Consider the following 288,358-nt stretch of genomic DNA (forward strand, 5'->3'; position numbering starts at 1 on the left):
TGGGCCAAATTTTGCCCCCGGTCCTGAGTTTGACATAAATGTGCTAAATGATAAAAGGTTGAATACTAACTCGGGAAAGGTGTCAATTCTGGTCTTGTTGGACCTCAGTGCGGTTTTTGATACGTTAGATCATAATATATTGCTGGACAGGTTGGAAACATGGGTAGGACTAAATGAAACTGTCCTTGTTCAGGTCCTACCTGAATAAAACGAGTTATTTTGTAACCATTGGAAGTGTTCAATCTCATCGAATGGTAATGACCTATGGGGTCCCTCAAGGGTCAGTTCTTGGACCCCTCCTGTTCAGCCTGTATATGCTACCCTTGGGTCAAATTCTTCAGAACTTTAATTTGACTATCATAGCTATGCAGATGACACACAGTTGTATCTAGCAGTGTCTCCAGATGACTACAGTTCAATTGAGGTGTTGTGTCACTGTCTAAAACTGATAAATAACTGGATGAGCCAAAATTTTCTTCAATTAAACCACAACACCAGCACGGTGGCCGACGGGTTAGCACATCTGTCTCACAGGACCTCGGAGTTTTCATGTTCTCTCCGTGCCTTCGTGGGTTTTCTCCGGGTACTCCGGTTTCCTCCCACATCCCAAAAACATGCATGGTAGGTTGATTGAAGAGTCTAAATTGCCCGTAGGTGTGAATGTGAATGCGAATGGTCGTTTGTCTGAATGTACCCCGCGATTGGTTGGCAACCAGTTCAGGGTGTACCCCACCTCTCGCCCGAAGATAGCTGGGATAGGCTCCAGCACGCCCGTGACCCGAGTGAGGATAAGCGGTACGGAACATAAATGAAGGAATAAACCACAACAAAACTGAGATAATTGTTTTTGGCACTAAAGAAAAGAGGATTGCTGTTAGTAAATGCCCAGAGTCACTTTCTTTAAAAACCAATGACCAAGTCCAAAACCTTGGTGTTCTAATAGATTCCGACCTGACTTTCAACAGTCATATCAAATCAATGACTAAAACTGCCTTCTACCATCTGCAGAACATATCCAGAGTGAAGGCTTGCATTTACAAAGCAGACCAGGAGAAGCTCATCCATGCTTTCATCTCAAGTAGACTTGACTATTGTAATTGTTTTCTGACGGGAGTCCCCAAAAAGAGCATTAAAAAGCTGCAGCTCATTCAGAATGCTGTAGCTTGGGTTCTGACCAGAACAAAGAGGTCAGAGCATATTCCTCCAATTCTAAAGTCTTTACACTGGCTCCCAGTCAGCTTTAGAATAGATTTCATAGTTCTGCTACTGTTCTATAAATCACTAAATGGTTTAGGTCCTGAATACATGAAAGAACTGCTAACGGAATCCAGTCCAAAGCAAACATGGTGAAGCAGCAATTAGCTATTATGCTGCACACAAATGGAATCAGTTGCCAACAGAAGTGACGTCAGCCCGAAGTGTACATGTTTTTAAGTCCAGGTTAAAAACATACTTTTTTCTCATGGTTTTTGGAGCATTTACACTTTTAAATTATATTTCTTGCACTGTATGCTGTTTTAATTGTGCTTTTATTGTGTTTTCCCCCCTTTGTTTTAAATGTTTATAAGCTGTTTTTTTTCTTTTTTTTTAATGCTTTTAATCATCTAATGCACATTATATAAATTTATTTATATAGCGCGTTTCATACACAAGGTAACTCAATGTGCATTAGATGATTAAAAGCATTAAAAAAAGAGAAAAAAACAGCTTATAAACATTTAAAACAAAGGGGGGAAAACACAATGAAAGTACAATTAAAACAGCATACAGTGCAAGAAATATAATTTAAAAGTGTAAATGCTCCAAAAACCATGAGAAAAAAGTATGTTTTTGCTTTGCTTTGCTTTATCTAAAGGCTAATAAAACATAGTGCACAATTCAAAAAGGAAGGGATGGATAGAAAATGATTACAGATGGCATTAAATCAACATGGAAAATGGAGGGACATATCACAGTTTAGTGGAATACCATACAACCAGTGATACTAAAAAAAACAGGTATCCGCTTTACTGCCAAAGTTGACTAACTGTTCACTTGATGCTGGCAATCTGAAACAAACCTAATGGGGTTTAATTACCTGCACGTATACTCATCACAACAAATCAATAGGGACTCTATAACAGTATATAGTAGTCTATACTACCACAAATTCTACTCTTCTGTTGCCTTTAATTTTTATGGATGTCTGTGTGCCCTGCGATTGGCTGGCGACCGGTTCAGGGTGTACCCCACCTACCGCCCGAAGATAGCTGGGATAGGCTCCAGCAGCCCGCGACCCCAGTGAGGAGAAGCGGCTCAGAAAATGGATGGATGGATGGATGTCTGTGTGTGAGTGGGGTGGGGTGATAAAGTAGGCACCATACTGTTTCTATGGCAACTGGGTTCTTTCAAGTTTTTCCCCTTTTTTTACAGCTGGATATAACAACCAGATCTGCGCTGTTCTCCCCCACATCCTTCTGCCTCTCTCGCTCCCTTTGCAACATCAAAATGTGCTCTTTGAAGACTTAAGCTGATTCCAAAGCAGACCCAAAGTTATTTCTGGCTCTATTCAGGACTGAGGTTGTGTGCAGTGCTGCATTTAGTCGTCTGTGTGCATGTATAAAAAAGACAAAAGTGAAATAAACGAGTCACTGGACTTTGTTGGGGAGATGCGGTGGAGAAACTGCATTTGCAGCATACACACACACACACACACACACACACACACACACACACACACACACACACACACACGTCAGACGTACAAGAAGCTATGTGACTGAAATGCTGCCCGCCGGTTGACAAGTATTGCTTTATGTGTTTGCATCCAAGTATAAGTGAGTGTGAGTATGAGAATGTGCTGTGAACCAGCATAGACACAGACCTTTAAACAAAAATCCTCAAAAGCAAAGTGGGAGAAGAGCAGAGGTAGATTGCAGAAGATGAAAGGACCAGCGGGGAGGAAGGAAAAAAGGAGCAGAGGAAAAGAAACGTTTCATGTTATGTTCTGTCATGTAGCACAGTATCAATACCATGTATCACGAGCATGAAATATTAAATAGAAGATCCAGAAATAGTAAATTTTTTAAAAGCCTCCAGAAGGTTCTAGGCTTCCAAAAGCACACACTTTTATTGGGTATCGGTTTGGCACATTTATTGCACAGAAGTATAAAATGTGGGAATATACAAATGTTTCTGCTAAATTATGATTTACCTTTGCTACAGCTTCTATAAAATATGTTGTTCTCCTACAATTTCTCGGTTCAAACCGATAAAGAGTTAAAGGGATGATTACCAATTGATGGGAGAGGTTGGAGATCCTATTTGCATGAATGGGCTTCATCTTGTCTGTAACCCTGAACAGGATAAACAGGGGCATATTAAGGAGAATAAAATTGATTGTGATTCTAAAGCTGTGTTGCAAAAAAGCCAAAGAAAAAGCAAAACAATACCACAAGGTTTGCTTGACGTTACGCATGATTACAGTTCTAACTTTGAACTGTAATCTTCATTTTAGGGTTGACTTTTACAACTTTAGGGGCATTCAAATTTGGAGGTGAGAATACAAAGGTGGAAGTGGAGCTCACTTGAGAGGCAGAGAAAATGATGATTTAATAATGCACAGGAGTATGGCTGCAATATCTCTAAAGGTTTAATCCATTCATGTCTTTATCACCGGGAAAAGGGCACATGCTGATTATCAACCATCTGATCTCACAGCGCACTTGAAAGGATTAATGAGCTATATGCACCGCAGTAAGCGCTACGTAAATCAAAATGTGTTATACAACCCCAATTCCAATGAAGTTGGGATGTTGTGTTAAACATAAATAAAAACAGAATACAATGATTTGCAAATCATGTTCAACCTACATTTAATTGAATCCACTACAAAGACAAGTTATTTAATGTTCAAACTGATAAACTTGATTGTTTTTAGCAAATAATCATTCACTTAGAATTTTATGACTGCAACACATTCCAAAAAAGCTGGGACACGTGGCAAAAAAGACTGAGAAAGTTGAAGAATGGTCAGCAAACACCTGTTTGGAACATCCCACAGCTGAACAGGCTAATTGGGAACAGGTGGGTGCCATGATTGGGTATAAAAGGAGCTTCCCTGAATTGCTCAGTCATTCGCAAGCAAACATGGGGCGAGGTTCACCTCTTTGTGAACAAGTGCGTGAGAAAATAGTCAAACAGTTTAAGGACAATGTTCCTCAACTTACAATTTCAACGAATTTAGGGATTTCATCATCTATGGTCCACAATATCATCAAAAGGTTCAGAGAATCTGGAGAAATAACTGCATGTAAGCGGCAAGGCCGAAAACCAACATTGAATGACCTTCGATCCCTCAGGCGACACTGCATCAAAAAACGACATCAATGTGTAAAGGATATCACCACATGGGCTCAGGAACACTTCAGAAAACCAATGTCAGTAAATAAGGTTTGGCGCTACATCCGTAAGTGCAACTTAAAACTCTACTATGCAAAGCAAAAGCCATTTCTCAACAACACCCTGAAACGCCGCCGGCTTCTCTGGGCCCGAGCTCATCTAAGATGGACTGATGCAAAGTGGAAAAGTGTTCTGTGGTCCGACGAGTCCACAATTCAAATTGTTTTGGGGCCAAAGAGGAAAAGAACCATCCGGACTGTTATGTACGCAAAGTTAAAAAAACAGCATCTGTGATGGTATGGGGCTGTGTTAGTGCCAATGGCATGGGTAACTTACACATCTGTGAAGGCACCATTATTGCTGAAAGGTACATACAGGTTTTGGAGAAACATATGCTGCCATCCAAGCAACGTCTTTTTCATGGACGCCCCTGCTTATTTCAGCAAGACAATGCCAAACCACATTCTGCAGGTGTTACAACAGCGTGGCTTCGTAGTAAAAGAGTGCGGGTACTAGACTGGCCTGCCTGCAGTCCAGACCTGTCTCCCATTGAAAATGTGTGGCGCATTATGCAGCGTAAAATGCGACAACGGAGACCTCGGACTGTTGAACAGCAGAAGCTGTACATCAAGCAAGAATGGGAAAGAATTCCACTGACAAAGTTTCAACAATTGGTGTCCTCAGTTCCCAAACGTTTATTGAATGTTGTTAAAAGAAAAGGTGATGTAGCACAGTGGTAAACATGACCCTCTCCAAGCTTTTTGGGAATGTGGTGCAGCCATAAAATTCTAAGTTAATGATTATTTGCTAAAAACAATAAAGTTTATCAGTTTGAACATTAAATATCTTGTCTTTGTAGTGTAGTGTATATTGGTTGTGTTGACACTGCAGAATTACAGTGGCTGTGGTGTAAGATGTAACATAAGCATTTCAGCAAACAAATAATCTCCCTAGAACTATTTTGCCCATAATTCAATCAAATAAATTCAAAAGCAGAAACCCAGTACTTGGCTCTTCCCCGCTACATTTGTCAGTGTTTCACACTGTTCTCATCATGTGCATCCAATCAGCTAGATTTTCTGGGTTTCAGTGGACTCTCTCTTTTTTTTGTAAGACCCCACCACAATAATACTGTAAAATATCCAGTTGCGCTATGGTTTCACTCTACAAAGTTAAAAACACAATAAGGAGGGGTACGCACACAAATTGTTTTGTGTGATTAGCTACATAAGTAACAACAGAGAAATGATGTTAAATGTTGCGCGCTGCAAATATTTTGCAAATGGGTACCAGCCCTTCTATTTTAACTGATGTAGTGGTTTACTTTGGTCATTGTTTTCATGACATTTGTTTTGTTTTGTTTATCTTTATTATAAAGGGCAATAATTTGACCTTGAACTGAGACCTTGAACTGGTTAAATGAGTGTGAAATAACCCTTCTTTGTGATAAAGGTAAGCTGGCGATTACACGGATCAAATTGATATCCTCTACACTTCCCTTTTAGCATTCATTGATAAGGAGTTTGGATGAACTGAATTGTCACGGAGCCTGTTCTTGCAAGAATTTGATAGGAATAGTAATGCATTGAATCTAATAGAGAACCGAGATCTTCAGTTACCTTCTACAAATAGTAAGTGTAAAATGCATCATTCCTTACCTGCTTTTGTAATGAGAGATGTGCCATGTTGCGCAGGTTTATGTGTGGATCCTCCATGTATGTGATTAATTAGCCTCTCCCCATCACATAGTGACCGGCCAGAATGTAGAGAGTGCTCACATCCAGGGGCCAGAACCACCCTCCTCAGACAGCCTCGGGCCACAAGGGGCCCCAGCACAGGGAGAGCTCTTCAAGGGCTGAGTGGAACCAGATTCTGGTCTTTTTGGGAAGAAGTTGAAGTGGAGAGGGGGCGTGAATAAAGAATGGCAAGCCTTACACTTGAAGCACCGCAACTGATTCACACAGATGGAAAGCATTAGACCTCCATTCCACTGCAAAGATGGATGGATTATTAGATGGAGAGGCTGATGCTGTGTGGAGTGAGGGCAGGGAAAGAAAGAAAGAAAGAAAGAAAGGGAAGAAAAGGGGAGATGGGGAGAGAGAAAAGGAGAGGGGCAAGGCGGGGAGTGGTAGGGGGTGGGGGTTCCATGTTTTAGGGCATACTCAAACCAGGTCATTCGAACTGTTCCAGACTTGGCCAAAATCCCACCTCAGTTTTGACTGACATTGTCAGAGAGGCGTGCATTTAACAAACTTTATGATTGTGGTTGTGGTTGTGCAGTGGCGTAGAAATGTACTGCATCATACTGAGAGTGATACTTGCCATGTATCAAACCAAGGCAAAATACAATTACATCGCTGCAAAGTACAGCCACAATAATTCAGCTATTTTTGATACAGCTCTTGTGTTGCAGGTGTCTACAATGTAAGTGTAATCAATTAATACATCCTCATTTGAATATTAAAATGAGTATGGGATTACTGACATTGAAAGTCCGTTATGTGTTCTTTAAAAAAAAATTAAACGGTGCTAAACTTACTTTAGAGCTGGAGGGGGCTAGTGGGTGGGGTGCTGAAAGGCACTTCGACAGTAGTAGTCAGAAAGCATACTAGCATCTCTCCAACAGCTAGTTGCCATTTACTTTTGAACCATAACCGTGATCCAAGAAACCTGGTAGATGCATTGGATTCCTAGTTATCCCTTCATCCACGTCTGTCACCGCACAGATTATTTGTGTACAGAACCAAGTTCAAAATGGCATTTGGATCAGTTGAAATTTTTTGTGGCCATACATTGTAGTCATCTACAACCCCCCCTGCCCCCCCACTATTTTGTTCAACATGATTGCAGAGGTTCATGAGTCTTGCAGATGACAGATTAGTAGTTTTTCCATTTCTTCAAGTCAAGCTGTGATTTTCCCAGTTGACCGGGAGGGATCATGTGATTTCAAACCTGTGAAGCATGAATAGAGAGGAGGAATGCGCATTCATCTTCCACTGCCATCTTTACTACAGTGGGATCTGTCAACAATGGTGAGGACAGGTTTTAAACATCTACTTTAATAACAATAATTTGATTCAATTGTGGAGGAAAATATGGCAGTTATGGAATTGTTAGTTACTTGTTTTGTTGGATTGCCCACAATTGGTTGACAATTATGGTTGCCAGAATTAGTTGTGCTGCATTTCAAATGTAATCTTAATGTTGTTGAGATTGAGTTTAAAAAAAGCACATTGGATTAGTGGTTGGCACACCTGCCTCGCAATCTTGAGCTCCTGGGTTCTCATGGAGGTTGCATGTTCTCTCCATGCATGCGTGGGTTTTCTCCATTCAACATTCCAAAACTATGTACGAGGTTTCCTCTCGTTTTACTTACTGCAATAGAAAGGCAATATACGCATAGAAATAAATCCCCAAAAGTGGAGATTCCGTCTGTACTTTTCAATACAATCTACCTTTTTCTCAACAGCGACTGTCCATCGATGATCAAGGGCATGTATGCCAGCCTCGTAAAATTCGGTAGGCTGCACTTCTAACCAGTTTATTAAAAAAAAAATATATATATATATTTTTTTTTAAACAGCTTGCTTAACTTGTTCATCATCCGAGAAGTGCTGACCCCTAACTCTTTTTCTTTAAAGGTCCAAAAAGGTGATAATCTGATGGTCCCGGATCGGGTGAGTATGGCGGCTGGGTTAAGGTTTTCCAGCCAAAGTGCTCCGTCATTGTCGTGGAGTTCACTCAAAGCAGGCTCTTGTTCTTCGCCTTTTGACTGCGCTGTGGCCTATTGCAGCTTCCCATACACATTTTGCAACCTTTTGAAAATGTTTATTGGTGGTTCCACTAATTAAGTTTTGACTGCCCCCTTGTATGTTAAGTTCTATTGAAGACTCTAACTCCAGCTACGCACGAGAAAATGAGGGCAACCAAATGAAAATGCAGGAATGATTATCGAAAGACAAACATCCACAAATCAGGTACTGATCAGTTAACAATTTAAAGCTATGAAAACAGGAGGATAATAGTCAGCATGGCCATGCACATTGCTTCAGAGCAAAAGAGAGTAGGCAGTGACAGATCACTTGACAGCATTCATTTCGCTTCCTGTCTCCAAGGTCAGGAGCAGCAGAGGTCAAGCACCTGTCAGCCCCTCAACAAAACACCTCTCAAGTTCCCCAACAACAATCGGGGATTTGTTGGAGGATTCCATCACTGCCAACACAGAGGGAGCGATGCTGAAACAAGATCTTCCACATGTCCTTCTCCACCATAAAAAGTCTGTTAGTTCCAGAATGAGCCAGCCCTCATCCCTTCCCACATACTGCTGGGCCAATGGCAAGTATGGATTTTATTACCATGATGACTAGAACGGAGCTAACGGTGGCAGTAATTCGGCGCTTGGACTGTTAGCCTAAACGAGCGACAACCAATTAGGAAGCACACTGTTAGCCTCTGCAAAACCGCATGGATTCTATTTTCCTTCGTAGAGGCAACACGAAGCTGCCAAATTACACTTTTCATTTACCGTGAGGACAAGTGTATGCGGCAGGGAAAATATTAACCGAATATGCGCCCACACCTAGGGCGTTTACCAAACAATAAAGGTAAGGGCTGCGAATCAAACACTCATGCTCTTAGCAAAAGCTAATCTGCCCATCCAGTGAAACCCAGTGCAGCTCTGCTTACTTTTTGGCTTTGCTGTAGTGCATCACTCCTCTGCACAATCATCAAAATGAGCCTCACTGTCGTGTAACAGTGCAGCTGAAATGCAGAACGACTCACTCGCAGACATATTTTCAGAAACAGACAGATAAAGGTTGTGTGGGGGGGAAAATTAAAAAAAAAAAAAACTTTTCCAGTACATGCCCCCTTTGATATTTTGCCTACTTTAATTAGCTACATGATTGATAGAATAAATACATTGCAAGCTTCTATCTTTATGACACCTGATAGTTGTAGACCTGTGCAAACTACAACCACAGGTTGTATATATTGTACATGTCTTACAGTATAACACGACGCATTATCACTCTGAAGACAAAGCTTGCAGTCGATCGCATTCAATTTAGCAAGTCTCATGTTGAGGTTGGTGCGTGCATTCTCATTACAAATAATCAAGTTAAAAAAATGAAGGAATAATAAAAATGTTTTTGATAAACGGCAAAATATAATTACAGACATAAATTTGATGTAGGCAGTGAATTGTAAAATAAATGTTTTCATTTTACAAACATTCCCTCAAATTGTTTTGTGAAATGAAAGAGAATAAACATGTGTTGAGGCTTCTCTTCTTTCCAAAGCAATCAACTGCATTATCTTCATCAATGTTGCATGAATTCACGAGATAAACATTCATTCCACGTTCTAGTTAACAATGGCTTCAATAATCACATCAAACCTCTGAACAGTTCCAGAGAATTCCCTCAACTCTCATTCTGATCATCCCAGTGGGTGAGGACGCGGCCTGATTCCAAAATGAACACTTCTTCGTCTCTGCATTGCACCATCTGCACTGCTCTTGTTTTCCGCTTCAAGATTTGATACCAAAGCATTAGCCGCCATTGATTCCTCCCACTTTAGAGCATCGTGCTTTGAAGTCACAATAATAGCTCTTGGCCATTTACTGCACTTTACCTCTGACTCTCCACTCCCTGCCATTATTCAGCCAGCAACTATCTTCTTATGTCTTCTTCTTTACTTTAATAAAAAAACAACAACAACAACAGCAAAAAAACATTCCAGCCACACAATCAAGAAGCTAAAGGGAGCTCCTGCGGCAGAACGTTGCACTGTCGGCTTGACTGTCATTGGTGGAACAAGGAGTGGTTGTCTTCAGTTACATACTCATGGTGCAGGAAGTTGCTCCCTTTGCTTAAAACAAGAGGTTGGGGGCATGGGGACATCTATCCCTCAGGAGGTCCTCAGTCTAAGCTGGAATTTGACAAAATCCAGACATTTTCTTAATGTTTGTAAGTAACAGGCACCAGGGTACATCTGGGTGGCAGAACACGAGTGACGACCGTTGACCTGAACTGAAAATGATAAGAAAAACTTTTGTTTGAGTTTGCACTGCCAGATATTAGTCAAACGATTTTTTTTTCTTGATTTCCTTTTTATAAATGAATCCATCTGAACCTGTGGATGAGGAGAATGAATTGAGTAGATGCCGTAAGTAGTTCCACAGAGAAAATCGCGAGACGGCAAATGAATCTCCATCACTGGGTTTGTGGAAGCCATTTTGTCACAGGCTTGGTTGAGAGTAATTCAGCAAAACCTAATTGCTATCCTACTCGCTATATCATGTCAGCTCTACGTGATCCATCTATTTTACTGTAAAAAAAAGAAAAGAAAAAATGTGACTGTGCCATTAATCCAAGAAACAGAAAAGTCAACAAAATCAGTCGCTCTATGATCATGTTAACAATTTCTGAATTTCCACCACGTCTCTTTTTGAATCAACTTACATGTTGACATGTAATTTACGACCATTGTTTCCTTCTCCCTTTGAAGTAATTTAGCTTGCATGACATCTTTTTTTTTCGACTGACGCAAAACACACTCATACTACAGCAGTCGAGATGAAGTCTAAAATCCTCATTCAAACCATTGACCCTGTTTTCTCAATTGCTCTGCCTTGGTCAAATTACACAGAAGTTTGTAGTGTTTCACCCCTCCATCTTTTGCCCTGTGTGACATCATTGTGAATTGTCAGGCCAGACAATATATCCTGTATAAAATAATCAAATGAAAAACAGTAAGTAAAGTGGTAACTAAGCATGCCTTCATGACTATATATTCTTATGCCTATTGCACACCGTTCATAATCTTTAAATGACGTATGTCGGTCGTACATTGTACATCGAGGACCCCCTGTATACTGGATTCCTTCAAAACTTTTCATGGCCAGAAGAGGCAATGTGTGCGAAGACGGTTGTTCTCAAAGTGTGGTATGAGTCCCACTAGTGGTAAGCAGGCTCCCTTTAGTGGTATGCAAAAAAACCCCAAAAACAAACAAACAAAAAATCACTGAATGAAATGTTCAAACAGTGTCTTAAACGTTATTATTTTTTTAATTGCAGTACAGTAAATTTGTTCTTGTACAGTTCGGTTGTATTTGACTTTTAAATACAATACTTTTGAATGTAATTTTTTACTTTTGTTGGTTTTCAAACATTACGGTAAAGTACAGCTTTTTCCTATATTCAAGCACAATGTTGATGTTTAAACTGTGCACAATGTTACAGTTTTTAAATCCAGTACAGTACATTTGTTAAAGTACACTTCAGTTGTATTTGACTTAAGTTCAACATATTTGCATACATTTTTTTTTAGACTGGTTTATTTTCACACCGTTATTTAGCTACAATTTTACACTTATTTGCAATACATTTCAATTGAATCACCGATTAAGTGCAGTTTTTTTTAAACTATTATTTTCCAACATTTAAGAGCAGTGTTAATATTTAAACTGCATGTTACAGTGGCTTCTAATACAATTAAATATACGTTTAAACCTAATTTTTGATTACCAATTGGGCCTAATAAGCTACTGCATTTTAATGTTGGTCATTATAGTGGAACTTGGAGAGCCAAATATTTTTTGAGGTGATAGTTGGTGTAAAAGGTTTGAGAACCACTCGGCTAAGAAATCTAAAAATATTGCTTTAAGAGCACTTCAAATATGCGGAAAGGTCATTGACATGAAGTTCATCTAAAGTGCACACAAGACTACGCACGCAAATAAAAACTATCCCAGAATCATGTTTCCTTCACAGGCCAAACAGACGTCGTCATGCAGTAATGTTATTACCAGCTGATCCTCACGACTCCCATATAGCTCAAGGGCACCACCTGCAGCCTAAAATTGGGACTGTTAATACGCCAGTTTTAAAAAAAGCGAAAGAAAAAAAACAAAAAATAATTAACGACCTTTGCTGTCGTCTAGTGACCAAAATGTTGCACATCGATAAACTGCACACGAAATATCCCTAAAAATGATTAATCACATTTAACTACTGCTTACACAAAGCATCATTTAATAAATGACTGCAATACAAAAAAAAAAAAAACCCAAAAAAAACACACACCTGTGCAAAAACATTCATACAAACAAGAGGCCTCTTGGTCTAATTGTACAAACAAAAACAATGTAAACTTCCTCAAACTGGCACCCAATGATTAATTAAAACTGACTTTTATGGTTTGTTCTTTAAAAAAAAAATAAAGACAAAGGAACAAAACAAGAATTTCATCAGATAAAAAGGACTGATTTGATTAAAATTCACAGTCTTCCGTACAAGTGGTATTTGCATTGCTACATTAGAAATAGGCTTAATCCTTTACATACAACCGAGCCAAACATAGCCTATAAAACGGTCAAATGATTTTGGACTGGATATGAGGACCGTAAAATAGTTGAACGTATACATTATTTTGTCAGACTTTCTATATTGGATTGTTCCATTACCAAACAAACAAACAAACAAACGACTTGAGTGATTTCAATTGGTTTCAATGTGTGCGGTGAGTCAAACAATGACAACACAAGGCAATGATTGTCTGCTTCACAGGTAGTCACTTTCGACAACACAAGCTCAGTAATAGTTTCGAATAAAGCTGCATCTGCTTCTGGAATTTATTTCCTCTTCTTAATTAGATGTGCTTCTAACTGACCATCATCGAATATTGGGAAGTACACTTGTGCTGTCTTTCTGTATTTGGGTCTCAGCACAAACATGAATCCTTTGGAAGGTCAAACATTGTTGTCTTCTGCAATCTAATTAATATAAAAACATTATTCCGCTTGAGGCCGTGATAATCCGTGCATATAACCAAACAAACATGCCATAATAAAAAGGTAGCACAACTCCCCACGTCTTTAATGTGGCAGTAAAAAAAAAAAAAAAAAACAAGGAAACTTTCCTTCAAAATTCAAATATACATATATTTATATAAAAAAACAGTAATAAAAATAATATTCAATCTATATTAAAATGCAATGTTTCTCTGTAAGATTGAGAGACTACTGATGGGAAAATAATAATAAAGGCTATGTAGGACAAATAATGCAAACTCAGACCAGTCTGCTTGCATGTATGATGTCATTTGCATATCCGTTTGGGAGCTTCCTTCGCAGATGACTTCATTCCATAGTTGTGGGGACTAAGGCACAAAGTGACAAAATATCAGAGGCAAATGTCTACTGTACCTACTGTTGACTTGTCATTGTGGAAACATTCAGATGTCATGCTGAAGGGATTTTATATAATGGAGCTAATAAATATGCTCTTAGCTGCCTGGTCAATAAAAACCATAAAGCAAAAGCATACAACCAAATGTTGAATTAAAGGTAATCTTTGAAAACCTTGAATTGCACCTGCAGCAAGTTTGAGCATGCAGGTGTCAGTGCACACTTCCAGTTATTGCTTCCTAGGAGAAGGCTTGGGAACACTGAATTTGTATTTTCAACCATACAACTGCAAGGAAGTCACACTGATGCGAAAAAGTCTCCTGAAAATGATAAAGACCTTCAACTGACACTGGCGCTATTTTAGACTGCAATAGCAACCACTTGGATGGACCTTCTTCTATTACACCACAATTAAAAGTTCTCTTAAAAATCTAACTTTCATTTCATTCACTCATTCAGTCAGGACTTACGTACTGTATTTACATGCAGACTAAAATAACGCAATATTGGAAACAACATGATATTAAGTATATTTGTTTACTTGTTTTGCGATTGGCTGGCGATCAGTCCAGGGTGTACCCCGCGTCTCACTCAAAGTCAGCTGGGATAGGCTCCAGCTGCCCTATGACCCTAAGGAGGACAAGCGGTATAGAAAATGGATGGACGGATGTTTACTCGTCTAGCTGTTGCAGTGTTTCTCACACCGTAGATCCAAATGTTGTCACAGGCCAGGCTTTGCACGGCCTCTGTTGAATTCTTTGCCCGGGTGCCTGGATGAGAGGCAATATTTCTGAAACTGGTCCCACATGGGACACAGTCAATATCCCTATTTTCATCTACAGGTCTGCAGTGATGACAGCGTCATTATAGATCAGCACGTTAGAGTCCGGCGCGAGCAGCACCGATGTTTGCGTGTGGTCCAGTTGTCCCACCGTCTTCTGAGATAGCTGCCCGTACACTTGTAAAGGGCCTCCGCCGTTCCCTGGCATGATGCAGTGCGACAGCAGCGGCGTGTTGGCGTCGTGGTTGGAGCCCGTGGTGGAGGGAACGCCGCTGACGTGACCTGTGCTGGTGGAGCCGCTGGCGCTGCTGGGCGAACGGCTTTTAGGGGGCGGCAGGTGATGCTGGATTACCCGAGTGGGTGGCGCCGGGGGAGGGAAATGAGCAGGAAAAGCCGCATATCCTGGTGGAATGGGGTAGCCATTGACGGGAATAAAGCGCGGGTGTGTTTGGGGCACCGCCATGGGTGCCCATGCTGGAATGGGAGCCATCTGTCCCGGTGAGGCTATAGCCTGGGCCGGGTAGAGATATCCTGCAGCGGTGGCGTAGCGAGGGTTGCTCAGGTTGCTGACGGGGCTTGCGCTCAACGAGGTGGTCTGGGTGGTGGCATTGCCTCCCCCGCCGGAGGGCGTGCTGGAGCTGGCGTGAGATGACGGCCCCTCCCAGGCTCGCAGGCGGCTGTGGATGTCCTTGAAGCGAGGTCTACGTGCTGGTCCCTCCTGCCAGCACTCGGTCATCAAACCGTAGAACCTGAGTGACGTCACATATTATTTATTTTAGCGCTTTATTATCACAGACTGCTCATTGACTTGATTCAGTTTTCATAGGTAACAGTTACAACGAAATGAACATACATTACAAATTACAATCCTCAGACATCGTAATAGATATAGTGAACCCCAGCATATTTGCGGTTTGGCTTTTGCAAATTCACCTTTTGGCAGATTTGATTTTGCTACTTATGCTCTGTTATTGTTAGAAATACCCGGCCATTCGCTGTTTTTTTGTGCTCAGCCCAAAACAATACAAGAATTACTTTGGCACCATTTTGTGGCATCTTGGTGACAAGGAACTATGTTGAAGTGAGTTGAGGAGTTTCATTTGGACAAAAACAGTGCTTTGCCCCTTTCTTCTAGCATTGATATACAGTATAATTATAAACCTTTCTACAGTGTGTGTGTCTGTGCACGTGCGTGTGTGTCAATGACTCGCAGATTTTGAGCTAGTTGTGGCAGGGCTTGGTCTCTTTCCCTTGTAAATAGCGGAGTTCCCTGTACACCTGAACAATTTAAAGAGATCCAATACAAGAGCTGCATGAAAATTCTTATTCCGAATATTATCCGTCTTTCTTTGTCATCGTCAGAGATGAATATTACAGCGGCTGAAATAAGTATTTAACACGTCACCATTTTTCTCACTCAATATATTTCCAAAGGTGCTATTGACATGAGAATTTCACCAGATGTTGGGGTACGGAAAATGGATGGATGGATGTTGGGAATAACCCAAGTAATCCATACATACAAAAAAAATAATAATAATGGAACAAATAAGCTAAAAAAAATAGTTGTGTGTAATAATGTGAAATGACACATTTTTGTCAAGAACGTCTCGGTACATTTGGCCATTCATCCTTCCTTCAATAATGTGAAGTTTACCAGTACCATTTGGTGTAAAGCAGCCCCACACCATCATGATCCCACCTCCGAACTTCACTGTTGGTATGGTGTTTTTAGGGTGATGTGCAGTGCCATTTCTGCTCCAAACGTGGTGTGCATTACGGCATCCAAACAGTTCAATGTTGCTCTCATCCGACCAGACTATATTCTCCCAGTATTTAACTGGCTTGTCCAAATGTTGTTCAGCAAACCTTAAACAATGTTTGAAGTGCTTTTTTTTCCATCAATGGGGTCTTGCATGGTGAGTATGCATACAGGCCATGCATACGGAGTGCATTTCTCACTGTTTTTAACAGAACCTGCTAATTCCCGGTCTTGAAATCTTGAAATCTTGCTCGGAGGACCTGATCGAGGCAAATTTGTGGTGGCATGATTGGCTTTCCACTTACGTATTATGGCCCCAACTGTGCTCACGGGAACATTCAGAAGCTTAGATATGCGCCTATAACTAATCCCCTCGTTATGTTTCGCAACAATTAGTTTGCGATGGTCTTGAGACAGCTCTCTGCTCTTACCCATCATGAGATATATCTTGACTCACACCTTGGCAATGAGACCTTTTTGTAGGCCATCAATTAGGACTGAGCCAGCTGATATTCATTTGCACTGACAAGGGGCTGGATTGCTGTTTGATAATTGATAGATTTTAGGTGTTGTCTTGGCTTTCTATGCATTTTTGCACCTCCTTTTCTTCATGTGTTCAATACTTTTTCCGTGTCATTTCACATTTTTCTACACAACTTAATTTTTAATCTTATTTGTTCTACTTTCTTTGTATGTATGGATTACTATGGTTGTTCCCAACATCTGGTGAAATCTTCAGGTCAATAGCACCTTTGGAAATATATTCAATGAGAAAAATGGTGATGTGTTAAATACTTATTTCAGCCGCTGTATGTTTGAATTTGCAATGCGGCTTTCATCATACTGAGAGATGCTTGATTTTCTTAATATCAAAATGACTTCAATTTTTATTATCAAGGGTCTTGTGACCATGTAAAAAAAGCTGTTATTATATTTTTCATTATCGCGACTTGATACCTGACAATCAATTAAGTATTCACCCTGTGTTATTTAATCAGACTATGTAAATCATATTAATAAGCATGAACTCTTTGTAAGGCTCTGAAGTACTTGCAGATGATTTTTTTTTATTATGAAATACATTTTCTAATTTTTCAAAATTGTTGTAGTTTGAATTACAGTTATAATACAAAGGCTATACTCGTATAACACACGTTTTTATATCTAATTACATAATTTTCATCATTATCATTAAATTTGACTTTCAACAGTTGGCGATTGACTGTTGTGGTTCTATTACTTTATCATGAGCCGAAAGGTGGCATCAATTTTTTTGTTAAATGACTAAATAGGTAATACATGATACACCTCTTACAATCACTGAGTATTAATATCTTTGTAAAGCTAAAGGTCTTGAATTGGCTTGTACTTAAGTTTGTACCTACTGAAGTGTTTCATGAATGTGTGTAGACGCGAACAAACCTTGGCGGACAGTCTTCAGGACAGGGCAGCAGCTGCCTTTTTCTAACCATCTCCATCACTTCCTGGTTGGAGAAGCCATAATAAGGCTGCAGACCGTAGCTGAAGACCTCCCACAGCACCACTCCAAACGACCAGATGTCCGAGTCTGTGGTGAACTTTCCGTAGGTAATGGCCTCAGGAGGCATCCAGCGGATAGGAAAAAGAGTTTTCGGTTGGATGCAGTAGTAGTCTGAAGAGTAGATCTCTCGGGACAGGCCCAGATCAGATATCTTCACATGGAGCTGCTCGCCAACTAGAATGTTCCGCGCTGCAAGGTCCTTATGAATGTAGAAGTGACTGGCCAAGTACTCCATTCCAGCAACAACCTGGGTTTATTAGTTTAGAAAAAAAAAAAAAAATCATTTCAGAATGTGTTTCTTCTTGGACTTCAGCACAATCTTCAAATAAAACAGTAACATGCAGCATCCAGAGGTCCATTTATATATATATATATATAATATAAAAGTAAAACACATAGCAGCCTTCAGAACAATGAAACAGTTTATGTTTCATAACCAAGGTTGCAAAGAAGCAGAACATTCCTGGTCATTTTTCTCTACATTTTTGGAAACAATATGGAATACATTTGGGGTATACAACACACCATATACAATATGAATTGAACACAAAAAAAATAGAAACTTAATGGAAGTTACAGTAATTGGAAATGTGTTGTAATTTGTGCACACGCTTAAGGAAGTGCAACTCTCCAGTCGTGATAAAAATACTGCAAAGGAAATGCGGAGGATTCAAGCTCCCTTCTTGCCTGGATGGCCATATGCAGGAAGTCGCCGTGATCCAGGCTGGATTTAACGGTTCCATCCTCGTCACTGCTGCAGCCCACATCAGAATGCGGCGAACGCATGATGAGGAACTCGTGAAGGTCGCCTTGAGGGAGAAACTCAAACAGCAAACAGACAGGCTGCTCCTGGGTCACCACACCCAGCAGGCACACCACGTTTGGGTGCTGCAGCTCTGTCAGCACGCCAGCCTCCTGTATCAGCAACCAAAATTATGGCAGTGAAATTAATGTGGGCGAAACATAATAGCACATAATAGTGTTCCTTCTTGATAGAATCATTTTGAGATTGAGGCAGACCAGATGGGAATGTTTAATTCTCACTTTACAGCTTGACGTTTCTGTAGACAGCCTGATAATAGTGAATTGTTGTTTATGGGTTAAAGTATTTTCAGCGACGGTCCTTAAACATAACTGCTGACGAACCCTTTTTCCAATATATACAGTCCGATGACTACCACATTTATTGCACATTGTGTGGAAATAAAACAGGACATGCTTCAGAGCTTGTGGGAAGACGGAGCTTTCCACTGGCAAAGCAGCAGCTAGTAGAAAAGCATGACTGCATGTTAATGCTACATTTCTTTTTAGAAGTGAAGACTGTCACAGTGTGTGGCTCTCAGGAAGCAAAGAAAGCAAACTGCGACTGCAACATAAACTGACCATATATCTCAGCTAGTTGATTGAGTAAAGATATTAAAAGTTAATTAAGGCGCTTCCTGGAATAAAGGAAAATCATTCCACACAATTTCCACAAATTCATCCTCACCAATGTCCAAGTTTGATCTGCAACTACAGGAAAAGTTTGGTTGAGGTTATTGCTGCCAAAGGAGCGTCAACTGTCATCGACTGCCCTGCAGTATTATTGTTGGAGCCTGGGTGGCGCGTTGCGCCCTCTCGCCCTCTCTCCATCTCTCCCCTCCCCTCTCTCTTTCCAGCACCTTCCTCAAGTCGCGCACCTTTCACCAATCAGCCCTCGTCACCACCTGCATATAAGCCTGCCTGATGCCGGAAATCCTCGCCAAAGTATTGCAGCTTTTCCAAGCGCTACCACGACCCACCTGCCTTACACGTTAGACACTCGATTCCTCGTCTCCTTTTATGACCACTGCGTCTCTCCTCATCCTCAGTGTTTCCCCTGTGCTCCCGGTCTACGTAATTCCTGCCATCCCGGCGCCTGTCCTCGCCACTGCCGGCCGCACGTCCCTTACTCCACTGCCCGCCAACGCACCTCAAGGACCACTTCCATTACCTTCTCTAAAAAACTGTTCATCATAACCTATCTGCCTCCGCCTGCTCTTGGGTCCAGCTCCTCTCCACTCGTGACAGACAACCAGTTATTAAATCCAAGGGTTCGCTTACTTTTGTCTCGCCGGCCTGTGAATGTTTACAGTAGATGTTATTTTCAATAGAAAATATGGAAACATATACTTGTGTGGTATTAGATTAAGCAGACTGTTTATTCTTGTGATTTATATGAAGATCAGACTACATTTGATGACCAATTTATGGGGAAATTTAAGAAATTCCAAAGGGTTCAAATACTTTCTAACTGGGATTTGGACCCTGTTCTAAACTTTGACCAAAAGAATGGACTCCGACAGTACTTGATTAGACAGTCTACCTGCTGAAAGTCACTCCACTGTTGGACACTCGAGACATCCTTCAAGGTCTTGATGGCAACCAGCTGTGCTTGGTCCATGCCCGGCAGGTACAGGTGCCCCTTGTATATTTTCCCCAGTGAGCACTCTCCAAGCTCTTCCATGAAACGCACCGCCGACAGGGGAAGCTCTTTGGCCTTACTCTGCAGAGGGAGAAGGTGTTAAGGGAAAAGAGTGAGGACGAGACAGACCAAGGAAGAAAAGCAATGAGATTCTGATTCTCCTGCCAGGCGTGTGCACTCATAATTGTCCCGTATGTGACAATTCTGGTGACACTGTTGCTTCTTATCCCATGCTGGGAAACTGCCTGGCATGTACAATTCCCAAAAATGTCACAATACATGAAAGAACTACACACACAGACTTCTTCCAAGATTGAAAGCGGGGGGGGAAAAGGGGTTCACCGTATTGTATGGTTGTGCAACAGTATTGTAGTGTGCAGCAGTTTGAGGAATCGCCTGTGTGCACTCTGACAAGATCAAAGAACCAGATGGCAATGCTTTATTGTGAAACTACACACAATAATAAAAGACAGAGATATATGTCCCGCCAACATTTAGAGAACTACGGGTACGACATAAAATATTGTAATTTAACAATACGTGAATATAACCAACAAGCCTCACTCTACAAAACAAACCACAAATATGTGGTGATTTCCCATGGACTACACTGGCAAAAAGAGAAAATCATTTCCTCCAATTCAAATCAATTCCAATTTCCTTATGGAATTTTTACAATTTTTAAAATATTTGTAATCTTTTTAATTGCTTGTGGACCAAGCGTTGGGTCTCTGGAGTGCCTGCCCACCCATTAAGTGTAACTGTTTTTATCTGCCATCTGTATTTCTGAAAATGTGTCTGTGAGGGAGCTGTTCCGCACTTTCGCCTCACTGTTGCGTAACAGTGTGACTAATTTACAGAACCACCCCTCCACTTGACCTCTCTCTGCCCATGACATGATGAGCTAGGCTGGGCAAAGATCCAGAGGTACTACACAAGACTTGCAGGCGAAATGCTGCCCGTTGTTTGCATACACTTTCCGGCGAGATGACGACAGGCAGCCGGGTGCAAAGCCTCTGTAGTCAATAAGTGCAGGGTCTGCTCCGGTCACCATGGTAACAAATGCCGTAAATGGGGCGTGATGAGGGCTGGCTCACTTACATGAGATAGGGCTGGATCCTAAATGCAGGCTGATTTCAGCAATACAAGAAATACAGTAGGATTCCCGTCCATTCACAAATCTACGCTCCCTACCCAACAAAATGGACAAGCTTCATCTTGTCACAAAGACCAGTAAAGACTTCGGACTTTCCGCCGCACTGTGCTTCACGAAGACATGGCTTTGTGAACGCATCCCTGATGGCGCCGGAATGCTTCCGGGCTTCCAACTACACCGGACAGACCTTGTCACGGAGTTATCGGGGAAAACAAAAGGTGGCGGGATATGCTTCTATAGCAACAAAAAATGGTGTACCGACGTCACGAAGCTCAATACATACTGCAGGCCGGACTTGGAATCTTTGTTTTTGAAGTGTAAGTCAGTCATTCTACTCGCCGTTCGCGTCATTCATACTCGCGGGTGTCTACATTCTTCCTCAATTGAAAACAAATGCTGCACTGCTAACGCTCACTGAACAAGTAAATGAACTTGGAAAAAAAATAAAAATCACCCAGATTCACCCCTCATTATTCTTGGGGACTTTAGCAAAGCTAAACTCAACCACGCAACCCCTAAATACAAGCAACACACTGACTGTATTATCAGGGAAAACAACATTCTCGACCACTGCTATATGACGCTAAATGACACATACTGTACCATGCTATCGCCCATGCTGCTCTGGGCTCGTCGGATCACTGTTTAATTCACTTAATACCAACATACAGAAAAACTTAAATGTATGAAGCCTGTGGTGAAAACAGTGAAGAAGTGGACCAATAAATCAAAGTTAGAACTTCAAGACTGTTTAGATGGCACAACTTGGAGTATCTTTGAAACTTCAACTGGCAGCCTAGATGAATATATGGACTGTGTCACATCCTATATCAGTTTCTGTGAAGATGTGTGTGTACCAACAAAGACATTTTGCACCTTCATTAACAACAAGCCGTGGTTCACTGCCAAATTTAAGCAACTTCGCCAGGCTATAGAGGACGCCAATCAAAGTGGGGATAGAGCCCTGTATAATTAGGCTACAAACCAGCTGACTAAAGAAATCAACATTGCAAAGAGAAATTATGCAGAAAAGCTGGCAAAACAGTTAATCGCTAACGATTCTAAGTCAGTCTGGTGTGAATTACAAGCGCTAACAAAATACAAGCGACCATCCCCCCAAGCAGAGAACCATAAAGGACTAGCTGACGACTTGAACACCATCTACTGCAGATTTGAAAAGAAGACTTTCACACCCCACAACTACCCACCCGTACCACCGACCACCATCACACCTCTGACTCCCCCTCCTGCGTTGATCATCCACAAACAGGATGTGAGACATATCTTCAAACAACAAAAGATCACCGAGACCTTGTGTCCCTATCCTCCCTCAAATTCTGCGCGGACCAGCTCGGTACAGTCTTCACACAGATCTTCAATAGATCTCTGGAACTGTGCGAGGTACCATCAGCAATCTCGGATCTGAATGACTACAGGCCTGTCACCCTGAAATCTGTGTCCTTTGAACACCTTGTGCTAGACCATCTCAAGAGCGTCACAGGTTCCCTGCTGGAACCCCTGGAGTTAGCCTACCAGGCAAACGGCTCTGTGGATGCCGCAGCCAAAATGAGACTGCACTAAATCCTAGAATACCTCAATGGCGAAGAGACCTACGCGAGGATCCTGTTCGTAGACTTCAGCTCTGCGTTCAACACCATAATCCCTGAACTCCTTTCCTCTAAACTTCTCCAACTCAGCGTCTCACCTGCCATCTGCCAGTGGATTTGCATCTTCCTGAGGGGCAGGACACAGCAGGTGAGGCTGGGGGACACTAACTCATCCACTTGCACCACCAGCACTGGGGCGCCCCAAGGATGTGTCCTTTCTCCGCTGCTCTTCTCTCTCTACACGAACAACTGCACCTCAACACACCCGGCTGTCAAACCCCTGAAGTTTGCAGACGACACCACAGCCCTCGGCCTCATCAAAGACGGTGACGAGTCTGCGTATCGACAGGAAGTGGAGCAGCTGGAGCTTTTGTGCGGCCGACACAACCTGGAGCTGAACACCCTCAAGACTGTAGAGATGATCGTGGACTTCAGAATGCATTCTTTGCCACAGGTGCCTCTCACGCTGTTCAACTGACATGTGTCAACCGTCGAGACCTTCAAGTTCCTGGGAATTAGTCTCTCAGGACCTGAAATGGGAGACCAACATCAACTCCATCTTCAAAAAGGCCCAGCAGAGGATGTACTTCCTGCGGCTTGTGAGGAAGCACGGCCTGCCACAGGAGCTGTTGAGGCAGTTCTACACAGCAGTCATCGAATCAGTCCTGTGTGCATCCATCACAGTCTGGTTTGGTGCTGCCACAAAAAAGGACAAACTCTGACTGCAACGGACAATCAAAACTGCTGAAAAAATTGTCGGTACCCCTCGACCCACCCTTGAGGACTTTCACGCCGTCAAAACTAAGACAAGAGCATGCAAAATCCTCTTGGACCCTCCACATCCCGATCACCACGTCTTCTGGCTCCTTCCCTCAGGTAGGCGCTACCGAACAATGCAAACTAAAACAAGCAGACATTCCAACAGCTTCTTCCCTCTTTCCATTAATTAGTTAACTTACAAACAAACAGTTAACTTACAATTCCATTGTAACATGCTGCCAATTTTGTGTTGAGATTGTTGTCACATCTCTGTCGGGCCAATTTTACATTATTCGTGAATTCACTGTAGGAGTCTCGCCACTCTGCACTATTTGCATATCTGTTATTGACCGATACTGGCCACTCATGTGCTTAAAGTATCTGCACCATTTGCACAATTGACACGGTTTAGATAAGACTACTAGTCACTTTAAACTGCTAAAAGTTCTTGCAGTCTCTGCACTATTGGCACAATGGTCACTGTACCAGATTATTGCTCTATTAGTCATTTCAAACTGCTCTAAATTGCTAGAGGACTGCATTATTTGCAGAATTGTCAATAAATAGATAAATAAATAATATTGGCATTACCACATTACCGGTAACCTTTCATTGCTCAGTGACTCTCCGTACTTTTTTTTCATGTTTTTATTTCTCAAAAGTATTTTCTGTCAGTTGGCTGTCTGTTGTTTTACTAGAGTGGCTCCAACTACCGCAGACAAATTCCTTGTGTGTTTTTGACATACTTGGCAAATAACAGTGATTCTGTTTCTGAAAATGTTCGAGAATTCTTCATCCTTGGGGTATTTCGACAAAAGCTAAATCACAACAGCTAAATCCAACAGGAAAACAAGCAGTTTATTTGAATGCAGTTAAAAGGATGATACTGTGAAGGCTTCAGTGGAAAACAATGAAAATCTTACATCTACTAAGTCCCCCTTCACAGCTTTCATTGTGTGTTTCTTTTTGCTTTTTCAGTGCCATGAGGCACATTAGACCGCAATTGCAGTTTCTGTAAGCCGTAGTTTTTACGGGAGCAGGTGATTGGCCTACCGCCCAACCCCTTTCATTGTGTTAATTGAAAGTATATGTATCAAAAGTACATGTGGTATTGGTACTTTGTATTATCGAGTACTCAACAATAAATACTCGTACTGGTATTGACTAAAAACAATTAATAATCATAATAATTGATAATATTGCTATTGAATAGCTTTAATCACAGTACAGAAAATATTGCCATAGTAGCTATTTTTATTTTTATAAAGATATTTTATGACCTTTTAAGATACTTTAAAGTAATCAAACACTAAATTATGCGTGTAACCACGAGAGACGTCCAGTGAAATTTTTGTGCAACTTTATTTGAAAGAACGTTGTCACACAATTTCAAATTGACTGACTGAAAGACTGAAGACGCTCTCCAGTTGTGTAATGACACCCCTGACCTCCCTGGACGAGCTGTGATGGAGGGCTGAGTGTGCGTGTGATGTGACACACGTTTTTTGTTAAAAGTTTGTTTCACCCCACCCAAAGCCTCAGATCCTCCTTACACCGTCACATTTTGTGTGTAAGTGTGTCTAAGTGGTTTGTCACAGGCATTGACCCCTGCATGATTCTGCACAGAAGCCAAGTCGTCCCAGGGAAGAAAGGGAGACAACATAGCATAATAGTATAATAGCATTATACTATGAGATGTTAACTTCTGTTTAATCATATATTTTAGTTTCAAGCATTGTAAATCATGAGTTAAAGTCAATTTTTACTTTTGTGAATAGGTATCTTTTAGCTGGAAACAGACAAAAGTAACAGCTGATTAGAATGCTGTATATTTTGCTAGAAGCAATCAGGATCCTTTAGTATTATGCAAAAGATTGCATTATTAAGAACATTAATCAATATAATTATTAATATATTTTTTTCATTAAGATCTCTAACACACTTTCCAACAAGAAGATACATATTTAACTAATAAAATTAGACTTTTAACCTTAGCATCTCCACCATTTGGGCCATAATGCTTACCTGTATATGTAAATAAGGTGACAATCATCTTGTTAAACTGTTACTGAAGATCAAGTTATGAGAATAAGATTGCAATATCAGAGAAAAAGTAATATCTTTTAATAGAGTAATGTTGTCATGGCGGCACGGTGGACGACTGGTTAGAGCGTCAGCCTCACATTTCTGAGGACCCGAGTTCAATCCCCGGCCCCGCCTGTGTGGAGTTTGCATGTTCTCCCCGTGCCTGCGTGGGTTTTCTCCGGGCACTCCGGTTTCCTCCCACATCCCAAAAAACATGCATTAATCGGAGACTCTAAATCGCCCGTAGGTGTGACTGTGAGTGCGAATGGTCGTTCGTTTGTATGTGCCCTGCGATTGGCTGGCAACCAGTTCAGGGTGTACCCCGCCTCCTGCCCGATGACAGCTGGGATAGGCTCCAGCACGCCCGCGACCCTAGTGAGGAGAAGCGGCTCAGAAAATGGATTGATGGATGTTGTCATTTTACAAGAACAAAGTCGGAATTATGAAAGTGACTAACAAAAGACTAACCAGTGGCTGCTTGTTTTTCCTCTAGAGACCTGTCATATGAGAATACTAGTGTCATATTAATTCAGCAAAAGAGGTGATTTCATATGCCTCAGGAAAAGTCCCATCTTTGAGATTTTCCTCTCTCAAAATGATGCCTTTATTTTCGTGATATTCTCGTACACAGAATAAACACAATTGCATGGAACTGCTAGACAAAAAATGTCATATGAGGTCAAGTCAAACATTTTATGTTGTTGTTTCTTTAGATTAGTTTGGAGAGAGTTAGGCCAAAACTAAGCGCTATATTCTCTCATTTGTGCATAAGTTGTTTTTTGGGCTTGCACACTTCCGTGCACATTCTCCCACCCAGACTTCTGACACACCCACCACGAGTAAACTGGGAAGCTGAGGCGGGCTTCAAACCATAGAAATGTGAATTTTTCCTGAGACTTGTGAATGTCATTTAAATCCGTGAAATTTGAAAATATCTGACAGCAGCAGATTTTCGTTGACCAGTTGTAATCTGCAGACCGCTCTGGCCACAATTAGCTAGACTTTGAAGGAGAGCATTTTTTTAATCTCTTTGAAATGAAGCCATTAAAAGTAATTCAATCAGAAGGCTGTGCTTAAGATTCACTGCATGTTTGGTGCTCCGTCAGGGTGTGCCTGCGACGGTGCTCTGGCTAGATCAGTGGTCCCCAACTCTTTTTGTGGCACAGTGTCACTTTAACATGGACATTTTGAGGGAGACAATAAAAAAGGTTCCCATTTTAGGGTTACTCCACTCAGAGAGCGTATCTGGCAAGCGTAAATGACAGACTGAAGTGGACGGGAGAATCATCACAGCCAGTAAAGCGCGTTGCGGCTTTTCTGACATGGGAGAGTATTTATTTTTTTTTGCTCTGTCATCTCTTTTCTCTTTGTTTTGTCTGACAGCATTTTCAATAAATATCCAGATTTATATGCAAAGAGAAATGGGGCAAAACTAAAAGAAATGGAAGTAGGATGAGTAAAGTACAAATATACTTTCATGTTAATTCAGGGCTCATGTCAATTTTAGGATGTGACTTACCTTTGGCTTGTATGTGGTTGTGATCATGGACATCTCAACGTTTTGCCCACGGACCGGTTTGGGCTGGCGAGGCACGGGTGGCCTGGCAGACTTCTGGTTGTTGCGGCACACACAAATGAAGAAAAAAAGCAGCGCAATGGCCAATGGGATGGCCACACTTGGAACCAGAATGTACAAGATCTCCATGTTGCCGCCACCAGACTTCTCCTTATAGTCTACCGGAAATGAGGGACAGAGCGAAATAAAATCATAAGCGTTGACTGTAATCAATATTTTGAGTAAGAATTTATGAAAAACATGGCCTCACCACAGATGGGTATGTCACAGAGCTCCATGCGCACCCCCTCGTCCAGTGTGAAGCACCAGGGAGCCTCGTGTTTGTTTCCTGGGTTGCGGCAGTACGAATGACCCCCGTTGAGTTCCAGGTAGCGGACAGCCAGAAAGTTGTGGCTGTGAGGATACTGGGAGTTCCACGGTTGACACTGACGGCCTGACCTGGTCATACTGATGGTGCCGCGGTATTCTGATCCGCTGCTGTTGTAACATTTGTGATCTGATGAAGAGCAAAGAAGAAGATATTACAATGGACTCAGTCTCCATGTTTAAGTTTACATTCATACTCCAAGTAAAACTGTTAGCAAGATATGTGGAGTTCTCCTTTAAGAGAGCTAAAAGCCAATTGAGATTAGTCATTTATTCATCCATCCCCTTTGGAAAGTGGATTGTCACTAAATTTGATATCCTTGGAAGAATACCTTTAAATAAAAATCAAACAAAACCAAATGAGTTGAGATTTGAAAAATTTGCATACAAACAAGAAGATTAAAAACAAGGAATAGACAAATGTACTGTATGCTGTTGACACAACCTCCCAATGGTCGATTCTGCGACAAATCGACGATTGATTTCTTCAGTTTGGTTTAGTAATGCAAGATCAATAAATGAAGGGACTGACATTCCCCTCTAAAATATTAGAGCCACCACTCAGTATGACGCAGTGCATTTTGACATCGCTGAAAACTACAACCACAACAATAAACACACTTTGACATTTACACATCTTTAGCAGTGCCTTATTACGTTGGGCTTTAGATTGTGCAGATGCACCTGTTGTTGCACTTTTAGGAATCAGAAGTGCCTTACTTTTGTTAATTGGCTCCGCCATGGGGATGCCGATCCTAAGACAATTGGCTGCCTCAAGACTGTCTGAGGCTGCCAGATCCTCACAGTTAGGCAACTTCAGTCTTTTCAGTATGATCGGGTTCGAGCGGGCGATGATGTACTCCGTCTTGCACAAGTCATTCTCCAGGATCTCACATTCATCCTTGCACAGGTCCCGGGGTTTGTCAGCACCTGAACTGCGGTCGCAGGTCGGGAAGGCGAAGTGGCAGAGGGATGGGATGGCAAACTGCGAGCAGCGATCGGAGAGATGGTTGGATGTGCCGATCATGGTGAAGGCCGCTGGGGACCAAAGTGGGCAAAGTCAGTAACATAGATACAAGTACATAGTCTCAGTGTCCCTCGCGCTCTCTTTCATTTTTATTTTTACAGTCAATAATTTATTCACAGACACACAGCATTTAGGAAAACACAAATACTCATACTGTTAACTGTGCACATGCCTGATGGATCAAAGTGATCGGCTGACAATAAAAACCTGCAGTTTTAAATGCGTGAGAGTATGATTCCTAGACTGCCGTTACTGCAAACACATGCTTCTTTGTGGTGGGGATTATCACAAAAGCAGCTCTTTGGGGGAGAGGACAAGCAATTAAAGGTGCATGCGGAAAATTGGCTATTTTCCAAACCACAGGATCTGCAAATAAGTGATTTCTTTGAAAATGACTCAAAACCACTTGAAATGTAAGGCTGCTAAGTGTTCTTGCCACCTTAAAAGCTAAATCCTACTTCACACCTCTCACAAATACGTGGCGTCGTAAATCTGCGCTGTCTGTGGTCCCCGCGTTCCACATAAGAGGGTGACATCATTAGTTGAATCAATAACATATGCATAACCTAACCCCGCAAAATGTCTGCATTTGAACCGGACAATAGTTGAGAGGGTTGAACACGCAGTTAAATTCTATTTAAGCCCATTGAAACACAATGTCTACAAGTAAAGAAACAACATTCTATAAAGATTCTCTATTAACTGGAAGTTGTGACAGACAAAGATTTTGCTTATAGGCCAACAATGACCTGTAGAGTGATGCAAGACGTTATGTGTGACATCAACAAGACATTATTGGAGCTACATACTGTAAGAAAATATACTTTATGTAAGAATTGAGATGTGCTAGAGGTGTCATGTGTATCTCACCTGTTATCTGGGTCTCGATCTCACCCTGCATCTGCAACGAGTCAACAAAGATGCTGCGGTTACCGATGAAGCGGGCACATGCAATGCCTCTGTACGGCTGGCAGAACCCCTCCTCGTCAAAATCCTCCCTGAAAAATACAAACAGACAAATTTAAGAACATCTCTGAAATTTATATTCAAAGATCCGTTTTGCAACAAGAACACTGTAACTGGGATCTTTGTACTACTGACAAAATAACACGAACTCTGCAGATGCATGTGCGCCACCATGTTACAATACAAGTTTAAGGCACTAGAGGTCCCCCTGTGAATGAAGAATAAAAGCAGCTATTGTATGCTCAGCCAAACGTTTGGTCTCCCTGCAGGTCTTAATCAAGTTCCATTCAAGTCAAAAGCCACAGCCCTAAAACACTCCAAGGTGTAAACTACATGAAGAATTCATGTTTGCGTGTTTGGATTGATTTCATTTCATGGCACTGAGATACCCTTATTGAGGCCTTATTTGGAACTTAGGTACCAAGGAGAGATGGGGGAAGGGAAGTAGTGATGATATTTTCATGACTAAATATATGCAACTTTAGCTGCATATTCACTTTTCTTTCAAACCCCTTCCCGCATTTTTTTGTTTTCATCCAAATGAGACCCAGAAAATCAACACTATGAAAATCGAAAATTGGTCCTCATAAATGGAACTGTGCAAGGACACGCCACACAAAAAGCCACATGCTGAATATTCCCTTGGTGTGAGATCACAGAGTCATGTGCTCTAAATCGTGCCATATGGGACCTTAAGACCAGGCAATATATGAGGATAGGGCGTGATGATGTTGTGTATGCCCCCCACCCCACACACACACACACACCACAGAAACATATTGTAGCTATTGGCTGACTGAAAAAAAAAAACCTCATGGACCCACACATATTTAAACCTATTTCTGTTCTACAGCTCTGCAATAAATCTCCCATCACAAAAATGAGTTCAGTTTTATTGGAGTTTCAAAAAAATTATCAGACTCCAGACTTACTGTACGATTATGAGTAAACCTCCTCTGAAACACAATCAACAAAAACGAACATAATTAATTGCAGGGCTCTTAAATTAAAGAAAGCAGTGCACTGTACACTTAATTTAAATTGCTACCTGCATTAATGCTTTTTGTTACCTGATGGTGTCTGCATCCATACTGGTGGGAGTTAGGGAAAGTTTGAAAGTTCTGTGCAAACTATACTAATTTCCCCACAAATGGCAAAGAAGGGCAATCTAATGTTTCAAGGATGCAAAATATACGCGCGCACACACACACACACAGCCACACTAAATTATGAGGGCATCATGGAGTGAGCATGGGGTCATGAGGTTCCCTCTCTCTGAGGAGTGTTAAGTGACTGAGGGGTCAAGGTCATCTCTCTCCATGTGTCCCCCACATCCAGACATATTTAAATGGACGTTTCAGACACATAGAACCAAAACACACTAAACTATGACCACAGCAACATAATAATATTACTTTTACACGTGGTTTAACGTGATTTCATCCCTATATAATTTCACTCTATTCAGAAAGCCGTGGTTGCCAATGGATGGATTAGCATTTTTTCATCAAGCTACATCTTCAGACCTTTTCCTTTAGAAACAAGTTTCATCTGTGTAGGTGTAAATCATCATTGGCAGGGTACAGTGTGACAAGGAATCATGCAGAAAAGTATTTTAGAATTTTGATTGGTTGGGCTGTTACTGTTGAAATGGACTTTGGCTAAAACATTGCTTTATTTATTCAGGCAGCCAGGAGGTCAGTTTTAGTGTGCGTCATTGAAGATAAAAGACATACGTCCGCTGCAACATTTTTGCCACAGACACGCAAATAATATGTTCAAGCATACCATTCACCACAGTGCAGCCTGAGTCCTACCAGGAAAATGTAACCGCAGCCAAGCCAAACAGCTTCAAACGAAACAGCCATGTCCAAAAGTTGACCCCTCTCCGGTTCCGCCAACGATCCATTTTCTATAGTGCCTGTCCTCATTAGGCTCGCGGGTGACCTGGAACCTACCCCAGCTGGTCTTGTGCGAGAGGCCAGGCAAATGCAGGACACATAGACAAACATCCATTCACACCTATGGACAAATTAGCGTCTACAATTAACCTTACACATGCAGTAGTTGAAACCAGAAGTTTAATTACACTATATCAAACTTTTCCCCCCCCTCACTGACTGACATGAAATCAGACGAAAGTTGTCCTGTTTTAGGTCAATTAGGATTGCCGAAATTCTTTGTATTTGCTAAATACTAGACTAATGAGAGGATTTATATATATAAAAAAAAAAAAAAAAAAACATTTTTGATGTCCTTCCACAAGCTTCCCACAATAGTTGGCAGGAATTTGGCCGTTTCCTCCTGACAGAACTGGTTTAACTGAGCCAAATTTGTAGGCCACCTTGCTTGCACATGCATTTTCAGGTCAGCCCATACATTTTCAAAATGATTGAGATCAGGGCTTTGGGATGGCAACTCCAGAACTTTGACTTTGTTAACCTTAAGTCACTTTGTAACCAGTTTGGCAGTATTCTTCGGGTCATTGTCCATTTTACGTGCAAACCATTTCGATGATCACGATACCCTTTCTGCTTCCTATTATATTTATTTTTCCAGCATTTCAATAAAAGCCTCGTCTTGCTAATGATCCTACCTTTATGGATTAGCTAAGCATGTTTTGAGGGTTCAATTTGTATACACCACAGGAGCTTAAAAGTTATAACAGTGAGGTGAGTCCTGGAGCAGATTCAATTCAAAAGTTCCTACTGCTACTTTAAAGAGTCCTGTCCACTGACGTTGGAAAGACAAAATGAAGACACAGCCATCTGAAAACCGTCTATGTGCATTAATCAAATTGTATGTGCACTGTATCCCAAGCAAGGCCCATCAAGTGTGGTTGGTATACGCTATTATACAGTATGTAGTTAGTAGCTATTCAAAGCCTTTTATTTCATACAGCAGTGCCAAGGACATGGGGGAAACATCATGCACGATCTATGATCCAGATCAATACTAAAAGAAAGACTAGACTCACCACATAACCCTAAATACAAATTTGAAGACACTGATTCATTGTTCAATAAAAAAAAATTCCAACCTCATTATTTATTGAGGGAAGCCCTCTGTTAGCGGCCGTGTTTTTCTTGCAGCACCGCTCTGACTCACGTCCATATGGACACCTGGGTGGCGCCGGTGAAAGTGCAGACACAATGCGTGATTTATGAAATACACCGAGCAGGTTGACGACACGTTTATTAGGCTTTCTAAAACTGCGATTAAAAAAAATTAAATAAAAAAAAAAAAAGAATGCAAGAAAACAAGTCATCAAAAAGTATAGGTCATTAGATATAAAACTACCTAGACTGATGAGATTTGAATGAACACAAATCCATCACAAATGCATATAAAGAAGAAATTAACAACTTAAAAAGTATCATAAAATAATGAAACAGCAATGCATGTGAACTTAAAATTTAAATATAGGGAGAAAACTGACGACTAAAAAGGTATGATCTGCAGCATACAAGAAAGCACCTATTCTACCTTGAGGCATCAATGTCAATCAATCAAATGTATAACCATACAACACAATGCCCTGTTCACTTTTTCATACATGTGGAGCATCATATTTAGGCTCAGATATGTGTTTCCCCCCCGCCCCCCTCAAATACAAACTATAGGTTATTTCAATCTACAGTTCAAAAATAAAAAAAATACAAAAGCAGTCAATTTCTAAGTAAGTTAGTAGTAGTTAAGTGTTCATTGTTTTTAGGTTGAAATGTTTTACAGATTTCCGCAGGTTTCTCTTCTTGTACTATCACACATCAAGTACAGGCAACTATGAGCAGTGAGGGTATAATATTTTGGAAAGAGACTTGGAGTGATTGGTTTGACTCCCGTTTTGTGGTTCAGGGGACATGAAACTCAACACTCTCTATTGGGGGTAGTGGTGGGATGATGGGGGATGGGGACGGGGTGACATAAAAAAAGGTGGGATGTGAGACGAAGGGGGGATCCCTGATGAACATTTATGATTTCAGGGTTGGTTTCCAGGAGCTGCGGTGGGTGCTGAGTGAAGAGAGATGAGCTGCCAACCAGCGTGAGGCCAAAGGTGTAACATGCTGATTTGGGGATGCGCCTCAGTGTGCTGCTTGTCTTCTTGAAAAGATTCACCTCTGAGATTTGCTTCAGATCCAGACGACACCATCGATCCAGACATTCTGTCACGGCGCCCTGTGGCTACTTAAAAGTTCATCTATGAAACATGCAGGTTGTGACTTTTTAAAGGATCCAACTTGTCTTCAATTGTTTGACTTGAAGTATGCTATATTCCTGCACAAAATGTTCACTGACATTTCATGGGCTAGACCCCTATTACCAACTGCGTAGATGGTGTAACTCCATTAGAAATGTAGAATACATACGTGATTGCAGCACGTAATGATCTCTCACTGACAGGCAGCTAAAATGGTCACGAGAGAGTGAGGCTGACTGAGGTCTGTGGCTGCCAATGACCCATGACCGCACTGGGAATGAACAGTGAGCGAGGCCAACTGAGGCACCCGTGTTAAACACAATAGAGAAAGAAAGGGTCCTCGTGTTACTACTGCTGACTGAATGCAATAAAAGAGGCTTCTGTCAGCGAAGAACCAAGAGATTTAGTGTCCACTGGCAGATGCAGGAAACAAGAGGCAACTGAAGTGAGGAGAGGAATGGCTAGTTCTTCAGCTATTTGGAGACTGACCAACAGGCTGTTTTGTCACTTGATATTAGAGGTCTGACTTGATCATGGCACTTGATGAATAGCTGCATTTCATGACAATCCATAAAATCTATCATTAGAATACTCAGTCTAAATGTTTCCACCAAGCAGTACAGCTCCATTCTGTTCCATTCACATTTCAGTTGTCAATTGCAAATGTCTGAACGTACTCGGGTTGAAGCAAGGGCATGCTCAAAGGCCAGACGTCCCGTACGTACTGTGCTTCAGTCCTGATTACCGCTCCCCACCCTTGCGACCCGCTTGCTCGCTGGAACACTAACACATTTACTTCTGCCATCACTTCAAAATACAACACTGCATTACTGCAACTCAAGTCATTCTGTTCATTTATAACGGATGGAGGGGAATGATCACAATGATTATAGAACATGTGCCCCCTTCGGACAATTAATTGCCCACCCCTGTGCTAGGAAAACTTTCGGGGCAGACAATCGTAAACGTTAAACTTGTTCAATATTTGAGTGCAACTGAGACAGCAGGCACGGAATGATAAGAATACAAAATGAGCCAAAACCACGTCTTGTTTAACGACATCAATGAGCAGCACTGTACCACATCTCAACAATATTGTATTCACTGACGGAAATTATGCCAAGCTATTTTAGTTGGTGAGGCAATTATAGTCATGTGGCTTACACATCCTACAGTGGAAAACCAACGTAGATCATCGTCACAAACTGTATGGTGGTAAAGCACAAACGAAACTGTACAGATGGGTGGAAAAGTGGTTTTAGTATCATGGTGGTACAGGAAGTTGAGGCAAGTCTCTGATGAAAGTTGCTGTCACAAAACTATGGCAGACATTCCAGTTCAGTTGTTGTAGTTGTGTGACACTGGCGCAGGAATCTGTCCTGGCCTCTCCCGATAGCTGTGGTATCTACTGTATGTCTGCCTCAGCAAAGTACAGTTTGCGTACACTTCCCGTAGACGATATGTTCCACACAATCCAAAGTTTGTTGTGCCCAAAAATGTAAAAGACATCAATCTCCCTCTGTATGAAGAATTTGGGGTAAAGGATGTAAGCACTAGTAGTTTGTGTGGCAGATTTACTCAGCCAGCTTGATCAAGTATGCGTTACTTTTTGGGGGGAATTTGTCCTCATAGGTTGGCAGACATCACTGTGGATCAAGACTTCCAACAACAACACAAACAAGGTGATCCAGCAGCATGTAGGGAAAGGCCTAACATCAGCGATATAATTTCTCCCAGAAGAACTGCATTTTATCAAAAGTTCCCAGTGGGGGAGGGAATGCGTCAATCAGCAACATGAGTGAGTGTTGGTGTTTACAATCAAAAGGAGCAACAGTGGGTGCTCTGTTTACGATGGTCCTGACCTACGATGTTTTGTAGATATTAACTTTTTGGTGCCCCTTCCAGTGTGCATGCCAAGCCTTGGTGTAAGGTAAGGATTTTTTCTCTCTTTTGTTGCTGTTTTTGATTTGATTATTTTATATTTTAGTCTTTATCCAAACATTTACCGTAACCATGACTGAATTACTGTGTAAGCATAGGTTAGAACGCACAAAATCGGGTTACATCTGTGTCACTGGAACTGATCTCTGGTGTGAACAGAGGACTCGCTGTACGTGTATATATGTCCATGTGATATTTGTAGGGTTGCGTAGCAATAAGCAACTATGGAAAAGAACGAGAAGGCATTTTCATGTGACACGGCTATAATAAAACTTCCAAAGTATCACGGGTATTGTGTATTGTAAACAGTGAAGTTGATTATTTATTGTACTTACAAATTTAAAACAGCATTGATCATTTCAAAAGATCAACCAATAAAAGTATCTGTTTATTGCTATGCAAGTAAACAGGCTTTCAATGGAAACTAAACCAGTAAAATATTTTGAATTTATCCCTGGAATGGTGTCAACTTTCCACTCTACCTCACTACTTGAAGTAAATCATACAGAAAGGTTTTTCTGCATGATTTATGACAGAATTATTACTCCCATCACACAGCTCAATCTGCATGTAAAAAAGCAGACACCGTGTACAAAGACGGGAGTACACATGTTTTGGCTGACTGGTAACTGACGGTGCTGAGAGAACAAGAACACACACGTCTGAACACCAGCAACCTGAAATATTTCTTGATGTCAGTGATTTACAGTTACTAAAACATTTAGGATGGCGAAGGGATTCGGCGTCATAATGTGGAGCCCATAAATAATATTTCCTAACACACTCTACTTTGAAGGCCTGCAGACAAAAAAATAAACAATTGATTAAAGGATAAATGGAGGGATACTTCAGCAAAGCTTTTGAATGTTTTTTTTTTTTTTTTAATTGACCAAAATTGTAGTCAGTATTGTACATCATGGTTTTCAGGTGAAAATTGTTACGTACTAGAACATGGCCTTCCAAATCAAACCCTTGGCCAGTGCTTGGGCACTGCTGTGTTGTCTGCATTATTTTATTACAGATTATTTTGGTCAAGGGACAGCACCTCATTAAAGTGGGTGAAATCATGGGGGGGAAAAAAAAAAGGCACACACAGATGCCTAAATCGTAAATCAACAGAAATGGACTGGTACAGTCTGGAGGTTTGAGGGTCCAAGAAAAAAAAATTGTGTGGTAAAACTGATAATCCATCCTTTATCTGCACTGGTTATCCTCACTTGAGTCGCGGGTGTGCTGGAGCCAATCCCAGCTGACTTCGGGGTACACCCTGGACTGGTTGCTAGCCAATCACAGGGCACATATATAGACAAGCAACCATTCACACTCACATTCACACCGAAGGACAATTTACAGTCTTGAATGAACCGAACATGCACATTTTTGGAATGGTGCAGGAAACTGGAATACCCGGAGAAAACCCACGCAACCATGGGGAGAACATGCAAACTCCACACAGGAAGGTCGGAGCTTTGATTAGAACCCACGACCTCTGAACTGTAGGGCGGATATGCGAACCAGTTGGGCCCTGAGACGCTTTAAAAGTAATCGGGCATAAAAATGTGCAAAAAGCTAAGTTATTGTTGTTTTATTAACAAGGATGCAATACAATAACAGTACTAGAAAACTACACGAGACATTTCCAGAGGTTTGTAGGAACATTGATTTGTTGCAATTTTCTGTTTTACTGATTTAAAGTGAACACCGAATGCAATGGCATGTTTGGTATATATGATCTCTTTCGACTTGAGTAACATAACAATATGATACAACTTTGGATAATCATGTCCAGATTTAAATATTTTTACAAATCGTAATTTCAAAATAGGTCGCCATTGTTTTTTCGTCGCAGTGCACTCCGGGTAGTGACGTCAAATGGGGATGTGCCTGACGCCCGGAGTTTTTAGCAGCCCCTGGCGGCGATGAACGCTGTTCAGCCATTTCAGTTCGAGCCAGAGTGTGATCAGGAAAATGAGGAGCGGGAGGGACAAACAAGAAATGAGGTGCAAGATGACGGGTGTGAAGAAACTCGAGTTGGTCATTTTCAGTGGTGTATTTGTAGCTACTGTTTGCCAGTGGCGACTGAGAAAGAGAATATCTGTTGTAAAGAGCTCCGTTTCATTTCTGCCGCTGCCCATGCTACTTGCTCGTTTTGCCCGATGTCATAAATGTATTGAGTGATAACTGAGAGTAAAGTTACATGCATACCAATTTTACTATTTTTCACTGCTAACTCGATGGCTTGTTTCCAACAGCTGCTGCTGCTAAAGTGAGCTGATCAAGGTAAGCGGCCAGCGTCTCCTGTCTTTCGCGTCTTTTTGCTCGGCTTTCACTTGCCACACGCGGCCGTTTAGGCTCCTTGTGAGGAAAGATAGTCGGCACTGCATTGGATTTAAGCCGTCGTTTATACCCAGACACACCGGTGAGCTCTCTCATGAGCTGGGGGCGAGCAAAGGCTTCGAACAACCGCGGATCTTTCGGCAGCTCAGCTCTTCCGACCGCATCCTCCCACCGTTTCCTCAACTTTCTCTCTTTGGGAAAGCTATGAATGCTTACCTCCTTTTTTGCATTCCGTCCTGATTGCAAATTGCATCCCAAAGTGGCGCAGTATGGCATTTTTACCTCTTTTCACTGAGGATAAAAGTTGTTCGCAAGTGGCTAGCTTAGCTCCGCAGAGAGCAGCAACATAACAATTTTACAACAGCCATTCCCAGAATTCTCTAAACATGGCGGCGTCAGTGTATCAAATTATGGTCTAAACAAAATCGTTTTTGTTAACTTATAGGAATAATCTATAACTATATAGCACTGTATTTTCAGTGGTAGAGGTCAGTAGTTGCAAAATTCAATTACTAACTGTCATTTCAGTGAGAGCTCACTTTAATGCATGCTCAAATTAGCATGCATTAAATCGTCCCATTGCTCAGGCACAACGGATGGTTAAACCATAGTACTAATTCGTAAGGAACAAATTGGACATTTTCCCTTACTTATCACAACCCATCATATTGTTTTATCATGTGCCTGCCATTTGAAAGATGCCAGTATAAGTAAATTCTAAGATGATAAAAGGGGATTCAAAAGGAGGGTTACTAAGCATTACATCAAGCTGCATTGATGAAGTTAAGCTCTACAAATGAATAAATATCCTCTGGCTCCGACTTGAGGGATCGGAGTTCTGCAAACAAAAGCCTCTATTTATACTTTGAAATGCTCAAGGTAGACTTTGTCGCCTGCCCTTATACACTCCACCAAGGGCAAAGAAAGAACACTTTCTGTGCATATATGTTTTTTTTCCAAGTGTGTGTGTGTTCAGGGGGCAGAGTTCAGGGGAAAACCGCATACCCCATTTCAAGCTTGTGACCCGTTGGGAGAAACCATGATTCAAACAAACCACACACACATACAGGAACACACTTTGTTGAAAGCACAGATTTTACCAGACGTGACCTTGAGCAGACCTGCCAACGGGATCGCCGTCAGACAGAAACCTGGAATTCTGGGAAACAGGAAACAGGAAGTGGGGCCTGTCAGAACTAAGAGCACAAGTCACCACACTGAGAGACATCTATTACCTAATGCCTGGTATGACGTCTGATTATGGTATAAGCAGGTACCACATCCATCAGGACCACATGCATGTGTTCATACAAACCAGCCTCTAAGCGTGTGATGCTTCAAGAAATAAAGTAGGAGGCATCCAGGCTTGTGGTAGGGGGAGTTCTGCTAGGATCTCTCGTTTCAAATAGTACTGGCGCCCAGGGACCAGACCATGTCAAAGGGCCTATCCCCTATGAGCCATATTAGGGCTCTGATCCCCAATCAATCAGCGCTGGGCTAAAAAGAATCCACAACAAGACGGCAATTAAGCCCCGTCGAGGGCTTAACCAAACATGTGCGAGAGATAGGGTTTGGAAGAGTAACTGTGTGCGCACTGATTTGACGGTGCTGCAAGTGTGTCAGACGTGTGTGCGTGTGTGTGTGCGCGTGGGTATGAGAGCCGATCTATGTGTTACAGAGAGAGCAGAGGTGTCAAAGACCCAACTGGTTGGCTGTACGTGTCAAGAACTACATCCACTCACATTTTATAATTTAAAGCAATCCAAACATAAACACAAAAGCACCCCCTTTCCTTAAACTATTACTTACATACACTGAATCAAAACAAATGTCCCCATAGGAAATAATCGAAAAACAACAACCTCATAACTTCCAGTCTATCAACTGCACAAGCAATTTTAAAGTAACATCGAAATATTCTTAATTGTCTTTAAAAAGAAGTTACCCGTTAATTGTAATACCTAAAATCTATAGAAGTCCATGTCTTAAAAACAAATGACAAGGATGTAATGCAAATGGGAATCATGTCCCATGCCAGTTTTTAAATAGTCACACAAGGATAAAAAGAAGTTGATATGAAGACATTAAAAAACAAACAAAACAAAAAAAAAACACCGTTTGAAAATGAAATCTACACGTACATAGATGTTTTAAAAAAAAACAAATTTCCCCCTGCTCTGGTGTTAAAAAAAAAGAAAAAGGAAAAAAAAAAATCTCCATCCACAATAGCAGCATTTAAAAAAAAACAGGCTGTAACACACACTCCAAAGTAAAGTAGTTGCTGAAGGTAGCAACGAAAGGAGATTCTTAAGTGTGGACTGCTACTGAAGCTGAATTACTTTTCATTTTTACTTAGGTTGTATTATTTATTTTTTTAAATGATATACAGTACTGAGTTGTTAAAACTGTCAGTGTTATGTTTGCCGGTCTTTCTATTGAATATGTGTCAAAAAAAAGCCTTGCTGCCATTTTGTTTGACTTTAGAAGTGTATTTTCATTTCATCAATTACATTACAATATTGCTTGCAATAGTAGGGATCCTGCAAACAAAACAATAGTAGTAGTAGTAGTAGAAGTAGTAGTAGTACAGTGGAAACCTGAATACTCGTGGTTCAGCACCCATGTTGTTTTTTTTTTCCAATTTCTGTACCTTTTTTCCAATTACTTTTTTTTAAAGAATTATTATTATTATTTTTTTTTCTTTTTTGGGGAGGGGAAATGAATCCAGAAAACGCTTATTGGCGGTTTATCCCCACTTATTCAAGATTTTAAAAAATCAATCAATCAATCAATGTAATTCTTATGGCCATCAATTATACACATAGCGGGGGTCCACTGTAGTACTCGTGGTAAGTAGGTCACAATCTCAGTGAGATCCAGAATGAGAGCCATACTTTTTAATAGGATTCCAGAGTGTATTAAAAGTAGCCGGCCCCCTGCATGAGTTTGATGTGGCATATTCAAGTGGATCAGCATGTGGCCAAGGAGCAATGCATCCCCCCAAAAGTGAGTGGGCCCGTCGACCTCCGAGTTTAAACGGCCGCAGCGCCTGTGCTGCGCAGCAGATCGTCATCAATCCTGGCCGGTATCTGAGAACCACAGCAGTGTTGACACTGGCACTGAGGTGAAGAGAAGTGAAAGCGAAATCCAGACTCTCTCAATTCAGCACACAGGCAAGTTCATACGCAAAGCTAAGAGTCTATTATGATCAACAGTAGAGGGCGGCTATGTGTGGGCCTTGCTTCAAACCTACATTTCCCTGTTCCTGTGTCCCGAACCCAAAAAAAACCCTCATTGCAACAACTTGGAAATTATATTTATCTGAATGGCATATCTTAACACAACATCTAATAGCCTGTCAGAAAATTGCAGCTCAAGACAATTTGCAGTTGGGCCTGTGTTCTCAGCAACCTTGAACATGCGGTTCACTGAGTAGTTAATGTACCAAGACAAGTGCATTGTTTTGACAATAAACAGCCTGGAGATGAAAATATTTTTGCCACCCATGTTTCAAGATCTGTAACTGGCAATGTCAGAGGCAGGAGTAATTCACATTTTGTCATTTGGAGAGTAAGGCTAAAAATACGTGAGGGAATATAGGTTCAATGAAAACACTTCAAATAATGATTATTATTATTTTTTCTTTACTCCACAGTTGCAAAGACTTATTTACTTTTAAGCCAATATGGTAAATGGGGAAAAGAAGCCTAGTGATTAATTCGTAAAAAAAAAAAAAAAAAAAAAATCCTAGAAATAAGTACAATTATTTACAGCACTTTCCACATTTCGTTGTTACAGACGTATTCCAAAATGTATTACATGTATTTTCCCCTCAAAATTATAGAAACAACACCCCATATTAGCAACAACAAACAAAAAACAACATATGAGTGTTTACAGCCTTTATCAAGGAGCTCATAATCGAGCTAATTTACTGACTGCGCTTTAGCTGTTTCTACATCTTAATGGGAGCCCACCTGTGGTAAATTCAGTTGACTGCATATGATTTGGAAAGGCACACACCTGTCTATATGAGGTCCCATAGGTGATAGGGCATGTCACAACAAAAACCAAACATGAAGTGAAAGGAACTGTTTGTAGACCAAGTCAGGATCGTCTCAAGGCATAGATCTGGGTTAGGGGCACAGACACATTTCTGCTGCTTGAAGTCCCAATGAGCACAGTGGCCTCCATCAGCTGTAAATGGAACACGTTTAGAGCCACCAGCACTCTTCCTACAACTAGCCTCCCATCTAAACTGAGCAATCGGGGGAGAAGGGCCTTAGTAAGGGAGGTGATCAAGAATGGTCACTGTCAGCTCTCCTGTGTTTCTCTTGGGAAAGAGGACAATCTTCCAGGAATAGAAACATCTCTCTTGCAAACCACCTATTAGGGCTGCATAGTAGCCCTTTGAATGTACCATGAACAATTGATTTTATTCATCTTCAGCAGGCACAATTATTACTTATTGTATATTGTTTTGTTTAGACAGGACAGGACTGCTGAGTCTGACAGATTAGATCAACATTTATTAATCCCTCAAATCTAAGAGCAGTGCTGCTCAGCTGTAAAGAAAGAAAAGCGTTTGAAGGCGTTATAGTTGTCTTATACCTGCGAGCAAGATTGTACTTCTCAGAAACGACTCCCTTAAACTCATTTGTCAATCATCTTGTGAACTGCTGTGGGTGAGACACATGCTCCAGTGGTGTCTATAGGAAGTCAAATTACCTGCGCTTTCATGCTTTAACTGTTTAATTGGTTTGCCAGTCTGCTGACGGTTGTATGGGCCTCACAGTTATTGTCACAAAAGAAAATAAATCTCTTTTCACTAGCTTTGATGGGTAGTTAATGACAGTCATTTAGTGTGCGTTGGTTGTGTTCTTAGTTTCCAAGTATGCAAATATATTGACAGTACAGAAAGCTCATGACATAGAGTATTTATTTAACCATGTACAAGGTACCCCATTAAAGTAATCATATAATTGATCAAAAACAAGATTGCAATTATAAAATGAAATATAAACCCACAATGTCCAAAGCTAAATGAATAGCTTTGATAAGGAATTTAAGGCATACAAGCAAAAATAGAATCGGATAAGGGCACAGGCGAAAAAAAAGCCCAATTTGAATCAGAACCAAACCACCTTAATAGGTACCCACTTAATGCACATGCCTAAATTCTGATAAAGTAGGCCTCAAAGGTTGAACGGCTCTGAGGAGCACGTACATTCAGGAATGATACGCTGCTAAAGTTGCTCAAAACTGTCATCATCTTATCATGAGGGAGATCTACGTACTTCACCAGACACCAGTAATGACAGGAAGGTTTAAAGGATTGCACAGTAAGAGAATGTGTTCTTTGTTAAAGGTGCCTGCTTTGTTTTCAGGTTCAAGCGAACACCAGAGAAAGCAGAGACGCAATGAAGGAAAAGAAAAGGAGAAAGTGTGCTGTTTTAGTATTTTTCTTTTTTTACACTCTGGAGAGAAAAAAAGAACGAGAACATTTAAAGCAATATAAACAGTGTCAGCAGCCAAGGTGTAGTGGTATTCATCTTTTCAAACAGGGAGAAAAGCTCATTGTAAACACAGACGGAGAATTCTGATCTGTGGCTACGTTTCAGAAAGTCGTTTTACTGCTGTTGTCAAATTAAAAGCCTTAATAGCTCATGATTGAAAACATAGATGCAGCAGGCATTTATAGTTTTAACAAATGGCAGAAATTGAATTGGGGTCCCAACTTTAATTTTACCGAAGACCATTACGTGGGATCCAACTTCAAATCTATTTTTCAAAAATAGCCTCGGGACTGAAGAATCAAGTATTACCATTCATCCATTTTTCTAAAGTGCTTGTCATTAGGGTCCTGGTTAAGCTGGTGCCTCTCCCAGCTGACTTTGGGAAAGAGACGGGGTACAGCCTGGACTGGTCGCCAGCCAATCACAGGGCAAATAATTAATAGACAAACAAATATTCACACTCACATTCACACCTATGAACAATTTTGAGCTTCCAATTAACCTATTATGCACAGTTTTGGCATGTGGGAGGAAGCCATAGTACCTGCACAAGCACGGGGATAACATGCAAACTCCAGAGCTGAGATTCCAATCCGTAACCTCAGAACTATGAGACACGTGTGATACCCTCTTGTCCAACAAGTCAAGTAATATCAAATATCATAATTGCACAAAAGAATGTTTAGACCTTTCGCTTATGTCTATTTATTCAAAGCACAAACCGAGAAGGAACACGACAGCCACATGTATAAAAATCTCTCAAATATCAATACACATGCAAAATAAAAGACACCGAGAAATTGTACATTTCACTTTGTCTTTGCATTGAGCACAAACTCTGCTTTTCTTAAATAAATCAATAAATAAATAAAACCACCGGGTCATAGTTGCACTTCGTCATCTTGCGTCTGGACAGCAGCGTACATTTGTAGTACACCATCGAACGCAGGTTCAATTGTACTTGCTGTCCGCAAACCCAACCAGAACAGATCTGTGACGCACCAGTTGAGAATCATTGGTGTCGATGAGATGTTGCAAGCAGAGTTCGCACAGTTTAAAACACAGGCCTGACTTATGAGCTGACTCTGATCCGAGTTTACAGCTAAACCTTCCTTCAGCTAAACACAAGTCATCACACCCGAGAATCAAAGAGCAACATGCAGCCTGAGTGTTAACGGTACCGTCGTCCTCCCACTCAGCTAACACTGTTTTTCTTTCACCCTCCCGACATTTCCATCACTGCTCTTTTTCCTCGCAAAAGAGGGAAGTGTGGCCGGGAATAGGGAGAGAGAGGAGAGGGGGGGCATGGAGGAGTGGTGTTCTTTCTTTGGCAGGCGAGACATTTTCCCCCTCACCCTGTATTTGTTCAGGCGCTATAAAAACATGACCAATGCAGAGAGAAGAGAGAGACGGACGATGAAGATGAAGGGAAGAGAACCGCGATGAAGGGTGTTGCGGAAATGCACTCATCTGTCTCTCGGTGGAAGATAACTGCTGACATATTCATGAACACTGGACTGGAAGACAACTGAAGTGGATTTGAACAAAAGCAATAAAAATGACGATGTGAGCCATGACTTCAAGGAATGGTTATGACTTCTTGGGAAATAAAAGTTCCTGGCTTCCCGAACAAGAGTTATACGAGAACATCATTACCATTCTTTGTGTCTTGGCTTTGGCCAATGCTTTCCTCAAGTCTTCTGGCCACTATTTACTAGCCAGTCAACTAGTGGAGACTCCAAGTCTTTGCTGGGCAGAGCCAAGAAATCAGCCACTACATCACTCCACAAACATCACTTTTTATACTTGTAGGTATGTATAAACAAATCCTAATGTGTTAATTTGTGATGTTTCAAGGTGGATAACACACTGTATACAGAGTATAAACTAATACCAAGTTACCAACACCAAATACCAGAAAACTTCACTAGAATAGCCTCAACTGCCATGATGTCCATATGCATGAATCTGAAACACGAAAATGAATGCTAAGTGTACACACAGTCATTACAAACATTACACCTCTTCTTCCCATGCAGAGAGAAAAAAAAGGCAGTTTTTGTTCCTGCTCCAGAAACCTGTAAAAGATCCATTTTTGGCCCAAGTTGACATCACTACATGTTCAATCTCTAGTACTGTTACCAACACTCAAATTTGAATGGAATCCAAATACAATTGTGACTCGTGCTACAGTATATGTTGTACGTCGGAAAATGACTATTTACTTCTACATTTCAATATTATTCTGAAATGAATTCGATCTTGTATTATACATTGCTGTCTGAAAGCCCAATTTCCACCAAGCTGAAGAAATGGTCTTATACCATATTGTTTCCACTTGTTAAACAGCACAATACTGTAGGCTCACCAGGCAGATTACAAAAACAGGAATGAGGGTGCAGTGGATATACAAAGTATACACACCCCTGCTCAAATGACAGGTTTTTGTGATGTAAAAGAATTTTGACCCAGGTAAATCATTTTAAAACTTCTTCCACCATTGATGTGACCTAGAATTTGTACAACTCAACTGATTTGTTTTTTGTATCTTTTTGAGAGAGTAGGTGAAAACAAACAACTGAAATAAACTTGAATGTGTTTGACTTGGACTTGACGTTTAACTTGCTGCCTTCTTGGCCAGGTCACCATTGAAAAAGAGATGTTCTGCTTTAACAGGTCTTTTACCTGGTTAAAATTTAAATGAAATAAAGAAAAATCATTCTGGTTGCACAAGGAGGCACTCCCTCTTATAACTGGCATGTGGCTGTATTCAGTAGTAACGTTCAAACTCATGTTCAATGTGAGACGACACACACCTGCCACCATTTCAATTTTGAAGTGAAAAAAACAACAATATACGCATAGGGCCTTACAGAAAAATTATTTGCTTTATCCAATAAATGACGAAATGAAGAAGCTGCTTGCTGATCAGACTTATTGAAAGTGTGTGTGTGTGTGTGTGTGTGAGAGAGAGAGAACAGAACTTACATCTGCAACTTATCGCAAGGTGTTTTCTCCAGTTAGAAGTGGGCTGAAATATCCAAGTTTGGGCAGTGACAAAACTACGCTGCGTGTTAAAGCTGTTGTTTTCAGTAGTCTGTAATGTAAACATGAGTCGCGTGCGGCTGTCACGACTCACTTTGATTGGACCGCGAAGCCCAATTACAAAATTTGTGTGCGGACATGTGACTTTTTTGTGTCGTTTGATTGGTGAACTTGAGTCAAACATCACGGTGGTAATCACGGTGGATTGAAGTAACAGCACCTGATGCAGAAGTAAAAAAAAAAAAAGTCAAAAAATAGATCACGCATGCAATTATTGATAAATTAAAGTAGCATGTAGAGTGTTGTAACGCAGTAAAAGTAGCATTTCTTCTTAACATAAATACTAAAAGTAAAAGTAAAACTCCACTAAAACTACTCTGACGGGTACAATTTATCCCAAATGTTACTTGTTACTTGGTAAATGTAATGGAGTCAATGTAGCACGTTCCTAGCCACCTTTGGTTGAAAACCACCCTTTCAAAAGCTTACCTTGTGTAACACTGCAACTGGGACCCAACAAAGATGTGCTAAGAAAGTAGCTGCTCTGTATTTATCTGCTCTTTAGCAAATAAATAAAGCACATCCCTAAACACATCTTTTTTCACCAGACAGGCTAAAAATGTGTTATAATAATAGCTTGAGTTAAACACATTTTAGAACTGTTTGAATTGAACTTTAGACTTCTGGCCTGTCAGTTTAACACCTGTGGCTAAACTCAAAAAACCTAACCATCAGACTCTACATTAACACACGCGCTCTTTTGCTTTCTCTCTCTCTGTCTCACTCTCTCACACACACATACACACACACACGCACACACATGTGCACATATACACACACTATTAAGCCTCCACACGCCACATGTGTACTCAAGGCCAACATGGGGTGGATGAAAATCACCGCACAAACCGAAGGAAAACCAACACATTTCTTTTAGATTCTTATATGTAGGGGCCAGGGGTAAGACATTTTTTCAAACATTTTGTTTTCAAGGAAGAAGTTGGGGAAAAATAGCTAACATAGCAGTGAACATGTTGCAGCGAACACAACAAGGTTGTGCACCAGATGTCTTTTCAGAAAAAAAAGTGCAAAATATGTGATGATTGAGCAACGGTGGATGTGGCATTGTGTGCCATCATAAGATGACCCTATCTTTTTGATGGCTGCTACCCAATTTTACAGCTCATAAATTGCCCATGACACTAATGATGAGCAGCAGTGAACCGAGCTGCCATCAAAGAAAGCCTTTGTCCCATTCAGTTAATTTGCTAATAACATTGGAACATTCATGCCATTTGACTAAAACATTACCTTTGAAGGGGGGAGGCTTCAAGACATCTTAATAGAATATAGTCAAGTTTGTCCAATGAAGGGTTATGGCAAACCAAATGTGCATCGAGTAGGTCAGTGGGCACATCCATTAGAATCTTACAACCTTTTAGTTTTTCTCATGCAATTCAAATGGAAACTAATAACAGTGAGACCCTTCGATCCTCCGCAGAGATGTACAAGAACCCAGTGGACATAATTCATAACTAACTGAAAACAATGGAAGATACAGACAGATACATGGAGATTCAGCGACTTACGTTGGCCGTCCTGGGAGAGGTGTAGGCAACGGATCTGGAAAAGAAGACAAGGGGATATTTGACCACAGGATAAATATTATTATAACCAGGTTTGTCTCTGTGCTAGCTGCCAGCTACAAGCAAGAATAGGTCGAGTGTTGCTAAGTGGAGACAGATCCCCCCCCCGCAGGAAAAGCGGCATCAGAAAAAAAGTTAAATCATACCAAGAGGGGAAAACGCTCATAAAAGGGTTTTCACTGTGATGTCAGAATGTCATTCACTTATTAAAAATGTGGCAGTCTCTTTTGGACGGCCCGGCTGCCAACTTCACAAGTTTTCTCAAGTAATAGGTTTTCTTACCGAATTTGACGAAGAGCACGCCCGTGGTAGACACTGTGCCCTGCGCATTGGTTGCTACACACTGGAAGTAGCCAGTGTCTGTGGTGTCCAGATTGCGGATACGAAGACGTGACCCATATGGTGTGGATCGGTACGAGACCCGCCGTGGCTCCTGTACCACAGGCGCATCGTTCTTTAGCCAGCGCACGGTCGGTGGCGGGTTGCCAGACACACGACAGAACAGCTCAGCTGTCTGTCCCAGAGACGTGGTGATGTTGTTCATAGCAGTCTCAAGACGGATAAAAAATGGCCCTGGAAGACAGGAATGCATAACGAAATAAGAGACTAGGTAGAAATCTGTAAATCAGCTGAATAAAACCTGAAAACGGTCCACCTAAGTTGTTAAGAGAGTGAGACGAATTATGGTTCTTTGTGTCAGGCTAGAATAGTGTGAAATTGCCCTGTTGACAAAGAATGTGATTGCACTTGTGGGTCAGTGTATCCCACTGAGATACATTTATGACTGACTTGGTGTGCAGAACATCTGGTGTAATCTGGTACATGTTGAACTACAGCACTGCTTGTTTGTAACAGTTTTATCATCAACAGTCATACTACTGTGTGTGTGTGTGTGTGTGTGTGTGCGTGCGATTCAAATAGTGATGGTGATTTAACAGTGCAGTAGTACAAAAGAAAGCAGGCTCATTAAGATTATCCTTTGTAATCTCGTTTTGTTAAACGCCATCTACAGTACCTCACCAAGTACACCCATCACATTTTTGATCTTTTCATGGGACAAGAATGAAGAAATGACACTTTGCTAGAATATATTCACTGTGCTTTTTGTATAACAGTTTAAATGATCTGCCCCCTCAAAAGAACTCAGTAATGTCTAAACCGCTGGCATCAAAAGTGAGTACACCCCCAAGTGAGATGAAATGGAGTGGAAGTGGATTCTTCCACCCCACCAATCCATGATGACATCACAGGGCTAATGGATGTGAGAGACCTTGTGCTCCTCCACCTCCCGTTTGAGGATGCACCACAAATGCCCAATAGGGTTTAAGTCTGGAGACATGCTTGGCCAGTCCATCACCTTTAACCTCATTTTTTAGTTTTTTTTTTAAATTATTTTTTTTTTTTTTATAGTAAGGCAGTGTTTGTTTTGGAAGTGTGTGCCCTGTGGCCCAGTTTCCGAAGGGATGGGATCATCATCTGCTTCAGTATGTCACAGTGCATTTTGGCTTTCATGGTTCCCTCAGTGAACTGTAGCTTCTCAGTGCCAACAACACTCGTGTAGCACTAGGGAGTCCCACCACCATGCATGGCTGGAGGCAACACACAATTGTCTTTGTACTCACCTGGTTACCGCTTGACACCTTCACCAAATACGTTTATCTTGGTCTCATCAGACCACAGGACATGGGTCCAGTAATTGAGGTCCTTAGTCTTTTGTCGACAGCAAACTGTTTGCAGACTTTCTTGTCTTTAGAAGACGCTTTCTTCTGGGACCACAGCCATGTAGACCAGTTTGATGCAGTGTACGGCTCATGGTCTGAGCAGTGAGCACCGACATGCTGAGGGGTACACTCACTTTTGTGAGATAGTATATGTATCAAATTGCATACATTACTGTCCCCACCACCCTTACTACAGATGATGAAATAAGCACAAGCACACATTCTTAATTCCTGAAACTTTTTCATTATTGCTGGGGCCAAAATGATTCATTAACATTTTGATGTGTTTGAGTTATTTTAAAAATACAAAATTAACTAATCATGGATCAATTTTTGTCATGTTCTTTGGTCAACGGGTGGCTGGCCAATAGGATAAATTCACTTGAAACATAACAGTTCATTTGGTTGTGGGTAGAAGCAAGCAACCTTGGCATGCCACAGAAAATGGTTATGCATTCCAATTCAACATTCCCTCAATTGTCTCATGAAATTTGAAGAAATTACAAACACTAACATCATGGTCAAAAGATTACAAACATGGAGCTCAGCAAGTTTTTAAATAGAGAGACGGAATAAATGAACTGTGGCTACAATTATAGGTTGCCTTGCCTTTGTAACCTCCTCTGTTGGGACCTGGATATCCATTATGTACAGTACAATCTGTTCCAAAACATATTACATTTTATCATCTCATTCTGCCTTGATTATCCGTTGAGAGGGCTTGTTAAATCAAAGAGAGGACTCTTGAGCCAGTGTCTGTGCTTTTGTCTAAGTACTGTGTGCGTGTGTGGCTACCCCATAAAAAGCGTGTCAAAGTGTCCTTGAGCAAGAAACTGAACCCCAAGTTACTCCTGATGATCTGATTGCGTGGCAGCGTTTGTGTGGGTGTGAGGTATTGGCAAGGCTGATACCAGATTATTTTTGGCAAAGCTTCTGAGAGAGAGCGCAGAACCTGTCAATTGCACGTGGTGTCCATATGAAAAGTGCAAAAGCTCATTTCTTTGGTCCAGCACTTGTTGAACTAACAATCTGGGCAAGAGAGGCTAGTGAAAAAAACAACACAAACAGTGACATCATCAGTCATTAGTGATGCATGCAAACGATGAATGCATAAACAGTGACCGAAAAGTGGGCCAATGAATCAGTGAAACTGTTAAGAGAAATGCAAGGTCATCGCCGGAGCTTTTTGTAGGTCCCAAAAAGTGGGCATATCCAAGGAAAAACAGTTTGGTTAATAAAATAATGTTGATTTCTTATAAACAAAGATGAAAAAAATAAATAAAGTAACTTGAACTCATCTCTGTCTTCCTGTGTATGTGCATGTCTGTCTCCATGAAGCGCAAATTCACTTTCCCGTTATTTTGTGACATAAATGTTAAGAGCCTGTGCACATCCTGTAGACTCTGGTCACTGGTATACTGTAACTTCGATATGTCCAATTTAACATTTCAGCATAGCAGGCAGTGGCATTGTTTTTATTAAGAAAAATAAAAAAAAAAATCTCAAAACACCAAACAAATTGTAAAGCTACACAGCCTACAAGGCAAAACTGGACTCCTCTCTCTTGCTTTATCCTTTTTTGTTCTCTCGCTTCTAGATGCCACAATGCTGATAAAATATCTCATATTATTGTTATTATTATTCCAAGAAATGCTGGAAAACAACATAAACGGAACCGCTGGTTCCGATTGGGGTACTGTCATCCTTGTCGTCACTGCAGTCAAGGGTGTATTAAACTGACCTAATCCCAGTCTCATAAATAGTCGCTTCAGTTTGAAAGTAACCACTCAGTTGTTGTCAGCAATTTCAACTCTTATGATTTCTTGCTGTCTCGCACAGAAGTTTTCATCTGCAACATCGCTCCATCCTCTGGGGAGGGAGATTCGTCTTTCTTACCTTAACGGTTACAGACACGAGGGTCCCACAAATGCAGTCATTTTATTATTATTATTCTCATCAGTAGAGTTGATGGAAAGGATAATATTCTTTGAAGCCACATACCTGCACACTTCATTACCTGACCTAACAACTGACAACGAAGCAGTGAGAAGCAGTAGGAAGGTTAAGTGCACCGAGAAGAAGACAAATGTCCTACCAGTGTCAATGTAACAAAGCCACTCTGTATGCAATTGTCTTGTGGTGAGTGTTGTGGTATTTGGCACCAGGGTCACTGTGAAATCCAAACCATTCTTGTACACTTTCCCTTTCATGTGGAGGCCGACTAATTGGTATCCTGTCATCAACCCGCATTTTCTCGCGGAGGATTTGTGCAATCAAACACTCTCATGCAGCAGCACATATGTAAACAAGCGCACACCCCCACGCCACCACAACGCACACAAGCTTTTCATATTCCAAACTAGATACACTGCATGACACATTTTTGTTTGACCAGAAACACTGCATTCTATATGTGAAGCATCACTGGCGGAGAGTGCTTTGCAGGCGCCCCTCAGCGAGGGGCCGACCCAGAAACCCGAGCGGCTGCACAGCTAACTAAACACACACCGAGGAGTCGGCTCTGTAGCGCTGCCAGCGATGGCGAAAGGTGAATTTCATTAAAGTTGGGTCGCTCTCCAACTGCGAGACGACAGGAAGGAATAAGTATATGAAAAAAAAGGAAAGGAAGCCTGAAAAAAAGAGAAACTATGTAAAATATCAACACCAGTAATTAGTTCCCAGTATTGCTGAGCCCAATAATGAGCCTCTTTCAGCATAACTTCCTGCTACTGATGCATACTGATAAAGTCACGCTACCTGAATGCTGTCTTCGTGGTCAATCTAAACCATTCCCCGCCTGAAGACAAAACAGGTGGCGCAATCACCATCCAGCCATCAGATAAGGAACAGATGTTGGTTACGGGGCTGGTCTCAAAATGACACACACAAATACACTAGTTTCACCATATTATAATTTGTGTTTAAGGCTTTTCATATTTCATGTTGCTAAAGGAACAAAAACTCATTCTCTCACCAATTCTCATCATTTCGGTCTGATGTTTCAGCTTCGTTACCTTGGCTTCTCAGCCCTGTGTTCAAACTACAACCTTGTGTCTTGCCTCTGTGTTGAGCAAAACGTTTTTGTTTTTTCCCTCCCCCCGTACGCAGCATCTGTTCTGAGACGGATGTTGTGGTTCAGTTGCCCCCCCGGCAAGAGATGAATTAAACAAACCAGACCAAATGAGAGAGCAAAATAAGGTCAAATTCAATAATGCTGACGGCCTTCCAGTTCTGGGTATCTCTGTGGGTGATGAGGCGGATGTCGGCTCTCTGAGTCCCCAAAGGACAACTCTGAGGAGAGATTTGCCTGATAACTCTGGGCAATGCTCTTGAGAAAATATCCCAAAACCTTTTGGAGCTTTTTTCCTGCAGTGCTGATAAAGGAACAACTTTAAATGACTCCTTAGTGCATTCAAAATATAAATAATAATAATAATCCTAAACCAGGGTGAATGTAAACATAACGTAAATATGTATCAACTGGTAAATATCATTACTGAATAAGCAAGTAAACTGTGCTTTGGCGTATGATCCAGGTGGAATGTAGCGAAGAGGGCAGGTGAAGTAGTTGGCCCACAGATCCAACTCCTACTACAGTGGGAAACAATTTCATTTTTCTTTTAAATTTATATTTTAGATTTAGTGCCGCTTTGTGATTCAATTGCAATATTAATGTGTATGCATAAACATCATAATCTTTCTCAAGTGTGTTCGGCTAACTGTATTCATCCCAGCTGTCCGCGTCCTTTTCTTACCATGGGGTGAATAGCACAGTGTTTGTTGTTGTTGTTTTTCTTCCTGCTGGACAACAAGTGGCTGTGCAAAGTGGTATGTGACCAAGAAAATGAGTAATTATGTTGAGTTACACTTTTGCGCCTGCTTGTGAGCTAAGATTTTAGTTCAGTTGTTGAGTTGTACAGCGTTATGAAAATGACTGCATCTCATTAGATTGTGCGTGTGGTCATAATGTTGTGGCCGAATTGCCTGACATATGACTTCCTTTATTTAATTCTTGTAGGATGGAAATGCCCAACTGGGTATGCAGTTCAAACCAAAAAGTCACCACATGAAACAGTACACCTAGAGTATACCTGAATATGTAACAAAGTGGATGATAATGTATAAATTTGAGGCTCCACTGGTAGCTTTTGTATAAGACAACAAGTAAAAGTGGGTCAGTGGAAATTAGGGAAATGCACCTGTGGCTATGGCCACATGTTGAGTAGATTAGTGTAAAATGTGTTCCCTCAGTTCTCCTCTTCAGTGGCTGGACTAGGACAGTGCATGTTGACTGAAGTGCTGTGGGTTTGGCAACACCTCATTGAAAGCAATTTCGGAAAACACACAGACCGCGTTTTAAATGCATCTGATGTCTGTAACAGCCAATGTATTGCATTTATGGAATAGTTCTAGCTCTAGATAAACACATCTAGAGTCGATGCTTATATGCAAAATGTATGTGCATGTTTGTTTACCATCACTAGAAGTGTTCCATGAAGGGGCTGCTACCACACTGGGGTCTTGGGCAAAGTCAGACCCTGTAAGCACAATTGGAGTTTCCCATTAGCATTTTGAAGTTATTATTTTTAAACTCAAAAATACATTCGCAAGATATGTAAAGGTATACAGTACATGTTGCTGTTAATATACATACTGTAGATCATAAATGTTTATAGATATTTCAAAAATGTAATTGACCTTTTTAAAAATTATTAACATTTTTAATGTACACTAATTATGTTGACTCAGCTGTAAATTTGTCTTAAATGAATTACTCTAACACAAACAAGTCCCACATACAAGCAAGGCCCCTGAGATAAATTTCCTAGCTATAATGTGATGGATTTTTTTCATGACTGTGGAAAAATCATGGTCAATGAAGCAGTTCAATTTTATACTTCATTAAAGTGTCTTGTAGCTATGATGAATGTTTTTCTGCTTCTTCCACAGCCTATGGCGACACATAATAATTTGATGTATGGACTTGCTGGCTAACTAGAAGCAGCACAGACTTTATAATCTTTGGGAGGTAGGAGATGCATTGTAAATAAAAGGAACAACTTAAAAAGATCACACAAAATGGAGAAAAGACAAGGTTTCTCAAATTCAACTTGGCGCCTCCACACCGATCCGACTGAACACTGAGAAAAAGTTCCAATATAGAAGAGATCCCATCAGTGAGCCATGTGAACCTAATGCTGTGTTATTACCATCCGATGACGGAGCCGCCCTCTGCTTTTCATTACAAATGAGGGGGACAGAAAATGGGCCACATAAGGGGATTCCTCCCAATTGGGAAGAAAAAAAAAATGCTCTGAAGGACCTTCAAGGAGAGCACATGAAAAAAAAAGGCACGATAAAAGCAGCTTAGGGATCAGTAGAAGCAGTCCATAAACACAACATATTCTATACAGGCTATATTCTGCTTGTTTAAATTTACGGGATAAATACAACCATGAGCCCTCAACAATACTGTAGATAAATGCATGAATAAATTAACTACATTCAATGACGAATACACTAACGTACTAAAACATGAGACTTCTTTTCTGGGAGCATCTACAGAGCGAGACGCTGGGATCAGAGTCAGACAGCAGCAGACCAGACGAGACATGCTAATTGAGTGATAATGTGTCGTTTCACATGTGCGGCATCAGGATGCTAAAGACTTTGGGTAGGTGCTTCTCAAATGAGCTGTGTTAATGACAAGCATTAAGGCCAACCAACGCCTTCACTTAGCAAAGATTGACAGCAAGCTCACGACACGCAACAAAATTACTTGCAGCTTTAGTACTTTCTACATTGTAAATCGTGAAGGCCTTAATTAAGGACTGGTTCTAATTTGTTGGAGTGACCCAAAACTCCTCATGCGAACACGAACTGCGCATTTTCTTGAAACCCAGTATGAGAGCTGAGTCTAATTATTTTGAATTATTCCTCTTTTTGGGGGTTGTTGCAGTCAGAGAGGTATTAATTTAACAACATGTTCATTATTATGGTTGTTGTTTGCATTGGTGTAGAACCGCGCTGCCTAATACAGCGTGTATAATACGGTTTCCCCTCTCATGTGGTTTAATAAGGTAACCAAAATATTAGAAACATCTCTCACTATGATAAAGTGCAGTTCTATATCATTGCAAACTACCACTACAATTATACAAACTGTTTAATCCACCCCGAACATTATAATCTTTGAAAAGTCAGAATTTTGGAGACTGCTCTTGTATTGGATCTTGTGACTTTGCGCGAGTGTACCGATGTACCGAATTTCATGGTTGGTCTCACTACACCAGGTTTATTAAAAAAGATGTGATCAATGTATTCAATTGTACATGAAATGTGTTACAGGAGAATTTGGAAGCATCTGATTGTGTTTCCACTTGTCCAGCTCCCAAATGCTAAAGGTGCATTCTGAAAGAACAGGACCGACTGTGTGAGTCAGCACATTGTTCTGATGTGGACAAATTACAATGACTTGTTTTCCAATGGAAGTCTTAACTACAGATGGCATTAAATATGAGTGTATGGGATATCATTCTGCATTGATTGATATGTAATATATGTTAATTATCGAAACCCAAATCTTCGAATGACATGTCATTCAATACATGAACTTTACTAGTAACAGAATGGTACTGTGTAGCAAATACTACTAACCTTAAAGCTTTTATTGTTGTCTTGGTGCTCTGCTGGCCCCACACACCAGTGTATTATAGTGACTCCGTTGCCCCAAGGTGGGTCTTAACTTTCCTTTTGTACTTAGGTTTGATAGGATTAAGGACCCCGAGGGCTGTGTGGTGGACAAAGAACAGAGGAGAGGCAACGTTGCAGTTGACTAACTTCACTAGCACAACTAGCTGAGCCTGGAAAGAGGTCAACGGGAAAATGGACCCGCAGATAAAAAAAGGCTGAGGTGAAAATGTGCTACGTGGTGTTTTCTCGGCAAATATTTGTCAAACGGATATCCAATAATTTCACCGTATAAAATATGTGACAATAACAATGACATTGCATATACAGTATATACCTGTATATTTCAAAAAAAGAGTTGACCAAAATATGTTTCTGCCACCCCACCCCACCCCAACCCCCCAACCCTTTACCACTTAATCTCCCCTCTATTTGGGTCACATCTGTTAGTTCTCTTTCAGAATGTCTGGGATGAATTGCAGAGTAATTTTAAGATTAGCTTTCTGACGTTACGTAGTAATGGAGGGAAGCAATTGTATTCATCCAATTTCTTAATGAAGGTCTTAAAAACAGAAACCTTCAATGGGCCTGTGTCAGTTTCGATCAGGTCAAATCTTGTATGGTTCTGCTCTTTAATTGAATCATGCACCTAGAATATGTTATGGTTAAACCAGAGGGACAAGATTAACTTTTGTCTCCATTTGGCTGTGTAAATGAGAACTACCGAACCAGGTTAAACGTGGTGTCTCAGGGAGAGACAGAATGCTAATTACAGGGGAAAGGACAAGAAATATCTGATTATGGTTCAAAGGAAGCTTAGACTCTTATCAATATCTTTATCACAGTGACAATAGTATGTTCTAATTAAGTAATTGTGTTATTCACTGATTATCTAGAATCATCAAAATGCTTAATTGAGGGTAAACTAAAGCTCAGAGAACCGAGATTGCAAGTCAACGACCACTGCATGACGACATCAGCTATCAAATAGAGCCACAAATCAGATTTCTTAAAAGGGTTTATACTCACTCTGATTTGATTTTACTCACTGGTTCCCTTCCCTTTAGATATTTTAGTATGTTTCTAATGTGAGAAGAATATGAGAAATTAGAATGGTGTACTGAAAGCCAGACAATATTAAAATGTGTGTGTGTGTGTGTGTGCGTGCAAGCTGGGTTCAGGGACTGGCTGTTCACCTGTGGACACGACAGACCAGAGCACACAGGGCCTAGCCAGCAGAGTGTTTCGTGTGTCACCTTGTAAGCGCACAGAAATGAATGAGAAAAAGAAGCAGAGGGGCTGAGAACAGAAGAAAATGGGATCAGGGCTGCATGACGAGCCCTCTTTGGAATCATAACAATGAAGAGCAAGAAAAAGTAATACTTCTTGTTGCACAACACATTTGCTCCAAAGATGACCATGTACATTTTGGTTTTCAAACAGAAGTACAACTCATTAATTGAACTTTTGAACACATAATTCCAACAAGGATACACCAGTTTATTTGGATCAATTTCTAAGCATAATCTTAATCTTCTTTGGAATGATCATGCTTTACTTATAATTTAGCAAGGGAGCCGTTTCTAGTGTTTGTTTTGTCAAAGCACATTGAACCCACTTGAAGTTGTTTCAGAGCATTTTAGTGCACCAAGAAAAATATAAAAGAGAAAGGCTGAGATGCTTTCTCTTCAGCAGGTTGCCAGTGTACTTACTAAAAATGATCTGACAGGCCAAAGTGGGTAGCGAATTTAGTTTATGATCTTCAAGACAAACTCAGAAAGGATAAATGATTGAATGAAATGATATGCCTTAGGAGTTGTACGATCGTTCCTTTAATTCTAGCAGAATAGAATAAGCTTACGTTCGTTTGGTGTTGATGGCTTGTCTCTGTTAAGTTTCCACTAAGTTAAGTTTGACACATTTTCACATTTAACCCATGTCCAAATATGCTATATTTGTATCCATTTCTATAATGGTTACATTGTCTCAGACCAGATATTTAGCATGCATTTGCATAGTTTCTCCAGGTACTCCAGATAACTCCCACATCCCAAAAACATGCATGCTAGGTTGATTGAAGATGCTAGATTGCCCGTAGGTGTGAATGTGAGTGCGAATGGTTGGTTGTTTATATATGTGCCCTGGGTTTGGCTGGCGACCAGCTGTACCCCGCCTCTCGCCCGAAGATAGCTGGGATAAGCTCCAGCACGTCTGTGATAAACGGTACGGAAAATGGATAGATGGATGGATATTGGCATATATCAATGAGCCTCTTCTAAGTGTTGTTTTCTCTTTTGTTATTTTCGTATTCAGCTGCAGCATACCAGAGCGACTCCATGCCACCTTGAGATCCCCTTCACGATTGATTCAGTGCCTTTCCTAGAAATGCCTTTCTTCAAGCTTCTGACTAAAATTGCATCATGATAGGGGGGTTTATAGCTCCACCTTCCGCTTTGGTGTGCCCCTGACACTGTCACTATGGTTTTTCAAAAACACAATTCATGGGAGCAGAACATTTGTTTAAATACTAAACTATACATATAGACAAAGGCTTCATTCACATCACGTGACCCGTTATAGAAACCTGGATGATCCTCAAGGACTACTGTAAAAGGCATGCTTGGGTGAGGCTCCCATTAGCTTCAGTTATGAGCGTTGCAAAAGCATGTCGGCCCTTACTGTACAAATAAATCTGTTTTCACCTAAAAGTCTTGAATCGAGCGTGCATGTGCAAACTCAACATAGTCTAGAAAGGTATCGGTCTGCAACTTCTTTTGACCAACATGGATTCTAAACATCTGCTAGTGTTTTATTCTCTCTTAATAGTATAGTTTGATTATGTATCCTGTATTATATTGTCTTGTAGATGTATTTTACTGCTTTTTTACATCATGGCCAGGGGACTACAGATGAAAACTAGCCTTCTGGCTAATTCTGGCTTTTTTAACCATGTGTACTTCATGTGTTTTATGAAATTGCATTGTCCCCTTTCAAAAATAAACTGATAAACTGTCTTGTTACCATACTGCCACAGTATACAACCTGAGAATCATTTTAACACAAAGTGACTCTCTGAGCATGCATTTTTGGAAAAGGCCTTACGGAGTATATCGGAATACTGAGGTGCAGCCTGAGACACCTTTTCGCGCAATGATCTCATGACCAACCTCTCAAGATTCCATGAGGATGACACACTAAAAAAAAGGATGGGCCCCAAACAGATGGAATAAGAGACCACTTGGATAATTCCCCTGGCTTCCCAAAAAGTGATGAGGATTTAGACATCATGTGACTACAGTCGAGCAGGGCACCATTCCATACCCATTATTCATGCCTGTCAGTACTTTATCACTCAGTAAGCTGAATATCCCCTTGCCTGGAGGACATATAATAAATTAAAATTGCTAGAAGGCTGCTTTAAATCACTGGTTAGACCAAGGTGAGACACTATTGATGAAACAGAGCGTGACAAGCTCTGGATGCTTGATTTAAGTAATAGAAGTGGCACAAATGTGGAAAACATTAGCAACATTATGTAGTATGTAGTGGCCAGGGTTGTATTCGCTCAAAAGCATTCAGGAGTAATAATCTACAAAAATATGCAAATAAAGAAAATGGGTTACAAAATAACCCATTTTCTATGCTGGTATTAACAATTATGGTACATTCATTTAACAAAAATAAAATCTCCTTGCTTACTCAACTGAACTGATGCACCTGCTGGGAAGCGAATGCCACCTTTAAATTACAAAAGATAGGCTATGTTGATTCTGGGATGCTTCTGGGAAACAGGGTGACGCTTCCTCAATTCATTCAGGGATCCTCGCCAGTTCTGAGTCAAAAGTGCAGACTGAGCCACAAAAAGGCTGACTTGAGGTCAAAGGGACATTTAGATGAGAAAATCAGAGACTCTTGAGATGTGGTGTGGAAAACAATAATATTGAAAATGAGGAGTGCGATTTAGTCCAGATTGAAATGTTGTGCGAACAAGAAAAAATTAATTCCAGTAAAAACATCTCATTTTATTCCCATTTGTTGTTTTTTCTTCATATTGTCTGTATTAAAGACTTAGTCTGGGTTGCCAACAACCACTTTGAGGTAAACTCTGAGCCTTTCCAGCATGCTTCCCTGTCAATCATAGCAATGCTCTATGGGAAACCTCTCCTTATTCCAAGTTAAGAAAATAAGCATCAGCATTCCTCCACTTCTCAAGCTAACTGGCCATGCCACTGGCCAAAGTCAAATGGAAATCATTGAGAGAGATGAGTGGCTGAAAGGAAACCAACTGCATGTGGGAACTGATAACAAACCATGGAAGGATTTACAATGTTACATAGAAGACTTAAACTGGATGAAGGTGCAGATGCGGGACTGTATTTATTTAATTATTTTCAGTCACTATGGCATACTGTACATGGAACAGTCCCCCCCCACCAGAATCATAATGGTGCCACCACCCTTTTGTTCATCATCCTCCAAGTTACAGAAAGTAACCTGCTAACTAACTAACAGATCGAAAACCACAATCCGCCCCCCACCTTCCTGTGTTGGGGGAAAAAAAAAAAAAAATGTCAGGAAGAAGTGGCCGATGAATACCATAGCTAATAGTGATGTAACAATTCATTCATTACATCGATGAATTGGTTTAGATTCCTACGATCCAACTGGATTGATCCGTGCTCGGCAAGTTAGCCTTCTAGATGTAATTATATCGATTTAAATTCAATCCGCCGCTCTCACTGTGCTCTGAGAGTGCAGTGATCAGAGGCAGAGCACGCTCCATTTTCTATGAATTCACAAACGATTGATATGAACATGTTGGCCATTGGCAGGGATACCTCAGTGCGTCCGCCATATTTAATGTGTCAGTTCTGCCTGTAAACATCTCGTCCTGCCTGACGCCCCGGCCGCTCTGTCTTCTCAGTCATAGCAATGGGAGAGCACTCTGGCACTCCCAGAGTGTGGCGCTCTGAATAACCGAATGGCACACTCGAACAACGCTCTGAGTGTATGGAGCGCGCTCGGAGGGAATTTCCGAACGTACCCAATGTCAACTACTGGACGCTGCTTCAGGCTCGCAAGTTTGTTCATTGTATTATTGACCCTATTGCTAAAAGATCTTCCTTGTGAAAACCTCATAGTGATTCATTTCTAGCCATTAGTATTTGACCATTTACAACAGGGATTCAGCTAGGGACTCCTTACAATGGAGACATTTTGCAAGGACCCCCTCATAATTCTAACACCAATTAAACATCTCTTTTCTGAGAAAGAAATGGCAAGTGAAATCATAGTTGAAACAATATAAATAACAATAAATTGCTGTTTTCCCATTTGTTTTATTCCAAAGAAATACAATCAATCAATCAACTTTTTCTTAAGCAGACGCAGTCCTTTTGAAAAACAAAACAAAACAAAAAACAAACAGTACATTACACATTAAAACACATGAAAGGAAAATACATAAGGAAAATCTTTCCATTTAATGATCATCATCAGTTTTTACCCGATTCCCTGACAAGAAACAACAATTAAAAGAAATTTCACTGGCACTGTACAGTATGCCTGAGATTGGCTGGCGACCAGTTCAGGGTTTACCCCGCCTCTCGCCCGAAGACAGCTGGGATAGGCTCCAGCACGCCCGCGACCCTAGTGAGGAGAAGCGGTACAGGCAATAGATGGATGGATGTTCAGGGCTCTACACTAACCTTTGCACTAGTAGCACATGATGTGGTCGCGCCACTTTTTGAAGAGGTACAGCATGACCACGGCACACCATAGTTTTGTATGAAGTAAAGATTGACAGTAACTAGAGATAGGATATTTGCAAAATATGTTACTGAGAACAAGACGTTTGTCTGCAACAAGCAGTAGCAGACAAAACAGGCTTTATTTATATTTGTTTATTTGTTTGACTCAAAGGGGCCAGCACCCAGCTCTTATAGTGAGGGCTCCTAACCTTGTTCCCCTGGCAAAACCACTTCATTTTGAGCATTACCACAACCATATGATTGACATACATTTAAAAACGATTACAAAGGTGTACTATGGTGGTAGTACACTTTTGTAATCGTTTTTAAATGTATGTCAATCATAAAAGCATTGTTTATGATGATTCACACTATTTTGCAAATGATTGACTACCAAAACAAACCAATTTGCACATTCGCTCGTAATTTTGAGACGATCACTGGCCCGTCTGTAACGTGCATATGTGGTGCAGATGTACGCGACGGTGCTGTGATAATAGCATGTCCTATCTGGAAGAAGCAGTCAATTATGATTCACCAGGCAGCCCATCATATTGCAGCGGGTTGCTTTTAACGCTAATGGAATTCATAACTATGACTGAGACAGAATAACAGCGCTCTCTCTCTCTCTCTCTCGTGCAGGAGGAGGAGATTGCAGTGGAAAAAAAGGCTCCTTTCAACCATTTAAACATGCACTGCCGCAAATGCGACAAGATGAACATTTTAATCACACAAGCTAAAAAAAAGGTCGCATATGTGACCAATTTGGTCGCAGTCTCAAGCCCTGTGCAGTTATTTATTTCACAGTCACACTGGATGAATTTTGGGCTAAAAAGGTACTGAATCAATTACCAGCCACTGAATCGTTTCGGATCGTTTTGTTCTAAATTAACCAATATATTTTTTTTATTGAATCGGCAAACACGAATCGTGATACGAAATCGAATCGTGGCTAAAAATTGTTACACTCCTAATTGCTAAGGCAGATTGGACTACATTGGAAACTCCCTGACAACAGCTGGATCACTCCCAACATTTGTGTGGAGGAGGACAGTAATGAAAACCTTAAACCTGAGAATCAAGGGTGAGAAATGATTCAAAGGGTGTGACATGATTCTTAAGGACGTACTGAGAAGACAGAGGGAGAAACGAGTCTCCAGTCTCCAAAGTCTCCAGGCACCACCACAGAGAGCTAATTAATATTTTAAAGGGGAGGAATTGTTTTTTGTTTTGTCGTTTTTTTAAGTGGTTTTGTCAGGTTATTATAAAGCGAAAACAGTATCGTGTTAAGAAAAGTGTGCTGTGGAGTACACACACACATCCTCTGTTGGACACATGAATGAAGACAACACATTTTCCCCTATGATGACGTAATTTAAGATAAACCAAACATGATGTGCCTTTGCTATTGCTTTGCAACTTTCCATGTGACAATTGTAATTTGCAATGTGGAAAAAGGAGTAAGCACAGTGCAGGAAGAAGAGACAGACAGACAGACAGACAGGCAGGCTGGGAGACAGACAGAAAGAGTTCAAAACAAACAGGCAGGCAAGATGGAGCCTGATCTTGTTTTGTTTTTTATGATCCTTGGCTGCGATTAGGTGCTGACGCTTCCATGCACAGATGTCTTTGTGGCTCCAATATTGTGCCCTTACAGGCGGGAGTAGATGGAGTAAGGCTGGTTAGTGGGGGTTAGGAAAAACTGGCCTTTTTATAATGCTTGTAAACTATAGGCGCCAGGGTACTTCCGGGTGGCAGAAAAGCGATTGACTACCACTGACCTGAACTGAAATGGTGACAAAATCTTGTGTTTGTGTTGTGGTTGTAATGCCAGATCTAACCCATAGAGTGTGACTAAAAATCTAAATCCAGCGGAACCTGTGGGTCACGAGGACAAATTGAGTGGATGTCGTAAAAGTTGTAAAGGGATGCTCGCTAGACGTAATAGCTACTTCTAAAGGGAAAGACTGGGAAACAAACCTCCATCCTAGGGTTTGTGGAAGGCATTTTCTTACAGTTATGTTTGGTTCGGTTGTGTTGGAGTAATTTAGAAAAACACACTGTACTGGTTGTTTGTTTATGTGTGCCCTGCGATTAGCTGGCAACCAGTTCAGGGTGTACCCCGCCTCCTGCCCGAAGATAGCTGGGATAGGCTCCAGCACTCCTGCGACCCTTGTGAGGAGAAGCGGCTCAGAAAATGGATGGATGGATGGATGGATACTGTAATGGCTAGTACGTGCTATCCATTTCACAGTCAAAAGAGTAAAGAAAAGTCAATTAATTAGCCAGTCCCTCAGCGATCACGTTAAACATGTCTAAATTTCCACCACATCTATTTTTGAATCAATTTACCTGTTGAAATATAAAACACGGCCGCTGGTCCAAACATCATTGTTTCCACTGACACTTCACTTCACATATGACGGCAGTAGTGAAGAAGGGTAAGAACATCATTCAAGCTTTCTACCCTGTTTTGATAATCGCTCTACTACTATTACTAGTGCTGCCATCGGCGATGGCCCAGAAGTACGTGTGATGTCACCCATCCATCCATTTTCCGTACCGCTTGTCCTCACTAGGGTCGCAGGCGTGCTGGAGCCTATCCCAGCTATCTTCGGGCGAGAGGCGGGGTACACCCTGAACTGGTCACCAGCCAATCGTCATGTTGCAAAATGTCTATTGAGAGTGTGCAACCTACAGAAACCAAGCGTGCCAGAGAGAGTAACAGAATGACAAAGATGATCAAAGTATTTCTTTCTTCCATTTCCAGATGGCTGTTGAAGAGCTGTAGGAGCACACATTGGAAAGTGCTGCGGCTTGCTCCTCCAAACACAGTCTGACCTCTTCTCCCATAAACCTGACTCTCTCAGACAAGTCCTAACTAACCCAGCTCCATCTCAGAGGATAGAGAGGAGGGAAATGCAAATGGAACCCCAAGAGATGAAACGTGTGAAAGAGGGTACAAAGATCTTTCTTGTATTAAAGTACTTCACTTTCTGTAGTCTTAAAGGTTGAAGAGATTCCACTGCCTCTCTTCACTACTGAATCTGACTTTTCAGATTTTCATGAAACTAAGCAAGGACGTGGCTACTGCGTGTGTGCACGAGGTGTGTGTGACACTGCGTAAATGGAAGTGAATGTGTTCTTTTGTAATTCAGTACATAATTGGAATGGATTACTAGGAAAATTATCATTTGTATCAGAATGCTTTAGTTAAAACACTGTACGATCCCACTGTGATTATATATCGAATTTATTTTGTAAAATAAAAACAGATACATTATTTTGTTATAGTCAGCCAGGGCTGTGAGGAATGCTATATGATATATATATATATATATCCATCCATCCATCCATCCATCCATTTTCTGAGCCACTTCTCCTCACTCGGGCAGGAGGCGGGGTACACCCTGAACTGGTTGCCAGCCAATCGCAGGGCATATACAAACAAACAACCATTCACACTCACATTCACACCTACGGGCAATTTAGAGTTGCCAATTAACCTACCATGCATGTTTTTGGGATGTGGGAGGAAACCGGAGTGCCCGCACAGGCACGGGGAGAACATGCAAACTCCAGGGGCCAGGGCTTGAACCCCGGTCCTCAGAACTGTGCCGCTGCAAATGCAGTATTAGAACTCCGGAACTCCTGCTCTTCATCTTTAAGTGAAAGAGAGACCAAATACTCTCACAAGAGGAGCATTACTCAATGTGGAAAGACAGAAAGCCTGATCAGAGGAGAGTAAGAAAAGAGAAAGAAAACCTTAATATAAATCAGACGGAACGAGAAAGTCTGCAAGAGCATATGGAATATGTTTACAGTAATATTGTTGGTTCCTGATGTTCCCATGGCAATTTTCATCCGTTTTAGACTTTTTCTCTTCATGTTGTCTTTGCAAAGAAAGAGCCATACTTTTTTTCCATTCATCTATGAGACTGACCCCCTTCTATAGACATCAGAGCAGAGTGCTGAGGCCAAAATGGAATTAAAGTTATATCATACTAATGTAAACAATCATCCCACCAGAGAATGGAAAGTGATGTGTGAGGGTGTAGAACATTGACCCATTTTAAGTCTTACATATGAACACCGTAGTACTTTGGATTAAGGCAAGTGCCTCGTTTATGAGAGTGCCCGTTCTATTTTGGGACTAAAGACAACTTTGGTCTAAGTGGTGAAATTATGTCTTGATGCAAGACACCGTACAAGGGAAAATTTACCTCACTTCCCAAATTTTCGGATTGTCAGCGACTGAGAAAGTGAAAGACACAGGTATACTGTTGATGAGCAGCAGAAAGCATTGTAGGGACATATTGAGACACAATCCTTAATGTATTTAAGGATCTTACAAAAGACATTTTGGACAATTGTGTGCATTTTGCAACAGTTTGAGGATGGCCCTTTTCTGTTGCAGCATGACTGTGAGCCACTGGCCAAAGCAAGGTCGCTATCTATAAAGGCATGGTTGCATGCGTTTGGCCCATCAAACACCTGACTGAGCTAGAGAAGAAATTGAGATAGTGTGTGTTTGCAAATACAGTATTTGTGTTGTCTTCTTGTCAGCGTGTGTGGAGTGTGCTACAGGCTGCATTCACATACATAACCACTTATGTTTCTCAGCCTTCAGATTTGACGGATGGGCTCTTGTTAGTTCTGTCTCAGTGTTTTGTGTAAAGCTTTTCAACACAGCAGTCGATGCCAAAAATCATAAGCCATTGTTTCAATTTAAGGATGGATGATAAAATGATTTCACAGAAATTAGAGGCCAACAATAGAAAGCTCAGCTCTTCATGTGCAGCTACAGCTTCAACAAAATGAGGGTGCGAATGTGAACAAAAGATATTTAAGTTTTTGTTTTTTTTAAAGAATGTGAATGTTTAAATCAATTTAAGGCAGTTGCAGTTTTCAGCCAAACGCAATGTGTTATTGTTCCTCCTTTGACCGGAATGCAATTTTTTTGAATTTGTTTTTTTGGCAGTCAACACAACACATGGCAGTTAGCCTCTGTGATCCCCAGTTCACTTGCTTCGATTGTTTTGGGACAAAAAGCTTTTCTGGCCACCAACACTGCTATTCCTGTCGCAAGCACGAGGTCTGCTAAATGGGATGGTCGCAACCAGAGCAAATCACGGTCGCCTGATGAAAGCCTCGAGGTCAGAACTGTGATTGATAGAGAATTTTTGAAAATATTTTAGTGATTTTTCATAGTTTAATTTTGGGCTATGCAACTTGCAGCAGTGACCACAAGCTGCAGTTAAAGTACTCTGATGCTCATTTCTGTTTGGAGGGTAAGTAAGGGGACAGACAATGTTACTCTAATGGTAGGCAATGCAATATACCTATAAATGGAAACAAAATTAGTTGTGTGACTAAATTACACATTAATGTCAACATCATCAAATCAGATGAACATTTTCTATCAATAAAGTGACAAAAAAGTCATGGTAATGATATTGAAGACAGAGAAGATATTGTACGTAGGGACCAATCAGAACTAATATTTCAAGTTAATGAATCTGTAATGATCATCCACTGTATATAAAAAACAAAGTGTAGAGGAGGTAAAGTTACCAAAATACCATTTGTATTACACAGTGAGGGAAAAGACAGACAATAAAATGATTGGAAAGGGTGATGTGATAATTTTATATTTCCTACATATCAGGAAATTCATAATGGACAAAAGTCAACATTTGCACACCTCTATGTCAGTAGTAGGATTGACACTGCCATCGTTTTTGCACATTTATATTGTTGATCAGTATAACTGCATTACTTTTCTGTAATTTTTACATTTGTACATATATATCCCAAATGCATATTTTTGTTAAGTGTAGCGGTTTCCTGCTATAGGACCAAAATGCATAACAACCGGCTCCAAATTCCCTACATATTCTCATTTATAGCAGGAGGAAGTCTGTCCAAACGTATAACGACTACTACATATGCAAGGTTATTTGAAATACACTACAAGGTGAGAGGCTGGAAAAGCAGCTGTTTCGTGTAACAACTTGGAAGTTACTGCAGGCCTGGCATCCTCATTATAGCATTTGTTTGTTTTTGTGCATTTTGACAACATTGTCCATCCATCCATCCATTCTCTACCGCTTATCCGGGTCGGGTCGCGGGGGCAGTAGCTTCAGCAGGGACGCCCAGACTACCCTCTCCCCAGCCACTTCATCCAGCTCTTCCGGGGGGATCCCGAGGCGTTCCCAGGCCAGCCGAAGGATGTAGTCTCTCCAGCGCGTCCCTGGGTCGTCCCCGGGGTCTCCTCCCGGTGGGACATGCCCGGAACACATCACCAGGGAGGCGTCCGGGAGGCATCCGAATCAGATGCCCCAGCCACCTCATCTGGCTCCTCTCAATGCGGAGGAGTAGCGGCTCTACTCTGAGATCCTCCCGGATGACCGAGCTTCTCACCCTATCTCTAAGGGAGAGCCCGGACACCCTGCGGAGGAAACTCATTTCGGCCGCTTGTATCCGGGATCTTGTTCTTTCGGTCACGACCCACAGCTCATGACCATAGGTGAGGGTAGGAACGAAGATCGACCGGTAAATTGAGAGCTTTGCCTTTCGGCTTAACTCTTTCTTTACCACAACGGACCGATACAAAGTCTGACGCTGCACCGATCCGCCTGTCGATCTCCCGTTCCATTCTTCCCTCACTCGTGAACAAGACCCCAAGATACTTGAATTCCTCCACTTCGGGCAGGATCTCATCCCCGACCTGGAGATGGCATGCCACCCTTTCCCGACTGAGGACCATGGTCTCAGATTTGGAGGTGCTGATTCTCATCCCAGCCGCTTCACACTCGGCTGCGAACTGCTCCAATGAGAGTTGGAGGTCACGGCTTGATGAAGCCAACAGAACCACATCATCTGCAAAAAGCAGAGATGCAATACTGAGGCCACCAAACCGGACCCCCTCTACGCCTCGGCTGCGCCTAGAAATTCTGTCCATAAAAGTTATGAACAGAATCGGCGACAAATGGCAGCCTTGGCGGAGTCCAACCCTCACCGGGAACGAGTCGGACTTACTGCCGGATATGCGGACCAAACTCTGACTCCGGTCGTACAGGGACCGAACAGCCCGTATCAGGGGGTTCGGTACCCCATACTCCCGAAGCACTCTCCACAGGACTCCCCGAGGGACACGGTCGAACGCCTTCTCCAAGTCCACAAAACACATGTAGACTGGTTGGGCGAACTCCCATGCACCCTCGAGGACCCTGCCGAGGGTGTAGAGCTGGTCCACTGTTCCACGGCCAGGACGAAAACCACACTGCTCCTCCTGAATCTGAGATTCGACTTCCCGACGGACCCTCCTCTCCAGCACCCCTGAATAGACCTTACCAGGGAGGCTGAGCAGTGTGATCCCCCTGTAGTTGGAACACACCCTCCGGTCCCCCTTCTTAAAAAGGGGGACCACCACCCCAGTCCGCCAATCCAGAGGCACTGTCCCCGATGTCCACGCGATGTTGTAGAGGCGTGTCAACCAGGACAGCCCCACAACATCCAGAGCCTTTAGGAACTCCGGGCGAATCTCATCCCACCGAGGAGCTTTTTAACTACCTCGGTGACCTCAAACCCAGAGATAGGAGAGCCCGCCTCAGAGAACCCACACTCTGCTTCCCCATGGGAAGGCGTGTCGGTGGAATTGAGGAGGTCTTTGAAGTATTCTCCCCACCGACTCACAACGTCCCGAGTCGAGGTCAGCAGCGCCCCATCCCCACTATACACAGTGTTGGTGGTGCACTGCTTTCCTCTCCTGAGACGTCGGATGGTGGACCAGAATTTCCTCGAAGCCGTCCGGAAGTCTTTCTCCATGGCCTCACCGAACTCCTCCCATGCCCGGGTTTTTGCTTCAGCGACCACCAGAGCTGCATTCCGCTTGGCCAGCCGGTACCCATCAGCTGCCTCAGGAGTCCCACAGGCCAAAAAGGCCCGATAGGACTCCTTCTTCAGCTTGACGGCATCCCTCACCGTTGGTGTCCACCAACGGGTTCGGGGATTGCCGCCACGACAGGCACCGACCACCTTACGGCCACAGCTCCGGTCGGCCGCCTCAGCAATGGAGGCGCGGACCCACGTTACCCTTTCGGGCTGTGCCCGGCCGGGCCCCATGGGTGCAGGCCCGGCCACCAGGCGCTCGCCTTCGAGACCCACCACCAGGCCTGGCTCCAGTGGGGGGCCCCGGTGGCCCGCGTCCGGGCAAGGGAAAACGAAGTCCATTGTTTGTCGTCATCATTAGGGGTCTTTGAGCCGTGCTTTGTCTGGTCCCTCACCTAGGACCTGTTTGTCATGGGTGACCCTGCCAGGGGCATAAAGCCCCAGACAACTTAGCTCCTAGGATCACTGGGACACACAAACCCCTCCACCACGACAAGGTGACGGCTCAAGGAGGGGACAACATTGTCTGTATGCAAAAAAAAACAAAACAACAACAACAACAACAAAAAACAGGTTGTTGTCTTTTACATACACACTATAGTGGTTACTTACATCGGCACTACCGACAGCAACATTAACAAACCTCGGTGACTCAGATTGTCTTTACTTTTCCCCCTCACAGGATTTGTTATGGCTCGGTTGCTTGGGAACGCAAATATAAGTGTACTTTCAGACAGCACTAGAATGAGTTTGCACCCAAGAACAATAACTCTATCTTGATGAGAAATCTGTATCTCCTATGAGAAAGAAAGACTTGCTTACTTTTTTCTCCAAGGCTATAAATTCCACAGACTTCCTTTCCAGATAGATGTGACTTTTTTGTATCTTTTTATTCATTTGCCAGCTTTACAGTGCTTTGGCTGCATGCTTGTGGTGCTGAAGTAATCTGGTGTCCATCTATTAAAAGCACTCAGCTCCTCTTCATTTAGTTGTTGGGCCCCATGGGAACCCTGCAATAACTTTCAAGCCATTCGGCTGGACAGAGAATGCAGTTTTTTGTCAAGGTCATTGCAGGGACAAACCATTCAAGTCGCCTGGTGCTCTGTTTTTGCTGTCAGGACAGATGACAAAAAAGTCGAAATAACTGCTGGCTACGAGGAACAAAAGCAGCGACTGTACCATCCGTGATTTTGTGACCTTTCATTAGGAGCAGAGCGACAGTGAGGGAAGACAGCTGGCCAGAGGAGAAAATGAGCACTCACTAAGATTATGAATAGTCCTTTGTATTCGAGGAGGCCTTTAACAAGCCTTTTAATTGTTTTCGTTTTTGATGAAAGTTCAAATCAGTTATTATTAAAAAAATAACCATTTTAAAAGTGGAGAAGAGAGTTCTCCAGGGGCCTTTTTGAGCAGTTAGGATCTAAAAGGATCCTCCATTGGAAATCATACTTCAAAACAGAGTGTGTTTTCCATGAGGCCTGCTGTTTAATCACTTGCACATGAGGGAAGGAACAACAAATGTTGGAAGAGCTGAGACAAAAAAGAAGAGGAGGAGGGAATCACATGGATGAGAGCAGGAGGGCACTTGGGGCCAAAGACTTTGATGCCCTCGCTTGCTTTGAAGCAGTTGAGAGGACGGTGAGGTCATCGACAAGGACCAAACACCGCAGCGATCCCTTGACTTACGAGTTGAATTTGTTCCGTGGCCAAGCTCGTAACTCAATTTACTTGAATAGCGTTCCCTCGCTATATTGCAGTTCACCTACTTCGGATTCAGTGCATTGCATGGTTCTTTTCATATTCATATTGGGCATAATTAGCCATATCGCAGAATTTTGAGTGTATGCTGTAATTTTTTTGGTGGTAAAATAAACACTTCCTAGCCTAAAATTCAAAGTAAGAAAAATATTTTAATTCATTAAAGCACATATTGCAAGGGCTAAAATCTACATATTGTACAGTACTACTGTGCATTATTGTATGTTTCGGAGTTTTAAAGGGTTTTAAGAGTATATAGAAAGTGTTTATAAAGAGTATGGCAGAGGTTAATATGAGTGTGGGGAAGATGAATAAGAATCTGGGGAGGTTCATACTGGAGGCTGACATTTTTCAGGAGTCCCACCGGGTCCCACGGAATGGTATTGAATTTCATTATTAATCACGACTTGGGCAGGAGCGTGTGCAAACGTCCCCGGGAGCGGGAACAAAAGTCACCGGGAGCAGGAACAAAAGTCACCAAGAGCGTGCAGGAGTAGGAACTATATGACAACAAACTCATTGGGAGAGGAAACCATGACGAGAGTAGAAACCATGGTTTTTGCGGGTTTCTGTAAAATGTGGGCTCGGGATAGGGCAAGAAAGGGATGAATACCTGTGGGTGTGGGAGTGAGCAAGAGTCAAAATCCACTCCTGTGTCAGCCTCTAGTTCATACAGTTTTGGCATACATTTAAAAAATGTAAAAAATACGTGGCCCCTAATTCGTGGATTTCACCTTTTGCAGGGGTGGTCTGGTACCGACCTCCCGTGATAAACAAGAGATTATGTATACCAAATCAATTTTCCCTATTGAAATCAACTGAGATGCCATTAATCTGTTCCCAGAACACAGGTCCTCAGAACTGTGAGACAGATGTGCTAAGCAGTTGTCCACCGTGCCGCCATGTAAAAACACAGTACAATTAAATTAAACAATCCATCCAAATGAGTGACGTCAGGACTCAAGCTTGGGTTTCATTTTGTATTTGTGTGTTGTTTGGCCCGTTCAATAAACGGCTGAAAAGAGCTTCGGCAACTGTCGCTCTCCTTTCTTTTCTCAATTCACTCGAGTGGAGGCATATCTGAAGCTCACTCCGAACTAAAATTTTGGCTTGCAAAAATACCTTGACCAAGCAACAGCTAATAACTCGAAAAACTATATAATGTATCAATCAATCAATCAATAATACTGTAGGTTTGCAGCTTCAAATCCCGCTGCAGACCAAATAAAATGTAGAAGTGAGAACTGGTTTTTCAGATGTTAGTCTCAACTATTTAGACTATTTAGGTCGCCTTGAACAAGATAATAAAGCCCTTAAACTCAGCTCAAGGCCCCATCACTACTTTTGCTGAATGTATCTGGACTGGCTCTTTTCAAGAATAAAAAAAGCAACCATTTTAAAATTGGTAGGCCTCCATTCAAACACTTTTAAAAGCAAAACTGTTATGACTATGAATCCAGCTTCCAATGTAGTTCGCCTGTTTAAAAAAAAATATATATATCTGCAATAATGTGTACTGGAAGATTTGGCGACAAACAAGATTTTTAATTGTTTTACACACCAAATGAAAGTCTCTCCCATCGCACATTCATAAAAGTCTGAAAAATCACACACAACTCAAAGTTAACAAACAGTCCATCATAACATGTAACTATTTACAAGAGTCGGTTTACTGAGGCATGAAAAGGCATAAGGATCCACCATACTGCAAGATTAAAACATTTTTAACAGTCTAAGAAGATCCAATGAAGAGAGAAAAAAAGAAACTTCCCTTCAGTAGAACTATATATTTTATTTATTAAAAACACCAGGACCTGGCACCAATTCTTGTGTTTCATTCATTGCTGTGTAGACAAATCCTTTTTGAGCACACAAGATCTGATTCATTTGGCCCACCACTACAACTATAAAGGCAGTGTTGCAAGAGTATAAGATTTGTGCAGCCAACAATATTACAAATTATTACAAGCATGACTGTCTAGAGGCATTACTGCTGTTATGAAGTTCATTTTTCAAATGTTTTTTCCATCCCTGATTGAAAATAAGTTCTTCCAGTAGTGGATGTGATTCACATCTTTCACCATTTACAATGAAGTGTCTAAAGCCAAGTCCTCTTTTTCAAAACAATGTGATAAAATGCATCATCTAATCACTGGGGTCACTAGCTGTCACTCTCTCCCTCTGTCACTGGTCTAAACTTAAAGGAAAAATGTTTATTTACCCCCCATATTGCAGACATGCAAACACCAAAGGCATGAAAAAGGTGACAAAAAAAACCCAACATTGTGGGGGGTTCTGGGGGGATACTCGCAGACAACGTTCTTGATTTTAACATAAATTAAGCAATCTGGACAAATTTTCTTCTCGCAGAAAAACATTTATTTACACCGCTCAAGTACATGTTGATGTACAAATTTAGCATTCAAATTAAATTTGCCTCATTTCTTTGCTTTTTTTGTTTTTGCCCAGTAGAAGCAGTGGAAGTGTTTTTTTTTCTGGTCTAGTCAACTTCTGTGATTTATCCAAAGTCGGTCCCGAGGGCACAGGCGGAACCTCATGCCAATGGGCCAGCATCTTAGTCCACCGCGGAGTAATATTCACAATTACATCTGTCTGTGGATGGTGGATGTGTGGAATGGATCAAGCTGCCAGCATTCAAGGAGTACGAAACAGCCTATGACGACAGAGACGGTGACCCCCCCCACACCCACTCAGACAAACTCATTGGATCGGTACCATTCACGGAAATGGCCTATTCTGAGTTCAAAACGGCTGATTTGCATGTATGATATTGGGCCACAAACCTCGTACTGTATGTGCACAGGCACAAAGCAGAACAGCACTCAGTCGAGCACAGACCTCTGCCTCTGCCAAGGTTGAACTGTTAAAGGAAACACAGGATCTTATTCCTGGTGACAACAACAACACAACTCTAACCCAATAACACAAATCATAACACTTTTGAAGTGGGTGGAACGAGCAGAGTTTGACTCATTGGCAAAAAAAGAAAATGGCAATTCGTACCGCTCTGCTTTCTTTGTCCGTCCAAATACGTTAGCAAGCGGTCTACTTTCTGGTTCAAGGAAAACTACCCAAGGCCATAGAATTACCATTACCACCGTTAATACGAGGTGGAGCTAAAAAGCCCAATAAGCCCAATTTAATTTAACCTACTAACAATTGATTTTTTTTTTCAGAAGTTTTCACGGTTTGTAGTTTAAATATTTGTTTGAAGGTTTGTTTACAAAAGGCTTTGTTTATGCCTGTCCTCTTCCTGTCAGCCATTTTGGAATTGACATCATTGCTGGCTGCCCCTCAGAAGCCAAGAGCTGTGATTGAACTTCTTGCTTTGGAAGGGGAACCGCCACTAAACATTTGCGAAAGGTTTAAAAGGGTTACAGCACAGGCAAAAAAGTGGGTGTCCAGGATCAAAGGTGAAGAACAAGAGCCTGCTTTGATTGACCTTGGTGACAATAAAAGAGCTCGTGAAGTCAGTTCCTTTGGTTGGACAACCATAACCCATCCCCCATACTCACCTGATCTGGCACTTTCAGATTCTAAACATTTTGGACCTTTTAAAGAGGAGTTAGGGGCCAGCACTTCTCTGATGACGAACAAGTTAAGCAAGCTGTAAAAAGTGGTTGAAAAAAGCCTCCTAAATGTTACGAGGCTTGTATACATGCCCTTGTTCCTTGATGGATTGTCGGTGTTGAGAAAAACGGAGATTATAAAGTAGCATTAAAATCCCCACATTTGGGGTGTTATTTCTATGCGTATATTGCCTTTGTATTGCAAAGTTAGAGGAAAATTGGACTCATTACTTTTTGACTGCCCCATGTAGCTTTTCTGGGGTTAGTAGTTTGTTTTTGTTTTGTTTTTTAATCCTTCAATACCATGCACACTGCAACAGCAACTAAATTGAGAAAGAAAGCAATGCGAACCGTCAAAGACATTGCAATTTTAACAGCGGAGAAGAACAAGAAGACATCTGACCCATATGTTACAGAGACGGGGGGTGCTACGAAACTTGGCGGAAGGCAGCCCAGATGATGGTGATATCTTTTCACCTACAGATGAATAATTAATTCAAGATCCTTATACTGTAAGGAGAGAATGTGGGGGGAAAAAAACCCAAGGGGAAAAACAGGTCAAATCTTTTGACTGATCTTCAATTACCAACCAAAATTGCATACGTCAAATTTGCAGTTCGTCAAATATGCAACTGTCATTTTAGTAATTCTGAATAAATCTGGTGGGTTCTTGCATGAAAATTTATTTTGTTAGGTTCTGTTTAAAATTTAAATGTAAAGAAAGTACATAGGGTTGCGGATTTAATATATTATATGTTGTGTCTTAAAAATAGTAGGTGTATCAATGATTTTGTAAAATTCTTTTTAGCAATATTGTCGCAAAAGCAAAAAAATAGACATTTTATAAAAAGAGCACCTCCAAATCTGAGCCCATGATCCTCAGCTGGAAAAGGGTGGAGTGCCCTCTCCAGGTCAGGGAGGAGAGCCTGCCCCAAGTGGAGGAGTTCAAGTATCTCGGGGTCTTGTTCACAGATCGACAGGCGGATCGGTGCGGCGTCTGCAGTGATGAGTGCATCGGTCTGTCGTGGTAAAGAAGGAGCTGAGCCTATTAGCAAAGATCTCGATTTACCAATCGATCTACGCTCCTAACCTCACTTATGGTCACGAACAGTTGGTCGTGACCAACAGAACAAGATTGCGGATACAAGCGGCCAAAATGAGTTTCCTCTACAGGGTGCGCGGGCTCTCCCTTAGACATAGGATGAGGGGCGAGCAGCTGCTCCTCCGCATCGAGAGGAGCCAGGTAAGGTGGCTCGGGCATCTGGCTAGGATGCCCATATAATGCACCACAAGGATGTGAGAAATTGCTGTTAAGACAAAATTATATTGTCTGACAAGGTTCCCAACTCATCACTCTTATTTTCAATTGAGAGCATGGTTAATTTTTGTGCATGCCCCCCCCCCCTATTTTTATCCAATAACTCACTCAAGAGAAATGTCCCCTCTTTTTCTTTGTGCATCACTCTGTTTTCATGCTAAGTTCCATATACAGTATTTGGGAACTGAAAACTAAATAACAGCTGAGGGGCATCTCGTTCACTCTGAACTTTGCATTGCATGCACACACACTTTATTACTATCATTCATGGCTATCTATGTAGCCAAATCCAGCTCTATGTTGTTCTTTTGGCCGTTCAGATAATCCAGAGCCTTGACAGGCCATCCTCCAGTGAGTTACTTGTAGTTTATACATCAGCTTTCATTTAACTGTAAAGTAAATGTTTATGTTTAGCAGTACAAGCCAAAATTTAGTTAAAGTGGCCAAGATTCGTTCTTTTTCTTTTTTACCTTTAATTTAACAGTTGAAGTAGTTACTACATCATTCACCTCCTCTCCCACAGAGGGATGCAAACTGAGCAACTCTATCAACATAGGAATATGTAAAATGATTATATCGTGTGACAGTTATGTTTTTTTTTTCCCTCTGTATGAGTAAAATGATTTTCTTGGGTGACCTCATAGGCAGTGGTTTCCTGCCAAAAATTGGAGCCAAACCTAAATGCTGACTTCAATAGGAAAATCTGACATGCACATTTCATGCGATAAGGCATTTTCATGAGCGCTTGTGAATGGACACTGCAATCCTTACGCCTGCCCCACGTTCCTGGGCCTTGTGTTTATCTGAGTCTATAAGCTTCAATCTGCCTGGAAAACTCACTAAATTTGCCACAGACAGCCCCAGAAATCCCATTCTTACCATCTAAGGGGTCATGCACATTGATTGATCCATCCTGTGAAAACTGTTAATGCTATTTAGTTCATCGCACCTTTACTGAAGCAGTTAATGTGTCTACTGTAGTAGAGATGAATGTTGGCCATGGGCATTAATACTTTAATACTATTGATTCTTTGGTTAGATATTTGGTTAGACATTCATACATACAGTTGTGTCCATCAGTTGTGTTTGTGGCCTCGAGTGGCCTGGCATGCATCTGCATAGTTCTGTCTGTGTGAATGAAGATTATTTTGACAACCCTGTCTTCACTGAGAAAAAAAACAAAAAAACATCTGAATTTCAACAAAGCAATAATTATGTACATGTAATCCAAAACCACCTTATGGGATTTATGAACATACTGTATAGTGTATATATAAGGTTTCTTGAATCCTTTAAGTGTATTTTAGATAATGTCTGAATACACAACGATACTACTTGGGTCCAGTAACAGTGTAAAGAATAATGAGATGAGACGAATTACATGGGCTGTTCTTTCTGTGATGGCATCAAGTAACAAATAATTTGGAAGCATGAATTAATTTACATTTTGCGCTATACACTACTACTCTATTAGACTCCTAGACTTTTCCTTACTGACCACCCAGAAAGCTATCTAGCTAGAGAGAAATGTCTAAGCAGAACTATTTAAAGGGTCCTAGCATGGGTGAGACAACGATGACTTCAAATCAAAATAAGCAAAAGAGCCAGACAATGTGAAAGTAATACATTGCAGCCTTTAGAAACTATAAATTACACATAATTAGGGTGCTGCTGTAATCTACACCCATTCGTTCACTCAGCCGTAAAGCTTCATCTAGTAACATAAGAAGACCTGAACCATTAAAAATCTCACTATTTATGTATCTTTGCGCCAGATGTTACAGAGTCCTAAAACAAAGCTTTGGTGCCTTGTATAATGTTGGGTAATATGGATTTGTAGCAGGCAAACACAGGTAGTAGGCAATACAAAAAGGTCCCACCACTTCCAGAGTTTGGCCAAGTAGAGTGTATTTGGAGCCATTCATGTTGCTTCAAGGAACTCTCCCCTCCACCCCAAGAACACTGTGGATATTATCTGGTGTTGCTGGCAGGCTTTTAAAATACAAACATCTGTAATTGTGCATGTGTGCATTTGGCATAATACTGTAGGTAGTAACACCATAGGTGTTCCCAGCTATGCAATATAACATCTTTTTATTTTCCAAGTTGAGCTGTTACAGCAGCAACCACGACGTCCCCCGACACCTCTGTGGGGGTGCAGTCCCATAAAGAAACACCCCCTAAATTTTAACTTGCTGACAACAGCCTGATTTCCCCATTCACTACTGCAAGCCCTTATCAGTTTTATGATTCTTGTGACAGCCTCAGCATTGAGCCATCAGACCATTAGGTGAGAATAAACAAAGGTTTCATTTATCAGCACCACAGGAGTGCTTAAATGCAACCAACCTCCAAGAAAACCAGTTAAAACTTAAAACTCTTCAATTAAGCATCATATTGCATGTCACAACACATATCCATTAATTCCCAGGTCTAGTTCAAGCACTTTTGAGGACCCTGATGCAGTTATTTCTATTAAAAGGGAGGTGAAGCCAAGATACAAAGTTCTTTCTTTTTTGTGCCAACAAGTGCCTCTGGTGCGCTAAAGGCTATCCCAGCTGACTTTGGGCAAAAGACGAGGTAAACCCCAGACTGGTCGCCAGCCAGTTGCGGGGCATGTTAATTAAATTAAATATTTTAATATTCACTCCACCACTGCATGTTCATAATGGGACAGAAATATGATTTAACATCACATACTATTTACGGTTGCAAATGGAACCTTATCGTGTGTCTAAAACTCCATTCACACAGAAATGTCAATGTAATGCAGCAACAAGGTGTGATGACAGCTGGAACAAGCGCAGGAGACTTGAAGTGGGAACAGACATGTAATGAAACTTGACAATTTGTCTCTTCGCATGCGTAACAGCGATAAAATCTTGGGCAAATCAGTTACAAGATATTATATATATATATATATACACACACACACACATATATATATATATATATATATATATTTTAAAAATGTCACTTTTGGAAAACGGCTGAAGTTGCTGTCAGATTTGGCATCCCTCTGTCCAGATGCAACGCTTGCACATGAAACATAGAAGCTGTATAGAAGCCGAGGCTACTGCACAACTGTCATTTCCTCTAAAAGGCCTGCGGATATGACACGGTCAGGAAATACTGTGGATAATAAGATGGAATAACTGACAAAGTCTGGTCATTCCTGGGCAGATTTATGACCAGTGGCTGACAGTGTGTGCCAGTGAGCGCGACCGAGGAACATGCCTGCATTTTCCAGACTGATCAACACTCTGGCTGTCTTTGTCATTGTCTGGAATAAATAAACTTTCTGCTTCTCTTTTTCTTCAATATTTTAGTGAAACTTGAAAGTAGCTTTCATCTCGCTGGTGTATTCCAGAGAGGCCGATTGAAAATGTATTCCATAATTGAGACAAATGTTGTGAAGGCGTGTGACATTTCAACAAAAGTCTTGGGACAGAGTTTGATATTTTAATAAGTGGATGGACTAGTCTTCTAATCATCATACCAAGAATATTTGGACAATTGTATGCTTCCAACCTTCGCTATTTACTGTTCCAGTATGAATGTGTTCCAGTGCACAAATCAAGATCCATAAAAGCATGCTTGAATGAGTTTGGTATGGAAGAACCCTGACCTCAACCCCATCAAAAACTTTGAGATGAACTAGAAAAGAGATTTTGATTCATCGTCCAACATCTCCTCTAAATGTTCTTCTGGGTAAATGTTCAAATATTCCAATAAAAACTCTTTTTAGACAACCTTACCAGAAAACTGAAAGTTCTTACAACAACTCCATATCACTGGCGTCAGGCCGAAACTTCTTAGGTCAAAATTTGGTTAATTATGTATTTTTACACAAATGATGATCCAATGTTCATGGCTCAATAAACGAAGTTTTTTTGGGTTTCCTGGCAGTGATGGTTTTAGAGACTGACACCAGTGATATTTTCTGTTCTTGACCTTGTAATGGCCATCTTTCCAAATACTTATATCTAAGCTCTATGTCTGGTGTAACTAACAAGACCAAAAGACAGGTGACAGACAATGTAAAGATACCTTTAGCCAAATGACTAACAGAAGATAAATGACTCATAAAGGCAAACTATTTGTCACACTGCTCATTAATCTACGCAGTGGGTCTAGGTGGGAACACCTTGTGGAAAGAAGAAAGTCAAGGGGCTCATAAAAGTGGCATGAGGCTCTTTAATTTTCACTCAAGCTGTTACATTTACAAGCTGCTTTGGCAGAGAGAAAAGGTGAGGAAAATAGGCAGGGTCGAGGCCCCAGGCAGCACTGGAGCACAGCTCTGGCAACAATGGTGGCACAAGTGAGGCAGGTTCTTTTGTGAGTATTAACATGCCAAAAGCGGCACTGTGTTTAGTCACTGGTGGGGTTCTTAACACGTCTACAATAAGTCATTGGTGACTACACGCCAACACACGCCTGTGTCAAGATCAACAAATGAAAGTGGAAATAAAGTACAATTACGCAGATTAGTGTCTTTACCCTTTTGACACGATGCATGTTTCTACTGGATGTGTAAAGTGCATGCAAAGGCACACAAAGATACAAAGGGAATATTTCAAGTTAATAGTGGAGTTTTTCGAGCAAAAAAAAAAAAAAAAAAAAAAAAAAAAAACGTTTTTCATTATTCGTGTTTAGGGTTGGCTCAGAATTAACACCAGTACTGAAATAATCCACACTAAGGGACTAATTTATTAAGATCTCAAATAGCAGGCGCAAAATTGCGTGTTCACTTTAATAGATTGTACGGGATGATGGTGGAGTCAAGCGTGGTCTACTAAGATTGCGGTCTTTTGTTGAAATCCCCAAATAGTATGCGCTAAATTGCATGTTGACTCAATAACAGATTGCCCATGCTGTTGGAAACAGGTGTAAAAGTGGTGGAGACCACCTCTTTTAAAATAGAGTTTTACGCTTTAACTGGCTCAGATAGTTTTCGCCATGGACAATTTGGGAGAGCGCTGCAAGTACAAGATGAAGTTTGAAGTCATGGAATTGGAAGTGTTAGGGGAAGAGGCAAACAAACGATACTGAGTTAGAGAAAATACATTTTCCTCTGATAATTTTGGAGAAGCTGTCACCCGAATAAAAGCCATATTTTCTTTTATGTAATTTGTCCAAAGTGCATGGCAGTAGCATGTATCTGTCCATCCTATATAACATTGCGTTTAAAACTAGGACCAGCACACCCGCTGTGCGTGCCAGTTTGCACCTGCCTTTCAGATGAGATATTTAAAGAAGCAAAATCAGCCATTGCAATTTGTCTCAGGTTTGAGAACTCACATACCATATGCTAAATTAATTTGTTTGTATATACTCCTCCCAGAATGCGCAAAATGAACTGCACGGCAATTTTAATCCATTATGCAGAAGAAATCCTGGGTGTGCCTGGTTAATAGATTAGTTTCCACATCTTTTTACATGAGCGGTCAGGTATGCGCCTTTTTGCATGTGCAAACTTTTGGCAAATCAGGACCCAAATGAGTACACTGCACACAACATCCTTTTAAAATTAAGAGCATAATCTATGAATAAATTGCTATAAACACCAAGACAAACATGAGCAAAATAAGTATGTACATCATTTTCTTTTCTATGTTGTTAATTTAGCATTTAATTTGAATAATGCAATTTGGCAGGCATGTTGCAGCTGTTTCACAGGATTGAGCTGCCTGACAATCAAGCACAATCTTTTGCTTTATGATACATTTGCACTTTGTCAGGTGTTTCCTCAGGTAGGTAGTACCAGCAATGCATTGCCAAGGCTGTGTGAAATAAGAGCTCCTTTGGGAAAGAAGCCTTGGGCCAATTCAGTGCTAATAGATTTGCATTAGTCTCTTTGCGGTATCGGTCAATCAGAAGGTTGTTGTGAGTGGAGGACAAGACACTGATGTCAAACTTGATACTTTAACAGCTGGAAAGTTCACTTTACCTCCACATGGTCACACTAACCCCCTAGGGTCAGTTGTTCTACTTGGCATGTGACTAATTTAGACTAAGTTCTAACAGCCATCCATCCATCCATCCATCCATTTTCTTTACCACTTATCCTCACTTGACATGTGTCTCCTAATTTTGCATGCATGTGTGAGAAACAATCATGAGATTCATATGTGCTACTTTTGTTGTTTGTACATATAGTAAAACCTTGAAGCCAAAACACAATCTGTTTTGGGACATTGGTCCAACTGAACCTATGATCTGCTTGAATTTAGAATCTTTTTTTTTTTTTTCATAGGAAAGCATGGAAATAATCTGTTCCAGAGTGATGAGTTGGCATTTTAACATTCATAAATTAACATTGCAAAGAGGAACCATGCAGCAAAGTTGGAAAAACAGTTTAGCGAAAACGACTCTAAATCAGTCTGGCATGCATTCCAATCGCTGACTAATTACAAGCGACGATCCCCCCAAGCTGAGAACAATAGCACACTAGCCAACGACTTGAATACCTTCTACTGCAGATTTGAAAAGGACAGTTTCACACCACACACCTACCCGGCCGCACCCGCGACCACAATCACACCTCTGACTTCTGCGTTAACCATCCATGAACAGGATGTGAGACGCATCTTCAAACAACAGAAGATTAACAAAGCGGCAGGCCCGGACCATGTGTCCCCATCCTGCCTCAAAGTCTGCGCGGACCAGCTCGCTCCAGTCTTCACTCAGATCTTCAATAGATATCTGGAAATGTGCTAAGTTCCATCCTGTTTCAAACGCTCCACCATCATTCCAGTCCCCAAGAAACCTGCAATCTCGGGTCTGAATGACTACAGGCCTGTCGCTTTGACATCTGTGGTCATGAAGTCCTTTGACGTCTCGTGCTGGACAACCTCAAGAATGTCACAGGTCCCCTGCTGGACCCCCTACAGTTTGCCTACCAAGCGAACAGGTCTGCGGATGATGCAGTCAACATGGGACTGCACTTCATCCTAGAACACCTCGACAGTGCAGGGACCTACGCGAAGATCCTGTTCGTGGACTTCAGCTCAGCGTTCAACAGCATCATCCCTGAACTCCTGTCATGCAAGCTTCTCCAGCTGCCATCTGCCAGTGGATTTACAGCTTTCTGACGGGCAGGACACAGCAGGTCAGGCTGGGGGAGGCCACCTCATCCACACGCAGCATCAGCACTGGGGCGCCCCAAGGTTGTGTCCTCTCTCCGCTGCTCTTCTCTCTCTACACGAACGACTGCACCTCAGCGAACCCGACTGTCAAACTCCTGAAGTTTGCAGATGACACCACTGTCATCGGCCTCATCAAGGACGGTGACGAGTCTGCATATCGACAGGAAGCGGAGCGGCTGAAGCTGTGGTGCGGCCGACACAACCTGGAGCTGAACACGCTCAAGACTGTAGAGATGATCGTGGACTTCAGGAGGCATCCTTCGCCACAGCTGCCCCTCACGTTGTCCAGCTGCCTTGTGTCAACCGTCGAGACCTTCAAGTTCCTGGGAATTACAATCTCTCAGGACCTGAAGTGGGCGACCAACATCAACTCCGTCCTCAAAAAGGCCCAGCAGAGGATGTACTTCCTGCGGCTTCTGAGAAAGCACGGCCTGCCACCGGAGCTGCTAAGACAGTTCTACACAGCGGTCATCGAATCAGTCCTGTGTTCTTCCATCACAGTCTGGTTTGGTGCTGCTACAAAAAAGGACAAACTCCGACTGCAACGGACAATCAAAACTGCTGAAAGGATTGTCGGTACCCCCTACCCACCATTGAGGACTTCCACGCTGCCAGAACTAAGACAAGGGCGTGCAAAATCCTCTCGGACCCTCCGCACCCCGGTCACCAGCTCTTCCAGCTCCTTCCCTCAGGTAGGCGCTACCGATCAATGCAAACTAGAACTAGTAGACATTCCAACAGCTTCTTCCCTCTTGCGATCAACTTCTTAAACACCTAACCTATAATTCCATTACAACAAGCTGGCAATTTTTTGACTTGCGTTCGTTGTCACATTTCTGTGGGGCCAATTATGTATTACTCGTGCACTCACTGTAGTTGTCTCGCCATGCTGCACTATTTGCATATACTGGCCACTCATGCCAGAGTAGCATCTGCTCCATTTGCACACTGATTGAGGAGTATCTGTAACATTTGCACAACCAACATTGTCCCAGATTATCGCACTACTCGTCACTTTAAACCGCATACACTCCTTGAAGTCTCAGCGCCCTTTGCACAATGGTCATTGCACCGGACTATTGCAATATTAGTCATTCGAACTGCTCTAAGTGCTAGAGGACTCTGCATCTTTTTGCACAATTGTTTTTTGTCAATGTCTTTATGTAACCAAAGTCTTCTGTAAATTGACTGTCTGTTGTACTAGAGCGGCTCCAACTACCAGAGACAAATTCCTTGTGCGTTTTGGACATACCTGGCAAATAAAGATGATTCTGATTCTGATTAATTATGAGAGAAGTGTAAAAGTAGGTTACATAGGTTAATATGTAAAAACAAAACAATGCACAAATGTGACTTTGCACAAAACAAAAAAATCTAAGGTAAAAGCAAAACACAAGATCAGAATTAATCATCTGACACTTGCTGAGCTAAGGTTTCACAAGATATGCTAAGATTGGCATGAACTGACAATTTAGGTCAAATTCCAAATTGTACAACATCAGAGGTTCCACTGTCGATGCTGCATAAATGGATTTCTAACTCCATGTGTGTTAGTTCAACTATGGGGAAAAGAAGAATATAGTACGATTACAGTTGAAACAACCTTAGCAGTCCAGTTTCAGTTTGAGCAATAATTAGGTTCTTTAACACCATCTAAATGAACTGACAGTGTTCGGGATTGTGGTCTTTTGCTGTAGTACTGTCTGAGTCAGCTTTGTATATCTCCAAGTGTTGTTATTTGTTTTTCCTGTGAAACACTGTACTGAATCCAACCACAAAGATGACAAGAGACAATGCTAGTCTCTGCATTGGAACGAGTTCATGTGAGTTGTGCATCATGATAACCTCAATCACGCAAAGGTAATATGAAGCTTTCTGTCAATATTTCAATGACATACTATTATGTCTAACATCCTCTTTTATCTCCAATATGTCTGTTTATCTCTTAGCTCCGGCTTTGTATATTTGTCTTTCTTTTTTTGGGTTGCTTCAGATGTTTGGTAAGGAGGTGGAGGACCCATGAACCATAAGCTCATTCCGTTCATTTTTAAATCCTAAAGTCATTTTGTACCATTTGATTGTCTCGCCACGGAACATTTTTTTCCCCATTTTTCTTCACGATCCCCGTCTGCTTCAGGGGAACTATTATTACACCTCCCCTAAATAAAAGCCTTACAGGACCTAGCAGCAAAATTCTTGCGAGTTTCACAACCTTCTGTGTACTAACTCAGATCCCGCTGCCTTACAACGCATTATCCTCACTTCCACCCGACTGCCTGCCGCATTGAACCTGTGTATAATTTACCTAACTGTACCTATGCACACAAACATTGCAGAAGTGCAACACCTATTTAATTTCCATTGCATTGTATTGTTTGATGAATCAACTGACTAATCATTGCCATCAAGAGGTTTTGTTGTTTGTAACTACAGTAAAATCATGCAAAAATGAGAAAATAGTCCAACAGTTTACGGACAATGTTCCTCAACGTACAATTGCAAGGAATCTAGGGATTTCATCATCTACGGTCCATAATATCATCAAAAGGTTCAGAGAATCTGGAGAAATCACCGCATGTAAGCGGCAAGGCCGAAAACCAACATTGAATGCCCGTGACCTTCGATCCCTCAGGCGGCACTGCATTAAAAAATGACATCAATGTGTAAAGGATATCACCACATGGGCTCAGGAACACTTCAGAAAACCAATGTCAGTAAATACAGTTCGGCGCTACATCCGTAAGTGCAACTTGAAACTCTACTATGCAAAGCAAAAGCCATCTATCACCAACACCCAGAAACGCCGCCGGCCTCTCTGGGCCTGAGCTCATCTAAGATGGACTGATGAAAAGTGGAAAAGTGTTCTGTGGTCCGACGAGTCCACATTTCAAAATGTTTTTGGAAATTGTGGACGTCGTGTCCTCCGGGCCAAAGACACAGTTCTGGGGACCGGGGTTCAAATCCTGGCCCTGCCTGTGTGGGGTTTGCATGTTCACCCTGTGGCTGCGTGGGTTTTCTCCGGGCACTCCGGTTTCCTCCCACATCCCAAAAACATGCATGGTAGGGTGATTGAAGACTCTAAATTGCCCGTAGGTAGGTGTGAATGTGAGTGCGAAGGGTTGTTTGTTTCTATGTGCCCTACGATTGGCTGGCGACCGGTTCAGGGTGTAGCCCGCCTCCTGCCCGAAGATAGCTGGGATAGGCTCCAGCAGCCCGAGACCCGAGTGAGGATAAGCGGTAAAGAAAATGGATGGATGGATTTTGCGGCACGGTGGAAGACTGGTTAGCACATCTGCCTCACAGTTTTGAGGACCGGGGTTCAAATCCCGGCCTCGCCTGTGTGGAGGTTGCACGTTCTCCCCGTGCCTGCGTGGGTTTTCTCCGCGCACTCCGGTTTCCTCCCACATTAAAAAACATGCATGCTAGGTTGATTGAAGACTCTAAATTGCACATAGGTGTGAATGTGAGTGTGAATGGTTGTTTGTTTATATGTGCCCTGCGATTGGCTGGCGACCAGTTCAGGGTGTACCCCGCCTCTTGCCCGAAGATAGCTCGGATAGGCTAGTGAGGATAAGTGGCACATAAAATGGAGGGATGATTAGATTTAAGCCCACATTAAAATGGTTCCAAACCTTGGATTCTGCCATAATACATTTTTATTCAAAGATTAAGAAAAATAGAATGAGTTTATCCACTCTTCAGAAAAGTAAACAGGAGGGAGGCCTAAATGCTCCCAACTTTAAACACTATTATTAAGCTAACCAATTACAATACCTCATCAAATGGTTGCACCACAATAAGGAGCATCATTCTTGGCTAGAATTGCAGCAGATAGACTGCAACATCATCAAACTCTCAAAACTACCATTTATTTCTACAAGTCTTAAACGCCATTACTGTTTCAAGAACCCAATAATCACATCCACATTAACGGCTTGGTGTAAAAGTCTAGAAGATACAGATGTCAATTAGCTCCCAGTATGCTTTCCCCAATCTGGCACAATCCAGGTTTTGAAATTAACAATATACCCCATTGTTTTAACATATGGAAACAACGTGGAATTGACGACCTACGACTACTTAACAATAATATTTTTATGACACGTGATGAATTGTTCCAAGAATTTCAAATAACCGCTAGAAACTTCCTTCAATAGAAAAAAGAATCCCCACACTTCAGGGCACCCTTGAACCGCCGGAGTTTTTTAAGCAAATAGTTGCTTTTCCCGCAAAAGAAAACAAAAAATCTCTCAAAAATTTACAAATTAATCTCATGCTATAAATCAATGCATTTACCAATCACGAAATTGGAAGAAGACCTTTATAGGTCTGCTTACTGTAATTACTGGATACAAATATGTAACAATAAAAAAAATTACAAATTTACAGCTTCTACAATATAAAGTGCTCCATAGAACACACTTTATTCAATACACAATGCATAAAATGGGCTTCTCTTCATTTAATATATGCACGTAATGCACTAAAAATACCCCAGACACCTATTCTCATGCTATATGGGAATGCACACCAATTGAACGCTTTTGGACTTTGGTTACGCAGAAAGTCTCATATTTTGAACTGTAGGATTCCACTTTCCCCAAGATTGTGCTGACTTGGTCAATTAAGCATAATTGACCTCTCAAATAAATATTCACCTGAGCTGCGTTAGCTGGCGCTAAGAAAACAATGTTATTAAACTGGAAAAATAAATAATATACTACCAATATAACTCACGGGTTAAATCTCATCATAGAGTATATTGCATTACAAAAAAAATCTGCTGAACGAAAAAAAGAAAATCAACCAGACAGGCCGCTGCATTGGTGGTGGATTTGCCCATGTTCCGCGGGTGCTGGGGTGGTGCCAATTGGCGTCTGCCTTGGTCCCCCGTTCTGGCTCCTGGTGCAGGCAGGTGGGGCCCCCAATCGCTCCTCGGGCCTGCTTCATCCTCTTCTCTCCGGTCCTTGCGTCTGGCTGCAGTCGCCTCCTCTTCTCGCAGTGGGCGGGGGGTCCACTGCTGACCATGGTGCCTGCTGTGGCGTTTTGTCACTGCCTGGTCTGGGGCGGGTCCACCTCCCGCACTCGGGGGCGAGTAGCGGGTGCTCGCCGGAGTGGGGGGAACTCCCGGGGTCGGTACTGCGGGGCTGGGTTTGGCGGCCCTCTCTCCCTGTGGTTATCCCGCCGGATGGGCCTGCCTGACCTGCAGGAGTCTTGCCTATTAATCATTCACTTAGCTAGGGTTGGGCATGGTTTGAATTTGAGCGATTCCGGTCCCAAGTCCGGTTCCTCATTTCGATTTCGGTTCCAAACGATTCTTCCTTCCAACTCTTTTCGGGGGCTGGGTCAAAAAAGTTTCCATGGTTTCAATAAAGGGTGTCCAAATTATGAACATCCATTTTCTTAGCAGCCTGCAGCGTAAACTAAAATGAACATTTTGACTTGGGGTTCTTTATAACCAGTATCAATGTCAAACGTTGAAATTGGGATCCAAATTTTTTTGTATTTTAATCCAACACTCTATTCTAATGTGTCATTGTACTAGGTATATAATGATGTACTTAGCTCATCTTGATTTTCAGCTAGTGTATTGTCTTTTGTTGTCTACTTTCCCCATTTTATTTTCTTACCTTTTCACGCTCTCATTTTTGTCACTCCCCTTTAGAAACTTTGTTCTCTTCGACTGAACGACTAATTCTCAATAAATATCCATCAGAATACAAAGAAACCACAATGGCATCTTAAAAAGTCCACTGTGACACAGTAGAACTGTTCCGGCATTAAAGGGAAACAGAAGATCCTCCTTTCTGCTTGACCTAACAGCCGAACAGGACCCCCCCAAAAAATTAAATAAATAATAATAATGCAACAGGATGGAATGTTGTAAAGTAGGGCTACAACGATTAATCGTTAAACTCAATAGTTAAATGGTGGCAACAAATTTCATTTTCTATTTTTTTTGTGGTGTGATTATGATGTCAGTTATTCACCGTGCTAGTGTAAATGATAATGTTTCACTGTATGGAAGACATTATTCCTTACACAAACACACACACACACACACACACAAACACGAGAAAGAGCTCATTGAGTACTGTGTAGTAGTAGCAGCCCTTCATAATAAAGGAAAAATTGGAGTTGACTGAAAGTGTGAGCACACAAGCATGTCTAGAGACATCATAAAACAGGACATTTGATCGGGAGGTTTGCATGAGATTGTGACATTAATGCCATCTAATAAACCAAATGACTGCATCCATCCATGAACGTATTCATCCAGCCCCATGAAAGGTCACCCCCGATCAGATTTGGACAGATGTTTTACTTGGCTCCATAGACACTGCATTTCTTCTTCTTAAACAACCTGATATTAAAAGGGAGAGGATGCAATGTTCAAATTAAATTAAAGAGACCACCACTGCATCTGGTAACTGAGTAGTCATGATGGCAGCAGGACCAGTAATAGGAATAGAGGTCTCTCACAAATGTGAGGACAAGAATAGCGTGCAGTGCATGCATGATGAAAGGGGTATATTTATGTAAACTCACTAAATTACGAAACTATCAGAGACCCTGAGACACAATCCAAACAGCATAATAATTTAGAAGACCTTGTTAGTGTTCCTCCTGATAAGGTAGCACATACAAAGAGGATGGACAAACAACAGGACACCAAGAGAAAGTGTCATTCATGGAAATAAATGACTCCCGGTCAAACAGATTAAGTCCCACTTCCAACACAGCCAAAAGAAACCTGATCCAAGGAAAACTCAAGCAGATGAAGAAGAAAATGTAGGGGACGTTACAAATCCAGAAAGTGGAAGACAAATACAATAAGACAACAAAGATAACTAGAATGGCACTCAGTAGGTCAAGGTCAAACAAACCTAAGCATGCGTGTCAGACGTATGATGAAAATAATGTGTTAGTTTAGTGTTCCATTCCAGTCCTATGCAAATAATGCCGATTGCAAAGTGGGTGCCAGCTGCCACAAATAGCAGGATTTCTGTAACTCGGTCTACTTTTTAGGGACATCTCAGCCTTTTATTATTATTATTATTATGATTGCTGTCATTCATGATCAAGATGCCCTTCTGTGGTTTTGATATCATGGATGCACACACTGTAGCTGCCACATCCAACTGGAATTTGTCAGACAGTCATTTATTTATTTATTTACAAACTTATGTGCTTCAACTGGAAGTTTATTCCTCAGTCCACTGGGATTGGAAGGCAATCATTATTTACCATCAAATGGCATAAATGGAATTTAAACTAAAATAATATACTAATAATACAAAACACATTGTGATGCACTTTTAAAAACAGCAACGACTGAACAAAGTTCTGCACGGGAGTAAAAAAAGAATATTTCAATATACTGCAATTATATATAAAAAAAAAAAAAAGATGAAACATAAAATAATGTAAAACATGACTGAAACATACAGGTCTCAAATAGAAACATAAGTAAAAAGGACCAGACACATGAGTAATAACATCCATCCATTCTCGACAACGTGTGTCCTGTTCAGGGTCACGGAGTGCTGGAGCCTATCGTAGCTGACTTCGGGCGAAAAGCAGACGACATCCTAAACTGGCCACCATTCACACCGTCACTGAGTGGTAACTGAACCCACGCTGCCTCCACCCATGTCAGGCAAATGTACCACGACAACATCAGTGACTACTAAGTAAAAGTAAAAAAAAATCTAACTAAAAATCGCACACTGGGCTAAAACCAAAGCTGAAATTGTGGGTCTTAAGAACTTAAAGGGGATAGTGAAGAGAGCTTTGTATACTGACATCAAATTCCATACAATGAGCTGCAATGACAAAATCCCCCAGGGAGTTTGGGGGGAGAAAACACCTACCTACTCCTGCCGGCCCCCAAAAAAAAAAAAAAATAATAATAATAATAATAATAATTTCAGGGTTTTCCAGATGCAATGACAATTCTGCATATCAGGGAGTTAAGTTAGTCAAGTATTTAATTAAAGTAAGTAAGTAAAATTACTATATTTAAAACAAGACAAGAGTGAAAAAGACTTGATTGCTCTTCTTGATATTCCTTGCGTTCTTACTGCAACTGAGCTGCTTTTGTATCACGGGGCACAGGACACATCATCAACTGTTTGTTCTACACAGCTGACAGGATAATAAAATACTGTACTGAGTTGTTACAGTATGTTTGTTCATCGTGAGCTGTTGAAAGGTTGATTCCGCTGAGGGTTAAACTACATAACTTTTGTGCTAATTCAATCAAGTCTGGACAGAAAAATATATTCTCATTGGCCACTTAATGACATACAGCCACAAAATCTGTAGTGATGTAAAACGGCACTATTTCATACTGAGAGCTATTCCTAAAATGTAAGACACCACACAAATAAAACCCCCAATAATAAGCATACTGCATTGTTAATAACTGTCTCAGCAACATTATAATTGTAATGGCAGAATATTTGGTGCAGAATTGTAGTGGATATCCTCATGACATACCTAGTTTACTGAATATTATCTGAACAAACATGTTTCCTGTCTTTTAAACTGACTGATTAAATGTTAAAGAACAAGAGAGCGAGAAATCATTCAAGATAAGTCATTAAAGGAAAAGGACAAAGAAGCCTGACTAGATAAAGACGTTTCAAAGCTTTCATCTATGTGCTATCTGCTCATCATATCAGATCGCTGGGCAACAGGTCAGCTTCACTCACATATGCCTGCATGCACACAGCATTTCTTGGATTCCAGCATTTGTGTGTGTCCGTCAGAAGATAAGAGGAGAGCGGAAAAACAGAAAGCATCACAATTATGTGCTCCACCAAATGACCAATCTAATCTCCAAAAAGCAGTTCTGACATTCAAGAAGCCGACGCCATGACACTTTAGGCTATGGACGTTATTTCTCAGAAAGTGTGTGTTGGTTAGTTTCTCGCCTTCACCAACACCAACACACAAACACCAATGGTGAGTCACTGATGCAGTGGTTCGCTAACATGGCATAAAATGAATTTACATGAATTTGTTTGTGTCAACATTAGCTAAAGGCCTTTCACACTAGATCCCCGTGTCAAAGCGTAACGACGATGCCAAAAGGGGTTGCGGCCATCCCATATTTGGAAGTGGTGACGCAACAGCCTATAAGGCAGTCCGGAGGCTTTCCACGCTGAGTGGACCGCAACTCGACAATATCTATTTGTCATTATTGGAAAAGAAAGCCCTAAATTTGCTAATTTTAAGGAGGAGGTGACGCAGCCGCAAAAAAAATAAATAACTAAAAAGGGAATGGGAATATCACATGCTAATTTCATAGCAGCAACTCGGAGTTCAAACTAATTTGTGAGATATCTAGGTCCAGGAAGACCACTTTGAGGCATATTTCAGGCTGAGCAGAGAGTTTTGAAAGGGAGTTTGAAAGCCTCCCGCAGAGACGTCTCGGTATATTATGATTATTATTTTTCCATTGGCCCAAAGTTCGGGATAGTGGGACACCACAATTATTATGCCTTCCTAAATTTCCTCTTTGCCATTTACAGTCCACCAAAACAGCACTCAGAAATTCCTCCGCCGTCCCCGCTCCCATTGGAGAAGCTTTTTTTGACGTCACCGCGTCACGCTATTGTTTTTTTCCATAATTTACAGAAAATAAATTACGACCATTGCACAAAAAAGCCTGCTTCAGCTATGGAGCGCCCAACATAACCAGTCAGATGGGTCTCTAAAGACGGTCGAAGAATAACAAAGAAGCAAAAGGCACATGCAGGAGAAGAAGGCTTTGATTTTCATTTGGGTAGCGATTTACAGCCTATATAATTTTTTTTTTTTTAAATGGTGTAAAATATTGTGCAATGTAATAATTCTCTGGTGGTGAAGGATTCAGAAAAATGGGTGGAAAGAGTGAGACATGCAGGTAGTAAGCGTTCTGCAGCACAGAAGTCCATGATGCCCATTTTTCACACTGCGCCTACGAGGGATGGTACGCTCGGTATGATCTGCTTGGGAAGACGCCCATATTGACCACAGTTTTTCGGTTTTGCAATTCACTTTGCTGAGACGCTGTGCGTGTGTGTGTGTGTGTGTGTGCCTGTTGCGCGCTTACCCACACACTGCTGTAACTGTATCTGGCTTCAAAGTGCAGCTCACAGACAAAAAAAAAATTTAAAAACAACAACACACGTGGAGGATTTAAGAGTCAAAAATTTGAAGAACCACTGGCTTCATCAACATTTACGATGTGGATTAATTTTGACTTTACTGTTGTATACAATGATGAGGTGTGAAAACTGTTGAAATAAATTTTAATGTGCCGTACACAAGCAATATGACAAAGCTTATCCTGATGTAACGCTTTTTGGACACTCGACAGTCAAGGGACTCAAAAAGGTAACAGGTGTCTAATGAGAATACTTTTGAACACACCTACCGTGCCACAATAAGAAAAACAAGGAAATAACCTGTGCAGTGGCAGCATTTATTGGTAAAGATTTGCAGCCCTTCCCTGTGGTCGAAGATGTGTGGATTGGTCACTTAATGAAAACGTACGACCCATGTTATGTTGTGCCCGTGCAAACTTACTAGGGTCGCTAGCTATCTTCAGGCGGGGTACACCCTGAACTGGTCGCCAGCCAACCACAGGGCACGTATAAACAAACAACCATTCACACCTACGGGCAATTTAGAGTCTTCAATTAACCTACCATGCATGTTTTTGGGATGTGGGAGGAAACCGGAGTGCGCGGAGAAAACCCACGCAGGCACGGGGAGAACATAAAAACAGCGAGGCTGGGATTTAAACCTCGGTCCTCAGAACTGTGAGGCTGATGTGCTAACCAGTCGGCCACTGTGCTGTCTACAATAGTACAAACCACCAAAATAGTGATCTGGTGTGACAGAATCACTGTTTCTTATAAGCCAGTGAACCTACAAATTATGTTTGAGCTAAAATTAAGTAACATATTCTGTCTTTAAAGTAATTATGGGGATAGAAAGCAAATAGGATTAACTTTGGTCCTTTCACAAAGAACTCTTATCTGTGTCTTCCCCTTTGCTGACCTTTCTTCTTCCAATGTCTCCGGTTAATGCTGCTTCTATCTAATTTGTCTTTATCTCCATCTACTCCCTGAGGAGACATCAGTCCCAAACACCCGGTCTTCTCCCCTCAGGCCTGTTAGCTGGCCTGCTCACACAATCGGCAAGTCACCAAGTCGGCAACCTCCACTTTACTAGTGACCTCAGCGCTGACGGGGGAGATCTGACTGTCTGGCCAAAGGGAAGACATTTGGAGCCCTGCAGAAATGTGAAGTTGCCCACTGCAGGTTAGCTGGGGTCGGGAAGGACAAATTGCCAAAAACTTGACAGAACTGACAGTGTCTGTTCTTTTGGCCAGAGGCACTTCGGCCATATCTGAGTGGCGAGAAACTGCGCAGGGCCAAAATTACAACATAGTTGAAAGGATTTCCTTGACTTTTCTGGGGCTTGGCTTGAGCCGCCTGACAGATGACGGTCGCCAGTATAAATCACTGTTGAGTAAGGCTAGTTTCTGCATGACGCGTGTGTATGTTGGGGGTGACCAAGTGAGTAAATGAAGAGTCAGAACAAGGAATAACAGCCAACTTTAGATGGCTTCCTCTATGTTTTTGTTTGAGAGAAAAAAAAAAAAACTAAAAATATTTTTTTTATTTGAGCATGAGAGGGAAATTAGCTTGAAGAGCAATCACAATGTCGAGTTCTAAAACAAGTCGGGCAGCCTAACTGCATTGGTTGCACCCTCAGAATCCCGAATTGAAAGGGCTACAGAAAACAGATGGAGGTTTACAACATGATGTCCAAACTTAAATGTTTGCTCCCTGTACAGCAACATGCTGCAATGAATCTCTGTTTTACCTTCGATCTTTCAAAATAACAGGATAAACACCAGCTGAGTGAATTACATCTGTGGACATGCCAATTGGCAGCATAGCTGTCTTGATGTCTGGAGTCTACTCAGCCAATATGTGAGATGCTGTTCTTTAAACACAACTATGGTGCATAAAAGAGGCCATATATTAGATCGGAAAAGAGCTTTAAAACTTGGAAAGACTCTTAAATTGGTTATATTTAATGATAAAAAGCTATGAGAAAAATCTACATCATTTTTACAGTGATCTTCGAGAAATAAGACTGATGTGCACTTTTGAGCATGTCTTGTTTTTCTTTAAGAGGATTTCGAGGTGGTGCAGAGCACTTTTTTGTGATACTTACGGTACAAACTATCTGATTCCAATCTCCACTAGGGCTGTTTTTTTCTCAATGGGATGAGGAGTTACAGGAGTACAGGAGGGGGGCATTAATCACTGACAAGACCACTGAGGTCAGCAGTAGTTCATTGGCTAGGGGACACAGTGAAAAAAGATGGAGTAGATGAGAGGACGACTGAGACAGAGACGACAAGAAAAAGCAAAGTGAAGAGAGAAAACAGGGGAAAAAAACACTCATGGCTCTGTGCGTGTTCTAATTACATGAGCATTCTCTTGCCACATGGATATTGCATCATCTCAGACTTCTTCTGTATCTCAATGTATAATTCCAACATGTTTATGTAGATGTCATGCGAGTTCATGCAAAACAATTCCCCTCTCTCGGACTAATTTCATAGAAACTCAGTGCAAACACACTTTAAGTTCAGGCTCAATGATTTATTGCGTTTGCGATATCACAGTATGATAAAATACAATTTTCCAAGCATAATACGCAGTCCATCCAGCCAGCCATCCATTTTTGTCCTGTTCAGGGTCGCAGGTGAGCTGGAGTCAAACTATCCCATCTAACTTTGGATAAAAAGTGGACAACACCCTTGACTGGTCGCAAACAACCATTCATACTCACATTCACACCAATGTGCAATAGAGTCTTCAATTAAGCTACCATGCATGGTTTTGGAATGTACTAGGAAGCCGGAGGACCTGGAGAAAAACATGCAAGCACACGGACAACATGCAAACTCAATACACTAAGGCCATAGTTGAAAGTCGATCCTGATGTGAATTTAAACATTTTATACAAAATCTCATATTTTGTAGGTCATTTTCATTACATGTTGTTGAGGAACAAAACAAATAAATTGGATAAAATCTCATTTGGAATGGAAAATCACATCGTAATCGCGGTATTGGGGGGTGGGGGATATTGCAACTACATTATGTTCCCAAATAGTTCAGCCCCAACTTTTTGGGTGCAACATTTCCTCTGCCGAATTAGATTGCTTGGCGTGAGGAGTAAGATTATGGAAACACTTCACAATGCTGTCCTGGGCCGCTTTATCAGATACAGTCTAGCATCCTGGTTTGGCCCCCCTCTCTCCAAAACAGGACAAGATTTGAAAAGGTGGTGGAAGTGTCCGTGAAAGTAATCAGAATTTAATAAATAAATAAACAAATCAGCCCTTCAAACTACCTTCAAGGAAAGAGTGGCAAAGCAGGCACACAGAATCTTTGAGGATTCCTCAAATATTCTCTTTTCGGACATCAACCCTGTAAGTATTAATCAAATCGTTATAGGCTCTCGTTCTTCAGAACACCAATCTCTATTTTGAATGGACAGGATTAGAAATGAGCTCATCAGCACTACAGCGAGGGTTATATTATACAGAGTATATTGGCAGAAGTATGATGAGGATGTAGCTGCCAGGCAAAAGAGCTAGAGGAAGGTTGATAGACATGAGGGCAGTTGGTGTTGGAGAGGAGGATGCAGAAGGTATGCTTATATGGAAAGACATGACGCACTGTGGTGACCCCTAACAGGACAGGCCCGAAGGAAAAGAAGAAGAAGAGCATAAGTGTAGATTTTTAAAAAGGTGATCATTTCATCAGTTAGACTCATGAATACATGAGAGGTAACACCCTTTGCAGTAATGTGGCTTATCTAACGGGTAATCCAATTGTGGACAGCATGACTGAAGTATGCATAGAATGTCTATACGTATGTATTTGCTAAGTTTTATGAGTTTTATAAGTTGAATACATATTGTGTATGTCATGATTGTGTGTGGAAGACTCTACATATGTAGTGGTTGTAGCCGCTTCACCGATGTCCAAGCTAACTTCCCCAAGAGGAGAATAAAGTTAAACCTGATCCTGAAGTGGAGCTGTTTGGTTGTTGTGAAGCCCAATGTTCAGAGAGTCTTCCAGATCAACTGCATCTCCCTGCTGAGGTGTTTTGAAACCATCCCAGCGGTTTTGTTTGCAGCGGTGCACTTCTAACAGAGGAAGCCCTTTCACAAGCTGGTCTGATTTATAGCAATGTAAGTAGATATTTTAGAACATGTGCTCTTTGTATTTTCCTGAAACCTTGTTTTATCAAGAAAAAAATTCTCAACCATTTTATATATATATATATATATATATATATATATATATATATATATATACACACACACACACACACACACACATTGTATTAATTAAATTAATGACCAAGTAGAAACATATTGCATGCATTTTTACATGGTGGAATGCAAAATTTCCCTTTTACTTCTGGAGTTTGTTAAGCTTTGTTCCAGTTTAAACATTTCAAGCAATAGTCCAGTCACTGTGTTTTCTTTCTTCTCCCAGGAGTGAGGCTGGTCTTGGATCAGTGATCACAGGCCAAAACAAGCTGTCTCTAACTGGAAAGGAGTGCCTGGATTTGTATGCAAACATTGAAAAGTGGGTGTAAATTCAGTTTATCCTGGACTCATGTATACAGTGTTGAGTACTTGTCTCATCTGTGAGCCATCAAAAAATTTATATTTGAGCACCTACAGTACAGTAAAAGGTATGACCGCGAAGGTGTTTGGGGGGGGGGGGAGAACATGCTGATAGGTACTGTATAGCCATTGTTTTTTTTTTTATAATTCTAGATGTGTTTCATGTAACTGAGTGTTTCAAGTAACACTCATCGTTTACAACTAGCAAGAGATTGAGTGCAGAGTCCACGCAGAACGAAAACTGACTTCATGAGAACTCTTTCATTAGCAACTGAATGGTTTATTTCTTTGGAAACGTTGAATATAATCGATATATTCATCATGTTCCTCTCAAGTAAAAAGTCCCCAGCGAAAGAAACTCAGATGCATTGATTACAAGGTAGCAACACAAAGTAAAAACATTATCCCAAACTACTACTGTAGTTGGTGTTGTTTGCAACTGATGGTAATGTAAAGGTACCACTATTATAGATCAGCTAGTTATCCAGTTAACCGCTCTGCAATCCAGGAGTTGGTGTCGAACTGCAATAAGGGTAATGCATAAAATAGCAGTTTAGTTGACCCTTGATAGAACGGACTCATAGGGGACGGGGGTCGTCCGATATAGCCGACTGTCTGTTACATTGAACCATGTTTTATTTATTTATTTTTAGGCCAAATGCACCCATATTATTGTACAGTACAAAATTATTGTTTTGCAGCTTTTTTGTGGCCTAAAATGCCCAGTACAGTACTACGTTTGTTGTAAATAAATATGAATAAATATGCTCTGAATATAGGTATATACACTGTAAGTCTTTTTGTAAAGTTTGGATTGGGGGGGGGGGGGGGGGGGGGGGGGGTCATAAAACACCATCTCTGTGTGGAGGCAATGCCAAAACAATGAAAAAAAAAAAAACCTTTGCAGATTCCCTGAAAATGTTTCCATGAGGATGGGCTCTTCGAGGGGGGCTGTTGTGTTAAAGGCCAGCTGCCCTTGCCTGAGGTTCTAAGCTGAGGTTGATGAGGGGAGCAAGAGCCCTGGAGAAGAGACTCTCGATGGCTACAGTATGCAGGGGCCGTAAAAGGACCATAAAACAGGGTCAAACAGAGGGAAGGCTAAGAGGTCTGGGTAAACACACCCGACACAGACACACACGCACGTACGACCACATAGCATCCTGACTAGTCTCTCATTCACATTCCAAGGCTGCCTCTCAGCATGGCTCTCTTTTTTCTTTCTCTTTTTTTTAAAGCAATTAATTTAGTGTCACCAGATACTGCATGTCACTCACAGTACCCACCCAAAACAACTCACTCGATTTGGTAATCCAAAACAATTATGTCTGATTGCAAAAGAGAAACATCTTCAATTGCATGTACGTAATAGTACTCTCTCGCTTTTGTTCTGTTACACACCAAAAATGATCTCCAACAGCTTTGCAATGTGAAAAAAATATTCATTGACACAACCATGTGTAGACACGTAACTTTCCAGTAACCAAAAAAATATTAATTGTGATAATCTTTGATGACCTGACACTGAAACAGCCCACTTTGTAATTCCGATAATATATGGGAGATGTTGCTTATCTATAATGGGGGTGTTCATCTTGAAAAAAAGGCCTTACTGGAGCGATGGCTGACCTATGCCTTGTTCACTCACCCATCATGCAAGGTGCCCTCCCTCAGTGTTTAAATCCTCTGTCTTTGCCTCCCCTTGTGTCAGTCCATCCTTCCCACATGGAGATCCGCAGTTTGATAAATACTACTACTCCATTATCCCTGACAGCCCTTTCTCCATTTTTCTCCTTTCATCTCTCCCTCCATCCCCCATGCATTCCTTTCCCATTCATCGTCAGTCTCTGTCCAACTGTGATTACACATAATCCATCCCATGCATATGATGTGTGGCCACAGTGACTGAGATTAAATGCAGATGAGGCAATTGGACAGCCTATGGATAGAAATAGGTAAAATTGTGACTTCAAAATTTGCATACACATTTCTGATTCTCTTGTAATTTGAATAAGGACTATATTTCCAAACATCATGCATTAAAACAAACACTTTTCAGTTTTGGTCCATCTTGGATTCAAATCACAGCAGAGCATTACTTTACGTCACATATGCCAAAATTATAGGCTCTCACATCTTTAATAAACATTTATGATTTACCAAATTTGTCGTTACAAGCTTGTGGTTCAAAGAGTGGAGGCTTGCCAATCAGATTTGGAAATGATTTTCCAGAACAATATTTTTTTTAGATAATTTTAAAAGCAGCATAGTATTTCATCATGCAGTTCACCACATATTCCGAAATCTGAAAACATAGGGCCAGGCAAAGGGTAAGTTAGTGTACAAATAAATTGAAACTAACTCGACGTATAATGTAACAATAATCATTAGCCCAGCTGGCTAGGGAAGTTAAACATATTAAAACATATTTTAAAAAAGACCCTACTACAGCATGTGACTCATGAACATTTTACTGTACGTTGGTGATGCCTCTACTATAACCTAGAAGTAGTATTATGCACTGCACTTATTGCACTTCAATACTTCCGTGGACTGTTATACAGTACCTATATTTGATTTGTGGATGGTTGTTCATCTGCTAGTAAGTTAAAAAGAAATAAATTGTATTTTATGTTTAGCTTTATTACACAATACTTGTACTGAACATGATCCAGTACAAGACTTGTACATGATCTATTTTACAAATATCCAGTATAAAAAACTAGAACCCCAATTCCAATGAACATAAATAAAAACAGAATACAATGTTTTGCAAATCATGTTCGATCTATATTTAATTGAATACACTACAAAGACAAGCTATTTAAGCAGGGGCGTCCATGAAAAAGACGTTGCTTGGATGGCAGCATGTTTCTCCAAAACCTGTATGTACCTTCCAGCATTAATGATACCTTCATAGATGTGTAAGTTACCCATGCCATTGGCACTAACACAGCCCCATACCATCACAGATGCTAGCTTTTGAACTTTGCGTCGGCAACAGTCCGGATGGTTCATTTCCTCTGTAGACCGGAGGACACGACGTCCACAATTTCCCAAAACAATTTGAAATGTGGACTCGTCGGACGACAGACGACATTTTTCCACTTTGCATCAGTCCATCTTAGATGAGCTCGGGTCCAGAGAAGCTGGCGGCGATTCTGAGTGTTGTTGATAAATGGCTTTTGCTTTGCATAGTAGAGTTTCAAGTTGCACTTACTGATGTAGCGCCGAAGTGTATTTACTGACATTGGTTTTCTGAAGTGTTCCTGAGCCCATGTGGTGATATCCTTTACACAATGATGTCGGTTTTTGATGCAGTGCCGCCTGAGGGATCAAAGGTCACGGGCATTCAATGTTGGTTTTCGGCCTTGCCGCTTACATGCAGTTATTTCTCCAGATTCTCTGAACCTTTTGATGATATTATGGACCGTAGATGGTGAAATCCCTAAATTCCTTGCAATTGTACGTTGAGGAACATTGTCCTTAAACTGTTCGACTATTTTCTCACGCACTATGAACCTCGCCTCATCTTTGCTTGTGAATTCAGGGAAGCTCCTTTTATACCCAATCATGGCACCCACCTGTTCCCAATTAGCCTGTTCACCTGTGGGATGTGCCAAACAGGTGTTTGATGTGTTCTGTAAATTGACTGTCTGTTGTACTAGAGCGGCTCCAACTACCGGAGACAAATTCCTTGTGTGTTTTAGACATACTTGGCAAATAAAGATGATTCTGATTCTGATGAGCATTCCTCAACTTTTCTTTTTTGCCACCTGTCCCAGCTTTTTTGGAACGTGTTGCAGCCATAAAATTCTAAGTTAATGATTATTTGCTAAAAATACTAAAGTTTGAACATTAAATATCTTGCCTTTGTAGTGTATTCAATTAAATATAGGTTGAACATGATTTGCAAATCATTGTATTCAGTTTTTATTTATGTTTAACACAATGTCCCAACTTCATTGGAATTGGGGTTGTAAATCTAAAACTGAAACTAATAGGCATCCCTGTGAAAATCCTCATTCATCCAAGTCATTTCATTCTCAAGGCATTGAATCAATCGCAACTGGACTGTTCTGGTTGTTTTAGAAGACGTTTCCAGTCTGTCCTAACTAAACCTTGTTGCATGAACTGATGAAGCCTGCTCGGATGTGAGGCGAAATGTCTTCTAAGGCCCGGTACACACAAAGACAATCGGCCTGGTTTTGTGAAGATTTTGCCTCCTTACCTACCAAGACAATCTTAGATTTTATAAAATTATCCTGTAAGATTATCCTAGTTCTGAGGTGTGTTAGATTTGTGTGTTGGATTTATCCCGATTTTAGTGTCTGAAACAGGTCGGGGCCGACAATCCTAAATAATGAACGTGCAGAACAGAACAGTGCAGTTGCGATCGATTCAATGCCCTGAGACTGAAATAAAAACTAAACTAAAACAAAGCATTTAAAAAAATAAAAACAAATTAAAACTAACAGAATTAAAAAAAAAAAAAAAAAAGTCAAAATGAAATAAAAACTAACCAATGGAAAACTTGCATTGATCGCTTGTGCCACTTTTCCACAGCATGGCACTGGCTCAATATAACTCAGCTCTATTCGCCTTGGTTTGGGGCGGTCAGTTTCCCACTTACAAATACTGCCAGAATCTGAAAAAAACATGGGTCATTAAAGGCATCTGGCAGAATGAGACAGATGAACAAACAACAACAAAGAAGAAGAACGAGGGTCTGGGCATAGTATTCGGCATGAGGCTGTTGGCCGACAACGAATCTGCTTGAACAATAAGTGACCAGCGGTGGTTTACAGTCATGTTAACATGGTTGGATGCAAATGCTTGACGCATTCTGTAGAATCTTTGTGGATTTTTTTTTTCTGTATTGCAATAATTAACATTCTTATTGTTACATTAATTGTTGTTGTTTTTGTGTATGTTACCAGTACTTTGTGGAATGTAGCTGCCACATTTTTTATTGATTTATGTTGTAGTGTTATTTTTTTTAATGAAACCATTCCTTAATTTAGGTAGTGTCTGAAAGAGTGACATCCTAGTCAATTCCTCTAAGCGATGGGGACTTGGGTCACCGGTTTTACGACTTGCCTGTCAGATACTTGAAAGACTTGACTTGAGACTTGGTAGCCAAGAGACTTGACAAGTCATCTTGTTTAGAGTTGGAAATCTGCATTTTAAGACAGTTTGCTTTTTTTGAAAGAAAGAAACAAAGAAATGTTTTTGGTGGTTCATCCGTATGTATAGTACATATTGTGACGTGTGAAAATAATTTGTTATTTGTTTTTATTTTTATTGAAGTGTCACCATGAAAATGTCATCTGTTGTGTCGGCTCTGTGATAAAGCTGTCTGCACTATGTTTTTTAAAATTGGGACCATAACATATTAAACATTTGATATAATGAAAATTGCCCAGAGTCAGTGCTTCTAAATAAATAAACAGACCCGACTGATTTAATTCAGAAACAGGAGAAATGCAGGTTTTGTACCCATTCCTTTTTTCTTTTTTTTTTAAGGATGGCGACATTTTTATGTCATGTATGATGCCATTAGTTATGAATCTATTTTATTCTCCATTAGCCCATTAGGTACACATCTAATTATATTTGACCAACAGAAAACAGTATTGGCATTTGTTTAATGGTGAACCATAGGCGTTACAAGGCTGTCATCACAAAGTACACGGCATAGTTTGTGCAGAAATAAAAGTGAAAGTTAAAATTGAGTTTGCAATACAATTTTAAAACAATTGAGTGCAATAAATTCATTCAGTCATAATCTCAGTTGTTGTTCATTTAACTTTCATAAAGTGTGAATATTTTTTAAGTGTTATGGTTTATGTGGGGGGATTAATTTTTTTTATTAGCACTCCAGTATATGTTGCAAGTGGAACAAGATTGTATGACTTGATTTCCAACTTGCTTAAACCTGACTTTTATTAAATTGAGTGTAAAATCATCAAATTCATGACTTGAGTCCAAGTCATGTGACTCAAGTCCACACCTCTGCCATCGTGACTCTCTAATAGGGACTTAGTATCAAAGTGTTCATTTCATTTTTTTAAAAACACATTGGTTTTGTCATACAAGTGTCCAGAAAAGCCCCCTCTGACAGCTACTTCTGTTTGACCCAGTTTTGTATTTGCTCTGTCCATATTTGGCTAAGACCACCCCCTTTCCTCTGATTAGCTGCCTCCGTGTAGAAGACCCACATGTGAGTGCACACGTGTTTGTTATGTTGACAGCGCTGACTCGGGAGGAGAGAGGTAGGCGGAGATCTTCACTAGTGACGTAGATAAGCTTGAAAAAATTTAAAAAGACCTGAGTTCAGGCCTCTCGGCAGGAACACATCTGGAACTCAAGAATGCGTGGGCGATTTTAATTCATATTTCAGATGTTTGCCGAGGTACCATAAAGCCAATATTACCTCCCAAATACTAGAAAAAAGTTGGTTTGGTAAAATATGGTACCTTTAATGAAAGGTGTCATAAGGGTCTTTTACACAGCAGTTTGAGGTAAGTAGAGTTACACTGCTATTGACACCCTCTGCAAACTGCACAGGGACGAAGGGCTTAGCCGAATGTTACAGCAATTATCACCGAGGTGTGGTCTGAGGGGCGTCTAATGCCCCTTTTCAACTTCAAGGCACCAACACAACTCTTGATAGCTCAATTTGTCTGGCTTGGAGAGGTCGCTTTCCCACTCAGAAGTTGTCGGAAGCTACTAAATCCATCACTGACAGTCAGAATAAGAAATGCTAGCAAACAACAACAGTGGTGTCAAACAGGTGCGGGCAATAAATTTTTCAAAGAAGCCATGTGAAAAACTGAAACGGTCGTCCAGGGCCATGCCAACAGGCTCACCTGAATTGTGTCCCACGTGAATTTATTTATTTACATAAAGCATGACATTGTCTTGTTTTAATAAGATACTACTTGTGTAGATATGGCATCGGCTGTCATAATTAGTAAAATGTCAAACTAAATTCTCAGCAGACATATACTGTATCGGCTACACAATTACATTAACAACAACATCACTAATCAATCACAAAAAGAATGTCCACAGTGTGCATCAATTTTTCTGTAATTTTAAAGTATGCTGACATTTTGAGCACCAACTCATAGTAGCCATTCATAGTTGGGCCTCCCAAATCATTACCATGTCAAATTCTCCACTTTCCCCCACAGCGCAGGAAATGAGATGTTGCTAACGAGAAACACTGTTGGCATTGTCGCTCATCGCTTGTCTAAAAAAAGTACTCGCGCAAGGTTGTGGAAAGGTTGGTACATGTAGCTACAATTTTGCTAAGTTGGCAACACTGAGTAGACTAGTCTTGCTTGCTTGCTTGTACCGCCCATACCAGCGCACTTCAAAATAAAAGCAACAATGTCAAAATAAAAGCACTGCATATTTTATACTCATTATTTTGATTTCATAAAGACTGCAAGAGCCAATCAGAGACTGTGGACTTGACGGGTTTGCCCCGTAGGCTGTACTTTGGCCAGATCTGGTGTAGAATGAGGGTCTCCTCAGCATGTGGCTGTTTGGTACAGTAATGAGAGAGAAGACTCGGGGTAGCCAGACAATGGATCACTGCAGCAAAGCGGAAATTGTAGCAGTGTGATCATGTCCAGAGAAAAAGTACAGCAACAGGGTAAACCTGCAAGCTCGCATGCAGGCAAGAAAATAGTCCTAATCCCTCACTGTGGACAGCAAGGGGATAACTTAAAAACTTAATAGCCTTTGGGGCCAGTGGTTTTTGGATTCCGGCTCAAGTTGGAAAGTAGAGGTGTCAGGAAGAAACAGTACAGCGCTGAGCAGGACATCAAGCATGAATGGAATCTTTGTAGAGCATTGGGTCAGTAATGACATGCAAATACGAGGTTCGGGCCACAAAATGAGAAGTCAAATATTCTTCGTTTGCTTTGCCCCTACTACAGCTGTCTGTCAACGCAAGGTTGTCTTGCTCCTTCAATCTCTCACAAGAGATGTCAGAAGGCAGGTAAAACTTCAGATGTAACTGAGAGTTAAAGAGAATTATTGTCCCACCAAGTTCGAGTAGTTCCAATATTGTAAGGCCCAAGACTGCATTATTGGACCATTACTCTCTTTATCAATCCTATAATCATTTCCATAAAAAAGCATGTTGATATGTGAATTATTCAGTTCCACAACTTGAAAATGCGGAATCTAATAAAACTACTGAGAACGTAAATTGGGATTGAGAATTTTCCACTGAAAACAAACTTACATCCCAGAAGGAAAAGGGGGAAGTCTTTTAGTTTTTATGACAGAAGTAAATCAAGCTGAGTGGTGATTTGGGACAAAATAAGGAGGCACAAAAGTGAGCAGTACATATCCAATGCAGCTGTTTTAAAAGAACAGAAAAAACTAATTTGAAAATTACTTTTCAGATCTTTGAACTGGTGTGTTCATGAGATCATATTGTGACTCGTAACTTCGTAAACTTCGGCTGGTTTATAATTAAATGCGACATGCATAACTATTTTGCATAACATATTACTGTGTCGAGTTGCGTTTTCTTCCTCTTCCCATAATGAGGAGTGGCTTCTTGAAACTCCGGTATGTGTGCATCGTATTAAAAGGTTTATTCTTCAACTCAAGTCCTGCTCTCCTCTCATTAACATCCCATCTGTCAAATGTGCCGCTGTCATCCTACACTGCCACCCTGTCATTTAGCTCACAGTAGAGGCCCACCACACTCTCACTCATCACTGTCTTCTCCAAGGTTAGGAAAGTAAAAGTGGAATTTTGCGAGACGTGCATGTTTAGATCACAGTTGGCATCACGTGAAATTTGTATATGTGTGGTTTCTAATACATTCTCACTCTTTTTACAGTACAAATTTACAAACCTTTACAGTACTAACCTCAAATGTCGAGGAAACCAAAAACAAAAGGAAACTAATTGTTTGGCTTTTTATCCAACTAGAAAGCAGCTTTTCCAATTTGTGGTGACTATGAACCATTTTGAAGTGGTTTGTTAATGTGGTCATGTGTTCTTTATGTGAATGAGTCGACTTTCCCCTGCAAGATTACGTTTGTGCTGAGCAGAAAAAGGTGCTCGCCATGTGCTCCAAACCGATTCCATCCCACCCATGAGTAAGGATAACATTCCTCTTTCATGCGTCGTTTTCTACTGAACCCGATTTGATCAAAATCAACTAGGTAAAGAAAGGTCCAGTTTGTATGAGTGTTGTCAATGAGCTCACACACACACACAAGGTCAAGCCTATCTTTCGCTTTCTCCCATACAAACACACAAGGACACCTGGGCTCTCTCTTTCAGACCTCAGTCGCAATGAAATGACACACAGCAGGTCTCACACTCAGGAGTCCGACAAAAACAACAGTGTGTGTCCATGTAGCAGCACGCTGCTACGTACAAGGCGTGTACCGCAATGTCAATAAACTGTGAGATGATGCGAATCCAAACAGAGAGCGCTTAGATTAAAACTATAGCGGGCTGTGTCTGCCACCCTCGGAGAAACCACACTGCAATGCAAGACCTTACAATAGACAGATTATTTTGAAAACTCTTTCATACTTTGCAGTGACTATAATGTTCAAGTGGCCATCAGGTCGCTTTGCTTACTGACACAGACCTTAACACCTTTAAAGATGTCTAAATAATATTCTCAGCAACCAAAGATATCCCAAATCTCTTTTGAGGTTGCACCATTCAGTGGCTAAATAAATTCAAAACACAGTAATGACATAATTAAATAGAATGTAAAAAATTAAAGCTGTTTTTGACACTTTTATTTATTTTTTTTTTTTTTTTGCTTCAATTCATTGGATATGGTGGCGCCTTGACCACCTGGGATCAGTATAAAACAGTTATTACGATATACATGGAGCCGGTCAAGACTCCTCAGTAAGCCGCAGTAATAATAGTTCTTCCCAGAGGATAAAGTATATATTAGTATTGTTATATTATCTATCTATATGTTGCCTTAAAATATCTGTTGCTTAAAGGTTATAACACTGCAACAGTGTTTTGCATCGTTTGTTAGCATTAAGCTATGCGGACTTATCTAAAACATAGCTATGTGGTTGTTTTAAATACACAATGTGCATTTCACTTTGTTCTGTTAATTCATTCATTCATTTTCCGTGCCGCTTATCCTCACTAGGGGCGTTTAGTTTCACAGTAAACGTCAACTGGCATTAAACATCTTGAAGCCTCTTTGAAGAATTGCTCACTTTCTGCCTAACTTCTGCTTGTTGTGAAGTGAGTTGAGCTCACTGCCACTACCAACGTGAGAAGTGGCCGCCATCTTTGTGGAATTTTCTGAAAAGCATGGTATGAGAATCAAAATCCTCTATAACACTACATGACCCCTGTCAACACTGCTCTTCTCAAAAATAATGTTCCATTTGCACTATTTAAGTGGAGTTTTTTAGGGCAGGTGACGCCATTTGAAACGTCACGGTAATTTTAACGCATTGACTTGGCGTACTCTTTGGAATTTCGGCCCGTACAAGCTTATTGGTGAATATTTTAAACAGAAACTGGTCAGCCAATCGCAAAAGGGGTTCCCCGAGTAGCAGACAAAACGAAAAGGTCAAAGAGATACGGTATGCTGAGAAATGATGAACTCATACTGTTTTACTGTAATTCAAAGATGTTTTTTAACCAAAATGTTTTATAGGTGATATCCCACAAAAACGTTCCCCAAAAAGGCTATTTTTTCCCCCGACACAAAAAATACTACACATTTCCTGAACCCATCATCTGATTTTCAAAATTCTTGGTGCGTTGCACTCACGTTGGAGTGGCCATTCCAACCAACGCCTGCCTGCAGTCCAGACCTGTCCCCCATTGAAAATGTGTGGCGCATTATGAAGCGTAAAATACGACAACGGAGATGCCGGACTGTTGAACAGCTGAAGCTGTACATCAAGTAAGAATGGGAAAGAATTCCACCTACAAAGCTTCAACAATTAGTGTGCTCAGTTTCCAAAACGTTGATTGAATGTTGTTAAAAGAAAAGGTGACGTAACACAGTGGCAAACATGACCCTGTCCCGGCTTTTTTAGAATGTGTTGCAGCCATAAAAGTTAATGATTATTTGCTAAAAACAATCAAGTTTATCAGTTTATCTTGTCTTTGTCGTGTATTCGATTAAATAGAGGTTGAACATGCTTTGCAAATCAATTGTATTCTGTTTTTATTTATGTTTAACACAACATCCCAACTTCATTGGAATTGGGGTGTATAATAGACCAAACGTGCCAATTGGCATGTTTTTAGCCATGAATGTATTTATTTTTCTTTACTGTTTTTTTCAATTTCTATTATTTTAATATATTATTATTTTACTTCTTACTAATTTATTTTCTGGTTGTTCTTTTAAGTTATATATAAAGTTGACTTTGGGTAGTTTAATAAATAAAATATTTTGAAATAAATAACTGTTTATTCATCATGATTTCAATATCAATCAAAATGATCATGATTTTTTTTTTTCCATAATCACCCAGCCCAAGCATAGCATCCCCTCCCCCCTTCACACTGCGCAGCCACGCAAGAGCTGCGAAGCAAACCCAAACCTACATGTCAGATCATACAGCCAATAGCACTCACCATAAATAAATTGAAACATTTACAGCTAATCCATATGATCGGTATTGGCAGTGATCGGCAGATCTCATTCATGGATTAGTGGTACCGGAATTTGCAGCATAAAACACTGATCGGCGCGCACCGGGATATCACCTATAAAAAATTTTGGTGAAAAAACATCTTTGAATTACAGTAAAGCATGAGTTCATCATTTCTCAACATAGTGTGCACATCAACAAGACACACGATAAAGCGTTGTTGCAATGTCAATGCTAAGTAAATGTTTTAATAATTTTTTAATTGATTCATTCTTTAAACCATTATTATTCATTTGTGCATTTGCAATGACTTGATTTTAGTGAGGTTACTACAGAGTCACTGCCATGAATGCTAATGTACTGATAATTTCTTAAAGGAGCTTAAATAATACAGTATAAAGATGCTAAATACGAAATAGTCACAACTACTTAACGTATTATATCAAGTTCTGACAGGGCCAACACAACTCTGCTCACTCAAAAAGGCTTAATATCGGACCTTGCCGTAATATGGTAGGCTAAACCACTTGGTTGAAGTGTGGTTATAGATTTCAATTAAATGTTTGCAGCCAAGGAAACAACATGCCATTGTTGGAGTTCCCACTGCAGATGCTATTGTCATTTTTCTGTCCGTAAGGTCTGAACAAATTTCCAGCATGATGGAAAGAATAGAGTTCCTCAAATTCAAAATATGATGCCTCTTCAACTGAAAACACTGTTGGAATACACTTGATCAGCTTTGTTGAAAGTAATTTAATGCCTCGTGCCTAAGTCAAGCCCCAACTTTTTTCTACCACCGGCTTTTTGTGCTTTGTGGTTTTAGTTAGTGAGCGGTGCCTGCATTTGATTATGGTTTCAATGTCAATAACTGCTGTTTTGTAAAAGAGGCCTTGGACAAGGATGAGTAAGAGGCCAAGTGAGAGACAAAGAGAAATAATGAAGGCAAGAAGAAACAATCATGGAATGGAGCCAAAGGAAACCTCAAGCTCTTAATAATCATGGTTAAGTAGAACTTCATCTGAATGTTCGCACTTTCCTTTATGTTCAGTTTGTATTTCCACTCACTGACTGTGATGTCATTGTAAAAGCATTTATTGGAAAACGTTTCATAATTTAAAAGATCAAATCATTTTACATGGTCCAGTTATATTTTATTAATTTCATTCATTCATCTTCCGTTCCGCTTCTCCTCACTTAGGGTCGCGGGCGTGCTGGAGCCTATCCCAGCTATCTTCGGGCGAGAGGCTGGGTACACCCTGAATTGGTCGCCAGCCAATCACAGGGCACATAAACAACCATTTGCACTCACATTCACACCTACGGGCAATTTAGAGTCTTCAATTAACCTACCATGCATGTTTTTGGGATGTAGGAGGAAACCGGAGTACCCGGAGAAAATCCACGCAGGCACAGGGAGAACATGCAAACTCCACACAGGCGGGGCCGGGACCTGAACCCCGGTCCTCAGAACTGTGAGGCAGATGTGCTAACCAGACGAACACCGTGCCGCCATTTGAGTAATTTTACAAGTGTAAATCATTTATAATTCAGTCGTTATCCATTTCTGTTAAACTTGGGAAAACTCATTGTCACACTGTTTTCATTAAACTTAAAAGTGATATAAATGCGCCACATAGAGGTTTAATTAACAAATTTTTTGTTTGAAATCTGTTCAATATAAACAGCAAATGTGACTCTTTTCCGGCAAGTACTGTACTTGGTCAGGATGAGAAACCGGATAACTTTGGAGAGGACTCCAGAACACCAGTAAGTGAACCTCTTTTCCAGTTCAATACACAACAGGCGTTCATCCTCGATCTAAACATCTGCAGACGTACATCCAGTGATTTAAACCATCCCACAGCCTCCAAGTACACGCAAGGATGCTATTGATCCCTCCCCACCCCGCATTGCACTACACAGAAGCAAAACAGCAGACAAGGCGCCTGGCACATGTTTGTGCCATGATTAACACAATCACTGTTGAACAACCAACAGAGGGTTGACTTCAACTCAACATTGTATGTATTCCTAATGGTCATCCCCAACACCAAAAGTAGGCAAATTAACAGCAATAAGCCCAGTTGTAAGAGAGCCAATATTTTTAAGTATGTCAGGTCAAATTACTCAGGGTCCATGAAATGATCTCTTTATGGTTCTCTTGGTATTAAAAGTCCACAGTGTGGTCAATATACTGCAATATACTGGACAGTAATTGTTTTGCACCGATAGTTAGAAATTTCAAATAACAACAAAACGAAATATTAGAATAGGCAAAAGAACACACACACAGACACACACACACATTTTTAACCCCAAAAAATAAATAAATAAATAAAATAGAAATAAAAATTATTGGGAGTGTATTGATTGCAAAAAACTGTAGTAAATAAAATACCCTCCACTTTAACAGCAGCTGAATAAAACAATTTACAGTATGTTTCAAAGAGCAAAAATGGACGATGACTTGTTTATGGGCAATTAACGGTACACAATCACAATATGTAAACATGAGTTAATGTTAATGTCCGGGCGTCCCTGCTAAAACTACTGCCCCAGCGACCCGACCTCGGATAAGCGGTAGAAAATGGATGGATGGATACAGTTAATGTTCAGTATAATTGTCAATAGGGAAACTGCCAAAATTAAAATTACAGTAACATCAAAAGCATCAAACAAACTAACTTCATTGATTTGGTCTTCCAGAAGAGACACCAACTAAACTTCCCAGCAGTGACTCTCAGTACAAAATAGGGTACAGAGGATTTCAGGCTTTTACACTTAAGACCCACCAGCACATATGTGCAGTGTTGGTAGGGATGAAAAGCCACGTCTCCCCCAATAACATACCAAATCCATAAATGTCCCCCGGAATGCTCCCACTACTAAGAGCAAACTGGGAAACAATACTGAGACAAACTAAGGTTTGTATGATTAAAGTCAGCAATGTTTATAAATTGACAAATATTAGCATCAATCTAAACATTTCTGTGTTGAAGTATAATGCAGTTAGTATGGAGTCTTCATTATTCAGAAAAAAGACATGAACTGAAAATGTAATTGGATCTAAACAGGAATGGAACAGTAAAAGTAAAATAAACCAATTGATGAAACTTGGGATTTTTTTTTTTTTTTTCCCTCATTTCTCAATGCACCAAAAGGTTCAGTATTCCCATTTCCAAGCTTTCAAATATGCTAAACAGTGATTAAACAGAGCAGATATTTAGACAACATACAGGAAAGATCAAGTTGAGAGAGACTGATGAGATTGGTGCATGTGTGTGTTGGCAGGAGGCTGAGATGGAAGACTATGAAGTGATCCCTGTGGATGTGGAATGTTCCCTGTTGGGTTTAATAACTAATCTCACAAGACTGAAGACTTTATATGACAAGGTACACCAAGATGATAATGATAAGGCTAGTAGTGTACATGATATCAGTAGCTCTTCAAATGGTAAGCTTTTTTCAGCACCCATGTTTGACTTGATTTGGCAAGATCATACAGAGAAGTAACTGACTAAATAACATGCATAAATATAGCACATCTGAACAGCAACACAACATGATTTTATTTTGTGAACATGTGTGTGTGTGTGTGTGAGTCATATTTCATATTTTACCAAACCAACTTTTTCTAGTATTTGGGATGTAATATTGGCTCTATTGGGCCTGAAATATGAATTTAAATCCTCCACGCATTCTTGAGTTCCAGATGTTTTTCTGCTGAGAATCCTGAAATCAGGTCATTCAAATTTCTCAAGCTTATCTACTTCACTAGCAAAGATCTCCGCCTACCTCGCCGCTCCTGAGCCAGCGCTGTCAACACAACAAACGTGTGCTCTCACAAGGAGCTCTTCTACATGGAGGCAACCAATCAGAGGAAAGTGGGCAGTCTTTGGCAAATATGGACAATGAGGATAAAAAACTGCGTTAAACAGAAATAGCTGTCAGAGGGGCTTTTTCTGGAGACTCGTATGACAAAACCAAGGTTTCTTTGTTTTTTTTTTAATGAAAGTGACACTTTTATACTAAGTCCATGTTAGAGAGTCACTCTATGGAGGTCTAAATAGCCAAAATACGGGACCTTTAATATTTAAAGCCAGGCATAACATATAAGGCAAAATACAGGTTTAATTTATTTTATTTTACCTTTTTACTCTGAGCTGAAGACAAGAGGTGATCGTATCACAGTATTAAGGAACCAAGTATTAACAACTTTGAATTATGAATTTAATATTTTGCCCAGTTGAGTTATAATATTGTATATTTTCACTAAACACATCTGACTGATAAAGGTCAGGTTGATTTTCTTTATCACTTCTCCTCACTAGGGTCGCGGGCATGCTGGAGCCTATCCTAGCAATCTTCGGGCGAGAGGTGGGGTACACCCTGAACTGGTCGCCAGCCAATCGCAGGGCACATAGAAACAAACAACCATTCTCATTCACACCTACGGGCAATTTATAGTCTTCAATCAACCTAGCGCGCATGTTTTTGCGATGTGGGAGGAAACCGGAGTACCCAGACAAAACCCACGCAGGCACGGGAAGAACATGCAAACTCCACACAGGGCGGGCTGCAATTTGAACCCAGTAAGCCACCGTGCAGCCACAATAATTTTTCTAGCAATTACTTCTTACAATGATGTACTACTTTACAAAACAAACAACACATTCACTCCCATTTACGCAGTGTCCCTGAACCCACCAGTCTTCTGTGACGTGCCTGCCGAATGTAAACAGGAATGGGGGTTGCTAAATACAGCATTCATCCCCGACATATGAAGGCTCATATGTAGTGAGTCCAGATGGGTTTTGTCCTGGAAGTTCCGAGCAAAATTTGGCACTCTTGAATGAAAATGAACTTTCGTTCGAAAACCACTCTTTGACGCCAGAATGAGTGCGTTCTCAATGACATTCATCAGGCAGAAATAAACTAAGTACAGTTCACATTCGCCCAAACTATGAACTTTTGTTCAGTTTGCTATTCACACTGACCCAAGTGCTGTGAACCAATGTAAAAACACGTCACACACGCGTCTGACCTTGTCCGTCTGACTGCACGCCAAAAGGCTCTTTGTCCTTTGATAAGCCTTGTCCAGCCCCATCCACAGGAGACAGTCTCCCTAACAATTACCCAGAGCAGTTCGTCTTCCACCATTCCCAAAATATTACATCTCTGTGTTTAGTAATGCATACAAGCGCTGAAGGACACAGTATGTCAAATTTTCCATTTGTCCACCATCAACCCGTCAACTGCCAATTGACGATAGTTTAGAATCTTTTCGGCTAACGTCTCTATGATTACACCCCTCTTGTTCTCTCACTTAAGTGCTTTAGCTGTATCTGAATAAATCTGTCATCCATATTTCTTTCTTCTGAAATCCCGCCTCCTGTTTTGATTTATTTCATCCCCTTTGCTTTAAGGCAACCTTTTCCAAACTTAGGGCTGGGAACAAAAACCTCAGTGAGTGTAAATTTTTATCATGTGTAAGTCATTGGCAATACATAATAGGTTTGGGTACTAAGAAGGAACCAGGTGTCTAATTTGAATATGTTTGGGAAACCCTGATTTAAAGTTCACATCCATGCAAAACACCACTAATTTCTATACTGCAAAATAATTTCAATGGTTGGGTTGTTTACAAAGGACAATATTTATTGGTAAATCTTTTGGCGTGTTAATGTTTTCAGAATATTATGAGCACAGTTCAACTGGCTGGTAGTTATCTTCGATTACAGTCCTACACTTTGTACTATAATACTTATGGAAATGTCCTGTAAATTAATTCGTGACTCATTTTCAGACCCTGCGTCATTTAAAACTTGGATGATAACTTTTCAGCATTGAGAAAAATGTCTGGAATGGAACATGGAGATGACTTTAAATCATTAGACCTTTACGATTTGAGCAAGACACATTTCCAGAGAGAAAAACATTAGGAAAGGCAGATTTCCAAAGGGGCAGTCAGAGAAATGAAGGAGGAAAAGCAGAGACAAAATGGAAAAGGAAATGCTGACTTCTGTTTTCTGGGAGACAGGTTGTCAGGAAAGAAGTGGTAGATGATAAAAATGTTTTCTTCACTTTCCATCTGTTGCAGCAATCCACCTGGACTACACTACAATTTTCAACTCTGTTTTTAATGTATCTGCAGAGCTTATCCTTTTTACCTTTGCAATCAATGTGTGTAATATAAAGTTAGTCACCTGTTATCGGAGTGGTAATTACAGCTGTCTTTTGTGCAGCCAGCGTGGCATCAATTCCAGCTCAGTGACTGTAACTGAGCATGTAAGTGTGAATGATTGTCTGTCTCTCCATATGCCGTGTGATTGACTGGCAACCAATCAAGAATGCAGTATGCCTTTTTGCCCCCAGTCACCTGGGAATGGCTCCAGGATAAGGTGTATAAAAAAAAAATAAATAAATAAAAAAAAAATAAAAAAAAAATGGATGGCTGGATGAAAAGAAAGTACAGGTGGGACATTTCCATGCATCAGTCAGTAAATTTTCTTAAACTACTTCAGATAATGACCACCACCGGCCAAAAAGAATTTCCTTCTTCACATTATTTTCCCTATTCAGATATGTTTGATCCATGGACATTCTTCTCATTTGTAGCAAGCATGTTCAATGTCAATTTCACTTTTGATTAATTACTCCTCCTTAAATCAATCTTTGTGTAGAGTTTGTGATCTTTTTTTCAAACTTGCATTCATCCGTCACTGTCACTAACACTGCCTTTTTTGTTTAATGTCTCTGTCAACACTTTAAAAGAGTTATGAAAAATGAGCCTGAGCATACGTTGGAGGGAAGTGATTTCCCCCGAGTCACTTAAAATTGTTTCAAGCTTGGACCAGACAGGACAAAACCAGGAGGCCTTGTGCAGGAAGCGGCACAGGAAATGGTTTGGATTCAGCCCGTCAGGCAACAAGCTGACATGCTATGGAGACATGATGACTGTATATATCATGAAATTAAACGTATCCAATGTACATTAGTTCTTTATAAGGATGCTGTATGCAAGGTTAAAATGAAAAACTCAAAATGTGCTTTCCAGTCCATTGGATCTGTGTGTTTAAGCTACACTAGCCTTGAGAGGTCTGGTTCCCATCGGAGGCAGCCTGCTTAAAATGCTGCAGCCGTTTTTTGCATTAATTGAGACGGTCTTTTGGAGAGCTGCTTTAAATCAAGCTCAGACTCTCACCCCATGATTGAAATGAAATTTTTCGTAAAAGACTACCCATCTATATATACAAAGTGTTATACAACGTTAACATCCCTGCTGTGTAGAACAAAAATCTTAATGCATCATTCTCTGTAGTTGTTCAAGTAACAACAAATAAAAAAGATACACCATATCTGCAGTGTTGTGAAAAAGTATTTGCCCCTTTCTCAAATATATATTTTTTTTTTGCAGTTACCCCACTTTAATGTTTAATATCATAAGACATCAGACAAAATTACTAACCCAACATAAAAATAAAAACAAAATGTGATTGTATTTATTAAGGGGGAGGAAAAACTATTCCAAGCTACTTACTTGGCCCTGTGTGAAAAAGTAATTGCCCCCTAAACCTAATAACTGGTCGGGTCACCCTCAGCAGCAACAACTGAATCAAGCGTTTTCTATACCTGGCAATGAGTGGAGATATTTTGGCCCCCTCTTCCTTGTAGAATTGTTTTTGAGCATTCAGATTCAAGTCCGGACTTTGACTACGCCACTTCAAAACCTCAATTTTGTATTGTTAAAGTCATTCAAGAAATTGGCTTGTTGCCGTGTTTTGGGTCGTTGTCCTGCTGTAGAACCCAAGTGCGCTTCAGCTTGAGGTAATAAATTGATGGCCGAACCTTCTCCTCCTTCTTTTCTGGTAAAGAGCAGAATTCATGGTTCCATCAACCACAGCAAGTCTTCGAGGTCCTGAAGTAGCAAAATAGCCCCAGACCATCACTCTACCACCACCACTCTGCCATGGATGCCATTTTTGCCCAGTGTCTTCCTTACTATTGAGTCATGAACAGTCCAGAGGTGGGAAGAAATCATTGCTTTGAAAGTCACAAGTAAGTCAAGTCTTTGCCCTCAAGTCCCGAGTCAAGTGTCCAAGTTGAGACAGGCATGTCCTGAGTCTAGTCGCAAGTCCTACACTTGGAGTTTCAAGTCCTTTCGAGTCATTTTACCAACAAAAGAAAAATATTTTAATATATATGATACTTATATTTAATTATTATGTATATATTACGGCGGCACGGTGGACGACTGGTTAGAGCGTCAGCCTCACAGTTCTGAGGACCCGGGTTCAATCCCCGGCCCCGCCTGTGTGGAGTTTGCATGTTCTCCCCGTGCCTGCGTGGGTTTTCTCCGGGCACTCCGGTTTCCTCCTACATCCCAAAAACATGCATGAATTGGAGATTCTAAATTGCCCGTAGGCATGACTGTGAGTGCGAATGGTTGTTTGTTTCTATGTGCCCTGCGATTGGCTGGCAACCAGTTCAGGGTGTACCCCGCCTCCTGCCCGATGACAGCTGGGATAGGCTCCAGCACGCCCACGACCCTAGTGAGGAGAAGCGGCTCAGAAAGTGGATGGATGGATGGATGTATATATTACATACTGCATTTCTGTAAAATATATTTTAAAACAAATTTGATAAGTGCATTGAACATTTATAAGAAAACTATGGGGCGGATCAAAATATTTAAACATTCAAAGCCAATCGTCAAGGGGTGGGGGTCTTAGTTTATTGCCCCTTCAAAAACGATCGATAGTAGGTTTTCAGTTATTCTATGAAAATCCTATGCTATGATTACATTTTCTCACATTCTTTCTTATTATTTTTTATTTTTTTGGTGGGCAGAAATGGTTGGATCTGTGTGCCTTTTGTGCTGAAACAGTTTTGCTGTGCAACAGGGGACTGAAATACTCCCTCTGCTTATTTTTTAATTATTCTGAAAAATGTTTAATTATTGAAAATGCAGCCGGACAGAAAAGGCTTTTAGGGGACAGACGGAGGGACAGAACGGACAAGGGGAATAAGGATGCAAACCACACCAGAACAATAGTGAGACAGTCTAGATATTTGACCACAAGTAACGTCACAACAGGTAAATCATGTTCTTATTTGTGGATGGGGGAGACACCTGGTGAGGACATGTAACATTATTTTATTCTTGAAGTGACATTAAACAGACCTGTCACAAATAAGAATTTGTATCCAGTAGTGCTACAATTAGTAATCGAGTATTCTACTGTCAATTCTATCAGAATAATCAAGTATAGGATAAAGTATAGTTTTTCTTGGTTAAAGACCAATTCTGAATACACAAAAGAAAATGAGACATTTCACTTAATAATGAATGACATCAATCAACCTTCTCTTTGGTCTTCCTCTAGCTCTCTTGCCTGGCAGCTCCATCCTCATCATCCTTCTACCAATATACTCACTATTTCTCCTCTGGACGTGTCCAAACCATCCAAGTCTGCTCTCTCTCTAACTTTGTCTCCAAAACATCGAACCTTGGCTGTCCCTCTGATGAGCTCATTTCTAATCTTTATCCAACCTGGTCACTCCAAGACCAAACCTCAACATCTTCATTTCTGCCACCTCCAGCTCTGCTTCCTGTTTGACTATGTAAATTATGTCCTGTAATTGCTGGGCCTGCACCGTGGTGGCTGAGGAGCCCACCCCATCCAATTGTGAGGTGGGGTCGGTCCCAGGAGTCCACTTGAGAGCACCCCGGCGGACGGGACACGTCCCACACCATGGGACCCAGGGCGGTCCGCCAGCCCCACCGAGGCGCCTCGACAACCAGCCACCCGGAGGAGGCCGCAGGGACCCAATGCTAACCCCTCAGCCAACTCCCAACCCCCACTGACGTGCTGAAACCTGGTCCGACACACACACCCTCCCGTCGGTGTCGTTTCTGTATATGTCAACGGTGGTTCTTCGAATGTATACCTTTATCACCATTTGAAAATGGCCGACTGGTTAGAGTGTCTGCCTCACAGTTCTGAGGACCGGGGTTCAATCCCCGGCCCCGCCTGTGTGGAGTTTGCATGTTCTCCCCGTGCCTGCGTGGGTTTTCCCCGGGCACTCCGGTTTCCTCCCACATCCCAAAAACATGCATGCTAGGTTAATTGACGACTCTAAATTGCCCGTAGGTGTGAATGTGAGTGTGAATGGTTGTTTGTTTGTGTGTGCCCTGCGATTGGCTGGCAACCAGTTCAGGGTGTACCCCGCCTCCTGCCCGATGTTAGCTGGGATAGGCTCCAGCACGCCCGCGACCCTAGTGAGGAGAAGCAGCTCGGAAAATGGATGGATGGATGGAAGGACCATTTGAAAACTGCATTTAATGTTTACTTGGGTTAATTTTTTCTGACATTTACATGTTTGATGATCGTACTGTACTTCATTGCATAGTTTTAATCATCTGAAAAGTGTGATTTAATCTTAAAACATCAATTCAGTTTCCCTTTAGTGTACAAATGGCTTTACTCACTCCCCTTTGGGCTGAGAAGAAAAGTGCTTCTTGGGCCATGCAGAACAAGCTGATCTAAAGGACTTCACCTCTGAAATAGTACAGCTGTCTCATTAACTTCAAAGGTCTCCATGACAGAAGAGACTAGTTGGACCACCAGCGTAAGCTAGAACACCCTAAAGCGATAGAGCAAAATCATGTTTGAGTGAACGGGAAGAGGAATTTTCTCAAGCAACCATTTCTGCCCAACCCCTTGGACGTTCCATGGCCATCTTTTTGTCTCCTCCCTCTCGCCTTACTTTACACATTTTCCTCTTTCTTCCAGCTAGGATTAGCTCAGCAGGATGCCGACATTCCTTCACTACTGGTAGTCTTTGTCTCTACATTCCCACTCCGCCCAGTGTCCTCTCTGGGAGGTGTCAAATCCAAAAATCCTCTATGTACTATCAGTGTTTTCCATGTACTATATTGAGTGAACTAAACTAAGATTTTTGCACAAAGGCAAGAAAACTGATAGGTGGTCCAAAATAAAGGGAGCTATTTTGGGTGGGGAACACCAACAGAGTCGTGAGGAATCTATGTACAAATCATTTTTAAAATGCCCTTTGCAACTACTTGTTTTAATGTACGTTTGACCACAATATTTTGCAGTGATGATATTCAATTGAGTTTAGCTTTTATTATTTTTTCAACTGGTATATTCCTCCATCAATTCATCTTTTATATCAGTTATCCAGTTCAGGGTCACAGAGCAGTCGGAGTCTGTTCCAGTTGTCTAAGGTGGGAGGCGGGGTACGCCATGGACCAATCATCTGTCAATCACAGGAGTGACATTTCGACAGACAATCAATCACACCTACAGACGAATAAGTATTCAGTTCAATTACATGTATGTTTTCATAGCTTTGTTGCAAAGAGGTAGAGGCTAATGAGTCCGAGAGATAAATACTGAGAGACACTGGAGCACAAGGTAACATGAGACCAAGCAGGTTGAGTAGACATGGAGACATTTTGAGTGATGAGTATCTCAGACAAATGATGGTACTCCCCCTTGGGACTTGACCCATCACTGCTAAATCTGTTCACCTGGCCTGGACAACTGCACTTGAGCGTGTACACGCTTGTCTTGCAGTTTCCCTTGTGATGTGTTAAATATCAGTGCTTGATCTATGAAAAGCACTGATTCTACTCTACAAATTCAGTTCAGTCCGAGCAAAAGATGTCTATGTGGAAGTTAATTACACAGACACGACTATTCATATAACGTCCAGGTCATAAAACGTCCTGCCCACTGCCCCAAACCCATCAGCAAGGCTGATATAAGGAGGTCATTTTAATCAGGTGAATACCACACACCCTAATATTTGGGTTTGTGCCCGAGCATAAACAGGATATATTCCTGGGCTCACTAGGGATCACATACTTCAAGTCAAGAAAACGTTATTCCTCAAGCCGAGTGGAGCAATCATATAACCTCCCCTTGCTACTATCTCCTGACAATTCCGTACCACAATGAGCCCAGGTGCAAGTCTTCATCCTCATGGCTCCCTCACTTGATCAGGTTTAACGTCTATCGCCATCTGCACATTCGCCTGCTTCATGTAATATCAAGTATGCAATCTACTGTATAATCCAGGAGTGCAGATATGATGTGCTCAGCCTCGCATTCAAACAAACCCAAAAGCTACATAACTCCATGTTTTGCATCTGCTTGAGTCATCCAATTTTTCATCACAATTTCTTATCAAGTGTGCAGAGCACAGAACATGTCTTAATGCATGTTGAGCAGTTAGTGGGGTCATGGAGGACCTCAAGAGGATTCACCTGCGTTTCTTCTTACTTAGTCTAAGGCTGTCTTTTGCAATAATGGGTTTGGACGGACTTGTATTCTTCTACAAGAAGAATATTCTTGTAAGTATAGGACCTCATGTTTCTTACAATTTTAGGTAAAATTCTGAGTTGTTTAACTGCCGAGCTGTGTGTATACTGATCTAATCCAATTTTGATCAAGGTTTTGGTTCTCTCAACAGGACATACATGGGACATGGAATGCAAAGCAGTAATTTCCAATAAATGAAAAGTGCAATTTCAAAAAATTACACATGGAAGAATAAAAACCTCAATAACAAAATCGGGTCAAATGGTGACCGGCATGGTGCCTCTGTTCCTGTGATAACTTATCAAGAATACCACTTAGGGTAGTTGGACAGGAATCGAGGGCCAACCTTGTTTTTGCTGTCTGGCTTTTGAGTTGTGTGTGTGCGTGTCCCTATCTAAAATTTAAACAGAGAACTCCATACCAGACTCTTTGACTGAGACATTTATTGGATTGGAAATTACAAAAAGCCTTAAAAGTCTTGGCACTAGAATGTACTGCCGGTTGGTTGGATGCTTAGAGCCAGTTTAGGGAAACTGCATTCTCTTTGTGTTCCAGTCCAGTGATTTAATGCGGTTGTTACTATTCTCGGGTTGTCCCCTTATCCACGCAGCTCTATTCTGGAGTGGACACTGACATTCATTTGCTTCTCACTGACGAGACAAGAACTTCACTCAGTGGATGTTTCTAAGTGTGTGGGAGTCAGGCAGAGAAATAACAGATATCATTATTTAGAAAGTTGAGGCAGGTAGTTAAATGCAGAAACAATACATTTTGAAATTAAAGGGTTAAAACGGTCACTAGATGAGCAGAGATAAATTGTTTAATGATTCCCTTTATATATACTTTTGTACAGTGTGCTTATATTTTATGTATCTCATAGTCATGCTCAAGAACATTGGCACCTGCCAATGTTTTTGCCATGACTGCATAAAAAGAAACTCAACGCTTTTTTTTCTGTATGAAATAAAATCAGACTAAACTTTTCCTGTTTTAGGTCAATTAGGATTACCAAAATTATTTCAATTTGCTAAATGCCAAAATAACAAAAGAAGGATTTTTTGGGGGGGAGAAATATATACAATAGACAATACAGTCATGGCTTTTAGAATGACAGTATGCGTGTTCATACAAATATTCACATCGCTTTAAATGTGCACACATTATTGAGGGGTTAAAAAAAAAAATCCTGCTCAACTGTGGGGAAACTTTATGGTCACAATTTTTTTTATTGTTAAAAATAAAAAGGAAAGTATGTTTTTCCACCCCATAGATCAGTTTTTCCCAATCAGTGGTGCCTGTACCCCTAGGGGTATGCGAGCACATTTCAGGGGCTACGTGGAAACAGGCTTGGACAGGTGTTATGGAATGTATGTGCTAGCATTACATATTCAGGATTGAAAAAAAAAAAAAGTAACTGTAATCCAGTACAGAAAAAATTAATGTAATCAGATTATAGGTACATTTATTAAAACAATTATTATTATTTTTTTATATTACTATTGTTATTATTATTTCGCAAGATTACATTTTTAATGTGGGAAGAGAGAGGCTAGTTGTTGCTTTGAGCACTCACCCGTTTTCCCACTAGGGAGCCGAGCAACCTTGTCAGGAGTTTAGCAGTGCAACAAGTAAATGTTGACAACATCGATAAAATGGACCGCAGCCACCTCGGCCACTGGCTGCATGGTCGTGTTGCCTTCTCAAAAGCGGCTTGTTTGTTTGAAAGTGGAGGAATGGACGGTGATTCTGGATTATATTCACTGGAGGATTTATTCATTTTTGGATAGCATTTACAAAGAAAACTGAGGTGTCAAAGTCATTCGGACTGCTGCTGACTTCGGCTATGGGAGAGCTAGCGTGGTGAGCTAGCCAACGAGTCCGCAGCTACTTTAAAGTTGTAAATAAACATTTCACTCTGCCTATCCCATGACAAATCACTCATTGCCTTACTATTTAAACACCGTATCACCACTGCTAAACCTGTCACCAGGAATAAAAATGTTTTTCCGTGGTGACATCACGTATTGTCATAATTACGAATGTGTGTGTGTGTGTGTGCGTGTGTTTAATATCGCACACCCGCAACCCTTGTGGGGATAAGCGGTACAGAAAAAGGATGGATGGATAACTCCTAAAACACGATGAGAGGACACATTGTGTTCAAATTAACAGGAATTAATTTGCCAACTGGGACAGCAAAAATGGGAAAGCTGTCCATCCGCTTAAATCAACAGATTTTTTTATAAGATTTGAAGCACAAAGGTGGTCCTGTGGGAATGGAGAAAGTACACAGGGGTGACTGTGCGAGCGAGCTGGGATGAAAGAAAATGTGCAATGTGGTAGACTTGATCAGATCCAATGAATAAGCCGAACAAAAGATGGTCACCGAGAAAAAGGGAAAGCACTCAAAAGGGTCTGTTCGTTAACTAAACTTATTCTCAGTGGACCAATGCTCCTGGGGAGAAGTACAACAAAAAAGTGGAGGGGGCGGTCGAGGTCTGCCATGGAACACCTGCCTTCACTTCTTTCCCTCACTTTTTGCTTGAGCTGCTTCTTTCATGAGCTCCTTTGCCTCCCAAGTTTGGGGAGACTGTCAAGGCTGAAACTCGGGCAACTGCATGCGCACGATATGATGCACACCTCCAAAACCAACAATCTAAATTTTTACCTAAAACGGTCCTGACTTGAAATGTGTCACATTCAATTCACATCGGTGCTGCTGCTTGCCTTGCGAATGAATAAGGTAGCAATTACCCCACCTGCTACCCTGTTGGCATTGAGACCCACAAATAAATGCATAATGCTGTTCAAAGTTTGTTTTTTTCTAGTCTCTTTACCCCTGAAAGCCACAAAAATAACTTGCCATGAGAAATTCTATAACAGTGTACAATCATACCACCATTACACTTCCCAAACTGTTTCCTTATCCAAATTTAACACAAATCAGACATCTGCCCATGATGCACATGAGAAGGCAGATAAGCCAAGCTTTATTGAGGAAATCAGTGAGATATTCTTGTCCATGTCATGTTTTTTTGTCAAACCGACATTAAAAAAAGACATTCACACCAAACCTCACACATCTATGCTCCCTCGCACAATATTAACTTATTTATTTAGAGTGCAAAAGTTAAAACATGAAGACAGCTCTGTATTGATATTGCATGTATAATTAAACAATATTTCTTTACTTTTTGAGGTTGCAGGTTATTTAAGTAAATGGTAAATGGACTGCACTTGTAGAACGCTTTATCTACACCATCACACTGTCCAAAGCGCCTCACATTCAACCATTCACACACACATTCATACACCAATGGGTGGCTGCTGCCATGCAAGGCTCTGCCAGGCCCAATGCAGGCAAATTAGGATTCGGTGTCTTGCCCAAGGACATTTCAACATGTGGACAGTCAGAGCCAGGATTTTAACTGGTGATCGTTGCGCCACAACACCAAATGAAATAGCATGTTTGTGGCATTGTGAGACAAGCCAATACCGGTACTTTCTTCATCAAACTCCATTCATTTATTGCGTCTGTCAACAAGTTGGCTATAATGCTCCCTCCCTGAGTGGCTTCTGTGGAGCGGCCCCTAGTCTGCAGATCATTTGACATGAATTCCCACTTGTTAGAAATGAAACGGGCAGTAATAGTTACGTACGTGGGGGTCAGTTATACCCAATAATGGCACCCACCTGTTCCCAATTAGCCTGTTCACCTGTGGGATGTTCCAAATAGGTGTTTGATGAGCATTCTTCAACTTTCTCAGTCTTTTTTTGCCACCCGTCCCAGCTTTTTTGGAACGTGTTGCAGCCATAAAATTCTAAGTTAATGATTATTTGCTAAAAACAATCAGGTTTATCAGTTTGAACATTAAATATCTTGTCTTTGTAGTGTATTCAATTAAATATAGGTTGAACATGATTTGCAAATCATTGTATTCTGTTTTTATTTATGTTTAACACAACGTCCCAACTTCATAGGAATTGGGGTTGTATTTCATGGCCTTTTGACTCTGGCAACTCTTTAAATAACCATGGTTAAACTGACTGAAAAACTTTGTTAGTCTAAGACAAACTGAGGTAACTAGTAAATTGAATTCCAACTGCATTTATCCAAACATGAGACATTCAGTCATGGCTCGGTCTAAACTTAGACACAGTTAGTCTATATCAACTGCAATTAGTGCCTCACTGTTGGAGGGCTTTGCTAACCGGTCAAGTTTCACTTCCTAGTACTACAGACTGCAATAAAGTCCCTAAATGAATTAAGTTAAATACATTAAGTGAATGTTGGCTAAATGGATGATGGTATCATCTCGTTAATAATTTTATTCAGAACAATATTATCTTAACTCTGAGCTTATATTTAAAGTGAGTGAGGCTGAGGTTAAGAACAATGGATAGGCTTTTAAATGCATTTATAGCAGATCTGTCCTCCACAGGATTTGTTGCTTCTGTGCAACAATTCTAAGGAAAGAGTACCTATTGGAGGTCTTCTGGCACAAGGCAGGACTTCCATGCATCAGATTTTCATTTGCATTGGCTACTTTATAGATCCTAGACAGAGTTTTTATTTTCTACACCCTACAGGGACATTGGAGTGCCACAGGGTCAGCTCATGAAAAACTCTCCAAGGGCTAGTAGGCGTTCTCAATCTTATTTAGAGGTACTTGAAGGATGTGGGCAAAGGGCCTGTGGTTAGACGGATTTCCCTATTCATTACAGCACACCACCCTGAAGCAAACTCACTGCAGCAAGTACATTGGCATTTACATTAAATGGTCTAAAGAAGACGTAAGGTTAATGCTTAGGATGCCTTTGTCACATAACACAAACATAATTTGTACTTAGCGGCATGGTGGACGACTAGTTAGCACATCTGCTTTACAGTTCTGAGGACCAGGCTTCAAATCCCGGCCTCGCCTGTGTGGAGTTTGCATGTTCTCCCCGTGGCTGCGTGGGTTTTCTCCGAGTACTCCGGTTTCCTCCCACATCCCCCCCAAAAAACATGCGCGGTGGGTTGATTGAAGACTCTAAATTGCCCGTAGGTGTGAATGTGAATGCGAATGGTTGTTTGTTTATATATGCCCTGCGATTGGCTGGCGACCGGTTCAGGGTGTACCCCGCCTCCCGCCCGAAGATAGCTGGGATAGGCTCCAGCGCGCCCGCGACCCTTGTGAGGATAAGCGTGACAGAAAATGGATGGAGTGGATGGATAATTTGTATTTTTTTTAAATCGACGTAAATCACTGCATTTTTAAATACATTCATGCTTATATCCCACTGTAATAAAAACGTGCCAATTATGTGCTGACCAATCAATGAACATAAGCGTGTTTAGCTCCACCCTACTACCTGTGGCAGGTCCCAAATGATAGGGTGCTGAAAATTGGGGGTGTAAACTACAGGTGGGATGTTGCAGGATTTGCTTTATTTGTGCGAACTGCGAAGTCTAGTGACAACCAATGGCATAATGAAGGGTTACAAAGAAAAGCAAATTAAAGATTTATCAGCAACTTTCAGGAAAAAAGTCTACAGGGCCAGGCCATACATTTTAAGAAGGAAGGGTGAGTAATTTCACCATGATAGAATACAAACAGGCTACGAAAGAAATAGATAGCAACGTCTACCTACAGTGAGTTGTTGATGGAGGACATCAGCACTAAAAGCTATGCTGAACAGAAAGTAAGATAACATATCATAGCTGTTTGGAGTAGGCTTTCCTGGTGGAATGGGGGCGGGGGGGACAAACTGCCAAACTACAAGCAATGTTAAATGTTTGATTCAACTTATTCTGTCATTTCTCAGCTTCCTGTCCATCATGCTTTAGAAGCCGCACCCCCTGACTGTCATGTAAAAATGAATGTTGGGGATTTGAACAGGACTTTTTGTGGCTCTCATTTTGCTTGTTTACATTTAAAACGGTTTATGTTGTTTAGTGTTTTTCTCCCTTTTCATACCTCAGTCTTTTTGCAGCCTTTTACTTCTGGCTGTAGGGTATAGTTTATGATTTCCTGATACAGCAGGCAGCCCGGGCTCTCAGAGGGTCGTTTGAAACAAAAGCTGCTTTTCAGCTCTCAAGGTTGGTATCTCCCAGCTCAGCTCACTTCAGATAGCTGAAATATGTCGGGTGCGAGTTTTCCTGAGAGGCGGGAGGGAGGGGTGCTGTTCTTCGTCTGCTCTTCCCACAGCGGCCAAGGTGAAAATGACTTTCCCGTGCCAAGAGGCATTTGCTGCTCCTGTAGACGCTATGTAATGCTGCTACACGCTGTCTGTCTTAGTGCTCTTCTTCAGAGATATTAAAAATATCGTACTTGCTTAAATATTTTTCTGTGGAGTATGTGTAGGTGTCCAGATCATACACTCTTTGAGCAGCTGTGCTTAAGAACACGGCTTTGGACAAAAACTGTTGATTCAATCCTCTCAACCTGAACTCACAGCTATGGTGCACTTAAGTACCTAACTTAAGGCAACTAACTGCCCCATATGTGCATCAAGGTATCTTCATTCCTCGTTTGACTAAAAATATTTAATGGAAAGGTAGAATTTATCTGTGAATGTTTTCAGTTTTTGTTCTCATACCAATGTTTCATTAAACTCAACAATGCTGCCTGTAGCAGTTGTGCCACAGCGGAGGTCTACTTGGATGTAGCTAAGCCTCTCATAGTTGTTTGCATGTTGTTGTTTAGTCAGCAAATACAATAAGGATGTATCACCAGAGCCTCTGTCAATTGCAGCTAAGTAATGTCAAGAATCTTGCCTCAATTGCTTAAAGACAAGGATAACCAAGAAACAATCCATTTCAAACAATCAACCTAATTCCTAAGGATCATTTAATCAATTATTAAACCCATCACTAATTGGTAAGTTTACTACTATGATACAGTAAAGAAAGAAGTCAGATCTTGTGCAATACTTTTAAAAATGTCATAAAGAATAAAGAAGCCAAGTTCTAATCTTGATTTATGAGGTTGAGGTCACTGACTTCTTATAAGAGGCTAATTCAGGATGTGTGCACATATTTTGGGAAGAACAATGGAAATGAGTTGAAAAATTAGAGCTTGAGCTCAGGAACTACAGCAAGCCTGCACCAGGTGAGTTTTCCTGAGGGCAGCTAGGAGTATTTTCCCCCTCATTTAGCAGGTCATGAAAGAAACCACAGGCTGCCAGATGTGACAGAGGCCACGCACCTTACACGCACACTGTAAACAGACAGACACACACACACACACACACACACACTACAAATGAACCTAAACTAACCCAGAGGTGGCTAGAGTAGCCAAACATTGTAATCAAGTAAGAGTGCTGTTACATCAGGATAATAAGACTCCAGTAACAGTAAATAGTAGTCTTTTAAATAATGAATTAGGAGTAAGTATTCAGTGAAAGAAATACTCAAGTATTGGGTAACCAGTGAGTAACTTCTGATTTATTCATTGTAAAACAGCTCATGAATGTCACACAGACAAAAATCTGAAATAGGAATATGCAAATTGAAACATTGCCCAACAATATCACTTTAAAACATTATATATACACACACACACATATATATATGTATGTACTGTATATATACACACAGTGTGTGTGTATAGATATTAATAACAAACTAAGGGACATTCAGCCACTATAAATAGTCTGAAATTTACTTTTTTGTTAACACACACAAAACCTGGTGGATTAAATCATGAACCCCAACAGGCAGATTCACCAGGATTTGTCAGCAATACTACCATCTGTTTCATTTCCAAAAAACATCAGGATTTCTGCCAAGTTACATCTTTATCTCCAGTGTGCATATATTGCGCTATTACTCCCTGCTCCTTTTGAAAGCACTCAACCCTTTCTACAGCGAGGAACAGAGAGGTCAAACGGGTCTAAATTGGTCGGAAGATTTAATTTAATTTGTGTTTCTCAACTTCCTAGCGGAGATCTTGTAGATTGAAATGCTGACATACGCAGACAAATGATAGCACATGACATGGCTCTTCTTCATTGTTGTCCATCTATCCGTTTTCTATACCACCTATCGTCACGAGAGTCACGTGTGCTGGAGCATATCTGTAAGGTAAACCGATTTCTACCATGTTTTACGTAATAAGTCACTTTGACAATTTGACTTCTGTGAGGGACTGCACAGAGACTACGTGTAGCCATTTGACTGCCTGGCTCTATTTGATTCGTCAAATGGAGTCAAACATCGGTAGTAGTTGCGTGGGATTGGTGAAACAGTCATTTGACAGTCTCTCTGACAAACCGAACTAGATGGCACAAGCAATAGTAAATACCTGAAGATAAAAATACAAGTAGTGAGTGGAATGAAGCTCAATGTAACTTCTTAACATAATACTCTAGCAAAAGTAAAGCGTATGTTGTATTAAAACTATTCTGACAAGTAAAATTCATCCAAAAAGCTACTTAAAAGAATGTAACTGAGTAAATGTAGCTCCTTAGTACCCTCCTATGCTCTAACCTAATGTTCATATGTGTGTGGCACCAATTTACTACATTCCAGCATAAGTCCGAGGCAGATCTCTAGGAGATGAAGGAGACGGAGGGTGAAGACATCAAAGAGGCCCCCAGGGAACCGAATAAATCTGGATTTAAACTTCATCTAAACCCATTTTCATTTACCATTCAACTTTAACCCCGAGCAAGAATTTGTAACTTATACCTTTGGGTTGTGGTTCCTTCTTAATTAAAGTGATACATATGTAGCTGCCATTGGACATTATGCAAGAAACCTACATGCTTGAGCAAAAGCAATGACACCCCACCATGTACCTAAAACTCAGTGCTGACCTACTTAGCGCCTTGTCATTCCACACATATCGGCTGTGTGTAAAACTGGCTGCTAATTACTTTCACATTACAGAACAGCAGAATGATGTTGGTGGCTTTCCAAGACCACCTACACTGGGACTCGACGAGTGCACATTTGCAAGACATACCACCAATCACACTTTATCTGCTTTAATGTGCAAGCCCAGATTAAAGGCAACATGCTGGCTGGCATCCACTACGTAACGAGGAGTGAGACTTGTTAGGGCTAATGTCTGGGCCTGGCCTTCCGATTTCTTGTTTTTATTCTCGCTTTATTATTAGTGAGCAGAGGACGGTCTTAGATACACTCATGACATAATAGAAGGATCCACACGTATGGAGTAAGTACGACCACTCAAGATTGTTATCTATACTGAACAGACGACATTTTTTCCAGTGCAATAAGGTTAATATTTCAAATCCACAATATTGACAAGGAATCACAGAAGTTATTCTACAACAAATATTTTGCTTTCTGCTGTTGTTCTCCATACATTGAGGCAGCATTTTCCTGGCAAACCACTGGCTAATGATGAAACATGCTTGACATTATCTTCCATGTCATCTCTGTGTACATCATCTGGGCTGTGGTTGCAATAGAAATGTTCAAGTGTACTTTTTATCCATCCATCCATCCATTTTCTACCGCTTATCCGAGGTCGCGCCGCGGGGGCAGTAGCTTTAGCAGGGACGCCCAGACTTCCCTGTCCAGAGCCACTTCCCTCCAGCTCTTCTGAGGGGATCCCAAGGTGTTTCCAGGCCAGCTGAGAGACGTAGTCTCTCCAGCGTGTCCTGGGTCGTCCCCGGGGTCTCCTCCCAGCGGGACGTGCCCGGAACACCTCACCAGGGAGGCGTCCGAGAGGCATCCTAATCAGATGCCCCAGCCACCTCATCTGGCTCCTCTTGGGGCCCGGAGAGGGCACACCACCCTTTTCCGACTGAGGACCATGGTCTCAGATTTGGAGGTGCTGATTCTCATCCCAGCCGCTTCACACTCGGCTGCGAACCGCTCCAGTGAGAGTTGGAGATCATGGCGTGATGAAGCCAACAAAACCACATCATCTGCAAGAAGCAGAGATGCAATTCTGAGGCCACCAAACCGGACCCCCTCTACGCCTCGGCTGCGCCTAGAAATGATGTCCATAAAAGTTATGAACAGGATCGGTGACAAAGGGCAGCCATGGCAGAGTCCAACCTTCACCGGAAACGAGTCCGACTTACTGCCGGATATGCGGACCAGACTCTGACTCCGGTCGTACAGGGACCGAACAGCCCGTATCAGGGGGTTTGGTACGCAGGACTCCCCGAGGGACAGGGTTGAACACCTTCTCCCAGTCCACAAAACACATGTAGACTGGTTGGGCGAACTCTCGTGCACCCTCGAGGACCCTCCCAAGGGTGTAGAGCTGGTCCACTGTTCCACGGCCAGGACGACAGGCCACACTGCTTCTCCTGAATCTGAGATTCTACTTCCCGACGGACCTTCCACTCCAGCACCGATCAATAGACCTTACCAGGGAGGCTGAGGAGTGTGATCCCCCTGTAGTTGGAACACACCCTCCAGTTCCCCTTCTTAAAAAGTGGGACCACCACCCCAGTCTGCCAATCCAGAGGCACTGTCCCCAATGTCCACGCAATGTTGCAGAGGCATGTCAACCAGGACAGCCCCACAACATCCAGAGCCTTTAGGAACTCCGGGCGAATCTCATCCACCCCCGGGGCCTTGCCACCAAGGAGCTTTTTAACCAACTCGGTTACCTCAACCCCAGAGATAGGAGAGCCCAGCTCAGAGACCCCAGACTCTGCTTCCTCATGGGAAGGTGTGTCGTTGAAGTTGAGGAGGTCTTCGAAGTATTCTTCCTTGCCAGAGAGATGACATTCCACGTACCTAGAGCCAGCTTCTGTCGCCGGGGACCGGATCGCCAAGGTCCCTGCCTTCGGCCACCGCCCAGCTCACACTGCACCAGACCACTATGGCCCCTCCCACAGATGGTGAGGCCATGGGAAGGGGGACCCACGTTACCCTTTCGGGCTGTGCCTGGCCGGGCCCCATGGGTGCAGGCCCCGCCACCAGGCGCTCGCCTTCGAGCCCCACCTCCAGGCCTGGCTCCAGAGGTGGGCCCCGGTGACCCGGGCAAGGGAAAACGTCTTCCTGAATTGTTTGTCATCATAGCGGTTTTGGGAGCTGTGCTTTGTCTGGTCCCTCACTTAGGACCTGTTTGCCATGGGTGACCCTGCCAGGGGCATAAAACTCCGAGGATCACTGGGACACACAAACCCCTCCACCACGATAAGGTGACAGCTCAAGGAGGGGCTGTACTTTTTGTTTGTTATTATTGTTATTATTAATAAAAAATTAAAAAATAAAAACAGAATGGCAGCGAGTGGAGAAACTGGCAAAACTTGTGGGATAACCAAAATCAAACTGGGTTGGGGAATATGAACTGCACTATGATCATTCAATATTTGGTCCACATGCATTTTGCAAAATTGGTATCAATACTGATTATGGTTGTAATAGTTGAAGCCGAGTATCTACTGTAGATGCCTGCCTAAGACCATCATAAATTGAGTGGAAGATTGGTTGCTGTCTGAAAATTCAATTGGGCTTAAATTATACAACTGGATGGACAAACACAGGCCGTGGTACCAACAGAGGGTGCAGGGTGCAACACGTGGTGATGGACTAAAAAAAAAAAAAAAAGGTGAACCTGTGTGCACCTTAGTTCACTGCCATACAAAATAGGGATCCTTTTTTTGCCAAGTCAAGGAAGAAGCCATCAGGAAGAGTTAAAGTGTTAATGTACCATGCGTTCGCATACTCTGACAGCCTGTACAATTTCTTCATCCTCAAGTGCACCTAAATCCATGTTTCACTGTGAGGTAATGAGCTCTTGTGGGCAAAGCTTAGCACCACAAAGGCAACCATGCAGGGGTTAAGCAAACAACGTGTGGGATCACGCGGGCCTAAGCCTCTTATACACGCCTCTCTGAGGAGAACATCATTGATGTTTGATAAATGTGTAAAGGTCAAGAGTTGTCAAAGATAGATGGACCAACAGTACATAACCAATAAAGCTTCTTTTACACCATGGCAAATGTCACCCCAAGTGTGTAAAATATACACAATCAAGGTTGAAGATCCTCTCTGTGCATTGAATGACTCAATTACAGAGACATTGCTCTGTGGCTTTTCTTTCTACTTTACTATTTTTCAGAGAGTCTGATGTTATTATTTTGATTGATATCACTGGCTGAGAGTTAATTTGAGCCTACTATTTGTCAAGTACCTTTGTAAAAAATACAGTACAGGACAGTAATATTTTTCTCAGATTTTTTGGGGCTGAGCCAGGCCTGTTGAAGTCTTTGGCCACATCAATCGCTTCAGCCCTTCAACAAAACTGTATAGATTTTTTTCTTACTCGTTGGACCTCTTCTTCTTTCCCTCACACAGTCCCCTTTTCCTGCTGTGAGTTGCAGGGCAAAGGATTTTCATTTCCTGACATGTTGAAACCAATGCCTTTGAGAGCGCATTTTTTGGGGGGGGGGGGGTCCTAAGACAGACCGAGTCAGATATATAGAGAGACAAGAAAACAAGAGTGCGGTGTAGGAGGACTGTTGGCATGTGGGACAACCACATCAGTAAGTAAACCTAAACTTAGGTTGGTTCCAAGTCAGCGTCAACCTTGATCAAACATCTATTGGGACGTTAAATAACCGTTCAGAGTGGATACACTGCATATAAAAACAGAGAGAGTGATTTGAGTACATTTTCCCCTCAGCACTCCTGATGATTTTTCTTCTGAACGAGGGAGCAATTCAGCAGGGAGTGATAGTCAGAATTTCAAGGGATTTATGTAAAAAGTGGTGGTTCAGGGTATTTTAGATGACAAAATTCTTCCCCCAGGTTAAATACAAAGTTCTACATGTGTGACTGAACTGGACAAAGCCAAAGGGACAAGAAAACACAACTATAATGTGCAACAGAGATTCCCTCCTTTTGGTTATTTCACCTCCTTCCATAACCCAACAGATGTCACCACAAAACTCCACAGCCATTTAACACAAGACTCCCTCAAAGAGTTGACAAACCATAGTTAACTAATCTGGACAGAGTGTCAATACAATGTACTGTTATTTCCTTGAACTTGTGTCTCCTCTATAATTAAAGGCACATTCTGTATAGTTAGGTGACAGATTCTTTAAAAATATTGAAAAAAGCTGATGAATGGTACAACCATTAACTGGATTTTGGACGCCAGCAGGGATTCTGTGAAGCGGTCTTGTAAAACAGAGGGAACATTTGAGAGCGTGCCAAAATTTTGGGTGTTGAGCATGGCATAATCTGCAAACTCTTGCCCACAGTTTTGGACCAAAATCAAAACGCCGGTTAGCTTTATGATCTTAAAATAGAGTTTTGCTAAATCAGATACTTCAGAGAACTGGGGTACTGGCTACCCCAGCACAAGATTTGTATTCATTTATTTTAATTTATTATTATAATTATTTTTTTCACGCTAAAACAATGTTTTTAAAAAGGGAGCGGGAGCAAAAGTGAGTTCGGTTGTACGTTATGTTTTGATCAATCCTCATCCACAAATCCATCAAAGTCCTCATGTTCTGTATCCGAAATGAACAGCTGGGCAAGTTCTCAATCAAACACGCCAGGTTTAAGTCAGTCTCGTTCCCGTGCGCCTCCTCAGAAATGATGCCGGCTTATACGAGAGCTCGAACAACAGTGCAAGCAGACACATTAGCCCAAGCATCCACAATCCATTCACAAATTGTGGCGTAACTCGCCCAGCAGTTGGAGTTCGTTAATCCATTGTTAATCCACCTCGCCTTGTTTCCGCGTTTTGTTTTTGTTTCCTTTCCGCGGAAACGCAGCTTCGTCTTCTTGACTTAGCGAAGCTCTTCTTTCTGCTTCCTCCACTTGCGAACCATGAATTCGTTGAGCTTGAATTTTCTCGCGGCTGCTCGATTCCCATTTTCCTCCGCGTAACTGATAGCTTGCGGTTTAAACTGTGCTTCGTAAACGTGTCTTCGTTTTATTTTGAAGGTGGCTTTCGCCGTGTGTTGGCGACTTCTTACCGTAATGCCTAGTATGTACAAAATTAGGGGCGGCTGGCTTGATTGCTACTTTACGAGTGGAGGTTGGCTTGACCGGCGCTATATACCTACTGGGGTCGTGCCTTTAGCGTCCTCCGTCACGCGCACCCTTCCCCCTTTACGTCCGCATGCTGTCCTCAGCCACGTCCGCTTTTACTCTGTATAAGCAGTGTGTCGGCAGGAAATGCTCCCAGTCGGTCAAGCGGAGCGCTCATCACACAACAACATTTATAGATTTTGGAACTCGGTGCACACATAAGGCGCGCCGCATAAGGCGCCATTTTGGAGAAAATGTACTACTTTTAAGTACGGCTTATGGACGTGAAAATACGGTGGGTGAAAAACCAGAACGTAAGAGATGAGAATGAACTCCTCTTCTCCTGCCTTGGCACCTATTGTAGAAGGTATGTAGTATAATACACGCAAACGACATGGGCCATTGCAAATTTTAATTTTAGCATATCCCGAGGGCCATAAAAAAAAAATACAAAAAAACAGACAGCTGACTGCAAACAGCCCCCAGGCCGTAGTTGGGAACCCACTGCTCTATAGGAAATATACATATGAAAATTAAAATGTAAGATGACTAAATATTGAATATGGAGAAGGACCAACGGGTATGGGGTCAGATTGGGGCTTCATACCCAACCAATGAGATCTCGGCACAGGGCCAAATCCAAGTGGGTCGGCAGCAGAGTTGAAAACATACTTCCAAAGACAAATATTTACGATGGAAATCTGCCAAGGAGTGATAACCATTTTAATGGAAATATTTTTGTCAAAGATGCCTATAAAAACTGGACTGTGGTGTTGTTCCAACTTGGTTGAGCAAAGACAGCCTCCCAGTTTTCAGTTTGAGTTTCCTTAATGCAATACAAACAGGGTTTTAAAGATTTACTCTGACAGGTATCGGGGATTTAAAAAGTCAGGTTTTATCCCAGCCCCTATTAAATGAACTGTAGCCGGATATATGCCCATTAAGCTGATACAAAGTTAACAAAGGTGTAATTTGATAAAACGGTAATGAAGCACGGCCTCAAGGAGCTCTTTAAGGCAGTACTATCCCCTGCAGACCTCCATGTTAAACTATACCAAGCACAGACTGGTAATTGATATGCAATATGTGTGGCCTATTCCATTAGACTCAAAGTGTCACTTTGTCATCAGGACACTTTGTGTAAACAGCCTGGCCTTATTTGCAGCAAAGAACGCATGGTATTACATCAATAAAAAATACATTTAAAGAACATTATGTGGCATGCACGAGTTGTTCTTTATGCAGAAGACAAAAGAAAAGTGTCAAAAGTGTTGACTAGAAATACGTCGAAGGCAAGAAGAGTATTAAGAGTAGGAAGTATCACTATGTCTTCTTTGCACTGATTTTTCAAGCAGTAAAAGCTGGCGAGCGTTGACATTGACAGACAATGGGTGACAGGTGGGGTACAAATTGCAGGACACATAATGCCTGGATTAGACTACTAGATTTAGGCCTCGTTATTGGCCCGATTGGCTATCGCTAACAGTTTTGCAGATCAGACCAGACATATTTTGTCGGGAGCGACAAAAACGCACTGTAGTGTGACATAATCCACGATCAACGAAACCCTATGTTGCCGGAACGAAAAGTGTAGCATTTTTGGGGATATCGTCCGTGTAGTGTGACAAATCACCGAGAAACCTGCAACATAGCACCTTGACGTCAACCAATAGGATAGCGTCTCGCAACGGCGCCTCGCCTCCTGTAGGCATGGCGTACTATCGCGGAGAGAAAGAGGGACGAGTGGAACAACCAAATTGAAGAAAAGATGGTGGAGTTGTGGCAGCAGCACCCCTGCAATTTTGATGTAATTTTGCAAGCCACATTACATTATGATGCCCGCTTGCTAGCGGCATTAAAAGTACGTGAACATGACCTCAAGCTCTCCTTGAACAGAAAAAGCAAAGAGACTCATGGGATGGCAACAACAAGAGCGGTACTTAAAGCAAGCGATGACAACCGTGGAGAATTAGCAGAATGTTTTGAGTTGATGATTGACAAAAAAAGGGCTAACTTGGGCATATGAATCTTAATTAGGTGGCTAAAATTCAAAAAGGATTTTGAAGCTGTTATTTAAAGGTCCAATAACTACACATTGTGACTTTAAGAGTGTAGCTTTTGCTTGTGCCATGAAGGTTCCCCCCCCCCTCAAATAGACTGACCTCCAAAGTAGACAGTAATTTGCAGGAAAGGGTTTTCATGCTTGGCTACAGTTTATAGTGGTAGAAACTCTATCAAACGTCTCGAGTAAGGATCAGAGGGAAGTGTGTTTATCCCGTGATAGAACGCCTGCTTCGCCAAAGCATGGTGACCGCTAGAAAAATAAACTTGCTCCACACAATCCAATTTAAGGGAGACAGAGCAGTTTCCTGCCAATATTAGCCGAAGTCAATTTCGTAGTGTTCACATAAAGCACTGGCTTGGCGTAGCATTGATCAATAAAAAAGAAAACCCTAAATCTGTCTCCGACAAGTTTCCTCCAACAACCTAGCATATTGTCAGGAGATTCCAGCCAACAATTTAGTGGAAAAGTTGTCTAACCTTTACTAGGATCACACATCATAAGAAACTCCATAATAAGTGAATTCCACATCACACGGGGGAGATAGAAACACTAAACACAGGCTATGTGATACATTCGGAAAGAAATGTTCTGCATACTTTTTAAGAGAGTTAAAGCAAACATGGGCATAATATCCTCTAAAAAGCTCATCCTATTTAGCAGGGAGCAACATTGACGTTGAGCAGACACGACGAGCTTCTGATAGTAAATGGGAAGTGGCAGAAAAAGAGTGCAAGATGGATTGTTATTACCTACTTTGCCATAATATTCACATACACTGTCCATAAAGTTCACCTCAGTTTAGGTTTGCCACACTTTTCCATGTCTGCGTAAAGCTTTGCATGTACAGTATTTGTATGTGACAACAAGAATCCTGTAATAAGAAAATGTTTTGTTTAACTGGGTTTTAATCCTCTCAGCTCTATGCTGGCCATTTGTGTCCACCTCGCTTCCTTTACCGGAACCATTTTAGCTGCGATAATACAAACGGAATTAAATTTGTCAATAGTGGTGATTTTTGTATGATTTTATCATTTCCAACTTCAGCTCTTTAAATATACTGTATCAATAGTATACCATTTACATTAAGGTGTACCTTTTGGCTCTACCATGACCACTTTTGGCCAGTTAAAACTAGACTTTACACCGATTTTATCAGCCTGATCGGTATCGGCCGATAATTTGCATTTTACGCTGATCGGCTTTAATGTCATAATTCGCCGATCCGATCGATGACGTCATTGATCCTGCCTCCACAGCCTGAAGACCCCTTGTCTGTCAGCCCTATTGAACTGCAAGGAACTTCAGCGGCAACCCCTCTAGACCCCGCCGACTGGCCATCTCTCTCTGACAACGTAAGAGTGGAGTTCGTCACCAGAGGGCCGTACCAGGCATCATCAGACTTTCAGTTTCCCAAAAGAGAAGATCGGAGAAGTTGCCATCACCAGGCTGGCGACCAATTCAAGGAGTAGCCAGCCTCTCGCCCAGAGTCATGTGGGAGAGGCTCGAGCACATCTGCAACCCTACAGAGATTAAGCGCTATAGAAAATGGATGGAAGGTTGTTTTGCAAACAAACTGAAATTTCAAGGGTTTCAAAAAAACTCCCTGGCTATTTCATGCTCATGACAAACACCGATGTTGCTTAACAACTTTATGCAGTAAACAAAGCAAAAACCAAACAACAACAAATCTTTAAAATGATACACTATGTTTGTACGTCGCCAAAAATGGCCACCGACAAGATGAAAGGGTAGTAAAATGGGGCAAGGCCTGGAGGTTAAATGAGACAACAACAGCATTGTCAAAATGATTGATGGGGGCAGGCTTGCGGCTAATGGATCAGCATACAGTATACGATAATACAACAAAGGATTTCAGCAGCTGATCAGTCGAAGGAGGATGACACCGCTACCGACCGCTGCGACACCTCTTTTTAACATGCTTGTAAATGGCTTCCATCATGTCTGTCAAATCGTCAGATGACACAGAGCAGCACAGAGAGCAGGACAAGCTCTGATACATTAGTGCCGCCCTCCCACTTCACCCCCCCACCCCCCAGATGTGAAGTACCTTTAGTGTCAACATGGCGCTCCATTGCAGACTGTAGCGTGACAGCTGGGCCCAACATGATCGATAGGCTCCCTGAGTGTTATTAAATAGCTAAATGCAATTCTAAACAGATTTCACATGGGGGCCTGTACTCTGCAGAGGATCTTTTTACCTTCTCAGATGAATGCCCCACGTCAGGAACACACACACAATTTATGTAGTCGGAAAACATTGTCGTCAATTTATTTTTATAGGCTTGTCACAGATTATTACTTTGCAGCCTAAGGCTACAGCTTGATTGATGGAAGGAGAGTGGGCATTTTGAAACAACGCCAGACAGAGGACACATTTCTAGCAAATATTTGTAGACCTTTTGGCAAATCTGATTCCACCATTACAAGCTACAATACTAAATCCTTTTTAAATGTTAAAAGTTAAAAGTTAGATGGACACGTGTATAAAACCTTGAATCAACTTCCGTTTCAAACCCTGAGAACGAAGCAACTCTGTTTCTGATTCCAATATTTCGTGAGGAGCATGTATTTTTGCAAACAGCATGAAAAGATTCAGTTAATAATGTTATGCGAGCTGGATGCAGTTTCTGATTGAAGACCTCATCAGACTACAACTTACAAAAAAATGTTTTAATAAAAATAAAAAACATACATTTATTTATGTACTGATGTGTTTCCCAAAATCAGCATCTAATATCTTGTTTTGACCGCAACTCAACATGCACTGAAAGTGAGACAAAACTGCTTACTCCATTTTTCACATTGGCTTAAATAACCGGTGATAAATAACTCTAATTTTTATTCCTTCATCAAAGAAGTTATTTATTAATTGACATTTGTTGTTAACTAATTTTTTTATTCCCACCAATTTTGTTGTGGGGTGAAACAATAATCATTTAAATGTCCCACTTTTTATTTCACGAAACGTTTGTCTTAAAGTTTAAGAAAATACTCCATTAATCTTGATTTTCAAAAAAATTGGGGCATATGTATGTGGCGTGTGCGTATCGATGGTGTGCAATTTGGTGCCAGTCTGAAGTACTGTATGTTTGTTTGCCCTCTCCAAAGCATCATTTGAAATCTGATTAGCTGGCAGTTGAGTTGTACTTTGTTTTAATGCTCAGTCCCCATGTTAGACTATTTGAATGTGAGAGAATAAGTTTACAAATATTGATCAGACTACAGGGGGCCATGTAAGATGAAGTAACATACCAGGGAACTTTTACTTGGAGACCTGACAGCAGCAAGTAAAAGACAACTATGTCTTTCAGTTTCTTCGTTGTCATGTGTCCCGAGTCTCCTCCACAGTTCAAACATACAGTACGACTGACTGTAATCATCTCCTCACGTGACTGCTGCAGCGTCATGCTGCTCTTTTCTCTATGAACATGCTAATTAAAGCGTGACCGTCAGAGAAAACATCTCGATCTGCCAAAAAAAAAACATAAATATGTAAAAAGCTGTTTTTTGGGAGGGTTGAACCTTGATCTCTAGAATACTGGGGGGGGGGGGGAAGTTGCATAGGTATGTAGGGCTCCAACTAATGATTATCTTAATTATCCATTGATCTGTCGATAATTTTTTTTTTCGATTAACTGATGAATCCGATTTTTTTTTTTTACTTTTTTTTTTAATTTTCAGTCCTTTATTCGAAAACAGGACATTATTTCAAAGTGACAGTGCAGAAAATGCACAAACATGATTTGATTATGATTCAGTTACTGGTTTAATCCATAACATCGTAAAATGGGCAAAAACGTTGATCATTCTTCTCCAAAGTAAAAGCGAATGTGGGCAAATGTCTGATTTTGATGAAACAAAGATAAGCTGTCTGCTTTACTACAAAAATCGGAGACTATTTACTATCAAGAGGCTGAAATCTGAGGATTTGGACAATGTCTCTCAACGATCAGTCGATTACCCAAATAGTTGTTGACTTATTTGATAATCGATTAGTTGTCGAGTAATTAGTTGTTGCATCTCTAATTGTATGTGAATAATTGTCTATGTAGTATACAGTGATTGCATCTTACGTAGATGTGCTTGTAGTTTGTCCCTCTAGAGAGAGGGGGGGGGGGAAATTAAATCCAAAATGGGAGCACATTTCCTAATATAACTGTGGATGTGGAAGTCCAATTCGAACTTCGCTGACAGAACTGAAAGGCCTCCTGCTTATCTATAAATGACTGAGGGCTGGAGGTTAGGAGGCACACAATAGCTCTCCAGCTGACCGGCTAAGAGGCTCCCATCTTGGGCCTGAGGAGTCAAGTCGTCCCCCGTGTGGATGTTGCTCAGTGACAATGGGGCCCTTCAACTAAATAGCAAAGATCATTCACATGAGAGGGGAGGTCGCTTTGTTTGCACGGGGGCACTGTTTCAATTACACGTACGGCCAAACAAAACCAACAGGAGAGGGAAACAAAGACATGCGGGGTCGACTCACAAGCAGAGCATCGCGGAAAAGTCAGCGCGGTGATTTTTGACATGTCGTTGAACCCACGCGAAAAATCCGGAGCATATGTAGCATACGGGGGTGGTGGGGGGAGTGCTTTGAAAAACGTTCGGAGACTCACCGGTCGCGCCGAGGTCCAGGAAGCCGAGGAGCAGCACGACCATCCAGCCCGGACATCCCCGGACACAGCCGCTCGCCGCGGTCCCACTTGGATACATTCCCTCCACTCGGCCTTAGTTACACCTGGACCAGCTCTAAACATCCGCCGGGCACAAGTTGTACTTCGAGACCCTCCAAAGAGTTGCGAACTCAAATTCAAGTTCCGGAGCGTGGACACGACAACCTCTGGGTGAGGGTCTGCGAGCAAGATAAGGCTCAGCGGTCTGTGCTGCTTTGAGGGTCTCGTTCCTCCTCGGCGGAGCTCTGCTCACTTTCTCCTCTTCCCCGTCTGTCTGTCCAAATGATCGCGATCCTGCCCACGAACCTCACGCTCGCACGCAAGTCTGCAGACGCTGCTCGCGGAGCACATGCTTTGCCTCCGAGGCCAAACCACGTGGCGCCACCTGCTGGCCACAACAGGAACACTCATCACTCGCTTGATGGGGAGCTCGCTTCAAACGAAACAAAAAAGACAAAACCGGCTGTGTTCGGAATTGCCGTAATGGATCAAATAAATACACAATATACCAATGGGAATCAATCCCTATAAATAAATACATAAATTCTATACCCTATAGAATCCGCTAGGATGTCCAGAATTCGGCCCAGGGATTATTTGCGACCCGCTGCACATTTTTATTGCCGCATATTCTAATAACATTAAACCTGGCCTGCATCAGGAGGTTATGAGGAAAAGTTGAGTCTATTTTCTTAAAATAAAATAATAATAATAATAATAATAATAAAACAAGTTGAATGTAACAAGACACACTTTTTATTATTTAAAAAGAAAATGGAAAAGTCAAAAAAGAATTGAATTGAATGAAAATGTCTTCCTGAGCGATTCCTTGTCCTGGACGCGCGTTTTGGTTCGTTGTCATACTGAAAGACCCATTCACGACACAAATTCACTGTGGGAAATGTGGTTTTCTTCCAGAGAACCGGAACACCCTGAGTTGGTTCATTGCGGTGTAATGCATGCAACACACAAAGAAATAGATGAGAGATTCAAATGGTATAAGAAATAAACCAAATCAGAGTTTGTAAACTTGGTTACAAAACACACAAAATGTTTGTTAAATAAATCTGTAACACAAAACTCTGGAGCAGACACAGTGGATCAAAAAATAAATCCAGTGCATCCGGGTTGGATACAATTACCTACATATAAAACTATCGAAACCATATCCAAATATTTAACCCAGTGAACTTGAACTGATTGCACATGGACTAAGAAAGATGAAAGAAAGCTCAAGGGAAATTAAAGACAATTTCTTTTCAACCAATCACACTTGTACACAAAGGCGCGCACCCACACCTTGTTTCGTTTTACTGAATTCATTTGTGGCACATACTTTGACTTTGCATGTGGCTGCACAGATGGGGAAGATAAAAGGAAAAGATTGGTACCCGTTTGGTGTCCACGCGACTGGACTTGGACCGTTAATGACACTAACCGCTTCATGTTAGAATATTTTCCTCTCTGAATATCTTTTGGCTTTGTCATTACCCTCAGAGGGAAAAAAATGAATATGAAAAGTCCCTAAAATAGAATTATTTGATGATATTGTCCATGTCCAAGAGCTTCACTGTTATTATTGCTGGTCCAAGTCAAGTCTCGGAGCAGGGCGACAAGTCTCTTTTGTGTATCTAATCCAAATCTAACTTCACTTCCTCCCTTCCATCGACTTGCAGAATCATCCCTGGAGAGATGTTGTTAACCAGAGTATGGAGATGACTCAGCCCAGGCTTCCTGCTGATTTTGAGATCGTGTAAGGGTGTGTCTAAATTGGTATCACTTGAAATAAAACCATAGTTTATTTTCACTTAGACATTGTTGTAATAACAAACGAAACAAGTCAACATTCGGAATGTTTGCAGTTTCTTTGGCCCTTCTATACCTCCTCCATGGTCGGGGGAATTAACAATACGATCGTTGTTTGGTTTACATAGCAGCGGGCAGTTAAAAGTAGCCAAAAACTGCTTGTTAAAACCAAACCAAGGCAGTTGTACATGAAAATAACAGTCCGCCAATTTCAGCACATGATGACCCCACTGGAACCAAGAAAGAGTTTGCATGTGCCTGTGTGGCCGTGTGCATCCCGGGTATCCATGTCGATTGCACCAGCCATCAAATCCTGATAGTGAGAGGTGTGTGGTGAGGCCCTGCTGTCAGAGGACCACCTAACATTCTCCAGAGGTTCGCTCCCCGAGGTTTGGAAATTCAGCCTTGTTTCCACCAAGATCCCAATTTTTCGTTCACTTTGGTGCAATACAGGATTTTATGATTATTATTATTATTTTGCCATTCGTCTCTGCCTTTTTTAAAAGATGCGGTATTGATCAAATGAACCCAGTAGTACACTCTCCCAGTGCTTTTCGACTCAAAGCCGCATTCTGCCAGTCAGCCACCGCCACCTATTTAAGGCACTCCTGGTCACTGACTCATTGTCAAATTGACTCTTCATCACTTTTCTGTGGATTGATCCTTGTTGCCAACCCTGTCTGCCCTTGAGCTTCCTGATTCGTCGTTCTCGTGGAAATACCCTCAGTCTTCAGTCCCCGAGCACGAGTTTTGCCTAAGTAAATTTTCCTGTCCCCGTGGCTGTTTCGCATTTTGCTGCAACAATCACTTCACTTTCAGAAGTCAGGAAACATCAGCCTTTTCCAGTCTTTCGTATGATTGATGCCAACACATGAAAAGACTGAAAAGAGACCCAACCAGGGTACAATAGTTGCATCACTGACATTAGAGAAGGCAGGAACCATCAATCTTCTCCTTTATTATGGGCTAACTCCACAAGACACCATCCCTGGCATTTATGGTCCTTCAAAAATACACAAAGAAGGGAAAGATATCTTCGCACCTTTGTTTATCAAACACCACATCACATTCAAAACTCATTGGACTTGGTTGACAAGGTCAGTGAGCAAAATCTGGACAAAAATGAAACCTCATTATTTTGTTAATGTCACATCATTGTTCACTTGTATTCCAACTCAGTATGTAGTGAAAACTGTGAGGTAACAGTTACTGCTTGATCCCACCCTCCAAGACACATCGACATGCAACTAGGAACTGATATTCCATTTGCTGGACTTTGTATAAACATATCACTCATGGGAACGTTTTACAGGCAACAAACACAGTGCTGCTTAGTGGAAATATGTTGGTAGGGATTTTGTTACCGCCATTGATCCATTGCCGAACCAATTCTGCTCCAGATCTGACAAACTAAGAAACTAAAGACGGAAGTCGATCGTGCTGATCGTTGTGCGCGTCTGATCTGTAACTAAAGAAAATGTTTGGTTGAGGTTATTGTTGCCAAAGGCGGGTCAACCAGTTATCAAATCCAAGAGTTCTCACAGTTTTTCCTCCCACTTGACCACAGCCATTGCAAGACAAACAGCATCTGTCACCAAAAGAACCACACAGTGATACAGTAGGCTAGGCTCTTTCATAAATCACAGCAGTACGCTAGCCTTTAGGATACTTCTACCAGGACCGAGGTTAAAGGATTTCAGTTATTGCTATCTCCAGTCCCTCAATGATCATTTTAAGTATAACAACATTTCTACCACATCTGGGTTGTTTTTTTTTTTTTTAAATCAAATTACCTGTTGAAATAAAAATGTATGCCAGCATTGGTTTACCTTCCAAGTTCATTTTGACTGACACATCACACACTCAAACTAAGGTGGTAAAGAAGGCGGCTAACATCATCATTCAAGAGATTTAGCCTGGTTTCGTCATCACTCTGCTTTGGTCTAATCACATGAAAGGAAGAGTTTGTTTACTGGTGGTGCCGTGGGAGAATGCCACGCCTGCTGCCACCTGGAAAATGTGTGTTGTCACGGTGAAATGTGCAATAAACAAAACATAAAATAAAACGGTGTTCCAATAATATGAGACTTGTGACTTGGACCTCTGCTAATACAAATGGTTGAAGGGTTAATGGAAGGCAGGAGTGTCCATCTGGGACTCAGTGCTGATTTAATGGCACACAGGTGTGTCACAAGGTCAGAAAGAGCCACCCGCCACAGGCACATGTGCAGGAAAATGATCAGGATAAAGAAACATTTTCTCTCTCATCAATCCATCCATCCATTTTCGAGGTGGGTGGTGACGTGCTACATTTACTCCATTTACTGAAGTAACTTTTACTTGAGTCATATTATTTTAATGTAGCAGTACTCTTACTTGAGTACAATATTTGGCTAGTCTAGCCACTACTGCTCTGGAGTACAGTATATAACTGCGATTGAACATTTTTGCCCACATGCTTTTTATATACAGTAACATACTGTATCCTCTGTGTCAAGTTGTCAGGCAATGGGAAAAGTGAGACCAGACTTGTTAGGGAGAAACCTCACCGGAGAAAAGTGACGGAGTGCGACACGGAGACAGAACGTTTTTTAAGACAATAAAGAGTGAAAATAGTGGTAATAATACATTTTAGTAGGCTCGTTTTGTTAAAACGGCTTGTTGAAATGCCTCGCTGAAGAATGAAGACAGCCACATGAGGTAAGCACTTGCAGATTCATTTCCCCTTATTCACGTTTTTTTTTTTTTCCCCCAGCTCAATGTTATATTGATTGCATCATTAATGTCTCTAAGGCCTTAGGTAAGAGTTTGGATGAATGACGTGACAAGTGTTTGCTTTTTAAAGGCTTTCTGTAAGTGCAATTTCGGTTGCGGACTAAAAGACTACTTTCACCGAAATAAAACCACTGAAATAACATATCACATGATGATCACTGAGGGCCGGCACGCGACTGTACACATCAGAGTAACGAATCTTTTTTCTAATCTACTTACTATTAACAAGCAAAGCATTGTAGAGCTTTGCCGACTATCCAGTAGAACTGACTTATTACACATACCGCACGGTTTAATAATGACACAGTGCCCGGTGCTATAACTCAAACAGAAATGTGAAATAAGCATGAATGTTAAATAACACATATAATGTTAAGCAACACACACATTCAAACTACTGTAAGTCACTGACGGTGTAGTGGTACATTCGCTGCTTTTTTCCGCTGCTCGAGGGTGGACTGCTTGTTGGATGCTATTACGTGCCAACTTTGAAGAGCAAATTAGCAGGCAAATTAGTACGGGTTTATAGAGGAAAATTCTGTAAATAACGGCGCTAAACAGCCATAAAAGGGACCGGAAACCGGACACGAATTAGTACGCCACTGCCGCTACGTCACTTGAGAAAATGAACCTATAATTTAAAAGTACATTAATATCATAAATCTTTATGACATAAGATAACCTTTATTAGTCCCACAATGGGGAAATTTGCATCATTGCAGCAGCAATAGTGGATACAGGAAATACAAAAAGAGCATGCAAGAGAAGACATTTGGCTGCAAATGCGCCCACCATGTTGATGGAATTAATACTTTAAAACAACAAATACTGAAGCTAGAATTTATTAACGATTATGGTTATAGAGTAATTATGTTGTGAAATTGAGCAGTATACATAATACATAATATACTGCAATAACTGTCCCGTGTTAATGTTCTTCACATAATTTTAAAAAGTATGGAAATTCAAATTGTTCTGGAAGTGAATTTCTATAAGTTGGCAGCTCTGCAGTCGTTGCCATAAATGCAATTTTACTAATAATTGGCCTAGAGTTATAATTGATACTTGGCAGGTTTTGATTTATTTTTATATTTTCATTAATGTAAAGCGCTTTTTTTTTTTTGTATGAAAAACACTTACAAATAAAGTTTGTTTGATAGACCGATATTTTTTTTCGGTGTTTCTGTTTTCGGCTTCCAGCCTTGGCCTGCCCAGTTTCGGTTTTCGGTTTCAACTTTTAGTATGAACAGTACAGTTCTACGCTATTGCAAACTTTAGCTTATAATACACTTTCTATCAGTGCAGGGCATAGAAAAGGTTGGGCATCACAACTGCCATATACAGTAAAAAGAAGCGCTTCGAAGAGAGAACCACAACCACAATATGTCACGTAGGAAATTTGAAACTTTTGTATTTTTTAACCTTATTTAGTAGTTTGAGAATGACGTATTTGTCTGCCAAGTTGCCCTCTTTTCTCTGTAGAACTGAATGGGTCCCTCTGTAAACATGGCGCCACGCCAGCTCTCAAGAAAGCCATTTTGGTCCTTTAATAGCAGCAGACCAGACCATCTTAATGTAATCCTTTCTGTGATTACATGATATAATGACAGCCGATCCAAATACAGCCTGTGGGCCATTAGCAACATTGAGGAACACATGCATTCCACTACTAGACCCTAGTGCAATGCAATCGTGATGCCCTGGTTGTGACTACAGGACTATAATGTCGCAACGACTTTTACAAATCCTAGCAAATGCTAAATACATTATACATCTAACTCTCACTAGAAAATACAACCTGATTGACTAATCGCAGCTCAGGAACTTTAACCTAACTAACCCAGACGCTTTTGCGGGGGATTAGTGAACCGATGATCGCAGGCACGACACACTGACATGTATGACATAAATTGTTGCAAAGTATACCATTTGTGATTAAGGCCAATTTTCCCTGTCATGTTCAGAGGGAAACATGCAGCCTTCCTGCTGCACCTGAGTTTTAACCCACACTCCTATTAACCAAATTATAGCCAATTTTAGCCCAGATATGGCATTTGTGCAAGTTGACACCAATTCGGGTCACAAATGGTCCGTCTTTTTTTGCTTGCAACATTTATCTGGCTTATATAGACCATCCCATTGTGCAAGAACTGCAAAACAAATACTGATTGTATTAGTAGTAGTATTGTTGAACTAGAGTATACCGCGCTGTATCATTTAGCTTAAAACGCATCAATAAGGAGCTATATGCACGCTGTGCATCTTTTTTCCCCCTCTCTTTTTTTTTGTTCGGCTATTAGGTCAAGCAGAAAGGAGGATCTGTATCCCTTTTATGCCGGAACAGTTATTATGTGTCACAGTGGAGTTTTTAAGCTTCCGCTGTGGTTTCTTAGTATTTTAATGGATATTTATTGAGAATCAGAGTCGATCAGTCGAACAGAACAAGGATTCTAGAAGGGAGTGAGTAAAGAAGACAACAAAAGACAAATCACTAACTGTAAACAAGATGAGGAAAGTAAATCATTATATACCCAGAACAATGACACTGCGATTGACTGGGAACCAGCTCAGGGTGTTCCTCGCCTCTCAGCTGGGATAGGCTCCGGCAAACCCACGGTCCCGAGTGAGGGTAAGCGGTTTGGAAAATGGACGGATGGATGGATCGTATGAGTTTGGGCAGGTGTATCTAATGAAGTGGACAGTATGTTTTCATGTGTCTGCATGAGTGGGGAAAATCATCTGCAACCCCAAATGTAGAAGGATATAGTAATTATATTTCAAAACAGGACTACAATTATTATTGACCATAAATGTTACTTTATTTTTTAATAGATATTTTTAGTGCATCATGTTAAGGTTACATTGCTTTCTTTGGGGGTTTATTGTTGTGGCTGGTCTGGAAGAACAAAGGAGGAAGGCACCAGGTCCAACAAGGTGAAAGGATGAACTTACCCCCAACTTTATGATTTTGAGTCATTTATAGTTGTTTGTCGCTGTGTTTGGGAGCAAACTGGACAACACAGTAGATCATGCATTAGACATTAATTTTCTTATATACACTTTTTACTCTTGAAATGCTCTAGAAATTAAAGTCAACATGTCTCTGTAAGCCAGTTCAATTAACAAGTTTCCCTTTTTAGTGCAAATCCCGCACACCAATAACTGAAATAATGGCAGTGTAAACCTAGTCCTGTGTTTTGTCGAGTTTATTTTTAGTTGGGCCAATGACTAAAGTACTGTAAATACATAAGACTGATCTAAGAGAAAAGGTGTTTCAGAGGACTCATGTGATCACAGTGGGGCCATTGCGTCCAGTCTTCTCATGAAGTTGTGAAACCTTCAAGGCAATGTCTACCAAGGGCGCCAACATCACCTGCACAGAGAAGACAACACACCCACACTAAATGTGACTTTCCTTTTGGCTTACACCAAAGAAACAAACTGCACATGTGCACAACAACAATACTGGCTGAACCATATGATTTTTGCTGACAATCTGAACAATGAACTGCAACCCTTTGCTTGGGGTCAGGGAACTGGATTGGGCAACTCTCCATTAAATTGCAGTGAAACAAATTGTGCTATAGGCTAAGTAGATCGGATCTAAATTAAACAATAATGTGAGTAACAGTGAGTTAAAGTGCTTCAGATATTAAATGTACTCTGAAATAAACCAAAGTGTAATAAAAGGAGAAATGCGTGGTTGTAGACACCCACAATTTTGCATACATTCCAGGACACAAGTGGATTGTACATTTCAGTGACCAGATTGTGCAAGTGGTGGCCGACTGGTTAGCACATCTGCCTCACAGTTCTGAAGCCCCGGGTTCAATCCCCGGCCCCGCCTGTGTGGAGTTTGCATGTTTTCCCCGTGCTTGCGTGGGTTTTCTCTGGGTACTCCGGTTTCCTCCCACATCCCAAAAACATCCACGGTAGCTTAATCGAAGACTAAATTGCCCTAGGTGTGAATGTGAGTGCCAATGGTTGTTTGCGATTGGCTGATAACCAGTTCAGCGTGTACACTGCCTCTCGGCCGAAGATAGCTGGGATAGATTCCAGCATGCCCGCGACCCGAGTGAGGATAAGCGGTACAAAAAATAAATGGATGGATGGATGGATGGATTGTGTAAGTGTACATAATGTGGTGGTCTGTACATGTCGGATATCTGCCACTTTGATTTCGTGGACGTAAAGCGATGATGTGCACACTCCCGCGTCTTTCCAAATATCACAAATAAAATAAAAAATACCTGCTGTCACATATATAGACTGTTTAATATGTCTTCGTCAAATACGGAAAAATAATTCCAGACGACGGCCAACGGAGCAATATGGAGGTTATTGTCAGGGTTGTTTGTATTATATGTGCCGTGCCATGAGATTGGCTGGCGATCAGTCCAGGGTGTACCCTGCCTCTCACCCAATCTGGTGGATAGGCTCCAGCTCACCCACGACCCGAATGAGGACAAGCGGTATAGAAAATGAATGGATGATGTCTCTCATTGCTATTAACTTAAAAGTTCTGACCTGAGGGTCCTGGTAAATCTTCTGGGGGTCCTTCTCATAGCTATCAATGTAGAGCCTGACGGTTGCACCTGCACTGCCTGTGCCGCTGAGACGGAAAATAATCCGAGAACCATCAGCGAATATAATCCTTAGACCCTGTGGGAACAGGAAGGTTAAGAGGGGATAAGTCAAGTATTTAATGCAATCCTGGGGTGAATGTATTTTTTAAAAGATTAAAAAAACATCTGACAATCCAGGTCGCTTAACAATTTTCAGATTGCAGTCCTTCTCAGATTCCTAACCTGGTTTTTGGAAACACTTCCATCCACAGCATCTGTGTAGGCAAAATTGTCTGCAATTGCCACCTCGTACGTCTTATCACCCGATAAGAACTTCTTCCCCACAAAGGATGGGTTGAACATTGCTGTTTCCAGGTCCTTGATCATTTTGTTGGCAGCATCTGATTCAACCTCCTCATAATCATACCTGAAGGAGTTAATCCATATTTCTATTTCAAAATGTAAAGCAAAGGTTATCGGTGTATCACATTAAAACATGATTTATCACTTAGTACTCACACAGGAAATGAATATGAACGCAAGGGTTTAATTCTACAGTTCTCACTAATATCACTAGAGGGAGTAGAGCACTGAAATCAATTTAATCAAATGACATCGCTGTGCAACTTGAGGATTGTGTTGTGTAATGTCAACAACTTCAATAATAAACCTTCTTTGACATTTTTTTTTAAATACTACCACATATTATTTTAAAGGTCAAGCAATTGGAATGCATTCCAATCCATTATAGCTGGGAGTCTCAAACTTTTTGGGTCCAGAGACCTCTCACAGGGGATAACTTTTCCCCGACTCCCACCTAAATTTCATAGGATTTAAAAAGTTGCCCATTTAAAAAAACTATCCATCCATCCATTCATTTTCCGAGCCGCTTCTCCTCACTAGGGTCGCGGGCGTACTGGAGCCAATCCCAACTATCATCGGGCAGGAGGCGGGGTACACCCTGAACTGGTTGCCAGCCAACCACAGGGCACGTACAAACAAACAACCATTCGCACTCACATTCACACCTACGGGCAATTTAGAGTCTCCAATTAATGCATGTTTTTGGGATGTGGGAGGAAACCGGAGGGCCCGGAGAAAACCAACGCAGGCACGGGGAGAAGATGCAAACTCCACACAGGCGAGGTCGGGGATTGAACCCCAGACCTCAGAACTGTGAGGCAGACATTCTAACCAGTCCTCCACCGTGCCGCCTTAAAAAAAAAAAAATAAATAAAAAAAAAAGTTGCAATGGTACAATAACAAATAATGTGTAACTTTATAAGAATTAAGTAATTTTTTTCAAGAAAAAAATGTGAAGTAAAAACTATTTAGGAGGATTTTAGGTTGAAACTCTGGGCGGAGGATGACTATTTTGAGTTCAAAAAGGGTCAAACTGAGAATGGGGGAAGACAACAGGCCATAGGTGTTACATTTAGGATTGTTATCCTTTATCATTTTTGGGAAGTAATAGATCATTGTACAGTAAAACAAACTGAAGCAAGGACATCAGTTAGTAGAATGTGGAAACACAGGTGTAGGATGTGGTCACATTTCCTTCTACCTGGTGAAGAAGTTCCTGCCAAACTTTTGCCAATGAGCCTTCATGATGTCTTCCACGCTCTGTTTCCGACTGGCTAAAATTGACAACCATGCGAGTACTGCCCACAGGCCGTCTTTCTCCCGAATATGATCGGAGCCTGGTTATTGGACAGAAAGAGTGGAGTGGGGCTTTTAGGGGTATTTTCAGCCTTTTATTTCAGTGTCCCGGGTTAAATGTATACTTTTTACTTACCAGTGCCAAAGCTCTCCTCTCCACACAGAGACAGTTTTCCTGCATCCATCAAATTCCCAAAGAACTTCCAGCCTGTTGGAGTCTCATATAGTTGCATTTGTAGTGCTTTAGCCACACTAGAACAGATTGACACAAAACAATAGATGCATTATTGATGGCAGCTCATAACTTATTTTTGCATATTTAATTAGGGGTTTTGTGATTTGTACTTGTCCAGGGCTCCACTAGTGGGCATACTGCGGGCCAGCCCCTTCACACCAGTCTTTTGGAAGTACGGAATGCTGGTAATGTTGGCCGCGATAACAGCCACCGAGTCTGATGGGTTCACGAAAAATCCATGTTTGCCGAGGACCATGTTACGGTCCTAGGAGGGGACAAGGTGAACAAACATACAAGGGTCACCAACTCCAGAGAGCAAACATTTGCCACATTTTAAAAAACATGTTGTGACGACCATTATAATGATGAACACAATTACCAACATTCTCTTCTACACCACAAACTTTCCTCTGAGAAAAAAAAAAATCTAAATCCAAACCAAAGAACCATTCCAAATTTAATGCAAGCCTGTCTCACACTCTTTCTTAAACTGGATTTACAATGCACATCATCCAGGTGCCCAGTGGACATTTAACGCCTATATCCATTTTTTTTCAGACTGGATCTATATATGTATCTTATATTTACAAAACAAACCGCAATTTCAGTGAGGTAGGGACGTTGTGTAAAACAAGATAATGTTCCAACTGATTAAAACAAAAACACATATTTACTAAAAGTACTAAACTGTATTTAAAAAAAAATAAAATAAAAACCGCTCTAACAACATGCAGTTTGAACATTTAATTTGGATTCTTTCAGGTACCACCGGAGGGAGCCTGCACCATACCACATTTTGAGAAGCACTGTTCTATGCAGTTGTTTTATACATAATTGATGTCCTTCTGACCCTCATAATACACTAATTATTGCATTTAAAACTGTGGAACCCCTGCCCCCCAAAACAAACTTACACCACTGTTGAAACGGATTTGCAAATCATTGCATTGCTTTTGTGTACATTTTACACAACGTCCCACTTCTTTGGAATTGCAGTTTTAATATTACAACTTACACACAATCCAATATGGCTGTGCTTACACAAACGAAACACATGCCCATTTTGCAAAGACAAATGTCCACAACCATCAACACCAGGCAGTGCCAACACGTAAGTAAAGATCCATCCATCCATTTTATCCTCACTAGGGTCGCGGGCATGCTGGAGCCTATCCCAGCTAACTCTGGGCGAGAGGCGGGGTGCACCCTGAACTGTTCACCAGCCAATCGCAGCATTAAATAAACAATAATGAATAAATAATAAAATGATTAAAGATCACATACTGTTTAGTGGGAATGGACTGACGCTTCCCCGCATTGATTAGTAACGAGTAACCTCGACATGACTCCACTGGCAGTCGTTGGGAGTTAATATCTTTATTTAATTATCAACATTTTAATGTAGTATATTTAGACCATATTGTATTAAATATTGCATTTGCTGTTGTTTAGATTTACACCTGGTGTTATTTTATTTATTTGTGTTGTTTGGGCAGATGTCACCATTTAGTGTATTTCGATGACTGTTATATTCGACCTGTGCGTTTACTCTGCATTTGCACGAGGCTTTACATGATCAGGATTTTCGGGGCCGATCACCGATCAGCAAGTTTAAAAAAACAATACCCGCAGTGTGTCTATTTACATGACTTGTTCATTTATTGTATATACTTGTGTGCTTTATACTATCTTCAAAATTATTCCCTAGCATTTTAGACAAAAGTTAAAACATCAATGACCTCTAGGAAACATTCAAGGATTGGCCACTGACATAAGTTTAGGTCAAATCAACATTACAACATGACAGAAATAATGGGTGCTAACTTACTGTAATGCAATTACTTTATTGCAATTAAATTACTTTAACAAATACTGTTAATGACACGCTTACTCTAACTTTCTCACTATCCTGGCTATATGGACGGGTGTTGTCCAGACTGGAGATTGTATCCGTTTGGCTTTTCCCTTTTTTATTTTTTTTCCCATGCTGCGTTCAAGCAACTCCTTCTCGTGTACATTCTTCAGGTGCCGATCAGATTTGTTGTGTTGAAGCATTTACATGACGTTCCCCACGACGTATTTCAGTTGTGCACAGACTTCAAATAACTTATATGTTGTTTGTCTGAGACACCGCAAAATAGTCCCACACCGACGACGTGCTTTTTCACCGACAAGATTGAAAAAAACTTTATTGGCTGTCAGATAGTTACAGTACTACGCCACAAGACAAGTCTAAAAATAAACTAGCTTTTGGATTCATACGCGATGGCGACGCGGAGTAAATGTCTTTGGCGAAGCCGATCGATGACGTCATTGATCGGATCAGCGAATTATGACATGAAAGCCAATCGGCCGATTAGCATAAAATGCTAATTATCGGGCCGATACCGATCAGATCGGTGTAAAGTCTAATTTGACCTTTTAGATAACGGATACATCTGTTTCCATCCATTTTCCATCCATTTTCAACACCGCTTGTCCTGGTTAGGGTCGCGGGGCGCTGGAGCCTATCCCAGCTGACTTCGGGCGAAAGGCAGACTACACCCTGAACTGGTCGCCAGTCAGTCGCAGGGTACATATAGACATGGACAACCATTCGCACTCACATTCACACAGTCACTGAGTGGGAACTGAACCCACGCTGCCTGCACAAAAGTCAGGCGAGTGTACCACTACACCATCAGTGACTACATCTTTTTCCATGTTGCTTCAATTATGCTGCATGATGTGGAGTTGTGCCACTCAAAGCAAAACATTGGATTTGTGTCGCTTTAACCATGAAGTCCATCCAACATGGCAGTGATACAAACGTACTACAAGAAAGTCAAATTCAGGTTTGTTTTTTCATTAAACATGTGGGAAATCTTTGAAAAAATGTATTTACTGACCCAGAAGCCAACAACTTGTTGAGTACGGAGGAGAGAAAATTCACTTTAGAGCTGACATTTTCCAAGTCTAGTTTACAGTCTTGATTGTGTCAACCTGTTCTTTCATCACTTTGCTCTTCAGGGTCCTGTGTTCCAGTTGTAAAATCATTGTCCAAGAAAAATAAAGTTTACTTACACCATCACCATCGAAGGCAGCTCCAAAGTCATACTTTCCACCTTTCATTGCGTTCACCAGGTCGGCAGCATAAGTCAAGTTTGGGTCAGGGTGGTGCCCACCAAAATCCTCCTTGGGGACACAGTTGACTGCGAAGTTGGCTGGAGATCCCAACTCCTCACACACTATCTTCTTCACATAAGGACCAACCACTGAAAAAAAGAGTGATTGGCAAATGTAAATCTCTATGACATGTGACTCTCTAAAATATATATACATTACAAAAAAGACACGGCGGACGACTGGTTAGAGCGTCTGCCTCACAGTTCTGAGGTCCGGGGTTCGATCCCCGGCCCCGCCTGTGTGGAGTTTGCATGTTCTCCCCGTGCCTGCGTGGGTTTTCTCCGGGCACTCCGGTTTCCTCCCACATCCCAAAAACATGCATGAATTGGAGACTCTAAATTGCCCGTAGGTGTGAATGTGAGTGTGAATGGTTGTTTGTTTGTATGTATGTGCCCTGCGATTGGGCACATACATGGATGGACAAAAAAGACAACACAACACCACAATATGAGATACATCTGCACAAATCGATGATACAATAAAAGAGATGCATCAAAAATTCAGTCAAACTTCTTTGTTTTTTATACCTCCATGCATTGCATCCAGGCGGACATTAATGTGATTGGCTCCAGAGAGAAGCTCCTTCAGTGCGGCAAAGTCAAAAATACCCCTCAGCATATCTGCATAGGCCTCAACAGAGTCCACGATCTCCACTGGGACAAAGACGATAAAGCACAGAGGAAGAAAGCTGCAGATATTCTCAAATCTTCAGAACGTATCTTCATTTTGAAAAACACCACATACTGTAGCTCATATTTGGTTTTTGAGCACACACTCTAAATAATTAAATGAAAAAAACCTATGAATGGCTTGAAACTCTCCACATCAAAGGTCTGCTTGCCAATCTTCGACAGGTCCACCTTGAGCTCTGGGCAAATGTGATACTCCTGCAGGCCCTTGCTGATCTCAAAGATTTTGTTTGTAATGGCCTCTGGAGCAGGCCCTGCAGACAGTGGAAGATGAAGAAGATGGTAAGTGTTCACACTACCATCTCTGGACTAATTGCAAACAACAAGCCTCCAATACTAAAGTGAATACCTCATTTTTCAGTGCATGCAGGGTCGGGTCAAGTGTACAGAGGCTACAGCTGTTCTAGTTCTTCACTCACCTCCACTTGAGATGTTGTACTTGATACCAAAGTCTCCGTTTGGGCCCCCTGGGTTGTGACTGGCTGTGAGGATGATTCCGCCCACGGCTTTCATCTTGCGGATCACACAGGACACGGCTGGGGTGGACATGATGCCATCCTGACCAATCACCAGGTGACCAATCTACAGGAAGAGAAACAAATCTTAATAATAAAATATCTGACAGTCTTTTTAGGAATTGATTATAATTCTCCAATATTGGGGATTTTATTATATTTGACATTTTTCTAAATATTACATTTGTTAGGGTTTATCAAATTTGTCAATAATAAGGTAATTGTCCATATAGAACACTGAAAATCCAGTGACACTCAAGTGTTTTAATTCTGCTTTATAATTTCCATATGAAGATGCTCAGATCTGATGTACCCTATCAGAGGTATTCATTTAAAGTGGCAGGAAGCAGATACCTGCTCTGGGAGAGACAAGCACCAATTGCCACAATGCCCCTAACCAAGATGGCGCCTACCAGTGTGGTCGCCTCGGTAACGCGCTCTCTAGTATTGCCCTGTGCCCTCATCAAAAGATAGCGGCTGGAACATTTTGCGGTCGAAGGTCAAAGGTTGAAGCAATCAGCGCTGATGAAGAACGCATCTGCACAATGAGTCATATATGTGATTGTTTTACGTTGCTGCTGTGTGTGCCCTTATCTCAAGATAGCAGCAACGTCTGTGTAACCAGGAACCGCCCTAAGAAAATAAAAAGAGAGGAATCGACAGAATGTGTTCAGAGCGGTAGTAGATTGTAACTGCGAACAACTCTAATCGTTCTCCTCGCGAGTATATAAACCATCTCTTGTCTTCCTTCCTTGTTTATTAAATGTTCTAGGTTGTTTGAACCTGACAGAGGCCACCTCATCCACACGCAGCATCAGCACTGGGGCGCCCCAAGGTTGTGCCCTCTCTCCGCTGCTCTTCTCTGTCTACACGAACGACTGCACCTCAGCGCACCCGACTGTCAAACTCCTGAGGTTTGCAGATGACACCACTGTCATCGGCCTCATCAAGGACGGTGACGAGTCTGCATATCGACAGGAAGCGGAGCGGCTGGAGCTGTGGTGCGGCCGACACAACCTGAAGCTGAACACGCTCAAGACTGTAGAGATGATCGTGAACTTCAGGAGGCATCCTTCGCCACAGCAGCCCCTCACGTTGTCCAGCTGCTCTGTGTCAACCGTGGAGACCTTCAAGTTCCTGGGAATTACAGTCTCTCAGGACCTGAAGTGGGCGACCAACATCAACTCCGTCCTCAAAAAGGCCCAGCAGAGGATGTACTTCCTGCGGCTTCTGAGAAAGCACGGCCTGCCACCGGAGCTGCTGAGGCAGTTCTACACAGCGGTCATCGAATCAGTCCTGTGTTCTTCCATCACAGTCTGGTTTGGTGCTGCTACAAAAAAGGACAAACTCCGACTGCAACGGACAATCAAAACTGCTGAAAGGATTGTCGGTACCCCCCTACCCACCCTTGAGGACTTGCACGCTGCCAGAACTAAGACAAGAGCGTGCAAAATCCTCTCGGACCCTCCGCATCCCGGTCACCAGCTCTTCCAGCTCCTTCCCTCAGGTAGGCGCTACCGATCAATGCAAACTAGAACGAGCAGACATTCCAACAGCTTCTTCCCTCTTGCAATCAACTTCTTAAACAGCTAACCTACAATTCCATTACAACATGCTGGCAATTTTTTGACTTGAGTTCGTTGTCACATTTCTGTGGGGCCAATTATACATTACTCGTGCACTCACTGTAGTTGTCTCACCACGCTGCACTATTTGCATATACTGGCCACTCATGCCAGAGTAGCATCTGCTCCATTTGCACACTGATTGAGGAGTATCTGCAACATTTGCACAACCAAAATTGTCCCAGATTATCGCACTACTCGTCACTTTAAACCGCATACACTCCTTGAAGTCTCGGCGCCCTTTGCACAATGGTCATTGCACTGGACTATTGTAATATTAGTCATTCGAATTGCTCTAAGTGCTAGAGGACTCTGCATCTTTTTGCACAATTGTCAAAAAAATAAATAAAAAAATGTACCGGCATTACCAGATAACTAGCAACCCTTTACTGCTCAGTGACTTTTTTTTTTTTTCCTTCTTTCTTTCTTTTTCTTTTGTCAATGTCTTTATGTCTCAAAAGTGTTCTCTGTCAATTGACTGTCTGTGGTCGTACTAGAGCGGCTCCAACTACCGGAGACAAATTCCTTGTGTGTTTTTTGGACATACTTGGCAAATAAAGATGATTCTGATACCTGTTTTTTTGTTTCTAAATACATTAAATGTTTGAAGTGCTGAAAACATATGCGAAGACTTATAACAATATAGTGCGGAATTGTTGAGCTATACTGTAGCTTAAACAGCTTAAGCATCTTTTTTACCGTTTGAATTTGAATGTTCCTGATTTTGTGGGCGGGGCTAAAACACATCCCCGGCGGCGTATACTTTATTGCGCGAGTTCCCTCCCACACTGTATAAGGACAAAGTGACGTCGGTTTCGTTTGGCTATGCTGCTCAGTGTTAAGTTAGCTGTGCTTAACTTCCATAACAAGGCCCATTTACCACTAGCAAGCTAACAACGGCTAGACCCCAAAAATGTGTCTTCGCTGGTTGACTAAGTTTTACAGAAAAACTCGGTGACGTTATTTAAGCTCCCAAAAAATGAGGAAAAAAAACAGTGATGGACTAACTTTTTCAAGACACGCAGATGGCGAGCCGAACATCAACACCGCAACCCGACTCTGCAGTGCGCATTTTACGACAGATAGTTTTGTAAACTTTCACCAGAGACCAGAAGTGGGTAGAGTAGCCAAATATTGTACTCGAGTAAGAGGACTATTACTTTAGAATAATATGACTCGAGTAAAACTAAAAAGTAGTCCTCCACACATTTACTTGAGTAAAAGTAATAAAGTACTCAGTGAAAAAACTACGAGTAATTGGTGAGTAACTTCTGCTTAAAAAAAAATATAGTAATAATCAGAGCATGAACGTCACATGAAATAAAAACTAATAATATATAGGAGTTCACACACATCTACCACCATTTCAATTTTTAATCCCCAGAAACCAACAACACATGCATTGGGCCCTACAGAAACATTATTTGTTTTTTTTCACTTCAATGAGTGAATGAAGAAGCTGTTTGCTGACCAGACTTATTGATTTCGTTTGTGTACGTGCGTAAACAAGTGAGCGAGAAAGAGAGAGATTAAGATGACAGCATGACATGCATCCCCAAAGAAACGGTTTATGAGGATAAAAATAGGACTAATGTTGCTAGATGCACTGCCAAAACAACAACAGAAACATCTGCAAGACTACACTGCATCATAACATTGTTGTTTTTCAGAGTCTGTAAACACTCGCACAGCTGTTTTTCCCCAAAAATTAATCTTTCGATTTGCCCGCGAAGGCTTTATGTGCAGTCATGTGACTGCCTTGTGCCGTCTAATTGGTGAATTGAAGTCAAATGACAGTAAGGATCGCGTTGTATTGGCTCAATGGCTCCCTATGCGGAAGTCGAAGATGAAGTCTACAAATCGATCGTGCACGCAAAAATGAATAAATAAAAGTAGCGAGTGGCATGTTGATCATTGTAACGGAGTAAAAGTATCGATTCTTCTAAACATAAATACAAGTAAAAGTAAAAAGTATGGTGCATTCAAACTACTCTGACAATTCTCTGACAATTTATCCAAAATGTTATTTGAGTAAATGTAACGGAGTAAATGTAACGCGTTACTACCCACTTCGACCAGAGACACCATGGCTTTGTGGGTAACTTGATACTAATGAACTGGGCAGTGCCGACTGTGTAACAACCTCGGCTTCCTCCTATCGTGCTGCTGTCGTCAGGTGCCATGTTCGGCTCTGACATGTCACCAACAACGAGGGTAAGTTGACTTGTGTGCTTATTTTTATGTTTACAGTCCACAATAACCATTCAATTTTGAAGTTGAGCCTCCTAACGTGATTTTACATCATATAAGCTATCACCCCCTCAGTATGTTTGATTCATTCATCCATTCAACACGCCCACAAGTCTGAAAGTTGAGAGGTGGCCCTTATTTTTAAGTTTTGAAACCTGATTTTATATACTTAGCAATTTATTTTATTCATTCAAATTTGGCAAGCTTGTTAACATTACTCTTGTCTGTGGTGTGTCGAATTTCCATGACATTTTTTGGGCCTGTTTAGTGCCACTTTGGCAATGTTGCAGTCGTGTCCAACTGCATTGCATCACACTAGGCAGTGTTGCAAATATTTTGGTGAACAATATAAGAGGTGTATTAATTTAAAAAACAAAAACAAAAACAAAAAAAAAACAAAAAAAAACCATTCAGGATGATCCAATACAGTTAAAGACCATTTAAAAACATATCACACATAACATATAACACATAAGAATAAACGTATTTATTGTTAAATAATACCATGTTGACATGCAAAACAGAGGCATACTATCTTTGTAAAAGTAAAATATCTGATACAGTTTTTGCATTAAATCTCATTTGATTTTGCAAGCGTACCCAACAGAAGTGTAAAGTGAGTGCAAATTTTACTGAGTGTTTGAATTTAACTAATTATTACAGCGCTACAGGAAATTGAGTGGATTGCTTCAGTAAACACATGCAATTTCCATACCCCGTCATTTCTTAACAAACCACAGGTGTCAAAATGGAGTTCAGTACTATCATCTTTGTGTAACTTTGGCCATTTGTGACCACAGATTTACACTTTTTTTGTCCTCGTTACTTTCCATATACTGTAAACATACTGTATCCATATATTTCCTATACCGCTTGTCAGTGTTGGGCAAGCTACTTAGGAAAATGGGGTGAGCTAAACTAAAAGTTATTCTACATATAAATGAAGCTTCATTACAGTGAAGCTACTGAACAGAGAAATGCACTGTTAGACATTCCCGTACATTCTACAGTTATTTACCACATACCATACAGTAAAATGCTTTGTGATTATACAGTAATTACAGTTTACACTGTATCATGGGATTTTGGTTGATGTCTCAACAGAGAGTTACTGTATTTTGCAGCAGAAGCCGCGTGGCTCCTAGCATGCATTGCGCTATAAAAATGTTTAACTGTTGCTGTAATAAAGACATTCATCCTTAAGGTTAATGAACAACCCATCGCCCAGGTGTGAGGGAACCGGCCGGCGCGGCGGACCTTTTGGCGAGGCAGCGAAGTCCGCCGATGTGAAACGCGTCCTCCTCTTTCTACTCGGCTAACCTTGCTAGCCGCCGAGCTAACGTGCCGCCAGCTAGTTGGTCACACCGCGGCGGAGGGAGCTCCTCGTCGGCGGCGCACGAAGGACGAAGTGACTGAATCTGCCGGCTCCGTCGAAGACTAAGCCCAGCCGCGCACAGGCAAGGTAAACTTTCTGGTGTTTGGACGCCACTCTGTATTTGGGAACTTGTCGACAGTCAGCCAGCCAATTGGGCTTTTCTTGGTCCTCGCAAAAGTCGCAACTTCTTCAACTGCTTTCTTGTCAAAATGGCTCAATATTGGGCGTATGATTCCAAACAACCTTTTTGACGCGGTTTCTTCTTGCCTTGCTGTGTTATCATGTGTGCCAATGGGCCTCCACCTCTGACGGCTGGGCCTCCACCACCACCAACGACGGCTGGGCCTCCACCACCACCACCGACGGCTGGGCCTCCACCACCACCACCGACGGCTGGGCCTCCACCACCACCACCACCACCGACGGCTGGGCCTCCACCACCACCGACGGCTGGGCCTCCACCACCACTGACGGCTGGGCCTCCACCACCACCACCACCGACGGCTGATGCGGAAGCTGGCAGCGTAAAGCTATATGCAAACATTGCCAATAAAAGAAACAGGGGGCTGCCAAACCCCGCAATACTAAAGCACCGGAAATGGAGGGCGTTCCAAACCGTTAATAACTCTAAATTAATATGGGACTCAACACGTAAACCAAAAGGCATTCTTTGTGCACACTTAAATATACGAAGCATTTTAACGAAAAGTGATCAGGTCAATCACCTTCTCACTGACTCAAATATTGACTTCCTCTGCCTATCTGAGACGTGGCTCCATGAATCTTCGCCCTCAGCAATACTATCTGTACCTGGTTATAAAATGTTTAGAAACGACAGACAGGGTTCTAAGGGAGGAGGTGTTATGATTTATGCCAAGGACACTTTTAATTGTAATGAAATACATGTTACAGATGAGAATGGATTAGAATTTCTTGGACTAACTGTTTCTTTGTCACAGCAAATGTCTTTTATTCTTGTAGTTATTTATAGGCCTCCCTCATCAAATGCCGCTTTCTATGAAAAGCTGGAAATGTTACTGAAACAACTCAATCTTGCAAAAGTGGTGATAATAATGGGTGACCTAAATGTTAATTGGGAAGTTAACAAAGTTAGGAAAAAATTGAAAAGGGTTATGGATGATATGGATATGACTCAGGTTATTAATGGCCCTACGAGAATTACAAACTCCACCCGAACTCAGATTGATCTAGCCTTTACTAATAGGCCAGAAAGGATCTTGAAGCCATACAATATGCTCACAGGATTGTCTGATCACAATCTTATAATGGTTTCAAGAAAATTAAATAAAAAGCGCTTCAAACCCTTGGCCACCACTGAATCCAATAGGATACCAAAACATGAACAACAAAATTTCCAAGATTCCATCCAAGAAGTAAACTGGAATGTATTACTCGCTGGTAAAAATTTAGATGAGGATTGTTCTAAATTTGCCAACAAAATACAAGAAATTATTATACAATTTACACGGATAATTAAACTAAAAGCTAGAAAGAATGGCCTGCCTTGATTAAACACATTTATTCTGAAACTGATGAAAGAACGCGATCATTCCTTGAAGTTGTCGGTCAAATCAGGATACAATAGACAGCACTTTATCTCACTGAGAAATAGGGTAGTGAAAGAAATAAGAAAATCTAAAGCTGACTTTTTCATTACTGCTCTGAATAGTGCGAAGGGAAATTAAAAAATAACCTGGAATTATATTAAAAAACTATTGGGTGATACACAAAATAACAAAACAAAACTAATGCAAATTCAATTAAATGGAAACATCCTGACGGAACCTCAAGTGATGGCTGATGCTTTTAACAACTACTTCATTGAATCTGTGTCAGAAATCTCTTCTAAGTTTGCAGTAAAACAAATGAAGGAATACCCTGCGTTGTCTACAACGCAGTTCTTTACTATTACAAATATTACTGAGACCAAAGTTATCGATTTAATTCATTCACTCAAACCATCTAAGGCAAAGGATGTTTTTGGAATGGACACGAGCATGCTCAAAGATCTAGGTTCAACTCTTGCTCCTCCTATTGCCTCAATCATTAATCTTTCAATTTCATCTGGTCACTTTCCAAAGGCCTGGAAATCTGCTATTGTTACCCCTGTCTTTAAATCCGGTGACTCAACTTCTCTGAATAACTACCGATCTATAAGCATTCTTCCGGCCATTTCCAAAGTTGCTGAAAAATGGGTGTCAGAGCAGATTGTCCATTATTTAATCAGCAGCTCCCCCTCTCTCCACGCCATGCAGTTTGGTTTCAGATCCAAGCATTCCACTGAAATGGCTACATGCCTCTTCATTGAGAAAATAAAATCTTCTCTCGACAAGGGTGGAGTTGTAGGGGCGGTGTTCTTGGACCTCAGGAAAGCTTTTGATACAGTAAATCACTCTGTTCTTCTTACCAAGCTCTCAAAATTTAACTTCTCTCGCAAAGCTGTGAGCTGGATTGAATCATATCTGCATGACCGAACACAATCTGTATCAGTTAACAACTGCAGATCAGAGTCTCTTAGGCTAACCTCTGGAGTCCCTCAGGGATCAATATTGGGCCCCCTTTTATTTAGTCTTTATATCAACGATTTGCCCACTGTTTGCTCTGAAGCAGAGTGCGTAATGTATGCAGACGACACAGTTTTCTTTGTTCATGGTCGCTCCAAAGATACTGTTGCTGCTGAACTCACTAATACAATGTCCTGTGTCACAACTTGGTTGCAGGAGTGCTGTCTACAGCTAAACGTTTCTAAAACTGTAGGCATATATTTCACTAAAACAAATAGAGTATCACCTGACCCCGACATACTTGTTAATGGAGAAAAAATGCAAATTGTCAGCCAATACAAATATATTGGGTTAATAATAGATTCACAGCTTTCCTTTAAAGCCCATATTGACAAATTTTGTAAAAATATCAAATTAAACCTCGCAAATTTTCGTGCAATTCGGATTGAAATGTCAACTGAAGCTGCAAAAATTTACCTGCATTCGATGATTCTTAGTCACTTTAACTATTGCATAACCAGTTGGTCCCAGGCTGGTCAGAATGCAAAAAAACCATTGGAAGTTTTGTACAAACAAGTAATTAAAGTGATGGATAAAAAAACAAGGCACTATCATCACTGTGCAATTTTAAAAAAATACAGTCTTTTAAACTGGGACCGTCTTCACATATTTGCAGATTTAAATTTTATTTATAAAGTACTGCATGATTTGGCCCCAGCTCCTCTGGCTGAGTTCATCAGCCAAAGAAACAGCTCTGAGCGTGTCACTCGAGGCTCTGTCAGAGGTGACTGTCTCATTCCTCTGCGCAGGAGCACTTTCAGTAAGTCAGCCTGGTCAGTGAGGAGCGCTGGTGAGTGGAACTCAGTACCTGAGGAGGTTAAACTGCTTACAACATACAAGGCCTTCACAAAAAAACTGAAAATGTGGCTAGTTAACATCTATAGCTGCCAACACTAAAAGACAAGTATGTTATGTTGTCTTTTTGTTATGATCAAAAAAATTATGGTTTTATTCTCTCTTAATAGTATAGTTTGATTATGTATCCTGTATTATATTGTCTTGTAGATGTATTTTACTGCTTTTTTACATCATGGCCAGGGGACTACAGATGAAAACTAGCCTTCTGGCTAATTCTGGCTTTTTTAACCATGTGTACTTCATGTGTTTTATGAAATTGCATTGTCCCCTTTCAAAAATAAACTGATACACTCAAGCTAAGGTACACTAAAATGAGGTTGCATCATTCCCAAAAAGACTCATGGCTGTATTAGCTCAAAACGGTGCTTCTACTAAATACTGAGCAAAGGGTCTGAAAACTTATGGCTGCGTGATATTTAAGTTTTTATATTTTCATAAATCTGCAAAAATTTCAACAATTCCGTTTTTTTCTGTCAACATGTGGGGTGCTGTGTGTACATTATCCATCCATCCATCCATTTTCTGAGCCGCTTCTCCTCACTAGGGTCGCGGGGGTGCTGGAGCCTATCCCAGCTGTCATCGGGCAGGAGGCGGGGTACACCCTGAACTGGTTGCCAGCCAATCGCAGGGCACATAGAAACAAACAACCATTCGCGCTCACAGTCATCCCTACGGGCAATTTAGAGTCTCCAATTAATGCATGTTTTTGGGATGTGGGAGGAAACCGGAGTACCCGGAGAAAACCCACCCAGATACGGAGAGAACATGCAAACTTTTGATCCCCGATCATCAGAACTGTGAGGCAGATGTGCTAACCAGTCGCCCACCATGTGTACATTAATAAGGAAAGAAAAATGATTTTAGCAAATGGCTGCAATATAAAAGTGAAAAACTTAAGGGGGTCTGAACACTTTCCGTACCAACTGTATATACTATAGTCGCAGACGTGGTATCATTCTCCTAGTCAACAAATATGAAATGAATTACTGTAAATAGACAAGAACAATTTGACTTCGGAGATTAAATAACCATCAGAAATATTTCTGAGTAAACATACCAAAATTCAAATTTTTTTTTAACCCGATCTTGTGAGAATATTCTTTATCGCTGGCATCTTTGGGGGGGAAGCATGTACATCATGGCGGCCGACATCTGTCTCACAGTTCTGAGTTCTGCATTGTGGCCAAGAAGCACCTCACAACTTGTTTGCACTCGCTTGTGAAGTACTCTCAAAAGCGAATCGAATGGGCTGGGTTTGTCGTGTAAGCTAGAGGCATGGATGCCACCGCGCAAAGGTCAAGGGTAACCTTGGCAAGCGAGCTAGGCTGCTGTGGCTGACTTAAATGGGCTATAACACCATTTGCTGTCTGCGCATGACGTAACACATATTCACACATACAGTACATGCGTGACCATAATCTAATGAAATGTAAAACCCAGCACCATTACTACGACATTACCGGTACTGGTTGGTCAGTGCAAGTCAAAGTGCATTGCTTGAGCTGTTAGCAAAACTGTTGAATGCTGTGTCAAATATGAAAAACTTTTCAATGTCGTGGAAAAGTCATGACATTTAAATAAGACCTAATTTGACTGTTAGCCTGGGTTGCTAGGTGGAAGCTAACACGAGCTCGTCGGGGAAGGGGACGTTCGTGTTCTACTACTGACCCCGTTGGCGGCTGCAATCTGAACGATGAGCTGAATGGCGTCTTTCATGAAGAACCTGCCGTCGCCCCCCACCACCAGAAGGGCTGCCTGGCGCTCAGCAGACTCGATGACAGATAAAATGCTCTGAATGAAGTTTTCCACATAGTGCTGGTTCTGCTGGAACACAGTCACCCTCTTCCTCAGGCCGCTCGTTCCGGGCTTCTGGTCCGTATACGGCTTGGTCTTCACCTGCGTGACTTTCACCATTTTGGCAAGCCTACCCGGGAGAGCACCTTCAATGGTCCTGTGTGATCCGCTGTGTGTGTCGGGGGACGGGAGGCCCGGGGGCCTACGTACACGCTGGACAACAACGCCCCCCTCCTCAGTTTAAAGGGCAAGAGCAATGGGAGTTCTATGCGCTGCAATGTATACTAGTCACGCTTCCTTGACTTTCCAGTTTGAATGCTGAGAATTATGCGGTTCACACAAATATTATGCGGTTCACACAAATATTATTGTCCATCAAATGTATTTATTGATGATTGATGAATGATTATGCTGCGTTGTGCATCAGTATTGTTGTCTGAATGGCGAGTACACAAAGGGTGGGCAAACGTTCATGCTCAAGGGATCATTTGTAGATCAGGTAAAAAAAAAAAAAAAGTTAAAATGTGTATGTGAAATATGTACATTAGTTTTTAAATTATAATTAATTAAACAATAGTTTCATTAAATACACATTCTGTATTTTATCCATCCATTTTCTGAGCCGCTTCTCCTCACTCGGGTCGCGGGCGTGCTGGAGCCAATCCCAGCTGTCATCGGGCAGGAGGCGGGGTACACCCTGAACTGGTTGCCAGCCAATCGCAGGGCACATTGAAACAAACAACCATTCGCACTCACAGTCATGCCTATGGGCAATTTAGAGTCTCCAATTAATGCATGTTTTTGGGATGTGGGAGGAAACCGGAGTGCCCGGAGAAAACCCACGCAGGCACGGGGAGAACATGCAAACTCCACACAGGCGGGGACGGGGATTGAACCCCGCACCTCAGAACTGTGAGGCTGACGCTCTAACCAGTCGTCCACCGTGCCGCCCTCTGTATTTTATTTTTTTTTTTTAATTGATTTACATCAACTAACAATATGGAAATATTTAACATTAATTCATTTCATGTTATCATTTACAAAAAAAATCAACTGAGGAAATATAAATTTAATAAAACTGAACAAATACATTTTAATTTAAAAAACTTGTGGACTAAAACAACCACATTACTGTAACAAATAATTCCGATCACGTAAATGCTCAATGGCGTCAGCCTCACAGTTCTGAGGACCCGGGTTCAATCCCCGGTCCCGCCTGTGTGGAGTTTGCATGTTCTCCCCGTGCCTGCGTGGGTTTTCTCCGGGCACTCCGGTTTCCTCCCACATCCCAAAAACATGCATGAATTGGGGACTCTAAATTGCCCGTAGGCATGACTGTGAGTGCGAATGGTTATTTGTTCCTATGTGCCCTGCGATTGGCTGGCAACCAGTTCAGGGTGTACCCCGCCTCCTGCCCGATGACAGCTGGGATAGGCTCCAGCACGCCCGCGACCCTATTGAGGAGAAGCGGCTCAGAAAATGGATGGATGGATGGATAAATGCTCAATGGGCCACACGTATTTATGCAGCCCATGGGCCAGCATTTGGCTCACTACATCATGTGACGCCCTAGTCAAGTCCAAATACATTGACGCATGCTACTGTCCAACACAAAGATCTATTGTGTAAATGTTAAGAGTCAAGCTTTCACAGTACTGTCATGCTAGTGTGGATACAAAATCTTAGTGTGAATGTGAATGCCAAATGAACCAAGTATTCATACTACTGCATGTTGCGACAAGAGTTGCTGAAAGTGCAACCTCCATCCCAAAGCTATTATAACACGGAAATGATTTGGTGAATATTGAGAATCAAGCATTTGCATCAATGCTATTCCAAATCAAAAATAGGAATTGTGTGAATGCTTGGAAAGTAAAGCCTTTACACTTTGCTATTGATATCTACATGTAAAAAATAGTTTTGATTCTGTAAGTGAAAAAATGCCACATGCCAAAATATTTGATTGTGGTAGCAATGATACAACAATGTCAACGCCATGCCGGAAAATAATAATACAGACTTTCTGACAGATTATTCTGATATTATGTCCCTCTACTGTTCATATTCCCGAAGGGCAGATGGCTACGATATACCTGTACTGCGCATTTATTGATATTGTGTGAAATTAATCTGAGTTATAGTGTGAAATATATTTATTCCTTTGGCATTTCAAATCTGCAACATCATTTACACATACAATGTAGGAAGAAACTGTAAATGCAAATTCAGGTTTTAAAGCGTGTTAAACCAGTAAATAAGTAGCACATTTACACCAACACTTTCAGCTATATTGAGCTCTGTCACCTGAATAACATACAAACTGACAAAGGAAATAAACCTGAATAGAAAGTAAATACAAACATGTTTAATGGTTTTATTAATTGTTTAAATGTTAAGTTACCCATTCATAAATATATCCTAATAACATGCTTGTGCACTGTGAGTGGGTGAAATGTTGAGAAATAGGCCTGAGGCCATTCCTGTTTGCCTGTTGCATCACAGTGTGTTTATTCATCACAAACTGAACATCAGAAGTTGAACATCAGCCTTTTATTATTGCTTGTCTGCAGAGCTCTTCAACAAAGATATGTGTGATACATAAAATAAATGTTTGACCTCTCATGTTCCAGAACATTCATTCATTCATTTTCCAAACCGCTTCCCCACACGCGGGTCACGGGCGCGCTGGAGCCTATCCCAGCTATCTTCCGGCGAGAGGCCAGGTACACCCTCAACTGGTCGCCAGCCAATCGCAGGGCACATATAAACAAACAAACAATCATTCACACTCACATTTGTACCTACGGGCAATTTAGAATCCTCAATTAACCTATAGTGCATGTTTTGGGGATGTGGGAGGAAACCGGAGTACCCTGGGAAAACCCACACAGGCACGGGGGGACCTAATAACATATGACTGATATTCTATGAGGCACGGTGGTGGACTGGTTAGCACATCCGCCTCACAGTTCTGAGGACCTGGGTTAAAATCTGGCCTCGCCTGTGTGGAGTTTGCATGTTCACCCCGTGCCTGCGTGGGTTTTCTCCGGCTACTTCGGTTTCCTCCTACATCCCCAAAACATGCATGGTATGTTGATTGAAGACTCTAAATTGCTCGTACGTGTGAATGTGAATGTGTGTGTGAATGGTTGTTTATTTATATGTGCCCTGCGATTTGGTGGCGACCAGTTCGGGGTGTACACCGCCTCTTGCCTGAAGATAGCTGGGATAGGCTCCAGCACGCCCGCGACCCGCGTGAGGATAAGTGGTAAGGGAAATGAATGAATTGATGATATTCGATTTGTGATTTGTACAATTTTACATTTTTGTGTATTCTTACGTCAAAGAAGAAAAAAAGATCTGTCCAAAAACATACCAAATATAGGCAAAATAAAAAAGACTATACTGCACACTGATTACAATATTTACAACCACATATAATGTGGCCCAACAGCTCAGGGTTTAAACTTAACCTGTCGGAAAAGGAAATGCAGACAGTGGCATAAAATACATCTCATACGCCATGTGACATTTAGTTAGCTGGCTCTACTGTTTCAGCAAATAAAGTCAAAGGGCAAAGAACGGTCTGTGAGACATAAATAGAAGGTCGAGACTCAGCTGAAAAGGCCAAGGGCAAGTACAGTTCAAACCAGAGTGCAATGCACAGGCATACATTTCATTGGCAGTCCCAGACAGTATCGCCAAAGCAGACACTGCACTGCATAACCAGAATGGAAGGGTGAAGAAGATGTACCAGTTGTCTCTGTATTTGTATTTGCTCTTACTTTGCTTTGTTGTACTCTGCTGTCTATGAGAATCGGTTTTCAACTGCCTTACCTGAATAAATAAATGTTAGCTAAATACATAAATTGCACCAGAAACAGCAAGTCAGCTACGGCTCTAAATGCAAGGTTGCTTTCAGACAGTAAGCACCACATTTGGTGCAGCCATTTAATTTTTTATTTTTTGTGCCATCACCTGAAGTGTTTCGACAAGCTCTTGTGTTTCCCAAGCCTAGACGGGCAGCATACCGTGTGCAAGCTCTATTTAGAGGTCAGTGAAGTCTCCACACAGTTGTACGCCCAGTCCTGTTTTTCACTGGTGGGCAGGACATGTTGGCACACCTAGTGGACAACACATATCACTTATTAACATCCAATACACCTCCAAACCCATCAACAACCTCAGAATTCTTTAAGTGATTTTAGTTGTGTGTGATTTAACTTGGATCAGGTAATAATGGAAATAGAAAAATGTCCTACCATCTTAGTTCTGGCTGGCACCTCTATAGCAAACACATTCAGGCCTCTACTGCTGCAGCAGTTGTTGTTGTGCTTGTTGTTGACACGAACTGTCACTTTCTGGTTGGTCTGAGGGGGGATACCAATCACTGTGACAATTGATCATGTTTGCCTTGCAAGTAAAAAAATATACATACACCATATTAATAATGCGTACATATCTTTTACCGGTAATAATGTGTTGTTGTTGACAAAGGTTTTTGGGTGATGTTTTTCCAGACTGCCAGTGTTGCTATGGTACTGTACACATCAAACATTCTGGGCTCCATGCTGGCAATTTGTGTCCACCTCGCTTCCATTTTTTTGAATCCTTTTAGCTTTTTAATGTAAATGGAATGAAACTTGTAGAGGGTGTGTATTTTTGTCTGATTTTGTCACTTCCAGCTTCAGCTCTTTAACTATATTAATAATATACAGCATCAAATTGTACCTTTTGGCTCTATCATGCATGGCCACCTGAAAATCATGAAAACTAAATGCTTGAATTCATTGTTATTTACTGGATTAAATCATACAATTTGGGAATAAATGATTAATTCAAAATTTTTTTTAGTTTTCTACCAGATTACATCATTTATTGTTTTTTTGACAATTTCATGTTAATATTCTTAGTTTCCAAAAGAGGCATTTAAAGGCTTAATGCAGTGATGCTCAAAGTGTGGAATTAAATGTTCAAACTGTACATAATGTTACAGTGGATTAAAAAAAACAACAACAACAACAATCCACTATAGTACATTGAAATACAGTTCAGCTGTATTTAATTTTTAAGTACAATACATTTGCATTTAATCTTTTAGAAATGTTTTTTTTAAAATATTTGTTTAGGTAAAATTTTGTATTTTGCAATACTTGAATAACTTAAGTACAGGTTTTTTATTTTTCCTTTAAGCACAGTTAAGCTCATGTTGGCCTGGCTAACAAAAATATGATATACTTTAAAGGAATAGAACCTTTGCCTTGTTTTAATGAATTGGACTGACTATTCAACTTTATACACACACACACACAGTTCAGGGTGTACCCCGCCTCCTGCCCGATGATAGCTGGGATGACGCCCGCGACCCGAGTGAGGAGAAGCGGCTCAGAAAATGGATGGATGGATGGATATATTAATCCCAATCTATTTTAAAGTTGGTCATGATGATGAGACTTGGAGTTGAGTGTTTTTAAGGTGGTACTTAAAAACCTTGAGAACCACTACCTAAATGGATCACTGACAGCAAATGAATGACAAAAACAAACTGCTGATACCCTCTGCTGACCATGGAGTGGAATTACATTTTAATTTAAGAAGCGGTAGCTGCCTGCACGGGCTGTAAAATAAACTGTACTCCAGTATTCACAATATATGAAGAAAAAGGTAGCACTAATCATTCCATCAATCCATTTTCAAGGCTGCTTATCCTGTTCAGGGTCATGCGGTGCTGGAGCCTATAGTAGTTGACTTCAGGCAAAAGGCAGACTACACCCTGGACTGGTTGTCAGTCAGTTACAGGGCACAAACAGACACAGATAACACTCACATTCACAATGTCACTGAGGGGGCACTGACTGCTGCCTTCACCTAAGTCAAGCGAATGTACCACTACACCATCAGTGACTTGCACTGACAATGTACATTATAAAATCATTTGTTTGGTTGTTTTACAAACTGCACAACAACCCTGACCCCAAACAAACTGGAATTTGTAGGGTTAAAAAATACAAATTAATCGAGTTTTCTTGCTAATGACAAGAACAGATGTTGGCTTAAACTTTGTGCAGTAAAAGAAGCAAAAAAAAACAAAAAAACACAAAATATAAAACAATCACTAACAATGGGTGTGGCTAAAAATGGCCACGAACAAGCAAGGATACTTCAGGTACAGCTAAACAACAGCTCCAATTTAAGAGCTGTTGCCAACAATATGCAACTGTTCTTAAAACAATAATGATCAGTTATTAATGTATTGTTTCTTCATCAAATGAAAAGTTAATAATGAAGTACAATGAGTAGAACTGCACTTCATCATAACAAGTTGTGATTCTAATATTCATCCATCCATTGGCTACTCCTCTTAGTACTGTAATCTTCAGAGTCGCGAGGAGCTGGAACCTTTCCCATCTGATTTTGGATGATAGGCAGACTAGACCCTGGACTAGTTGCCACACAGAAAAACAGCCATCCGCACTCTACTTGCATTTTCCCCACCACTGAGTGGGAACTGAACCCATGCTGCCTTGCACAGAGGTCAGGTGAATGAACCACTACACCATTAATGAATGATTGTAATAACCCCCACTTAAAAAAGGTATTCAAATATTTAAGCAGCAAAACTCCATACAGTTCTTGAATGCATGACTATACTATTTATAGCAGAAATAAGGTTATGACGATATGCAATAGTGATGGAAATCTGCTGGAAACGATCAGCGTTGACCTAAACATACAGAGAAAAAAAACGTCAAATGTTTTCTACCTTGTTGACTATGAGGGATGAGACCCTGTGTTCTCCTCTGTAGGTGTAGATGAGCACATTTTCCTGTCCTTTCAGTTGTTTGGCTGTTCCCTCTAAAGTGATGGACTTCTGCAGGGCCTGGTTCAGAATCTTGGGCCCGGAGTCCAGTCTGAGTGGCCGAACTGATGGCTGTGTGCTCTCACAGTGTATATCTATCTGGAATGGGCAAGCCTGATAAAGTAGGATTTTATATTGGGATTTTTACTTTAGTATAAATCATTATATTATTATTATAATTTATTTCATATTTTTTTTAAACGAATGACAACCTCGACTAGCTCCAGCATACGGTTGTAGCCCATGGTTTCCACGAGGGTCCACAGGTCATCAGAGTCCCCATCTTTCTCCGTTGCCTCCATCAGATTCAGCTCCATGAAGCCCTGTTTTGTCAGTTGATTCTTTCTCATGTCAAAATTCTCTGTGGACACAAAAAATACAGATGCGAATATTCAGAGGGGGTATTCACACTAATGTTAATCTGCAAAAATATACAACTCAAATCATACAAATTGTTGAAATACAGTAAAATGTGACATTCTTGAAATGTTTACTTTTATTTTTGCAGTTAGTTTTTTCATTTGACAAAGATTATTCTGATTCTGAGACTAAAATTGCGATGTTGCTGCATGAAGATGGAAAATCATCATCATGCCTCTGTATCTCAATCGAAAACCAGGGTGAATTTGAGACAAAAAATGTGTCAAAAATATGTGACACTGAACAGTATAAGTGGTTTTGAAAATGGATGGATAGAGTTCTTGATGCAGTCTAGTAGACATATTTGCTGTGTTTTAAATCTCAGTTTCTTGTATTTTGGTAACATGGTTTCTCAGCATTCAAATGCAACATAGAGGAAAACCATTTGTCAATGACCCTTCCGCTAATTGTACTTGACATGATATTAGGCGTGTAACAGTATTTGAATTTGTCCCCGTCTGATCACGGTTCGGTGCATGCAGTCATATGACGACTATGACTGAATTTATTGCAGTATCTGCACTCAAAACCAGGTGGCAGTAATGCACCTTAAACTGTTTGCCAACCGTCATTAAACAGAACACAATAAGAAGAAAAGTTGGTGTCACGTCAAATTCAGATGAGAGACAGCAGCGAGAAGACCCCTTCTGTCAAATCAGCTGTGTGGGGAAATTTTGGGTTTCCCGTTGAGTGCAACAGAGATGGCGTTCGAGTGGTGAATTGGAAGAGGACAGTGTGTCGGTGTTGTTCGATAGTTGTGCGGCATGTACATGGAACGGAAATCCAGGTGAGAAAAACTTGTTGCAGCATTACCAAAAAGTCTCATGGCTGTATTAGCTCAAAAGTGTGCTTCTACTAAATACTGAGCAAAGGGTCTGAATACTTATGGTGTGTGATATTTCAGTTTTTTCTTTTTTAATAAATCTGCAAAAATTTCAACAATTCCATTTTGTTCTGTCAATATGGGGTGATGTGTGTAGATTAATGAGCCTGTTTAAATAAATAAAGAAAGAAAGAAAATACCTTATCTTACCGTTAAGACTCTACAGCTTATGCCATGTTATCTCAGGTAGTTCTAACTGTTCTGCTGCTACTACTACTACTACTACTACTACTACTTACACGACTTTCTGCTGAGAATAAATAAAAGAAACCCAGAATTATGTATGAGGAACTTTTTGTTGCTTTTTCCTGTTGTACCGAACCGTGACCCCCAAACCTAGGTACAACCTCAATTCCAATGAAGTTGGGACGTTGTGTTAAACATAAATAAAAACAGAATACAATGATTTGCAAATCATGTTCAACCTCTATTTAATTGAATACACTACAAAGACAAGATATTTAATGTTCAAACTGATAAACTTTATTGTTTTTAGCAAATAATCATTAACTTAGAATTATATGGCTGCAGCATGTTCCAAAAAAGCTGGGACAGGTGGCAAAAAAAGACTGAGAAAGTTGAGGAATGCTCATCAAGCATCTGTTTGGAACATCCCACAGGTGAACAGGATAATTGGGAACAAGTGGGTGCCATGATTGGGTATAAAAGGAGCTTCCGTGAATTGCTCAGTCATTCAAAAGCAAAGATGGGGCGAGGTTCACCTCTTTGTGAACAAGTGCGTGAGAAAATAGTCGAACAGTTTAAGGACAATGTTCCTCAACGTACAATTGCAAGGAATTTAGGGATTTCATCATCTACGGTCCATATCATCATCAAAAGGTTCAGAGAATCTGGAGAAATCACCGCATGTAAGCGGCAAGGCCGAAAACCAACATTGAATGCCCGTGACGTTCGATCCCTCAGGCAGCACTGCATCAAAAACCGACATCAATGTGTAAAGGATATCACCACATGGGCTCAGGAACACTTCAGAAAACCAATGTCAGTAAATACAGTTCGGCGCTACATCCGTAAGTGCAACTTGAAACTCTACTATGCAAAGTAAAAGCCATTTATCAACAACACCCAGAAACGCCGCCGGCTTCTCTGGGCCCGAGCTCATCTAAGATGGACTGATGCAAAGCGGAAAAGTGTTCTTTGGTCCGACGAGTCCACATTTCAAATAGTTTTGGGAAATTGTGGACGTCGTGTCCTCCTGGCCAAAGAGGAAAAGAACCATCCGGACTGTTATGGACGCAAAGTTCAAAAGCCAGCATCTGTGATGGTATGGGGCTGTGTTAGTGGCAATGGCACGGGTAACTTACACATGTGTGAAGGCACCATTAATGCTGAAAGGTACATACAGGTTTTGGAGAAACTTATGCTGCCATCCAAGCAACGTCTTTTTCATGGACGCCCCTGCTTATTTCAGCAAGACAATGCCAAAACTGTCATGTGTGTGTGTGTTCCGGGTTTTGTCTTCCCCTCCCTGTTTCACACACACCTGCTCCTGTGAGCATCTTCACCACCTGTGCCTCGTTCACCCTAATTACCTATTGTATTTAACCTCGTGTCTCATTCCCTCTCGTTGCCAGTTCGTTGTACCTTGTCGTCGCGTTCCAGCATTCCTTGTCACAGACTCACAGTAAGACTTGACCCTGTTCCGATTATCGACCTTGCCTCTTTGCCTTATGTTTTTGGATACTGTTGCCTTTCTTGGATTGCCTGCCTGTGTACCGACCTATGCCCGTCTATTAAACCTCTCTTTTTGGAAACTGTCCATTTGTTTTGGAGTCGTGCATTTTTGCGTCCTATCCTCTGTTCCGTTCATGACAGAACGAACTGGCCATAACATGGACCCAGCAGACTCAGACCCGGTGCGCAAAGCCCTTCAAGCGCAGGGTCAACGCCTCTCGAAGCAGGATGACCAGATTGCTGCCCTCCACCTTCATCTAGAGGGACTGTCAAGGCATCAGGACAATATGATGAGACAGGTGGCCTCGCAGTTTGAACTTCTTATGAAAATTATTCAAGAGAAGGAACCAGTTGGCACCACACCCAATACCGCCACGGTATTTCCATGTGAAGCAGTCAACATGCAGCCACCTGCCACCTCCGCTGCTGTCTGCCCACAGCTCTCTCGACCGGAGAGGTTCTCTGGAAATTCTGGGAACATTAAGCCGTTCATCACGCAGTGCGAACTCCACTTTGAGCTGCAGGCAGCTGCCTTCCCCATCGAGCGGGCAAAAATCGCTTTCGTCATTTCCCACCTGACTGGTCGTGCGGAGGCGTGGGCTACTGCTGAATGGAGCCGCAATTACGCCACGTGTCATTCATGGGCTTTTTTCGTAAAGACTATGGAGCAAATTTTTCAATTTTCGACTCCTGATCGTGAGGCAGCTCGCTCCCTTGTCACCTTACAACAAGGCAAGCGCAGGGTGTCAGATTACGCGATTGAGTTTCGCATTCTAGCAGCTGAGAGTCATTGGAATAATCGGGCGCTACTCGATGCCTTTTTTCAAGGACTATCCCCTGCCGTCAAGGATCATTTAGTCCCGCTAGACCTGCCGAACGACTTGGACACTCTCATCGCTCTCGCCGTAAAAATCGACAAGAGGCTTTTGGATCGCTAGCTGGATGGAGATCGGCGGAGGGCTGCGTCACCGCGCACTTGGAGGACGAGCCTCGGTGACCAGCCAAACCAAGGCAGATCCCCTGGTTCCGGTCTCAACCCTCTGGCTAGCGTCCCCACGGATGAACCCATGCAACTCGGCAGGTTCCGTCTCTCCCCTGAGGAACGTCAACGCCGGCTGAGGGAAGGGCGGTGCTTCTACTGCGGTCAGTTGGGTCATTCCGTGAGCAACTGTCACGTCAAAGTTGCCGGTGCCGGTAGCAAGGGCATGGGAGAGGTGAGTCTGAATTTCATTAAGGAAGACCCTACACGGGTTCTTCCTAAAGTGACACTATGCTCTCCTGATCAAGAAATTCATACACCTGTATTTATTGACTCTGAACCTGACTTGTCTCAAGTGCCCACCTGTTACCATGACATTAAATATGTTTTTTCCAAGACCAAGGCCAAGTCTCTTCCACCCCACAGACCTTATGACTGTGCTGTTGACTTGCTGCCTGGAACCACACCACCACGAGGGAGGTTGTTCTCTCTTTCAGGGCCGGAACACAAGGCCATGAAGGAGTATGTGGAAGAATCACTTGCAGCCGGGATCATTCGCCCATCTTCATCCCCTGCGGGAGCAGGATTTTTCTTTGTGGACAAGAAAGACAAAACCCTGCGACCCTGTATCGAAAAAACAGGTACCCTCTTCCTCTCATCTCCACCGCCTTTGAGTTCCTGGAGGGAGCCAAGGTTTTCACCAAACTGGACTTAAGAAATGCATATCATCTAGTCAGGATAAGGGAGGGGGATGAATGGAAAACAGCATTCAACACACCAACGGGACATTATGAATATTTGGTAATGCCTTTTGGGCTTACTAACGCTCCAGCTGTTTTCCAGAACCTTGTCAATGATGTCCTGCGTGACATGTTGAATGTTTATGTTTTTGTTTATTTGGATGACATTTTGATTTTCTCCCCGGATGAGGAGACTCACATTATTCATGTCCGCTCTGTTTTGCAGCAGTTACTGCAGAATCAACTATATGTTAAGGCTGAGAAATGTGAGTTCCACAAGGCTTCAGTTTCTTTTCTGGGTTTTGTCCTGGCTCAAGGTGAAGTCAAAATGGACCCTTGCAAAGTCGATGCAGTAATTAATTGGCCTACTCCCACGTCACGCAAAGATGTACAAAGGTTCTTAGGGTTCGCAAACTTCTACAGAAAATTCATCAGAAATTTCAGTTCTATAGCCTCTCCTTTGCATGATCTTACCTCGCCACACAAACCTTTTGCATGGAACCCGCTTTGTCAGGCAGGGTTTCAAAAACTTAAGTTGAGCTTTACCTCCGCTCCCATCTTTACTTTGCCAGATCTCCAACAGCAGTTTGTGGTAGAAGTCGATGCGTCTGATGCCGGAATAGGAGCAGTGCTCTCCCAGAAATCTCTCAAGGATGATAAATTACATCCTTGTGCTTTTCTCTCCAAAAAACTGACCCCAGCTGAGAAAAATTATGACATTGGTGACCGTGAACTGCTGGCAGTCAAGGTGGCTTTGATGGAGTGGAGGCACTGGCTAGAGGGGGCACAGACTACATTTTTAGTATGGACAGATCACAAGAACCTTGAGTATATTAAGACTGCTAAAAGATTAAATGCGAGGCAGGCTAGATGGGCTCTGTTCTTTACTAGATTTAATTTCACGCTATCCTACCGACCTGGTTCTAAAAATGGTAAGCCAGATGCTTTGTCACGTATTTTCTCCGAAGAGAATTCTTTGTCCGACCCTAAGACTATTTTGCCCAAGTCATGTTTCATTTCCGCTTTTGTTTGGGACATTGAAACTGTGGTTAAAGGGGCTCTGAAAAACACTCCTAGCCCTGAAGATTGCCCTGAAAACAGGCTTTATGTGGTTCCGACCTTAAGGGGAAGAGTCATCCACTGGGCTCACACGAACCGAACTGTATGTCACCCAGGCATTGCCAAGACTCAATCAGTGGTCGAACAGCGCTTTTGGTGGCCTAATGTTAGGAGGGATGTTATCGATTATGTCAATGCTTGCCAGGTATGTGCTGCCAACAAGCCCTCTCATCAACGTCCTTCTGGGGAGTTGCGACCCCTGCCAATACCACAACGTCCTTGGTCAGACATTTCCGTAGACTTTGTAACAGGATTACCGGCCTCTAAAGGCAATACCACCATTCTTACAGTTGTTGACAGGTTCTCTAAGATGGCACACTTCATTGCACTTCCAAAACTCCCCTCAGCTAGAGACACTGCCGAGCTGATGATTAATCAGGTTTTCAAGTTCCATGGTTTCCCCAAGAATGTGGTGTCTGATAGGGGTCCCCAATTCATTTTGCAATTTTGGAAGGGGTTTTGCAATCTCATAGGTGCTACCGTCAGTCTGTCATCTGGGTTTCATCCTGAAACCAACGGCCAAACCGAGAGGCTGAACCAGGACCTGGAGACTGGGCTCCGATGTCTCGCTTCACAGGATCCGCGATCCTGGTCTCAGAAATTGGTTTGGGTCGAATTCTCCCACAATTCCCTCCCCTCTGCATCCACTGGTCTATCGCCTTTTCACGTTGTGCATGGTTACCAACCATCTCTGTTTCCTGCCATAGCCCCAGAGTCCACAGTTCCAGCGGCATTAACCTTGGTGAGGCGCTGCAGGAGGACCTGGGAGCGAGCCCGCCAGATGCTGCTGCGCCAGGGACGGTCCTACAAAGCCGCTGCTGACCGTCGGAGGACACCGGCCCCGAACTACAAAGTGGGTCAGCGAGTTTGGCTCTCGACCAAAGATATTCCACTCCGGGTGGAGTCCAAGAAGCTCGCTCCCAGGTTCGTTGGGCCCTTCCCCATCACAAAGATCATCAACCCTGTCACCGTGAAGCTGAGGCTCCCAAGGTCGATGCGGGTCACCCTGCTTTTCACGTCAGCCTACTCAAGCCAGCCCGGGAGTCCCCTCTGGTCCCGCCTTCCAGGCCCCCTCCTCCCCCCCGGTTTGTGGATGGGGGCCCTGTCTTCTCTGTGAAGCGGCTGTTGTCGTCTCGTCGGAGGGGGAGGGGGTTTCAATATCTGGTGGACTGGGAGGGCTATGGGCCTGAGGAACGTTCATGGGTACCGTCTGCGTTTATCATGGATGATTCGCTCAATCGGGACTTCCACGTTGCGCATCCAGGGGCCCCAGGGCCGTCTGGGGCCGGCCGTTAACGGGGGGTTACTGTCATGTGTGTGTTGTTCCGGGTTTTGTCTTCCCCTCTCTGTTTCACACACACCTGCTCCTGTGAGCATCTTCAGCACCTGTGCCTCGTTCACCCTAATTACCTATTGTATTTAACCTCATGTCTCATTCCCTCTCGTTGCCAGTTCGTTGTACCTTGTCGTCGCGTTCTAGCATTCCTTGTCACAGACTCACAGTAAGACTTGACCCTGTTCCGATTATCGACCTTGCCTCTTTGCCTCATGTTTTTGGATACTGTTGCCTTTCTTGGATTGCCTGCCTGTGTACCGACCTATGCCCGTCTATTAAACCTCTCTTTTTGGAAACTGTCCATTTGTTTTGGAGTCGTGCATTTTTGGGTCCTATCTTCTGTTCCGTTCATGACAAAACCACACATGTAGTAAAAGAGTGCGGCTACTAGACTGGTCTACCTGCAGACTGGTCTACCTGCAGTCCAGACCTGTCTCCCATTGAAAATGTGTAGCGCATTATGAAGCGTAAAAAAAATAGGACAATTGAGACCCCGGACTGTTGAACAGCCGAAGCTGTAGATCAAGCAAGAATGGGAAAGAATTCCACCTACAAAGCTTCAACAATTAGTGTCCTCAGTTCCCAAACGTTAATGGAATGTTGTTAAATGAAAAGGTGATGTGACACAGTGATAAACATGACCCTGTCCCAGCTTTTCTGGAACATGTTGCAGCCATAAAATTCTAAGTTAATGATTATTTGGTAAAAACAATGAAGTTTATCAGTTTGAACATTAAATATATTGTATTTGTAGTGTATTCAATTAAATAGAGATTGAACATGAGTTGCAAATAATTGTATTCTGTTTTTATTTATGTTTAACACAACGTCCCAAATTCATTGGAATTGGGGTTGTACATACCAAACCGTTACACCCCTCTGCATCATATAGAAATACACTGTTCGATGAACATTATGAATGAATGCTTTTAACTAGCTGTACCTTTGCAGATGGCCCACGTCCCCATCTTGCACTCTTCTCCGCTGATCATCAGCTCCAAGAAATTGTATTCCTCAAGACTGAGCAAACCATTCCCGTCCAGGTCTATCATGTCAAAGATCTCCGATAGTGCCTCCCTGTGGCACATTATGGTATTACTGCGCTACTAATGCTATATTTGCCTCCTATTTGCCTAAGTGGCAGAGGCAGCGTTGTAGAGACTTTAATTATGATGAACTCAAACACCAAAACCAACTAGGACATTGATAATTAACATACACAAGCAATGCTATCCTTCCATACAAGAAAACACTCCCATATCAAACCAGATGTTATCACTCAATGTTATACTGAAATATGAATACTTAAAAGTTTAGAATCTTAACAAACAAGCAAAAACACTCACCGAAACTCTCTGGTGAGGTCGAGTTCTCCAGTGTCTGTCTTGTAGACAAGTTCTACAGATTTATCAGAGACATTCTTTCTGCTCCTTTTTTTAAATCTGCAGCCACTGGAGAATGGCAGTAGGTAGTACATCCCAGCTTTCAGTTCACCTCTCCAAATGTACTTCTGTAGAAATTTGTACACTTCACAAAATGGATCTGTTGCATTTTTTTTTTAATACCACAACAATCAAATTGGCTAACAAAGGCAGATAACATACTGTAATATTTTATTTATCTGAAACTCTCATGATCCAAGTTCATATCCTGGCTATGACCTTTCTGTGTGGAGTTCTCCTGTTCTACCTGTGTTTTTTCTCCAGGCACTCTCGATTCTTCTTAAATTCCAAGAATATGCTTAATAGAAGACTTAAAATTGCTCATAGGTGTGAATGTGACTAGTTTATTAGTTAATTTGGTTTATTAACAATTTTTAAAAGAAAGATTACCTTGGGTTACATACTATTTTCAGTTTACAAACAGTCTTGACATGGCTACGGAAGGCTTAGAACTTAGTTTTTTCTCGCGATGCATCAAGATAATTAGCTCTGTGCTTCTGGTATATTCAGTTTTTTTTTGTGCCTAAAATGGCTGCCACATCCCAAAATGCAATGCAAAAGCTGTGCTGCATTAGGGCAGCAGGTGGCCATTTAGGGCTAGCAGTAATCACAGTGAACATAATCATTACTTTACCCGAAAAGGCTAAGGAACTGCACAGTGATTTGCGAACCCACTATTTTTTCATCAACAGAAATTGTGTTTTCACGTATTTCTATTGGCACGGTGGAAGACTGGGTAGCACATCTGCCTCACAGTTCTGAAGACTGGGGTTCAAATCCCGGCCCCGCCTGTATGGAGTTTGCATGTTCTCCCCGTGCCTGCGTGGGTTTTCTCCGGGAATTCCGGTTTCCTCCCACGTCCCAAAAACATGCGTGGTAGGTTGATTGAAGACTCTAAATTTCCCGTAGGTGTGAATGTGAGTGCAAATGGTTGTTTGTTAATATGTGCCCTGCGATTGGCTGGCGACGAGTTCAGGGTGTACCCCGCCTGTCGCCCGAAGATAGCTGGGATAGGCTCCAGCACGCCCGCGACCCTAGTGAGGAGAAGTGGTACAGAAAATGGATAGATGGACCTATTTCTATATTGCATGTTATTTATTTTTAACCACACAACAATCGAAATAAGGTCAATTTAACATCGTTTTGCGGCTGGAATGGATTAATTGCATTTCCATTCATTTCAAGGGGAAACACCTTGGTTTGCAAACCTTTCAGTTTGAGATCGGGCTCATGGAACAAATGAAATTCGTAGCCGGCGGTTCCACTGTATGTACTTTGCAATTGCCATAACAAGACATTACAACATCACTGAAGGGAGCTTGGTGAAATAATTACTGAGATTAATTGAAGTGGATTATCAACGAGACGTTTACACGACTACGATGTACTTTTATGTAACCTTTTCCTTCCCAAGTACAGAGGAAGAAATATTCAGTGTAAAACATATGACTATATCAACACACAAGATCTACCGGTAAGTGGGGAATAATTTTAAATTGAAGAGAATCGGAAATGCCACCAATGCAAACCTACTTCTTTGTCCTTTGCACCAGTGAAACACATTAGTGTTGAATCCTCTTCTGTATCGCCAGCTAACATCACAAAAAGAGCTGTGTCCACATTCATCCAGGGGGAAGGCTTGTCTTAAAAACAAAGTAGAAAACAATAAAGAGAGGCTTACATTTATGAATGTATGACAGATGTATGACAAAAACTGGTTTTCTATAAAACAGAGGTATATGGATGTTTGTATATAAATAGTTGGGTCTCGACAGTGCCTGCCCACCAGTCAAGTGTGAAATTAAACAACAAAGTACAGTAAATTTTTAGTTATCTGCCTATTATTGAAAATGTGTCTGTGAGCAAGCCATTTTGCACTTCTGCCCCACTGTAATGAACAGTAGTGCTAATTAACACCCACCACAACGAGTTTCTCAGCTAATGTAATGACTTTGCAGCGAGACTGATTTTAAAGTGAAAAAGCTGCTTTGAAGCAGCGGCCGAAGGACTATAATGTCAAAGCCAAAAGTTAAACAGAGTTGCAGTGTTAGCACAGATTAGCATTAGCTTTTCATAATAATGTTACAATAATGTTTGGCTAAATTGTCAACGTGACGGGGGAGATCATGCGCCACACCGCTATACTAATTGAGGTGTATTTGGTAGCTTGGTGACAAAATGCAATCCTTCACAAATTTTAATGCAATTGAATCTCTATGGGATTGGCTGGCGACCAGTTGAGGGTGTACGCTGCCTCTCGCCCGAAGATAGCTGAGATAGGCTCCAGCACACACGCAACCCCAGTGAGGATAAGTGGTACAGAAAATGGATGGATGGATGAATCTCTATGGGTGCTTGCTTTCACGGAGCCTTTCTAATGCAGTGAATATTGGCACATATTCCATAGTTCTGGACTTAAATACATTGTCTGCAGAAAGAACCCCCCCCCTTTTTTTGGGCCTTTTTTCTGATTGTTTTTAACAGATCTTGGCTCACCCACTTTTCACCCAACTTAAGCTGTGACATAAACGCTAGAAGCAGGTCTAATTTCCCCATACTAGTTAACGTACATGCATGCAAGGCTGGGGTGTAATTTTCACCGATATTCAAAGTCTGGATGTTTTTTGTTGTTGTTTTTTAAGACAATAACGAGTGAAAATAGTGACATTAAATAAATGTACATAAGCTTGTTTTATTGGACTCGATCGCTGCAATGCCTCCTTGTAGAGACCAACTTCCTCAGGTAAGTGATTAATTTTGGTCTATATTCACGAGTTTTGTGAGCTGCTTCTTGGGTTGATTGAATCGCTCACCTCTGACGCCATACCTCCTTTAAGTGTACGTGGAGGAGAATATGGTTAAATTTGTCAGTTTTCCGATAAGTACGTCATCCTGTTATATCATTATCACCTACAATAATGTTATTTTTCAATTTCCTTGAGTCGTGGAATGTAAAATAATTTTCTAGGATTAAATAAATGTAATTTCCATATATGAGTGTATATGAAGGGAGAAGGTTTATAGACTAATAATGTACTGTATTCTTTTGACATGGCAACATAGGTATTATGACTAATGAAACTGCATTCATACCAGCTCTTTGGTCGAGGCTCAAAGGCTGGATGCTTAGGGTAACAATGGAAGTCTGGGGCAGGTTCAGCTGGTACTGCAGTGAGCTGATAGTTCCATCCTCTTCCAGGAAGAAACATCCCCTCATGCAAATGTGATGCCACTGCTGAAGCAATCAAGCAAAAATATTAATTGAAATAATTTGGCACATTTATTTGATCCTATAAGGATAATCAGCAATAATGACTATACCTACAATGAGTAGTTTACCATAGTTTGATGTAGATATTGTACATACTAAAACTGATTTACTGCGCTGATTAAGCGAACTGATTCTTCTAATGACCTAGGAAATACATGGGATTAAATAATTAAGCAGTCAACCATAGACCTGTAGAGGACATACACTATATGAACAAAATTATTGGATGTGCCAATACCAATACTTTCAAAATCGAAGAAGTAAAGATGGAAGACATGATAGAGCTTGTCCTCCATTGCAGCTACTGTATGCCAGCTTCCACTCTTGTGGAAAGATGCGGTTCTGTGACATTAAAGGCCACTCATGTTAGACAAAACATGACTCATATTTTCTGTTACAATTCCTCCCAAAGATGTTTGAGCAGGCAAGCATGCCTTTATAGACCTACCTTTGTACTCTGCACAGAAAGGGGCCTTTCCCAAACTGTTCCCACAAAGTTGGAAGCATATAATTGTCCCAAAATGTGAGGAAGAAGTAAGATTCAGGGGGAACTTGGGGTTCACCTTGACTGATTATTTCAAAGAGGTTTTTCTCCATACTTGTCCTTAACATTCACTATTGCACCAAGTCTGGCAGCCTATAAACATTGTAATACTCATGTTCATCCAGAGGAGGGCAGACACGTTAGACAAGATTTCAGGTCTGTAAAAAGCAGCTTACATTAATTTACTGTATTGCGAAAGTGTGTTTGTACTGTTTGTTCACTGTCCAAATATAAAAGTTGACACGCAAGACAGGAAGAATGCTCCCCATGAGAGAAGGTGAGCTGGCAGACTAATACCAGGCACAGCCACCTGCAGCCATAGCTTTGAAATACTGTACTACAGCACACCAAAGGAACCCCGTACACATACATTAAACCACTTAATTTGGTGCAATGCAAGCCAAGATACACATAAATAATCACATTGCGTTTAGTTCTTTGAGACTATGCATCCCATGGGAGACAAAATTCATAGAAATGTGATGATGTCAAAAAACAACACTGTCATGGGACAGATGGAGCAACGGGGTCATTATAGATTTTCTCCTATGAAGTAAAGCAAACGAGCTGAACTCAAGCCAGTAGAGTGAAAACAAACATGGAAAGCAGCCTATAACGTTGCTATCTTCCACATTAAATACATTTCATGTTGCATACTGTACATGCTGTAAAACATTTGATGCAAAATATTCAGATATCATTTACACATTTTTGTTAAGGACATCTGTCATTAGGGTTAGATTATAAAAAGACTATTAAAAAATGTGGCTTACCAAAATAATAGTGCTCCACTTTTGATGGAGATCATACTAGTGGTGTTTCATTTTTGTTAAACTATTTAGTCCAATGACTGTTAGTAGCTTCGGGAGGTACCTGTGAACAAAAAGGCTCTGATATTTTACTGACCTTGCTGGTGCTGGAAGTTGCAGTGACTGAGTTTGACAGAGATGATCGTCTACTGCGAGCAGAAGAAGGACGAGAGGATGGTCGGCTGTCTGAATACAAACACAAACCCTCTTCAAGTTAAACAACTATCCAATGCTAACAAAGGTGTAAGTTTCTTTTTATCATTTTAAGAAAATACAAAAAAAGGTTGACATATTAAATGAAAAAGCTTTGCATTTGAAATCAAGAAAAAGTGTGCTTTCAATGTCAACCAACAGCTGACATAACAGTATGTCCATCCATCCATTTTCTGTACCGCTTCTCCTCACTCGGGTCGCGGGCGTGCTGGAGCCTATCTCAGCAATCTTCGGGCAAGAGGCGGGGTACACCCTAAACTGGTTGCCAGCCAATCGCAGGGCACATATAAACAAACAACCATTCGCACTCACATTCACACCTAAGGGCAATTTAGAGTCTTCAATCAACCCACCGCGCATGTTTTTTGGGGGGGATGTGGGAGGAAACCGGAGTACCCGGAGAAAACCCACACAGGCACGGGGAGAACATGCAAAACTCCACACAGGAAGGGCCGGGTTTTGGACCCCGGTCCTCAGAAATGTGAGGCAGATGCGCTAACCAGTCGTCCACCGTGCCGCCCATAACAGTATGTTTAACTTGAAAATTATTTTATGACAGATAACACCTATGTGCTAACACGTGTCCGCAATCTGTCCATCCATCCATTTTCCATACCGCTTATCCTCACTATGGTCATGGGTGAGCTGGAAGTGCCTAGTCTAGCTGACTTTGGGCAAAAGGTGGGGTAGACCCTAGACTGGTTGCAGCCAGTGATTGTTGAGAAATGCTTTCAGGATGCAAAGTGATGTGATGAGCTAGAACAAATATATACCATGTGCTGTACTTTAGAAGAAATAAATATTCCTCACTTTTAAATTATTGCTATTTTTTCTGAGGACAATTTTTAACTATCCAATCGAATTGTTCGAACACCGATTAAACATGGATCAACCATCCCATATGTATGTAATGAGTACTTTTCAGGATTTTGCAGGATTAAGCATAAATATAGACTGACAAATGTAGATCCAAATGAGCAACCCCAACTGTTTTCAAGATGGAAGAACAACACATTCAACAAGTGCAACAGGGTTGCATTGTGTCGGGTCCTTATTAAAATGTAACAGGGATAAATCAATATGTGGGAGAGGCACAATAACGTGATAATCCTGACTACTGTGTGGGAACTCATTTGTTTTTGCAGTAGCGGTTGACCTGGGTCCTCCTCCTGACCACCTTTCAAATCCCTCATCCTCTCCCCACTGAGTAATGCTGGGATCGTCCGAATCAATAACATGAACATAGACTGACCACTTAGATCAATCCCATCTATCACCCCACAGTGGGATTGTCCTCAGCTTTCCTTGGCAGGATCTCTGTTTGTTTCTACCATGCCCTGTACAAGACTGATGGCTTGACCACTGAGGGTTGACTTAGTAGTTGCATGATCAATTTTCTAAAAACATATCTTTCTCTGGCCAGAGCATTCTCACCAAAGTCTGTAGTTCTTTCTGGTGTAGATGAGTGTTTGTCAATCTGCTAATGGCAGAAGTGATTACCCAAATCACAGCACTTCACAGTTCCTTCCAACAAACAAGAGGTTCTAATTGTGTGGCTTTCCTGATGAATGAACTGTCCTAATGAGGTGATTTGTCACTGGGGAGTGAAAAATTGATCGAAAAGAGAGCTGTTACATTCATCACAATAAAGCGGTAATGTGCATGGGGACAACTGGTGTGAATGGGTGTGCATCTAAAATACAAACATACATAGGAGTAAATCAACAGAAGGAAAGGCAAAAAAAAATTGGAGCCTTTGACACAAGCAGATTAAAAGTTATTCTACTACCTTTCCGCACTGTGATATCTGGATCTGAACAGATTGTTTCTGGATACTGAGGAGGAGTTGCTGATGGTGATGTCATGGAGGTTTTTGGAGGGCTGTCTTCATGGCTGCCAAAGTTTTGTCTCTTCAGCTTGGCATCAGAGTGGAGCTTCACCAAAGAGGTCATCTGACATTTCTCCACAGTGGACACAAGTTGTCTACAGAACTAAAAGCAATACAGGTGTATCTCAATAAATTAGAATACTGTAGAATAATTCATTGTATTTTTGCAATGCAATTCCAAAAGTGAAACTCGTAAATTTGAATAGAATGGAACAGAATAGAGCTTTATTGTCACTGTTGTTTTGGCAAATAATAATTAAGAACGCAATCTTGTCATTGTGGGATTTTTTACAAAGAGCTATTTACATAGTATGTACTACACAGAGAGAGAGAGAGACCAAGAGAGAGGGAGAGAGAGAGAGAGCGACTGAGAAGAGGGAGTGAGAAATGGAGTGGGAGAAGTAGGAGGGAGAGAAGGCTGGAGCGCCTAACTCTCTTTGAAGCCCAGCTGTGAAAAACAGATAAGGAAGTTTCTTCAGTCAGATCGAGTACATTCCCTTGAGAGAAAATTCACACACAACATCCAGAAGCCAGCTGCATCCTTATCGATATAGACCAAACAATGAAACTTGCTATTCTACACAGGATGCCTGGCTAAGCAAAGTGGACATACTGGAGTGAGTTATGGGACAACAAGAGAATACACATTAAAATACATTAAACCTTATAAAGGTTAATATAAGTAATTTTGTAGGTAGTTTTATAAGTAATTTTGTCAATTCACTGTGATATACTGTTTGAGATTCCTATTTTAGTAGAGGTGTAATGATTTGTTTTAGCAACAATTTCATTCGTATCACGATTTGTGATTGCCGAATCGATTCAAGGATGATATTGGTTCATTTAGAATACGATCCGAAACGATTCAGTAGCTGGTAATAGATTCAGTAACTTTTGAGCCAAAAATTGATCCAATGTGACTGTGAAATAAATACCTGCATAATGGACAGTGCAGGTGAAACTTCTTAGATTCTTGTTTCTTTCTGTTGTAAAACTAATTATGGTCATTAAATATAATATAAATAAAGATTTTCCTGATGACCTTCCTTTACTGTATGTGTTTTCTAACGGACTATGTGTCTGCTTAATAAAAGTTGATTGTATTGCTTTGCAATAAAACGAAGGGGAAAACAGCAATTTAGTTATTCATATTATTTCAGCGGGCAGCACGGTGAAAAACTGGTTAGCACATCTGCCTCACAGTTCTGAGGACCTGGGTTCAAATCCGGCCTTGCCTGTGTGGAGTTTGCATGTTCTCCCCGTGCCTGCGTGGATTTTCTCCGGGTACTCCAGTTTCCTCCCATATCCCAAAATCATGCATGGTCGGTTAATTGAAGACTCTAAATTGTCCTTAGGTGTAAATGTGAGTCTGAATAATTGTTTGCTTAAATGTGCCCCGAGATTGGCTGGCGACCAGTTCAGGGTGTAACCTGGATGGATGAATGAACATTATTTCAGCTATGATTTTACTTGTTTTTTATTTGTCGCAAGTCACACACACACGCATTCTTAATGTTAATTTCTCGTTGGCCTCCTCCTCATCTGCCATTCTTCAGACATACGGACAGGTTAAATAAAAAAAATAATAATAAAGAAAGTGCTTAAAAAAACACCCACACAACCACTCGTCCAACCACTAGGAGCACTACGGAAAGGAGTGACTAGATGTGGGGCGTAGAAAAGGAAACTAAGAAGAGCTGACGAAAAAGAAAGCAACTGCTAACTGTCGTCTGCTAAGTGAAAAATCTTGCAAATTAAAAGGAATTACAAGCGTTTTTCTTGTAAATAAAACACATTCACACATCCATATAAAGCCTGCCATGCTAAAATCCAATGTGTTATTTCCTACTATCGATACAATTGATTGATTACCTTTTAAAAACATTTGTATTGATATATTTATGTCCGGAAGGCTTACTTGCCGAGCACAGATCGGTCCAGTTGAATCGTAGGAATAGAAATCGATACATCGATATTAAGAATGAATTGTTACATCATTACTTTTTAGTATTGAGGCTCATGCGTTTCCGGTTTTGTCACCATATTGGCTAGACCCTACCGTAAACAGCAGAATGAGCCTTAAAAAAGACTGATTTGTTTTCCAAAAGCAACAAAAACAGTATCATGCACATTGTTGTGTTCCAATGTGCACATCTTCTGCAAAGCACAACTGTGTTTTAAGTTACCACAGATTTCCCAGCGATGTCACACTCCGAAAGCGGTGGCTCATGAAAATTTGTTGTGACAAGTTCACTGTCACATCATACATCAAGGTCTGCAGTCTGCACTTCACCCCAGAGCAGATTATTCCACCGAAAACCCAAGAGGGAAGGAATAAACTACAGACAAGCGCTGTCCTGGTATTGTTCCAGGAGAACAATTACACAATTCAAGCACCAAGACTTGGTGTTTGGGACCGTGTAAGCAGACCCGAGCAGGATGAGCACTGCGAGCAGCCTATGGAATGCCCTCCTGCCGCCGATCACGACTACTGCTTTGTCCCAGAACCCGCTGACAACGCAGTACACGCCAATATTGAATTTAAAAGAAAGAGAAAATAGACTCTTTAAAGAATATTAATTCATATTAATATATCTCATAATATTCCCCTAATCTGACTGTTAGCCCTGGGGCACCACAGGGTTGTGTTTCAAGTCCTAGAATATACTCATTATATACTGTATATTTGACTGCATTGTCAAATACCCTACAAACACAATAACTTGTTTTTTGATGACACAACTGAGGTAGGCAAGATTTCAAACAACAACAACATAAACCATGACGATCATGCTCTTCTAACCATAAGGGGATTTGTGGTAACCAACATCAAGTTTTTAGGAAATTAAATAAATGAGTAGGGATCTCACATGGTCAATTAACATCTCGGCTCTGGTGAAAAAGTCTCATCAGTTGTTCTATTTCTTACAGAATGAAAAAAAAAGAACCTGTATGAAGAGCTGCTGCTATTTTAATTGTAGGGACAATTAGGAGTGTATAGTGTAGGAGTGTATTTATTATTGTCTATTTCTTTCCCTTTATGACACACAACAAATGTTCTTGTTAATGTAAAACAAAACACACATCTACGTATTCTACTCTATCCCTGTTGAGGTCTAAGTAATTTTCCTCTGAGAAAAGTGTGAGTTGAAATGTCTAGATGTGGTTAATTGTTTTTCTTCATACATTTCTACGTATGTCTGTGATACACTACATTGCCAAAAGTACTTGCTCACCTGTCTTGACTCACATACAGTATGTTTTTAAGTGGTATGCCATTCTAAATCCATATGGTTAAATATGATGTTGGTCTATCCTTTGCAGCTATAACAGCTTCAACTCTCGTGGGAAGGCTTTCAACAAGGGTTAGCATATTTGTGAGGTGACACACTGATGTTTGACGAGAAGGCCTGGCTCACGGTCCTCTCAAAATCAACCCAAAGGTGTTCTATCAGGTTGAGGGCAGGACTCTGTACAGGCCAGTCAAAATCATTCGTACCAAATTCTCTCATCCATGTTTATATAGACCTTGCTTTGTGATTTGCTGCACAGAAATGTTGGAACAGTAAAGGGTAATCCCCAAACTGTTTGACTGTCCAACATCTCTTGGTATGCTAAAGCATTAAGAGTTCCTTTCACTGGAGATTAGGGGCTAATATTTTGGACATTTCCAACTTTGTGGGAACAGCTTGTTCCCTTCCTGTTCCAACATGACTGTGCATCAGTGCACAGGTCAAAGTTCATAAAGACAGGGATGAGAGACTTTGATGTGGATGAACTTGATTGGCCTGCACAATCCTGACCTCAACCACATTATACACTTTTGGATGAATTAATACGGAGACTGAGAGCCAGGCCTTCTCGTTCAACATCTGTGTGTAACATCGGAAATGCGCAACTGGAAAAATTGTCATAAATTTCCATAAACACACTCTTAAACCTTGTGGAAAACCTTCCCAGAAGAGTGTAAGATAACTGTAGAGGGTGAACCGATGTTATCATATTAAACCCAATAGATTAAGAATGGGATGTCACTTAAATTCATATCTGACTCAAGGCAGCTGAGCGAATACTTTTGGCAATATAGTGTATCTATCAATAACACACAAAGGAAAAGACTTGTAGATGACGAATTCATAAACTGTACAAATCACAATTTTTAGGTTTGGACACACAAAGACCAGAAAGTGTCATGGAAAAAGGGCAGATTGAAAAGATCTATTCAGTATTTACATATGCACACTTACCTCCACGTAGTTAAATTTGCCATCCTTGTTGATGTCGCTTAGTGAGAAAATGGCCTTCACCTCTTCAGGTGTCATTTTATCTCCTCCCTGTAAATTTTTAAATATTTAACTGACAAAACAACCATTTAAAGGTTTTAAGATTATAACCAATCAATACATATTGTTTCATGCTCTGAATGTTAAGTTAAAAACTCTTTGTTAGTATAAATCGCAAAAGGTGTGCATATCTAATACAAAACACAGCAGCTGAAATAAGTATTTAACACATCACCATTTTTCTCATTAAATATATTTCCAAAGGTGCTATTGACCTGAAAATCACACCAGATGTTGGGAACAACCCAAGTAATCCATACATACAAAAAAAGTAAAAAAATAAGCTCAGAAATTAAGTTGTGTGTAAAAATGTGAAAGGACACAGGGAAAAATGATTGAATACATGGAGAAAGGGAGGTGCAAAAATGCATGGAAACCCAAGACAACACCTAAAATCTATCAATAATCAAACAGCAATCCAGCCCCTTGTCAGTGCAAATGAATATCAGCTGGTTCGGTCTTAATTGATGACCTACAAAAAGGTCTCATTGCCAAGGTGTGAGTCAAGACACATGTCATGATGGGTAAGAACAGAGAACTGTCTCAAGACCATCGCAAAATAATTGTTGTGAAACATAATTATGTCATTGGTTACAGGTGCATATCTAAGCTTATTAGCATTTCACCACAGTTGGGGCCATAATACGTAAGTGGAAAGCCAATCATATCATCATAGATTTGCCTCGATCAGGTGCTCTTCGCAAGATTTCTGACAGAAGAGTACAAAGAATAATCAGAAGAGTTGTCCAAGAGCCAATGACCACCAGTGGAGAGCTTCAAAAAGACCTGGAATTAGCAGGTACTGTTGTCACAAGGAAAACAGTGAGCAATGTACTCCGCCGCCAGGGCCTCTATCCACGCTCACCACGCAAGACCCTATTGCTGGAAAGAAAAAGCATGTCAAACCTCGTTTAAAGTTCGCTGAACAACAGTTGAACAAGCCAGTTAAATACTGGGAGAATATAGTCTGGTCGGATAAGAGCAAAATTCAACTGTTTGGATGCCATAATGCACACCACGTTTGGAGTTGAAATGGGACTACACACCACCCTAAAAACACAAAACCAACAGTGAAGTTCGGTGGTGGGAACATGATGGTGTGGGCCTGCTTTTCAGCAAATGATACTGGTGAACTTCACATTATTGAAGGAAGGATGAATGGGCAAATGTACCGAGACGTTCTTGACAAAAATCTGCTGCCATCTACGAGGATGATGAAAATGAAACGAGGACATTTCATCAGGATAATAATCCAAAACACACTGCCAAGGAAACTCTCAATTGGTTTCAAAGAAAAAAAAAATAAAGCTGCTAGAATGGCCCAGCCAATCACCTGACTCGAATCCAATAAATAAATCTATGGAATGAACTGAAACTCAAGGTCCATAAAAGAAGCCCATGGAACCTTCAATATTTGAAGATTGCTTGTTTGCAGGAATGGGCCAAAATCACACCAGAGCAATGCATGCGACTAGTTTCTCCATACAGGTCATGACATGAAGCTGTCCTTGCAAACAAAAGCTTTTGTACAAAGTATTAAATAAATACCAGTTGGCGTGTTCAATACTTTTTCCCTGTGTCGTTTCACATTATTACACATAACTTAATTTCTGAGCTTCTTTGTTCTACTTTCTTTGTATGTATGAATAACATCTGGTGAAATTTTCAGGTCAATAGCACCTTTAGAAATATATTTAATGAGAAAAATGGTGACTTGTTAAAAACTTATTTCAACCGCTGTATGTACAAAGTAACTCACATTTGTAAGAAGTTTTTCCACTTGGCTGTGTGCGATGTAGCCATCGCCATTTGCATCCAACTTTTTGAAAACTCCCATCAGCTCATTGTTCTCTGTTTTCCACTCACTTTTCAGTATCTCACAGAAATCGTCAAAGTTTATGTGAGTTGTTCCTGGGTTCCAATATTTATCAAGAGTGGTCTGAGAGGGATTTCTACCAGCTAACTGGAGAACTTAAAAAAAAAAAAAAAAAGAATTAGATGAATAACAAACTGGATGGATGGATTGGTAGATATCTAATTCATCCACAAGGGACATTTACTAACCAGGCAAGTAACATCAACCAACAATTATTCAAGTTCTTTTTTGGTCATTTTTCTGGCCACATTTTAATATTGCATATACTTGACATGTAAAACACACTTTAAATTTTTTTATTTTTTTTTATGCACATTTGCAATTATATCCTTGCTTCTATTGTTTTCATGTGTGAGGCAAACCTTCCCAACATGGATAGACATTGACAAATTGGTTAACGTGTTTTAGTAGAGTCACTAAACGTTCCAAATTATTTTGGGTCAATAAACTTTGCATTTCATCATTGAAATTGTGAGACATGACTATTGACTTGTCTATAGGTGTTCGCCTTAAGAATGGAAATGTAGAAGTAGACAATTTGTCCCTGATGTGTTACAGATTTGAGATAATGCTACACCATAGGGAAAAAAAATCCTTTTACAACATTAATAAGCTTTTGCGAATATTATGGAAAGAGTTACCTCGACATAACTCCTGTTTCGATGAGATATTTGACAGACTGGATCTGAACACACTTAGGTAGGCGGCTCTGCACTGCATATAAAAAGTCTCCTCCTCATCAGGAGCCTCCGACGAGTCCAGATAAGACATCTTTGGTTGAGGATATTTCGTCAAGTGGTTAATGTTCACCCCCCCTCTGTCCCAGAATAACTTTCAAACTACATGGTTTATAAATATTCATTACCCATGACAAAGGAACTAAGCTGACTTTTTAATATGCAATTCGGTTATGTAGCCACCTACAAAAAGCGCCGTTGCCAGAATCTGACTGTTGCTAAGTAAACAACGACCTAGTTGGTGTTCACCTCAAAACGACACGGAAGAAACAAATGTTAATATGCGGAAATACATAGTAAGTGTTACCTCCTTTACCAACAAAAAAAATTAACCTTTTATTCCATGTCACATTTATGGGGCACTAGTTATTCTTTTTTCGTCGTGGTAGCCAGAATGATTACTAATTTAAAATTTCCTTCGGCCTCCCACGGAAGAACTGTAGTGTCGACGACGCGTTATTGTGATTCCAACGTCGTTTCCAGGCAGGACACGCCCCCAACACATTTGTACATACAGACAAATACGTTTGTTATGGTTAGGTTTAGGGCTAGGGTTCGAGTTTAAGGCGATTTAGGATAGGTTAGGGTTAGTGGGAAACATGTTAACGCCGCTACACGTTAGTCATATACTTCTTTTCCTGTCTGGAAGTAGTAGGGCGTGTTTTATCGGGATACAGCAGCCAATCATATAGCAGCGGCGCGTGTCCTGGTGCCACTAATATTGGAGTCGGGCGTGTCCTGCCTGGAAACTGTGTGGGAATACTACATTTCTGGGGTTACGATGTAGCATCCGGAGCAGAAGATGGCGCTGATGCACCAATAAGCCGAATTCCAACGAAACAACTGAAACACGACTAACAAACCAGCGTTTGTGCGATCACAACGTTCGTTCCTCTTAGTTTACTCCAAAATGCCGTAAGTACCATTGAATGCGTGGACTTAATTAAGGCGCAGTCATTCTATAATATAATAATATCTAATAAGCGCTGCATTTTCGTTAACACTGCGCATTGACAGTGATTGATTTTCAATATGTTCTCCCTGTGCTATAATTTGAATGGAAGATCTACTGGACATTGAAAATAATGTTGAATTTTTCAGTACGGTGAATAATAATTCTATGATTACCACATGGTTTGTAAGATGTAAAATTGACAGAAGACACTTTACTTTTCATAGAGCCAAAAGACGTCTACAAATGGGCCATGTCGCTGTAAGTGCAGTAAAAGCTCTGATAACGTATTTATTTTATGGCTTAACCTCAGTGATCAATGATACAGTACCTTTTCTCTGCCCTGCATAGCCACCACCTACCAAAATACCAGTGTCTGTGAAAAGCAAACAACACTTGACTCATACCGGTACTAAAAGTTCCCGGGCAGGTATGTTGAAAACAGAAGCATTCTACTAGCCTATCAAAATTGGCACCAAACTACATCAAACGAGGTCAAAAGAGATCCATCTATGTGCATAACTGATTGCATCCACACCCCTAAGGACCAGCACGTGTAGAACCACATACCTTTCCACATTGATTCTTGCTCAACACCAGTGACCCAGTTGGAGTCATACACATCCACACTAATTTAATTTGCTTGTTCTGTTTAAACTCTGTATGGTTTATATTCAACAGTTAAGGCCAACACCACCACGCCGAAAAAAGATGCACCACTAACAGAGTTGGAAAAGTAAGTCTGAAATCTATGGTTTTAAAAGTTAGTTAGTTTATCAACAAGATACACTAAGTATAAGTTTGTATTTTTATTTTAACTGATGATGAAGCCAGTGCACTGATTTAAAGGCTTTACAGAGAGCTGCATTTTATGAGTTGCCATATTTCAATTGCCACACTCTCCTGATGTGCATAATGACATATCAGAATTTAATGACAGCAGACAAGAAATGGCAGGGATTCATCCCTTGCCAAATTATGAATGATTTACATAGCACTAAAAATAGTTGTATAAGAACCACTTAACACAAGAACCATTTCCTTAGTCAAGACAGACATTTGGTGTCTAGCCCATCCATCAAGATAAGCATTAGTTTTTAATTTCATAGTGGAGTCAAGAATACATTTCATGATCTAAGTTTACAGTAGATTCATAGTGCTCACTTGCTTGTCATACTTGGGTCCATAGAAGCACAGCAGGTTTTATTTTAGGGAAATGTAAATGTAGAAGGGCACCACGAGTGATGGGCATAATTAAGAAATGGATCATTGCAGTTGTTTTATTATGTACAATTGATTGTTCATTAATCAGGGTTTGAAGCAATTATGGCCAAATTGAATATACTTGGCTGCAACCAGTAGAGGGGTTGTTAATTCATTCTCAAATAGTACATTGTAGATTTTTGCACAAGTCTGGTGTTTGGAATTCAGCTTCTACCTGGTGGGTCGATATTCAAAACAGCACATTTTCAGAATCATAATCATAATCCTCTTTATTTGCCAAGTATGTCCAAAAAACACACAAGGAATTTGTCTCCGGTAGTTGGAGCCGCTCTAGTACGACAACAGACAGTCAATTGACAGAGAACACTTTTGAGACATAAAGACATTGACAAAAAACAGTCACTGAGCAATAAAGGATTGCAAATTTATTTTACAATTTTTGACCTGTGTTCAGATTAATAGCAGTGTCCTTAAAAAAGTGAGTACTACTCAAAATATTTAATACAGTAAATCAAAACAGCAAAAATACAGAAAGTGATGAAAAAGAAATCTTGGGCTGTTAAAAAAAGCCCCCCCCCCCCCCCCCCCACGAGTACTCCAATTTCCTCACACATATCATAAACGTGCATGTTAAGGTAATTGAAGTCTCTAAATTTTCCTTAGATGTGAATGAATGTGAGTACTGTGAATGGTTGTTTGTCTACGATGTGAGTCAGAAAAGGTCCAGGACTGGTGTCACAAAAGATATTGTTCAACGCCAAAGCACAAACTACAAGGTTTCCCCTTCAATGTGTGCAAGACGATCAACCTGGCTTCTTTCAATGTGCGAAAGGAGAGCTCAAGCTCAAGCATTTGCTATATAAACCCAAAAAGTCTTAAGTGGACTCATACTGTATTTCAGTCAAGGACAGATGAACAATGTCCACAATTTTCCTTGATAATATTATAAATTTATTGAACTATATTATCACTAAGCCAATTAAACCAGACTATTTATATTAATACTACAAAAATTATTAAAATAAAAAATGGAAATAGCTCATCTATTATACAGTTATGTAAACCTATTGCATATTTTTAATTGGCCATTGTGATAAAAAAAAAAAAAAGCACCTCAACTTGAACATCTTAATTTGCTCCCTGTTGTAGGCATAGAAACCGTATTTCTGTAATAAAAAGAAATAAAAAGATAATATGCATTTTAGCGGAATAGTTTAGAACTAGTCATGTGTTGAACGAGGCGCAATCGGATGATGTCATACTGTCCTCCCACCTTTTCTTTTTTGCTTTGACCAGATTGGACTCTCTGCGATCTAAATTGGAGCAATCACTGGATGCGTTCATCAGGGCCAGGAAAGAGCTAGAGGAAATATTCGTAAGACAAAACCTTTCTTTGGTCTTAAATCTTTCAAATTGGCGGAAATGTCTCATCTCATTACGAAGACCTTTATAAATCAATAGCTCTTTAGATGGGGGGATGATGGCTTCATTACATAATAAATACTCACCTTTGACATGGCTTTTCCTTTCACATCTTGTTTGAAAGACTGTGTGTGTGTGTGTGTTTAATACATTTAGCTAGTTTTCGAATTTTTGTGCGTTACTGCTCATGTATTTTGTAGCCAACAGAGGGCAGCAATGAACAGGAACATTTACTGTCTGCATCTACACACTTGAAAGCTGAGCTGAAGCGGCACCGAGAACTGGGTATGTCCCCTAAAATACTTTAAAGCTTTATTATTGTTTCTTCATAATGTAATCATGCTTTTTGTAACATTGCAGCATCCAGAATAGAGACATCCGTAAAAGGAAATTCCAAGCAAAAGAATCCCAGCCAAGGTAACTTTGTTTCATAAATTTGATCAAGTCAGAAAGAACAATGCAACTAGCAGTATGAGACCTTTGGACCATCACCACAGAAAAACACATCTCCACTTTTGAGTTCTCACAATGATAAATCTAAGGCTTTATGGTGCTTTCCTTAGTGGGTTTGAGATAAAACAAACAAAAAATATGTTCCATCTGTCTTCTCAAAGTGCACATTTACTGTATATTAGGGAAGTCACTACTTCGGTGCTTCATTGAGTTTTTATGTATAAATCCCCTTTTTTAATTTGAAATACTCTGGCTCATTAATCTGCTTGCTCGTGGTTGGAATTTCTGTAGAATGCCCCCTTTTTATTGATAAAACACGCATTCTAATCACATTTTTGTGACTAGTACCGGTATCTTTATTTTTTAAAGCCTCGCTTTTTATTTTCAGTCTTTTGGTAATTCAATCAAATACAGATTGTCAGAGTCCAACTCTGCCAGTTTTAGCATATTTATTAGATCACACAGCTGACCTAAATTAACATAATTAGTAATGAACATTTTTTCCCCCCCCATTTCTGTAATGGTTATTACATGAGCATGTTAAAACTTCTTTCGCACAAATAGTTTAATGTTTAAATATAATTATTACATAACCTTGTCCTTGAAGATATTGTTTTGCAAAACAAAACAAAAAATAACTTATTTCTTGATTAAAATGTTAAGTTGCAATTAGTTACATATATTCCTGAATAGAGAAAAAACATTTAGTGGTAAAATTTTAATTATGATTAATCTCTGACTTACGACTCTAAGTCCAGCTGGTCAGATGAAATTTGGGTAAGATGGTAAACCATCAAGAGTTCACTAACATTGAAACAGTTCACACTAATGCACCTTATAATGCTGCATGGTCTCTATTTCTATGACAGCGGGTCTAATAAATTCTTGAGGCACTGTACGTGTAATGTATTGGTGGGTTCAGGGTATGTTCCAACTGTCAGGGATCATACTGGTCAGTGTTCCTGGGAAAGTCCATTTCAAAGTTCTAGAGAGTATAGTCTAGCTGTTCAGATTCAGGGGGTCAAATGTGGTTTTGTCTTGGTCGTGAAACACTGAACCAGATGTACAGCCTCACGAGGGTGCTGGAGGGTGCATGTGAGTTTGCCCACATGCGCTCTGTGGACTTGGAAAAGGCGTTCGACCATGTTCCTCACTGTGCTATGTCGGGGGGAGCATGCACCGGGAGTATCTGGTCCGGCGCCTGCTCTTACGGGCCATGAAGTACATTTACACTGCATGCATTTTCAACACCGCTTATCTCGGTTAGGGTTGCGGGGCGCTGGAGCCGATCCCAGCTGACTTCGGGCGAAAGGCGGCCCACACCCTGAACTGGTTGCCAGTCAGTCGCTGGGCACATATAGACATGGACAACCATTCGCACTCACGTTCACACCGCCACTGAGTGGGAACTGAACCCACGCTGCCTGCACCAAAGTCAGGCGAGTGTACCACTACACCATCAGTGACACATTTATACTCTACAACCCCAATTCCATTGAAGATGGGATGTTGTGTTTTTAAACATAAATAAAAACAGAATACAATTATTTGCAAATCATGTTCAACCTCTATTTAATTGAATACACTACAAAGACAAGATATTTAATGTTCAAACTGATAAACCTTATTGTTTTTAGCAAATAATCATTCACTTAGAATTTTATGGTTACAACACGTTGCAAAAAAGACTGAGAAAGTTGAGGAATGCTCATCAAACACCTGTTTGGAACATCCCACAGGTGAACAGGCTAATTGGGAATAGGTGGGTGCCATGATTGGGTATAAAAGGAGCTTCCCTGAATTGCTCAGTCATTCCCAAGCAAAGATGGGGCGAGGTTCACCTCTTTGTGAACAAGTGCGTGAGAAAATAGTCCACCAGTTTAAGGACAATGTTCCTCAATGTACAATTGCAAGGAATTTAGGGATTTCATCATCTACGGTCCATAATATCATCAAAAGGTTCACCTCTTTGTGAACAAGTGCGTGATAAAATAGTCCAACAGTTTAAGGACAATGTCGTCATATATGACAAAATTTGAATGCAGAGTATAGTCTCTCCACATCCACAGTCTGGACAGAGGCTGTGAGCATGTGCAGTTGCTTACCATTGCCTCGTCGTGGAAAATACTTTTTACCATACTGCAGTTGGAAAGAAAATCTGTATTCACGGCTCTTCTTCTTCTTCTCCTTGATGTTTATTCACAGCTCTTTTCTTTTTCCTCAACTGTTTTAGGAACAACTTCCAACTGTTCCTGATAGAACGCCGCTCCGTCGGCTCTGTATAATACCGCAATTGAGGTTAAAAATGCCGCTGGTCAGAGAACAGTTTTAATGATCTCAGATTTACTCACGGTTGAGGTGGCCCAGAGTTTGTTGGGGTTGTGCACCTACAAATTTTATATGCAGGAAAAAGCCTGTCATTAGGGTAGTGACAAAAGGACAAGATTGCGAATACAAGTTGAAATTACTTTCCTTCCTAGGGTGGCTATGCTTATCCTATAGATTGAAGAGCCTGGTCATTCAGGAAGGACTTACAGTAGAGCTGCTTCGCTTCCACATTGTGGTTCACTTCCTGGTAAGGTTTGAGTTATAGTCTGTCCAACTGCGAGGAGGCCTCAAGGCAGAACTAGGCCATGATGGAGGAACTATGCTTCACAGCTGCCCAGGGAACACCTCGGTGTCTTGCAAGTGGAGTTGGAGGAGGACAGTTGCTCCTGCAACCCGGATGAGTTAGGCCTGGTACACGCACACAAAAACTTTTTTTATCTGCTCCAGACCCCACACAGAAAGATTAAAAAATTGGCCATTCAACAGTTTTGGTCATCATGTGTGTTGTGTGTGCAGAGAATCTCAACACAGCAGACCAAACACACACAGATTCTGTTGGAACCGCAGATCTTGAAGTCATGTGAAAAGAAAACGAAGAAGAAACACTTCCGGATACGCGGTGATGTTTATATATGTGTACATGGACATCCTGAACACCGAGCTTGTATAGGCATTTGATGCTGTGTATTTAGTCTATTGTACTTTATCACATTTATGAAACTATAAAAAGATAGATTAGTAAAGCAAGAAGCGGGGTTCAAAAGAGAGATGATGTGGGTAAGAATAAAAGTAAGAGTGTCGCTATTTTAAAGTCTTGCTGACTCCATTCCTTTCAATGTACCCATTTTAATACACACCGCTCGTCTACATTTTGGTCACAAGCTTCACTTTTTCCTCTCCAGGCACATTGTACATTATGAATATACTTACCATAATTTCTCGTGTATAATGCACATTTTTTCCCCCCCAAAAAATTGTCAAAAGTCAGTAGTCCGCATTATACATAGGTATACGGGAAAAATGAAAACATTTTATAAATGTATGCCGCCATCTAGGTTATGAAAAAGGTGTAGCCTACACTTTCATTCTAATAGGACAGGATATACAGTATGTAAAGTTGTGCTCATAAGTTTACATACCCTGGCAGAATTTGTAAAATATTGTTGTTGTTTTTTAATATGACAGATGACTAAACAACAACCACCATTAATTTCTTTATGGTTATTTTTCGTTTAATGATAATGCTTTTCTTAACAGTTTAATTTGAATGCCATTAAAATAAAAGTAAGTGTTTTTCTTGTTTTCTTTAAAGAATTGTACCAATCGCGGCACGGTGGTCGACTGGTTAGAGCGTCAGCCTCACAGTTCTGAGGACCCGGGTTCAATCCCCGGCCCCGACTGTGTGGAGTTTGCATGTTCTCCCTGTCCGTGCGTTGGTTTTCTCCGGACACTCCGGTTTCCTCCCACATCCCAAAAACATGCATTAATTGGAGACTCTAAATTGCCCGTAGGTGTGACTGTGAGTGCGAATGGTTGTTTGTTTGTATGTGCCCTGCGATTGGCTGGCAACCAGTTCAGGGGGTACCCCACTTCCTGCCCGATGATAGCTGGGATAGGCTCCAGCACGCCCGCGACCCTAGTGAGGAGAAGCGGCTCAGAAAATGGATGGATGGATGAATTGTACCAATCTCACAAATTCTGCCTGGGTAATCAAACATATGAGCACAACTGTTTGTGTGGTTTTCCAGAATTTTGGTCAACTTTGGGGGTGCGTATTATACAAGGGTGTGCATTATACATGAGAAATGACGGTAAATATTGATGTAAAACACAAACGTTGATGCTTTATATACTAATTATATGGTTTGGGGCTACGCGGCAGGCCGGATCGCTTAAAACCCGGAAATGTATTTTTAGGTTGCGTGAAAGCTTGCATGCATTTTGATTGGCTGTAAGCTGCAACATTGCGACAGTGTGCAACGGCGTCTCAAATTTTGAATCACGGCAAAACCAGTGACAGACTGATCAGCCATTCATGAAAAGAGTTACCAAACCCTGCACACTGCGCGACAGTTGAGTCGGGTTCGGCCGCATCGCTCGATGTGCAGCAGCCATAAGATGTAATTGTAATAATAATTATGAATCATCCTTGAAAAGTTTGTATGCAGTGTTATTTTTTTGATTATTCAGGCACAAACTTCATGACCTCTTCATGAAGTTCACAGAATTGCCTCGTGTTTGACTGCAAGCAGATAGCAGCTGGGACTGTCGGATCACTTTCTACTGTGACAGGAGTGTGAAAAACTGACACAGAAGAACTGTGAGATGAGATGAGAAAAGTTTGTCTAATTGAAGGAATGTGTGTCAAAATTATTGATCAGACATCTTTCAAACAAGATTTTGTTTAATTTAATTAATGCCCAGGAGTGCGTGTTCAGAAACAACAAATTTGAAGAGACATTTACAGTCCAGTCATCCTGAAATCCGCGCACAGGTGAGCATGTTAAGTACAACCCCAATTCCAATGAAGTTGGGACGTTGTGTTAAACATAATTAAAAACAGAATACAATGATTTGCAAATCATATTGAACCTATATTTAATTGAATACACTACAAAGACAAGATATTTAATGTTCAAACTGATAAACTTGATTGTTTTTAGCAAATAATCATTAACCTAGAATTGTATGGCTGCAACACGTTCCAAAAAAGCTGGGACAGGTGGCAAAAAAGACTGAGAAAGTTGAGGAATGCTCATCAAACACCTGTTTGGAACATCCCACAGGTGAACAGGCTAATTGGGAACAGGAGGGTGCCATGATTGGGTATAAAAGGAGCTTCCCTGAATTGCTCAGTCATTCACAAGGAAAGATGGGGCGAGGTTCACCTCTTTGTGAACAAGTGCGTGAGAAAATAGTCCAACAGTTTAAGGACAATGTTCCTCAATGTAGAATTGCAAGGAATTTAGGGATTTCATCATCTACGGTCCATAATATCATCAAAAGGTTCAGAGAATCTGGAGAAATCACTGCATGTAAGCGGCAAGGCCGAAAACCAACATTGAATTCCCGTGACCTTCGATCCCTCAGGCGGCACTGCATCACAAACTGATATCAATGTGTAAAGGATATCACCACATGGGCTCAGGAACACTTCAGAAAACCAATGTCAGTAAAAACAATTCAGCGCTACATCCGTAAGTGCAACTTGAAACTCTACTATGCAAAGCAAAAGCCATTTATCAACAACACCCAGAAACGCCGCCGGCTTCTCTGGGCCCGAGCTCATCTAAGATGGACTGATGAAAAGTGATCTGTGGTCCGACGAGTCCACATTTCAAAATGTTTTGGGAAATTGTGGACGTCGTGTCCTCCGGGCCAAAGAGGAAAAGAACCATCCGGACTGTTATGGATGCAAAGTTCCAAAGCCAGCATCTGTGATGGTATGGGGCTGTGTTAGTGCCAATGGCATGGGTAACTTACACATCTGTGAAGGCACCATTAATGGTGAAAGGTACATACAGGAGAAACATATGCTGCCATCCATGCAACGTCTTTTTCATGGACACCCCTGCTTATTTCAGCAAGACAATGCCAAACCACATTCTGCACGTTACAAAAGCGTGGCTTTGTAGTAAAAGAGTGCGGGTACTAGACTGGCCTGCCTGCAGTCCAGACCTGTCTCCCATTGAAAATGTGTGGCGCATTATGAAGCGTAAAAAAATAGACCCCGGACTGTTGAACAGCCGAAGCTGTACTCAAGCAAGAATGGGAAAAGAATTCCACCTACAAAGCTTCAACAATTAGTGTCCTCAGTTCCCAAACGTTTATTGAATGTTGTTAAAAGAAAAGGTGATTTAACACAAGGCGGCACGGTGGAGGACTGGTTAGAGCGTCTGCCTCACAGTTCTGAGGACCGGGGTTCAATCCCCGGCCCCGCCTGTGTGGAGTTTGCATGTTCTCCCCGTGCCTGCGTGGGTTTTCTCTGGGCACTGCGGTTTCCTCCCACATCCCAAAAACATGCATGGTAGGTTAATTGAAGTCTCTAAATTGCCCGTAGGTGTGAATGGTCGTTTGTTTATATGTACCCTGCGATTGGCTGGCAACTAGTTCAGGGTGTACCCCGCCTCCTGCCCAAAGATAGCACGCCCGCGACCCGAGTGAGGAGAAGCGGCTCAGAAAATGGATGGATGGATGACTTAACACAGTGGTAAACATGACCCTCTCCCAGCTTTTTGGAACGTGTTGCAACCATAAAATTCTAAGTTAATGATTATTTGCTAAAAACAATCAAGTTTATCAGTTTGAACATTACATATCTTGTCTTTGTAGTGTATTCAATTAAATAGAGGTGGAACATGATTTGCAAATCATTGTATTCTGTTTTTATTTATGTTTATCACAATGTCCCAACTTCATTGGAATTGGGGTTGTAATTAAAAACACTACTTTTGTCAATTTAGCGTATATAAATCTGCAAGTCCACCGTTTTGCTAACCCTCCACCATTTACATTTGTTTTCAACGTAGCCTCTGATGAATCACTTTGTGAATTGGTGGATCATATGCACGTTATGATGCGTGGGTGTGTTTGTGTAGTTACTATAAAGAACTATAAAGAAAAGAAAAGAATCATACTTTAACGTGCCTTAAAACATTCATAGGGTTTTCATTTCACCTTTGGTCAGTGGGTCCAAACAATTTACACAAAGTACCACCTAGAAAAATACTTGGCTTCCCAAGTATCAACATTAAAATACAGAAGTGTACTAGGCCTGAGTGTTCATCCAAAACATGGCATGGGTTGTAATCCTAAAAGCCATATTTAATATTGTAGACTACTGTAACATTGTGCATTTTAAACATTTAATTCAGTCATTCTTTCATTTTCCTTGTTTTTACTCTGCTGTCTGCAGCCAGGTCGGCATTGCAAGTGACAATCTGTTATCAATTGCCTTACCTGAACAAATAAAGGTTAAATGAATAAATGCACCACTAGAGAACGCCCACATATCACTGGTGGTACTTGTACGATACTTTGAGAAACGCCGATCTAGGGGATCGTAATGACTTTAAGAAAGCAAAAGGCACGTTTACATAATAGCCTTTACACTTTTTATTTTAGTCGACTAAGTCGACTGTAATTTTAGGGGGTTTCGGCAACTAAAGCTAGACCAAAACCAAAACAATTTAGATGATGACTAAAACTAAATTACATCTTCGTCAAAAGGAAACTAAATCAAAATTTACTGTCAAAATTACAACTGCCGCAGGCACCAGATAGGACCATATGAGTATCTCGCAGACCTGTTCTAAAAATAGCTTACCATTGATGGGAAATTGTGATTTACTGGGAATGTTGTAGAAGTGATCGTTTGAAAATCTACACTTGTGAGGATTAATTGAAATAGTGTTTCATATTGATATTTATTTTTCCTACTTTGTTAGATCATTGTTGATAATTATTGTGAGAAATCATTAGCATGATCAGTTTTACATAGATTATAGGTAAATGTCATTTATTATTAATAACAACAAATAATGAAAGTCCATCCATCCATTTTCTGTACCGCTTCTCCTCACTTGGGTCGCGGGCGCGCTGGAGCCTATCCCAGCTATCTTCGGGCGAGAGGCAGGGTACACTCTGCACTGGTCGCCAGCCAATTGCAGGGCACATATCAACAAACAACCATTCACACCTACGGGCAATTTAGAGTCTTCACTCAACCTACTATGCGGGTTTTTGGGATGTGGGAGGAAACCGGAGTGCCTGTAGAAAAAAACCCACGCGCACACTCCGCACAGGCGAGGCCGGGATTTGAACCCGGTCCTCAGAACTGTGAGGCAGATGTGCTAACCAGTCGTTCACTGTGCCGCCACTAATGAAAGACCATTTGAGTGAAATTATTTCAGAAGTGTGTATCAAACGTGTTGCCCTTTGCGTTTAACCAGTCTTCCATGTTCTCACTTGATTTCAAGATGAGCATGAGCACAAACTGAGTTACAAGGCTATTAGATTTCCCAAGGATTTCCCCTTGCTGCTACTTGTCTTTTTTATTTGCTTCTCGCTGCATCTTCTTTGCCATTAGCAACATCAATGGACGCTTGTTGAGTAAGACAATCATGTTTTCTACGACCTTTGGAGAAAAACAAAATTTTTCTATGGCTACAGCAACACGTAAGTGAGTAGATTTCCTGGGGAAAGAATTAATTTGATTATTTTAGGCACATATTATGCCTGCAGCAAAGCGATTCTTGTGATCCAATCTTACAATGGTGAATGGTGGAAAGTGAATAGGGCTGATTGTCAGATGGCAAGCTTGTTTTCCGACAAGGTTGTTAGAAATTATGTTAATTCGTTCCAGTAAGGGAGCTGAACATACATGCTGCATTGTGAATCCTCACCCGAGGAATGTCACATTTTTGTCACATGGTGGATCTGTGAAATTTTTCTGTTTTGCATGAACCTCCTTAAAACAACAGACGTCACAATGTCAAGGCAGATAGCAGGGGAGTGGAAATGGGCATCTCTGTGTTTTGAGACACATTTTAAGCAAACAAACTATAATTCAAACTTACTGGAGAGTTCTGGCCTCTGTTGGAGCCTGAAATGCGACCAGCTGACAGTGATGATTATCATGGAGCAAAAGCTGCCCTCATGTAAAATGTTTGTTAAAATGGCTCTGGGCTGAAAGGAGAGGAATAGAAGTGGGAAAACTCTCAAGGTTAACCTGAGGTTTATCACTGTGCAATATTATCATATATACATATATAACGGAAGAAAGCTTAAAGTCATAAATAGTTGCTAAATATGCAGGGCCTGGCAGATTTCCTCGTTGCGGTTTCTTTGTGAAACAGGAATTGATTAGTAGCTCAATATACAGTAACTAACCCTTCCCGTCATACACACAACATTGTTTGTGTGTAAGTCCAAATTACATTTTCAAACTATTGTTCTCTCCGTAACACACATTTCAGCAGCATTTGTGATCGAGGACAATTTAAGACAAATTGATTTTGAAGTCGCTTATCAGCAGAGATTCTGAATGCAAGTTGTCTCTTGGTCGATTTGGACCCTCGATAACTTTAAGAAGACTGGTGCGAGATGCACGGTTTTATGTCAAAGTTATGGACATTAGGTACATAATACGTTAGCAGGTAGGCAAATCTTCAAGTTTACTTTTTCAAAATCAGTACACCAAAGTCATTCCTGTAATTTTAGACACCCACTCTCTTAATCTACATTTCCACCTTACAATTCAGATCGGTTCGCCTTGACCTGTACGCTTCTTCTACTGTACAATAATAATGTGACAAATTTACAGTTGTTAAAATTAAGACGACGTGAATTTGTACAAAACTATGGTCTGACATCTGTAAATAAGAGGCTCAATCTGCTTCATCTGTCTAATTTAATTACCTACGTGTGGACACAATGTATAGCCTTTTGTTCCCCCACAGCATGGCCCATTCTTAGTCGACAATTAAATTGACTTTTGCTCCACCCTACCAAGAAAAGGATTGTAAAAGTAGGACAGTTCCGAATATTTTGGGGCCTTTTCAAAAGGAAATGCTAAATACAGTGATGTACCACCCCACTCAGCACCGCATGGCGTTACTAGTTTTAATTCATGAAAAATGTTAGTGCACTGACAATAGTCCTAACCACTTTGATACAGTGGCGAATATTGCATTTTGTAGAAGATTGTCATAGTTTATTTGTGGAGGGTGTTCAGCATTTTGTGTCCAACCTGCTTTAAACTGTTAAACCATTTGCACATTGGTGACTGCACCAGACTATTTTTCTATTAGTCATTTCAAACTGCTCTAAATTGCTAATGGACAGGGCATCATTTTGCACAATTGTAAAAAAAAAAAATATACACATATATATATATATATACTTGTACCGGCATTACCACATTACTGGTAACCTTTTATTGCTCAGTGACTGTTTTTATGTCTCCAAAGTGTTCTCTGTCAATTGACTGTCTGTTGTCGTACTAGAGCAGCTCCAACTACCGGAGACAAATTCCTTGTGTGTTTTTGACATACTTATACAAATAAAGATGATTCTGATTCTGATTGTGTAGAGCTTGAGCAGGCATAAGGAGAGTCCTGTTGCTGGAAACTATTCCAGTTTGAATGTGAAAAGAAAAATTGCTAAACTTCAAGCTATATTTTCAAGAGATGCAATGCACCCTGCCGGGGCAGCCAAGTAAATCTATGAAAATATTTATACCCGTTTAGACAAATCCAAAGGGATGCGGTGTTAGAAGTGCTTACAGCCATTTGATGTTAACAAAAGTCTCAGCAAGCATTCTTTAAAAAAAAAAAAAATATCACTTTCAGCGAACAATCAGACTTTGAGCAGGCATAAATCCTTAGGGTTTTGTTCCTGCATTACAAATACCCACCACGCCTGTATCTGCTGATGACTACAAAATTGAAAAAGCGCAGCCCTAATAATTCTGAGGCAAGTTCCACACAGCAGCAGCTATTGATTATTTGTGTGTGGTGTGAGATTTGGAAAATTCAATTAAAGGAGTTGTGCAAAGGATTCATAAATTCATCGCCTCCTGCCCGTATGGAGACATGGTTATGTTCTAAATCAATGCAGCACTTCACAGTATATTTTCGTTAGTACATAAAAATAAATAACATTTCAACAATTCTGCTAACTACAGAAACAAATTAAATGTTCTCTGAAGCTTTTAGTTACAATTAAACACTAAATACAAGCAGGATGGCAATGTATGTTTATTGACATTTTTCCCTGTTAAAAGAAAAGATCCTGTAAAATATGAAATTTGAGTATGACAAATTGGGGGGAAAGGGGACGGCTCAGCAGTGTAAAAATTGACCAGGCTGTAGATGGGGCCACACAGGGAAAGATTTGTATGATAGCAGTAATGGGCTGTATTAAAAAGACGACTCCTTAAGATGTCGTAAAAGCCCATCACTTTTTTGCCGCGTCGTGGGCCGCTAGCCCAGAAAGCGCCGGGACACAGGCTCATCAATCCTTGGAGGGCTCACAGACACATGCCACCTGTCCACTGGGAGTTGGATGCTTTCTGATTGAACACGCGGCTATAATTAAAGTGGGGAGTTGTATATTGGGCTGTTTTGGTCCAATATACAACCAACTTCGATCAGCGCTCTGGATTGCATAGTGTGCAATCTTTTCAGGCGGGATTTCTGATTTAGTGAATGGCATTTTGTTTCAACCAAAGGTGCGAAATACACCCACCGGCCACAACATTAGGAACACCAGGATATTGTGGGACAAAATCTGCCTTTGCAAAGCTAAAACTCAGTTTTGATTGACACGGTCTACTGCAGTGGTTCTCAAACTTAGCTCTCCAAGTACCACTATCATTAACATACTTGCATTAAATGCAAATGTATTGATCTTGAAAGTTAAATACAACTGAATGTTGCTAAGGCAGTCATTTTTTGACATACCACTAGAGGGATGTGCCACACTTTGAGAATCACTGGTATCACTGCTGTATATGTGTGCTGTATCGTACTGAGAGGTAGGGATGGGCGTACCTGATTAATTTTTGGTACAAGTAATGCACCCCAGGTCAAAATCCCCCATCCAGACAAGAATATAAACAATTTAGGGAAAAAGGAAGAAACCTTTGGAAGGGATCACAGAGCGAGGGATCCCGCTTCTTGGATGACCAGGCTGCAATAGATGTTGAGTGGGCAAAAATCACATGATGATAATCCAACCTGCTTTGAGCTCAGAACATTCAGAGAATTTGTCCCATGCCATTAAAATTTGATTTCCACCTTTGCGGCATGTTGTCTGCCATCTGAGCACAAGATTATCCAAATGTTTTTTTTGTTGTTGTTTGTTTTGAAAGCCTTCTTCATTGCTCTTTTTAGGTACTGTGAGGATGGGTAGCTCCTATGCATTCCTAAAGTCTATCATGGATTAAGGTACAATAATAGACTTCATCTCTTAATTTTCTACAAACTGTATGAGTGAACTTGCTGTGGTGGATTGAAAATGGTCCTCATGTTGGCTTAAAACATGGCAAACATTCCAGCTTGACAGTTAGTGTAGAATATGAGCGGGTGCCAGAGGGGTTACAATCATGTTTTCTTCTCCCTTATTCCCCAGGTTTTTGTTTTGCGATGTATCCCGGCAGCCGACAGCTATTGGAATTGCTCTTCAACTCGTGAAGCGCTTGTGCGTATGAACTCGCTGAGGTAAAACTGGAGATGGATGTCGAAGGTGTGCTGTCAGTCGCGAGGCTGAGATGTCTCGCATGCCGTCATTCGTTTGCCCAAGAAGCATCTGCGATGCACTGGATAGCGGCGAATCATCCGTCATGTTTCCTGCGTCTATCCTCTGCCAGGCAACTGACAAATTTTGATTGCACACAAGAACCCCAATCCAGCAACTTTGTGCAAATAATGTTTTTTCCATCAGCAACTGTCATCTCATTTGTGGCTAAAGCAGTTGCAATCCTGCCCACCTCTGCAATCTAACACCTATGAAAAGTAAAAGTGTGTGGCGTGATTGGGTTGGGGGTGTGGGGGGGGCGGGGGGGGGGGGGGGGGTAGGTGGTCTTACGACACAGTAGTCTCTTTATTTGGCAGTGCCTGGGAAGGCCGAGGCCTCTCTGTGCACGAGTCATCCCAAGTAACAGCTGCTGTTCACAGCAACATTTCCTATTTCTGCCTAAGGTGGATCGTGTAACTCTCACTTTATCACCCTTAGAGGCCACGTGAAGGACAAAGCTAGCACAGCCGTAAACAGAACTAATGTTTTCATTTAGGCCCCTTTGAATGTCCTACGGGTTTCCAATAGACTTGAAAAGTGTGAGTGAGAGTCGCGGTCCCAATTAGGGTTAGCAACCCGAGTTCCTGACAAACTTTCTTGATCTCCCGTCAGTGCAAAGTTTCAGTTGGGAGGATAAAGGGAAGTACTCAATGTACCAGCTTCTAATCCTAAATGACTGGCTCTTAAGTAGTGGTTGACCTTATTAGTTACTGTGGTAACAAATATTTACTTTTGTTACTTATTCAAGGACTCCAAATGTTGTGTGACAGTCACAAAATGATTTGTTGCTTCCACGAAGTACAATTGAAATGGTTCGCTATTGCTGCTACTGAATGAAGTCTTAAGCCTCACGCTAATTTCTTCAGTTCTAATATTTATACCACATTGATTTATCAGTTATCACAAAAATATTTTTGGATGGCATTTCTTTAACGTGATTTTCATTGTATTTCTTTTTTTTTTCCTGTGTTCTTCAATAAAATTTGAAGCAAAATCTTTTGTTTGTTTATCAAGTTTGTAATGAAGAGACACCTTTCGGTATGATCCAAAAGGTAGTGTTGATACTATAAGGATGTCTGGAAAGTGTACAGTAATTCCATCCTCGGTGCATGTTTTATGCCACTAAAAATGTAAAGTATGGGCCACATTTGGCCTCCTCCGTTCTGTGATCTGGCCCACCAAGTATTTACATTATCATGAGTCCTGTAATATTTATTTCATTAATTCAGCAGTTTTTAACCGGCGTCTTCTTTTCCTTTCAGCTTGTCATCCTTTTCCATGTACCGTATTTTCACGACCATAGGGCGCACCGTATTAAAAGGCGCAGTCTCTGTTGCGGGGTCTATTTCTGTATTTAACACATACATGGGGCGCAGGCATGGTAAAACATATACGCTAGCTTAAAATATACGGTAGCATGCATGCACGCTAAAATGTTTTTAAAAAGGCAGCGGGAGCAAAACTGAGCTCTGTTGTATTTTGTTGAAGTATTTAACAATGTACTCACGTTATTTTTTGATCAATCCTCATCCACAAATCCATCAAAGTCCTCATCTTCTGTATCCGAAATGAACAGCTGGGCAAGTTCTCCATCAAACACGCCAGGTTCGAGTCAGTCTCGTTGCCGTGCGGCTCCTCAGAAATGATGCCGGGTTTTACGAAAGCTCGAACAACAGTGCGAGCAGAGACGTTAGCCCAAGCATCCACTATCCATTCACAAATTGTGGCGTAACTCCCTGCTTTCACTGCAGATCACAATGTCATCTGCAAACATCATGGTCCATGGGAATTCCAGTCTAACTTCATCTGTCAGCCTATCACCACTGCAAACAGGAAGGGGCTCAGGGCTGATCCCTGATGCAGCCCCACCTCCACCTTAAACTCCTCTGTCACACCTACAGCACACCTCACCACGGTTCTGCTGCCCTCGTACATGTCCTGTATTATTCTAACATACTTCTCTGCCACTCTAGACTTCCGCATGCAGTACCACAGTTCCTCTCTGGGTACTTTCTGTCATACGCTTTCTCTAGATCCACAAAGACACAATATAGCTCCTTCTGACCTTCTCTGTACTTTTCCATCAACATCCTCATGGCATCTGTGGTACTCTTTCTAGGCATGAAACCATACTGTTGCTCACAAATACTCACTTCGGTCCCGAGTCTCGCCTTCACTACTCTTTCCCATAACTTCATCATGTGGCTCATCAACTTTATTGCTCTATAGTTCCCACAGCTCTGCACGTCACCCTTGTTCTTAAAAATGGGCACCAGCACACTTTTCCTCCATTCCTCAGGCATCTTTTCACCCGCTAGAATTCTGTTCAACAAGCTGGTCAAAAACTCCACACCCACCACTCCTAGATGCTTCCATACCTCCACAGAAATGTCATCAGGACCAACTGCCTTTCCATTTTTCATCCTCTTTAATGCCTTTCTAACTTGCCCCTTACTAATCATTGCCACTTCCTGGTCCACCACACATGCCTCTTCTACTCTTCCTCATCTCTCATTTTCCTCATTCATCAACTCTTCAAATTATTCTTTCCATCTGTCCAGCACACGACCAGTCAACATATTTCCATCTCTATCCTTAATCACCCTAACCTGCTGCACATCCTTCCCATCTCTATCCCTCTGTCTGGCCAACCTGTATAGATCCTTGTCTTCTTCTTCAGTGTCCAACCTGACATACATGTCATCATATGCCTCTTATTTGACCTTTGCCACCTCTACCTTTGCCCTGTGTCACATCTGAATGTATTCCTTTCTCCTCTCCTCAGTGTCCCCCTTGTTCTTAGCTAAGCTCTTTCCTTGTATGATTTCCTGTACTGTGAGGTTCCACCACCAAGTCTCCTTCTCTCCTTTCCTGCCAGAAGATACACCAAGTACTATCCTGCCTGTCTCTCTGATCACCTTGGCTGTAGTGGTTCAGTCTTCTGGAAGCTCCTCCTGTCCACCGAGAGCCTGTCTCACCTTTTCCCGAAAAGCTGCACAACACTCTTCCTTTCTCGGCTTCCACCACATGGTTCTCTGCTCTGCCTTTGTCTTCTTAATCTTCCTCCCCACCACCAGTCATTTTACACACCACCACCCTATGCTGTCTAGCCACACTCTCCCCTACCACGACCTTACAGTCGGTAACCTCTTTCAGATTACACACAAGATGTAATCCACCTGCGTGCTTGTACCTCCACTCTTGTAGGTCACCCCATGTTCGTGCCTCTTCTGGAAAAAAAGTGTTCACTACAGCCATTTGCATCTTTTTTGCAAAGTCTACCACCGTCTGTCCCTCCAAGTTCCTTTCCTGGATGCAGCTGACATGGGGTGAAGAGGTGGGGATACCCAGGGTGGGCCACCACTCAATCTCAGGTATGACAAAAGAGACTCATTGTGAGTGGGTGACAATGTGACTTGTTCATTTGGAAGGTGTAAGATAATGTTAGAACACATTTGTGCACACTGAAAAAATAAGTACAACATAAGACTAGAAATCATTTTCCCTCAAAAAGACTCGCCTTTTAAGAGTTTTGGTACAGCAACTAAATCTAATGACACCCATCGTAGTAGTGATAATCTTTTGCCTTTACAAAGATAATGTAGTCAAAAATAACCGTTTTCAGTGTCACTCAAACTGGAGCCATGACTAAGCATACTTTTTTATTGATATTTGCACTCATTAGATGAGGAAAAGCGAAACATCATCCAGTCAGTGTTTCCTTTGATTTTGTCAACCACATAAATCTGCTGAGTAAGTGCCAAAACAAGCATGTACACAACAGTTATTATATGGATCCAATTTCGTCCTCAAAAAAGAAAGAGGCCAGATCTTGAGCTCCCATGTGGGCCCATTATTGGCCACTGGCTCTGAGCCTCTGATGCTCAAGCACCTCTTACTGACCTGCTAACATTTATGGTTGTAATGGGTTTTTTTTATGCCCATGTCATTAACTCAGAGAAAGATTGGAGAGCGAAATTGCATGTACCTTTTTTCTGTGGTATTTCAAGTTTATAGCATTATGCTCAGATATGTCACCGTCCATCATCTCTTTTAAGAGCCTGTCCTGCCGCTGATTTTGTGTGAAATGTGCAGGTCTTGTTTGGTGGCCCATTGTTATCGAGGGCTTGAAATAAATGTTTAATTTTGTTGAGTAAAACCATTTGGCGATGTCATTTGTGTCTAATTGGCTCTCTCTTCCCGATAGTCAGTAGTGGTTTAGCAAAATGACTTTATTTTATATGTAACTGCTTGGAATCGTATAATATAATAAGGTAATAAAACTGGGGTCCACTTCGGGTCGTTGTCAAAGTTTTATTTTGTCTTCTGATTGAAATTCATTTGTACAAAATAACTTGCATGATATGTGATTAAAAAAAATAAAAATGCAGTGGAAAAATAAGAAAGGGCTGAGCACCATCCATTGAGTCCATTTAGAAGACTAGTTAATCCAAAAGAAAACAGACAGTTACATCAAAACTACACCATCTTGACAAAGTGATGTGAAATCTAGCACAATATCCTCATTTTTGGCTAACCAAGTAAATCTTTTGTTACCTGCCAATTTCTGAAAACATGTCTGTGAGCAAGTTGTTCTACACTTCCACCTCACTGTTACAATACAGTGGGGCTAATTAACATAACCACCTTCACATGGAGTTTTGGTTTGACGCAAGCCAGTTTCAGCAGTGACCCAGTAATTTGTGGGGCAGGGTGAGGGCGGGCGCATTACATCAGACAGATCTGCCACTAAAATGAGCCCATTTCACAATGGCAAGAAATGTTTTAATTCTTGATCCTTGAGTATTTTGATGAACGCATGTCAGACGTCATCATGACTCCTGGGAACTGTTTAAAATTGTGAAAAAAGAGGCAGTATATTTTAATAATAGTTTACGGCAGATAAGAAGGTTAAAATGTTAAAAATTGCTTTTATTGAACAAATCAGAGGTCAACCAGCACCCGGAATGCATTGCGTTTTGACTGCTAAGGTTCCACTGTATGTGCTTACAGTTCCCCTGAGTGAAAATGTTTTCCCAATATGGTCATTTTAACCCATGATATATAGCACAGTATAACAGGTACACCTGCACAATTACTGCAGCTCAAGAACAACAACAACAATAATAATATGTTATGTTTTTGTTATTGTAGATGTTTGCAGTGGTACTGCACTACATCATCCTGAGATACATTTTTTATATTTTTGGTAGCCTTATTTAGCTACACCATAACGGAAAAATATTAGAAACTTCCGTTATATTATGCAGTGCAATTTTGCAGTACCTGGATGGATGTTAAACATTTGCACTGTATAAGGATAATTTCCTTTTGATATACAGTACAGTGGCAGTGAGCAAAAGTTCTCGTGCATAGTGAAAACAAACTTATACCTTTATGCAATACTGGCTCTTCGGAGTCAATAACTCTAATCCTCCGTGTGCTGAATTTATTAGTTCTTCTTCTGTCTTTTTTTGCTTGGCCATGCACTGAACTGGACGACATTGAAGTAGAGAAATGTCCCCAAGAAATGCACAAAAGAAAAAGTAGACACTACCACAGGAAACAAGTCTGGCAAATGAGGTGGGGGGGACAAAGTGACGCTTGCGATGCTCAAACAGGCCATGGCCAAGATGCTGATGTAGAACTGGAAGGAAAACAGAGGGGTTGTCATTAGTGACACGATGACACAGAAATATATACAGTGGGTACGGAAAGTATTCAGACCCCCTTAAATGTTTAAATTTGCTAAAATCATTGTTCTATTTTTTTCCCCTCAATCTACACAGAGCACCGCATATTGACAGAAAAAAACTAAATTGTTGAAATTTCTGCAGATTTATTAAAAAGTATTCGGAGCCATAAGTATTCGGACCCTTTGCTCAGTATTTAGTAGAAGTACCCTTTTGAGCTAATACAGCCATGAGTCTTTTCGGGAATCAAGTTTTTCACACCTAGATTTGGGGATCCGCTGCCATTTCTCCTTGAGATCCTCTCCAGTTCTGTCAGGTTGGATGGTGACCGTTGGTGGGCAGCCATTTTCAGGTCTTTCCAGAGATGCTCAATTGGGTTTAAGTCAGGGCTGTGCCTGGGCCATTCAAGAACAGTCACTGAGTTGTTCTGAAGCCACTCCTTCCTTATTTTAGCTGTGTGCTTAGGGTCATTGTCTTGTTGGAAGGTGAACCTTCGACCCAGTCTGAGGTCCTGAGCACTCTGGAGAAGCTTTTTGTCCAGGATATCGCTGTACTTGGCCACATTCATCTTTCCTTTGATTGCAACCAGTCGTCCTGTCCCAACAGCTGAAAAACACCCCCACAGCATGATGCTGCCACAACCATGCTTCACTGTTGGGACTGTATTGGACAGGTGATGAGCAGTGCCTGGTTTTCTCCACACATACCACTGAGAATTAAAGCCAAAAAGTTCTATCTTGGTCTCATCAGACCAGAGAATCTTATTTCTCACCATGTTGGAGTCCTTCAGGTGTTTTTTTTTTTTTTTTTTTAAACAAACTCCATGCAGGATTTCATGTGTCTTGCACTGAGAGAGGCTTCCGTCGGGCCACTCTGCCTTAAATCCCCAACTGGTGGAGGGCTGCAGTGATGGTTGACTTTCTAGAACTTTATCCCATCTCCCGACTGCATCTCTGGAGCTCAGCCACAGTGATCTTTGGGTTGTTCTTTACCTCTCTCACCAAGGCTCTTCTCCCCCGATTGCTCAGTTTGGCCGGACGGCCAGCTCTAGGAAGTGTTCTGGTCGTCCAAACGTCTTCCATTTAAGGATTATGGAGGCCACTGTGCTCTTAAGAACCTTAAGTGTAGCAGAATTATTTTTCTTTTGTAACCATGGCCAGATCTGTGCCTTGCCCAAATTCTGTCTGAGCTCTTCAGGCAGTTCCTTTGACCTTATGATTCTCATTTGCCCTGACATGCACTGTGAGCTGTAAGGTCTAGACAGGTGTGTGGCTTTCTTAATCAAGTCCAATGAGTATAATCAAACACAGCTGGACTCCAATGAAGTTGGAGAACCATCTCAAGGATGATCAGAAGAAATGGACAGCACCTGAGTTAAATATGTGAGTGTCACAGCAAAGGGTCTGAATACGTATGGCTGGTTGAGAGTTCAGTTTTTCTTTTTTAATAAATCTGCTAAAATTTCAATAATTATGTTTTTTTTCTGTCAATGTGGGTTCTCTGTGTACATTAATGAGGAAAAAAATTAACTTAAATCATTTTAGCAAATGGCTTCAATATAACAGAGTGAAAAAATGATGTGGTTCAGAATACTTTCCATACCCACTGTAAACCAAGAATCGATGTCATTGGAGAACACCACAGAGGAAGCCACTGCGCTCCAAAAACATTGTTGCACATTTGAAGTTTGCAAAAAAGGACCTGGATGTTCCACAGCAGTACCGGCAAACTATTGTGTGAACAGATGAAACCAAAGTTGACTTGAAACGTCTATGTGTGGGGAGAAAAACTGAAGTATGAGGGAAGGGCAATCATGGTTTGGGATTGCTTAGCTTCCATAGGGCCTGGACACATTGCTAACATTGACAGGAGAATTTTCAAGTTTACCATGACATTTTGCAGGATAATTTAAGACAATCTGTCTGCCGATTGAAGATCAGAGGATGAGTGATGCAGAGTTCTGACCTCATCCCAACTGTGGCATGACCTCAAGAGAGTGATTTACACCAGACATCCCAACAATATTGCGTAACTGTAACAGTTTTGTAAAGGAAAATGGTCCAAAACTTCTCCTGAACATTGTGAAGGTTTGATCTGTAACTACAGGAATTGTAATTATTAGGAATTGTTTGTGCTCTATTAGTTTAAGCAGACTGCATTTGTGTATTGTTGTGACCGAGATGAAGATCAGATCACATTTTATAACCAATTCATGCAGAAATCCAGGTAATTCAAAAGTGTTCACATACTTTTCCTTGCAACTGGGTTCATGTTTGTCAGTCATTTCATCTGTTAAACTCATGTTGAAGCTTCATCAGGAGTTCACAGTACTTGAGACAGCCCCTCTGTGGTTTGTTCACATCTCTGATGGATGGGAAGTGCTGACACTTGTTTTTTAATTTGCTGGATAGCTTCATTTTTATTGATATAACAGCACAGACCTTGCCCCATGTGTTGTATGCTTTTTTAAAGGTTTGATTGATTGATAAATTCCTAAATATATAGTATAGTACAACCCCAATTCCAATGAAGTGGGGATGTTGTGTTAAACAACTAAAAACATAATACAATGATTTGCAAATCATGTTCAACCTATATTTAATTGAATACACGACAAAGACAAGATATGTAATGTTTAAACTGATAAACTTTATTGTTTTTAGTAAATAATCATTAACTGGGACAGGTGGCAAAAAAGAAAAAGAAAGATTGAGAAAGTTGAGGAATGCTCATCAAACACCTGTTTGGAACATCCCACAGGTGAACAGGCTAATTGGGAACAGGTGGGTGCCATGATTGGGTATAAAAGGAGCTTCCCTGAATTGCTCAGTCATTCACAAGCAAAAATGGGGCGAGGTTCACCTATTTGTGAACAAGTGCGTGAGAAAATAGTCCAACAGTTTAAGGACAATGTTCCTCAACGTACAATTGCAAGGAATTTAGGGATTTCATCATCTACGGTCCATAATATCATCAAAAAGTTCAGAGAATCTGGAGAAATCACTGCATATAAGCAGCAAGGCCGAAAACCAACATTGAATGACCATGACCTTCGATCCCTCAGGCAGCACTGCATCACAAACCGACATCAATGTGGAAAGGATATTACTGCATGGGTTCAGGAACACTTCAGAAAACCAATGTCAGTAAATACAGTTTGGCGCTACATCCGTAACTGCAACTTGAAACTCTACTATGCAAAGCAAAAGCCATTTATCAACAACACCCAGAAACGCCGCCGGCTTCTCTGGGCCCGAGCTCATCTAAGATGGACTGATGCAAAGTGGAAAAGTGATCTGTGGTCCGACGAGTCCACATCTCAAATTGTTTTTGGAAGTTGTGGACATCGTGTTCTCCGGGCTAAAGAGGAAAAGAACCATCCGGACTGTTATGGATGCAAAGTTCCAAAGCCAGCATCTGTGATGGTATGGGGCTGTGTTAGTACCAATGGCATGGGTACCTTACACATCTGTGATGGCACCATTAATGCTGAAAGGTACATACAGGTTTTGGAGAAACATATGCTGCCATCCAAGCAATGTCTTTTTCATGGACCCCCCTGCTTATTTCAGCAAGACAATGTCAAACCACATTCTGCACGTGTTACAACAGCGTGGCTTCGTAGTAAAAGAGTGCGGGTACTAGACTGGGCTGCCTGCAGTCCAGACCTGTCTCCCATTCAAAATGTGTGGCGCATTATGAAGTGTAAAATACGACAACGGAGACCCCGGACTGTTGAACAGCTGAAGCTGTACATCAAGCAAGAATGGGAAAGAATTCCACCTACAGAGCTTCAACAATTAGTGTCCTCAGTTCCCAAACGTTTATTGTACGTTGTTAAAAAAAAAAAAGGTGATGTAACACAGTTGTAAACATGACCCTGTCCCAGCTTTTTTGGAACGTGTTGCAGCCATAAAATTCTAAGTTAATGATTATTTGCTAAAAACAATCACGTTTATCAGTTTGAACATTAAATATCTTTGTAGTGTATTCAATTAAATGTAGGTTGAACATGAAATCATTGTATTCTGTTTTTATTTATGTTTAACAGAACATCCCAACTTCATTGGAATTGGGGTTGTAAAACCTGGTTAAAGAAAAAAACCAAATTGCCCTCATCTCTGTGTGTATATCATATAGGAAGGAGAGTGAGTGAGTGAGTGAATCTTTTATATCACAATAATGCAATATTGGATTAATGAATTGTATGTTATTGCCTTTTTATTTGACATTTTATTTTGTATTGCAATGTTCTTAACTGATGTATATTTTATATTGTACTGCAATGTATTTTATTGATGTATATTTTATATTGTACTGCAATGTTGTGGAAGAGCCCAGCCAGGGACTGGAGTTGAGAATTAGCACTAGCTATCAATTCTATATGCATCACATCAGCTGCAAGCTTGTAACAATGTCAAACTACATTGTCCCTGTCAAATAACTAAATAAATAGAGCAGGGGTCACCAACCTTTTTGAAACTGAGAGCTACTTTTTGGGTACTGATGAATGCAAAGGGCAACCAATTTGATACACACTTTTGAAATATTATTATATATTATTAATAATTAATGATATTCATTTATGTAAAGACACTGACCATGTTGCTACTTTCTCAAAATAATTAGAAAGCAGATAAATATCAATATGCAACACTGTTTCTATACATGACTGGCAGTGTTTACATTTTCAAGTCACCACTTCTTACAACATTCCTAGAAAATCACAATGTCCCATCGCTGGTGCACAATTTTTAGAACAGGCCTGTGGGCTGCTCATGTGGTCCTTGGGGGCTACCTGGTGCCCGCAGGCACCACGTTTGTGACCCCTGGTAAAGAGTAGTCTTTTTTTTTTTATGATTATTATTTCTATACAAGTAACTAAACTGTCTGCTAACATCTGGTAAAAACATAAGGTATTTTATTCTTAAAAAGGCTTGCATTTAAAATAGAGGTTTATTATATTATCCTGTGTTAAATCAACTGACTACCCTTAAAAATGCAACACTGGGGATATTGTTAAATGGACACCGCAGTGATTTTACAAATAAAAGTAAGTTCATTAGCTTTAAGTAATTGGGCTGTAAAACGACAGTTGTATAATACTAAATACAGGGTTCCTTAATTTACAATGGAGTTCTGTTCATACTGCTGTGACCTAAACCGAATTTCTATGCAAATCAGAACGTGCCGTCCTCTGTCACAAATTTACATTAATTGAGTTCAGTAATAAAGTCATAATTACAGGAAATAGTATGGAGAAACACAGTCCAGAAATATAAATCAATCAAATGATAAACAGTAAGTACTCTGGTAACTGAGTGTACATTCTTGTGCTTCACTTACTCCTCCACCACGCACTGTTAGTAACCGCGAAATGTCCTGTCAAGACCATTGTAAACAGAGAACCCCCTGTATAATATTCAACGATGTCCGAATATTTTTAACTAAAGAAAACATTTCTGAATTTGTCCCTGAGAGAATCACTTGGTGTTTTTTTTTTTGTTTGCTTCTAAGTATTGCTGGACATCCTTGTTTGTCCTTCTTCAGAAAGTTAATGACATTTAATCACCACAGAGCTTGATGGGATGTACCCATGTACAAAGTATCTCCGGTGCCCCAAAAAAAAAAAAGGACCTGGCACTTCAGGCTAAAAGCAAAGTGTTGTAATGTGACTATGATTTGTCAAACTAAGCAGTAATTTAATTTACCACCAGAGATGCAAACAGCTGATGGTGAGACAGATCACTTCTGTGTCTATTTAAGCTTTATGACCCAAAGATAAATCAGTGAGTATGATCGAGGAAACACCTTGTGCCTATGCCCGCCCCGGCAGCCCAAACCCATGAAACTCTATCACCGTCACTGGTGCTCGCTATTTATGCTGCTTGTGTAAATAAATATATCTAGCCAAACGTGTGTTAATGACACACGCTATAAAAAGACACCTTCTCTTAATCTCTGACACCCTACCAGTGCCCCTTTCGCTATGGGCCTGGCCCTGCAGCCACTCCTGACACTGTGGGAACTCAAATAAACGATTAATAGTTCTTGGGTTGGCAAAAGGTTTAATTCCCTGAAGAGCACAGCTTACAGTGGCACATATTTTTTCTTTATAAACGTAAATTTTCTCATTCCGATACAATTAATAAATGCATTAGCTGTACATCTTCTTCGCTGATGAGATGAACCTTTACCTAAATCACTATTATTGATTACAATTGTGTAAAACATGCACTGCAGTATTCCATGTCCTGTTTCTAATATTTTTATTTTGTTTTGTTACGCTGAATGAGGTCAATAGATCAGAAAAATATCACTATAATACAGTGCAATTAAAAACCATAGTAATAGATCAGTGAGGCCAATTCCTTTATTTTTGGTGTAGACTGAAAACATTGGGTTTGACATCAAAAGATAAAGATGAGAAATGTGTTGAACGGTTCAGCTTGAATTTCTAGGTACAGTGGAACCTCGTTTTAACAGACCCCGATTTAACGGATATTGGAGACTGGCGCTGTGGCTAATTTACATGCGCCATGAAGCATGCAAATCACATGTAAATTAGCCATGTTGCTCACGTGCTGCCTCGGTCTGCTCTTGAATACTTCAGGTTCAAATCCTGGCTGAAGGTGGCAAGTTTGGAAAAACTTTAAAACATTTCAAACATTTAAGCTTTTTTTTTATATATTTATTTACCGTAATTTTGTACTACATTGTGTGTTTGAGGCCAAGAAAAAAAAGTTTAAAACAAGAATTTTGTACTGTATGTTTGTATTTAGGCCATGAAAAAAAGTGGATCAATTTAACCCCCATTAGTCCGTTAAATCGAGGTTCCACTGTACTTACATCTGGATTGGATACAGTGTATCCGATACACAATTTAGGAGATGGGACCTTTCGTTACAAGTTGGAATTTTTCATGCGAGCAAAACTATTGGAACCTATGGCTGCCAGGTGTTTTGTTATTCAAATGTGTTACATTCAAACAATAAATAGAGCTGAATGTCTATTCTCAGTTCCAAATTTCCTTGAAGAGATAAGAACAATAAAAAACTGTTGATGACAGAAACATTGTGAGATCTGTTAAGACTAATGGACTGATGAGACAAAGATGAACCTTTACTAAAGTAAAGAAACACTACAAATTCTGTGTTTTGTTCCAAATATTGCTGTGTAAAGCTATGTATCATACCCAGATAAGTATATCTATATTCAGATAAAAGCAGAAATGTTGATCTCCTCTCATATTCATGTTTTGATGTCATAATGGGGAACTAGAGCGCTGCTGGTATCCCTGTACCGCCTGGTGCTCTTGGAAGGGTTAAATGGTCTTAGAGGTTTAAAAAAAATTCCAGATCGAGGCATTCCGTGGGATAACAAATGTAAAAACTAAGCCTTTATTTTTGAGCCCTAGAAATTTTTTTCTGGAATTTTTTCCCAACCTCTTGTAAAGTGAAAACTGGATTGTACCACTTCAAAAACATTGCCAGAGTCCACTTGTTTCGGTCCCGAGAAAACATAGACTCAAACATTTTTATCTACATTATATCAACCCTTGCAGACCATGAGATCCACCGGCACCGGCACCAGCCTTTTACGAGTACACAGGGTCAATTCTTAGACCCACATCGAGGAGTCTTTCCAGGTCTATGGCCCTCATCGGTAGAATAGTCTACCAGAGATCAGGGCCACAGAGAGCGTTGATATTTTTAAAAGGAGGCTCAAGACCCACCTTTTAAGTTTAGCTTTTAACTGATTATGACTCATTTTCTACTGTACTTCATATTTATCTGTATTTTTTTTGTAATCCTTATTTTACCCATGTAGCATTTTATTTATTTTTAGGTTACCTGAGTTTAATTGGACACTTATTTTATCTGTGTGTACCTTTTATTTATTTTATAATTTTTTTTTTTATTTATTGTTACAGTATCCATCCATCCATTTTCTTCTGCTTATCTGAAGTTGGGTCGCTGGGGCAGTAGCTTTAGCAGGGACGCCCAGACTTCCCTCTCCCCAGCCACTTCATCCAGCTCTTCTTGAGCTAAAGGAGTTGTGATGGGGCGTGTCTTGGCCTCAGTCTTTTGCTTGCTTGCCTGTTCAGCTTGTATATGATACGCTTGAGTCAAATTCTTCAGAACCTTAATGTTGACTATCATAGCTATGCAGATGATACACAGTTATATCTATCAGTGTCTCCAGATGACTACAGTTCAATTGACGTATTGTGTCACTGTCTAAAACAAATAACTGGATGAGCCAAAACTTTCTTCAATTAAACAACAACAAAACTGAGAATTGTTTTTGGCGATAAAGAGGATTGTTGTTAGTAAATACCTGGAGTCACTGTCTTTAAAAACCAAAGAGCTAATCCAAAACCTTGGTGTTCTGATAGATTCAGACTTGACTTTCAATAGTCATATCAAATCAATTACTAAAACTGCCTTCTACCAACTGAAGAACATATCCCGAGTGAAGGCTTCATTGTGCCAAGCAGACCAGGAGAAGCTCATCCATGCTTTTACCTCAAGTAGACTTCACTGTTGTAATGGTTTTCTCACTGGCCTCCCCCAAAAGAGCATTAAACTGCTGCAGCTCATTCAGAATGCTGTAGCTCAGGTTCTGACCAGAACAAAGAGATCAGAGCATATTACTCCAATTCTAAAGTCTATACACTGGCTCCCAGTTAGCGTTAGAGTAGCGTTTAAAGTTCTGTTACTGGTCTCTAAATCACTGAATACATGAAAGAAATGCTAATGGAATATAAACCCAATAGGGCTCTGAGCTCTACAGACTCAGGTCAAATAATGGAGCACAGAGTCCAAAGCAAACATGGTGAAGCAGCATTTAGCTGTTACGCTGCACACGAATGGAATAAGTTGCTAACAGATCAGCACATCAGCCCCAAGTGTGAAAGCTTTTAAGTCCAGGTTAAAAATTCTTCTTTTTTGTCATGCTTTTTAGAGCATTTCCACTTTTAAGTAATATTTCTTGCACTGTACACTTATTTATTTTTTTTCTCTTTGTTTTAAAACTCATTCACTGCCATTGATGGCTGTTGAATTCAAATATCCACGTTAACATGGAAGACTGGCAATGAATGAGTTAAATGTTCATAAGCTGTTTTTTTTCTTTGTTTTAAAATGCTTTTAATAACGTAAAGCACACTGAGTTATCTTGCGCTATATAAATAAATGTGATTTGCTTTGCTTTTGCTAGTGGTCCTGACTCCTCCGTCTGCCAGGGACAGGGCAGTCCTTGTGCGGCTCTGTCTCTGCGGCTTTGAGGTGCTTTTGGGTCCTGTTGGTTAACGGCTCTCCAGGATGGCGCTTCATCACTCTACTCTGTGCTCAGCCATGTTATGCATTTAATCATCGTTTTAAATTGTGACTACTTCTACACAGGGGTGTTGAGTGTCCCAGGGATTCAGAGACTGCGGGTGGGCGGGACGGCTGTGTTTGCATCTTTTATCATTTGTTTAGCGAAGCACTTTGCGTTGCTTTTTAAGTATGAAAGGTGCTATATAAAAAAAGGTTTGATTGATTGATCGATTCATTTGGTGACGTAAGGTTGCCTTTAAGGAACAAAAGAGTACTACAAGACTGGTAGACTAGCACTAGCTTGTTTAGGCTAAAGGTCCCTTTCATTCTATACCCATACCCAACGCTGATATTCAGAAACCCAAAAACGGAACTTGCTTACCTGAATAGATTAAATATTTTACTCAAAACAAATCAGATACTATTCTTTATCTTGTATACATTCTACAAAGCTATAATGGTTTCTGGATTCCTTCTCAACATTGTGAGTATTCTCCTGTTATTGCAACAGCAGATGACACTAACCTTCCATCTCACAATCCAAGCCAGGTCCATTTTGGAAAAAAACAAGAGTTTGTGGTAGGCTCCCAGTGCAAGCTCTTCTTCTGAACAGTGCTCCAATGCTGACAGCAAGGAGGTGCTGAAGATGAGGAAGGCTAGCGAAGTCACAACATATGGCACCAGAAGACCGTCCTTCAGAAACAGAGGCAGCATGCTGCACAGTCGGGTGGGGGGTGAGGGGGTGAATGGTGTTTTTAAGCACATCTTTATGTATGATTCATTTCAATCCAAACCTTGATAAACAATACTAATAATATTTATTACATATGCCAAGTTGTATGTCATTTGGTTCACAAATATGTTTGTTAAGTGCAGGGCAACATTACATTGTCGTGCTTTTATCGCAGAGATACCGCACCAGCATGTTGTCCCTGAGAGAGATAACTTACCTCTATACAAAGTACAAAGTTTATCTTAGTTTAGCAGAGGACCATGGACAAGAGCAACAGTTGACTCATACCAAATCACACAACACCCCAACTATCAAAAACCTCTCCATTCTCAACAAGCCACTCATTGTTTTTCTTTCTGCAGACAGAAAAAAAGCCCCATTCAACAGCTAAACATTTTAGAAACACATAATCAATTTAAACAGACTGGTTACATTCTGTCCTCTCCCTGTTCAGCTTGAGCATTCATTCAGTCAATTATGCAAACAAAAGATGTATTTTTTTTGACAATGGCGCCTGGGGAGGATGCGCATTATGTCTATGTCAGTCTGTACTGAGAAACTAGAGAATGACCTCCTGTCCCTATACAATGTGCACTTAGACAGCAGGCATTCTGACTATGTAGCATAATCCCCATGTATCCTTATACTAAACCACACACACAACAATTAGAGCTGCCGGAAGAATTTAACAACAGCTGGTGAAAGTTGAGCAAGCACCTGAAACACTACTTGTCTTTCCAAAAGCAGTCCTCACCTTAACCCTACCAACTCACTGACATTTCAAATATATATATCTATAACATTTGCCATTTGATAGTTATCAGATTAGACATAAAAGCCTATAAGAATAACAGTTAAATCGTGTGAGAATGAATTGACAGCTTTACATGGACTGCTGACTTTGTACCAGATCACTATATAACTTTGGCAACGGATGACATCTGTTCATCATTTATATGATGGGTTCTTCACAGAAACATTTAAGACAAAGCAGTGACCTTGACTTGAGGTCTAGAATTTTGCTTTTGGGGAAGCCCTGGCCTAGTGGTTAAGAGCGCCACCTGACGAAGAATGCCAGGGGAGGACGCAGTGATGGATACACTGTAATGGGTTAAATGCAGAGGACATTTTTTTTGAATGTGCATGCAAAAAGGTATGTAATAAAGAAAATATTCTTCAATAGTTTAGCCCAATTTGTTTAATTGCTAGTTCATTATAACTATAATATATAGATTGTAATAGATTGAAATTCTAATTTGTGCATAAAGCCCAAAAACATACATACATTCTCATTTAGGTCTTTACCGGAAACAGTACAGGACAACTGTAATCACCATCAATACAGAGAACAGATCCCCTTCCATTCATGTAACAGGTTTAGAAATCTGCATTTTGATTTACCTGAATGTAGAAGCTTGCAGGAACCAAATTGACATTAGTGGAAGGTCATTCAAGAAGAGACAGACGGGCCTAGAAAAGATCAAGATAAACAGTTTGTCAACTGTTAAACACAATCTTTTGATGATATTATGTACCGTGGATGATGAAATCCCTAAATTCCTTACAATTGTACGTTGAGGAACATTGTCCTTGAACTGTTCGACTATTTTCTCACGCACTTGTTCACAAAGATGTGAACCTCGCCCCATCTTTGCTTGTGAATGACTGAGCAATTCAGGGAAGCTCCTTTTATACCCAATCATGGCACCCACCTGTTCCCAATTAGCCTGTTCACCTGTGGGATGTTCCAAACAGGTGTTTGATGAGCATTCCTCAACTTTCTCAGTCTTTTTTGCCACCTGTCCCAGCTTTTTTGGAACGTGTTGTAACCATAAAATTCTAAGTTAATGATTATTTGCTAAAAACAATCAAATTTATCTGTTTGAACATTAAATATCTTGTCTTTGTAGTGTATTCAACTAAATATAGGTTGAACATGGTTTGCAAATCATCGTATTCTGTTTTTATTTATGCTTAACATAACGTCCCAACTTCATTGGAATTGGGGTTGTGCATTACAACAGCACAAGCAATACTTTGCTACCATTTTACAATGTTAAATTAATGACTGGCTGTTTCATCACTGATCAGTAGGGATGTAATGATATCTAATATTTCAGAGTTTGGTTTTATCACAGTATTAATCTCACGGTACGATAATTATTGTGATATCATGGGAAAGCTCCGGTATTGCAAGGTATTGTCGGAAGGTTCACGGTACAGGTGGGGCAAAGAGGCGAAAGAAGGAGAACCGAAAAAAACGCTCTTTTTCTTGCTCTTCTTCTTGACTCTTGCCGAGTCCTTCTCAGTAGATTTGAGTAGTTTCTCTCTGTTTTCCCACAAGTTGTTGTGAAAAAGACAGCTTAAAATCATAATACTCACAATAACAAAACTGTCCATTGAGAAATTGTCTGTTTGATAATTGAACAGTACTTACTGTAGTCATATTTTTATTTATAACATTAGAAATTGGATACTGCATAGTGATTTCTTCGCTTGAGTCCAAAAATTCAAGTCAAGTCATAAACACAGGAGCTCTATTAAAAGCATAAGAATCCTTAGTTTGTTTTCCTCCGCATAGTGACATTGTAGGCTGATTTATTTTTCTGAGAAGCCTCTATAATGTGTTTTAATTGGAAATGTGGACACTTCATTTGAAGAGAGGGAAGTATGTCAGATTTATTTTTGCATTGATATTTGTATGGAGTGGACCTATTTCACTACTCTAATTTATTGGCGCCGGAATATGTTGTAATGGGGAGTCGGAATCATTATTCTCTCTCCGTGTGATGTTCTTTCACCCACGTGGCCACACTGTAGCCTTGGGAGGGGCTCGGGGCACTGAGTTGTTTCTGTATCCCTGCCAACGCAGCCTTTTGGTCACGTGGGCCAGTCAGCCAATCAGTGTATATTTGGTGACGTACTCACATGGTCACATGTCACCCAATCGGGTGCGTTTATACTCTTAATGAGGAAATGGAGCGCTATATCTGGCTGTAGCAGCCTGGCTAAGCGGTGTGCGTGCGTTTCGACGGCCCAAAACTACATTTTAAAACGATGGCTCATTATTTTATACCGAGACAACACCACAGCGATATCGAGGCACTTTTAATTTTGCAATATCGCAGTATCCTGAATATTGTTACATCCCTGCTGATCAGTGTTGACAAGTGACTTGTATAGTATTATGCTCCAAAGGGGGCACTTTCCACCGGTCCCTGATCCCACAATTACGGTCAGTGCTCTTTTGCGATCCTGTTACAGTACAATAATTGATCCTGCACAAAGATCGCCCGAGCTGCTGCTTTCCATTCTTTCCTAATCCCTGGACATGCATTACTGATGGATTTATGGGGACAGGTGGTAGATATAACTCAATAGTTAATAAAGCAACAATCTAACCTCATCTAGATTAATACATAAACCCAGATCTAGCAACCAAATCCCCTGCTCTCAAACGTACCCATGGCCCCACCCTCTACCTTTATATAGTGGTCATGAACTGCACACGTTTACAAGCCCTGCATCTTTGATTATGATAAATAAGGTTGACATGGGTCAGCTTGTGTTTATGACAATGTTAAATTGAGGGTGAGGGCAGAGGCAGAATTCTGTCATTTACCAAATTTAGACCTAAGGATATTACTTAGCCTGCAGCTCTTGGCAGATTATTCCATTTTTGCAAACTGTTTTTTTTGCTATACTTACAAGGAAGCCAAGAGAATGGATTTCTCATGGACTTGATAGGAGAAGAGGAAAAACCCAAGAGATGAGTTGACCTAAAAAGGAAAAAAATAAGATTTTTGTATGATTTTTGTAACTAAATTAATCTCAATAGCACTTGCACACATAATGACAGAAGAAAACGTATCAAAAAAAACCTTGTTATTCACTTAACATTAGACTCATTCAATGACAAAAACAGGTAAATGGAATTAATAATGGAATACACTAATCACTGGGGTCAGGTTCCAGGTCCCCCGTGATAAATGAAACTGCGATATAGAAATACCCTTTTTAAATAAGTTTTTATAGCATTTATGGCACTTACATTTGTTTAAGGTCTTTAAACACATCTTTAAAACATTAATCGACAACTGTTTTTTATAATTGATTCATTGTTAAGAGACGTTGTTTCAGTTAAAATTATCCAAATCCTCCAAATTTCAGCCTCACAACAGTAAATATTTGGGTTAGGGGTTAGGGTTATTTCTGTAGTCCTCCATGAAAGCAGCCTAATTATCTTTGTGCTGAATCAAAATAAGATGACAGAAGCTATGGACCGAACCATTAGCTGAATCATAATCAATTCATGTTTATGCATTTTCTGCACTGTGATTTTGAAATAATGTGCTGTTTTTGATTAAAGGGATGACCATTTTATTTTTCATCTGATTCATCGATTAACCCAAAAACTCATCGACAGATTAATCGATTATTAAAATTATCGTTAGTTGCAACCCTAATTTAAACACATAATACTGTTTACTGTGAGAGAGCAAGAGCAATGGATAAAACAAAAATATTGTACAGACACTATAAAAAAACAGAGTAACAACTGAAATGACACAAAAAATCTGCTATATAGTGGGACCGCAACAATTGAACTGCGATATAGCGGGCGTTTACTGTAGTCAAATGCAGTAGGCTATGCTAATTTGTGCCTTAATCACTCACCAAGGCCAATTTAAACTGCCAGAATGTAGGTTTCGTCAAAAGTCTGATACAGGATGGTAGGACTGCCAAGAGAGTGCAGGCCAAACTGCAAAAAGCACACAAAAAAATATTCTGATAATCTTGCTTATACCTGGTTTTAAAAAGAAAAACATTCCATTGGCTAGAACAGCAAGTTAGATCCCGATCTAATCTAGGAGAACACAATATAGTAACATCCTATATAAGCACAAGAAAAAACCTGATTTGATATTTAAGCAGCTGAACATGAGAAATGAGCTCTTCCAGGTTATTGGCTGCACCATTTCAGATAACATCCCTTACATCCCATATCGTACATAGCAATCAAACTGCAGGCTACAATTTGACAGACATTCAAGTGTGAATAGGATTAGGACAATATTTTCATTGTTACCATATGTGCAAACACAATCAGATCGCATTAGTTTGACATTATGTGAGACAAGATGGAACACTGTTTTGTTGACAAGCCTTCATGTCAATAGGGATATCAGATAAATATTCATTATCAATCCATTTTCTATCCTGCATGTCTTCATTAGCGTTGCGGGTGAGCTGGAGCCAATTCCAGCTCACTTTGGCAAGAGGCGGAGTTCACCTTCACTCGTCGTCACAGGGAGAACATACAAACTCCACACAAGAAGGATTTGAACTTGTCAAATCCAAACATTCAATGATCTGTCATCACACTAGGGCACAGGTGTCAAACTCAAAGCCTGGGGGCAAGGTCTGGCCCGCTACATTATTTTGTGACCGCGAAAGCAAATCAACTTCCATGATGCTTGCTAAAATATGTACTAAAATTGTAAATTGTGATGTTTAATAAATAAGAACGTTGAGATAGTGAAAGCATTTTTTTACAGTAACTTGAACATAGTTGAACAAACTATTATCCTTGACTTCTGATTTCAAAACTAGCTATCCATCAATTTGTTGTGCATATGTAATAATATTATGAGGCGATGAAACATTTATGTGGTTTCACGGTCATAATGGCCCTCTAGAACTACCAGACATTTCAACAGCTTCTTTCCTCTTGCAATCAACTTCTTAAACAGCTAACCTACAATTCCATTGCAACATGCTGCCAATTTTTTTGTCTGAGTTTGTTGCCACATTTCTGTCGGGCCAATTATATATTACTCGTGCACTCACTGTAGTAGTCTCGCCACGCTGCACTATTTGCATAACTGTTGTTGACCAACACTGGCCACTCATGCCAGAGTAGCATCTGCCCCATTTGCACACTGACTGAGGAGTATCTGCAACATTTGCACAATCAACATTGTCCCAGATTATCCCACTACTTGTCACTTTAAACTGCATACACTCCTTGAAGTGTCGGCGCCCTTTGCACAATGGTCATTGCACCGGACTATTGCGAGATTAATCATTCAAACTGCTCTAAGTGCTAGAGGACTTTGCATCTTTTTGCACAATTGTCAAAAAATGACCGGCATTACCAGATAACTAGCAACCCTTTATTGCTCAGTGACTGTTTTTGTCAATGTCTTTATGTCTCCAAAGTGTTCTCTGTCAATTGACTGTCTGTTGTCGTACTAGAGCCGCTCCAACTACCGGAGACAAATCCCTGTGTGTTTTTTGGACATACTTGGAAAATAAAGACGATTGATTCTGAGGGAAACCGTAACGACAATGTGGCCCGTGAGAAAAATTTGTTTGACACCCCTGCACTAGGTAGGGATCCTCCAGTTTAGCTATAATGGAGGTTCTTGCTATGCAGAACATCCAATGTCCCCCTTTCTGGGGACCATTAGTTTAACCCTTCAATTGTCACCTTCTGAGGGGCAAAGCAGCAGAGGAGAAGGTTTAGTTGTTAGTATGCGTTGAGAGGTCAGTCAGCAGGTTTAAAACTCGAACGACAGAGCAACATTGTGTTTTCACGCTGAATTGTGTGCCTGATAGAGAGTCATGTAAAAACAACAACACTGCAAGGCAGACATGGCAGACCGCTAGTAATTCAGTACATTCACTGTCTACAAGTATGCATGTCTTATGTGTAAGGGTGGTGTTTTACAGTCCAGGAGGACATGGATACTGTTTCACAGCTGATTCATTCTATGTACACAGTATACCAACACAGAAGCATTTAGCAAACCACCAGTGCCAAAAGACAGAAGTGTTTTTCATTTGTTTGAAATTCACGACAGTCAAAGAGGTTTAACTTGATCCCAGTACTTAGCAGCCTGGCAAAAACATGCTCATGCAGTGAATAAGGTAGTCCTATATTTAGAGTGATAGGTTATTTCAGAACAGTCGTCCACGGCACAACTGTTACATCAACTGTTTCCTCTCAGTGATTTACAGGATCTCGGCTTTTGTTCAAAATAGCTATTCCAAAAACCTCCTATGTATTACATATTATTAGTTGGCACATGCTTTATTTTTTAAAAGAAATGCATGTTCGGGTTCTATAACCTTTGTTTTGCTGTATATGACACAGGCCTCAATATCTCCAAGAGCAACCAAAGCTCTTGTCACCACATTTCTAAACAAAGCTTTGACTTCATGTTCAGAAGGTCCTCACAAGATGTTTTTACCCAACTAGATCACAGTATTCACACCCTCAGGCAGGCTCTGTTTTCCCACTGAAAGGAGTCACCACAAGAGACAGGATGAAGAAAAACCCAACAAAAACAGAAAAATTATAGAAAAGGACAAAAGGCAGTAAAGACTATTTTTTTTAAATAGATGGGTAGATTACCTGAGGTAGAGTTGGAAGTCACTGGACAGAATGGATCTGATCTTTATCAAGATGTTCAAGCTGCACCATGTGTTGGCCACCTTATCCTGTCCACATGCATACTTGGTTAAATGAGGATGACAGGCTAACTCATCATCATATACTAAACACTTAACAAGTCCATTAAAGCATGTCGTAACCATTTATTATTGTATGTTTATAGTGCTATACTGTTTTGACGTATGCCATTATGTTTGTACAAGCACAGTCATTAATCTGAATTCCTTTTTATGGATAAAGCAAATAAATTGCAGAATTTCCATCCTGAAAGTGCAATGAATATTCCTTGAGGCATTCCTGGGAGACAGTTTCACAGGACAACTACAAGGTGTGGCAAGTAGACCCCTGTCAGAAAAAGCATGGGATTTATTTAGAAACTCAGGACACAAGGTCCAAGGTCAGACTATAGTAGTTTCTGCATATCCAGCTGATATGGAACAACCACAGGACACAACTGAAGACTGTCTACAAAGTTGTCATGTTTTAAAGGAATATTTTAATCGTTATATTTGTGAAAGTGGGGCTGTAAAAATTATATATATTTTCATTGTGGCAGCACGGTGAACAACGGGTTAGCACATCTGCCTCACAGTTAAGAGGAACCAGGTTCGAATCCGGCCTCGCCTGTGTGGAGTTTGCATGTTCTCCCTGTGCCTGCGTGGGTTTTCTACGGGTACTCCGGTTTCCTCCCACATCCCAAAAACATGCATGCTAGGTTAACTGAAAACTCTCAATTGCCCGTAGGTGTGAACGTGAGTGCGAATGGCTGTTTTGTCGATATGTCCCCGGCAATTGGCTGGCGACCAGTTCAGGGGGTACCCTGCCGATCGCCCAGATTCAGCTGAGATAGGCGTCAGCATGCCCGCGACTCGAGTGAGGATAAGCGGTGTGGAAAATGGATGGATGCATGGATATTTTCATTGACAAATTATGCTCTTTGCGCATTAATTGGATGATAAAAGGTCCAAGTAAATCAAGGAAACAGGCCATATTTTACTCAAGCCCATGGAATAAAATTTGTACGAACTGAATTCCAAAAAGAAAATTATAATAAAATCAGATACAAAAAGACAGTGAAAGAAAATAAATGTGTAAATTAGACTTTTTTGGCAAATTAATCAATAAAATCCATGATTGTTTTTACCGCTTTCATATATATAGTATATTGTGAGTAATTTATAAGCTCCACTTTCAAGCTCTGTGAATATTGACTTATTGTCGCTTTTGGGTTGCAAGTGAGTCAATTGTCTCAGGTACAGATTATGCTTGGAGAACATATATTATTAAACTAACTTAGCTGCCACTGTGCACTATAATGTCACACACACCATATAGATATCATGTGACTAGATCAGCATCACTTCTCTGGTCTCGGGACATGACTAGAAATCCTATTTCTGGTCTATTTCTGTCTCTTTCATTCTACAGCTGCTGACGGCACAGCTGTGTGGACCCTCGTGGTAGCCCTGTCAGCATTAGGCTGTTGAATGTTATGCTGTCTCAACTGCAGCCCTCTGTTTTCCCCGTCATCCCACTCCAAATAACCACCATGGGAATGTTCTTGAATACCACCTAAAGGCGACACATGAACGGCTGGGTGGGATTTGTGGACAATTTCAAATGGGGTCCGGCACTGTCACCTATTAGCTATGTTGGAATTTCACAGAGAGAAGCATTTGGTGCCATTTTTGTGAGCAGACAGCAACCTGAGATGGCAGAATGTAGTTCACTGGGTAAACTTACAACTGCTCCCACCCAGTAGTCGCCACTCCCACCGGTCACCTCTCCTCTCTTCCCCTTCCCTGCTAACCCTTCTCACCCTGTTCCCTTACCAAAAGTGGATCCTTAAGGCTTCTTTATACTCGCGCGGGTGGCAACCGCGCTGACGTCACTACGACTATCCCACGCGCAGTTTGCCTTCATAGTTGAGCGCAACCCACGCGCGCAGTTTTGAAAATGTACTGCAGTTCTCCTCCAAGTCGGGGGTGTCGCTACGGCTGGTATTGGCTAGGACGCCACAGGGTGGAGTTTCCTCTGCAGTTTTTGGCCATTTCCGGTAGCCGTTTTTACTTTCCTTTCCGGAATAAGGAACAAAGCAACAACAATGGCGACCGTGGAACAGTGTCTGCTAGAACAAATGGACCTAGATGGACCTTCTTTTCCTTTCGGCTTGTCCCTTTAGGAGTCGCCATAGCGCGTCATCCTTTTCCATGTAAACCTATCTCCTGCATCCTCCTCTCGAACACCAACTGCCCTCATGTCTTCCCTCACGACATCCATCAACCTTCTCTTTGGTCTTCCTCTAGCACTCTTGCCTGGCAGCTCCATCCTCATCATCCTTCCACCAATATACTCACTCTCCTCTGGACGTGTCCAAACCATCGAAGTCTGCTCTCTCTAACTTTGTCTCCAAAAAATTGAACCTTGGCTGTCCCTCTGATTAGCTTATTTATAATTTTATCCAACCTGGTCACTCTGAGAGCGAACCTCAACATCTTCATTTCCGCCACCTCCAGCTCTGCTTCCTGTTGTCTCTTCAGTGCCACTGTCTCTAATCCGTACATCATAGCTGGCCTCACCGCTGTTTTATAAACGTTGCCCTTCATCCTAGAAGAGACTCTTCTGTCACATAATACACCTGACACCTTCCTCCACCCGTTCCAACCTGCTTGGACCCGTTTCTTAACTTCCTGACCACACTCACCATTGCTCTGGACGGTTGACCCGAAGTATTTAAAGTCCTCCACCCTTGCTATCTCTTCTCCCTGTAGCCTCACTCTTCCCCACCGCCCCTCTCATTCATGCACATATATTCTATCTTACTTTGGCTAATCTTCATTCCTCTCCTTTCCAGTGCATGGCTCCATTTTTTTTTTGTTTCTTGTTTGGCCTTTGCCACCTCTACCTTTTCCCTATGTCGCATCTCAATGTATTCCTTTCGCCTCTCCTCGGTCCTCTCAGTGTCCCACTTCTTAGCTAACCTTTTTCCTTGAATGATTTCCTGTACTGTGAGGTTCCACCACCAAGTCTCTTTCTCTCCTTTCCTGCCAGAAGATACATCAAGTACTCTCCTGCCTGCCTCTCTTATCACCTTGGCTGCAGTGGTCCAGTCTTCTGGAAGCTCCTCCTGTCCACCGAGAGCCTGTCTCATCTCTTCCCGAAAAGCTGCACAACACCCGTCCTGTCTCAACTTTTCCCACATGGTTCTCTGCTCTGCCTTTGTCTTCCTAATCTTCCTCCCCACTACCAGAGTCATCTTACATACCACCATCCTATGCTATCTAGCCACACTCTCCCCTACCACTACCTTACAGTTGGTAACCTCCTTCAGATTCCATCGTCTGCACAAGATGTAATCCACCTGCGTGCTTTTACTCCCGCTCTTGTAGGTCACCCTATGTTCGTGCCTCTTCTAGAAAAAAGTGTTCACTACAGCCATTTGCATCCTTTTTGCAAAGTCTACCACCATCTGTCCCTCCAAGTTCCTTTCCTGGATGCCGTACTTACCCATCACTTCTTCATCACCCCTATTTCCTTCACCAACATGTCCATTACAATCTGCACCAATCACGGTGCTCAGAACTACTTCGTCTAGCTCCTTCCAGAATTTCTCTTTCACCTCTAGATCACATCCTACCTGTGGGGCATAGCCACTAATCACATTATACATAACACCCTCAATTTCAAGTTTCAGCCTCATCACTCGATCTGATACTCTTTTCACCTCGAAGACATTCTTAGCCAACTCGTCTTTTAAAATAACCCCGACTCCATTTCTCTTCCCATATACACAATGGTAAAATAATGGTAAAAAACCTGCCCCTAAACTTACTGCCTTTCCACCTGCTCTCCTGGACACACAATATATCAACCTTTCTCCTAATCATCAGGTCAACCAACTCCCGAGATTTTCCTGTCATAGTCCCAACATTCAAAGTCCCCACATTCAGTTCTAGGCTGTGTGCTTTCCTCTTCTCTTTCTGCCGAAGAACCAGCTTTCCACCTCTTCTTCGACTTCGACCCACAGTAGCTGAATTTCCAACGGCGCCCTGCAGGTTGACGGCGTTGGTGGCGGACGTTATTAACCCGGGCCACGACCGATCCGGTATGGAATTCTTTGGATGAACCCTCATATTTGTTTGGCAAAGTTTTAAGCCGGATGCCCTTCCTGACGCAACCCTCTGCATTTATCCGGCCATGGGACCGGCCTACAGTTTGCACTGGTTTGAGCCCCCCATAGGGCTGCATTCCCTAGATGACCAGGTGATACATTTAATTATGCTGCAAAATCGATCAAGAAGGCAGCGGCGGAGGTGGTATGTGGAACAGAGAGGAAACGCTGAGTACGTCATCACAGCATGTGACTAAAACGGACCAATCACGAAAGATGATGTCTGCGGCATTCTACGCGCAGCAACATTTTTTGCCGTGTGCGCGTCAAATGACGCAGAGGGGCCGCGGGCGTTGTCGGCCGCGCAAGCGCGGCAGTATAGAGAGGCCTTTACACTCACAATTTCACAATTAGTTCAAGACAGTGTGCCCCAGCAACCCGTCATGTTGTCAACACGGGCTCTGACACCTCGCACTTTCATAAACTAATCCAGTTACAGAGCCAGGACCTTTTAGTTACTTCTCATGCATCTCCAGTATATGTTTAAAACCTGTGAACATTGTTGTGCATCATTTGTCAACTATCATAAACAGCAATTTTCCCCAAAAAATTATCTTTTGGGTCTAGTGTGGATTTGGGCCATTCTTTTTATATTCAATGTTCGATAATATCGCAGTTTTAAGGATTAATTGAGATAAGCGCTAAGAATGTCCTTCGAACGTCAAATAATACAACTTTATATAAGAACCTCTACCTCACATCTGTGATGCCTGGCGCTGGGTGCAAGACCGAGATGTGGAGTGTTATATGAGATTCCTGAACAAACCATTTTAGACACACTGTTACGTTTTCTCTTTCAACACTGCTAAACACAAATGAACCTCATCCATTAACACCAATTAATACCGCATCAGAGCTGAAGAACTGGCCCCGCATTCATAAGTACTGCTACAATGCTGTCATGCTTTAAACATTAAGACATTAAGTTAGAATCTTTCATCTTCCTTCAGTCTTCATTCCCTTAAGTTTCCCAGGGACCAAGTGTAACTGATCTCCTGACCTTTCCAAGATTTGATTCTTCTTATCTCTCTCTGATTGGCACCGAGGGACTTAACAGTGTTTGCCATGCTTAGAGGATGGAACTGCGTGAAAGGCACGAGGAGGTTCTGCTTGACCTTAATGAAAGAACATCTTGCTATCTTGCTACATTTTTTCACCAAATCCATGAAATTAGGACTTAAATTTATTGGTAATGAAATGTCATTCCCTGGAAAATGTCTGATCGTGACTAATCCCCGAGCCAATTTATTTGATCAATTGTCATCTCCCACTTGTTTCTTTGACTAACACATTTGCGTTGCAAGTCACAATTCTTAGACAAGTGTACAAATGTTTTCTCAAAATAAAGACAAGATCAGATCTCTAACATTTTCTTCCTCGCTTTTAAATCAACTGCTGTACCTCAAACAGGCCTCGAGCCACAGGAAAGATTCTCCTGAGCACCTGCAAGGTCTGAGCAGGGTCAGACAGGAAGGGCAACCAGCAGAGAGCAAAAGTCACCAACACCGTAGCAGCAACTCTCAGCAACATCAACAACCTACATTAAGAGGATCACAGAAACATTTGTTTAAAAACATGAAAAAAATGGGCTTTGTCGACAAATTAAACAACAATGTCCTTTTTATATTTACAATGATTTCCTAAAATCTAAATGTTTATTCGGCATGTCCTAGGTTAAGGGATATGGCTTCTCTTTTTTGGAATGCAGTGAAAACCATGCATCAGCTGAGAGTCTTCAGCATAGCTCAGACCCTGTAGTGATCTTGTCAGCTGTAGTTTGGATGTTGCCGCACACACGGGCATAGCTGAAGAGTTTGGGGCATAGCTAGCGTGTCATCTGGACATATCTTCCCACCGACCCTTCTAATCCGGCTCTCCATTTGCTTTAAATGCCCTTGGAACATTGTTACTAGATAAATAGACACAAGTAACGGCATCCAAGCTGATTACCTCAGTCATTCTGTTGCGCTCCTTCTTTCCAAGTGACAAAAGGTCGCAACAATATGATGGCAAAATTAGAATTGAATAAGTCGCAGTATTTGTAGGTTGGTTGATGATGTGCATCAAGGACAACAAAAAGCTATGTTATATACTCATCTGTCAGAACATTGAGTATACTCACCCTTGCCCCATTAGGCCCAGTTCAACACATTTTCCCAGGAGGTAGCAGAAGAAGGGCAAAGCATGGTAGAACTCCATCTGTTTGTAGTTGAGGGCCAGGGAGAAAGCCATAGAGCCCAGTGCATCCCAGCCCAGTCCCAGAGCCAGAACAGCCCACAGGGCAAAGCCCAGACTCACTGCATTGTACCTTGTACTGTTAAGCTCAATATTGTAATGACAGTGTTTTGATGTCATGCCAAGATACGAGGAAGTAAACAATGTATTTTGGTATGGGTCAACCCGATGAAAACACCTTTTTTGTCAATGTCATTTTTATTGCAAAGGTATGCTGCAGCAAACAAGTATGTGCCATGTGTAGTGGAACATCTTAACTCTGCTGCATAGAAAACTTTCCTAACTTGAAATAACATTTGTTGGGTGTTTGCATTACAATGAAGCATTCAAATTCAAATGTCCTATAAGTAATACAATTTGGAAACAGAGCAAAATGTCATCACAGACTCCCCAAGTGTTTTTTATTTTAGATGTACCACAGAATGGTATAGGTGATGACAAAGAGGAGGATTGCAATGATGGTCATAGAACCGTAAATTGCACTTATGGTCACATGGCAACAAAAGTTTTCTACCTCTTTTCCTGTTCACTGTCATGGGTGAGCAGCACTGACTTTGGTCATAGGACAGGGTATGCCCATGAATGGTCGCCAGTCAGTTAAAGAACACATGTAGACAAACAATCCATCGCGTTAACATTCACACCTACGGGCAAATTAGAGTCATTAACTCTAAAATGCATGTTTTGGAAATATGAGAGGAAGGGTTTTCCAGCAGATAACCCACACAGAGAGAACAAACACTGTACAAACAAACAAACCTCCCTCACACGCATCAACTGGTAAGTAGTTTTAGTTTAGTTTGACAAAGTAATATTATACAGCAGATCACTTTTTACACTTGTGTGACAATTAGGAATACTGTATTAAAATGTTATGTTAGGAATCGTGTATTAAAATGTTATGTAAAACATGGTAACAATTTGACTTTTGAATTAATTATTTAATAGGTTCCATGCCATCAAAATCTTTTTTTTTTTTTTAACTGTTTTATGGACAGGTATATTGTGTTTTACAACAATACTTAACTCCCGTAATTTCTCGTGTTTAATACGCTCGAGTATAATGCGCACCCCCAAATTTGACTCCAATGCTCTCGAGTATAACGCGCACCCTCCAAGATTTACTCCAAAAATAAGGAAAACCCTTCTTCCTATGTATATGCGCACCCATAACTTTCTATCCATTGATATATTTCTATGCAATGAATGTTAGTGGTGAGCCCCTCATTTGTTTTTCTAATTAAGTCTGATCAATATTGTATTAATAGTAGGGTTTGCTTGTTTAGTGACGTATGTATTAGTGTTACACCTTAGTGTTTAGTTTTAACACTGCAGCTTTAAAGAGGTATTTTCCACCTCCCACATGACCATTGGCTCGTCAGCCAGCTTGCTCAATGTACTGAAAGCTAGAGAGGTCATGTGCACAGATGACAAGTTCACTCCTAGTGCAAGATAATAAAAAATTGTTAAGACACAACGAAAGCTGCACGGGCCAAATAAACATGCATAAATTCTATTAACATTCACATGATTACAACTGTTTATAGTATTAGGGGACTAACTGACTTAAAACAGCATTTTAAGAACTATACAACGGCGTTAGGCACGCTGGCAAATCTTCTGATAGCGCGCATATATATATATATATATATATTTTTTTTATTTTTTTTTTTTATTTATTTTTTTTTTTTGCACACCTTTCAGAACCAGATCACACACATGCAGACATGCAAGGAGAGGTGTCATGGGCAGAATGGTGGCGATTAGTGGTTAGCACATCTGCCTCTCTGTTCAACGATTTGGAGTTCAAATTTTGGCTCCTGCCTTTCTGAGTGGAGTTTGCATGTTCTCCCCATATTGCGTAAAGGATTTTCTCTGGGTACTTCCTCCGACATCCCAAAAATATGCATGGTAGGTTAATTAAAGACTAAATTGTCAATAGGTCTGACTGTGAAAGTGAATGGATGTTTGCCTAAAATGTCTTGCAATTGGCTGTTGACCAGTCCAGGGTAAACCACGTTTCTGGAACAATATCAGGTGTGATATGCTCCAACCCTAAGAGCTTTAGAAAAATGGATGGATGGTTCAATCCACAAATTCACATTTACCTTGCTGTCTAAGGTTGCAGGTGAGAGTTGACTGAATATTTTGTCATTAGGTTAATAAAATAACATACTAACATTACACAAAGAAAGGATACTGGAAATGTCCACAGTCAATAAGAAGTAGCCCTGGATAGATCAGAAAGCAGAGCAGAGTGCAAATCTGGGGAGGAAAAACATTTTAAGGCATTATAGGGCGGCTGAGGCTCAGTAGGTAGAGCGGGCCGGCCAGTGACCGAAGGGTCACTGGTTCAAATCCTGGCTCCGACTGTCCGCATGTCGAAGTGTCCTTTGGCAAGACACTAAACCCCAATTTGCTCCCAGTGGGCCTGGCCTTGCATGGCAGCAGTCGCCCATTGGTGTATGAATGAATGAATGTGTGTGTGTGTGTGTGTGTCTTTGTAAAGCGCTTTGGGCATTGTGATGGTATAGATAAACTGCGATATAAGTGCAGTCCATTTACCATATAATCTTTTTAATTATACTCGTAATAGCTACAGTAAAATTTAATTCACACTCTGCTGTACATTTGTGTTGCACACCACACAGAGAACCAGATTATGAGATTAGATGATGGATGAGAAGCCAAAACACTGTTAAATTACTTTTCTTGCAATGCAAGTACAGTACGTACTTGCATTGCCTGTATAAGTGAACCAGATGGATATATTCTGTTGTTCACACAAAATTCCTTTGAACCTTCATTGTTATCTCAAGTCATTCCTCCCGACAAACCCTCCAACTGTGGTGTGTCTAGTACAGCAACTTCCATCCATCCATTTTCTTTACTATTTATCCTCACTAGGGTCACGGAGCCAATCCCAGCTATCTTCGGGCAGGAGGCGGGGTACACCCTGGACTGGTCGCCAGCCAATCGCAGGGCACATAGACACAAAGAACGATTCGCACTCACATTCACAACTACGGGCAATTTAGAGTCTTCAATCAACCTACCACGCATGTTTTTGGGATGTTGGAGGAAACCAGAGTGCCCGGAGAAAACCCACGCAGGCACGGGGAGAACATGCAAACTCCCCACAGGCGGTGCCGGGATTTGAACCCCTGTCCCCAGAACTGTGAGGCAGGTGTGCTAACCAGTCGCCCACCGTGCCGGCTAATACAGTAATTTATCTAATAATTTTAGGACTAATACATTCTGTATTGCACACAATTTAATTTCAAGGGCATCTTGGCTGTGAGTACATATGTCAGCCTGGGGTAAATCAAACCCAGTGTGCTTGGTCTAAAACAGCTACCAAATGCACCTCTGTAAAACTATTTGTTGACATTGCCGTAAGGGTTTAACAAGTCCCCAATTTGGATGACCAGTGCACTAATCAATATTTTATTTTTTCTTCAGGTAAATATTGTATGTCAGTATATGCTAAATACCATTGGAAGATTGTGTCTCACCTTTCTCTTAACCGTTCCCTCATTCAGCCATAAACAATATAATACTATGGCAGGGATGTATATGAGGAGCTCTGCAACAAGCACTGCAACAGAGAAAGAAACTAAGCATTTTGCTAAGCAGAACTTTTAATACAAGTGTCCTACAGTCCCTTATAAATGTATATTAATAAAAGTTATCTATTATTGCAACGTTTGCAGTGAATCTCAAAGATTGTGCTGGTGAATGTAGATGGTGGATTTCCCCCCCCCCCCCCCTCCCCGATTACTGTACCTGTTGTTCTCATAAATAACTTGTGTGTTGTACTTTCAAAACCTCTGGACTTGTGAAGCTGCACCCATTCAGGGTTTATTATCTGGGCTCTGTAAAGTAAAATGCATACTTTATTTGTTGTTGGATATGCAGCCAGGGTGAAGTCAAAGAACTCAAATTTTAATGAATGCTGAATTCAAACGGGCTGTATAAGTCCTTTAATGATCGTTTAAGTGAGGTTTCATCACAATGTGGAATTACTTACATATACGCACACATCAGGCTGTGATATGCAGACAGAGGAGGATAGTCAAGACCCCAGTAACTCAAGTCATTGTCCGTAGTATTGAAGTACCTGCAGGAGTACAAGAATGTCTTGTACTTATGTTGTGGAAACACCTGGTAATACATGTATTATATTAGGTATTTTGAACCGCAGTCTCTCTGATTTTATATTAACAATACGAACGAGTGACCATAACAAAAACTGGAGCTTTGGTCTATAACTATCGTTTGGATTAGTAAACTGTGCAACACAAGCCTCTATTTGCTGCAGTCACAAAGTGTGCTGATGGTGATGTGGGGGGGAAAAAATGCTGTGAACATTACACTGCATGAATAGTAAGACAAGTAAAATAGCAGTAGATGTGGCACACGCAAGTCATATAAAAGTAGCCATGCAATTACAACCATGTACAACAAATTACAATGTACAGTATTGTGCCCTATTGTTAAGTGTCCACAAGGCGTCTAATACTGACCATTCACGCACTGGAAGATTGTAGGTGATTTCTTGCCAGTGCCTCTGTGCTTCATAGTCGCCAAACATAGGTGCTTTTCCTGCTCCTGGAGAGAAACATTCAACTTTTTATGAATGGGGAAACAAAAAGATAAACGGTACACACACTGCTCCGGTTCTAAACACCAGCTATTTAAACGACATTATGAAGTTGTTTTTTTTTTTCAATAATTTATGGAGGTCCGAGCGGACCCAATTAAAAGCACTATCGAAATTATTGATGGCAGCCGATCGCGCTATATGTATAATATGCTTCCTACCGGAATATGAATTTAACGACACGCCCCATCTCACAACAACGCCAAGTAAAACACAAATTGAAACGAGACACCAAATCTGCATAACTCCCAAGAGGTAAAGTTAGCTTTTGTGTCAATAAAAACGGTCAAGAATCTAATCAATGATACTGTTTCCAGTTTGCGTGCATTTCCTGACTACGTCATCAATGTAAGATTCGTTGCACGTTCTTATTGGTCAATGACTGCCGACGCTGACGTCCAAATTTGAGACGTTCATGTGCCCTAAGGAAATTGGAAATCTGAAAATCATTCACAAAGAAACTGTCTACACAGCTGTCTTTACATTGACGTTCATGCTCTGATTTAAAAAAATAAATCAGAAGTTTCTCACCATTTACTTAGTACTTGAGTAGTTTTTTTGGGCGGAAAACCTTTTACTTGAGTCATATTATTTTCAAATTACAGTACTCTTACTTGAGTACAGTAATTGGCTACTCTACCGACCTATGTTCATATGGCAATCCAGATAAGTGAACGTTCCATTAAAAAAAAGTCCAAAATTATAAAGATGAAACGATTTAATTTTCAATGTTCTTTTGTGTTCAAAAGTGTAACTATGAGTCTAACCTTCTCAGACAAACTAATAGATAGCACCACATGGTGGCGCTTCAAGGTCATATTTGGAAAAATATGTCATGTTTGATACTAGAGCAGAATAGCACACAACCAGAGATAGCCCATCAAGTGTCGGCTTTAGAAGGAGAAAGTGATCTTCTGCAGCTATTTTTCAAATGTAACTAAAAAGATAATCCAAAATCAACTGTAATTTAATTACTCCAGTGATCTAATGGATTACAATTCCATACATTTTGTAATTAAATTACTTAATCTCGGTACATGTAATTAATTACTCCCCAACACTGCTGACCAGTGATGGAAAATTGTGATTTCCTAGGAATGTTGTTGAAGTGATAATTTGAAAATGTAAACACAGAAATTTACAGAAATAAAGTGACGGTGGGGGGCAGCCGCAGGCGGGAACCTTGGTGGTCCGATCCCTAGCTACGGAAGCTGGTTATAGGGACGTGGAATGTCACCTCTCTGGCAGGGAAAGAGCCTGAGCTGGTATGTAAGTTCGAGAAATTCCGACTGGACATAGTCGGGCTCATCTCAACACACAGCTTGGGCTCCAGTACCAGAGAGGGATTGGACTCTCTTCTACTTCCACGGTGAAAGGCGCCGAGCAGGTGTGGGCATACTGATTGTACCCCAACTCGGTGCCTGCACGTTGGGGTTCACCCCAGTAGACGAGAGGGTAGCCTCCCTCCGCCTTCGGATGGGGGGGCAGGTTCTTAATGTTGTTTGTGCCTATGGACCAAACAGCAGCTCAGAGTACCCGCCATTTTGGGGAGTCCTTGGAGGGTTTGCTGGAAAGTGCTCCCACTGGGGACTCCCTCGTTCTGCTGGGGGACTTCAGCGCTCATGTGGGCACTGACAATGAGAACTGGAGGCGCGTGATTGGGCATGTGTTCTGTCATGGACTGTCCATAACGAACACCATGGACATAAGTGTGTCCACACGTGCACTTGGCACCAGGACACCCTTGGCCGCAGTTCGATGATCGACTTTGTGGCCATGTCATATGACATGAGGCCGCATGTCTTGGATAGTCGGGTGAAGAGAGGGGCAAAGCTGTCACCTGGTGGTGAGTTGGCTCAGATGGTGGGGGAAGATGCCGATCCGACCTGCCAGACCCAAGCATATTGTGAGGGTCTGCTGGGAACGTCTGGCAGAGTCCCCTATCAGAAGTAGTTTCAACTACCAACTCCAACAGAACTTCGTCCACGTCCTGGGGGAGGCGGGGACATGGGTGGACGCCGCCTCCATTGTTGAGGTGGCCGAGTGGAGCTGTAGCCGTAAGGTGATCGGTGCCAGTTGAGGCGGCAATCCCCGAACCTGTTGGTGGGCGCCAGGGATAAGGGTGGCCGTCAAGCTGAAGAAGGAGTGCTATCGGGGCTTTTTGGCCTGTGGGACTCCTGAGGCAGCTGATGGTTACCGGCTGGCCAAGCGGAATGCAGCTTCAGTGGTCGATGAGGCAAAAACCCGGGCGTGGGCGGAGTTCAGTGAGGCCATGGAAAACGACTTTCGGATATATACGAGGAAATTCTGCTCCATCCTCCGGCGTCTCAGGAGGGGGAAGCAGTTCACCATCAACACTGTGAATAGTGGGAATGGGGCACTGCTAACCTCAACTCTGGACGTTGTGAGTCGGTGGGCCAAATACTTCGAAGACCTCCTCAATTATACCGACACACCTTCACAGGAAGAAGCAGAGTCTGGGAACTGTGAGGCGGGTTCCCCTATCTCTGGGGTTGAAGTCACTGAGGTAGTTAAAAAGCTGTTCAACAGTCCGGGGTCTCCGTTGTTGTATTTTTTACTCTTCATAATGCGCCACACATTTTCAATGGGAGACAGGTCTGGACTGCAGGCAGGCCAGTCTAGTACCTGCACTCTTTTACTACGAAGCCACGCTGTTGCAGCACGTGCAGAATGTGGTTTGGCATTGTCTTGCTGAAAAAGCAGGGGCGTCCATGAAAAAGACGTTGCTTGGATGGCAGCATATGTTTCTCCAAAACCTGTATGTACCTTTCAGCATTAATGGTTCCTTCACAGATGTGCAAGTTACCCATGCCATTGGGACTAACGCAGCCCCATACCATCACAGATGCTGGCTTTTGAACTTTGCATCCATAACAGTCCGGATGGTTCTTTTCCTCTTTGGCCCGGAGGACACGACGTCCACAATTTCCAAAAACAATTTGAAATGTGGACTCGTCGGACCACAGAACACTTTTCCACTTTGCATCAGTCCATCTTAGATGAGCTCGGGCCCAGAGAAGCCGGCGGCGTTTCTGGGTGTTGTTGATAAATGGCTTTTACTTTGCATAGTAGAGTTTCAAGTTGCACTTACGGATGTAGCGCCGAACTGTATTTACTGACATTGGTTTTCTGAAGTGTTCCTGAGCCCATGTGGTGATATCCTTTATACATTGATGTCGGTTTTTTATGCAGTGCCGCCTGAGGGATCAAAGGTCACGGGCATTCAGTGTTGGTTTTCGGCCTTGCCGCTTACATGCAGTGATTTCTCCAGATTCTCTGAACCTTTTGATGATATTATAGACCGTAAATAATGAAATCCCTAAATTCCTCGTAATTGTACGTTGAGGAACATTGTCCTTAAATTGTTGGACAATTTTGTCACGCACTTGTTCACAGAGAGGTGAACCTCACCCCATCTTTGCTTGTGAATGACTGAGCAATTCAGGGAAGCTCCTTTTATACTCAATCATGGCACCCACCTGTTCCCAATTAGCCTGTTCACCTGTGGGATGTTCCAAATGTTTGATGATCATTCCTCAACTTTCTCAGTCTTTTTTTGCCACCCGTCCCAGCTTTTTTGGAACGTGTTGCAGCCATAAAATTCTAAGTGAATGATTATTTGCTAAAAACAATAAAGTTTATCAGTTTGAATATTAAATATCTTGTATTTGTAGTGTATTCAATTAAATATAGGTTGAACATGATTTCCAAATCATTGTATTCTGTTTTTATTTATGTTTAACACAACGTCCCAACTTCATTGGAATTTGGGTTGTACATTGGATCATAGCGTATGATGAAAAAATATTTTATAGATAAACATGGACCTGGGCCAATTAACCAGGGAGTACATGTCACAGTGGTGTGTGTTTTAGGGAGCACTGGTGACCAAGCAGGTAGGTTAATTGCAGACTCTAAATTGCCCGTAGGTGTGAATGTGAGTGCGAGTGGTTGTTTGTTTCTATGTGCCCTGCGATTGGCTGGCAACCGGTTCAGGGTGTACCCCGCCTCCCGCCCGAAGATAGCTGGGATAGGCTCCAGCACCCCGCGACCCTAGTGAGGATAACCGGCAAAGAAAATGGATGGATGGATGGATGGTGACCAAACAGATGGCAACATGGTATATGGTGTCTAACTTGCAGAGGAGCGTTTTTTGTTTTTTTTTAACTACAAACTGTCTTGAAGGTGGAATTAAAAAAAAGAATTATGTCCGCTCAATATAAGGCATGGTGTATTTCCCTTTTTCCATAAAGGACATCATGTCTGGTGCATAAAATAAGCATGAAATTTATATTGTAGATCCCATCTACAGGATAGCAGATTGTCATGAAACGAGAACACCTCTTAGAAGTTGTCAGTATCAGAAGATGGGAATATTGTGTTTAACTTTTTGCCTGTCTGTATACAGATGTGGGATTATTAAGGCCTCCCTTTTTACCCTCCCCTCACAGTGTAAATCTCAGCCCACGGGCATGTTCTCCTCTGTGACCTTTTCCTCTGTTGACACCAACGTCTTTGTTCTCAAGGTGTTGGGTTGACATGTTCCTTGTGGTTCTGGCATCAATTATGTATAAATAATAATAACCATGGACAACTGCTGATTTGCAATGACACTTTCATTACAAAGCGAGCAGCCAATAACTCACTGATAGCCATTAGTTATTAATGCCTGGCCACATCAGCTTTACTTTGTCATTTATTGCTTCATCTTGATGCCTTTTTAAATATTCAGTAACTGCTGTACCTACATTTACTGTCTGTGGTCTCCTCCACGGAGAAGGCTTTTGCTTGTGGTGTGGAAGATGACCTAGTTATTGTGGAGGACTTTTGCAGTGGCAGTGTGTAGAGGATGAAAACAGCCTGTTCATACAAAACGTTACATGGGAAGAAATGATTAATTTGACTGCACACAATCCAACCTCCTGATACAGATGCTTTACTGCCACTTTTACTTTTTGATATCTGTTTTGCCACTCAGTTAAAACTTTATTGATGCATTAAACATGAACAGGATCTTTCATTAAAAGGTTTCTCTGAGACAATAATTATTTTTGTTCTGGAATGATATACCACTTATGACTCCTTTACTGTCCTTGCAAAACGATGGTCCACTATGTGATCCATCATATCCCGTCGGTTGCTAGTTCACAATTGGTTGGATTTCTTGTTTTTACATGTATTTTTTTTATATATATCCCATATAAATTGATCAATTAGGTTCAAGTGTACATCATATATTTCTTAATGAGTCTAACCTGCTTCTACGTCAAAGCAAGAAGAATTTTGAGTTAAAATGTTATCTGATATAAAAAGCTCCAATGTAGATTAGGTAGTACTGTAGGTCAAATCCGTATTTGTTCTTGGTCTCTTCTCTAGTATTAATTCATTTTCTATACCACTTATTGTGCTCAGGGTCAGGGAAAGCTGCAGTCAATCCCAGCTGACTTGTGAGAAGGAGTTATAGCCTGGACTGATCACCATTCTATCACAGGACTGACACACAAAGACAAACAACCATTCATTCTCATATTCACACCATCATCCAAATTAATCTCCAATGAAGCTAACATACATGTTTTTGGAGTGGGGAACGAAGAGATTTGATGCACTGAACAAGAACCCTTTTGAGTTTGAATAATATCCACTCAAGATCATTCAGATAGCTGAAACAAAGGGCATATTGGTGCCTTTTTGTCTGTGTTTCTCCAGTCACAATTTTCATTTTTTACAATTATTATTATATTCAGTGATTGTTTCATAAGAAAACCATTTGCACATTCCTCTCACTCAGATAAGATCTCCCCACACAAAGTAATTATATGTTCATTGAATTGAGTTTGCAGGCAGCATGGTGTATTAGTGGTGAGCACATCTGCCTCACAGTCAAGAGGCTCTCATGTTTGCATGGGTTTTCTCACATTCCAGAAACATCTTATCTTAATTAAAGACCCTATTTTGCTCGTATAGGTGTGAAAGTGGGAATGCGAGTGTTTATATGTGCCCTGCAACTGGCTGGAGACCAGTCCAGGGTGTATGTACCCTGCCCCTCACCCAGTCACCTGAGATAGGCTCCTGGTTACCCACGAGTCACAGACTTTGTTTAATGAGCACGAGTGGTAGAGAATTAATGAATGGACGTGTGGATGGAATTGTGTTTGTGACTATTTAATTGCACTCTAACTGTCAAATTTCTGTCTTCTCTTGTTTGCGACATTAGGGGCCTTGTGTGGATATCAGAGTCTGTTCTACAATACAAAGCTCGGGAAAATTTCATATAACCTTCTTGTCTTCATACAGTTATACTTAGCATTACATTATAGGATTTAACCATTGCTGTCTATTCCAGATGTCTTAGGGCATTGCAACTTGATGAAACTAAACAAAACCAAAAAACAAAGATGCTACATTTAACTGCAAATAGTGGCCAAGTCACTGTCCAAAGGAATGAACAAAATTATTTTGATCTAATACTCCATCCATCCATCCATCCTTTTTCTGAGCCGCTTCTCCTCACTCGGGTCGCGGGCGTGCTGGAGCCTATCCCAGCTATCATCGGGCAGGAGGCGGGGTACACCCTGAACTGGTTGCCAGCCAAGCGCAGGGCACATACACACAAACAACCATTCGCACTCACATTCACACCTACGGGCAATTTAGATTTGTCAATTAACCTACCGTGCATGTTTTTGGGATGTGGGAGGAAACCGGAGTGCCCGGAGAAAACCCACGCAGGGAGAACACGCAAACTCCACACAGGCTAATACTCTAATAAATTGAATTGTGAAAACCCACTGTAGCATGCACAGTTAACAGGTTGACCAGCAGGGCAAAACAGAAATATGCTGCTCAAGAATTTTGCATCCATTTAAAATATGCTTACCGCGTGGTTTTCAATTAATGCAGCCAGTTGTTGTTCAAAGAACTACAAGGCCAGTACGCAGTCAGAACTGTGGGAACGACACTCCTGGCTTTTCTCCACCTGTGCACCAGCAACTGTAGCTGCATAGCTCAATGTAGAGCGGATTGTTTGCTTTTCAAATGAGCATGTTCATCCAGTCAGCAATTTGCATTTTGAGCAAAATATTCCAATGAATCTTTGATAAACTAAACTATGAAATCTAATAAACTATTAAATGGATTCTTATGATTAAAAAAAAACCCAGTAACATTAAATGTATAGACGTTTAAATTTGAATATGCATTGGATTATTTTGTTGAATATTGGTTTATCCTCCCTCATTAGAAGGCATGTCTCTTTAAACTTTTAATTGATACCCTTATGAAGACCAAGGGGCCTCTCGGTAACGTCCCCTATTGGTGCGAGTGTTATTTCTTAATGCAAGTGCAACGCCTCACAGATGAGTGGCAGATGAGTGAAAATACCCCAACTGAACACTGCAGTCACTCGAATTTCGATCTCACACCGACGACGACGACGAGTACAAACATGAAATGAAAACCCCAGTGACGCGCCGACCTTGTTACTGTTAACCATGCGCCACGCTTGCGTCTCCAACAATGACAGCTTTCCTCGTTTGATTTTGTTGCGCTTTTTGTTTGTTTGCTTTTTAATGACTTCAAGTTCCCAAAGAATATAATCAAAACTGTTTGTGTCATTGCAAGCCGAAACTCACCCTCTCTTCTAAAACTATGAAATCAAGAGTTACAAAATATGGCTTATACACAGGAGGCGTATATCAAAACACTTTCGCGATGTTCTTCTGAACGAATTATACATAAACAAACAAATTAAAATACTACGCCTAATAAAAATGATAAAAATAGAATTATTACATTTATTATTGTCGCATTGTTTCCTTTTTCTATTTCGTTATTAATACTAGAAATGCCAGTGAGAGATTGGAGAAGGGTTTTGCATCATCGTCACCTTCTTCGGTGTCTGACTGCGAACTGAAGCAGCGAGAGGCTCCTTTCTCTTTCCCATGGGGATCGGATAAATATAGCGTGCGCACACGTGCGAGCCAGCGCCGCGCGCGCGCGCGCGCACACGCGCGCGGGCGCGCATGCACCATTTGCTGTTTGCGTAAAAGTGATTAGCCAGACACAACTGCGAAACTGTCGAAACTGTGATCTTTGAGGAAGTCGAGCCACCGAATCCTGTAAACCACACCAGCGCCAAAGTGATGTAATATTAAAAAGGTCTCCCAGTCCAAATCAAAATAACTAAAGCCAGTGTTCAATCGACGTGATTTTTCTAATGTTGACACATTTTTATGTATCAACTTTTAGAATGTAATTCCTTCAATCGTGACACAGTATATATTTGTGGTTAGTTGTGTGTTCATGGAGGCAAATTGTCAGCGTGTGGAAATTTCCATTTGATCTAGATTATGAAGGTTTGTATTGAATTGCGTATGATATATAACTTATATATATATATTTTATTTATATATATATATATATAGTAATTTTTCTTTTGCACCTGTTTTTAATTGCTCGACAGATTGAATGTTATTTTTAAACATGCGTTTTGGATTGGACTTCAGGTTTATGATCTTAAAAATATATATGGCACATCATATTTAAAAAGCTTTTATATTGACCAGCGTAACAATAATGAGGTTTTATGTCGAAATGAAAATGTTCCGTCTTGAAATTTCGCATGCTATTATTTTTTACATTATAGAAATTTCATTATAGGTATTTGCTCTGTCAATATAAAAAGGTAATAATGAAAATAGATAAAGTGTATTCGAATTATTTATCTGATTTATTTACAAATAAAGCCAGTGTACAACATAATATAGCGGCGTAGAATTACATATACTGGATTTTCCCCCCCACCCCCATAATAAACAGACTATTTCAGAGCTTTTTGTGTCTCCTACGAAAAGGAAGTCAAAATTATTCACATCTTGCTTCGAGTAGAAAAAAAAATCACAGATCTCTAATGGTAATACAACAGAAAAAGACAGAAAAAGTCAAATGATTCATTTAAAAAACAAACAAACAAGTATTTACAAATATTACCTGTACAGAAATATTTCCTTTTTTCTTTTTTTCTCTGTGTGCGAACAGTCTTTACATATAGTTACATCGTCCAGTGCTGCCTATTACACGTCCTCCGAATATAAAAATATGTTTTGTAGTAGTTAGGGTCAGTGTCACTGCGCCGGCCATTTGGCCACGGCGCCCGCCGTGGCTGAAGGTAAAACATGCCCCGAAAGAATACCGGACGGTACACTGAGGATGGGGGCGATGGCGGCGGAGGTCCGGCTGAGCGAGAGGGACTGAGCGCTCAGCAGGGCCGACTGAACGGTCGCCGGAGGCCGCAGGAAGGCCTGCGCCGAGCCCGCTGTGGACGACGACGACGAGCTCGACATCCCGATAATGTTGTCTATGCTGAAGGAGGGTCTGCCGGACGGCTCGGACTTGATGATGGACGTCGTGCTCAGACTGCTGAGCTGAAGTTGCAGGCCCGGGCTGAGCTGCGAGTTGAAGGCTTTGCGGTTCAACTCGGCCGAGGGCAGCAGAGGAACCCCCGGGGGCAGCATCGGCCCCACGGTGGGGATGTACGGGTATTGCAAAGCCGCGGGGTGGGAATACGCAGCCGGGTGGATGCCGTAGTGCCTTCCGTAGGGGCCGCCCAGACCGTACGCCCCGAAACTTTGCATCATAAGCGCGGTCTGGTCCCTGAGCACGTCCGGTTGAACTCGTTTGAACCTTTTCCTCCTCCTGAGGAAGCTGCCGTTGTCAAACATGTCCTCCGAAGCCGGGTCCAGGGTCCAGTAGTTGCCCTTGCCGGGGTTGCCGGGCTCCCGGGGGATCTTGACGAAGCAGTCGTTCAGAGACAAGTTGTGGCGGATGGAGTTCTGCCAGGCCGGGAACTTCTCTCGGTAGTAGGGGAAGCGGCTGCTGATGAACTCGCAGATGCCGCTGAGGGTCAGCTTCTTCTGCGGGCTCTGCAGGATGGCCATGGTGATGAGCGCGATGTACGAATACGGCGGCTTCACCAGACTGCTTTTGGGCTTCTGGAGGGCGGGACCTCCCGGCGTGCAGGCGCTCTGCTCGTCTCCCTTAGCGGGGCCGGGCTCCCCTTCCCCGGAGCTCTCGCCGCCGGACCTCATGTCGTCTTTGTCGTCGTCGTCGTCGTCGTCGCGGAGCTCGTGCAGGACGCCTCCCCCGGGACTGTCGCTCAGGTCGCTGTCCCGCTCCGTGCACTCGTCGTCCCCCTCGCCCACCACGTCGATGTCCACGTCCTCGGCTGTGAGCACCGTCTGGCCCGACATGCCGCTGGCTCTTTCGCTGCCTCCGGACAGGGTCATCTCACGGCTGACTCGCAGTTCTTGACTCGAAGAAGAAGAAGAAGAAGAAGAGGAGGAAGAAGAAAAAGAAGAAGAAGAAAAGAAAAGCAAAGAAAAAAAAGGTCTTGGAGCCAAAACAAGCGCTGGGGTACTGGGGCAGGGCGTGTGTTGACTTTGTGCTGGCCCCTGTCAAGAGCTCGGATGTCTCTCCAAAGAAGCACTTCTGCGAAGACAAACTTCTTCTTGCTGTGCGCAGATGAGGCGACTTGTTCTGTCGCCGCTCACGATGGGATCCAGCCACACTTGGAGCACACGCTCGGGATGTCACATGCTTTAAAGGTCGGAGCTTTTAAAAGGGACTCTGATAGATTACCCCCCCCACCGCCACCTCCACCGAGTCCAGTATATGATGAGGGGCTGGCCACGTGGTTCGGTGACGGCATCACGCCCCCCTCTCTCTTCCTCCCGGCAGCCTCTTGCCTGCTCGCTTGCTGCTGCTGCTGCAGCTGTTAAACCATGCAAACTGGAGTTGTTTCATGGATTTGTCAACAAAGGGACATCAGCAGTGCTGCTCGCCGCTCATTTCGCTCTTCGCCCGTCATAGACCATTTAGCGGCTCGCAAGCGGGAGGAGGAGGAGGAGGAAGAGCTGCAGGAGAGAGAGAGAGAGAGAGAAAATTGCTCTGCGTGATTGAACCATCTGACGCGCATTAACGCGAACGCGTGAAACGCTTCACGATTAACTTTTGCAAATGTGACGAAAGCTGCAGCATGAAATCGACCACAGTTCAGGTTGGATTCTTATTATTAGCATTTTCAAATGTGTTTGCATTATTATAATAATAATTATTATTATTATTCAATCTAAGCATGCGTACATTTAATCTATAATATTTAAATATTATCGTTAAAATATGCTTCTTGTCACCTTAAATGCACCACACTTGAGATTTCCCTTTTTCCCCTTTTTTCCCTTTTTTTTTTTTGCAGCCGATCCGTGAATGCAAAACCTCAATTCAAGTCTATTTATTCCCGCGGGATTAGCAGAGGGTGGGAAGAATATTGAGAAGGAGCAGCAGCAGCAATGAATGAAGAGAATGACGAATTTCCTTCAGAGTTCGGAAGAGGTGTTAACGACTCCGATCATTGCATGTTTTTACATTTGAAAACAGTCGGAAATGCACCAGCGGGAGAATGCAAAGAGCGCATCATTCAGACACATGTTGGTGAGCTGCATGCGTGAGAACATGGAGGCAAAAAAAACAAACAAAAAAAACCGACTTTAGCTTCACTGGAAACCTCCAAAGCGTCGAATATCGATCATTTCATGCTCCGCATACATTGCGATTATAGCGCGTAATAGATTCTCATTAAAAGCCGTTTTGTGAGTTAATGGAAAACTTCAATAATCGACACAAATCAATTAATTGTGACAAAAGCGCATTTAAAATTTGGATGACATGGAAATTACTCCTTTATAATTTAACTAAACGACTGCAAATTATTTCTTGGTCAAAAGCAAGTACAGGCTAAAAAAAAATATTCGGATAAAAACAATGATAACCACTTTGTCATCACGATGGTCGGTATTATTATAATCAAATTGATATCGTGACAAGAAACAATTGTTTTCGAGGATTCTCTCTGGTTTTATTTCGGTTTCTATGTTTCTTTTTTCGCCGCATTGTCACGGCACCTCTGTTCGGGTGATAAAAGTGGCATTAATGAATGAATGAAACGCTACCATTAATAATGCTCGCTGGGGTCAGAAGAGGGAAGCATGCGTCTTCCAATTAGAGCTCCCTGGTGTTAATCTTTGGCCGACCTGTGTGATCCGAGAGGCCGTCAATAAGGACTACTTAGCCGGAACGAGTCAACTCTCGAGCAGGACTCGTTTAAAGAAAACACCCCTGTCACCTTTCTGGTGTACGACTTGCAGATTATTTGGCGCATTTTAGGAATATGAATTGCATACGCACGAAACTTGATTGTCTTATTTTTAAGGGGATCGCCACATGGAGTCACGCTCTCGTCTTTATTGCATTTGTTGTGCATGCAAGCAGGTGCCGGTGGACTCTTTCGTCGAAAGCAGAAAAATAAAGCTCAGGTGCAGTATAGTGTGGAAAGTGTCCGATATAACCTACGTGCAGCACAGGTGTCCTCCCTCAGATCTTCCGAAGCCTCATAAATCTGCTCTTGTTAATGAAATGTACGTTTTAAGCGCACGTGCGCGGCTTAGCGCAACCGAACCTTTTAGTGTAATAAGACAACTCGGGTGGGCGCGCGCGCGCGCGCGTGCGTGTGCTGTTGCCGGACGACAGGTGATGAGAGGGAACGTCACGTGATCACTGACTATACGGCAAGGTCACCGAACTAATAATTGTGATCATAATAACGCGACGCTCTGTTGATTTCTGACAGGGGTGGGTTCTCTCTCTCTCTCTCTCTCTCTCTCTCTCTCTCTCTCTCTCTCTCTCTCTCTCTCTCTCTCCCTCTCTCTCTCTCTCTCTCTCTGTCTTTCACACACATGAACCCCCCTCTCTTCCTCTTTGGTGGGGTTCAAAGGTTGGGTCACCTGCGAAAAATAGTGGCACCGCACATTACTATACGCAAATATGCATGCAGTGAGACACGATATAAGTGTAATAGATCAACTTGCCGCTGTGCGTTCTAACACAGTTTTCAATGTAGTGATAATATAACGTTATTATAATTATTTTATGTCGACCACAAAATAGGATTCACTTGCCACGACGTTGCTGGTGCTTCAGACAAGTTCTTGAGCTGTGAGAGGTGCACAAATAAACCTCAGTGTTCAAATAAAACATTACAGCAGTTTATTTGATGGATGGATTTTAAAAAAAAAATGTAAAATACATCCCACTGCAAAATAAATGTGTTTTCTCTGCGTCTTGTGTGAAAATTGTTTTTACACTTCTTTTTCAATTAAATTCATTTAATTCTCACGGTGTCTTATTTGCTAAACGTTAGAATGCGGGTCATATTTTGCTCTGGTTCGACTGCCAGCAATCATGCAGGTGCATGGTTGAACAAGTTTGGGTACATTTCGATTGTAGTGATTACAGTAAACGTAATGGTCATCACTTTGAACAAAAAACAAACAAACAAACAAATAAGACAATAAAAATAACACAATAAATAAACAATAAAACAATAAATCAAACATTATTTTGATGGCAAATTATTGTGTTTTACCCTCACGGCTATTTGAATGCTTCAGGGACAATGGCAAGAGCCCTCAGCCACTCTTTTTATCCACCTTCCCCTTTTCGTCGCATGTCACTCTATCAGTCTGCAAGTTTCTGTCAAACAACACGATGGAGCCCATTTTTAACCGTCTGTCCGCGCGCGTGTGTGCGTGCGCCGTTTGTGCATTTATATGAAGACGTTAAAGAACATTTTAATCCGCATTCCTTTTCTTTTTTTCCCTTTTTTCTTTTCTTTTTTTTTGTACAGTGGATCAGCAAACTAATAAAACAACAACCAGAGGAGGTTTCGTGAATTTTCTACACACATTTTCATCAGTTTATTTGGCCAGTTTTGTCCAACAGATGTCAGCAGGTAGCGGCGAGATGCATTCATAGGACTTAAAGAGTGTAGGCCTTTAAACGACTCCGACAGTCTCTCCAATTTGTATGAGCTATGAATTATTAAAATGTGAACTAAGCAATAAGATATGTAGGTATTAATTTAAATTTAGAGAGCAGGAAATCAGACGTCAGTTTGAGTCATGCACACCATGTGGTATTTTTTTTTTTAATTACATTTTAGGCACACCTAATTACAAGGAAAAATACAAATAACTTTGAAATACTAGAATTATTTCCAAAATATGCACTATTAAGAAAACCAACAGCCTCCGCACGAGTTGCCCGAACAAAGGGAGGCATAATCGGGAAACTGCATTAAACGCACATGCATGGGAAAATGACACCTTCAGCTAAATGCAGCCAGATTACCATGCCAATGTACTTGCAATGTCACCCAGTTTGTAGGCTTTTTGTCATTCAGATGAAGCTGACACGACCAGCGTGCTGTGGATGTGATTCCGGCTGTAAACAGTGCAAATTAGCTTTCTATTTAAGCACGGTGTCAAAACACATGCAGGTCGGTTTAAAATGGAATCAATGAGGGAATAAAAGCGATAGTAGTAACATGCAAATTTTGTCCGGGTGCCCGAACTCAATTGGAACTCGATTTGCAGTAAACTTGGTTGTAGGCTGTTTGCTTCACTCAAGGGCAAACACTTTAAAATTGAGAGAAAAAAACCCACACATACTTCAATAGCCAAAGATAATTTATAATAATAATAATAATAATTATTATTATTATTCACTATGACCCCTTCACTCAGTATCCTCTTGCTGAGTGAGTATGTGATGTTACATACGTATATGTACATACAGTATATGCAACATCACACTAAATTACCATCGACGTGCAACCCACTCTGTCGATAATAAAAGTCATGCACATAATCTGTTAACCTCGTCACTGGGGCTCTTTACCTCTTTTTGAACCCAATTAATTAAAAGATGAACAAATTCATATGAAAACTGACCATGATGTTTTGATTTATTGACAGGACTGTCAATGTTATTAACAAGCATTGCTGTGCTTTAAATAGAGTTTTCTTATCTATTAAATGTGCACAAAGGCCTTTCTACACTCAGACATCATGCAGACTTAAAAAAACAAAACAAAACGCTTCTTATTTTGGCCATCACTGCTTCTCTTATTAGCTTTCTGAAATGAGCCCTTGTGTTATCACAGCAGGAAAGTACACATCCCACACAATAATCAAAGACATGATGCTGCCTGTTGAAATTAAGGACTGCATCTTTTAATTGTCAATTAAGGGAGGTTAAGTGGACTAAACAGAGCCAGTGATTCCATTCAGGTGTTACAATTTATTGCAAATAGCTCTGTGAAGTTTTCTCTGGTCAAAATTCATTGTGGAAAAAAAGGACTGTACTTAAGAAATGTGTTAGACCACCAATCGTAAAATTGAGAGAAAAAAAAATTGAAATCTTTTAAAAACTCATTTTCAGTGGTCTCTTGACAGATTACCATTTTAAACAGGAATGATACATTTCAAACTAAAGTCACATTTTTATATCCATCAATGAGATTTTCAGTCAGAAATTAATTAACCGTAACATTCAACCAGTCAAACTAGACTTATCTTAAAAACTACAATTTGACACATAAATCAAAAAATAGTCATGTGCTTGCTTGCTTGTTTTTTTTTTTTTTTTGTAACGCAGTGAACAATAATGATTAGCATTAAAAATGTCCAGCAATGAGCTTCTACTTATTATCCATTACAGAAACATAAACTGATTGTGGTAATCACTAATGCTGTTAATTCAGGACAGCAATGGCATAAACATTATATTGGTCTAATAAATTTATCAGGCACTATTTGTAGGGTCTCAAATAATCATTGATCATTTTCTGATACAGTCAACGACGATTGTATATAGTTAATCAATAAGCTGCATGTCACCGTTGGTTCCAATTTGGTTGAATTTAGCAATTATTTGCATTTGCATACGACTGAACTTGAAATAAAGTTGACTGCCCTTCCACCTGTGCTGGAAGTCCAAAGTCAGGCACACAAGCATCAATAATTTACATTCCAACAAGATTCCTGTTTAAAGATGAAATCTATGACTCTTATTCATTATCATATGTCTTCTAGGTATGGTTTTTGTCATTAAGCAATAATTCTCCTGTCCACACTCCCCCATTACTCCACTGCTCCACACTTTTACAAATGCCTCAGGGCCATAAATACTAATGAAATGTCTTTGCTTAATTTGATTTTGCTGGTACACTTGCAGTTACGACTGAACTTTCCCATGAGAGAGGCTGATTGAACACTTTCAAGTCCTTATGGAAGCAGAAAAACATTCCAAAGCGCCATGGAGATCATTTCCATAATTACCCCGATTGGCAGCCTAATGACCCTCTGTGACAATAAAAAGATCTCTTGTTAATTCCATTTCTGTCGCTGACATTCAAGAGATTCCGATCTTGCATGTTTGAGGGTTCACAAGATAACAAGTGCACATTTTTTTCCTCCTCTTTCAGCCAGTGAGAAAGAGCAGCCCCATTCAGTGCTGGACCCTGTCACACTGCAGAGATGCCGCTCTGCTCTGGAGTAAGAGAGATCTGCTCATGCTTGCACCACCCGTCCACCTTGGCCCAAAGTTGGATAATTTATCGTCTGAGGGGAGATTATAAAGATGGATCTTTGAGGCAATCAATTCTCATGTTTCGTTTTGAATGGTGAGCTAGAAATGAAGTGCAGAATAATTAAAAAGATCACAAGTCCCCTCTCGCATGTAATAATGAGAAGCTCCGGAGGTAGCAGGCTCTGCCACGGTTGCCGGATGACCGGAAAAAACGGGTCCAACATCACCACCGCCACCAAATGACGAGTTTGGGAGTTGGGGTCACTATTGCAACACACTGAGATTGGTCGAAAAGTAAGGCAAAGCTGATTGTTAGATGAAAAAAAAAATGAGTGGGAAGGGGTTTTAATATGTTACGCAGTGACCACAATGTTCACAGTGTTGGAATATGTTCTTCATCAGAGTCGTTATATACATTAGGACTGTGCATACACAACTGTGAACTATTTTGCCCCAATGAAGCAAATTGGTATTCAAAGGGATTTTATTTTATTTTTTTTAAAGTAAGTTTCTTCGATGCATGTTCTTCCCATAAAGAACACAAGCTTTAATGTACTTGTCATGTACCCCTCTATTTCTGTGTGCTATACATTAGCCTCCGTTCACACTGCAGGAAATGATGCTCAATTCATATTTTTTGTTAAATCCGATTTTTTTATGTAGTCATTCACATTACAAAAACAAATATGACTTCTAGTGAGGACGGAATGCGTCCGTGACATCGTACGCAAGCACACAAAACAGGACGTCACGTTGCGCATGTGCACAACCCTGGCGCGCTGCGTTTACGGAAGTATATGGCTCTTTGGCTAAAGGCTTCTTTGTACTGACGTCACTACGGCTGTCCCTTGCGCAGTTAGCCTTTGTACTCGAGTGGAACCCACGTGCGCAGTTTTGAAAATTTTTGCCGTGTGCGCGTCAAGCTACGCAGAGGGGCCGTGTGGCAAAATTCGTCGGTCACGTAATGCAATGCGGGCGTTGTCGGCCACGCGACCGCGGGAGTATAAATAGGCCTCTAGTCTCATCATGATGCATTTGTGGCAATTTAAAGGATTTTATGTGTCATGTGGGCAATGACAGTGAGACCTGGGAGGGCGTGATTGGGAAGAATGGCTTCCCTAATCAGAACCCACGCGATATTCTGTTATTAGACTTCTGTGCTGGTCATGGACTGTCCATAACGAACACCAAGTTCAAGCATAAAGGTTTCCACATGTGCACTTCACACCAGGACACTCTAGGTCGCAGTTTGATGATTGATTTTTTGGTCGTGTCGTCGGACTTGCATGTCTTGTACACTCGGGTGAAGAGAGGTGCGCAGCTGTCAACCGATCACTATCTGGTGGTGAGTTGGCTCCGATGGTGGGGGAAGATGCCGGTCCGACCTGGCAGGCCCAAACGTATTGTGATGGTTTTCTGGGAACGACCGGCAGAATCCCCTGTCAGAAGGAGTTTCAACTCCCACATTCTGCAGAGCTTCATCCACGTCCCATGGCACTGCAACATTGCTTGGTCATCAGGAAGAGTGGATCTGGATTGGCAAACCGGGGTGGTGGGCCCCCTTTTTAAGAAGCGGGACCATAGGGTGTGTTCCAACTATAGGGAGATCACTCTCCTCAGCCTCCCTGATAAGGTATATTCAGGGGTGCTGGAGAGGAGGGTCTGTTAAGAAGTCCAATCTCAGATTCAGTAGGAGCCGTGTGGTTTTTCATCCCGGCTGTGGAACAATGGACCAGCTCTACACCCACAGCATGGTCCTCGACGGAGCATGGAATTTTACCCAACCAGTCTACATGTGTTTTGTGGACATGGAGAAGACGTTCGACCATGTCCTTCTGGGAGTTCTGTGGAGTGTGCTCTGGGTGTATGGGGTGTCCCGGACACTCTGGTACGGCCTCTTCGGTCCCTATACAACAGGTGTCAGAGTTTGGTTCGCGTTGCCGGCAGAAAGTTGAATATGTTTTCAGTGAGGTTTGGACTCCGCCAAGGCTGCCCTTTATCACCGATTCTGTTAATTACCTTCACAGACAGAATTTTTAGGTTCAGCCGAGGCGTTGAGGGTGTCCGGTTTGGCAATGTCAGTATTACGTCTCTGCTTTTAGCAGATGATGTAGTTCTGATGTCTGCATCAAGCCGCGATCTTCAGCTCTCACTGGAGCGGTCCGCAGCCGAGTGTAAAGTAGCTAGGATGAAAATCAGCACTTCCAATTTGAGACCATCATCCTCAGTCGGAAAAGTTGTGGAGTGCCCTCTGCGGATCGAGGAAGAGATCCTCATTCTGATTCTGAAGTATCTTGGGGTTTTGTTCACAAGTGAGGGAAGAATGGAGCGGGAGATCGGCAGGCGGATCATCTGCAATGATCCGGACTCTGTATCTGTCTGTCGTGGTAAAGACGGAGCTGAGCCGAAAGGTAAAGCTCTCAATTTATCGGTCGATTTACGTTCTCCTACCCTCATCTATGGTCATGAGCTTTGGGTCATACCCGAAAGAACAAGATTGCGGATACAAGCGGCCGAAAAGTTTCTTCCGCACGGTGTCGGGGCTCTCCCTTAGAGATAGCGTGAGAAACTCGGTCATCTCCGCATAGAGAGGAGCCAGAAGAGGTGACTCTGCCATTTGGTTAGGATGCCCCCTGGACGCCTCCATGGTGAGGTATTCAGGGCACATCCCACTGGGAGGAGGACACGCTGAAGAGAATATGTCTCTCGACTGGCCTGGGGACGCTTCGGGATCCCCCCGGAACAGCTGGACGAAGTGGCCGGGGAGAGGGAAATATGGGCTTCCCTGCTTCGGCTGCTGACCCTCACGACCCGACCTTGGAAAATGCGGTAGTAAATGGATGGATGGATGAATGGATTGTGCCCCCCCCCCCAAAAAAAGGCTGAAAAGTGATGACACATGGTGAAAGGTTTACATTCACTTTCATGCTGCTGGCCCCTCGGTAAAACCAACAACGGAACAGAGCAGTTGCAGAATGAGGAAGCAACGGATAATATTGTAGGAACGTTGGTGCATTGTGTATTAATCATTTCTTGGAGAAATGGAGGCAAAAGCGAGTGCAATACTTGGTAGCAACCAGCAGTGGCTTTGTCGATTCAGTGCTCTAATAAAAAACAACATAATGCTAACTAAGGCACACGGAACAACAGTGTTGTGAAGATTACTTGGGAAATGTAGTTGGTTACAAATGAAAATGTAATAGTAGTGTAATATAACTCTTTCAATTACTTTCTCAAAGTAATATAACTAATTACATTTCATTACTATTCTTAATTTCAAATGAATGTATCAACAGGACCCATAGATGTTTCCTTTTAAAAGTGAATTAAAACCATAGATCATTACTTTGGAATTGAGTGCATATTTGTTCTTTAGACAAATAATAAACTGAGAACAAAACAAGATGAAATGTAAATAATGAATAACAATTTATAGGTTGCTTTATATGTGTATAGCATGTGAAAACATGATACCATGTTCACCTAATGACAAATGAGCACAATTTAGACAATATCGTGTCATGGTCTGTGTTTTGGTTTGGGTTGTGTTTAGTTTTGTTCCATGTTTTCCTGTGTTCCATGTTTGTCGTGTGCTCATTAGGTTGTTGTGTCCACCTGTTCTCGTCTACTTTGTGTCGACCAATCAGCTCTCTCCAGCCACTCGTGTCTTGTCCAGGTGTTCCTCGTTGTCTCGTCAATTTGTTTGTATTTAGTTCCCTGGTTTCTTTCAGTTCTTGTCGGTTCATTGTCGTTGTCACATGTCTTTGCCATGTCATAGTCGCCAGTTGTCTTTATCATTGTGGTATGGCATTGTCAGGTGTCATTTTCCCTTTCTATTCCGCGTCTTACTCACAGGTCATAGTTTGTTTCCAGTTTTAGATATTCGAGTGTTTCTTTGTTAGTTTGATTTGATTGGTATCTGTTGTGGGACTTTGTTCAGTTTTCCCTTTTTGAAGATTAAATATTATTATTTTGAGACTCCCGCACTCCTGCCTTGCCTCCCTGCTTCCCTGCAATTGGGTCCACCATGTTCTTGCCTTGCGTTACTCGCCTTCGCCCCAACCACGTACGTGACATATCGCTTCTTATGACATAACTTATTGTTCCATCAAAAGACCAAAATTATAAAGATGAACTGTTCAAAAATCATTGTTATTTTATGTTTTCAAAAGCATGAGTCTAATCTTTTCAAAATTTCAGACAAACAAATAGATTGTACCACAAGGTGGTGCTTCAAGGTCATATTTGGAAAAATGTAATGTTTGAGACTACGACAGAATGGCACAGGACGAGCCAGAGGGTGGAAAATGTTCTCCCGTTAAACATGTCAATGGGGGGGGGGGGGGGGAATTGCTGCCAGACATTTGTAATTTTCCACTGCTGCGCTAAACTTTAAATAACATTTTATTACTTTGTGAATAAATTAATCAACGGGGCGGGGCCCTATGCAGTCGCACACTTCGCACAATTTCTGCCACTGCATGTTGTAAGTGCTTGCAGATTAATTATCACATATATAAACAAGTTTAGTCAGCTAAATTTTGTATTGATTGCATCACAAATGCCTCTAAGACATTTGAAAAGAGTTCAGATCAATGAGACAGGCGTTTCTGGAGGGTGCATGGTGACGCAGACGGACTTTGATGTGCACTGCTGGCCGTCACGGCAGACACCCGCCGTCAATCACGACGGTGTGTTCGTACTCTTTTATCAGGCTTGAAAATTTGATAAAAGAGTTTTGCACTATGACGTTATAAAGGGCGTTAGATTTTGTGACAATGAAGGCTTTTTGTACTTTCATGGGTCTCGGCTGACCGCGGACTTTGTTGGGCACTGCTGGCTGTCACGGCAGACACCTGCCATCATGACATTGTGTTCGTACTATTTTATCAGGCTTGAAAGTTTGATAAAATAGTTTTGGACAATGAAGCTAAACAGACGTTTGATTTTGTGGCATTCAAGGCTATTTGTACGGTCATGGGGCATGCGATCAAAGATAAATCTGGGGTGCTGTAGCTGTTGTTTTCATGTCAGAGTGCAAAGCAACGGTATATGATTGCTTGGGTTCATGGGTATCGCAATGTCACTCGCTGACAGAGGTGGGTAGCAACGCGCTATATTTACTCTATTACATTTACTCTAGTAACATTTTCGATAAACTGTACTTGTCAGACTACTTTAAATGCACTGTACTTTTTACCTTTAATTGAGTATTTTTGTGACGAAGGAGCGATACTTTTACTCCGCTACAAGAGCGACATGCCGTTCGCTACTTTTATTTATTCATTCTTGCGTTTGCACGTCTATTTTTAGACTCCATCTTCGACTTCCGCATATGGCGTCGTTGCGCCAATCCAACGTCATCACTAATGTCATTTGACTCCATTTCACCAATCAGACGACACAAAGCAGTCACATGACTGCGCATGTTGCCTTTGTGAGCCAATCAAAATGACTCATTTTGGGGGGAAAAAACAGCCACGCGAGTGTTCTACTTTACAGACTCCAAAAAACAACAGCTTTGTCATGCAGCTCTTAAATTGTGACTGCCCAAACTTGGATATTTCAGCCCACTTCTAACCCTGAGAAAACACCTTGCGGGAAGTTGCAGATGTTTCGATTGTTGTTTTGGCAGTGGATATGGCAACATTATCCCTATCCTATGGTGTCGCACACGCACACACAATCTCTAAGTCTGGTCAGCCAACAGCTTCTTAATGAAGTCATTTAAGTGAATAAAGCAAATAATGTTTCTGTAGGGCCCAATGCATGTGTTGTTTGGTTTTTGGGCAGTTAAAAATGGAAATGGTGGCAGGTGTGTGTTGACTCCCATATATTATTATTGTTTTTATTTTATGTGATGTTCATGCTCTGATTAAAAAAATAAAAATAAATCAGAAGTTACTCACAATTTACTCTTTATTTGAGTAGTTTTTTCATTGAGTACTTCTTACTCTTACGCCAGTAGATGTTTGGATGACTACTTTTAACTTTTACTTGAGTCATATTATTCTAAAGTAACACTTACTTGAGTACAATATTTGGCTACTCTACCCACTTCTGCTCGCTACTGTGTTTGTATCATTTTAATCGATGACCCCCTAATAAATTAGTAGATTTAGACAGCAATATAAGGTATAATATCAACTTCAACAAAGTGTTTGGAAACTCAAGCAGACTGTCATTTTTTTTTCTTAAAATGTTTTCATTTTGGAGGTGAGGGGATTATGCCCCAGAGCTATGCTATATAAAATATGAGTCAATACTGCCACTTTATTGTATAGTACAGTCCTTTTCCCACTCTGGCTATGCCCACTTCTGCCACTGACATCACACCAACATATGGGGGGCGTATCAGTTTTGGTGATGAAAAAGGGGTGTTCCACAGGCAATTAGTTATTTCCAATTGCTCCAAAATGGATTTATACTGTTGGAAATGCCTGCCAGTATAATTGTCTTGAGCAAAAAATACATAAAGTCAACATATTAGTGAAATATGGACCATTAAGACCCCATACCTCCTTTAAGTACCACAAATCAGCCAACACGCTGAAACGGATTAACTGTGACGCTGTATTGGGTTTCTAGGCTCCGCAGACAATATACTGTATTGTATTATTTTGTATTGAACCACAAAAACATGGTGCGATCATCAAGAAAGAGGCGGATGGCCACAAAAAAGAAGAAATGAGTAAGAATATGGAGTGTGTGGATATTTTGAGAGGATGTGTTGGCAATGATTGAGCGCCCCATTCCCTGACTGCACCGTGCATTTTGGCTTTTGAGACTCCGTGCGTGACTTTATAGCTACAGGTAAATATGAAATTATAGATATTATTGTAAAACACAATATATGTACTGTATATACAGTATGGATACGGCAATGTAGCTTGGTGGCAACCGCTGGCTAGCTGGGTCTCGCTTACACCTAAAACCCAGAGCCCTTAAAAAAAATACATTTCGGGGTTTTAAGTGTGGAAAGCTCATGCACATTTTGGATTGGCTGTTCCAACTGCAACGTTGCAATGCTGTGCAACCAGCGATTCAAATTTCTAATAGCAGCAACACCAGTGGCCAACCGTAGGCCACTCGTGAAAACTAATTGCGGAAACCTGCACGCTGTGCAACAGTTCAGTGGCTTTCAGCCGTGTCGCTCGGTGTACGGCGGGTTTAAGACCTACAGCCTCATTGATCTCCACTGCGGCTCAACTCCTTCAGGCAGCATTATTCTGATCAATGAGACACTAGCATGAAAAAATGTGTTCAGAACATTCAGACAGATATTTTCCCAACAACTGATTGCAATTTAACACTGATAGAAAGTAAATAGAGTTTCTCAAGGTTTTCAAGTTGGCACACATTGAATTCCATCCGTACTCACGTAACCGTCTTCTATGGAAAATCAATATTCAGTGTTTGAGTCTCACAATTAGTAGCCTATTTTCTTTTATAACTTGACGGCTCACACTGTACTTTGGGGTAATGTGTGTTTTCAAAAGATTTCTGCATCATCCTAAGGAAGAGGTCACAGAGAACGATGTCAATTGTACAATTTAATTAAGTTAACGACTCATCAAAGTGTCTCTGTTAATCGTCTGTTTATCTGGTTTGTATTCGGCCTTTCATGTCACAAGAACCAAAATGGTAAAAGAGAACATGTGAGTTTTGACTTGAGAAAGCTGCTCAGAACAACAAATTCAATTATCATGATAGAATTCAGCTCAAAAACCATCTAAACTATAAATGAGCGCTATTCACGTCAGATGACTCGTGTTATCAGGGGTAATGTTATTTGCAAAAATCCTACGCCTACTTTAAACATGATCAAATGTTTACAAAAGGGTTTAATTTGAGAAAATCCAATCAAAGAATGTGGTGTTTATTCTGCCTCTACATCAGTGACCATTTTTCTCCATGGTGGCTTATGGTGCTGTATCATTGATGCAAACATTATCTTCAGAGTGCACATCTTCTGTTACTCAGTTATTCCAGTTATTATTATGCAATAATTTGTCTTCTTATTTCCCCCGGAGGGATGTGTCCTCCTGGGTCAGGTTTTGCTGCATCCTGCAAGGGATCCTCAAACTTTCAGAGGCTCACAAAGATCCCATTCTCTTCTGTGTTGCTCTTCTTCATCACCCAGCTCCAGGGTATAGCGGATCTGCTCCAACCCTGACATTGTCTGGCAAAGTCCCATATTCAATTTTCCTTGCATAAGCCATTTCATTGAGCTGCAGCGGGAATTCCTTTACTGGGTTTTCATCTGTGTACTTGGTTTGGAAACACATTTGAAACAAAGCAAGGCTGTCAAAGGAAAATATTGAGGATCTTGCGTACATACAAGTTTTGTAGCACGTCATTTTTTTCTTTGTGCTCTTTGGCATTGGATTTGTCCATTCAGATTCCGACAGACGGTGATTGTAAGTGATCCAACATTTCTCCCCGGATATGTAATGCTTTGAGCGCCATTAGGAATTCTGGATTTTCCCCATCAGGAATGTCAAGTGAACAGGAAAGAGGGGGGAAACTAAAGGAGCCCTGTATCCACAGCAGACAAATAACAATGAATAATAAAGAGCCAAAATCAGATCCAACCCAACCAGAGGTCCTGTGGATAATTCGTTGGTTCTGTATTGGTGTAGGAGCTTTCCACTTGTCAGTCCATATCAAATGTGTCTGCTACCATATCTGCAACTTCATCTCTGTGTTTACGGTCATGGTTTAGCTTATCATCATAACCATGTCAATGGTTTATGGAGTGATCAGAATCAGAATCAGAATCAGAATCATCTTTATTTGCCAAGTATGTCCAAAAAACACACGAGGAACTTGTCTCCGGTAATTGGAGCCGCTCGAGTACGACAACAGACAGTCAATTGACAGAGAACACTTTTGAGACATAAAGACATTGACAAAATAAAACAGTCACTGAGCAATAAAGGGTTGCTTGTTATCTGGTAATGCCGGTACATTTTATTTTTATTTTTTTTTGCACAATTGTGCAAAAAGATGCAGAGTCCTCTAGCACTTAGAGCAATAGTCCGGTGCAATGACCATTGTGCAAAGACTTCAGCGAGTAGTGCGATAATCTGGGACCATGTTGATTGTGCAAATGTTGCCGATACTCCTCAGTCAGTGTGCAAATGGAGCAGATGCTACTCTGGCATGAGTGGCCAGTATTGGTCAACAACACATATGCAAATAGTGCAGCGTGGTGAGACTACTACAGTGAGTGCACGAGTAATATATAATTGGCCCGACAGAAATGTGACAACAAACTCAAGACAATACGTGCTGTTGCTCTGTTCTGAAATAAATCTTTTTTATTAGCCATGCAAAAGATATTTAAATGAACCATAAAGGAGGGTAAGCTTTGAAATGAAAATATTTAATAATAATATGAAATTATTGTTATTAATTCATCAAACATAAAAGATCTGTGAAGTCTTGATAATGTCAGATGATGTTTGTGCACCCTTCACTGTTTTCCACAAGTTGTCCATTTGTATTAACAGTGACTCTAAAATTATGCAAAAGTTTCGAAATTAAGCTCGAGGACATAATTTGTCACACATGCAGTATATAAGAGGCTATTGGGATAATACACCAGCCTTAATTGAGCTAAAACTTTACAATTTAGTTAGCTCCAGGGGCGTCACTAGGTTTTTAGATTCTATTTTTTAAAACAATACAATACTGGGTAAAACTGTATATTTCAGTCTGTTTTTTAAAACAGTACACAAACACAGGAAGTATGTTTACAGCATTAACCACAAAAAAAGAAAAAAAATATGGACACATAGTTACAGTGTATGCAAAACTGTATGGAAAAAAAGGCACCGTGTTGCCACAGTCAGCCAAGCCCATCATTTTCAGTCAACAAATAATTACAGAGAATAATTTCCCTTCAAGGAGTTCACAATGGAATCGAAATCAAATTAACAGCTGCAATTGCCAGCTACGTTGTGGGGGGAAGCATCAACCAATGAACATCTTTTTTAAGGGTGGTTAATAGGTCAATCATTCTGTTGTGACTGAGATGCTGAAGTGTGTCTTTTTTGTTTGACATTACTGCAAGACTGAAGAACATTTCATTAATAACTGATCAATATAGAGGCTAACTTTGGCTCACAATGACTGTTTGCTCCCCAATACATACTCAAAGATTATATTTTGGGTGGATGTGTGACTGAAATGGTAGGAGAAAAATATTACTCAATTACTTTTAAATTAAATGATAAATATTAAAGTAGTCTTGTAAATATCTGGGACAGGTTAATTTGACTTATATTTATCTCTTGGCTCTCTCCACTTTCTAATCATTACTCTCTCGAATAAAATTGCAAGTTTAATAAGTCTTATACAATGAACCCTGACTGAAACGTTACATATTACTTATCCATATTGAGTTCCATATGATTCCTAGAGGCGGCACGGTGGGCGACTGGTTAGCTTCACAGTTCTGAGCGCCTGGGTTAAAATCTGGGCTAGCCTGTGTGGAGTTTGCATGTTCTCACCGTGCCTGGGTGGGTTTTCTCTGCATGGATGGTAGGTTAATTGGCGACTCTAAATTGCCTGTAGGTGTGAATGTGAGTGCAAATGGTTGTTTGTTTATGTGTGCCCTGCGATTGGCTGGCAACCAGTTCAGAGTTTACCCTGCCTCTCGCCCAAAAGATAGCTGGGATAGGCTGCAGCATGCCTGCGACCCTAGTGAGCATAAGCGCTACGGAAGATGAATGAATGAATGAATGATTCCTAGACTGTGTCACAAATGGCTTCATGCTGTGAAATTCTTTAGACTCCTATTTCCAGTAGATGTCGCCCCCTTGTTACTCTCTCGACTCATCTGTCCTGATTCCTACAGTTTAATATGGGTGGTTAGTGGTGGTGGTTAATGATGATGATGATCCATCCATCCATCCATTTTCTGTACCGCTTATCCTCACTATGGTTGTGGGCATGCTGGAGCCTATCCCAGCTACCTTCGGGCGAGAGGCGGGGTACACCCTCAACTGGTTGCCAGCCAATCGCAGGGCACATATAAACAAACAACCATTCAGACTCACATACACACCAACAGGCAATTTAGAGTCCTCAATCCACCTACCATGTATGTTTTTGGGATGGAGGAGGAAACAGGAGTACCTCGAGAAAACCCATGCAGGCATGGGGAGAACATGCAAACACCACACAGGCGGGTCTGGGATTTGAACCCCGGTCCTCAGAACTGTGAGACAAATGTGTTAACCAGTCAGCACCATGCCACCAGATGATGACGATGATGATGATGATGATGATGATTATTATTATCCATCCCTCTATACGTTTTCTTAACCGATAATCCTCACTAGGGTCGCACGTATCCTGGCCCCTATCTCAGCTGACTTCCGGAGAGAGGCGGGGTACACCCTGGACTGGTCACCAGCCAATCACAGGGTACAAGAAAAAAAGAACACCATTCAGACTCACACCTACGGACAATTTAGAGTCTTCAATTCACATGTGCGTTTGTTGGAATGTGGGAGGAAACTAAAGAAAGCCCACGCAGGCACAGGGAGAACATGCAAACTCCACACATTGATGCCAGATTTGAATCCAGGAACTCAGAACTGTGAGGCGGATGTGCTAACCATTCACCCACCGTGCTACCTATTATTATTATCATTAATAATAATAATAATATTATTATTATCCACTGATGACAACTATAAGTGAATGAGTTCCTGTTTCATGGTGTGAATTCATGCATAACATTCACTCTATAACCTCCTTCACTTGTATGTAAACAACCAGGAGCGGAGCAATGAATGATAAGATGCTGCTTCACAATATAAACAGCCGGGAGCCTCACAATACAGGACTGACTATAAGGAGCATGAGCAAAAGAACGAAGGGTGAAAGTAAGTCTTCATCACTGCTGGTAGTAACAAGTTACTGTAGTTAGCGCCGGCCCCCAGTTAACAGCAGAAAGTCCCATGCTACGACTACTTAGCTTGTCAATTACAGTGGATCCCACATACTTACGCTTTGGTGCCCTTCAATTAACTTATCCTCAGATTAACAAAAAAATACTACTGGCTGAATAATGTGTGCCACTGTGACTATGGTTAATATGGTTAACTTTAATATGGTTAATATGGTTAACTTTCCCCCTCCTTGAGCCGTCACCTTATCGTGGTGGAGGGGTTTGTGTGTCCCAATGATCCTACGAGCTAAGTTATCTGGGGCTTTATGCCCCTGGCAGGGTCACCCATGACAAACAGGTCCTAGGTGAGGGACCAGACAAAGTACGGCTCCAAAAACCCCATATGATGAGAAAAATTATTGGATCGCGTTTTTCCTTGCCCGGACGCGGGTCACCCCTCTGGAGCCAGGCCTGGAGGTCGGGCTTGGCACAGCCTGAAAGGGTAACGTGGGTCCCCACTTCCCATGGCGCACCACCTGTGGGAGTGGCCATAGGGGTCGGGTGCATTGTGAGCTGGGCGGTGACCGAAAGCAGGGACCTTGGCGATCCAATCCCCGGCTACAGAAGCTGGCTCTTCCACTCTGGAGTTGCCCATGGTGAGAGGTACCGAGCAGGTGTGGGTATACTTATTGCGCACCGGCTCAGTGCCTGTACATTGGGGTTCACCCCGGTGGACGAGAGGGTAGCCTCCCTCCGCCTTCGGGTGGGGGGACGGGTCCTGACTGTTGTTTGTGCCTTTGCACCAAACAGCAGTTCAGAGTACCCACCCTTTTTGGAGTCCTTGGAGAGGGTGCTGGAGAGCGCTCCCGCTGGGGACTCCATCGTTCTGCTGGGGGACTTGACAGTGAGACCTGGAAGGGCGTGATTGGGAGGAACGAAACCCGAGTGGTGTTCTGTTATTTGACTTCTGCGCTCACCACGGATTGTCCATAAGGAACACCATGTTCAAGCATAAGGGTGTCCAGACCTGCACTTGTCACCAGGACACCCTAGGTCGCAGTTCGATGATCGACTATGTGGTCGTGTCATCGGACTTGCGGCCATATATCTTGGACACTCGAGTGAAGGGAGAGGCGGAGCTGTCAACTGATCACCACCTGGTGGTGAGTTGGCTCCGATGGTGGGGAGGCCCAAACATATTGTGAGGGTCTGCTGGGAACGTCTGGCAGAATCCCCTGTCAGAAGGAGTTTCAACTCCCACCTCCGGCAGAACTTCACCCACGTCTCGGGGGAGGCGGGGACATTGACTCAGAATGGACCATGTTCCGCGCCTCCATTGCTGAGACGGGCCGACTGGAGCTGTGGCCATAAGGTAGTTGGTGCCTGTCGTGGCGGCAATCCCCGAACCCGTTGGTGGACACCAGCAGTGAGGGATCCCGTCAAGCTGAAGAAGGAGTCCTATCAGGCCTTTTTGGCCTGTGGGACTCCTGAGGCAGCTGATGGGTACTGGCTGGACAAGCGGAATGCAGCTTTGGTGGTTACTGAGGCAAAAACTCAGACATGGGAGGAGTTCGGTAAGGCAATTGAGAACGACTTCCGAAAGGCTTCAAGGAAATTATGGTCCACCATCCGGTATCTCAGAAGGGGGAAGCAGTGCACCATCAACACTTTGTATAGTGGGGATTGGGCACTCCTGACCTCGACTCGGGACGTTGTGTATCGGTGGGGAGAATACTTCGAAGACCTCCTCAATTCCACCTACACACCTTCCCATGAGGAAGCAGAGTCTGGGTTCTCTGAGGCGGGCTCTCCTATCTCTGGGGTTGAAGTCACCGAGGTCGTTAAAAAGCTCCTTGGTGGCAAGGCCCCGGGGGTGGATGAGATTCGCCCGTAGTTCCTAAAGCCTCTGGATGTTGTCGGGCTGTCCTGGTTGACACGCCTCTGCAACATCGCATGGACATAGGGGACAGTGCCTCTGGATTGGCAGACTGGGGTGGTGGTCCCCCTTTTTAAAAAGGGGGACCGGAGGGTGTGTTCCAACTACAGGGAGATCACACTCCTCAGCCTCTCTTGTAAGGTCTATTCCGGGGTGCTGGAGAGGAGGGTCTGACGGGAAGTCGAATCTCAGATTCAGGAGGAGCAGTGTGGTTTTCGTCCTGGGCGTGGAACAGTGGACCAGCTCTACACCCTTGGCAGAGTCCTCAAGGGTGCATGGGAGTTCACCCAACCAGTCTACATGTGTTTTGTGGACTTGGAGAAGGTGTTCGACCGTGTCTCTCGGGGTTGCTTCAGGGGGTATGGGGTACCGAACCCCCTGATACGAGCTGTTCGGTCCCTGTATGACCATATTGCTGGCAGTAAGTCGGACTCGTTTCCGGTGAGGGTTGGAGTCTGCCAAGGCTGCCCTTTGTCACCGATTCTGTTCATAATGTTGATGGACAGAATTTCTCGGCGCAGCTAAAGCGTAGAGGAGGTCCGGTTTGGTGACCTCAGTATTGCATCTCTGCTTTTTGCAGATGATGTGGTTCTGTTGGCTTTCATCAAGCCGTGGTCTGCAACTCTCACTGGAGTGGTTCGCAGCCGAGTGTGAAGCGGCTGGGATGAGAATCAGCACCTCCCAATCTGAGCGATAGGGTGAGAAGCTCGGTCATCCGGGAGGAGCCGCTTCTACTCCGCATTGAGAGGAGCCAGATGAGGTGGCTCGGGCATCTGAGTAGTAGCACTGCCTTGCTCATTTTATCACATCCTGTCCTGTCCTTTTCTGTCCTCTCTTATCTGGTTCTCTTGATTTGTTATTGCATGTCCTCACCGGGTGTGTCCCCCCATGCCCCAATCTACAAATAACTGTTGTAATGTTACTTGTGTTCAAATAGCTATTCTGTCTAACTATTGTTCTGCTCTGGTTTTCACCCCTAGTCCCCTTGTCCACTCTGTGTGTCCTCTAAAACCCCTTTCTCTCTGTCTACATTTTCAATAAACATCAGAATAATTCCAGCCATCAATCCAATTTCTGTACCGCTCATCCTCACCAGGGTCACGGGCTCCTGGAGCCTATCCCAGCCATCTTCGGGCGGGATGCGGGGTACACCCTGAACCGGTCGCCAGCCAATCGCAGGGCACATCAAAACAAACAACCATTCGCACTCACATTCACACCTACGGGCAATTTAGAGTCTTCGATCAACCGACCACGCATGTTTTTGGGATGTGGGAAGAAACCGGAGTGCCCGGAGAAAACCCACCCAGGCACGGGGAGAACATGCAAACTCCACACAGGTGCGGCCAGGATTTGAACCCCAGTCCTCAGAACTGTGAAGCAGATGTACTAACCAGTCGACTACCGTGCCGCCTAGTTAATAAATTACATTATTAAAATGTGTTTGTATTTATGTATTTATGTATTTATGTATTTATTTAACGAAACGTAATCTAGCAGGGCGGCACGGGGGCCGACTGGTTAGAGCGTCAGCCTCACAGTTCTGAGGACCCGGGTTTAATCCCCGGGCCCTCCTGTGTGGAGTTTGCATGTTCTCCCCGTGCCTGCGTGGGTTTTCTCCGGGTACTCCGGTTTCCTCCCACATCCCAAAAACATGCATGAATTGGAGACTCTAAATTGCCCGTAGGCATGACTGTGAGTGCGAATGGTTGTTTGTTCCTATGTGCCCTGCGATTGGCTGGCAACCAGTTCAGGGTGTACCCCGCCTCCTGCCCGATGACAGCTGGGATAGGCTCCAGCACGCCCGCGACCCTAGTGAGGAGAAGCGGCTCAGAAAATGGATGGATGGATAATCTAGCAGATCACACTCTGCTAAAACTACAATAAACCAAATGCACTTACTCAATCCAGCAAGTCTCCATTTTCAAACTCAGCACAACTGTTATGCAATTTAGTAGTGGAGTCGTAAGTGCCCTTATCCAGGGCACCCCAGTAGTAAGTGGAGTAATAAATCAGAAGATAAAGAAGATACAGGAGACACTGGCCCCATGGGTCCTTCTGGGTATGGCATGGATGGTCTCACAGCTACCCCTCCCACTCATGAGACCTTTTATCATTGAATTTTGAGGAGTTGTACCCTCAACCTGAATTTGATCCTCTGTCTATTGGATTGAAAACCCTGTACACTGATCACACCCATTTGGAATGTTTAGTCAGCCGCGTCACATATTCACACCCTACACATCACCATTAATAAGAACCAAACAATTCTACCAGCAAATGAATGTGAAGAATTTGACATGGAATCAGGTGTTATGTAGATGTTCAAATGAGTAAAAACCCAAATATACATCTGTGGCGCCATATTGAAATACTTTTCAGAACAGTCGTGGGTCATAAATAATCTGGAAGACTGCATTTGTAGGATCCTTTGAATTGGAACAGTATTCATGCAGTACACCACTTGCGACCTTCAAATAAAGCCTCAGAATTAGGAAACATCAATTGACTGATTATTAGCTGAGTGCTTTTTGTATTTTTTCCTGCAGCGTTGCTACCAGCCTACCTTTTAATGTAATTAAGCCATTACAGATTTGGCAGATAAAATTACTTCCAGAGGTGCATTGACTACTTTCCGCACTGTCAAATTGTGAAAATAAAATTATGCTCACGAAAATTATAATAAATAGTATCAGTTTCTTCTTTGTTACATAGGCTTGTAGGATATATGTAGTTGTTTTTTAAAATTTCGATGTTCAGAGCCCATTCCAGATTTACAAATTTCTGTTGTTTGTCTGATGTGTTGATCATTTTCTAAGACAATTTTAGATGTTCTACAGTATATAGTTCTTTGGCATCGTTTCTAAAACTGTAAAACTTGTTTTATTCATTTCCTCTTATTCAAGTCTCACATGAGCATAACAGGGCTTTGGTTTGTTACAAAATTGGGATGACATCATTTAGAGAAAATGTCACCTTGTGGCAACACTAAATTCAACCAGAAAAGAGGTTAGACTTGACCATAGGCCCATTCTCTCATCCTCTTATTGTCTGTCAGTCTGTCATCAGCCTTCATCATATTGGATTAGAAGATGAACCAAAGAGGATCCCTGTTGAATTTGAGGTGCATAGCTAACAAACTGGAGACTGCTGATGCTACTCATTGACGTTACATGTGTAGAATTGATGTTACTTAAAAAGAAAAAAAAAACATTTTGGTGATAGACAGTTAACTCCATCGGGGGAGCAATAGCACACTTCTGGCAGTGAGTTGTTGCCCTCTCTTGTCCTGATCATTTGTTGACTGAATGTCTCTGTTGTCCACCCGGTGGCAGGATCATATTAAGAGGTTCATCCCAGATGTATGACTGCAGTGACAATGAAAGATTGGTGGGAAGGATGAGATTTTGTTCTTGTTTATGTCCTTTTTCTGACAGATAGATGATCTTTGAGGGAAATATTATTTTGTACTGTTTCCACAGTTGACTGTTTCTTGCCCACCTCTATGATGCCATCCCAATTTGGATGATAGAAGTGAAAGCTGAGCAGCAGGACAACAGAAATATGCCTGAATGATGAAATGTCATGCACACGAGAATTCTATTGACATATTTAAATGGGCAATAAACAGTATATTATTGAAATTATGTAAAGGAGATGTGCATTTTTTCCCTACATTTGAAAATAGTTCCCAGGTGTCTTAATAACAAGTCTGTGACTGTCTGTGCTTTTGTCACAATATTCCAATGATCAGAAATTATACAATACTGTAAACATTGTTCTTCTTCATTCATCCATTTTCTACCGTTTATCTGAGGTCGCGTCACAGGGTCAGCAGCTCAAGCAGGGAAGCCCAATCTTTCCTTTCCCCAGCCACTTCGTCCAGCTCTCCAGGGGGGGGGGGGGATTCCCAAGGCGTTCCCAGGCCAGGCGAGAGACGTAGTCTCTCCAGCGTGTCCTGGGTCATCCCCGGGGCCTCCTGCCGGTGGGACGTTATGGACAATCCGTGACAAGTGCAGAAGTCCAATAACAGAACACCACTCGGGTTCTGGTCGGGGGGCTGTTCCTCTCAATCATGCCCCTCTAGGTCTCTCTGTCATTGCCCACGTGAGCATTGAAGTCTCACAGCAGAACGATGGACTCCCCAGCGGGAGCGCTCTCCAGCACCCCCTCCAAGGACTCCAAAAAAGGTAGGTACTCTGAACTGCTGTTTGGTGCAGAGGCAGTCCCCTTGTTTATACTGTATGTTTCTAATAAATCATGCTTTTCAGATTCATTTCACAGCTCAATATTTTTAAAATATGATTTTCCAGACACTGTTGTGTGTGCTGCTAATCAACTTGTCAGATGCAGAGTTGAAGTTGTGTCCTTTGGCAATAAACTACAAGCACAATATCTGTCCATCCATCCATTTTCCAACTGCTTATCCTCACTAGGGTTGCGGGCATGCTGGAACAGGCACAGGGAGAACATGCAAACTTGACACAGGCGAGGCCAGATTTGAATAAAGGTCCTCAGAACTGTGAGGCAGATGTGCTAACCAGTTGTCCATCTTGCCGTTAGCGCAATATTGCATACAAATAAAACATCTAGACCTCCTAAAAGTAAGAAGCCCAAAATTGGGACGAGAGTGAAATATTTGTTTACTGGAGTGGAGTTCTGTGAGCTCTGGAGCGCAGACGATTTTGCTGCACTTACTGTTAAAGGGCATAACTCGGCAGAGATGAAATACTGTGCTAGCTCCAGAGCAGTTAGAGTGGGGTATTTATCCAGCTGTGCTTTGTTGAAGCATGTCTCCTAAAAGATATAATAGGATACAATAAATAAAACCCAAAATGTGTTTTCGTATATTTCTGGAAACCCAATTTTAGTGTCACCAGCAGCTTGCTTGCTAATCATTTCACAGCTGGTTAGTTGCTCTGTATCTATGAACCGTGAGACTTTATTAACTATACTGCTCGGACATTTGCAAAATTGATGCAGCACATCAATGTGCAACTTCAATTTATAATCTTCTATAAAATGTAACATAGACTAAACATGGGCAAAGGTATCAATAAATAAATCAGTCTGGCGTTGGACTCAACCACTTTGTTTTGGTTCCAGCATTACTGTGCATGCACAAAAGCAAGGGTTATAAAGGCATTTTTGGATGAGTTTAGTAAGTAGTCACTAAGTAAGTTAAATTAGTGATCCTGAACGACCAAAAAAAAAAACAGAAGTTCATATAAACAATTCATAATATTGTATCTGACAACTATACAAAAGTATAACTAGACAAATCCCATTGACTGTTAAAGATTGTGTTTTAAAACACCAGGCGAATAAAAAAAAAAAATAGAATTGTAGTATGATGACTAGAAACTGAGTGATTCTTTTCAATGAAGTAAATTCCAATGAGAAGATAATAAACATGTAAGTAGCATGATGTTTTGTTTGAACTATGCTTTTGTCAAACAGTCAGAAACATGTGACAGTGACAGTGGGGTTGATCATTTGTTCATGATTCATCATTCAAAACATCATCATGCCACTTACAACAGAGTGAGCTCTGTTTTGTCTTATACACGATGTCTTTACTCCACCGTCAGCATCATCCAACCGCTAACTGTAATTGTCCACTCTTAATGGCCAATTACATTATTTGATTTGTGAGGAAAAGCAGTATGAAAAATGGTTGGATCGATTTGAGACAAAGCGGCATAGTGAGCAGTTTCTTACCCGAGCTTGCTGCGTTACTTATCTGTGAATGGTTGTTCCTTAGCATTTGGTGGCATTTAGGCGGCCCCGATTATGGGATAACTGCAGGTCATTTGTATGTTAATGACTCAATGACATGTACTTAAGTTAGGTGTGTGGCTGAATGCCTCATCAGAGTTAAACACATAGGAAGTGCATAGATTAGACTGTAGATAAAATCTTGGTTAGTTCACGTAGCAGCATTGTTGCGGTTTGTCTTGATCAAAAACAAACATGGAAATTATAGTTGTAGTTTACGGGGGAAACTGCCATGACGATTTGACACATTGAGACATTTGTTGCATTTTGACCACATTATAAACTTCTTTATTGAACATATTTAAAAAACGAAACAAATCAACATAAGCTAGCCTACAACAATAACAAGGCAACAATAAACAAGGAATGTACAATGTACATGTTCAAAAGGAGTAGGAAGAAGTAAAGAACTCATCAGGTCTTCTGAGTACATATCAGACTTGTATAATAGTAGTTTTCTAATGATAGGATTTTGGAAGGACTCAGGAGGACTCATGGAAGGACTTATTAGCTATGAGTGTTGTATGGGGCAGTACTGCTACACCCTGTGAGGGAAGGACAGGACAAGATAGGACAGAACAAGGACAGGAGAAGAAGCACGCAGGACAAGGGTCGTGAACCCGGCTGTACAACTGAAGTGTGGTGGGAGTGACTATGTAAATTATAAAAGTCTATAGGACGAGAGTGTGAGTGAGGGGATACCCAAGCAATTCGCATATTCATGACTTATTTGTCGCAATAAGGGAGTGGCCCCACACCCAGTGAAAGAGTCCCAGGGGTGTGTGCCTGTAGACACATGCAAGTGAATTGACACCGTTTCGCATGCACAATGACTGACAGAAGTGTCCTGTAATTGCTGTGCCTGCACCGCGGAGGCTGAGGACCCCACCCAATCAATGGAGAGGCGGGATTGGGTCCAGGAGTCCACCCGTGAGCGGCCTGGCGGACGGGACACGTCCCACACCGAGGGACCCAGGGTGGTCCGCCGGCCCCACCGAGGCGACACGACAACCGGCCACCCGGAGCAGGCCGCAGGGACCCAATGCCCCCCCCCCACCACACCATCAATATCAGCAATAGGTGGCATGAAAATGTTTGTAACCTTGATATTACTTTCCTTTAAAACTCAGAGTCAACGCTGATATGCGCATAAATACACTGAACAAAAATATAAACGTAACACTTTTGTTTTTGCTCCCATTTTTCGTGAGTTGGACTCCAAGATCTAAAACCTTTTCTACACACACAAAAGGCCATTTCCCTCAAAAATTGTTCACAAATCTGTTTTAGTGAGCATTTCTCCTTTGTCGAGATAATCCATCGCACCTCACAGGTGTGGCATATCAAGTTGCTGATTAGAGAGCATGAATATTGCACAGGTGTGCCTTAGGCTGGCGACAATAAAAGGCCACTCTGAAATGACTCCTCTATATGATCGTGAAAGAGAAAAAGCTTAACGTCACAAAACTGCAATCGTCAACATAATTTATGTGGACATCTCTACATATGCCCACTGCAACCTCTGAAAATATCAGAATGATCACCCCAATATTTGGGATTTTATGGACGTTAACATTTTCCTTATTAGAGGATTGTCCACACTCAGCCGGCGGAGCACGGACAAAAAAAACAAACAAAAAACACAGACAATGTACAACCCCAATTCCAATGAAGTTGGGACGTTGTGTTAAACAAATAAAAACAGAATACAATGATTTGCAAATCATGTTCAACCTATTTTTAATTGAATACACTACAAAGACAAGATATTTAATGTTTTAAACTGATTAGCAAATTATTAATTTAGAATTTTATGGCTGTAACACATTCCAAAAAAGCTGGGACTGGGTCATGTATTTTAGTGTTTATAGGTACTGCTGTATGAAACACTGTTTGTGACAATAAATATTGAAGTATTTATATTAGATATTTAATCTTTGACTGGAGTAACCAGATCTTGAAATGTAGATGTGACAGTTTTTTTAAATTACTTTTGAAATAATGCTTACATTTTACCGATTTTGAGTAATAATTTTTATATGAAGTGATTCCAATCAATGATTGAGTCTTCATTTTATATTTAGACTACTACCAGCGGCAATTGCTGTAGACAAGCAGAGAAACCCTTCCCTAATCACAGCTGCTTCGCACCGCTTTGTTAATCCTTTTACGTACATTATTTAAAGTATATATACTCTATATAGGCTTGTGTCCGCAACTTGCGGGTGAATTGGTTGTCACATTGTCAGAATCAGAATCGGAATCATCTTTATTTGCCAAGTATGTCCAAAACACACAAGGAATTTGTCTCCGGTAGTTGGAGCCGCTCTAGTACAACAGACAGTCAATTTACAGAACACTTTGGAGACATAAAGACATTGACAAAAACAGTCACTGAGCAATAAAGGGTTGCTAGTTATCTGGTAATGCCGGTCATTTTTTGACAATTGTGCAAAAAGATGCAGAGTCCTCTAGCACTTAGAGCAGTTCGAATAACTAATATTGCAATAGTCCGGTGCAATGACCATTGTGCAAAGGGCGCTGAGACTTCAAGGAGTGTATGCGGTTTAAAGTGACGAGTAGTGCGATAATCTGGGACA

General features: G+C 41.4%; 6 protein-coding genes across 14 annotated transcripts; 1 reads left to right on the plus strand and 5 right to left on the minus strand.

Moving 5' to 3' along the window:
* Positions 1–12,876: 12,876 nt before the first annotated feature.
* On the minus strand, positions 12,877–144,183 carry ror1 (receptor tyrosine kinase-like orphan receptor 1). 3 transcript variants are annotated; one of them, XM_061778735.1, is made up of 12 exons: positions 143,572–144,183; positions 54,518–54,580; positions 48,604–48,894; positions 48,265–48,298; positions 29,543–29,670; positions 28,366–28,683; positions 27,530–27,775; positions 27,223–27,437; positions 19,998–20,177; positions 18,341–18,568; positions 17,536–17,900; positions 12,877–15,100 (listed from the first exon to the last, which is right to left on the minus strand). In XM_061778735.1, exons 1-12 carry the CDS (start codon positions 143,666–143,668, stop codon positions 14,407–14,409), a joined length of 2,859 nt encoding a protein of 952 aa, XP_061634719.1. In that variant the 5' UTR covers positions 143,669–144,183; the 3' UTR covers positions 12,877–14,406. The 3 variants fall into 3 exon arrangements, with proteins under 3 accessions (XP_061634719.1, XP_061634720.1, XP_061634721.1); XM_061778736.1 differs by lacking the exon at positions 54,518–54,580; XM_061778737.1 differs by lacking the exons at positions 48,265–48,298; positions 48,604–48,894; positions 54,518–54,580 and having other exon boundaries at positions 143,572–144,181.
* A 6,820-nt stretch (positions 144,184–151,003) lies between these two features.
* pgm1 (phosphoglucomutase 1) lies at positions 151,004–169,739 on the minus strand. The gene is made up of 11 exons (XM_061778738.1): positions 169,399–169,739; positions 158,942–159,104; positions 158,633–158,776; positions 158,361–158,486; positions 157,732–157,922; positions 154,779–154,933; positions 154,570–154,685; positions 154,339–154,474; positions 153,018–153,201; positions 152,737–152,871; positions 151,004–151,582 (listed from the first exon to the last, which is right to left on the minus strand). Exons 1-11 carry the CDS (start codon positions 169,642–169,644, stop codon positions 151,493–151,495), a joined length of 1,686 nt encoding a protein of 561 aa, XP_061634722.1. The 5' UTR covers positions 169,645–169,739; the 3' UTR covers positions 151,004–151,492.
* A 2,320-nt stretch (positions 169,740–172,059) lies between these two features.
* Positions 172,060–199,030, minus strand: efcab7 (EF-hand calcium binding domain 7). Of its 4 annotated transcripts, XR_009789392.1 has the most exons (14): positions 198,583–199,030; positions 197,825–198,036; positions 195,970–196,056; positions 191,624–191,825; positions 189,719–189,807; positions 188,091–188,232; positions 186,531–186,640; positions 184,902–185,065; positions 184,499–184,632; positions 176,596–176,744; positions 176,288–176,497; positions 173,787–173,894; positions 173,503–173,648; positions 172,060–173,361 (listed from the first exon to the last, which is right to left on the minus strand). XR_009789392.1 is itself a non-coding variant. In XM_061779631.1 (13 exons), exons 1-13 carry the CDS (start codon positions 198,710–198,712, stop codon positions 173,568–173,570), a joined length of 1,815 nt encoding a protein of 604 aa, XP_061635615.1. In that variant the 5' UTR covers positions 198,713–199,030; the 3' UTR covers positions 172,060–173,567. The 4 variants fall into 4 exon arrangements, 3 of the variants coding, with proteins under 3 accessions (XP_061635615.1, XP_061635614.1, XP_061635616.1); XM_061779631.1 differs by having other exon boundaries at positions 172,060–173,648; positions 188,091–188,229; XM_061779630.1 differs by having other exon boundaries at positions 172,060–173,648.
* A 421-nt stretch (positions 199,031–199,451) lies between these two features.
* itgb3bp (integrin subunit beta 3 binding protein) lies at positions 199,452–215,613 on the plus strand. 4 transcript variants are annotated; one of them, XM_061779634.1, is made up of 10 exons: positions 199,452–199,593; positions 199,858–199,891; positions 199,982–200,060; positions 200,312–200,366; positions 202,151–202,229; positions 202,477–202,561; positions 202,637–202,693; positions 205,210–205,304; positions 205,388–205,468; positions 205,574–205,868. In XM_061779634.1, exons 1-10 carry the CDS (start codon positions 199,589–199,591, stop codon positions 205,733–205,735), a joined length of 732 nt encoding a protein of 243 aa, XP_061635618.1. In that variant the 5' UTR covers positions 199,452–199,588; the 3' UTR covers positions 205,736–205,868. The 4 variants fall into 4 exon arrangements, with proteins under 4 accessions (XP_061635618.1, XP_061635617.1, XP_061635621.1 ...); XM_061779633.1 differs by having other exon boundaries at positions 205,388–205,868; XM_061779637.1 differs by lacking the exons at positions 205,210–205,304; positions 205,388–205,468; positions 205,574–205,868 and adding exons at positions 214,954–215,007; positions 215,192–215,613 and having other exon boundaries at positions 199,454–199,593.
* Positions 215,614–219,656: 4,043 nt separating this feature from the next.
* Positions 219,657–249,980, minus strand: alg6 (ALG6 alpha-1,3-glucosyltransferase). The gene is made up of 14 exons (XM_061779756.1): positions 249,795–249,980; positions 249,497–249,581; positions 249,001–249,090; positions 248,757–248,845; positions 248,486–248,568; positions 247,171–247,235; positions 244,858–245,043; positions 244,137–244,272; positions 238,526–238,611; positions 235,783–235,867; positions 234,814–234,884; positions 232,507–232,575; positions 230,898–231,087; positions 219,657–221,003 (listed from the first exon to the last, which is right to left on the minus strand). The coding sequence occupies exons 1-14, from the start codon at positions 249,874–249,876 to the stop codon at positions 220,809–220,811; spliced, it is 1,512 nt and encodes a 503-aa protein (XP_061635740.1). The 5' UTR covers positions 249,877–249,980; the 3' UTR covers positions 219,657–220,808.
* An 8,402-nt stretch (positions 249,981–258,382) lies between these two features.
* foxd3 (forkhead box D3) lies at positions 258,383–260,305 on the minus strand. Its single transcript, XM_061780550.1, has one exon. The coding sequence runs from the start codon at positions 259,938–259,940 to the stop codon at positions 258,780–258,782; it is 1,161 nt and encodes a 386-aa protein (XP_061636534.1). The 5' UTR covers positions 259,941–260,305; the 3' UTR covers positions 258,383–258,779.
* Positions 260,306–288,358: the final 28,053 nt, after the last annotated feature.

Source organism: Phyllopteryx taeniolatus, chromosome 7 (genome assembly GCF_024500385.1).
Source record: "Phyllopteryx taeniolatus isolate TA_2022b chromosome 7, UOR_Ptae_1.2, whole genome shotgun sequence".
In the NCBI taxonomy this organism is placed as follows: domain Eukaryota; kingdom Metazoa; phylum Chordata; class Actinopteri; order Syngnathiformes; family Syngnathidae; genus Phyllopteryx; species Phyllopteryx taeniolatus.

Bases quoted from the DNA above. Each gene is read 5' to 3' on its own strand.
- ror1 (XM_061778735.1), bottom strand. From the start codon at position 143,668: ATGTATCCAAGTGGGACCGCGGCGAGCGGCTGTGTCCGGGGATGTCCG. The intron at 48,299-48,603 runs GTAAGAAAACCT...CTTCTTTTCCAG, and splicing joins CGTGCTCTTCGTCAAATTCG to ATCCGTTGCCTACACCTCTC. The intron at 17,901-18,340 runs GCAAGAAGGGAG...TAATAAACCCAG, and splicing joins TCCTGCATATGGCCATCCAG to GTTGTTGCTGGAATGGAGTA.
- pgm1 (XM_061778738.1), bottom strand. From the start codon at position 169,644: ATGGTGAAAGTCACGCAGGTGAAGACCAAGCCGTATACGGACCAGAAG. The intron at 154,686-154,778 runs GTACAAATCACA...AATCTGTTCTAG, and splicing joins ACTAGTGGAGCCCTGGACAA to TGTGGCTAAAGCACTACAAA. The intron at 152,872-153,017 runs GTTAGGAATCTG...CTGTTCCCACAG, and splicing joins GAAGTGTTTCCAAAAACCAG to GGTCTAAGGATTATATTCGC.
- efcab7 (XM_061779630.1), bottom strand. From the start codon at position 198,712: ATGTCTTATCTGGACTCGTCGGAGGCTCCTGATGAGGAGGAGACTTTT. The intron at 191,826-195,969 runs GTAAGTGTGCAT...TATTGCTTTTAG, and splicing joins GCAAATTTAACTACGTGGAG to TTCTGTAGACAACTTGTGTC. The intron at 176,745-184,498 runs GTACAGCTAGTT...TTGTGTCCACAG, and splicing joins GACGTGGGCCATCTGCAAAG to AGAATTTTGACATGAGAAAG.
- itgb3bp (XM_061779633.1), top strand. The intron at 200,061-200,311 runs GTATGTTGAAAA...TATATTCAACAG, and splicing joins TACTAAAAGTTCCCGGGCAG to TTAAGGCCAACACCACCACG. The intron at 202,562-202,636 runs GTATGTCCCCTA...GTAACATTGCAG, and splicing joins GAAGCGGCACCGAGAACTGG to CATCCAGAATAGAGACATCC.
- alg6 (XM_061779756.1), bottom strand. From the start codon at position 249,876: ATGCAGATTTGGTGTCTCGTTTCAATTTGTGTTTTACTTGGCGTTGTT. The intron at 249,091-249,496 runs GTCAGTATTAGA...GTACTCCTGCAG, and splicing joins AATCTTCCAGTGCGTGAATG to GTACTTCAATACTACGGACA. The intron at 245,044-247,170 runs GTATCCTTTCTT...TAACAGTACAAG, and splicing joins ATTGACTGTGGACATTTCCA to GTACAATGCAGTGAGTCTGG.
- foxd3 (XM_061780550.1), bottom strand. From the start codon at position 259,940: ATGACCCTGTCCGGAGGCAGCGAAAGAGCCAGCGGCATGTCGGGCCAG.